The sequence below is a fragment of the Doryrhamphus excisus genome, linkage group LG14 (assembly GCF_037039965.1).
Source record: "Doryrhamphus excisus strain RoL-2023G ecotype Guam linkage group LG14, RoL_Dexc_Guam_v1.1, whole genome shotgun sequence".
In the NCBI taxonomy this organism is placed as follows: domain Eukaryota; kingdom Metazoa; phylum Chordata; class Actinopteri; order Syngnathiformes; family Syngnathidae; genus Doryrhamphus; species Doryrhamphus excisus.
The window spans coordinates 11876847-12161628 of NC_136370.1; the positions used below are offsets into that span (position 1 = coordinate 11876847).

At 43.7% G+C, this 284782-nt stretch overlaps 10 protein-coding genes across 22 annotated transcripts; 5 read left to right on the forward strand and 5 right to left on the reverse strand.

The window, feature by feature from the left end:
• Nucleotides 1–22860: 22860 nt before the first annotated feature.
• On the reverse strand, nt 22861–29011 carry bsdc1 (BSD domain containing 1). Of its 2 annotated transcripts, none has more exons than XM_058091306.2 (11): nt 28793–29011; nt 28198–28252; nt 27896–28012; nt 27472–27639; nt 27222–27276; nt 26032–26147; nt 25880–25948; nt 25256–25334; nt 24711–25172; nt 24490–24593; nt 22861–23804 (listed from the first exon to the last, which is right to left on the reverse strand). In XM_058091306.2, exons 1-11 carry the CDS (start codon nt 28801–28803, stop codon nt 23775–23777), a joined length of 1266 nt encoding a protein of 421 aa, XP_057947289.2. In that variant the 5' UTR covers nt 28804–29011; the 3' UTR covers nt 22861–23774. The 2 variants fall into 2 exon arrangements, with proteins under 2 accessions (XP_057947289.2, XP_057947288.2); XM_058091305.2 differs by having other exon boundaries at nt 22861–23807.
• A 4082-nt stretch (nt 29012–33093) lies between these two features.
• olig4 (oligodendrocyte transcription factor 4) lies at nt 33094–34159 on the reverse strand. Its single transcript, XM_058090751.2, has one exon. It carries the CDS (start codon nt 34005–34007, stop codon nt 33237–33239), a length of 771 nt encoding a protein of 256 aa, XP_057946734.2. The 5' UTR covers nt 34008–34159; the 3' UTR covers nt 33094–33236.
• Nucleotides 34160–47453: 13294 nt separating this feature from the next.
• fbxo33 (F-box protein 33) lies at nt 47454–59102 on the forward strand. Of its 2 annotated transcripts, XM_058090975.2 has the most exons (7): nt 47454–48172; nt 50041–50151; nt 50837–50997; nt 51163–51371; nt 51481–51778; nt 52176–52433; nt 58133–59102. In XM_058090975.2, the coding sequence occupies exons 1-7, from the start codon at nt 47742–47744 to the stop codon at nt 58255–58257; spliced, it is 1593 nt and encodes a 530-aa protein (XP_057946958.2). In that variant the 5' UTR covers nt 47454–47741; the 3' UTR covers nt 58258–59102. The 2 variants fall into 2 exon arrangements, with proteins under 2 accessions (XP_057946958.2, XP_057946957.2); XM_058090974.2 differs by having other exon boundaries at nt 47460–48172; nt 52176–59102.
• Nucleotides 59103–59974: 872 nt separating this feature from the next.
• pnn (pinin, desmosome associated protein) lies at nt 59975–65113 on the forward strand. The gene is made up of 9 exons (XM_058091006.2): nt 59975–60150; nt 60540–60623; nt 60788–60859; nt 60943–61018; nt 61722–61816; nt 61940–62015; nt 62234–62389; nt 63137–63275; nt 63363–65113. The coding sequence occupies exons 1-9, from the start codon at nt 60038–60040 to the stop codon at nt 64616–64618; spliced, it is 2067 nt and encodes a 688-aa protein (XP_057946989.2). The 5' UTR covers nt 59975–60037; the 3' UTR covers nt 64619–65113.
• Nucleotides 65114–65929: 816 nt separating this feature from the next.
• Nucleotides 65930–68297, reverse strand: gemin2 (gem (nuclear organelle) associated protein 2). Its single transcript, XM_058091014.2, has 10 exons — nt 68024–68297; nt 67620–67704; nt 67359–67448; nt 67229–67288; nt 67043–67153; nt 66904–66948; nt 66764–66832; nt 66525–66635; nt 66390–66448; nt 65930–66239 (listed from the first exon to the last, which is right to left on the reverse strand). Exons 1-10 carry the CDS (start codon nt 68143–68145, stop codon nt 66200–66202), a joined length of 792 nt encoding a protein of 263 aa, XP_057946997.2. The 5' UTR covers nt 68146–68297; the 3' UTR covers nt 65930–66199.
• A 729-nt stretch (nt 68298–69026) lies between these two features.
• On the forward strand, nt 69027–73991 carry LOC144901719 (uncharacterized). The gene is made up of 6 exons (XM_078796343.1): nt 69027–69148; nt 69536–69669; nt 70225–70311; nt 70400–73661; nt 73757–73888; nt 73981–73991. The coding sequence occupies exons 1-6, from the start codon at nt 69028–69030 to the stop codon at nt 73989–73991; spliced, it is 3747 nt and encodes a 1248-aa protein (XP_078652469.1). The 5' UTR covers nt 69027.
• A 961-nt stretch (nt 73992–74952) lies between these two features.
• Nucleotides 74953–83496, forward strand: mia2 (MIA SH3 domain ER export factor 2). Of its 2 annotated transcripts, none has more exons than XM_078796204.1 (23): nt 74953–75160; nt 75690–75821; nt 76244–76265; nt 76397–76485; nt 76660–76731; nt 76829–76939; nt 77081–77152; nt 77820–77924; nt 78115–78237; nt 78327–78497; nt 78574–78664; nt 79142–79209; nt 79295–79365; nt 79441–79542; nt 79752–79848; nt 80043–80110; nt 80229–80314; nt 80408–80521; nt 80634–80783; nt 81768–81926; nt 82005–82057; nt 82128–82290; nt 82370–83496. In XM_078796204.1, the coding sequence occupies exons 1-23, from the start codon at nt 75062–75064 to the stop codon at nt 82582–82584; spliced, it is 2433 nt and encodes an 810-aa protein (XP_078652330.1). In that variant the 5' UTR covers nt 74953–75061; the 3' UTR covers nt 82585–83496. The 2 variants fall into 2 exon arrangements, with proteins under 2 accessions (XP_078652330.1, XP_078652331.1); XM_078796205.1 differs by having other exon boundaries at nt 82005–82054.
• A 1138-nt stretch (nt 83497–84634) lies between these two features.
• Nucleotides 84635–88154, reverse strand: brms1la (BRMS1 like transcriptional repressor a). Of its 3 annotated transcripts, none has more exons than XM_078796208.1 (9): nt 88054–88154; nt 87374–87528; nt 87202–87292; nt 87004–87131; nt 86851–86930; nt 86454–86550; nt 86090–86179; nt 85954–86018; nt 84635–85401 (listed from the first exon to the last, which is right to left on the reverse strand). In XM_078796208.1, the coding sequence occupies exons 2-9, from the start codon at nt 87510–87512 to the stop codon at nt 85303–85305; spliced, it is 789 nt and encodes a 262-aa protein (XP_078652334.1). In that variant the 5' UTR covers nt 87513–87528; nt 88054–88154; the 3' UTR covers nt 84635–85302. The 3 variants fall into 3 exon arrangements, with proteins under 3 accessions (XP_078652334.1, XP_057946996.2, XP_078652333.1); XM_058091013.2 differs by having other exon boundaries at nt 87982–88141; XM_078796207.1 differs by lacking the exon at nt 88054–88154 and adding an exon at nt 87706–87892.
• A 226-nt stretch (nt 88155–88380) lies between these two features.
• On the forward strand, nt 88381–143276 carry ralgapa1 (Ral GTPase activating protein catalytic subunit alpha 1). 8 transcript variants are annotated; one of them, XM_058090995.2, is made up of 47 exons: nt 88390–88842; nt 92011–92121; nt 92258–92307; nt 93051–93108; nt 93213–93256; nt 93970–94147; nt 94359–94474; nt 94783–94921; nt 94984–95192; nt 95618–95941; nt 96032–96202; nt 96539–96610; nt 96738–96886; nt 97691–97814; nt 98007–98153; nt 98234–98324; nt 98651–98815; nt 99851–100000; nt 100951–101154; nt 105692–105816; nt 106209–106443; nt 107490–107669; nt 108043–108207; nt 108304–108497; nt 108569–108667; nt 108869–109024; nt 109186–109314; nt 109449–109574; nt 110320–110378; nt 111008–111116; nt 113068–113178; nt 113353–113421; nt 113499–113636; nt 113722–113905; nt 115828–115946; nt 117156–117275; nt 117446–118067; nt 118341–118456; nt 119255–119379; nt 121644–121715; nt 122868–122991; nt 123213–123368; nt 125649–125807; nt 126621–126748; nt 139213–139337; nt 141126–141234; nt 142197–143276. In XM_058090995.2, exons 1-47 carry the CDS (start codon nt 88737–88739, stop codon nt 142282–142284), a joined length of 6750 nt encoding a protein of 2249 aa, XP_057946978.2. In that variant the 5' UTR covers nt 88390–88736; the 3' UTR covers nt 142285–143276. The 8 variants fall into 8 exon arrangements, with proteins under 8 accessions (XP_057946977.2, XP_057946978.2, XP_057946979.2 ...); XM_058090996.2 differs by having other exon boundaries at nt 94359–94465; XM_058091000.2 differs by lacking the exon at nt 141126–141234 and adding an exon at nt 140059–140090 and having other exon boundaries at nt 88391–88842; nt 142197–142343.
• An 11-nt stretch (nt 143277–143287) lies between these two features.
• On the reverse strand, nt 143288–146367 carry insm2 (insulinoma-associated 2). The gene has a single exon (XM_058091007.2). The coding sequence runs from the start codon at nt 146308–146310 to the stop codon at nt 144691–144693; it is 1620 nt and encodes a 539-aa protein (XP_057946990.2). The 5' UTR covers nt 146311–146367; the 3' UTR covers nt 143288–144690.
• Between the last annotated feature and the right edge of the window lie 138415 nt (nt 146368–284782).

The following is a 284782-nucleotide window of genomic DNA, read 5'->3' on the forward strand; positions in this document are numbered from 1 at the left end:
GACCTTTTGATGGTCAATGGCGAAGGCTGACCATTCGCCGTGGCCACGCCCCCCACATGTGCTTTGCACACATCATAGTCCATCAACTGACTTCATCAGTCTGTCAGTCAAACTGTGTATTGACTTTGATGTACATTGCTTCAAGGCAAGGCCAGACACCAGGCAGGGCCAGATATGAAATGGTCAAAGTTTGGTGGCGTGCCACGCCCACATCCTATGGAGCGGCCCAAAATCCTTCGCAATTTAACGTGGGCCATCCGTCTAGTGTCCGTTGATGCAACAACGGACTCATTCGGTCAAACCCCCTAGGAGGAGTTCGTCAAGATACGACCCATACATCCGCCCCCAAATGGCCGCCGCCACCTAAAATGGCCGACTTCCTGTTGGTTTTAGAACATGGGTTCTTGAGACTTTTTTGTGCGTCCTGTCACGAGTGATGTCTCCTCCGAAAATCATGCCGATACGTGCAACGGGAGGCGAGGGATAATTATTTTAAAACTTGTAGGTGGCGCTAGTGAGTCAATTTGGCTTAGTTTCATATGGGGGCCATACCAGGCCGCTCAGGCCTGGATTCTGACCCCCCCTATGAGCTTTCAAGCCCATGCGACCTTTTGCGGGCGAATGATGACCTTTTCTATGTAAATGGCGAGGTCTGAGCATTCGCCGCCAGGCCACGCCCACCACGTTCGCCTTTCCTGCATCATGGTCCATCAACAGGCTTCACCAGGCTGTCAGGCAGTGACCTTGTGACCCTGATGTTCATCTGATGAATCTCCTGGCAGAAAAGGCCTCATGTAGATGACACGCCTTTAGCCTGTCGCCAATAGGTGGCGCTGCGACGAAATCAGGAAGTGACCTACGGGGACCTTCGGGGCGGGGCCATGATCACATGTACCAAGTATGATGAAGATCTGACCACGTGGAGCCAAGTTATTCACGTCTACAGTTACGCTCAGCGTGCAAGGCCCGGACATATGAAAATGGGCAAAATTTGGGGGCGTGCCACGCCCACATCGTATGGAATATCCCAAAATCCTTCGCAATTTAACGTCGGCCATCCGTCTAGTGTCCGTTGATGCAACAACGGACTCATTCGGTCAAACCCCCTAGGAGGAGTTCGTCGAGATACGACCCATACTTCCGCCCCCAAATGGCCGCCGCCACCTAAAATGGCCGACTTCCTGTTGGTTTTAGAACATGGGTTCTTGAGACTTTTTTGTGCGTCCTGTCACGAGTGATGTCTCCTCCGAAAATCATGCCGATACGTGCAACGGGAGGCGAGGGATAATTATTTTAAAACTTGTAGGTGGCGCTAGTGAGTCAATTTGGCTTAGTTTCATATGGGGGCCACACCAGGCCGCTCAGGCCTGGATTCTGACCCCCCCTATGAGCTTTCAAGCCCATGCGACCTTTTGCGGGCGAATGATGACCTTTTCTATGTAAATGGCGAGGTCTGAGCATTCGCCGCCAGGCCACGCCCACCACGTTCGCTTTTCCTGCATCATGGTCCATCAACAGGCTTCACCAGGCTGTCAGGCAGTGACCTTGTGACCCTGATGTTCATCTGATGAATCTCCTGGCAGAAAAGGCCTCATGTAGATGACATGCCTTTAGCCTGTCGCCAATAGGTGGCGCTGCGACGAAATCAGGAAGTGACCTACGGGGACCTTCGGGGCGGGGCCATGATCACATGTACCAAGTATGATGAAGATCTGACCACGTGGAGCCAAGTTATTCACGTCTACAGTTACGCTCAGCGTGCAAGGGCCGGACATATGAAAATGGGCAAAATTTGGGGGCGTGCCACGCCCACATCGTATGGAATATCCCAAAATCCTTCGCAATTTAACGTCGGCCATCCGTCTAGTGTCCGTTGATGCAACAACGGACTCATTTGGTCAAACCCCCTAGGAGGAGTTCGTCGAGATACGACCCCAACTTCTGGCACAAAAACGGGCGCCGCCATCCAAAATGGCTGACTTCCTGTTCATTTTCCAATATGGGTTCTTGAGACTTTTTGGTCCGTCCTGTCACGATAGACGTCTCCACCGAGTTTCGTGACGATAGGTGAAACTGGTGTCGGGGGCTAATTTTTTTTAAAATTCAAGGTGGCGCTAGAGAGGCAATTTTGGAACATGATATTTGAAACCCATAAAATATAAAATTTTTCGCCAGACCTGATGCGCTCGCCAAATTTGGTGAGTTTTCGGGCATGTTGAGGCCCTCAAAAAGGCCGACGGTTGGCAGAATAATAATAATAATAATAATAATTAAAACTGCGAGCAGTGATGAGCGGGCTCGAGCACCCCGACGCGCTCGGGGGTACCCGCGGGTCGGGGGTACGCGCGGGTCGGGGTCGCGCGCGCGACCGGACGGGCGCGCGGACGCGCCGTACGAAAAACCGCGGCGAGCGGATAAGCGGTAAGGGAGTCACGGCACTTGCAATTTTCCGCCAGGAGGGGGCGACAGCGGCGGCGAGGCGGGTGCGCGGTCACGTCCCGTCCGACGCCGCGAACCGCCATAAAAAAATTCACGACGATCGGACCGCGCGGTAGGTCCTTGCGGCGGATATACGTTTCCGCCTGTGGGTGGCGCTATAGAGTGTATGCGCCCACACGGTAACGGACCGGAGGGTACCCCGAACCAACAGAAAAAATTACGGGCCGATCCGACCGTGCGTAAGGAAGTTACGGCAGATATACATTTCCACCAGTTGGTGGCGCTATAGCGTATGTACACACACTGTCATAGACCAGAGGGTACCCCAGACCACCAGAAAAAATTTGGGCCTGATCCGACCATGTGGAAGGAAGTTACGGCTATATACATTTCCACCAGTTGGTGGCGCTATACAGTCTATGTACACACACTGTCATAGACCAGAGGGTACCCCAGACCACCAGAAAAAATTTGGGCCTGATCCGACCATGTGGAAGGAAGTTACGGCTATATACATTTCCACCAGTTGGTGGCGCTATACAGTCGATGTACACACACAGTCATAGATCAGAGGGTACCCCAAACCACCAGAAAAAATTTGGGCTTGATCCGACCATGTGGAAGGAAGTTACGGCTATATACATTTCCACCAGTTGGTGGCGCTATACTGTCTATGTACACACACAGACATAGACCAGAGGGTACCCCAAACCACCAGAAAAATTTGTGGCCCGATCCGACCATGTGGAAGGAAGTTACGGCTATATACATTTCCACCAGTTGGTGGCGCTATACAGTCTATGTACACACACAGTCATAGACCAGAGGGTACCCCAAACCACCAGAAAAAATTTGGGCTTGATCCGACCATGTGGAAGGAAGTTACGGCTATATACATTTCCACCAGTTGGTGGCGCTATACTGTCTATGTACACACACAGACATAGACCAGAGGGCACCCCAGACCACAAGAAAAATTTGTGGCCTGATCCGACCATGTGGAAGGAAGTTACGGCTATATACATTTCCACCAGTTGGTGGCGCTATACAGTGTATGTACACACACAGTCATAGACCAGAGGGTACCCCAGACCACCAGAAAAAATTGTGGCCTGATCCGACCATGTGGAAGGAAGTTACGGCTATATACATTTCCACCAGTTGGTGGCGCTATACAGTCTATGTACACACACAGTCATAGACCAGAGGGTACCCCAAACCACCAGAAAAAATTTGGGCTTGATCCGACCATGTGGAAGGAAGTTACGGCTATATACATTTCCACCAGTTGGTGGCGCTATACAGTCTATGTACACACACAGTCATAGACCAGAGGGTACCCCAAACCACCAGAAAAAATTTGGGCTTGATCCGACCATGTGGAAGGAAGTTACGGCTATATACATTTCCACCAGTTGGTGGCGCTATACTGTCTATGAACACACACAGACATAGACCAGAGGGTACCCCAGACCACCAGAAAAATTTGTGGCCCGATCCGACCATGTGGAAGGAAGTTACGGCTATATACATTTCCACCAGTTGGTGGCGCTATACAGTCTATGTACACACACAGTCATAGACCAGAGGGTACCCCAGACCACCAGAAAAATTTGTAGGCTGATCCGACCATGTGGAAGGAAGTTACGGCTATATACATTTCCACCAGTTGGTGGCGCTATACAGTCTATGTACACACACAGTCATAGACCAGAGGGTACCCCAGACCACCAGAAAAATTTGTAGGCTGATCCGACCATGTGGAAGGAAGTTACGGCTATATACATTTCCACCAGTTGGTGGCGCTATACAGTCTATGTACACACAGTATAACAGACCAGAGATTGACCCAACACACCAAAAAAAATTTCAAGACAATCTGACCATGAATCAGGAAGTTACGGCAGATATACATGTCCACCAGTTGGTGGCGCTGTGTTTTGAACATGGCTTCTGGAGCGTTAAGTGCGTCCTGTCTTGATAGACGTCTCCACCGAAAATCATAGTGATACGTGTAACGGGTGGCGAGGGATAATGAATTGAAACTTCTAGGTGGCGCTAGTGTGTCAATTTAGATTGGTGTCACATGGGAGCACCACCAGGGCGCTCAGGCCTGGATTAAGGCCTCACGTTTAAGATTTCAGCAGCCTGTGACCTTCTGCAGGCAAATGATGACCTTTTGATGGTCAATGGCGAAGGCTGACCATTCGCCGTGGCCACGCCCCCCACATGTGCTTTACACACATCATAGTCCATCAACTGACATCATCAGTCTGTCAGTCAAACTGTGTATTGACTTTGATGTACATTGCTTCAAGGCAAGGCCAGACACCAGGCAGGGCCAGATATGAAATGGTCAAAGTTTGGTGGCGTGCCACGCCCACATCCTATGGAGCGGCCCAAAATCCTTCGCAATTTAACGTGGGCCATCCGTCTAGTGTCCGTTGATGCAACAACGGACTCATTCGGTCAAACCCCATAGGAGGAGTTCGTCGAGATACGACCCATACATCCGCCCCCAAATGGCCGCCGCCACCTAAAATGGCCGACTTCCTGTTGGTTTTAGAACATGGGTTCTTGAGACTTTTTTTGTGCGTCCTGTCACGAGTGATGTCTCCTCCGAAAATCATGCCGATACGTGCAACGGGAGGCGAGGGATAATTATTTTAAAACTTGTAGGTGGCGCTAGTGAGTCAATTTGGCTTAGTTTCATATGGGGTCCACACCAGGCCGCTCAGGCCTGGATTCTGACCCCCCCTATGAGCTTTCAAGCCCATGCGACCTTTTGCGGGCGAATGATGACCTTTTCTATGTAAATGGCGAGGTCTGAGCATTCGCCGCCAGGCCACGCCCACCACGTTCGCTTTTCCTGCATCATGGTCCATCAACAGGCTTCACCAGGCTGTCAGGCAGTGACCTTGTGACCCTGATGTTCATCTGATGAATCTCCTGGCAGAAAAGGCCTCATGTAGATGACACGCCTTTAGCCTGTCGCCAATAGGTGGCGCTGCGACGAAATCAGGAAGTGACCTACGGGGACCTTCGGGGCGGGGCCATGATCACATGTACCAAGTATGATGAAGATCTGACCACGTGGAGCCAAGTTATTCACGTCTACAGTTACGCTCAGCGTGCAAGGCCCGGACATATGAAAATGGGCAAAATTAGGGGGCGTGCCACGCCCACATCGTATGGAATATCCCAAAATCCTTCGCAATTTAACGTGGGCCATCCGTCTAGTGTCCGTTGATGCAACAACGGACTCATTCGGTCAAACCCCCTAGGAGGAGTTCGTCGAGATACGACCCATACATCCGCCCCCAAATGGCCGCCGCCACCTAAAATGGCCGACTTCCTGTTGGTTTTAGAACATGGGTTCTTGAGACTTTTTTGTGCGTCCTGTCACGAGTGATGTCTCCTCCGAAAATCATGCCGATACGTGCAACGGGAGGCGAGGGATAATTATTTTAAAACTTCTAGGTGGCGCTAGTGAGTCAATTTGGCTTAGTTTCATATGGGGGCCACACCAGGCCGCTCAGGCCTGGATTCTGACCCCCCCTATGAGCTTTCAAGCCCATGCGACCTTTTGCGGGCGAATGATGACCTTTTCTATGTAAATGGCGAGGTCTGAGCATTCGCCGCCAGGCCACGCCCACCACGTTCGCTTTTCCTGCATCATGGTCCATCAACAGGCTTCACCAGGCTGTCAGGCAGTGACCTTGTGACCCCGATGTTCATCTGATGAATCTCCTGGCAGAAAAGGCCTCATGTAGATGACACGCCTTTAGCCTGTCGTCAATAGGTGGCGCTGCGACGAAATCAGGAAGTGACCTACGGGGACCTTCGGGGCGGGGCCATGATCACATGTACCAAGTATGATGAAGATCTGACCACGTGGAGCCAAGTTATTCACGTCTACAGTTACGCTCAGCGTGCAAGGCCCGGACATATGAAAATGGGCAAAATTTGGGGGCGTGCCACGCCCACATCGTATGGAATATCCCAAAATCCTTCGCAATTTAACGTCGGCCATCCGTCTAGTGTCCGTTGATGCAACAACGGACTCATTCGGTCAAACCCCCTAGGAGGAGTTCGTCGAGATACGACCCATACTTCCGCCCCCAAATGGCCGCCGCCACCTAAAATGGCCGACTTCCTGTTGGTTTTAGAACATGGGTTCTTGAGACTTTTTTGTGCGTCCTGTCACGAGCGATGTCTCCTCCGAAAATCATGCCGATACGTGCAACGGGAGGCGAGGGATAATTATTTTAAAACTTGTAGGTGGCGCTAGTGAGTCAATTTGGCTTAGTTTCATATGGGGGCCACACCAGGCCGCTCAGGCCTGGATTCTGACCCCCCCTATGAGCTTTCAAGCCCATGCGACCTTTTGCGGGCGAATGATGACCTTTTCTATGTAAATGGCGAGGTCTGAGCATTCGCCGCCAGGCCACGCCCACCACGTGCGCTTTTCCTGCATCATGGTCCATCAACAGGCTTCACCAGGCTGTCAGGCAGTGACCTTGTGACCCTGATGTTCATCTGATGAATCTCCTGGCAGAAAAGACCTCATGTAGATGACACGCCTTTAGCCTGTCGCCAATAGGTGGCGCTGCGACGAAATCAGGAAGTGACCTACGGGGACCTTCGGGGCGGGGCCATGATCACATGTACCAAGTATGATGAAGATCTGACCACGTGGAGCCAAGTTATTCACGTCTACAGTTACGCTCAGCGTGCAAGGCCGGGGCAGATGAAAAAGGGCAAAATTTGGGGGCGTGCCACGCCCACATCGTAGGGAATATCCCAAAATCCTTCGCAATTTAACGTTGGCCATCCGTCTAGTGTCCGTTGATGCAACAACGGACTCATTTGGTCAAACCCCCTAGGAGGAGTTCGTCGAGATACGACCCCAACTTCTGGCACAAAAACGGGCGCCGCCATCCAAAATGGCTGACTTCCTGTTCATTTTCCAATATGGGTTCTTGAGACTTTTTGGTCCGTCCTGTCACGATAGACGTCTCCACCGAGTTTCGTGACGATAGGTGAAACTGGTGTCGGGGGCTAATTTTTTTTAAAATTCAAGGTGGCGCTAGAGAGGCAATTTTGGAACATGATATTTGAAACCCATAAAATATAAAATTTTTCGCCAGACCTGATGCGCTCGCCAAATTTGGTGAGTTTTCGGGCATGTTGAGGCCCTCAAAAAGGCCGACGGTTGGCAGAATAATAATAATAATAATAATAATAAACGGAACGATAACAATAGGGCTTTCGCACTGGTCAGTGCTCGAGCCCTAATTAAAACTGCAAGCAGTGATGAGCGGGCTCGAGCACCCCGACGCGCTCGGGGGTACGCGCGGGTCGGGGGTACGCGCGGGTCGGGGTCGCGCGCGCGACCGGACGGGCGCGCGGACGCGCCGTACGAAAAACCGCGACGAGCGGATAAGCGGTAAGGGAGTCACGGCACTTGCAATTTTCCGCCAGGAGGGGGCGACAGCGGCGGCGAGGCGGGTGCGCGGTCACGTCCCGTCCGACACCGCGAACCGCCATAAAAAAATTCACGACGATCGGACCACGCGGTAGGTCCTTGCGGCGGATATACGTTTCCGCCTGTGGGTGGCGCTATAGAGTGGTTGGCCCACACGGTAACGGACCGGAGGGTACCCCGAACCAACAGAAAAAATTAGGGGCCGATCCGACCGTGCGTAAGGAAGTTACGGCAGATATACATTTCCACCAGTTGGTGGCGCTATAGCGTATGTACACACACAGTCATAGACCAGAGGGTACCCCAGACCACCAGAAAAAATTTGGGCCTGATCCGACCATGTGGAAGGAAGTTACGGCTATATACATTTCCACCAGTTGGTGGCGCTATACAGTCTATGTACACACACAGTCATAGACCAGAGGGTACCCCAAACCACCAGAAAAAATTTGGGCTTGATCCGACCATGTGGATGGAAGTTACGGCTATATACATTTCCACCAGTTGGTGGCGCTATACAGTGTATGTACACACACAGTCATAGACCAGAGGGTACCCCAGACCACCAGAAAAAATTTGGGCCTGATCCGACCATGTGGAAGGAAGTTACGGCTATATACATTTCCACCAGTTGGTGGCGCTATAGAGTCTATGTACACACACAGTCATAGACCAGAGGGTACCCCAAACCACCAGAAAAAATTTGGGCTTGATCCGACCATGTGGAAGGAAGTTACGGCTATATACATTTCCACCAGTTGGTGGCGCTATTGAGTCTATGTACACACACAGTCATAGACCAGAGGGTACCCCAAACCACCAGAAAAAATTTGGGCTTGATCCGACCATGTGGAAGGAAGTTACGGCTATATACATTTCCACCAGTTGGTGGCGCTATACTGTCTATGTACACACACAGACATAGACCAGAGGGTACCCCAGACCACCAGAAAATTTTGTGGGCTGATCCGACCATGTGGAAGGAAGTTACGGCTATATACACTTCCACCAGTTGGTGGCGCTATAGAGTCTATGTACACACACAGTCATAGACCAGAGGGTACCCCAGACCACCAGAAAAAATTTGGGCTTGATCCGACCATGTGGAAGGAAGTTACGGCTATATACATTTCCACCAGTTGGTGGCGCTATACAGTCTATGTACACACACAGTCATAGACCAGAGGGTACCCCAAACCACCAGAAAAAATTTGGGCTTGATCCGACCATGTGGAAGGAAGTTACGGCTATATACATTTCCGCCAGTTGGTGGCGCTATAGAGTCTATGTACACACACAGTCATAGACCAGAGGGTACCCCAAACCACCAGAAAAAATTTGGGCTTGATCCGACCATGTGGAAGGAAGTTATGGCTATATACATTTCCACCAGTTGGTGGCGCTATAGAGTCTATGTACACCCAGTATAACAAACCAGAGATTGACCCAACACACCAAAAAAAATTTCAAGACAATCTGACCATGAATCAGGAAGTTACGGCAGATATACATTTCCACCAGTTGGTGGCGCTGTGTTTTGAACATGGCTTCTGGAGCGTTAAGTGCGTCCTGTCATGATAGACGTCTCCACCGAAAATCATAGTGATACGTGTAACGGGTGGCGAGGGATAATGAATTGAAACTTCTAGGTGGCGCTAGTGTGTCAATTTAGATTGGTGTCACATGGGAGCACCACCAGGGCGCTCAGGCCTGGATTAAGGCCTCACGTTTAAGATTTCAGCAGCCTGTGACCTTCTGCAGGCAAATGATGACCTTTTGATGGTCAATGGCGAAGGCTGACCATTCGCCGTGGCCACGCCCCCCACATGTGCTTTACACACATCATAGTCCATCAACTGACTTCAGCAGTCTGTCAGTCAAACTGTGTATTGACTTTGATGTACATTGCTTCAAGGCAAGGCCAGACACCACAGGGCCAGATATGAAATGGTCAAAGTTTGGTGGCGTGCCACGCCCACATCCTATGGAGCAGCCCAAAATCCTTCGCAATTTAACGTGGGCCATCCGTCTAGTGTCCGTTGATGCAACAACGGACTCATTCAGTCAAACCCCCTAGGAGGAGTTCGTCGAGATACGACCCCTACATCCTCCCCCAAATGGCCGCCGCCACCTAAAATGGCCGACTTCCTGTTGGTTTTTGAACATGGGTTCTTGAGACTTTTTTGTGCGTCCTGTCACGAGTGATGTCTCCTCCGAAAATCATGCCGATACGTGCAACGGGAGGCGAGGGATAATTATTTTAAAACTTCTAGGTGGCGCTAGTGAGTCAATTTGGCTTGGTTTCATATGGGGGCCACACCAGGCCGCTCAGGCCTGGATTCTGACCCCCCCTATGAGTTTTCAAGCCCATGCGACCTTTTGCGGGCGAATGATGAGCTTTTCTATGTAAATGGCGAGGCCTGAGCATTCGCCGCCAGGCCACGCCCACCACGTGCGCTTTTCCTGCATCATGGTCCATCAACAGGCTTCACCAGGCTGTCAGGCAGTGACCTTGTGACCCTGATGTTCATCTGATGAATCTCCTGGCAGAAAAGGCCTCATGTAGATGACACGCCTTTAGCCTGTCGCCAATAGGTGGCGCTGCGACGAAATCAGGAAGTGACCTACGGGGACCTTCGGGGCGGGGCCATGATCACATGTACCAAGTATGATGAAGATCTGACCACGTGGAGCCAAGTTATTCACGTCTACAGTTACGCTCAGCGTGCAAGGCCCGGACATATGAAAATGGGCAAAATTTGGGGGCGTGCCACGCCCACATCGTATGGAATATCCCAAAATCCTTCGCAATTTAACGTCGGCCATCCGTCTAGTGTCCGTTGATGCAACAACGGACTCATTTGGTCAAACCCCCTAGGAGGAGTTCGTCGAGATACGACCCCAACTTCTGGCACGAAAAAGGCCGCCGCCATCCAAAATGGCCGACTTCCTGTTCGTTTTCCAATATGGGTTCTTGAGACTTTTTGGTCCGTCCTGTCACGATAGTCGTCTCCACCAAGTTTCGTGACGATAGGTGAAACTGGTGGCGGGGGCCAATTTTTTTTAAATTTCAAGGTGGCGCTAGAGAGCCAATTTTCAAACATGATATTTGAAACCCATAAAATATCAAATTTTTCGCCAGACCTGATGCGCTCGCCAAATTTGGTGAGTTTTCGGGCATGTTAAGGCCCTCAAAATGGCGCTCATTTTGGGAGAAGAAGAATAATAATAATAAACGGAACGATTACAATAGGGCTTTCGCACTGGTCAGTGCTCGAGCCCTAATAATTAAAACTGCAAGCAGTGATGAGCGGGCTCGAGCACCCCGACGCGCTCGGGGGTACGCGCGGGTCGGGGGTACGCGCGGGTCGGGGGTACGCGCGGGTCGGGGTCGCGCGCGCGACCGGACGGGCGCGCGGACGCGCCGTACGAAAAACCGCGGCGAGCGGATAAGCGGTAAGGGAGTCACGGCACTTGCAATTTTCCGCCAGGAGGGGGCGACAGCGGCGGCGAGGCGGGTGCGCGGTCACGTCCCGTCCGACGCCGCGAACCGCCATAAAAAAATTCACGACGATCGGACCGCGCGGTAGGTCCTTGCGGCGGATATACGTTTCCGCCTGTGGGTGGCGCTATAGAGTGTATGCGCCCACACGGTAACGGACTGGAGGGTACCCCGAACCAACAGAAAAAATTAGGGGCCGATCCGACCCTGCGTAAGGAAGTTACGGCAGATATACCTTTCCACCAGTTGGTGGCGCTATACAGTCTATGTACACACACTGGCATAGACCAGAGGGTACCCCAGACCACCAGAAAAAATTTGGGCCTGATCCGACCATGTGGAAGGAAGTTACGGCTATATACATTTCCACCAGTTGGTGGCGCTATACAGTCTATGTACACACACAGTCACAGACCAGAGGGTACCCCAGACCACCAGAAAAAATTTGGGCCTGATCCGACCATGTGGAAGGAAGTTACGGCTATATACATTTCCACCAGTTGGTGGCGCTATACAGTCTATGTACACACACAGTCATAGACCAGAGGGTACCCCAGACCACCAGAAAAATTTGTAGGCTGATCCGACCATGTGGAAGGAAGTTACGGCTATATACATTTCCACCAGTTGGTGGCGCTATACAGTCTATGTACACACACAGTCATAGACCAGAGGGTACCCCAAACCACCAGAAAAAATTTGGGCTTGATCCGACCATGTGGAAGGAAGTTACGGCTATATACATTTCCACCAGTTGGTGGCGCTATAGAGTCTATGTACACACAGTATAACAGACCAGAGATTGACCCAACACACCAAAAAAAATTTCAAGACAATCTGACCATGAATCAGGAAGTTACGGCAGATATACATGTCCACCAGTTGGTGGCGCTGTGTTTTGAACATGGCTTCTGGAGCGTTAAGTGCGTCCTGTCTTGATAGACGTCTCCACCGAAAATCATAGTGATACGTGTAACGGGTGGCGAGGGATAATGAATTGAAACTTCTAGGTGGCGCTAGTGTGTCAATTTAGATTGGTGTCACATGGGAGCACCACCAGGGCGCTCAGGCCTGGATTAAGGCCTCACGTTTAAGATTTCAGCAGCCTGTGACCTTCTGCAGGCAAATGATGACCTTTTGATGGTCAATGGCGAAGGCTGACCATTCGCCGTGGCCACGCCCCCCACATGTGCTTTACACACATCATAGTCCATCAACTGACATCATCAGTCTGTCAGTCAAACTGTGTATTGACTTTGATGTACATTGCTTCAAGGCAAGGCCAGACACCAGGCAGGGCCAGATATGAAATGGTCAAAGTTTGGTGGCGTGCCACGCCCACATCCTATGGAGCGGCCCAAAATCCTTCGCAATTTAACGTGGGCCATCCGTCTAGTGTCCGTTGATGCAACAACGGACTCATTCGGTCAAACCCCCTAGGAGGAGTTCGTCGAGATACGACCCATACATCCGCCCCCAAATGGCCGCCGCCACCTAAAATGGCCGACTTCCTGTTGGTTTTAGAACATGGGTTCTTGAGACTTTTTTGTGCGTCCTGTCACAAGTGATGTGTCCTCCGAAAATCATGCCGATACGTGCAACGGGAGGCGAGGGATAATTATTTTAAAACTTGTAGGTGGCGCTAGTGAGTCAATTTGGCTTAGTTTCATATGGGGGCCACACCAGGCCGCTCAGGCCTGGATTCTGACCCCCCCTATGAGCTTTCAAGCCCATGCGACCTTTTGCGGGCGAATGATGACCTTTTCTATGTAAATGGCGAGGTCTGAGCATTCGCCGCCAGGCCACGCCCACCACGTTCGCTTTTCCTGCATCATGGTCCATCAACAGGCTTCACCAGGCTGTCAGGCAGTGACCTTGTGACCCCGATGTTCATCTGATGAATCTCCTGGCAGAAAAGGCCTCATGTAGATGACACGCCTTTAGCCTGTCGCCAATAGGTGGCGCTGCGACGAAATCAGGAAGTGACCTACGGGGACCTTCGGGGCGGGGCCATGATCACATGTACCAAGTATGATGAAGATCTGACCACGTGGAGCCAAGTTATTCACGTCTACAGTTACGCTCAGCGTGCAAGGCCCGGACATATGAAAATGGGCAAAATTTGGGGGCGTGCCACGCCCACATCGTATGGAATATCCCAAAATCCTTCGCAATTTAACGTCGGCCATCCGTCTAGTGTCCGTTGATGCTACAACGGACTCATTCGGTCAAACCCCCTAGGAGGAGTTCGTCGAGATACGACCCCAACTTCTGGCCCAAAAACGGCCGCCGCCATCCAAAATGGCCGACTTCCTGTTCGTTTTCCAATATGGGTTCTTGAGACTTTTTGGTCCGGCCTGTCACGATAGACGTCTCCACCGAGTTTCGTGACGATAGGTGAAACTGGTGTCGGGGGCTAATTTTTTTTAAAATTCAAGGTGGCGCTAGAGAGCCAATTTTGGAACATGATATTTGAAACCCATAAAATATAAAATTTTTCGCCAGACCTGATGCGCTCGCCAAATTTGGTGAGTTTTCGGGCATGTTGAGGCCCTCAAAAAGGCCGACGGTTGGCAGAATAATAATAATAATAATAATAAACGGAACGATTACAATAGGGCTTTCGCACTGGTCAGTGCTCGAGCCCTAATAATAATAATAATAATAATAAACATTACGATTACAATAGGGCTTTCGCACTGGTCAGTGCTCGAGCCCTAATAAAAAACGGAACGATTACAATAGGGCTTTCGCACTGGTCAGTGCTCGAGCCCTAATAATAATAATAATAATAATAATAATAATAATGTGGACAAAAAATAGATGACACCAAATATGAACAACAATGTACAGCATAAACAGTAAATTGCACAAATAATTTAAATAATTTTGAATAAATATTAATAATTTAGGGCTGCACAGCGGTCTAGTGGTTAGCGCGCAGACTTCACAGCAAGGAGACCCGAGTTCAATTCCACCCTCGGCCATCTCTGTGTGGAGTTTGCATGTTCTCCCCGTGCATGCGTGGGTTTTCTCCGGGTACTCCGGTTTCCTCCCACATTCCAAAAACATGCTAGGTTAATTGGCGACTCCAAATTGTCCATAGGTATGAATGTGAGTGTGAATGGTTGTTTGTCTATATGTGCCCTGTGATTGGCTGGCGACCAGTCCAGGGTGTACCAGGCCTCAGAGTAGATCCGATGTATGTTGGAGATAGGTGATGTCGCAGACCTCTCCCTCTGTCCAGAACTTTTCAACCCTGATGTAGACGGCGTCCTTCACTCTTCCTTCAGATCATCTGTCTTCTCTGTCCAGATGAGTGATATTTCACTTTGAGGTGCAGGTAGACAATTGAGTTTTGAGCTGTCTATGATGTGACATGCACCTGATGAGTAGCTGCTAGGTCTTCCCAATATACTCTACAGTACTTTATCAGTGCATCCGTACTGCACTGGATCACATACACCAGATTAAAATGTCCAGAAATTATGTGCTGGGAATGACAATGTTGATGCGTCTGCTACTATTTTCTTTTTCATCCACCTTACTCTTTTTTTTTCTTTGTTCCGCCCAGCTAGGCTAACCACAGGTTAAGTAACTCTCTTCTCTGTAGTATGTGGGCTGTTAGGAACATTATCAGCTCTGTGTGGTACAGTTCTGATGATGCCCTGTTTGTGTTCCAGTGGGTGGTGTGTGTCAAAAGGAGGTGTTGTCCGTGTGTGGGTTTTGGGGTTTTTTTTTTAAACCTCAACATGGAGGTCCCTGTCATCTCCAATGTTGACATCACAGTCCAAACAAGGCAACTCATTGTCTTTTACATTCTCATGTGTTCAACTTAAATACATTTTGGATGTGATGGGGTGTTTTGCCAACCAAAGTTGCTATAATGTTGGCCACATACTTATAATATTATAATTTGGAGAGTTAATGTTGCTGACAACGGCCCTTTGTGTATTTTAATGCTAGGGATGGTCTCTTGTGGATATAGCCGGTAATAAGTACCCTATTGATTCAAAATTCAGATGCACACCTGGAAAATGCTCTAGTGACACAAATAAAGCAGGCTAGCGTGGTAGGAATAAATCTAGAAATATAGTGGCACAAATATTCCTGCCCTATATTTCATATTTAATCTACTCTGCCTGAGGATATCTTGGCCCAGTGCTGTAACTGTGTAATCTTGTCCAGGGGCAGATGGCACTGTCACAGAGGGATCGGATCGCCTGGATTGGGCTGGTGGAGGAGACGAGTTCTTCAAGGGCTGCTGCACCAGGATCAGCAGGTTTGGATGGGGGAGAGGGAGCATCAGCGCAGTGGAGACAAAAAGTCATTTCACCGTTTTTTTCCCAAAGCTTAGAAAAGACCTAGAAAATACTTTCCTTACAAAAGGTTGACTATGTACACAATTATAGACATGCATTCAAATCAATGTCAAATAGGAATTTCCATCAGTTTCACAGAGTATGGTTTTATAGGTTTATCTAAGTAGACTTCCACTCCATCCATGACAATTCTCATAAAAATGACGCCATCCCTTTCAGTCATGCAAATAGTCAGCACTTTTGCTCTAATATAGTCAGACTCCCACTAAAGCACACAGGTTCACAATGTGAACAAAATATCACACAGGGTTCCTCTTTTTATTGTCATTAATAAAGTTCCGTCGGACTTGAAGAGCTGTGTCCTCTTTAAAATGAACTCATAGGACTTTCTTTCCTACACACTCGTTGATCAGTTAGTAAACCTGGACCGTTTTCCCCCAAAAAAACAAAATGCATCTCAACAAAACGCGTAGCATTCTTCTTCTGGTTTTATTTTTAAGAATATTAACAGGAAGACGGCTTGTTAGAGAAGGTTTATTGTTGAGTAGTGAGTGAAACCGTGCAAATAAAACTGAAACTAAATTGGTCTTAGTTGATAGCTTTATAGTATCGAAACAATGTTGTGAAACTCGGAATTTTCAGTTTGTGCTCCGTTTTCAAATATTTCAGTATATAGACAGAAACAATGACACGGGCACTTTCAAACACTTCACTTTGAAGACCTAATTGTGATTCTAATACTTTATAAAGAAGCAGCCAAAACATTTTGAGGAAATGCATTTCATAGTATTTAGATGGAAATAGGGCATCGCGGTGGATGAGTGGTTAGCACGCAGGCCACACAGCTAGGAGACCAGGGTTTGAGTCCCAGCTCTGGGGTCTCCCACATTCCAAAAACATGTGAGTGTGAATGGTTGTTTGTCTATATGTGCCCTGTGATTGGCTGGCGACCAGTCCAGGGTGTAGCCCGCCTCTCACCCGAAGACAACTGGGATAGGCTCCAGCACCCCCGCAACCGTTGTGAGGATAAGCAGTAGAAAATGAATGAATTAATGAATTATGAGTGAAAGGGTTAAATGAACATCTAAGGTTACTAAGATTACTTTTACCTTCATTGAGGACTGTTCCTCTTGCCCGAAGACAGCTGGGATAGGCTCCAGCACCCCTGTGACCCTAGTGGTGATAAGCAGTATAGAAAATGCGTGAATGGACTACTTTTGTTGCTATCTTCTTAATGAGTAACTAGCAATGAACCTCACTGCTATCAGGCTACATCACATCAGCAGAAACATCCAAGTGCACTTTTCTTTCTTCTTCTATGTGGTCTTGCCCCAGTCGATTTTGTTTGCATCCATGTTTGATTACTTTGTTCAAACAGAGCAAAACAAATTGCACCAAGGAGGAAACAAGTTTGATTAAATTGGACCCAAAGTTGGTAGTAGGAAAAAAAAAAAGTCCAAGTTCAGTTCATTAAAAAGGAGAGAGGCTGTGACAAAGCAGCAACCCATTTAATAGTTGAATAGCCGGGCAGCTTAGAGCAGTTCAGCTTTAAAAAAAAAAAAAAAAATGTCGAATCACACTTGGAAACCAACTAGCAGAAAAGGATGAATAAAATATGTGAAAGGAGGCAGAAATCACACACTGGTAGTACGTTGACAGACTGGTCTATTTTTAAACAACCACACTCAGTTTAACACTTGTCCTCACCAGACCCTTTACCTCATCTCTAGGTTGCATTCTTCACAATGATTTTTTTTTTATACAAAGCAGATTTTTCACAGAATATCTGAATTAATCCGAAAGTTTGGACAACAACTCAACCAACACAATCTCATCTTCAATTATTAGATGATGTAAGGGAACGTGTGTGGTCCTCTTATTGGAAGAGAGGAAGGGACGGTCTTAGGGACAGATGAATGGGTCTGCTGGTGTCCTGGAGGAGCCTGAGGATAAATGAATGCATGAATGGGACAGTAATGAATAGAGAAGGTATAAGGGAACGGAAGGAAACAACACTGGGTTTGATTGGGTGCTGAAAGAATTAAGAAAAAGGATAAAAACCAGCACTGTTGGTGTGTGTGTGTGTGTGTGTGTGTGTGTGTGTGTGTGTGTGTGTGTGTGTGTGGGAGAGATTTGGATGCAATCATACTATGAAATGAGCCACACTGAGCAAGAATGTTACAAGAAGCTGCTAAACACAATAAAAAGAACAGATAATGCCATCATATTATGAAATGAGTAACACTGAGCTGATAGAGAGACACAACTACAACACATAATCCATCCATACATACATTTTCTGCCGATTATCATCAGTACGGACCCGGGAGCCTATTCCAGCTGACTTAGGTTTAGACCCACCCTGGACTGGTCGCTAGATGGTTGCAGGGCACATATACACCTGAAGAAAACCCATGCATGCACAGGGAGAACATGCAAATTCCCCGCGGATATGTCCAAACCAAACAGAGATTCGAACCCAGATCTTCCCAATCTCCTGGCCAGCATGCTAACCACAAGGCCACTGTGCAGCCGAGAACACAGCACACAAACCACATAATAATTAGAGTTAATTACACATGTAGGATTTCAGCTAGGAAGTGATTGTGAATCAATTCTATTTGCTGTTGTGAAAACACGTGGAAAGGAGAAGACATTATCAAGACATCCAAATTACCTAATGATTTTGCCACTGTTTGCCGCAGATAATTTCCACTTCCTCATCCAAGATACAAGTTTTACATTCTTTCCAGTGCCATTGCCACAGTGGTATCATGTGCTAGTATCTGCAGCAACACAGACGTTGCTATGGTAATTCAATGACATTCAAATAAATACATGATGCATATTAACAGTGAAGCCTTACAGTAGACGGTGGTGTGAAAAAGTGTTTACCCCCTTCCTGATTCCTTATTATTTTGTCACACTTCAGTTTTGTCACTTGTTTCAGATCATCAACCAAATGTTTATATTTGTCAATAACAACACCATTTCTAAAGTTTTGGGACTCCAGCAAACCACAGTGAGAGCCATTATCCACAAATGTGTGAAAACATGGAACAGTGGTGAACGTTCTCAGGAGTGGCTAGCCAACTAAAATTACCCCAAGAGTGCAGTGACAACTCATCCAAGAGGTCACAAAAGACACCACAACAATATCCAAAGAACTGCAGGCCTCGCTTATCTGAGTTAAAGTCAGTGTTCATAACTCCACCATAAGAAAGACATTGGGCAAAAACAGCCTGCATGGTACAGTACCAAGACAAAAACCACTGCTGAACAAAAAGAACATTAAGGCTTGTCTCAATATTACCAGAAAAAATCTTGATAATCCCCAAGACCTTTGGGAAAGTGTGTGTAAACGTTACACCGTATTTCAGAAAAAGAACATCACCCAACAGTGAAATATGGTGGTGGTAGTGTGATGGCCTGTGGCTATTTTGCTGCTTCAAGACTTAAAAACTTGTTGTGATAAATGGAATCGTGAATTCTGCAGTACCAAAAAAGTCCTAAAGCAGAATGTCCAGCCATATTCGTGACCTCAAGCTGAAATGAACTTGGGTTCCACAGCAGGACAATGATCCGAAACGCACCAGCAAGTCCACCTCTGAAAGGTGGTCAAAGTCCTGACCTGAATCCTATTGAGATGCTGTGGCATGATGCTGGAAACCCTCCAATGTGGCTGAAGTATGACAATTCTGAAAAAATGTGTGGGCCAAAATTCCTCCATAGCTCTGTAAGAGACTCATTGCAAGTTATCACAACCGCTTGATTGCAGTTGTTGCTGCTAAGGATGACTGACTTAGGGGGCAATCACCTTTTCCACACAGAGCCATGTAGGTTTGGTTTTCTTGCATTTAAAAACTACATTTTGTCTTCAGTTTTGTTGTTATTGACTAATATTTTAATTTGTAGGATGATCGGAAAGATTCAAATAAGAAATCAGGAAGGGTGCAAACACTTTTCAACACCACTTTAACTGATGACAAAACATGAAGATGGCGTCTCGCTGCAACACTTTGGACTTTGCTTTCTGTAAGGAGAAATCGCCTTCTTTTTCGCACAGCTGCTCTTCACACACCAAGTCCCAAGATTGAAATGTAAAAACATGTTGAGCTCCATAAAGACTGCATAAAGTCACGAGGGAACTTCTGCTCACTTTCCCATATGATGGCACAGAGGAGAAAAGCAGAGGTAAAGAATAAGCAGAGGTTGAGTGACTAAACATTTGCTTTGGCCGCCACAGAGTGTTCTGCTCGTCCCCGGACATGCATCTAGAGGATCCCCTCATCTTGACCGTAAATCTGAACGGAGTGGGAGTTGTCATACATTTCCCCCCCCCTCTGCACCCCCCTCCTTGGCTAAACCCCAAATTCCTCCCAGACACTCTTCATCCAAACAAAGTGGCCAGTTCCCACCACTAGACATTGGGAAAGGCAAAGTTCTGTCATGGAAAAATCTGACATCTTAAGAGTCCTCAAGACATTTTCTATTGTCAGCAGTACTTAAGAAAAGTTGTTTGCAAGGGCATTGGACGCAAAGTACATTTATATCAGCTCGGATGCTCTCGTTTCATTCATAGGCTACACACAAGGACACAAATGAATGATGCTGAAGTGAATCCATGGAGCATATTATGGGGTGCTGAGATATAATGCAGACATGCTCACTGATGAAATGAGTGTGAATTCAGAGGCCAGCAGTTATAGAAACCCTGGCAACACATTCCAATGGTGTCTGCCTCCTCCCTCAAAGGCGGTCTTTTGTGCTTATTGAAAGGATTGGGGGTTACAAGGTTTCTCCCTTTAGGGTATCGAGAATAATACCCGCTCTCAAGACAATGACCTCATCCTGACACTGTTATTTTGCCTGTGTCTTCGTGTGTGTGTGTGTGTGTGTGTGTGTGAGTGAGAGAGACAGCGACGTGAGACGATGTACTTGTGGGGATGGTGGAAGTAGGAGAAGACAGGAAGTGTTCTGTCAACAATGGATTATGAGGAATGCTGCAAAGATCCTCCGGAGAGTTGTCTTTCTCTCCGCTGTCTTTGTTTGCCCACGTTGAAATAATCTGTGCTTGATATTGGCATAAGATGGCGGTCGTGAAATGTAATGAAACACACACGCACACACATATATAGCCAAGCTGGAATGGGTGGTGGGTTTTAACAGGAAATTCCTTTACAGCCGTTCTGCTGACTAAGGACTACAAGTGAGAACAGAGTGCAAAAAAAATGCAATGCATAAGATGTGTGTGTAATTTGGGGTCCAATTAGGGCAGGGGTCGGGAACCCTTTTGGCTAAAAGAGCCACGAAAGACACATATTTGAATATGTCAGAGTCATATAATATTTTTAACACTAAATGTGTGCATTTTAAGCAAGACCAACAATAGTATTGATTCATTATTAAACATGCAAACTCCACACAGAGATACCCAAGCGGGGAATCTAACCTGAGTCTCCTAGCTGTGTGGCCTGTGCACTAACCATTTTAAAATGGCAGTGAAAAACTAAATAAATAAATAAAAATACATTTTATCACATTATGAGAGTGACTGCATGGCGGTCGAGTGGTTAGCGCGCAGACCTCACAGCTAGGAAACCAGGGTTCAATTCCACCCTCTGGAGTTTGCATGCGTGGGTTCTCCGGGTACTGCAGTTTCCAAAAAAAAAAACATGCTCGGTTAATTGGCGACTCCAAATTGTCCATAGGTATGAATGTGAGTGTGAATGGTTGTTTGTCTATATGTGCCCTGTGATTGGCTGGCGACCAGTCCGGAGTGTTCCCCGCCTCTCGCCCAAGGACAGCTGGGATGGGCTCTGGCGCACCCCACGACCCTCGTGAGGATAAGCGGTAGAAAATGAATGAATGAATGAACGTTATGAGAGCCAAATGCAGTCTGGCCACATCTGGCTTCCATAGCCATAGGTTGCCTACACCTGTGTTTGCATTTATAGTGCAAATTAATTCAACACATTATAACACATATCCTTATGTAGTCTCAAACCAGCTGTCTTACACTTGTGTGGGATGACTAGTGCATAGCATGTTGCCCTAACTTAGTGTTATGACATCCATCAACATACATTCAGGAGATTCCACATCATGGAGCCATTGAAAAATCCATTAAGGAAATTGAAATGGTTGTGCTCAATGTTTTTTTTTTTTTTTTTTGCTGTAACAATGCGGTGGTATACACTTCTATTCATTCACGGGTGGTGGTAGCACATTTAAATCAAAATGAAGACAGCATTCATCTCAAATACATCATTCATCCTGACAGAAAGCATATTGTGCAGGTGTCCTTCCCCGTGACCTACATTAGCCCAAATGCTGCATACACAAAAAGCCAATTTTAAAAATTGTCATTGTTTTCAGATTCTCTACAATGAAGAGAGGTGCGTTGTGAAAACAATAACAATTAGCACAAACAAAGCCATTTGTGCCGCAGACGAACAATGACTTGTCGAGGAAACGTTGTTAATCTGTGTCTTTGAGATTGGATGCTAAGGAGTGGCAGGTTTTGACAGGACCTACCAAATTGGATCAGCAGCGACCTCACGTGTCTGACTGTGGGTACCGCAGGTATTACACAAAAATCCAACCATTTTACCTTAAATGTCATAAATTGTCTTAATTATTACGGTGTTAAAATGAATTCATGTTACATTTATTAAAAACAAACGCATAAACTCCAGTATCGCTTTTAAATGTTTAGATTTTTTTATGACGTTACAAGAACTACAAAACGGAACCTACGTACGTAGCATCCCTGTGCATCCCGGTCTGAATTTATCAAGCACAACCAGCTCGTGAGATGTGCGTACGCCGCCTGCGTAATAGTTTATCATAAGAACCGAGTCATTTTGACTGCCTTAGCTGTCAAAAAGTAATTTAGGGAGAGGGAAATTTTGCATTACGTTGAAGCACATGTTTAAAATATGGAACATTTCTGCTGAGCTGCGTGGGGCATGGAATACTTCCTGTACACTACATCTCTTTCACTATAATTAAAGATACCAAACAGCCCACTAACTACAATGTGTCTTAAGTTGTGTCCGGTTGTTGGTCTTTTTAAAGCAAATTTTATTTAAGAAAAGGAAACCCAATACGCCATGTAATGTTTAATGGCAAAAGTGACCTCAGAAGTATTCATGTGACAGACAAAATTGTGCAGAAAAGCTCAGTGAGTCTGACAGATGTACAAGGCTGTTTAGACATGCAACCGAACATAAAAACTCAAGTTGTTTTGCATGTTATTGCAAACATGCAATCCAAAGCAGATAATAATTTTCTATAAATATTACATCTAGATTTATTTTTCAGATTACAGATAATCATTGCATGGGGCATGCTCCCATTTTTATTCCACAAGCCACCTGAGAAACTAAAATGATTTGTGAGCGTGACTGCTGCTATGTTATCATATCTACCAGACAGATGAATAAGACAGTGTTTGAAGTACAAAAACATAGCCTGCAACAAGATACTGTATTCTAATTCATCAAATGACAACAGATGCCTATGCTACAAAAAAAGATCCTTGATTAGACCTTTTTTTTGGAGAATTTGCTAATAATAAGCCAGAGTGAAGAAGGTGGGCATAGGTCAACTGCAGCACATTGACATTATTTTTGTATGCAACAAACATATACATGATCGTATTGTACTGTAAAGAAAAAAAGAGGCAACGGTTGCTCCCTTGTTGAGATGAGACCTCCTCCTGACTACGACCTGCACTAATGGTGTGATAAACTCTCCCAGTCTGAAGTTCCTCAATGAAATAGCCAGGGCCCGGGACATTTTCTCACTTTGAGGCGCTAAACTGACAGCTGAAGGTCTTATTTGTATCGCCTTGTTCTTCCTGTCGCTCTCTTTACAACAGGTTTGCCAAACTAGCTGGAAAATCTCCAACTGACAATCATGACAAGGTGACTGTGTGGACAAAATATGTTAAGCATGGTTCATCGGACGAGAACAAGCTTGGATGGCGGGGGGATCGCGGTTGGTGCTGCAGAAGCTCTCATTCCCAGTTCTCCCAGTCTTCTTCCAACTGCTTGAAAAAAGGAAACCAAGGCTGGTAAAATTGCCCAAATATTTACACTGCCTGATCAGAGAAAGGCCAGCACCTGGATTGAACTAAAGAAATAGTCAGGATGCAACAATACTTGGTATAATGCTCGGTATACACGTTTTTTGAAAAAGTATTAATGACAGTTGAAAGACAAGTTATATGTGGTAGTGGTCACTCAGCCTCATGTTACATTGATAAAACATTAGATTAGATTACTTTCACACTACATGTAATCAGCCATGGCATGCACTTTGGGGTAAATTTTGCCCATCAGCAACAATCCTCACTCTTTTCTGCCTGTTCTGAGACAGAAAAATAGCTAGCATGTGGGAGCTAACAATGCACATGACGAGACACACCTATTTTGACACTAAAGCCGTAAAAAAACCTCTAAAAAAACTCAACAATGTTTTATTTTTATAACTTTACTGTATATAAACCAAGCTACAGCGACATTGTTATTGTAGCAGCGAACACAAAGAACTATTTTTCTGGCATAGTGACACAGGACCTCAGCTGGTGCGGGGTGTCTTTTCCAGTTTATTTTGGGTAGGTGGAAAAAGTTTCTATCACTGCTAACAATTCTTCACTGTCTGTGGTGCAATCTCTTGGAGTAATGTCTTCTAAACGATCTTTGGAGTTAAGATGGAAAGAAAACACCAACCTCTCCAGATGCTTCAATTTTAGACAGTGCCAGCTGCACTTCTTCTTCTGTCATGTCCAGATCAAAGTCTTTCTCCCAGTCTTCGCTCACGTCAGTGCTGGAGCCTGGAGGACAAAGAGATCTCAGTCTACAACTTTGTGTCACCTAAACTCAGTACTTAGTAAACATGAGTGAATGCTAGCATGTCACAGCTAAGTACAAATGAAGTTACTGCATTGTACCTTTCTTGCCATTATTAGAAGGCGTTGACTTCCCGCTGTCAGAGTTGAGCTCAAACACTCTCAGGTCTTGTGGAGCCTCCTCCTTTGTTGCCTCCATTTTTGGGGTCCTTGCTGACACCCCATCCACAATGACCTCTTGCGGGTTTCCAACTTCCACTTGGGCATCAGGAGCCACAATACTCTGCGCAGGCTGTTGGAGTTTTTTCGTCTTGTCTGCAACATCGTCCACAGTGACCTCTGTCAGCTTCTTTGCCAGTATAGGCACCACGGAGTCTGGCCGCACTTCCACCTGCGTTGGCAGGCTGACACTGTCGCTGCTAACTGAGGGTGTGGTGTCACGCTCCTCGCTCGGAGACAGCATGGGAGTAAGGTGCGTGGTTGCTGCAGAGGCCTGGGTTGAGCCATTGTCCAATGGGGGCTTGAGGTTGAGACGAGATGACGACGTGGTGCCGAGAAAGTCATCTGACAGAAAAAGGAAAGGTAACAATATTATTAAAGTGAGGAAGTACAGTTTCAAAATATATTTTCATTTGTTGCTAGTATACCCTCCTCCTCCCAGTCAAGCGTCTCAGTGTGGGAAGTCTGTTCTGCCCTCTGCTTCAGCGCCACTCGCCGTGCCTCCTCCTAACACCAAACCAAATGAGTGGAACATGTAAAATTATATTTTGGAAATCAAATGTTCTTGTAGGCTGCACAGCGAACGAGTGGTTAGCACACAGGCCACACAGAATGTGAGTGTGAATGGTTGTTTGTCTATGTGTGCCCTGTGATTGGCTGGCAACCAGTCCAGGGTGTACCCCGCCTCTCGCCTGAAGACAGCTGGGATAGGCTCCAGCACCCCCACTTCCCTTGTGAGGATAAGCGGTAGAAAATGAATTAATGTTTTTCTTCTGTTCGCACATTATTTACTTGTATGTATTTTTTACCATAGTCATAAATATTCCTGTCCTTGGTTTCATATATTCAATCTTGCTTAAATGTCAGTAGTTTTTGCATCATCTGTAAGTGCGTGATCTCCTTTATAGCAAAGCTCAGAGTTAATGCAGAGAAAACGTTATTTAGAACCGCCATATTCAAACTAGACAGCAGGGGGCGCCAAACGTCCAAAAAGAAACTGCAATGCCAGGCCACTGGACCGCAAGTGTTGCTCAGGTTAGCTCTCTGTTTACCTGATCTAGCTGGAAGACTTTGTAGAAGTACCTCTGCCAGAACTCCGTATGGGTCACGGCTGCTGGGACCTTTGGAAAATATCCCAAAACAAAGATTGGATCTTTTAGTTGAAAAGCAAACTAAAAGGAAGTATCACAAACAGTTAGCATACCATTTTGGTGTAAAGTGCTCGTATTGAGGGACTGCTGACCAAAAGCTCAGAAATTTGGCCTTTCTTCTCCTCCATACTGAATGTTGCCAGCCAATTGTCAAATTGCTCTGGGGGGCCTGGGGGGGGGAGTCACATAGTCAAAAACCATATGACAAAACTTTGCAGTATCGTAAACATGTAGCACATTTGTCAAGTCCTATATGGAGAACAATATCAAGGCAATCAGACAATAAAATGTGATTAATGAAGTCAAGTTAAAGTTTTCTGTAGAAATCCATATAATACCGCCATGGCCAAAAACGCGGCACTCCTATAATACTACACCATTTCTCCCCTAAAACTGCAGTGTTTATTTATTTTGTTTGCATGGGACCACAGGATAAGCAGTGGAAAAACAGGCCATAGAATTCCAAAAATGGACTGGACAAAATTATAGGCACACTCAACTTATAATTGGGTAGCGCACTCTTTAGAAAAATCATTTTGGCCCACTCTTGTTTTGCCAACCACTCTGAGTCCTTCAGATTTGAAGGGTGCCTCTTCCCAACTGCTATTTTCAGATATCTGTATGGGATTTAGATCCTGGCCACATGAGCACTTCCCAAAGCTTTGTCTTAAGACATTTCTAGGTACTTTGGGTCATTGCACTGCTGTTAAGACCCATGACCGCTGACAGAGACCCAGCGGGCTCTACATTGCACCCCTGATTTCAAACCCTCTGATAATTCTATGCCTTTTTTTCTTTTCCCCACGCTGTGTGGGGAAAAGTGTGGTACACAGACACACAACACAAAGACAGAGTCACCTTTTCCCCATTTTAACTGGCTTCTTGTGTGTTTTATAATTTGCCAGCACATGCTACTTGCTACAGGTGAGTTAACAATTATTTCTTATAATTTTGATAAGTTGCCGATAATTTTGTACAGGGCATTTTTAGAGTTCTGTGCGGAATGATCAGATATGGCCTTTTTCCTGTGTTATTCCACTGCAAACAACCAACACTTTTGTAATTGCTACCATTTCCTGTGAGAAGTACAGGAATGCCAAAAAAATGTTTAACTGGCTTGAAGGTGTTTTTGTCAATGATGGAACAGGATAGGCCCTTCCTGTCAGGTTTACAAATATTAAATAAGTATATAAGTGGTTGTGTTGTCAATATAGTGCCTGAAAATAACTCAACATTAACTTACCATCGGGCTCATTGCAGTATGTGGCTGGGTCAGCCTGCAGACTGTAGAGACGTGCCTGTAAGGATAACAACATGGGTTGTACTGATTTCCTTTCGACACACAACACAACTGAATCTTTCTTCTATTGTAAATGTATTGTGTCAATATTTTTCTAAGCATGTAGTTTTTGCAACAAGGTCGAAGACTGGTGGTTGAACTGGTCATATTGTAAAGATGACATTGTTGTTTCCAAACAAGGATCAATGCCTACCTTTGAGCTGTCATATACTTCTGTAGTTCCTGCTGGTGTCGCCACCAATGTGATAACATCACAGTCGATGGTTTTATCAGGGGGTGGAGCCAGTGTGTCTGTTATGACTCCTAAGAAACTAGAGAGGCTCTTTTTCACCTTTTCTGTGGTCTCTGATGAGCCTTCCACCTAAAAAAAAATTGTTTTGTGAATCGTGCTTTTTTTTGTTAAGTCCAAACAGTCACTCTCATGGACCAAAACAATAATGTCAATAATGGAAAGCTAACATTAATAACATCCTGGGGGCACATTTGAAAGGTACCTGAGAAATACTATTATTTACCAACATTGCGGTTCTCAGTTTTGAGTTGTTTTTAGCATTCCTACCTGACAATAGCATTTGTCTTGTATGTTTTTGCAATGACAGATAAAATGGACAACTTACCGCAAGCTTGTTTTTGACAGCAGTGGCTGTGGCCACAATTGAACAGGCCGTGTCATGCTGAACCACAGTGGAGAACTCCGTCAAGTCTCGTTTGATAAATTCTAAGGCCTCAGATGACTGCAAAGAAAATGTAATGATTACATTACTAACACCCTGGACTATTACAGCCATTATGCTGTAAAGTAGACAGTTGACAGTTGAATCGAATTCTACATCTGCTTTGGTGTATATATACATAAACGATTCAAAGTAAACAGGACTATGAATATGAATATTCTGCATGGTGTTAATGTATTTATTACCTTGTCTTTGACGGCCTGGAAGCTTTGTTGAAGCCAGCCTCCCCACCAGCCTTCTCTGTCGTCATACACACATTAAATAGACGTTGACTACTTTAAAAGGCCCAGCAAGTGATTTACATGCCACTAGAACCACCATTTCGGCAACAAAGTCTTCAAATGATACAACATCTCATAAATAAATGTACATAGGATTGCTAATAGCTGGAGCTCATATATTGACAGGTTAGGGTACTCGTAAGCCAAACGCTTCTCACTATCGAATTCGGATTTGACACAATATGAAAACAATTCGACTGCTTAAAAATATATGCCAGCTAGGAGCATTGTATATGATTACGGTTCATTGCTCGATTTGTGAATACATTTCGCTAGAGAATATATGTATCCTCGCTAAGCTAAAGCTAGCATGGCTACATTTTTGTAAACAAATGCACTTCCTGAACCCATCCGGGTTATGGTGCAGCACGATAGTTTGAACATTCCAATTTCCCCAAATACTAATAAAGACGCAACCATAACAATTACCATTAAATATCCATACTTATTAGTGAAATCAACTTTAAAAGTAAAAAATACTCTGCGAGTTTACGCTCACCCTTCAGCCATCTTCAGATGATGACATCATCAGTGTTTACTGAACTCTCACCCCCAACTATGTTGAAAGAATACACATGTGACAAAAAATTAAAAATACGTTGTTTGACAGAGTCACACGGTTATATTCTACAAAGGGAGGACACTGTACAATATAAAACGATTGTTGTTTGTTTTAAACTTCTCGTGTTATATGTATGCCGCTGACGTCATATTACGGTGTCTACGGTAGCCGCAGAAGACCAAACTTGGCAGTAACGCTAACGACGTAGTATTTTTTGCAGACTACTCTGGTCAAATTTGATCTTCTGAGATGGTTTTAGGTTTGGGGTGGGTCAACTGCACCTTAATCCGTCCCACCAGTTCCAAATTCCGTTTTCATTTCACATGAAAACTGCACCTGGCAACATGAATTGCAGCGCTAATGTTGCACACTTGATTGCCAAAATAGTCACATGCAATCTGTAGCTTGTAGAAAAAACAGTCCAAACAACACAAAATGTCAACACACATGACGCACAAGGTAACCTACCCACTGAGCATACAAATATCTATATGCAATACATTTTGCCAGGTTTGTTGCATTTTAACTATGTTGAAGAGGTTGTCAGAGAAATAAGAAGTTAATATACTTGCAATCCAATGTTTAATTGTTCATGGTTCATATTGTTGTTGCAGCAGAACATGGCACATTTCAAAACTATAATATAACAGAAAAACTTTGAAAAAACAGCAAAACAGCAAAAACTTAAAAATTGGGAGACATTTCAAGAGAATGAAGTCAAAATATTATGAGAAAAAAGATGTAATCTAACAAAAAATACCAGAATAATGTTACGATTTTATTATTTTATTTTAGTAGCATGGAGTTATATTATGAAAAACAAACCAAATAACAAAAGTTGAAGATATTGAATATACAGTATGTCAGCATGTCATGTCAGCAGGAAGATTACAAAAAAGACATTTAAAATAGTTGGAAAAAAAGAGAAATTGTGGAAAAAACAGCTGCAATATTATGACAATGAACTAAACATATTAAAAGGAAAAAAGGAGTAAGAAAGTCCACATTTTATGACAATAATAATGCCATTTTAGTAGCATAGAATTGAAATATTAAAGCAGTGATATTCTGAAACACACACATAAAACAAAATAAAATAATTTGAAAATTGGGTTGAAGGAAAAATCATATTATTACATATTAATAAATTTGGTGAAGTAACATATAGAAGGAGAGATTTACAATTTTCAGTTGCTACATACATCTAATTTATGCACGCAAGAGATTATGAAACCAAATAGCTAAATTCTGCCCAGACATTTGGCTAATTAGTGTCCACCAACACTAACTGAAATTTTTTTTTAAACACCAGCGCATATATGCGCGTGCATCTGTGCGTGTTGCACACCCAAATGCATAAGTGTCCTGACCCCCAGCAGCTGCGCTCTATACTCATTAGTATTCCGGGTGAGATGGGGGCAGTTGGCTTTAGTAAGCACAAAATAATAAAAGAACAGACAACAGACATGCTCTGGAAGTGTGTTGTCACTTAATTGAAGATTGCCTTCATCCAGACGTTACACCATGTGTGCATATGTCCTGCAATATGTCACCACTGTCCAGTCCCTCTTTCCCCTTAATTGGGTCTTGCGGTCTCCCAATTAACTCTGTCAATGCAGATTAAATGAGCCAAGTTAGACAAATGTCCCTCTATTGATCAGTATCTGAATCAGTTAATGTATCCTTCTGTCAACATAAGTTGTGTTTGACTGGTACAGTTTTAATGTGTGACATTTTCACGCTATGTAATCGTGTTGTTTTAGATAGGATTTAATGGAATAGAAGTAGAAGAGTACTGTGTTGTGTTTGAGAAAAAGCACTTTGCTGGTTTTGCACCTTTTTTTTTTGCACTTTACTCAGGAGATCAAGAGCCACAAAAGTGGGGGTGCCCAAAGTGACGCCATAGGCTATCCACAACCTGTGGCTCATTTGTCAGACACTAAAAAAAACACACAAAAAAACAGCAAAAATTGTATAAACAGACAAAAAGGCAAAACAAATACCCATAACCAATAATAATGCAAAGCTTGTACCACTTTTTTAAAGTGGACCTATTGTGCTCATTTTTCAACCCTTTGTATTGAATTGTGGTTTTCTATAGAGCAGCTACACACAATAACCCGCACAGAAAACTTTATAAATCTTCCAGAATCTGCACCTATTCTAGTTGTATTTCCTTTGTGCTTTCCGCCAAAACGTTCTGTTTTAATTTTTTCCACCCACGGCCCGCCGGCACTCCGCTGTGATTGGTCACAAGTGCTTCCAAAGTACTTGGGGTAGTGAGTGGGAAGCAGAGCCCGGTTGAGGGCGGAGAGTTTATCTGGCTTACAGCCACTCCCATATATGGAAGTCTGCCCATCTGTGACATCACAAAGGGGCAGTTTTACCACGCCTTTTGAAAGCTAGCATGAAACGCCTTTTTTCAGGGCTCATTTCCAAATGCACAAACCTCATTATCTGACACTTTGACATTGTTTAAAACAAGAATATAACATTATAATTACATTTATTGGTCAGAAAGGTGGGAAAAGCATAATAGTTCCCCTTAAAAACCTTATTACAAAATGAAAAAAATATATAGAAAAATATCAAAGGGGGGTGGTGTAGGTCTTTTTCTTGATTCATGGTCGAGACTAGGGATCTTGGGTTCCAAAAAGGTAACTGGTATACTTCATAATACCAAGCCTGGTTAGCACTGCCATGTTCAAATGATCATAATGGTTCACGGATGACCTGCCCATATTGTATGATTTAAGAAGCATATCCATTACACAACACACTCACACCCACAGACACTCTCACTCCAGACTGCTGATGCCACACCGTGGGTTAACACCATCTGCTGCCGATCAGGAAACACCAGCTTTGCACAAGTCAATGTCTCAAATTATCTACCTAGACCAAAGGGAGGCCGGTCTCCACTAATCTCCACAATGTGTTCTGCTTCCCATTCCCACCTGTGCCCCCATAAAAGGGGGGCCTTGTGGGAGGACCCCAGGGCTCTGTGTCAGGGGACCAGGGACCAGGGACCAGGTGATGCAGCAATGTCTGTCCCCACGCCAGAAGCTGCACTGCTTGCTTTGGCTGGCAGCTGCCTCCCCCCACTGAGACATCCCACAGCTGACAATCCCCCAGCACTGACAGGGGCTCTTTACAGTGTCAATAGCCTCATATATTAGAGCTAACCGCCTTTGTGGTGAGTGAGGGTGTCAGGCTTTTTGGCCTGACAGCGCTTGTTACCATGATGAAATGTAGATTGAATTGAGGGGGTCTGTGTCTGAGGCACGAGAGCTCGGACTCCTCCGGTCTTTGTGTCCCACGCATGGCTATTGTTCACCCTCATTCAGGGCTCTCAGGAGAGGGAGGAGGGACAACAGAGAGGTGGGTGAGAAAGAGTTACATCTCTTCATTTCTCCCCTGATCTGCAACTCATCTGTCAGCCGTGGGAGGATAAGCATGTATTTTACACGCTTGATTTGTTGCTAAGTGAAGGCAAGTCATTGTTGTGTTGTTTGCCTAAATCATGTTGATGGTAATCAGTGTTTGCACTTTAGCTGATTAATCATTTGAACCCACTACATAAAGCGACTCTACTTAATTAAATATATTTTTACATTTTCTACATAAAGCAACTTTCACGAATTTGCTTTTTGTACGATGATATCCAAGTCATAAGAGGCCGTGACAAATAGTTGGCTCACCGCTTCAGGACATTTTTGCTTGTGTCAGAAAATAAAAGTGACGCGCCTTCCTGGCGCCTGTGTCGTCCTTTCATCCTCTACACCCTGTTGAGGTCAAGATGGATGGTCCCATGGTGTAAGAACACCACATTCATCCTCTGTGTTGTCGCACTGTGTCACCCTTCTGTCCCTCCTTTGCTCTTTAAGAGGTCAGCGCCTTCAAAGTTGGCTAGTAACCAATGACAACATAAATTTATTAAAAAATATGTGACTGTTTTTAATCATGGTTTGTCACATTTATAAGCTTCGCGTGTTAAGTAGAATACATATAACTCTATATCTGTTCAGGACAATATAATATATGTATGGTTAATGCTTGTTTTAGAAATAACAGAACTGTCAATCATAAGAATGAAGAAAAAGTCATCAGGTAAGAGTATAATAAAGAATTTAATTTAGGAAAATAGAACTCTTGTACAAAAAAAACATACAAGATTTGTATCGTTTTTCCACAATATGCATCATAAGATAAATTACAACATTGCTACTCTATCCCTTGTGCATTTAAAATATCCATCTTAAAGCAATGCAGAAGAGATTATTCATAAAAATAGCAGCAGTTTACATGGCAGAAAATACATATACATTATATACAATATAAGTTGTGACACCAGGCATCAGGTCCGAAGTCAATTTCACAGTTATTTGTTCATTGCCAGGCTATGCAATGAAGAACTTGGTGCAGGCAAAGTTTGGCACAGGGAGCAGGGGCAAGGCATGCCTGGGAAGTGTCTGTAGGAGCTGGTCAGGTGGAGTGGGTCCTTCAGGAGACTCTGAACTGGAGCATGAAAACCAAGGAAGCTGGTTGATGGAGGCGAGTGTGGCGCTGGAGCTGCAGTAGTCGCTGGAGTAGGGGCGTGATGTTGGGTAGAGCCCACCAGTGAGTGCAGGGACTGGGCCAGAGGATGCAAAGGCAGGTGGGCAGGTGGTGCTGCAGGGGTGATGGTCGGGTGGGCAGCAGTGCGACTCTGGGCGGCAGCGCTGGCTCCATACACATCCCCAACCAGTTTCTTCATTTCCTCCAAAGAGCTGGACAGCATGAGGATATAGTTTCGGGCCAGCAGCAAGGTAGATATTTTTGACAGCTTGCGGACCGACGGGCCATGAGCGTAGGGCATGACCTCTCTCAAGCCATCCATGGCCTGGTTCAAATCATGCATCCTCTTCCTCTCCCGACTGTTCACTTTCAGTCTCAGGTCTTGCATCTCTTCCTTGCTGAGCTGAGATCTACTTTTGGTCTTTCCGCCTCCACTGCAGCAGTCCGTATTGCTCTGGTCGCCGTCTCTGTGCGCTCTGTTGTCGTGGCAGTATGTCTGAAACATCTTGTTGGAGAAGAAGCTCCCAGCTGAGTCGTCCACCACTAGGTCTGGGGATGAGGAGCGACTGCAGGTGGACCCGGCATCAGAATCCATCTTGATTGAAATGATAATGAAAAAAGGAAAAACTGTCCAAAATATAACAAAAAAGCAGGCAAGTTTTCAGATGCTTGCCAGTCTTCTCAATTTTTATTTCTTCCTGCTGTAGTGCAGCCACAGTCTCACTTGACTTTTTTCAGTGTGACGACCAGTCTGTCTTAACTGTCACCCTCTGGGCAAAATGGGGTGTATTTATACCACCGCCACAACAAAGGAACAATAAGCTGCATAATGAGACACTTAGAGCCACAGCCAATTGCAGAGGGGACACATGTTCACCCCCTCCAACACACACAAGTTGTCCTGAAGCCCCTATTTTCACCTTCCGACACCCACACTTAACACCCCCACTAACACCACCATGCACAGATGAACACCAACACATTAAGCTCCATCACCACTTAGTTAAGTAGAATAGTTAAAACTTTCATTAAAATTAGTGACGATAGAATTCAATCATTTACATAAACTTATTTATTCAGTCTTATTATGGGTTTTTAACCAATTGGTTTCAGGGCGTCCAATAAAAAAAGAACAATTTCATAATTGTAATGGAGTGTTGTGTTACAAATGTATGTCACTATTGTCTAATGTGTATGTCGTATCTTTGCGACATTAAAATCCTGATAACTAAAATAATATACACCACGGATAAGTGGATAAGTTTTGCTTATGTGAGTATTTCTGCAGAAAGGTGTCCCTATCTTTCATCAGATTATGAAAATGGTTTGCGACTCCAAAAAGTTTATATAATATACAGTAGTTGAATGAAATCCTACACACTGGAACAGTGGAACATTAGTTAGCATCATTACCCTGTTCTGGATGTTCCGACCGTAATCGTAACGTATACACAAAACACATTTTTATACTTTTACAATTGTAGTTTTATATGCAGAAAACTATTTGAATGCATATAAATACATAGAGAGCAACACAGACACCACCTTCATGTTTTGCCATGAGATAGATTTTGAATTCAATAGTGTTTCTGCTTTTCTACTGATTCTACTGCCAAATGACCCAACAAAGAAACCAAAGAAAGTGGCAAGTGCCAGTATTTGATAAAGAAAGTGAGAAACAAGAAGTAACTCATGGCAAAACATGATGGTGGTGTCCTTCTTGATCCTTCCTCATTTTCCTTGTTTCCTTTTCCATGCATTTAGAATTGTTTTATGCATGTAAAATTAGAATTGTAAAGTTGGAAAAAAATATTTTTGAGACTTGTTTGACTGTTAGTTAGCAAAAAATTATGACTTCTGTTTCCTGTTTCCATGTATTAGCAAGCAAGGCCGCTAACAAGGATGTTTTATGATAAGAATACATTAAGAATACAGTTGGACTCACAAAGTGCATTAATAACACAACAACACAACAATACATTTTTTAGGTTTACCAAAAACACGCTAACCACACGTTCCACTGTAGTTCTTATTGTGAATTAATCCTTTAGTCATTGAAATAGGAGGATCTTTACATTAAACAATACACATATTACTGTCCACATGTCTAAACTTTTGCTCACTCAGGTAAAAAATATTGTTTATACAGTATTATTCAAATGGTGTTTTTAAATTGTTATATCAGACAATGAAAAGAAAGGAAAAGTGAGAGTGTAGACCTACAATGAAGCACACAACCTTATTGCCCTGCGCCATAGCACCAGATATATGATGCCTTGAAGGCCTTATTTACATATGGTTTCCATGCAACACTCGGAGTGGCATGAAGAACCATATGAGGTGCTTGAACATGTAAAAAGCAGCTTTTAATGGCAGACTAGATCAAGACAAAGGGGGTCGGATAAATTTGCCTTGGCCCTTCAAACAGTCTGCGAAATTGCATCACTATCACAAGAAGGGGTCCTCCAAGTGAGGAGGAGGAGGTAGTTAAAAAGATACTAAGGAGAAGGCATGGCATTGTCTTCCCCTAATTCAACCATAAAGCTGCTTGCACTCTCACTTCCACACTACTGTATGTTGCTTTTGGAGACCAGTATTGTATAACACCATTCATTCATTCATTCATTCATTCATTTTCTACCACTTTTTCCTCACGAGGGTCGCAGGGGGTGCTGGAGCCTATCCCAGCTGTCTTCTGTCGAGAGGCGGGGTACACCCTGGACTGGTCGCCAGCCAATCACAAGGCACATATAGACAAACAACCATTCACACTCACATTCATACCTATGGACAATTTGGAGTCGCTAATTAACCTAGCATGTTTTTGGAATGTGGGAGGAAACCGGAGTACCCGGAGAAAACCCACGCATGCACGGGAGAACATACAAACTCCACACAGAGATGGCCGAGGGTGTATAACACCATTTCAGACTAAATCATTTCCATTTGTGGTATCAAATATCCATCCATAAATCACATGTCAAGGCTGGAGTGATCCCAGTTTTCAGCTCAAGAATTTCCTACTTCCAGTTTATGCCAACTAAACCTCCATGGAGGCCGAACTAAATAGTTCATAAATGGTCCAGGAGTTTAATCAAATATAGAATATCATGCTCTGTTCTTGGTATGGAAAAACAATTACTTTAAATGTACAAAGTATTCAGACAAAAATATGAAATTATTTGACAAATTGAGGAAATACTTTGACGTTGTTGTAGTGTAGAGCCTTTATAGCAGGGGTCGGGAACCTTTTTGGCTACGAGAGCCATGAAGGCCAGATATTTAAAAATGTGTATCTGTGAGAGCCATATACATTTTTTTAAACATTGAATGCAATAAAATGTGTGCATTTTTATGTAAGACCAACAGTTTTAGATATAATGGGCTCTAATTGTGTAGACCAGGCACACTACCGCACGCCAATGGGGTGTGGCCAGCACACTTTCGTGAGCAGCGCAGTGTCTAATAATAAATCAAATACTTGTTGCCATTAATACAACTTCTGCTGCTGCATAATTTTGCACCATACTCAGTATATTTCATTCTTTTGGCCATCTTTGCCAGAAGGCTTGGTTCTGCAGCTTTAGCTAGGTGACTATTTGACTAAAGGAGAAAAGTTTATATTTACATGTTGATATCTCAATGACCGAGGTAGACTACCGCATTACCCAGTAATAATTGAGTTTTGGTGTTTGACCTGGAAAATATCAGGAAAGATGGATATGGTCGGCCGTATTGCAGTAGAAAATAGATGGACGAATTAAAATGCATAAAAAAGTTGTTGATTTTTAATATTATTTTTAACAGTCATTTCTGTGATGTTTACTTTAAAATGTTAGCAAAAATACATTTTTATTGTGGTAAGAAATGCTTGAGAGCCAGATACAGTCATCAAAAGAGCCCTACCTGGCTCCCGAGCCATAGGTTCCCTACCTCTGCTTTATAGTGTGTAAACCCAACACAAGACATTCCTCTCTAAAATCCTGCCGCATCCTGATTGTTCCCAAAAACAACTGACCGCAAAATTAGAAAGTCCATATTTGTGTTGTTAAAGTGGTGACTTCATTGACTTGCACACTACGTAGTCGTCAGTGATGTAGTGTTAGATCCACTATACAGTGTGCCTCTCAAACACACGCACAGGGTGGAATTCAAGAGGCCCGACGGACCCCCCACTAGAGCTCCATCAGGGGCCCCACAGGCCGCTTTACCCCTGCCAACATTTAGTGATATTATAATTGGAGAACCCTGAGCGACAACATTGGCCGTTTATTTGGAGCATATGGATTTTCCCATCGTTAGGCCCAGCGCCAACATGGCTGCTGGATTTCTTTTTTGCTAATTGGGTCAGATCCTAATTAACTATGGCGGACACAATGGTCTGGATTGCATTCTTTACAGTCTTTTCAGACCTTTTCAATAGCTGATTCTGTGGTGTAGTTTTCATTGTATTTTGCACACTTCAGTGTCAAAGCCTGTTATAATTTATTTAACTGCATATGAGGTTAGATTATTATTGTTCTATCCTGGCTTTTTCCGGTGGTGAGGGCATAAATTACGGCAAAAGTAACACACACACTATTGATAGCGATTTGACAAAGTTTAGCTACTATTGTTTAAACTTTAGCTCATACTGGAAAATTAACCTAGCCAACTCATATATATATATATATGAGTTACTATATATATATATATATATATATATATATATATATATATATATATATATATATACACATATTTATTTATATATATATATATATATATATAAAGAGACGTTTTTATATTTAATTAAAAACAGCGTGCATCTCAGCTTTGTGTATCAGTGACAAAGAGGATTAGTATGAACCTTTTCTTTACACTTTTTCCATTTTTTTCTTTTACTATTATGACCTTATTCTCATATTTAAACTTTTTAATCATAATATTATAAGTTTTTCCAAACTAATTTTTCTCTCTTTTTTGTTTCTCGCCTTTAATTTTTCATGATTATGCTATTTTCGCATGATATTATGACTTTACTCTCTGAATACTGTTCTTTATTTCATTTTTGCTGGGTGTTTCCGGTTTAATTGTAATATTAGGAAGTGCTGAGGGCCAATAAAAAAATAGCCATGGGCCATAAAAAGCAACTGTACTGACCCAAACGACAATTGTGAAAAATATCAACACTTTTTGTTCATGCAATCTGTGCTTTCGCATTACTACTGCTAACCATATAAGGCAGTGGTGGTGTTTTTATATTTTTTGATGCAATATTTCTTCATTTTGAGATGTGACATACAGCAGCTTTAAGAAGAAGCAACTGTGTGTTAATAAATGAACAGTTTCTATCATTGCTAGGGGCCCGAGCCCAATAAAGGAAATGTAATCAATTGCTCTCTTCGTCTTCAGATATATGCATGAGCCAAATAAATCTCATTCTCCTGTTCTGTCTTATTCTCATTCATGTGTTTGCAGAGCCAACGGGCCACACAGAGAGACACAAAGGTCTCCAAGCTTTGCATTTCACAAATGAATGCATAGCCACCCTCCATGTTTCCACATAATCCTTCAATTTTTAACCCCGCATTTGGCTGTTTGACTTTCTTCTCTGCGCGGCACCTTTCATGACCTCCCATCCAATTCGAGGGCTGTGTGACAGACGTTCTTAAGGTTTAGAGACCCCCTTTCTTCTACCCTCATAGGGTGCACGCCAATGAAAGTGTTCAGGTGACCAGAAAATGAGGGTATTATCACAGGCATATGCTTGTAGCGACAGAGGATCAGGCGAGATTAAGGCCTATCATGGCTCAATAAAGCACTAAGCTGAAGGACAAACCTGCGGTGTGGACCAAAAGGCTTCCTTCACTCTCTGTTGGCTATTGTTTAACGGGATCAGTGGATACATATTATGTACATGCACACTGGGCTTTTATCTGGGCATGTGGTCGAGAGCGGTCCCCTTGGAGAACGCCTCCGCTTTGTTTACTACCATCAATGTCTCTTTCTAATATCAAAGTTTTGAGATTATAGGAGAAAATCCATTTTGATTTATCTACAATTTAAACAAGTCCACCATTATGTCTAATATCTCCAAGTGTAAGTAAAGCAGTATAAAATTGTTTCACAATGTGTCTAAACGTGATGACAAGTGTTTCAGTGGACAGGGAGTGCTGCCTTTTCTCTCTCTCGGCTTGAACAAACTGCGCTGTGATTTATTTGTTTACACCGCTGGTAACAATTGTATCATTTCAACGATGACAGAAAGGCACAAAAGTGCAATGAAAGTTTTCTTGGATGTTTATGAGTCACTTAAGAGTCCAATAACTTTCATCTTTAAGCGGCCGTGGAAGATCACATGCTGAGGAGGGCTGCAGGGCGAGGGGAAACCAGGAGGAGGGACCCAGGTCCATGGAAAAGTGCCGATTATGAGCAGGATAAAAGGAGTCGGTGCCTTCTCCTCTCAGGTTGAATGGATTCAGTCAGCAGGCTGTCCCATACACTGGCCTGCTCCATGCTGACAGAACTTCATAAATTACAACACAATTACCCTCGCTACGACAGAGGGAGGAAAGGCTGGCCCCGAGGGCAAGAGAGTGAAAGGAGCAAAAAGTGCAGAAGCGGTTGCTGAGCAGCACATCATCAGGAGGCACAGGATTCAGGTCCAGATGTTGGCCTTCAAGTTGTGGATTTCCAAATGACGGTTTCTTTCCTGACACTGTCACTGCACATTTCATTAGTTTCTTTAAAGGTCAAGATGTAGGGACTTTCAGTCTCTAATGTGACCCCTGTGGTCAGGTTCATGGCTGGTGATGCACAGACTTCTTTGGAGATTATTTTTAAATATTAATATAGATTGCAATGTGAGTGTGAATGGTTGTTTGTCTATATGTGCCCTGTGATTGGCTGGCGACCAGTCCAGGGTGTACCCCGCCTCCCACCCAAAGACAGCTGGGATAGGCTCCAGCACCCCCGCGATCCTCGTGAGGAAAAAGCGGTAGAAAATGAATGAATGAATATAGGTTGCTCAAAAAAGGGAATAAGTCCCTTATGTTAGAAATGTTGGTTTCAAAAAGTAGTAACTGAAAATCTTATTGATTTTGAATAAGACGTCCATGCACCTTCTCCAGGAAAAAGCTGTGACACTTGTTTGGATAGCAAATCCTACATCTTGCACGGTGGTTAGCATGCAGGCCTCACAGCAAGGAAACCCAAGTTCAATTCCACCCTCGGTCATCTATGTGTGGAGTTTGCATGTTCTTCCCGTGCATATGTGGGTGTTCTCCGGGTACTCCGCAAAAACATGCTAGCTTAATTGGCGACTCCAAATTGTCCATAGGTATGAATGTGAGTGTGAATGGTTGTTTGTCTATATATGCCCTGTGATTGGCTGGCTACCAGTCCAGAGTGTACCCCGCCTCTCGCCCCGAAGACAGCTGGGATAGGCTCCAGCAACCGGTAGAAAATGAATGAATTAATTATTCCTTCATCTTGGCTGTCCAATTCTTCCGCTTATCCTCACGATTGTCGTGAGTTGCTGGAGCCTATCCCAGCTGTCTTCAAAGGCTATAACATAAATTATCCTCAGGAATTACTTTTTTAATTATAGTGCGATATATTGATTATTTTTCACAGCTTTTCTAGGTCGAGTTTTATTTATAAAGCACATTTAAAAGAAACACTTCATACTGCCCCAAAGTACTGTGTAGGTAAAATACAGGTAAAATCCAGCATGTAAAATATCTACTTCTGCTAATATTAGAAACTAAACTGCCAATTGGAAGAAGTCCACAGAAGCAGAAGGAGAGATATCCATAATTTAGGGTTTACAATCTTCAGGTTTTTAATTTAGACTTGGTACAATGCAAGAGAAAATGGTCACAATACGTTTCACAAAGTAATCAGTATTTCCAGTTTTTCATTTTAGTAGACTGCTTATTTACTTATTTTGGCTTATCTTGCAAAGAAGATGATAAATTAGTATTAGTTATTCTTACCACTTTTTTTCTATCTCGATCATTGCAAAACAAACAAACCAAGACACACACACACACTCACACACACACACTGATTGTGTCTCCGGCAACGTGCATGTCACACTTTTGAACAGTTGGCCACTTACTGAGGCATGAGGACGGCATTGTGTCGGCAGTCTGCAGACTTCTGCCACTTTTTGCCCCCCCTCCTCACCCTCTCCCTCTGTCTCCTCCATGTCCCCCACTTGTCTGTGTTATCTAGTAGAAGTGGGGGACCTGCTCACCCAAATAATCTTCCACCCCAATGCCCAGGCACGGCTGCTGCTTTCATCAGCACCACCATTGTTTCAGTCTGTTACGGCCGCTTGTGCTCCCTCACCACAGCAACACACTCACACAAGACACATAGCCCCCCCCCACCCCCCCCCCCACACACCTCCTTTCCTTGTCTCTGTCCCATCTGTGGATAGGCCTGCCATGTGTCTATTCAGAAGGGTGCCGGCGGCAATGTAACTGTATGTGGAAAGTACATGATGCTGTCCTTTTGTGTGGCCCTCTGTCCTCAGCTACTTAGCGCTGACCCTGGGGTCAACACAAACAATAACCTAAATGTTGGTGGCCACTGGCCATCCTCATTGGCGCATGATTGACGAGCTGATCAATGGTGCAAGGGAGTGTGCGCGCACGCACACGTTTGGCTTCTATACAGCCTGTGCAGACCCACTGAATTAAGCGTGTCCTTTTCTTTTAGGATTCCCCTTTAGGAAGGCATCAGGCTAGTTAGTGACACACAATTGATTTCTTTTAGCTTTTTGCTATAGTTCAAATGAATGACTGAAATTTAGCTCAAATTGGCATACATTAATAAAATTCCAAAGAATGTGAACACTATCGGGCTACATTAAATTGCAGACTTTTACTTTGACAACTACATTTGCATTCTGCATTCTGTCCCTTTTTTTTTTTTTACACACATTTAATCCGCACGTCACCGAAGAGGCTCAGGTGGGTGATTACTGGTGCACATTAAACCCGAAATCACATACGGCTGGATCTGAATACTAATGAGAAAATCTGTGACACATCCAATGTTCAAAATACTATAGGGCAAGTGGTTCATTTCGTACCTGGGTCTTCAGTGGGTACCACCTCCACCACCATATATATATATATATATATATATATAGTTCATTTAGGCATTTCTATGCTTGAAAATGCTAAATTTAGGCCATGTATAAGTACAATTTGTTTCAATATGCCCCTATATATATATATATATATATATATATATATATATATATATATATGTGTGTGTATATGTGTGTGTATATGTGTCATATATATATATAGGCATATTGAAACAAATTGTACTTATACATGGCCTAAATTAAGCATTTTCAAGCATAGAAATGCCTAAATGAACTAAAATACAAATAAAAGGCAGAAGAAGCATTCTAATTGTAAATGCAGTATTTTACGTTGGCACTAGGTATTTTTACTTAACGCTGCAACTGGTGCGTGTACAGGTAAGATGATACACGGTCATTTTTTTCAGATCCAGTCAATGTTCACAGGCTGTTCCACAGATGCCACACCAGGCCCAAACCATCATACAGCTGTGCCATTTATTCTCTTGGAGCACTTTTGTTATTGATATTAGTCTCACTCTTTCCTGTCTTGAAGAGAAACCAAGCCTGCACAACAGGTCCAGTCCTGCTGAGTGCAGCATTAAATATCAATACATGTTTATGAGGGCCCGTAAATACTTGATAGTGAGAAGAAGCAATGAAAGAAAGAGTCAAGCATGTCTCCTGCGTGCATGCAGATGGAGGTGAAGGCAAACTGACATACAGTACAAATAATAGGAATAACAAAAGGGACACTGCAGGGTATCGGATTACAATCCATCTTTTCAGGAGAGGCATTCAGAAAGTTATACTTCTCCTTTATAAGTTTATATTCAGTCATTTATAGTGCTGTACTATAGAGTAATAGCCCTTTTAAAATTCCACAAGTTAAAGAAGTAATCTATTATTCATGATGGTTCCATTCCTAAAAGGATTCGGGGTTCACGGTGTTGACTGTATGCAGTACTCAAACAAAAGGTCCTATAAAAGTACAACTCTAGTGACTGTGTGGCAGTATATTTCAGGGACAGTGGGTAGGAGGAGATGCACCCCAGCGCCGGCCTTTAAAAGATTAACCCTGAGCCCACAAAAGCACAGGGGGTTATGGGGCCTGGCGGGGGAATGAGTGGGCCGCACGCTGGTTAAACATTGGCCATCTTGGCCCTACTGTTATTGTCTAGTTAGGAGTGCTACCCTGGCCCCCGTTTTGCGGTGCAGACACATATCTTGGCAGCCGGAGTGAGCCGATACAAAGGCCGTCAGTGCCCGAAAGGCAAAGATGGAGATGTATGAGTCTAGGGTGGGGTACTCGCCACGTGGGGCCGTGGTCGTAAAGCCCAAAGCACGACAGATTGGACAGCAAAGCCCCCCCTCAGTCGTCCTCTTTCTGTGTGTTATGCTGTGACAGTGATAAACGGTGTGCGCAGCCTTCCAGAACAACAAACAGACACTGCCTCATTTCCCCAATGCGGCTGTGGACAGGCAGAAAGGAGGTGCCATCCCATTAGAGCCTGGGCTCAAGGCTGCTGAGGTTGAGAATAAGTGTGTGTATGGGGAGGGGTGCATTAACAATGAGTCCTCAACCAACAGGAGGATGACTGTGGTGTTTTGCTTTCTCCCAAAAAGTGCCATAAAAACTTTCCTTAATTGGTGCTCCATAAAATTAACATCTCCAAACTGATTAGATTTCCTCTCTCCTCAGCCACAATTGTCTCCCCGTGACCCCATCCCTGACATTCGCTTTCAGTCCTTTCACAATTTTATTGGGCATCGCTGAAAGAGGAAACTCATGTAAGATTGTGCCCTTTGCCCTCCATCCCTCCACCTCTCGTTGGTGTTAACAAAGTTAACCACTTGAAACAGTTGCCTTCTGTTCTTCCACTGCAAAAGGAACAGGTGATAATCAATTGATTCACACATAAGTGTTGAATCTTAGTATTAGTTTACTTTGCTTTAATACTATACTATACGATACGATAATACTAATGCTGAGTTTCGATTGAAAAGTATGAATGTTCAACAATACGTTTGTTAATGTACTGTAGTACTGTAGTGAGTACTATGTTGTTGCTCACTTGCTAGTATAGAAATATGAACAACAGACCTAGAATGTGCTTCCTCTACTGTATGTCATGTAGAGATGAGGACGGTTTTATGCTGTCAATTTTGACAGCGAGTATCCATGAGTTCGATTTTTTGTACTATTTGACACAAACCTGGACCGCAGGTAGGAGCTAGGAGACCTGGGTTTGATTCTCCGCTCCGGCATTCCGCCAGGGTTCAATTCCACCCTCGGCCATCTCTGTGTGGAGTTTGCATGTTCTCCCTGTGCATGTGTGGGTTTTCTCCAGGTACTCCGGTTTCCTCCCACATTCCAAAAACATGCTAGGTTAATTAGCGACTCCAAATTGTCCATAGGTATGAATGTGAGTGTGAATGGTTGTTTGTCTATATGTGCCCTGTGATTGGCTGGCAACCAGTCCAGGGTGTACCCCGCCTCCCGCTCAAAGACAGCTGGGAAATAACAACATGATAAAATTGGATTAGATTTTATGTAGCACTTTTCAAGGCACCCAAGTGAACCCATTCACTCCTAAGTCACACACTTGTGGTACGTATTCTACATCTGTAGTCACAGCTGCCCTTGGGTAGACAGCCAATTGGTGCCAACGACCTCTCCGACCACCGAAACATTCATTCACATTCATATGAGGCCATCGCCCACAACATGTTAAAACTCAGCTCTGAACCTCCCCAATATCACTTCCTGCCCCACCAGTTTCAGCGCCACTTCAGGATCATATTTGCTTCTTTGTGGCTTTGGCTGTATGTTTTGAGTCAGTGTATTGCTGGAAGACCCATCCACGACCCTGGCTATTGGATGATTTGTGTGGTCTCGTTTGACCAAACTCTACTGTCAGCAGGCAGCAGTGGGAGGGACATAAGACCTTGTTAGGGAGAGGGACCATCATTGATATACGCATATCACGGGGAAAGTGAGGGTTAAAGAGCGGGAACATACTCGGACATTGTGATGCAAAGGGCACGGGAGGGTTAAACCAGGTTCTACTCAGCCCCTTGACCCAGGGAATCTTTGAAGCTGTAGCCTTGAGGACATAGGCCCCCTGAGGGAGCTCAGTGTGGCGCAGCCCTGGGACTGGGCTACTACCACACAGTCAGCGGGATTTGGGGACATGTCTTTTGTCCTCAAAGAAAATCTACGTGGCTTTGGGTGGGGACGGGGGAAAGGTTACATGTGAGGAGCATGGGGAGCGAGGATTAAGATCAAAACAAACAGACAGGGGAGACACATCATCTCACTTTCTCAGCAACTGGTGAAGTTGCTGATTACATGATGTGTGTCACTCACTAGAATAGGGTGCTCATGTATAGACTGCTAGTAATATTTAAAGAAATCAAGCCATTTTGATCCCAATGGATACAAAATACAGCATTTCCAGCAGGTTGTACAAAGCATTAACATCATTACTATATTAACAATAATTTAGGCTCCCATGATTTCATGTAAAATAATTATTTCTTATTGTGGGATTTCACTAAATAGATACACTTGAATTAATGGTTGCGTTTTCCTCTTTTTTTCCATTGTGGTCCTATATTTTATAGGAAAAAAAATTTAGAAGCTAAAGAAAACATCTTAACCAGGGGTTCCAATAATTATGGAGGGTGGTTGTATATTTGTAGGAATAAATGCGCCCTCTAGTGTCGCCATTAGACTCAGTGCAAGCACCAGAAGACATTGTACTATATACTGACTGCTGCAGTACTGCTACAGCGGCTTACATTATACTGTAAATTAACGTTGACATTGAAAATAACACTTTACTTGTTGAATGTGTATATTTTTGATTTAATTCAAATACAACACACACACCGTTCGATCAACCTGAATAATTCAACATTTGCTTGTTGAGATGAGAAGCTAACTCATGTTAGTATAGTTATATAAAAACTGATGATTGATAATGTCTGACTGGCCTTTGAAGCCAGAGGTTCCATTCTACTGTATTTGATGTAAGGTTTGCTTGGTATAGTTAAACTGACCGACAATGCAATAGATTAGAAGGCCTCAACACTCTTTATGTCCACCAATGGAATTCCTACTTTGTGTTTCTCCAACCAAAGGTCAGACAAAGAGGTGTGCATAAAGGCCTGAACTGAAAGGTGAGGTGAGCAATTTCCAGTGTATGTTAACTGCCATGTTGGCATGGATTCCTAATTCCTAATTCTAATTCACATAAAGAGTGGAGCAAAGGTATTTAAAATCACAATTAGTATCACAATTACTGATATCCGTCTTGTGTTACTCCAGTTGTATAACAGGGGGCGCTGTTGACCATTCTCAGAGGAGAATGGGAGGCATTTACAGCATGACAGAAAGACACGTGATGTGGTCACAAGTTACATGCATAGGCGACATTTTACAGTTAATATCAGGGCACCTCAATATTACTATGAACTATGAAGCAATCCAGGATTATATCATTAATCAAAAAAATATTAAGTAAAACACCAGCAAGGCCACCTCTGAATGGCTGAAGAACAACAAAATGTAGACTTTGGAATGGCCAAGACAAAGTCCTGTACTGAATCCTATTCAGATGCTGCGGAATGATCTTAAAATCGCTTCATGCAGAGAAACCCTCCAATGGAGGAAATGTAATTTAAATGTTGCTTGCTTTAGAAATGGTTGTGGAAGAGAAGGGGGTGTGTCTGAGAACGAATGACCCATTAATACATCAATTTTCAGTACCGCTTGTCCCTCGCTAGGGTCGCGGGTATGCCGGAGCTCATGTAAAAATCACATTTCCAACCGGGAAACACCGCCCCTCACGGTAAAAATCGGTATGGCAAAAATAAGAGCACACAGGGCGAATCCATTGAACGCCTAACTGACGTGCATACACCGACTACTAACACTGCTGTTAACAGTACTGAACATCTCGATGTGTTTGATTAAAATAGTACTCCAAATAATACCCCAAACTCGCATATGGAGTTTTGTCCATGTTGCAGTGTATGTTGTTGACATGTTCTCCCCCTGCAGCGACAGGAAGTGGTGCCGTCCAATAGTATTGAAGGTAAAACTGGGAAGCGGTTGGTTTTCAGCAAGAAAAGAAGACGGTTGATAGTATCCACCGTGTCATAGGATTTTAACCACTTTAAGGGGGCTGTGACTGTTCGACGTCTGAGTGCTTCGACAAAACTGTTTCGTAGCTCGCCATGGCTCTGTGCGGTGGTGTCGGAGCCATGGCTCTACCAAGCGAGCTAATCGTCCATATATTCTCCTTTCTGTCCGACCGAGACAAGCTTCGGGCCTCGGCCGTTTGTTCGCGGTGGAGGGAGTGTCTGTTCTATCCAGCTCTGTGGACAGAACTCAAACTACGAATTGGTGGTGGTGGTTCCAAGTCTGAGGAGACACTGAGGTTGGAGTTCCTCATGCGGAAGTTCGGCGCTTTCGTGCGAGAGCTGCAGCTGGAACTCGCTCCCACGGAAGTCAGCCTCGGTTCCCTCAACAACGAGCCGTCGTCCACCAGAGTCGACCTGCCTCCTGGTCCTGGCAACGACCAACAACTCTCCAAGCGATGGAGAGACGCCATGAGTGCCTACTTGGACCAGGTGTTGTGTGTGTTCACCAGCATCAGCAACAACAGGTGACCTTAGTCTTCAGTTTAATTTAAAGTGACTATTTGTGTTTTACTTGTGGCCAGTTTGAAATCTATGCCCCATTATTTCCGGAATGTATTAGAATTGAGACATATTTTGTGCGTAGTCTTATGCTAACTGCGGCTAGCTCGGCTAGCATACGCAAAGTGACATTAGGAGTTACGTAACACTATCACGTCTCTTCAGATGGCAAACCGGCTATTTTGTCAAACCGACATTATTTGCCTGCAGCGAGTAGAAAGTTGTATAAAAAGGCGTTTCTAATGCAAACATTGACCGAACAAGAATACTGCTTTGTGTTAAGTGCGTTATGTTTTGGGAGGCCTCGGATAGAACAGCTGGAGAGGCCACTAGAGGTGGGGAGAGTGATCCAACTACCGATATTATGAATACCATTGTATTGCTATACGATCGATGAGTTCGGTATTTTCTCTTCTTTGTCTATGTATTGCTATATTTATAAATAGAAGAACTCTGGGGCCAAATATTTTGCAGTATTTAATTTATTTGCCCCAACAATTGATGGCTTATACTGCCATTAGAATTTAACATTTTATGTTGTTAAAATACTATTTGTTTGCCAAAAATGTTTGTCCTGTGTTTTATTCTGATCATAACCATGATCAAAAAATCTGAGGAATTAATCACAAAATCATCCAGTGCTCTTGAAAAAGTATAGGTTTTGACGATACTGGCCCTATATTATTTTGGTATTACGATACCAACATTTGCCGTATCTCCCATCTCTGGGGGCCACAGAAAGCTTTGTTGGCATGACTTGCTGAAATCAGCAATGACCTTACAACTACACATGCAACCAAAACAAGTGTGTGTGAATGGTGCAGCTGTGCTATGTCAAAATTGCAGAACTGTAATAAATGCTGCTTGCAGGAAGTTTTCTCACACCTACTTAAGTTGTGGTTCTGAAAACTAACTTTCTGTCACATATTCCATATTCCACGGTCAGAGGTTATGTAAGATATTAATGCTATTAAGGCATTTTTCTCTTACACAAATCATTTTCACCGCTGGCCTCAGTGGCCTTCAAATAGCGTTGTGATGCGGTAATGTACTCTGCGACCAAAGGCGACTCTTGTTGCTGCCGCTTCCTTTATGGTTATTTTAAGCATATTATTGGTGAAGTTTTGTGTTGTGATAGCAGTAGTGGGAACTGGCAGGCAGGTCACATTTCCCTTCCAAATAAACGGCAAGGCAATATGCTCCATCAAAGTTTCACTTCTGACCAAACCCAACTCTAAACCCTCAAGAGTGAGTTTTGAATTTCTGTATGCTTAATTGCTGTAACTATTTCAAACTAGTGGATTGTAACCAATATATTCTCAATCATTTCATATTAAGCCAGACAATCAAATGGAATGTATGCACTACAACTAGTTTCCCTAGGGAGACAATAACCTGTGGCACAGCTGCGCCAAAATCATAACAGTTGTTACATTGTACTTTTGGAGAATTATCAATGTGTATGATGTTCAATTGTGACAATTGTGACAACTGTGACAATTGTAATTGTCACAGTTGATCAACTTTTGTGGTCCATTTAATGTTTTAAAGTATTTTTTTTTACATGGTTTAAATAAAGTTTACATTCTGATAGGAGGACAGAAGCTACTTGGTTTCACTTCTGTCTTTTTTAATAGTCTTTTCGGTCAGATCCAGTACCGATACTAATAGTGTACAGAAAAGCTGAAATGCTGTTTGTTCGATCTTTTTTTGTTCCCTATTATCGGAGTTGACATTCGCTACAAAAGATCCAAATAGGTTGGGTCCTAATTATATTGTATCCTTTTTCCTGTTTTCAATTCCAACATTTTCTCTTTCCTTGCCTCTCTGTCAGGAACCTGCAGAAGTTGAGTCTGTATGGTGACACCTGTGCTCTCCAACAGGAGGGACTCCTGGACAGTTCCAACCTGCATCACATTCATCAGGGCCACAAGAAAATCAACGAGTAAGCCCAAGCATTGCAACATAAAAACCTTTTAAGATCCAAAGCCAATCTTGCTTTCAAAAAATATATATGTTTTTACACCAATGTCATGTAAATTATATTAGACTTTTTTACCAAAGTGCAATTAAGTAACATACAAAACACAGTACATTAAGAAAAGTAAAGTACGAAAAGAATACATGTCATTGTTCACAACACAAAAACATGAGGTTGATTTAGCTTTAGTGCCACTGACTACTGTTACAAGTTAATTGTGAATATTGAATGTGTTTTGCCGTTGTTTCATTGCTTTACTGCCAGTGCTGTTTTATTTGACAAACACACTATAATCTTGATTAAGCATTTTCCGCTTTTAACAAGATTTGTGATCACGGAAGCTGTTGATGAACTGTGGTTCTGCACACGCTGACCTTGAAAAGCAGATAATTTTCAAAGCTCATTCTTGGCCTTCAGAACAGACAATGCGTAAAATCCCTGAGCTATTACTTGCCGCTTTGGCACTTGTTTACACACCACAATAAGCGCTACCTTCTTTGTTCAAGTACATTGTGGTGTACACAGTTGCACATTTCTTTCTTTTCATGAAATGATCTTGTTTTTGTATAACCTTTTATGCTTGTTCTCATTTTAACCGCTTTCAACTTGTTCATAGGATCCTTGTCCTTCTTTTCACCTCCCTCTGCAGGATCCAGCGGTTGTTCAGAGAGTTGTTGTCTAACAGCAGGCAGCTTCGGTGGTTGTCTTGTAGCTTCATGCTTGGTCTGGTGACTTCCACCTCCTTAGCATGCCTGTCCAATCTTTCCTCTGAGACCTTGCAGCACCTCAGCTTATTAGACCACCAGCTTGGTACGTAAGGAGTCAGAAAACACAAGTAATCTTCATTAATGGTAATGGTTGAATTGTGTTTGAACATCCATACAAATTACAATGGAATACATGAATGCGTTATCTAATAAAAAAATTTAACTAAACTAATAACGTTAAAAATCATCACCTCAACTTTACTTTCAGGTCCGCTCATCTCACCATCAGAGTTGGATCGTCTTTCATCTCTTCATTCTCTGGCTCTTGATTTCTCTGATCTGACATCTGAGCTTTGTGGTCTGCTGGCATCACCCCATCGCACTGCGCTGCATCGTCTCTCCCTGCTGCTCAATGGCGCCACTCTGGAGTTCAAATCATTAGAAGGCACAGCCACAGAGGATGATTGGAAAGCACTGGTAAAGCAATAACCCACCCACTGATTATCCATCTTTTTAGTAACAAAATGTGACAGCTGATTGATGGTATTATACATACACATCACGGTAGTTTGTCCATTTCTCTTAGGTACGAGTGAGTACCAACTTACGAGTGTACATCATGGCTGTGGAGGTCAACAGCTCAGAGCTCCTCAGGGTTCTAAAGCCAAGCCTTCCGCTGGAACGCATCCACCTGGACAGTTACAACACTCTGGTGTCCGACGCCACCCTGGAGCTCATCGCCCAGCAATACAACAAAACGCTGACACATTTCCTTTTACTGAGGGATGACCCAGATTTTCCAGACCTCAGTGTCAATCGCAATGAAGATCCATTGGTCCTCTTAGCATGGAGATGCACTCAGTTGGCTGTGCTGATGATACACGGTGGGTGAGCTGCTTCTTCCAACAGTATACATTGGAACCTCTGAAGTCATACGTGAATTACCCTACTTATTATAGCTAAACCTATTTCTATATGCGATTAAATGTGATTAATTCTGGATTAATCATAATCAAATATTTTAATTGGTTGACAGCCCTGATTATATATACACATACAACTTTTTGTATATATTTTTGTGCAAATTTGGGTCAAATTTCTAATCGTACACACAGACCAAGGATTTTTGATTTTAGAAGTTCCAGTGTATTGTGAAATGTTGATCTGCTAACATCTCGTCTATTTACAGGTGTAGCAGAAACTGAGCAATTCCTTGATAATTAATTAGTATGCCATGTAAATGTAATTAATAATTGTATGTCTGCACGTGTCTCATTCTAGGCTACACAGTGTGGTCCCACAACTTGGTGGCAATCTCCCGGCTCCGTGGCTCCAGTCTGCGTGTCCTGACAGTGTCTGAGGAGAGCATCGACTTTGACCCTGACCAGCCGGTGTATTTGGAAGGTGATCCAGTTCATAACCTGGTGAAAGAGGTCTCACAGGGTCTTGGCCGAGTGTGGCACCCATGCATGGATTACAGCCTGGTTTTGACGGAACCCACCCAGCACTTCCATCATGAGCTGCAAGCCTTCAGCATGGGCATGTAGGCCAGTATGGCCATAATCTAATAGAGCGTGGCCGATGCTGTGCCAAGACCAGGCTAGACCAACCAACACACTGAAGTAAATCCGCACCTCTAAGGTAGTTCTTAACCAAAATATATATTTTTTTCCATTTTATGTTTTCTGTTTAATGTACAGGGATTTTAGCACACAAGGGAGGTAAAACAATTTCCAAAAGGTGTCTAGTGCTAGCTTTGTGATTAGTTCCATGTTCTTTAAACACCTTTTAGTAGCCACTTAGACATGGAATGTTGTAGTGCTAAAAGTGGGTCTCCCTATTTCCTGTATTTCATGGCTCGGTCTGGTCTGGTCTTGCACAAAGAGCTTGCCATTTTTTGCTCTGTTTAATTATCTCCAGGGCCATTGTATGATGTAACTTTTATTTCAGTTTTTTGGCTCTTTTTTTTCTCTCCAATTACCTCCCACCCAATTACTGTAGGTGTGTAATTGTATGTTTTCCCTGTATGGTGTTTCCCTCACCTGTACTGGCTTTGTGTGTATTTAAATATTTCTATTAGAACAGGACAGGCAGGCTGGTTCGGTAATGAATCGGTGGGATTTAGTCAGAAAATGAGCTGCGTGTGTGTGTGTGTGTGTATGCTAGACACAAGTTTAAGGTTTGAAGGTTTTGTTTTATTTTATTTTTTTTACCATGGCTTTGTGTCTCACCCACTCCAGCAAAAGTTTTTTGTGAGCATACAGATTAATCACTTCCTGGGAAACAACCTTTATTGCTTGTGGTGCTTTGAGAGAGCACGCTGTGTACTTGTCTACTAGGTTTAAGAACAGCAGCAGGGTGGACATTTGAAATGTAAAATTGCTGACTGGGGCTGGCGCTGCTCTCTGTTTGAAGAGTTCTCAATGCCATGCCTTCTTGGATCCTTTGCCGCCTTTTACATCTGACAAAGGTTGTTTTGCATGGTGAAAATGGTTTTATTGGGAAGATTGAGCACCTTAATGGTGGAGTTACGTAGATTCTTGGTAGAGGGTTGAATCTATCACATTTTCCACCTCTTAAACAATTTTTTCGTAACCTCACCAGTTTACTAAACAGTCACCCCTGTCTTCCAGTGGTTGTTCATGGACAAACTAACATGTTCAGCCCCCTCACAATAGAACCCACACATTTTTTCACAAGTTATTGTTAGCTTTTATTAATTTACCTTGCTGTGTCTTCAACAGGTAAAGGCATTTATATCCACATATGCGCTACCATGGGACCCATGACGGCAAGAACAATAGTGAGGTTGTGAGTAGAAACTGGATGTTCCTTCCGTATGTCACTGCTTTAGAAATCGTTTTTACTCCAACAGCAGATAAACCGATGACAAGGCTTCTATGGTGTGAAATACTCTTCCAAGCTGTGCATGAGGTGCAGCATTGGTGGGCTGTGATCTGATGAAGTACAGGGAAAAGAAAACATGCACTGAATGTAATTTAGCGATGTCTCTCTGCCGATTCAACTTGTTTTCTAGTGTTGTTTGATTCCTGCTAAACATTGGCCTTTTTTTAGTTGAGGTGGGGACGATAAATAGTTTGGTTTAGGGCTGTGAAATGGCACCTTACGGCACAGCTATAGAACTCATCACCATGGTGACAAGGTGTCTTTCAGTCTCAGGTAAAGCTGTTAACATCCCTTCTGACTGGGACCGTATTGGTAAAAATGGGTGTGGAGATAAGCACTTGTAATGCTGATGCTCTTTTTTTTTTATTTTCAAGTTCCTCTTGAGTCACAGTTGCCTTGGAAAACACCCCTTTGGTCTGGAAACGGTTGTTGATGGTGCTGGTTATTTTGCCATCTGATAAACACTCCGCTTTGATGGAGGGTCACTGAACCTAATCATACATTTGTTTTCGAAGAATTAGGTTAATAAATGTGGATGAATGGTAAACATTTTTGTCACCATTAAGATATGAGTAGGCGTTTCTTTGGAATGGCTGTCAATAGATAGCCTGCTGGGCCCAGGTCATATCTGAACTGAATGTAGTCGATTTTCAGGGTATTGTGGGTGTTTAGCGTGTTCTGGCTGCTTGCCTCTTCCTCAGCCACAGAGGCATCACTGACCGATCGTACTTGCTGCAATTGGAGTCCTGTGCAAGAACTTCCAAGCCAGGCGTTGTAGACAGAATATCGTTGAAAGGTTTGGTACCTGCAATAGCAGTGGTGTTTTTATGAAGGCTTTTTCTGAGCACACGGTAACATAAATGCAGGCTATTTATCTTCAATCTGTAGACTAGCTTTACATTTTCCTTCCAAATGGCTCTGTCTTGTTTATCTGTGTACCCACCTTGGCTCTGTATTGCACACTATGAAGGTCCATATCAAGGTGTTTTATACAGTATGTTTTTTGTGACTGATGGTCCAGCAGTTGGCTTGGTCATGGTCGAATTGGTTTCTGCTGATGAGCCTGCGGCTGCCAATAGTTTGATGGATGATGATGGGACCGTTTTGTTCCTGGTCCATATCTCAGGATGGGATTGTTGTACTTTGGGTACCAAGAGTTGTGTTTTTTTTTGTTTTTTTTAAGGTTGTCTATGACTTCTGCATATACACTCACAGCTCCTGCATCCTGAAGATGGGACAGCACAACCAGCGAAACACATCCCGAGCAAAATATGTATTTTAGATTAGCTTTGCTTTTTTCCTTTTTATTTGTGCATTTTAGGTAGTTTGATGTTTATACACTGACAAGGCATGGGAAATTCAAGCAATACATGATACAAAATATAAATAACATTTTCATTTGACACAGCAAATACAATTTTTAGAAAGAACCACTTTTAAGAATCTGAATGACTTTTAAGAATCGTCTTTGTCCTTACCAAGATTGGAGCTACTACAAATTACTCTGCTCATTAATTCGTAAACATGTTTCTGTGTATTGGCAATAAAAATTGTGTGACTTATTTAGATAATTTGTTGCTCCAGTAGTTACACCTTTAAAGACATGACGGGGACAATTAGATACATCTTTACTCGGTCACCACTTAAAACCCCTCTTTGCGGTGTCTTACTTGTTTAGACATACCGTTACCAGCTTCAGAGGATGTTTTTATCCGTGTGTTCAGTAGAAATGATGTGTCCAACAATGTTTGTATCAGCACCGCCCTTGTTGGTTTTGTTTTGTTTGTAGGGCAGGGTGTTTGCTCATTCTCATTCAACTTTTGCATGGAATGCAGCAGGAAGAGAAGTCACTTGTCTCAGGGTACAAACAAGGAGGAGAAGGAGGGAGAGAAACAGTATCTCAGGCCTCGAATTTGATCATGAGGTTAGCAGTCACCTGCTGTCCTCCTCCTTTCATGCGTTGCTGCCAAAGACCACAAATGGAGCAAAACGTGTCCACTGAGTCTATCTGAAGTGCCCGTTCAGTTAGCAGGCTGGTCCAGTAGTTTTGCTTCTACGCTTCACATTCTGGTCATTTTTTCCCATTCTGCCTTTGTCTTTGTGGCGTTTCCTGCTGCTAGTTAATGGACGCTTCTCCCTGTGTGATGCACGTTGCTGGGCCAGTGAATATGTCTGCAGCTCTCATGTCAGGAGATCATTGTTTGAGGGCACACAAACCAAAGCAGACGCACTGCATGTGTAAAAATGAAAGAGTATGGAATGTATGTTATCGTCAGCCGTTTAAATCTTGCATGTCTTGACTTAAAAACAGTCGGCATGGTTGCACACTCTGGCGAGATTTGCAGCACAGTTGTGGAGTCCCCATAGTATGAATACAACTTTCCACCATATGTTTTTTTTTTAAATTGCGGGTAGCCTCTTTCACTGTGAGTGAGTGAATGTAAAGGTGATGAGAACAACACGGGGAAACTAAACACTTCTTTCAGGCGCTACATCCTGGTGAGGACAAAACCTGTGACTAGGGTCAACCTGGCCAGTATGAGATTAAATGAATCCATTTTTAAACACGCAAGTGAAATTCCTCTACCAGGCTGGCACTGGAAATTTTTTGATGTGTTGTGCAGCCTTTGGTCAAATATGTCAGGAGTGTTTAGTACTCTGGAAAGCTGCTCGAGATGTTGGGAACCGGACATTCCACATAGGTGACTCTCAGGCCATCAGACTGACGTAACAGCTAACAACACACATTAGAGTGTGCATGGAAAATAAAGATTTATATATGTATATATGTATACACACACACATATATATTTTTACTTTGAATCGATTGGTGTGTTTGCAAAGATGAGGACGCAGCTCGGCACACCAGAGAACCAGCTGGACTGAGCAGAGTGTCGGTGTGATATCATTTAGGGGTGATTCTTTTTAAGTGTGTGAGGATTTCAAGGATGTGTGTTTATGCAAAGATTCGTGGGCCTTTTTGAGAAGGCAACCTACTCAAGACTGCAATGAAGTTGCTTCATTTTTAGTGCACACACACTTACAGTTTTGGGCATATGCAGAAAGCGTTTCACACACAACCGCACTTGGCTGTTTGTATTGAGGTGGTTGGTTATTCAGGTCACCATTACCAGCAGCTACCGCACACTGACGTGTGTCAGTTGATTGAACCTGCGCTGTGTAAAATTAGCTTGCGTTTTGTTCGTTTTGTTTCTGTACTTGTGTAAAAAGACCGTCGCAGGACCAGTATGGCCTGATGGGTAACTAAGTCACAGAGCTGGGCTCTAATGTATTCCATCAACGACAGTTGGCCTCAACCGTTGAATAAAACTGTTGCTATCGCAGAACTGTAGACAAAAAATGGTTTTGTCTTGAGTTTGATTGAATGTGTCTGTTCAAACACCAATTAGCTACAAACACTGGCATGGGGGGCGGGTCTGTGTCCAGTGTGTTCATGTAGTACCAAAGCAGCAGACTGCATCAGTCCAAACAGCCTCCAAAACCACAGACCAACCCCACCAGTTTCATCTCCACTTAGATTGTGACTCAGTCGGAGTGCCAGTTCCAACTGTTACATAATATTGCCTATCAGGATGTTTTGGAAACTGGCCTTCAAGTGTAGTAGAATAGTTATTTCAGAGACAACTTCAAATATTTCCCTTGGTTTTTTTTCCCCCCTTTTATTGCTTTGACAGTATACTACTATTTGTAAATGCATGACTCTGACTGAGTTCACATAAGTAAGGCGATGGCGTTTGTTTTCTGTCACTGGGGAAAACACTGGATGTGCATTGCGCTGGTTAAAGTCAGTGTAGACATATTGTCTTGGATGACATCTGGGCGGTTCTCACTTTTTTGCGACTATACAGAAGGAAACAAGCCAACCTCTGCTTACTACATCCCAGTGTGTGATATTTTTGGATTTTGTGGTGATACAAATGCAATTTTGGACTTGTAGAGAAAACAAAACAGGGCACCAAGTTGCAAATAGAATAACCTGTCAAAGTGGTGTTCACCATTCAAATGACAAGTGTAGCTACTGGCTTTGTTGTGACATCATCCAAGGTCAGTGTGGGTCAACTGTCTTGCTATCTCAGTTACGGTGGCTCATATGTTTCTGGCCAAAGTTCCTGTTTAAGCAGGCAGGCACGCAGGCCTCACAACTATGCAAGAGGAATGCATCTAATCCACACTCTTTGACTAGTTTTCTGTTTTGTGTGTTCTGCACCGTCACACGTTAGAGGCAAGGACAGGATATGATAACGACTTGCAATGACAACACACTTGGCCTTATGATGATTTATGAAATCGTATCGTTTCCTTTTTTTAAGATCTTAAGATTCTGGTCAGTCAGCCCAGCGACAGCAGTGGTGACGGCAGGCTCACTCTTGGTCTCTGTGAGACTGGCTCGATGGCCCCAGTTTTATCGTGGTACGAATGTTGTGCATTTGTTTAAAATCAGGACAATTTGCAATAACAGCAGTCTTACTAGCAGTGCTGACAGCGCCTGGCTGCGTCTCTAGAAAACCATAGAAGAAGAGATATAATCTTTAAGAATATTACATCTATAAACTGTCATAGTGCATATTTGTAGAAGTATCAACTATTCATTTCTGTGGTGTATACATAAATACATGTCCAGGTTCAATTTATGAACATCAAGTATGTTATGAAAATCACCCAGACTTTGTACATCAGAAAACTGTGTGCGCGTGTGCGCATCTGATAGCCGTGTTCCAGTGTGACTGTGTTTGTTAGAGTGTGCACATAGGACTCGTATATTTGACCTATTTTTTTGGGTAGTATGGGATCTCAATCATCCCATATCACAACGGGACAAGATTTCAGCTGTATTAGATTACTTTCCAAATTTCAAATGTATTTACTTCAGCTAAGATACAGTGCAAGATGAAGAACTGGTTTAACACCAGCTAAATCAAACTTACCGGGAAAAAGTAATTTCCCGTTTTTCGTTCTAATATTTCTCTATAAGGCAACTGAAATTATTGTAATCTTTAATTCAAATGATTTTTTGGACTGCCCTCAGCAAGTATTCCTAATGTGGTGTGTGTGTGTGTGTTGAGCCGAGCTCCCAAGCTGACAGGTCTAATTTGCTCATTGAGAACAGTATTGATCCACAGCTGTTGTGTTGTGGCAAAAAAAAAAAAAAAATGGAGGGTTGACACAAGCCTCTGCATAAAACATCTCACCAAACATGGGGGGGGGGACGCGGCAAAATGTTTTGACTCTTGTGTTGAATGAATGCTTCTTCTTTTAGTCAGTGAATAAAAGCATCAGAAACGTATTTTGCTTCTCATGTCTTTATTTCTCTGCCTCGTCACCTCCAATGCACTATGTGAATATTACATGATATATAATGTATTGTATTACAGTATGTTATTGGAGATGTAGTGGCTTGAAGTCTCAACTGTCACCAGGAACAGCAGGACTACAAATTAAAAAATGGTCTGTTTTAATGTATTCCGGACATGCCCACTCTACTGTGATTAGTCACACTCCCAAGCACTTCTGAGGACTTCTGGATTTCTTAAAAAGTGGTTCGGAGGACACCATCTGTAGTAGAAATATTGTCATTACACATTTTTGCAGGACTACCAAAATCACTGGTAGACCGCTGACTGTGGTGGGAAAAGGCTATTAGCAAGTCCAGACATTGGTGAGCTTGTAATTGCACTCCACTCTCCTTATGCACACACTATATTGCTACACAGACAACCACTTACACAAAATAAACACAGTAAGAACACTGATAAATTGTTACTTCTGAGTCTTCAATATGACCAAGTAATGTTGGAAATCCGTTAGACTTCAACTGCAACAGTTTGGCAAACACTCAAACTTTGCCCATGTTCACAAAACAGTCCCACAGGCAGCTCTACCGAGAAGAAACCCTGCTAACTGTGACGTCACCGTTCCTTCCCGAAACTATCTGATACCTAGCATACAGAGCTATCTCCAACTTATTTCACGGCTCACTTCAAAATGCGCGAACCTCATTACCTGAAACTTTGGCATCATTTAACACGAAAATACGATATTCTAACATATATAGTTCCGAAATGTGGAAAAAGCATAATAGTCACTTTAATTAGTATAAATTTACACCTTGTGTAATAGGGGGCAGTGTTGTCTCAGAAAGCATTGAGCGAACAGAGAAGAGGAATTACAAGTAGCAGAAGAAGAAGAACATGTGACTGGCGCTTACTGGAGGCAAGATGGCGGTGGCGGTACGCAGCCTGCAAGACCAGATCGAAAAAGCCAAAGAAAGCTTGAAAAATGTGGACGATAATATCCGTAAATTAACGGGAAGAGATCCTAATGAATCCAGGTAAAAATAACTCTCCTCTTTACCTGCGTATCGTCTAGATTTAACGATCGATGTAACGTTCCCTTTGATGGGTGTGAGCTAGCATGGTCACGCAGCTACCAAGCAAATTTACACCCTCTATAGTAGCGGTTTCTTGATAACAAATTTAAACTAGATATCTTATGGCTACCAAAGTTACACCGTAATGCTGAACAATATCAGTAGAATATTAATACCCCAATCATTCAGCGGCCAGGGGAACTGTGGTAGCTACAGGGTAGAGGCCTACGGGCATTGTCTAGTAATGGTCGATGTTTTAATTCACACACTCGACGTTGACCAACATTACACTCTGGAACATTCGTGGGAAATATAAGTAATGTCGATTTTGCTTCCTGTTGTGTTTTCAGACCGGGTCAGCCCCGCCGGTTTGGTGGGCCCATGGCAGGCGTCGGAGCTGGAGGTGGTAGAGGAAGAGGATTTAACCTGCTCAGGTAATGCCAGAGTCACAATACAATAACTGCATCAATTGTCATTTATTTAAAATTAAATGGCACATCAATCTAGTAAGTGTATGTTAACATAGTAATGTAATTGGATATAGTTTGAAATTACCATGCATTTAATGTAAATAATTGCGTTTTTGGTGTGTGTTTAGGCGCAGTCTCTCGGATATTGGGGGTGGTGGCCCTCCTGCCAAGCAGCGGGACATCGAAGGAGCTTTGTTAAGGTGGGGATCTGTGCTAATATGGCCTCACTTTGACTCTATTGCAAGTGTCTGTGGTTGCTGATTTTTTGTGCTATTGTGCCCAGGTTGGCAGGAGACCAGAGGGCCAAGAGAGACTTGCGTAACGACAGCGACGCTGAGGATGACGATGATGTCAAAAAGGTAAGGAGAGTTCATTTTCATGCAGTCTTTCTGGCTAATCAGTGTTTTCACTAGTTTTACAGCTGTAAGGGATGCAAAGACGTACATTCATGCACGGAGGGGGATTGGGCTGAAAATCAGTTCAAACACTTGCACACGACCATCGTTGCTGACTGTATTGCAATTTCTTTGCCCTGTTACAGATACATTTCAACAAAATAGAGCTATTTGGTTTTTCATATGAAGGGCCCTGATCCTAAATTTCCAACTTTTCAGACTAATGTATATGTTTAAAATCTTATAGTATTGTTCTACATGATTTGAGAGTGCCATGTCATGAGGTTGGTGTGTTTTTTAAGGTATCCCTGGTTTAATTTTTATACCACTCCTAAATTTTAGATGGGTGTGAGTAGGGCTGGACGTTTATCCTGATATATTTAGATTGAAGACCCCTGATAAAAGTGAGTTGAGTCAAAATTTAAGCCAAATATCAAGTTGTTTTATTAAAATAACAGACCTTTCAGACCCTACCACATCATCAGAGACTGCCGAATCGGACTGTCTTAGCCAAGACAAGATAACCTTGAGATTGTGGTGGTTGAACATAACAATTCATTTTAATGTGTAGACCAGATGACTGTATTATTAGGACACACACTCAAGTGATTGGTAAAATACCAGCAGCTCTCAATAGTTTGCTCCTGTTTTTCCCTCCAACCTACAGCCGGCGTTGCAGTCGTCTGTTGTAGCTACCACCAAGGAGAGAACACGCCGAGACCTCATTCAAGATCAGACCATGGATGAGAAGGGCAAACAGAGGTGAGATTCCTCCATGTATTAGTGTACTATGAAGTCAAGGAGTAACAGTCACATTGTTAATAAACATCCAGCTTTACTAATGGATCAGATTTGAAGCTTGTGTATATTTGTTTTCTTCGTCAGGAATCGGCGTATGTTCGGCCTGCTTATGGGGACCCTGCAGAAATTTAAACAGGAATCGAATGTGTGTTCGGAGAAGGTGAGAAGTGGAATAGTTTTATAGTGAGGTGGGCATAGTAATTGAATCTTTATGGATAACCACTCAGTACTGTACACAGTACTGTGAATGGTTGGTTACACATGCCCAGTAGTTGACCTGAAGGTGGCTGGGATAGACTCCAGCTCCCTGTGACCCTGAATGGTATGAAAATAAGTGGATAAAAAATAAACTAAATGTCTTTCTCCCTCAACACACAGCAAAAGCGGCGCTCCGAGATTGAACAAAAGCTTGAGGTTCAGGCTGAGGTTGAGAAAAAAAAGCTGGAGTGTGAAAAGAGGGAGTTGTTTGAAGAGAGGAGAGCCAAACAGACTGAGCTGCGACTACTGGAACAGAAAGTGGAACTAGCTCAGTTGGTAAGATCATTTCAACATCATGTACACTACTTGTATTTTTTTGGATGGTGTTAATGTGTTTGAGAGTAAGACTATAAATTAATTGTACTACTGTATACACACAAGATAAATTACATTGTCTTTAAGTAAACTCTGAAGACTAAAACATTTTTCACATACAGATGATTATGCTTGCTTTTTTAAAATGTTTGCCTAATTGCATTCAATCATCCAGAAGCAAATGGCAAATATTTTCTAGGATGTTCTGCACAATACATCAACAGGCCATGGCATTCAATATTCCCCAAAGGCCTAACAGTGCTAAATTTAGCCCAACACGCAACAACTGATTTTGACCTCATGAATTCTTACATAAAATGTCGGATTAAACATCCTGCAGCTCAACGCAAAACACTTCACTTTAAGCCAAAATCTACCCTTAGGATGTACTCGCACTAGAACATTGGAACTGTGATTGGGCTAATTTAACGCCACAATTCCAGCACGTTTTGCTTGTGTAAGCTCTCAGACCCGTACCACTCTCTACTAGCCCCCGCTGCACAATTGGAAAAATATACAGTAAGAGTCAAAATAAAATTGGAACTAGTCCAGTCGCTCATGAGTATATTCACAATTTGGCATTTCATGTAATAGGTTCTCTTAAACCTTCATAAATGATAGCTGCTACTTTGTAGAAATAAACAGAATGATGAGAAAAGCCTGGGAAGTTGCAGTACTATTCATGTTGGCTTTCCTGCACACACACAGCAAGAGGAGTGGACCAGCCACAACAATTGCCTGGTGAAATACATTCGCACCAAGACCAAGCCTCATATCTTCTATCTACCTGGAAAAATGTGCTCCGCCACTCAGAAACTCCTCGAGGACTCCACCAAGAAACTAAATGGTTTGCTAATTATTTTCTTAAGTAATTTTTTTTTACTTGCGTCCTAAAACCTGACTTTAATGTATGTGAATATCTGTTTCCTGACAGCTGTGTTCGAAGAGCGGCGTGAAGCATTCGTGGAACACATCAACAAGATGGAATCCCGACCACGGCGTCAACTAAACCGCGACCAGGACGGCAACACAGCGGCGGCAGGGAAGGACCACTCTGCAGAGGGTAAGCCAGCAGGTCAGGTAGTCAAGGTGAGAGGTAACAGGGAAGCTGCAGACATGGAGGAAGAAGAAGAAGAAGATGAGGAGCAGGAGGAGAAGGAAAAGGGGGTAGATGTTGAACAGGAGTATGACAGAAAGGGCACAGAGAAAGATGACCTAGACGAGGAAGGGGATAGTAGGGACGGGTTAGTTAAGGAAGTGGAGATGGAGTTTGAGGAAGCGGGGAATGGTGAGAAGGAAAGGGAGGGGAACACGGTGGTCCATGAGGAGAAAGATGAGAAAGCAGGCCCAGGCTTAGAGGAGATGGAAGTGGAGGGAGGGAAAGAGCAGGACAGGATCAAGATAGAGGAGGATGAAGACAGTAAGGACAGTAAAGAAGGGCCCTCAGACCTCGAAACTGAAAAGACTGAGAACACCCCTCCTTCTGAACCGACCGTGAGCCACCAAGAGGCATCTAATAGCGGGCAGCTGAGCCCCAACTCGGAGGAACCAGCAGCATTGATGTCTGAAACCTTGGCAGTCTCTTCTCCCACCTCAAAATCTGAAACCGCCTCCAACACCCCTGGACCAGAGCCAATCATTCCTGACTCCGATGTCCAGGATCCCACCACCCAGAACCAGGCAGAGGAAAGGGAAACGGGTGATGATACGGCTCCAAAGCCTCAACCCTGTTCCCAGGATGCCCCTAGCGACCCCGCTGCACTTTTGAAGGAACAGAAAGATGGCGCAAGGGGCAGGAAGAAAGAGAAGGCGTCAAGGAAGGGCCGCAGTCAAAGTCGCAGTTCCTCGTCTTCCTCCTCTGGCTCCTCCTCCAGTGGAAGCTCTACCTCTTCCTCTGGTTCCAGCCGCTCCTCCTCGTCATCGTCATCCTCTTCGTCCTCGTCGACCAACAGCAGTAGCCGAAGTCGCAGCCGGGACAGCGGCAAGCGCAACAGGAGGCAGTCGGGCAGGGACAGAAAGAAAGAAGAGAAAAGCCACCGCAAGAGAGGAGGGAGTAGTGGAGCAGCAGCAGGCAAGGATGCAAAGGGATCCGAGGAAAGGAAGAAGAGGAGGACCGATGAAGGCAGGAGCAGGTCGTCTCGGAGCGATAGGGAACATAAAGATAGGGACAGGAAGGACAAAAGACGCTAAACTGGGTCCCATTTTGTTTTGTCGGCTAAAGCTAGTGGCTTTGCGGGACAATAAACGCCCCAACATTTGACCTAACCACACAAACGCCTAATAAATAACACATCGCCCAACATAACATCGACTTTAAGCAGACCTTTTTTTCAGATTTGGCCATGATAAATCTAAACTGAAAAGTAATTTTAATAGAAACGTAAATTAGTGACTGACAGTCCAGCTATTTTAAACGATTAACGCAAAATGTAAAATTTTTGATGATTGGTAGTATGCTGAAAGGAGTCTTTTTTTTATATATATATTCATCTGATATTGTCTGTAAAATCACTGGCAGTTATGGCAGCCATGATATTTTTATCACAGTAGTTGTCTTCAAGTTTTGTGGCTACTGTGTTGTTTTGAGTCCATGCCATGGTTCTAAATGTGATTTTGTTTTTTCAAACTGTTTTTCATTGTTTTGTATCAACCCATCAGCTTCAAATTAAAGGTGAGATATTAGTGTATGGGATTATTTTTCACCCGGAGGCTATCAAATATTAGCTATACAGTGGAAACACAAAGTCTACACAACCATGTTCAAATGCCAGGTTTTTGTGATATGGGGGGGATACTTTTTTCCACCTTTATTGTGACTTGTACAATGCAATTGAAACCTTTAAATCGCCTGGTTGCATAAATATGCACAACCTTAAACTAATACTTTGTTGCATTACCTTTGGTTTTTATCACTGCACTCATTTTAATAGGAGCCTAGCGGTGTGGCAGTAATAGGCCAGTCTTTGCAAAACCGCTTCAAATCTGACAGTTTGCGAATCTACTGTGCACAGCCCTCTTCAGGAGATTTCAGTCGTCTTTTTGCTAAATCAAGTTGGCCGTGGATGTTTTTCTTTGTACAATAAGTCTTCCATCTTGCCACTATAGCCCGGACATGAAGACAGGAGATTGTCACATGTATACTACACAGCCAGTACTTGCCAAAAATGCCTGCAGCTCCTTCAGTGTTGCTGTCGGCCTCTTGGAAGACTCTTGGACTAGTTTGGAGGGAGGTCCTATTCTTGGTAATGTGTTGGTTGTGCAATTTTTTTCTCCACTTGATTGGTATCTTGGTATATTCAATTCCATGGAAATTCTTAGGTAGCCTTCACCAGACTGATATCTTTGATGTGATTCCACTGATGTTTTGGAAGCTCTCTGGGGACTATCTTGCTGTCATTTATTTACATCACAAAAACCTGGCATTTGAACATGGGTGTGTAGACCTTTTTATAACCACAGGCTGTATACTTGTGTAAAAAATGTATCTAGGTTACACATATGGCATTTTAACCAATATTTAATAGAAAAATATTGCATTCCAAGTCAACTTGAAGTAAAAAAAAAAAAAAAAGTCTGATAAATTACAGGTTCACCAAACTCATCTAAAAAAATAAGAGATCAACTACTGATCTGTAGGGCGAGTCATGTCAATCAAGCTCCGTCTTGGTGCTCCCGTTTGCCACACTTCATATTCTCCACAAAGTTAAACTGCTTGATTGAAGCCTGCTCTGCGGGATCCATTCAACCTTGTGACAGTCCAAAAGACGATGTTCACTCAGGCTGGTCTGCCAGGTCGTTCTGCTCAAAGTATCTAAAACACCAACAAGTATATGTTGAAGTTGCATTTTGAATAGTGTTTCTTGAACTGCATGAATTGTATAATTTTGTGGTGAGTAGTGCAGGTGCAGTATTGGTATACAGTACTAAACAATGGAGCAATTGTATTATAACAAACAAATACCTTGCAACCAGGCAGATAAGAAGGTTGAGAGCAGGTAAGTTCTCGTCGTCTTGACTTTCCTATCAAAAGCACAAACAAATCACAAAAACTAATTCTGACAAACGACCAATTATTTGATCCAGTACTACACCTTACCAAGGTACTCCTAACTTGAGCACATCTCCTAGCCAACTGTCGGATGGAAGAATGAGCCTCAGGCAGTAATGGCTTCTCCAGGCAGGCCAACAATGCATACAACCAGCGACCCTGTTGATTATGTACATGCATGCTGTATTAGATGATATACAGTTTACACTTTATTATAACATATGTAGAAGTTATTGCTGACTTAATGTGAATGAGGCAAGGTTCCACCCTGTATGAAGCAAACTCACCAACTGAGGCACAAAACGTTGTTCTTCAAACCAACTGACAAGGATCTCCAACACTGCCAGCACTGTGGACTGCAGACAAAGAAAAATACATCTATTTTAAGTCTTTGGCATTGTTATCTGAATTAGAAACAAAAGCCTACCTGGGTGAGTCGGCTTACGATGCTTAGGAAAGGTGGGAAGCCAACCTAAGCAGTTTTTACAAGACTGCAATTAGATTTTCAACTGTCCAGACTGTATACTGTATATACAAATACATGCTATGATACTGCAAAATACAACCTTGCCGTAGTTCAGGCCTGCCTCTTCGTCAGTGTTGGAGGATGTTCCACCCTGATAGACCAGCTCTCCTAAACAAAATCTCTTCCAGCCTTCCTCATCTGTTTGTTTTGGCTGCACACAAACAGACAAAGTACCGTTATTCTTCATTCGTCTTGGTCATAATGTAACATAATGTACATTCCTCACCATTAGGACATTGCCGTCAAGGGAGTGGCTACACCAATGTTGTCTGTTTTTTGTGATGTTCTGTGATCAAAAAGCAGAAAAGCTCAGGTACCAGATATCTTCAGTGTTCAATCAGCTTGCTTGGATTTACCTGTCGGACGTCTGAGAAATTACTGACTTGACGCTGTTGCCAACTGAGACTGGGAGAGAAACCAGCAGGAGCAGCATGACACCCAGCCACCTGAAATGAATAACATTTGTTTCTCATGTGATTTGAGTAAATTCCAGTTAATATAACCGTTTACTGGCTTTTCCCAGATTCTAGTAGTGTCACATACATGCATGATAAAATTGTCATTTTCAATCGGAATACATGCAAAGCTATACAAAAATAACATTATACTGAACTCACAGACACATTAACAGTTTGTTGCTTCTTCAGTTTCTTGGGGTCAAGCTTAGCAACAACCACTTCCGGACACAACGCTGCCTCCAGCCTGATGGGAAAACATTACACGTTACAAGAGTCACAATTTTCATATCATATGACAAAAATGCATTTTTAAAGGCGTCCGCGCGCACACGTTCACTATTAGATTTTTTCATCGCTAAAACAATGGGTTTTCTAACATTGCTACGATAATAGAAGCAACCGGAAACCACGCTGGCCTTGCTTTTTCCGTCACGACTCTTTCAAAATAAAATGGCAAAAAAAAACATGCTGTGTGTTGGGCACAGGGCGTCACAGTATGCCATTCACCACCTTTACTTAACCAATGCCCGACCAAAATGTGGCTAAATTTCACGTATGCTTACTGCACTTGTCGAAGGTACTCCTGAGGGTTTCTTGGTGGACCATCTAGCTTCAGATCAGCCGAAGAGTCTCCGCACTCGACGGGTAGCAGCCGAGGCATTAAATCGTCAATGTCAGACTTCATGATGTGAGATGAAGACTTTGGACAACTATACAGAACCGCAAAGGCATACGGTGGTAACGAAAATAATCAAGTCTGTTACAAGCCAAAAACAAAAAAATGCCAACTAGGACGCCATCTTCCCGACAGGCGCGTTTTATGACGTCACTAACGCGCGCGAGTTTGGATGTAGTGTTGAACAATACTGCTAACATTTGCGTCAATACGATACCAGGTAAATATAGGCGCCGTATTATTGATACCGACACTCATACCGAGCAGTTTTGATACTATTTAACAATATACCACAATGTAACAATATCAACAAAAATAATATATTTTTTATATTTTCTTAGGTAAAAATAGCTGAATTTGCAAATTTTCAAATTGAGGGAAGAAATGTGACATACGGCTAAATTTAGTTAATAAGTTTATATAGTTCTCTCAGATCTTACTCTACTTTAATTTAACGTTATGATGCTAAAGTCTCATGTCATTGGCCACATGGCTTGTCCATCAATACATAGTTCAGCCCCTGCCCTCAAATGCTAAGAGAGGAAAAGGGAAAATAAATTAGAGAGCGGACTCTCACTTGATGGAAATTGACTCTTCTGGTTCAAAACATCATACAAAAACTTAAATTAGTAGTTTTCTCTGTTGCGCAACCAATAACAACAAATGAAACACACACATGGTCTTGTATGTAATTATTCCTGTTACAGACAGGCCTGCTATGTTAATAATTAGCCCATGTAGGGTTTATATCTTATCAGGGTTCTCTCACTCACTATTGAGTCTTCTGCGGTGCTTTAGCTTCAAGGCAATGTCCATATGTCGACTCAACTGGTTGGACTCGCTAACAGCAACTTTTTTTTATCTTTACATATTCATGTGAAACCATCAAGTATGGCTCTTTCACGGGATGACTTGAAGTTCTGGAATATGTGCATTATTTTTGTGGTTTTACCTCATATAAATGTTGGATTACTATCTGACTTCAAGATCTGTGGAGATTCAGAGTGTGAAAGTAAGTGATTCAAAGACATTTAACTCAATAATGCGTTGAGAATCATACTTAAGAGTTTTAAACACCTCTGTCCCATCCATTTACATGTATAAGATTGGATGGCAAAGTGAAACTGGTGAAAGTGATTCATTTCTGTTTCCTCCCAATCTTTAAGCAATCAATTGCCAAAAAATCTTGATGTCCCAAATATGACATGAAACAATTTTACTGAGTACAAACACTTTCACAATTCAAATAATTTCAATTTGTGGCCATTTTACTGGGTGGTTGAGGCTTAAAACTGCTTACTAAAATGTTTCCAAACATCCTCATCAGTGTTTGTTACTATTTTAATCCTCTTTGTGTTTCTTTTTATTGTGTGTTTATGCAATATGTATGTGTGCACAGGCCGAATGAGCAGGGTGCGAGCTGTCATGGATCACCATGGCAAGGACTGTCGGTTCTTGAACTTCCGACAAGGAGACACCATTTTTGTTTACCACAAACTGACTGGAAAGAGTAACAATATTTGGGCTGGCATTGTAAGTCTGACTTTCCATTTTCTTTTGATATTTTCTTATGAACTCTATTTTTTGCTGTGATATAAGTCATGCCTGGCAGAGCATTCATTAATTTATTCATCACGGTCATTGGAGCATCTCTGGCAAACGTATTTGCTATTTTCAAACATTGCGTTGATAGGAACAAGCCCCAGGCCCTGGGCGTCGTCACAATGCTGCGTTTCAGGCGGCGGATAAGGTTTGATGTGTTGAGCTGGATGTTTTTGCAGAACATCAAGTCCCACACGATTGACGCCATGTTTGTTTACAAGTGATCTCAGGGGAAGTTACAGCACATCACAGAAACGGAGCGCTTGATTTGCTCATGCTAACCCACCTTCAGCACAGTACGAGTAATCTCTCATCATTGAAGTAGCTTTTTTATCCGTTCCCTGAGCTATTTTTTTATATTATCGAAGTTATATGACGTCATAATCCTAAGTAAATCCCTTAATATTTCGAGAATGTGTGTCAGTCTAATTCAAAGTGGTCCTTTGGCTTCATGTCGCTTGAACTAAACTACTATTTTAATTTCAGATTCACAAACAGTTTGGCTATTTTGTAAAAGAAGCTGTGAAAGAGGAGCAGACATTTACAACTCAGGAGATCATAGTTGAAACACAGGTATATCTTTTTTATCAGAATTTGAGAAGTTATAAGTAAGCAATGCACTACCTAAAGGTATCTGACTTTGTATCCTCTTGTCATTAAGGAATCCGATTTTTTTTGTATGGATGAGTTTGGCTATCCCATTGACTCCAGTCATTTGGACACCGATGGGGATGACACCGATCTGAAGGCCCCACCCAAGGAAGCTGAAACAAGGCATTACACTGATGCATCATCTGGTGATGTTTCTACAGCACCTCATACCCCATCAGAAGAAGTAGATGAAAACAAAAAGGAAGGTGATGGCGCTGCCAAGACATACCAGGAGTCCCCTGAAACTCAAACGTCATTGAGAGAACAAGCTGGGTCTTTCGCCTCTTCCTGGCTCAGTACTTCAGTGGCAGGATGGTTTGATCAAGGAAAAGAGGAGGAACTTGACAATTCAGAGTCAACCGAATACAACATAAACAATGGACAGCAGGAAATAAAAAGTGTTGATTCTTTCACTTCGACAATGACTGGGTGGCTTGGCTTTGGAGGCGATAAAACAGCAGACTCGACAACGGAAAAAGAAGAAGAGAACTTCAGGAGCAGAAAACTCTATTTGGATTTAGACACACAAAAATTACAAGAGGAGCCTTCTAAAGAGACAGGGGCGTTGGATTGGCTGGGAAATGGACTCTCCAGAACACTGGGATTTGGCCTGAACAACCAGGACACTGGAGACAAGATACAAGTCAGTAGAGCCGGGATGGATGAGGAAGAGAAACAACCAGCATCTGATTCTTGGTTTGATTTGGGGATAGGAGACATTTTAGCCTTCAGGAAAGATAACAGTAAATCAGGCACAGAATCTGATGCTGGTGTGAACAAGGAAGAAACAAGTGCAGTAGATGGTACATCTCAGATTGATCAAAAAGATAACCATCTCCATAACACGTTAGAAGATGTATTTTCTTTTAATGATAAGAACAAAGAAGATAATTTAGATAGAAGCAACATCGATCAGGATTTTATTCCCCAGAATGACTCAACGTTAACTGAGTCTGTGAGTCAAATTGAGGACTCCAAAAGTGAAAAAAGAGACTTTACAAATGAGGTTGATGAGGGTTTATCAGAGAAGAATCAGGATCATGAACAGGACGATCAGGAGAACTTGGACACAACTGGTGATAACGCAGACACCGAGTCATACCATCATGAGTTCATCCAGAAAGAAGAACATAGTCCTCCAAAATTCACTCCAGACTCCCCCAAAAGTACTCAAACAATATCTGAAAAGCCACCAGAAGAGGAACGGGGGGGCACATACATTCAAGATGCCAAATATGTGTCTCAGATGAAAGACTTTTTTAAAGAAAGTGGCTTTGAATCTTCTCCACGGCTTAAAGTGGAAGATGAGAAACCTAAGAAATCTAATAAAGAAGAAAAGGAGGACAAGAAGCTGGATATGGAAGAAAAGCAGGGGAAGATGTCGCAGTTACAAGAGTATAATGATAAAGACAAGGAAATGCAGCGTGACTTAGAAGTATTAGATGGAAAGAACACAAAAGAAAAGGAGGAGTTAGAAGAGTTGGAAAAGAACAATAAACTGGAGGTTGTGCGGTTAGAAGAAATGAAGCAGAAAGAAGTGACGGACTTAGCACAGACAGTGGAGAAGTCTGAAGCTGAAGAAGAAGCAGATGAATTCACAGACAATTCAAAGGATGAGAAGCAGCGAGAGGAGAATGAAGAAGGTGGCGAGTTAGTAAAAGATATGGAAGAGGCACACAAATTGTTTGAGATGAAGGACTTAGACTATTTGAAGAGGGAAGAGTTGAAAGAGATGCAGGAGATCTCGAAGGAGTTAGTACAAAAAAACAAAGAGTTAGCAGAGGAGGAGTTGCAAGACTTGACAGAAAATAAGCGTCAAGAAGATGGCAAATTGGAAGAGATAGAAGACGAGAAGCAGAAAGAAGCAGAGGGGAAGCAGTTGGCATACATGATGTGGCAAGACTCAAAACAGAGGGAGGTGGATGGGTTTGAGCACAAGAAGCATGAAGAAATAAAGATGTTTGCAGAGAAGAAGCAGGAAGAGGATGATGAGTTAGTACAGAAGTTAGAAGACGACAATAAGGAGTTAACAGAAACACAGAAATTGGAAGCATTAAAAGACAAACAGGAAGAAGTGGAAATGTCCGCTGAAAATAATCAGATTGAGTTTGAACATGAGAAGCAGGACGATGTCAACAGAAGTGATAGGCGGGATGGTGAAGTGTTACAAAAGAAGACAGAAGAAGAAGTGGAAGACGTCGAAGAGGACAGCACACAGGAAGAGTTAGTGCGGGTAAATGATGGTGGAAAAGAGGAAGTTAAAGTGGAGCCAAAGACTGCGGAAGTCAAGGACGATTCTCATGATGTGGCTTATAGAAGAAATGCTGAAAACGAAATGGAAAGTCTTGAATGTTCTAATGAACTTTGTACTCAGTCAGATCAAGATGGAAACATCAGAGATAGAAAAGGACCTCCAGCAAACCTCCCTGTAGAAGACAGGCAGCATGATAAAAATGAAGAAGTTGTTGGAGTTCTCACCGGCAAAACTAAGCCCGCTGATAATGATGTGATATATTTACATGAGAAAGGTGACGGTGGTCCTCACAAGAGTCCAGATCACCTCTATGCAGTTGATATAATTGAAAAAACAGACATGTGTGATGGCATGGATGCTAAATGTACCAATGGAAAGATGACAGATCCAGTGCCATCCAAGGTCCAGGTTGAAGAAAATGATGTAGTGACACCTGGAAGTGAAGGAATATTTGGTCTTTTTAAAAAGGCTGTCATCTCATTTGGCCAAAGACCAATCACCCAAATAAAAGAATCAACAGAATCTGATGGAAAAACAAGTCAAATTTCCAAACCACAACCCCTTCGGACTCCTGAACAAGAAGAGGACTCCACAGCAAGCCACTTTCAAAGAGAGCCAGTATATCCGCCATCTCCATTGCCAACACCCAAGTCCCATTCCACTTCTCCACCGAAACACCTCCCCAAACACTACAAGAACGTACAATCGCATATGAGCATCAAGGAGACGATTATTTTGACTGAACTATTGGGAAAGAACAAATTGCAATTTTTGGATTACATTCTTGGCAGTAGAGAAGTTTTTACTGAAGATGTTCATAGTGATGAATCCATACTGTCGGATATCGAGACACTTCTGCGTTACCACAGGGAGACACAGTTTACCCCAAACATGAGACTCTCCAGTGGACCAGAGGAGAATCAGGACAAGACCGCAACCATCACTGCAATTCAGAAACTAGAACTACTGCTGGAAAAAATGAGACACACTTTCAACACCAGAAAATCAGACCATAAAGGTATGTAACATTACAGAGCATTGTTATTTTCATCACAAACTATTACTCGATTTCAGTAACTTTCATTGAGTAAACGCTTGTCTTCACTCATACAGCTCATCCAAGCAGCATTGGCGGAACTATGGAGGCAGGATCAAGTCAAAGAATGGGGTTGATAGAGGGGGAAGAGAAGGATGATACCGCACTGGGTACACACAGTCAGACTGAACCAACACACTCACTGGAAGGTAAAAAATCGACTTGCAACAACTAAAATTGTTAGTGGGAAAAAAATAGGCCATCTATTTGTCACAAGTTTCAACATTTGGTTTGTATTCAGATAGCGTTTAATATGAACAACATTCATTATTGTATTAATGGCTCAGTCGTACATAATATTGTGCTAAAGAGGGATGTCAACTGTCTTTTTAGGGTTAATGGTGCAAATTCGGGACTTTCTTCAATGGATTCACATGCAGGTTGTCTCACTCCCATTTCTTCTATTTGTATTTTGAAATTTTACTTAAAGGGTGGCACGGCAGTTGAGTGGTTAGCGCGCAGACCTCACAGCTAGGAGACCAGGGTTCAATTCCACCCTCGGCCATCTCTGTGTGGAGTTTGCATGTTCTCCCCATGCATGCGTGGGTTTTCTCTGCTAGGTTAATTGGCGACTCCAAATTGTCCATAGGTATGCATGTGAGTGTGAATGGTTGTTTGTCATTATATGTGCCCTCTGATTGGCTGGCGACCAGTCCAGGGTGTACCCCACCTCTTGTCCAAAGACAGCTGGGATAGGCTACAGCACCCCCGCGACCCTCGTGAGGAAAAGCGGTAGAAAATGAATGAATGATTGAATTTTACTTAGAACCTCCTTAAGATCCAACAGTGCAAAATGTAAATTCTTGCAATTTTTCAACAACACACTTGTTTCTAAAGATGATAAAGAGATGCTTATAAGTACTTAAACATATAAATCGGGTTTATACTTTAAAAACTAGATAACAGCTAAAGATAATTTCGTTTAGTGACACCTGTTCCGAATGGTGACACTCGGATCTGCCAGTGTGGCGTTTCACAATTGGTGACGTTGCAGATCAACCATTTAAAAATATAGGGTACACCCACGCCTTTGTCTTACTCAAAAGTGTTTACATGTTTTATGTGTGTGTGGAATTAATTGTCTTATGTAATAATTTTTTGTGGAATTATAATTCACTAGTGGAAGTTGTGTGAAATATTTCTTCTTGTGAGAGCGGTAATAAATGTCGACAAAATACCCCCCCTGCTTGACGTACATGTTGGTGCAGTCCACTGGGGAGGACGATGGTTATGTTGTCACTTCACTGCTTACCGGGCTACTACTAATGACAGCGTTAACACTTAATATTTCCAAATTGTAAATCAAATGAACAAATGCAGACATGGAGCAACAGCCATCAAGTGAAAATTTTGACAGCGCGGTGGACTATGAGGCGACGGCAGAGACCTACTACAGTGTCACGGTGGAGAAAATCAAGGATGTAGGTTATGTGGCAGGTTTTGTTAGCATTTCTTGCTAGCTTCGCCGCTGACGTAAAGCTGTCACCTAATCTAGCTCTGTATTCGTTTTGTGTGTGTTGACTATTTCTTATTTATCTCATTTGTGCAGTTCAGTATCGTGTCATATCAGTGCTCTAAGCAAGCTGTCATAAACTATAGTGTGGTTTGTGTATATAAATCGTCATGGTTGATAGTTAGCTTTCTCAATATTTAATTGTAGGCAGACAAACTGTGTAATTGACAATGATCACTGTTGAATCTTGTTGGATCTTGAACATTTCCTATTTAAACAAACGGTGTTTAATGGTTTGGGATTCATTTAGGTCAAGACTTCTGATTCAGTCTGTTCGGTGAAACATAAACTACCTGTTAAAAGAGTGGACCTTAAAAGGGGCTTTGTATACAGTGTGGTCTATTAAAAAATATTCTCTAAATCCCAACTACAGATACTAAGCAAAAAATACAAATTAAAAAGTTAAAAACCCATGTTAAAAATGTACTCTTCTCCAGGTCGTATCATCACTGCCGGACGACATCAGACCTGGGCCTGACCTATATGGGGTCCCATGGGAGCCAGTTGTGATCTCCAGTCTTGTGGGGCTGATGACACTGTTATTGTTCGGCTGCAGATGTTACTTCTCTGTGAGTATACAGCACAAGCACACACAAATGGCGTGGTATCACAATGTCGGTCATGGTTATGTTGCTGTATGTGTGGGGAGAGAAGTGGTTGACATACATTGCATGTGCTCTGTATTCAAATCATAAAATGACTGTATGCCAGTCCATTATAATATGGGACAATGCTAGTCATAGTATTGTAGACACAATATGAGCAGTCATGCCCAGAGGCAGCTGGGATAGGCTCCAGCACCTCCGCGACCCCCGTGAGGATAAGCAGTAGAAAATGAATGATTGAATGTTGCATTCTCTTCCTTGTTGAAGAACTCTAAAATCACCCACTAGCGCTTGTGGTTGGCTTAGATCATTGACAGCAGATAATTAAATCTGTCCAATAATCTTTGGAATGTCACATTTGGTCTCTTTTCCCTCTTTTCCTACAGGTCAAAAGCAGAATGTATCGACGTAAGTTGCCATATTTTGTTATATTGTTAAATAATGCTGTCCACTATGCCCTATGTCAGTATTTAAACGTAAGTACTGTATATGTTTTTGTTATATTTACATGTATTTACATTTTTCTCCTTTTTTTCCAGGTAAAGAGCGGTGGATGGCTGAGCAGGTTGCACAACTGCTTGACGAGAAATGTAAAGTCCTCGAGACCCTCAGTGAATGTCAACAAGAGGTATGTATGTTGGCTGCTGGACAAGTTTTCACAATACAGTATATGGATATATTGTCTGAAAAGATATACTGTGTGGTGCTTTAAATGTATACTGTATGTTCACCCTGATTGCGGCCATCCCCAAGTGAGGGCTGCTTACAGCTTCAATTATTGTTGCTATGATTTATTTTTTAGTATGATAAGCTGGAGAACTCACTTAGGGAAAGTGGTGTGTTGGTCCAAACCCATAAGACAAGAGACCTTGAGGTACAGCACATCATATGAGATATGTAACTGGTCAAATAAACCACACGTTTATACACAGGTTAATATTCTCTTTTTCCTGTTTTTTGGTCTCATCCAGGTCAAAGCCCGACAGTTAAACTATGATCAAATTGAACTGGAAGAAGATCTGAAACAACTAAAAGATCAGTTGCATCAGCAGAAAGAACACAATCTAGCGCAGGAAAAACAGGTGGGAACAGACATGTACAGTACATATTCACTGCAGAACAGCTGTAGTTTATATAACAACCACATCGCTGGTCAAGAAGGAGGGAAGTAGAATGTGTTGGTTTTTTTTTTGTAAAGTGAATTATATTTAATGTCCCTCTAGATAGCGCTCCTTGAGGAGAGCATGAAAACAATGGAGGAAGAAACCAAGGAGCTCCAATCACAGGAAGAACAGGTACGCTGTGCACATTGTAAAGTCATCCTTCATTTATCGTGGTGAATCGGTCCCAGACCCAACCACGATAAGTGAATTTCTGCCTAGTAGAATATTCAATATTAGTAAACATAATATTTTTTGTAATTGGAGCATAGAAAATGAATATGTTTTTTAATTATTAATAGAGCCCTGTCCTGTAGAGGTTAATTTAGTTACCTTTACACTCCTATTATTCTTTTACACCCACATTGGTGTCGGCTCCAGGATCACTGCAGGGATGTAAGAGTCGGCTGTCGCTCCTAGCTTAAAGCAAGCTACCAAGACAGATTTCAGTTACTCTTTGCTAATGCCTTAGCAGTAATTATTATGCTGCATTTAAAAAAAAAAAACAAAACCTGGAAAATTTCTCTCCTCCAACTCGGAAATGTGCACTGGTGTGCCACTCGAAACAAATAGGCCACTAAGTGTTTTTTTTTCCAATATTTGTGCTTTGTAAACTCTAAATAGCTTTAAACACAGCTTTAGTGAGCGCTTGATATGCTGTAAGCAGGTTTCTAAAACGCGTTTCTAACCTTGAACCACTGCTTTTAGTTCCATGTTCATGCCCTCTGCCTTTTGCTGTTTCCTATTTTTCACCAGTAATATATCCCTCTGTGTTTCATGTTTTATCTCTGTTGTTCCCTAGTCTCAAACAACCCTTAAAGTGTACGCTATGAACAGCGATAGACTACAAAGGAACCTGGAAACAGCTGGAGAAGAAAACACGCTGCTACAAGAAAGCAACACTCAGGTAAGTCAATATGCTTTATAAATTTATGGTAGTAATGCATTCGTGATTGTTATATATCATGATATACAGTACCTAATACATACATAGAGTAACTTAAATAAGTAGAGTAGTGAGGGCTTCGGTCAGTTGTAACAAAGCTATGTTGCTGGTGTCCCTTCCCATCTTTACCGTTTCTTTGTTTCCTCTACAGTTAAGGCAGCAGGTGGAAGGATGGGCAGAACGAGTTAGTGAGCTGGAGCAGGAGATGAGGAGGTGTGAGATGGCTCACAGTGGAATGCTACAGGATGTGGCCAACAAGGATGAACGTATAATGGTGGGTTTTCTTGTCTAATATAAATATAAATATCAACCATTTCTATTTAAACACTCGAGGATCTGAACCAAACAAATATTTGTTTCCAGTCCCTCACGGATCGGCTGCTGGGAATGAAAGCATGGGATGCCGAACTGGAGGGAGACGGAGGTGACACATCCAATGGGACTCCAGGGAGAGAAGAAGAGAAGGGAAAGTCAGACATAACCACTTCACAAATCCATCTGCAGAAAGTTCAAAAACTTATTTATGCTGCTAAGGTAAAGAAACATAAGTTGACTAAATCCCATTCGTAATTAAGAGTAAACATTTGTAAACATTTGGATTTCCCTGTAGCTAAATGCAGACCTGAAATCAGTAGATGAAGACAAGGACAGAGTGTTTGCCAAACTAAATGATGAAGTAAAAGCTAAAGAAGACTTGGAAGGTAAGTATAGAATACTAATGTTCTCAGTAACATGTACAGTTGCTGTCATGAGTTTACATGCACTCGCCTTTTCAAATTCATTCTACCGTAATACTGATAGACTGTGAAAAAAACAAATTTGCTTCCAATTTTGTTTTTTGAAAATTGTTGTAAAATAATTTCACCTTGGAAAAATAATTTTTCAAATATTTTTTGATGAGACATTATTTTCCGTAATGAGTCTCTGTAATCGTTTGACAGAAAGTGTATATAACAAATAACACAGTACAAATGATAGAACCCTTTAAGAATTGGTGTAAAGTAATGCATGGAGGGGGCAGCTTTGAGGACTTTAAGGATAAATGTGTGTCTTCTGTTGTTAAATGTGAAGATTAATGCACTTTTTGCTGAACAGCTGACTCCCCCTCATTCAGTGATACCGTATATATGATGTATATACCGGCACAGATCAATTTGTGTACATGTATTTTCTTCTAGTGAGCATTAAAGAGTTGGAGACTGAGCAGTTATCTATGCAAGCAGACACGGAGCACTACTCAGAAGAGGTAGCTCACCTCGAGCCCCCGTTTGTGCTGTTGTAACACTCCACGTTGATTTGCCTCACATTCATACTGTTCTTAATGTGCTTAGGTACAGCGACTGCAACAGAAACTCCACATTATGACTGAAATGTACCAAGAAAATGAGCTCAAACTGCACAGGTACTAACACACAGATACTGTACATTTGGAAATGAATTATGAATATGATTTAAATAGAACCCATTGTGTGTGCAGGCTGCTGACAGTGGAGGAAAAGGAGCGTCTGCAGAAAGAAGAAAAATTAAACAAAGCAGACAAATACATTGCTCTAGCAATGGAGGAACTCAACAACTACAGGTAAACAATATACAATACATAGCATTGTTTGTAGTATACTGTAGAGCTGCAATGATTAATTGATGAATCAACGATTAATTCATTATCCAATTAATCTACAAGGTTTTTTTCTGTCATCAAAAGAACAAGCTTGGAATTAATCAACAAAGAAAGTAATCTTTATTTGCAGCCTCATTAAACAGTATATATGTATGTCGTTGTCTCCTCAGGCTTCGTGCGGAGGAGATGGAGGAAGAGCTGGAGAAAACCAAGCAATCATATCAGACCCAGATATCAGCTCATGAGAAGAAGGCCCACAATAACTGGGTTTGTACATGTAGTTTAGTTGGTTGAGGTATGGTCACGCACCACACCATGAACCTCTGTTCAAATAAATCATAATAATAGTCGTAATGATGTGATTTAATGTAACCCTAACCATGCATAGTGTTTTAATAGCAAGCTGATCTACATATCCATACAATACGCCATTAATATCTGTGATTGACCTTTTTCTCAAGCTGGCAGCCCGGGCAGCAGATAGAGAGCTAGCAGACATCAAGAGAGAGAACGCCCTCTTCAGGCAGAAGTAAGCAGAGAATTAATATTTTGGGAATTCTCAAAACATACAGATATTTTGTATTGATTTTTTAAAATACTATTTGCATTACAATTTGTTTGGAGAATTTATGTTAACATGATTACAGGATCACAGACACTCAGTTTAAGTTGGATGCCCTTGAAAAAGATCCATTTGCCTTGGACAGCCTGGCTAGGCCTTTACCTTTCCGAGGTAACACACACACATACACGCGTGTACAAAATAGTTCACAATATTTTTAAGTGCATGTCAATAAACTTAACTTAAACTATTGTGCTCCTCTAGCTGAAAGATTGCCATATGGTCCTTCTCCTCTTGGTCGGCCTGCGTCAGAAAGCCGAGCTTTACTTTCTTCTCCCACACTTCTGGAAGGGCCTCTCACCAGACTGTCTCCAAGAGGCATGTTCTCCCTAATATACATTTTTTGTTTGTTTAACCCAAGCAAGATAGTCATACCATGAAAGCATTTGAACCCCTGTATAATATTCTGCTGTAATTGTTTCTCCACCAGTGTCTCGTGCTCCAGGAGAGCCCCCTGGTGGCCAAGGGGAGCTGGAGCGCAGCGGGGGTCCGCACTCAGACAGTGGTTCCATTTCTCCTTCATGGGAAAGAGACCGCAGGGGACCCCCACCCGGACCACCTGGCCCATTTCTACCTCAAGGTGTGTATCTATTTAGTGAAGAAAGAGTAGCGCCTATCCTGCCAAGTTAGAGGGTTAGAAGAGTAACTTTGACTGTTGCTGTTTGTACTGTATGTCATCTTGGGGCCTCTACATTCCTATCAGGATGGAACTATTTTTGTTTATGAAGGTGATGAGAAAGGAGATGCTATGTTCTATCAGAATATGCAAGAATGTCTGCATGTCAGCACTTTTACATAGCAACCATATTGACTATAGCATTTTATTTTGGCCTGGAAAATAACACACATCAAAAATGTGTTCATTCACTACCGCTTATCCTCACGAGGGGCGAGAGGCAAGGTACACCCTGGACTGGTCGCCAGCCAATCACAGGGCACATAGAGACAAACAACCATTCACACTCACATTCATACCCATGGACAATTTGTAGTCACCAATTAACCTAGCATGTTTTTGGAATGTGGGAGGAAACCGGAGAAAACCCACGCATGCACGGGGAGACCATGCAAACTCCACACAGAGATGGCTGAGGGTGGGATTGAACCCGGGTCTCCTAGCTGTGAGGTCTGCGCGCTAACCACTCGACCGCCGTGCAGCCTGTTCTGTCAATTGTCATATAAAATGTATACTGTATGCATCTGTTTTTTACTTGCTGTAGTGGCTTGGGTGGAATCAAAACGACTGTCGTTGGCAGTCAGAAGTCTCTTAAGGACTTTCGTTTTGCACCACAAATGAGTGTAACCAGTTTTGGTTGGCGCATGCCGCAACCTGAGATAAATGTTTGGTTCTTGCACGGCTCCCTCAAATTAGGCTGTCCTATTCATTCATTTTCTACCGCTTATCCTCACAAGGGTCACAGGGGGTATGCTGGAGCCTATCCCACCTGTCTTCGTACAAGAGGCGGGGTACACCCTGGACTGGTTGCCAGTCAATCACAGGGCACATATAGACAAACAACTGTTAAATCATCTCCACATTACCATTTTGATTGCATTTCCACAGGTTATATGTTTCCTGAACCAGGAGGTCCAATGTACAGGAGGCCTGGTCCACCCCCAGGAGTAATGGGCCCTCTGCCACCTCCGGGTCCTCCTTTTCCCCATCCAAGGGGACTTTCTACATCTGGGCCCCTAGGACCCCTCCACCCTGCAGACATGACAGGTGACATACTACTTTACCATAGCATGGAACCATCCTTGGTGGATTTATGTGTTCTTATGTATATCCTTGTTATTCCAGATGGCACATATAAAGAAAACAGCCTCGGACTTGAAATGGATGACAAAGAGGTGGTGAGTTTTAGTGCTGGTGGGCACCTACCAATTTGTAAGTGAATTTTTAACAACACACTTTTTCCATCAGCCTGTTTCGAGTGATCGAAGGACTCCTCCTGAATCAGATCCAAGAACAGGGGTAGCACCACTTCCTGGACCTCCAATAGACAGTCAGTTTTCTCAAAGAGCCCCCCACGGACCTCCTGATTTTTACCCTCCCAGAGGACCAGGAGGGCCACCCAGGATGCCGAGTAAGCTCTAAAATTGTCTTTGGAATAATTGCGCACATTATGAGTGAGAAGCTAACTCTCCATCTTTTGGGATATCCAGTGTGGGCTCCTCCACCAGGGATGATGTTTCCTCCTCGTTTCCCTTATGGTGGACCTCCTCCCCCTCCTCCTCACCCGCTGTCTTACGGTCCCCCAATGCGGCCTCCTCCACCAGATGGCTTTCTACCTCCGTCCATGGTTCCTCCTCCATCACAGCAGAACCTCCCTCCTCTGCCACACAGCCAATCGCCAGATGAGCACACATCCTCTTCTTAAGGTGCCATTTAAACTTGATCATACAAAGTGGCTTCATCGCCTCCATTATTACTTAATGATACCTGAAAAGTCCTTAATGAATGTCAGTGGATGGGGGACACCCAGGTATCATCATCATTGTCCTTGTTTTGTTTTTCCAAGTATCTGCCAGCTACATTCACTGTAAGACATTGCAGTCAGATTCCCAATACCGGGTCTAATTTAACTCATGTGCCTACATAAGATTTAGGCTGATTCTGCCAAAGGTATCTTGTATTATCAGTCGTTGGAGCATGTTCATTTTGGTGTGATGACTGACTAAGAATGATATTCAATCTAGGGAGCTTGCAGTAGGTGTTGTGACACATTTTGGTCATCAGTGATTTATTCTTCACTTTCGATGGAAGAATACGCTGCTCTGTGGCTGTGTTTTTTTTAAAAAAGTTGAATAAACTGCAACATGTCCTGAGTGATGTTTGTATTGGAGTGACAGACCGTCAACTTAATGACAATACAAAACATGTAATTCAGGCCAAATGCGATTGTTGCATGGATTTTATTACCAACTTTACAGGTTTCATGGTGTCATTATGTTAGACTGAAGTGAGTTCAGCTGAGTTTTGCAGAGGTCAAATAAGAGCCTTTTCATTACAGGCTTGATCAACATTTTAAGACCAGTTGAAAAATGTACAATTCTAAAGGATAAAGCTTCAAAATGCAAAAAGGAGAAACAAGCAGCTGATCAAAAGTTTAATACCATAACTCAAAAACCCCCCAAACCCCCTCAAAATATAAATAAACCTCCTTAAGATCCTTGCAATTTTTCAACTGGTCTTAAAATTTTGATCAGGAGTGTACAGTACGTACACTGGCTTCTGTGTATATTTATACATCAGTACTTTCAAATGTTCTTTGTAATTTTGTAAAAAAAAAAAAAAAAAAAAAACATAAATATTGAAAATACATTGGTCTCTCCATGGACCCAAGTTTGTAATACCTTATTTTGTTATACACATTTAGAATTTGGGCTGAGCTTCATTCTAATATGAAGCAACCATCAATGATAGAGGATAATCAAATGTGTATGTTGATTGTTGCATTTAAATTGTCTTTTTAAATCTACATCTAATTCAAAGATGATGATGTTTGAAATAACTAACTAGCTGTAGTTGTATACAGTATACAGTATAATTCAAGTGTCAGTCCAGCAGCTCATGCATATGAACATTTATCATAAAGGTAGTTATGTTTTTATTGTTGTTATTGATAAATAAGGGAGCAAAGGACTGACGATTATTTTACGGCATGATAAAAGCGACATGGTCCCAACTTACACAAGTGGAGTCACTCATTCCATTATGAGACATAACACAAAAATTAAAAAAACAAATCATTTTAATAGGAAAACATCCCATCAACAAGAACATTTTTGCTTGATACATAACATCACAAACTGTTAAACAAATGCCAGTATCCACTAACATCAGCATAAAAACTCATTAATTTATAAAATCAATACAATTAAATGATTTGTACTCATCAGTGAACATTTAAACAAGTATCTTAACCTGTTTGGTCTCCTCACTGCAGGCTTTAAAGAAAAATATTTGTTTTGGAATATTTCAGTACATTTGGGATAACAGAGAGTGCAGAGGTAGATACTGTATGTACAACATGAAACACTTTGTTTGAACTGACTATCAAATTTCAGGGATGAGGTCAAATGGAGTGATTTCAAATACTGTACTTTCAAAACATAACAGAAGGAAAATGGAGACTTAAAATGTAAACACAGCAGAAGGTCAAAGAATTAAGAATTTTGGACCTGATGCATTATGTGGTTTGATTTCTTTGAGTCAAGAATTCTTCCACTGGATGCTTACTCCAAAAACACCAAATGCTGAGTCGTTTTTTTTATATTTAAAGAAAAAAACAGCCTGCATTTCAGCTTTGTGTTTTCGGCGACAAAGCATATTATTAAGTACTTGTCCTTACGTTACACGTTTTTGCTTGTTTATCTAATTTTGCTGTATTTATTTTACACAAATATTTCACTTCTCAACTTTTCTTCTCATGCATTTTTTTCCTCTTGATATTATGACTATTATTTTGTGAAATTACTTTTTTTTTTTTTAGTTTTCTTTAGTTTGTATTGTATGTTTAGAATGTGCCGAGGGCCAATGTAAAACAGCGACAGGCCGCCCTTTGGACACCCTTGCATTACATATATAAATATTCACTAAGACTCACTGCTGAGCAAAATACTCAGCCAAATTGTTAAATATGTAATTTCATTTGACTTCTAGTCATTAAAAAATAATAATAAGGGGGTTGGGGGGCAGGCAACAAAAAGCTGCTGAACTGACCTGAGCATAGTGAGTCACAGTGTGCATGCTGTTTAAATCCTAATGGACCTATTCAAGATCTCAATAGGCATATTCTAAACATGATCAGGAGTAATATGATGATTAGGAATAATATGCTCATTGAAAATCCTGTTGCTGTCTTGAAAGCATTCATTTGCTTGTCATTCTCTTTTGTCCAGTTTTGGCCCTGTTTGTTCTTTAAAGCAAGTCAGTCTGCAACTTGTGTGTTCCAGCTTACCAGCGGTAACATGGTTCTCACATGTGCATTAGCTGATGTTTTATTTGTGTGTGTGCGTGTGTGTGCGTGTGTGTGCGTGAGAGAGAGTACATAAAGGTGTGTGGTTGAAGATCACATCATGGCTGTGGTGTTGTCTCAGCAGTTGAGAATAGGTCGGTTTCTGTCCGCTCTGAATGGGAAGCTGGTGCTGTCGGAATCCACCTTCGCCCTGTGGGGACCCAGAGTGGCAACGGCCTGGAGACACACACATGTGTAGTTGTTAGAATAAAGCTTAAAGACACTTGATTCTGTTAATATGAAGTCAGTCATTCAGACTTCTGTGATCTCTGTATCAAAACAAGGAAACAAACAAGATCCTGCAAACTACAGGCCTATCTCTGCTGTGTGGAACATCTCGTTTGTGACCATATATGAAAACATCTTGACAAACGGCAGCTTCTTTGTGATAGTCAGTATGGATTCCATGCGACAGATCTACAATTGATATGCTTTCTTACCTAATTCAGTGGCGGAATAACAACAAGAAACTAGTGTCATTTCCCTTCCTACATCCCAGGAACAGCCACGTTGTGGAACTGTGTTTTCAGAGATGCCTACCATGAACTGTTTCAAGTCAGCACTTAATGCTGATTTTTTTAAAATAATATTATTTGTGAATTAAACACAAACTGGCTTGTGTTGTGTTGCTATTTATATATTACATCCTAGAGCCACTTTTCGTCTTATTTGATGGCACCATTAGGCCTTGAACCTGCTAATAAAAACAAGAAAAAGACATGCACCCACCTTTCTGATTGCTGTCCAGTCCTCCAGGATGTCCAAGTCAGGAAGCATGTAGACTATATAAGGGCGTATGCAGGGTTAAGGACAATGGGGGTCACAAATGTCAACATTCATGTCCATAACAACACATAAAGGATATCAGACACCACTGAAGGTCGTCTCCTCTTCTTATCAGGACTTAAAGCATCTCTTCTCTTCTTCCTCCCTGTTAGCTCGTCATTCCACAGCTCTGATGGACATAAAAAAACGTTGAGTCCTGGAGTAATCTGTTCCAGGGACTTTATTACCAGAAAGTGCGTGCAGCAGTAATCAGCGCTACTATTTAGGTGGAGCTGCATTACATGCAAAAAGCAAAATGTAATATAATATTTACAATCTGTAGGTGAAACTCGGGAATACTGAGCTTGTTGCTCTGTTTAGCACGTCATCACCCGCATACCAGTATCATTACTGGTAGAAAAAAAGCTATGAATATGATTTGCCATCCCTACCCTGCATGTTACCTGATGTTATATCGATGCTGTGTCTGTCTTCCTCTAGTCTTCTGATCTTCTCCTCCAGTTCACTTTGAACTGTGTCAAACAGCAGCAGCTTTTCACTCTGCACACAGAAATACATGCATTCCACTGTGATGCCTATTCAATGACCAGTAATTAGCATTCTATTAGGTTATATTTTCTTTGCGAGAGACTGTTTCTCTACCTTCTGCCATGATATTGGTGATACCATGAAAAATGGCAGTGGAAATACTTATTGTTCAGATTGTAGATGAAATTCCACTTCCTAATAGATATCAATAATGTAATAATATTCAGCTCCCTGAGAGTTTTTATTTAAATGGAAGAGCTGAAGAGAAATGGAAAGCTTGTTAAAAGTGCATGTACGTCTTCCTATCCTAACCTCCCAGTGCTGGCACGCTGCCTGGATCTCACACTCGTACTTATTCTTCACAGACTCCAAACACAGCTCCTTGTAGATGCCTGAAAAACAAAAAGAGATAGACTAAGTACAGAGACGGTGCGTTTCAGGGTATAGGAAGAGTGTAAACATTACCTGCCACCTTGGTGCGGACCTGCATGTTCTCCAACAACACGGCTAGAGGATCCAAATATTCTGCTGCACGGCCGGCCTCTACCTCTGCCAGCTTGCTGTTAACCTGAGTGAGACGTTCCCGATACAACCTAAACAAATAAATGTTTATTTTTACAATCGTATTTTCCAGTAGATCAGCCTTAAACATGGTGGGCTTACTGGTCTTTAAGATCAGTGAACTGTTTCTCTAGAGTTGACATTTCATCCAAACACTCCATCCTTCTCCGCTCACAATCCTCCTCATCCATTTCTGGAAGGAAGAAAAACACACTTGCTTGGATTAATTGTAATAACTGACAACATGGCTCTGTTATTTTCCTGCTGTTCTCACCCGAGCTGTCTCCATCCTCTGAGACAGAGGAGGTGTCTGACTCTTCCTCCTCTGAGCTTGAGCCTTCCTGCTCCTGCTCCTCCACCTCCATCTCCTCTGCTGTGTTTTCCTTCTTCTCCCGATCCCGGTGCACCGGCATGGCAGCAAATTCCCGTCTGTCAAGAGTTTAATCAAATACAAACTTAGCCTGTTTCACATGCATATTCTATTCAGTTGGAAAAGCCGCAATAATTCTCATATCATGTCATAGTTTAACTGATTTGGTTACAACTGCTACATATTGATATTGCAGTTTTGTTTAACTTACATGTTGCATCGATTTGTCAACTTACTTGAAATTTAGATGTGTGATTTTAGTGTACCTCATAAAAATCCTTAAACGTTTTATAGATATTGTAAAAAGCAATGTGACTTTTGATGTTGTAATATTACAAGTATGGCTTTTTTCTGCGAGATCTAGCTGTTGATCCAATAATAAAGAAGAAAAGCTAAACACGACAACGTCACGACAATATTATTTAACACTTTAGCACGTTAGCTCGATAGCAAAATAACCACTTGTCGCTAAAATATTTTGACGTACATCTTAAAATCAAATTAGGACTCACATATGTATAAACTGACGGATGTTTGTTTCAGACAAACCAATTTTCTCAGAATTATACCAAAAACTTATTTACCCTACTCTACAATGCCGCTCTACAGCAAAGAAACGCTAAAAACAAATCTCTCGGGGCCTTCAAGTGTGTAGGGAAATGTAGTTTTCAATCTAAACCAACGGCTAGAAGTTGGTATCCATAGACTACGTTACCCAGAATTCAACACCAACACAGAGCTCTCGTAAGGCGTTGTAGTTTAGCGCCTGTTAAAATAACATTTTTTGCATCTGACATAAACTGAAAATTAGTAACGTTGTTTTATAATACACATAAATCTCTATAATAAAATTGCACCTGCTATCAACTGTGTTGCTCTTAAAAGTAATATGTTATACATTATTTGTTTCCCCTCCCCTCTCCGCCATGATGTTTTTAAGTGAGCAGTGAGGCTAGCTTGGAAGCTATTTCAGCCCTCAGGTTGCGGACTGTTGAGGGAAGGAGATGCAATGGATGGATGCTATACTCGCCGCGGTCCACTAACGATGAGGCGTACTGTAAATAAACACTGTCCTTTTGGACGCACTTGTCTATTACTTTGCATGATCGTGAATGGCTGCTAACTCAAGGCAGTGTGTGGCAGCAGACACGACGTTTTGGTTATTGTTTGACGATAAACGCTAGCCGAAGCTGTCTAAATTGCTACCTTTTACAGCTAGCACTTTCTTGCTGGCTAACATTTATTTCTCAAGTCCCCAGCCTCAGGAATGTTTTCCAAAAAGCCTCATGGAGACGTTAGAAAATCAACACAGAAAGTGTTGGACCCAAAGAAGGACGTGTTGACCAGGCTGAAACATCTGAGAATAGTCATAGGTAAGTTAAAGATCCTTGTTGAGATGCTAGCGTTCATTACTGCGTGACAGTCTTGTCACAGCAAACCAACAACTTCGAATAAAACAAAAAAGAAGAGCCGAATAGCTCATAAACATGCAGAAGTTATTTAATCAAACATCTTTGATCAGATGTTGTAACCTCCAGTCATCAAACTAAGCAACATTTTGGCGTGTTTACATAATTCTGCCATTCGACCCTCATAATGTAATATCCATTTTATGTCAAGCCAAGGTTGTTCAATACATTTTGGAATAACTTTCAACCCTTCTTTACACTGTTTGATGAACACTGCACAGTAATGGTTTTCCAATTGATATATTTGAGAGTCATCTCAACATAGAAGAAGACACGCTTACACATGCAATGGGATGAAATGATGCAAATCAAAATTGCAGCAATGACATAAGTGTTGCAGGATGAAGAAAAGACAAAAAAAAAATTCAGAAAATTCCCAAACTAACTTTTTTTCTGGCCATTCTGCTCATGTCTTTAAAGAGGGACAAACCTGGTGAACATGCACTTTGTTTTGTGAATTTGCAACATTTCTCTCATGCTGTTTATTGCTGTTATTTGGGGGGTTTGGTGGGTTCTTCACCTTTGCAGCATTTTTCTTTCACATTTGTTTTTGATCCTGCAGTATTTATGCGATTGTATAATTTTCCCCTTGTATGCATTTTCTACTTGGTGCTTGTGTGTTATTTGGTTTTGGATTATTTCTGTGTTTAGAGCATTTGGACCCATCAGCCACTGCCGTCTTAAATTTCCTAGTTGTGCGTGCAGCCTCAGAAACCTTTATTTAACTCTTTAATTGTACATGATTGTATTATTGTGATATAAATATCATAAAGGTGAAATGTTCGTTTGGGTTATTACTCCGAAAGTAAATGTCACAATGTTTCCCCCACACACACAGAACACACCCACTTACTGATGAAAACAACCTCTAGTATTTCCTCTCAGTTCATGTACAGTAGCCCCACTTCCCCTTTCCATTGTTAAGTGCTACTGTGTGTGTATGTGTGGACGAAGGGGTGTGCCTCCTTGCTCTATGGGGAATGCAAGCCCACATAACATCCACAAAAACACACCCTTGTCATCTCAATGCTTACTGCTGAACACAACACTCTTCAAAATATAACAATCATAGCGTCACATCATGCCTGCAAAAAAATTTGCACATGGACAATTACATGTGGCACGTATATCCTCCACATTAAGGGCGTGTACCGCGAAAGTGGCTCAACAATGCCAATAGTGCTCATGATGCAGCTCAACAAAATGTAAATTACCCAAATAGAATGAAACGGTACCACAATGTTTGTTTTCAACATTGTCTAGTACAGTTCTTGGCTTTGTGCTCAGTGTCCATCCACATCAAAGGGGGTATTTGATGTCATATTATTCTACTTCCACGCAAAAACGAAGTCATCCAAGCTAGTGTATTTTACACAAGATGAGCATGTCATTAATATGAAGTTCAAAAGGAGTATCGTTGCCAAAATGCAACACTTTCGCCACCAATAGTTAGGGAGAGCAACTGTCTTTTAAATTTTTAATGATGTTTATATTGGTTTTATATTTTACTCACTTTAACAATAGAATGTGTGTTTTATTGAAAGCAAGGCTAGAAATTTTCTTTTTTTTTTATTACCGTGATGAACACACAATTCTACCCTCTCTGTCCAAGTGACTTACATTGCCCTGTACAGAAAACACTGATCCATTTATTTATCGCCATATCAATTGTCCTCAATATCTATGACAAATAAGTACTAGGTCGACTGATGAATTACTTTGTGGTGTCTACTAAATGTGCTAAAAGTGTACTAAAAGTGCTTGCTGCTCCAGCGTGGAGGACAGACGTTACGTATACATATGCTAACATTGTCCAAATTAATATTTAATATTGCATTAATTACAAAATGAGCATATCTATCTCAGGTGAAAATCTCGCTAATGGATTGCATAATTTCATGATCAGGGAATTTTAGTGGATGAGTGCGATCTTGAAAAAGCTGCTCTCGTCATAGTGCCGCTTGAATTATTCTTTCTCCAAGGTCCACCGAGTTCTCAATAAATGGTGGCGCCATCTCCAAATTAAACAGTGAAGCGGTGGCGCTTTCATAACCGATTTTAAGATGAAAGTCCGGACCTGGTTATGAGTTTAGTCTAAGTTACCACGGTGATGCAGGCAATTTAAAAAGCCTTTGTTGAACAGGCATGCCCCTTTTATACTCAACACACCTCACTAACACACTAAAGTCAATTCGCAGTATACCCCATTAGAGTGTTTATCTATGGTCTTTGTCAGTATTCCGTGTTGTTGAAACACATTTCACTGGCCACCTATTTGGCCTTGTATTAAACATTGATTTTGCTGAGGAGTTGTCATATTTTGAAATCCAAAGCTGTTAAGTTATACCTATATTAGTTTGTTTGAAATCCTTCTGATGCAATGTGTCTATTGAGTCAAATATCCCATTGGTTAATGGTGAAACAACATTGGCCCAAGATTTGCTTATTACTAAACATGGGCAATGTTATACCACAGAGTTCAGTATTTTGACTTAAGAAACTTGTATCGATACTTTTAACAGGTCTGGATCTTGCAGTGTTAACATTAGTACAAAACATAGTACAATTTTTAATAACGTTGCTGATCAATTTTTGACAACTCAAATCTGCTATATGTCCCTCAAAATGTTGCACTATATTTCCATTTAATGTGCCTACAGCTGCTTTAATTGTCAATTTCAAAATATTACCAGAATCGATCACATAGATTTGTGTTGTTGTCAAATGTAACAGAAACATTTTTAATCATTTGGTTGTTGTTTTTATTTTTTTTTTTTAGTCGGATGTAGTTTAGCTTAATAACTCACTAAGGTACGTCAGGCATTTAGTCACAAACACAAAACACACAGCATGCATTAAAATAAACTTCATCTTACTGCTGTTTGCTGCATTCAATAAAAGTCAAGAGTGATCATGGGTGTACATAATTTATGATGCATCCTCTTTTGTCTTTTGTTGCATGTTAAACTGATGAATCGGATTTGTGATGGAAAAGAGGAAAGAATCTGCTGACAATTCTTGATTTGAATGTGGTAATTAAAAATCTGCTTCATTTTCCTGCATATTTTCCAGAAAATGCTGAGTCATCAGAGCTGAAGCAGTTCTTTGACTTCAACTACTCCCATATTTACTATGTTTTCTTTGAGAACTTCATCACCATTGAGGTCAGCCTCAAACAAAAAGGTGAGCGTTACCAACTCTCGTAGCTTCTGTTTATAATCTTACATGGAATGACATTGGTCAGTTCATAAAATAGCTAAAAATGGATTCATAAATCAATCACAAATGTACTTTTTATGTATTTGTCAATGTGTTTCAGGTCACAAGTCACAGAGGGAGGAGTTGGACTCCATCCTTTTCATTTTTGAGGTAATTGCACATGCGTTCATTTTCTAATATGTGTCGTGAAAATAAAACTACTCATTACATCTGCCAATATTTAGACTTTTTTTCAGTGTTAATTGGAGCCATTGAGTCTCCATATGTGGAACACATTTTTTGCCATGCATTTGCTACATAAGTGATATAGCTGTAACCACCATTAACTAACTGGGGTTTACCGGAAACCCCCAAAACTCAATACTAAGGCTGCATGGCTGCAATATGAAATGGAACTCTGACTCAACACACGAAGAAGTGGGTGTGGTTCTGTGATCAGTAACTCTTGTATCTGCTCCTGTTCAGCATCACCTAACTACTGACATTTAGCAGCACTATAAGCAGGGTGTTGGGGTAGCAAGGATAAGATAGAGAGAGATTTGGTGTGTGTGTGTTGCTGACCGCCATTGCCTCTGTACTCCTCTTCAGAACAGGGTTACAAATGAAGTGGAGGATTTGCTAAATATACCATAGCTGAAATGACTCCCCTCTCGCCTATGTACCTTTTTAAATGTACCCATATATTGTTTGCCATCATTAAAATTTTAGGGTATATCACAGTATATTGAATTACACTTTATGCTTATTTCTCCATGTTTTGTTTTTAGAATTTTTTTTAGATGTTTGGCGGTGAAGGTTATAAAATAGATTTCATGAGAGTATTTATTAAATCAGCTTATGAAACGTCTTGTTTTTTAATCTTAATCTTTTTTTTCTTTTTTTTTTTACTTCAGAAAATTCTACAGCTTCTACCAGAGAGAATCCAGAGTCGATGGCAGTTCCACAGCATTGGTAACAAGCACAATTCTATATCCAACCTTCACTCTGCAATACAGATTTGCCCTAAAATTCTGAAATGCATTTTTACACATTATATTTCATCTAATCACTTGTAGGACTGATTTTGAAGAAGCTGTTGCATACCGGGAACTCCTTAAAGGTATTTCTTCTTTCATCCCAATCAGGATTATTTCCTTTTTTAAAAGTCTCACATTTGACTCACATTTCAGTCACAATTTTAATTACAGTGTATATATTTTTAAGGGACAATATAACACTTAATGTTACAGTATATACTCTATACTACTATGAAAGTAGTGAATATACATCTAGTATAGATATTGCAAATTACTCAACCTATAGTTGTTATGGTCTAAAAAGCTGGCAATACAAGGGAGTACTAAGATAATTATGTCTTGCCTTCAGTAAAGCGTGATGTTATTATTATGGTCTGAGGCCAAGTGAGCTGCGGTTCATTGAAGGGAAACATGATTTCCAGGAGCGGGAGATGCACAAGGTGTCTTAAAATCCACCCGTCATGGATGAGTGGATGAAGATTCCAGTAACAACTGGTGCAGTACTGGTGAATTCCATGTCCAGGAGGATGAAAGCTGGATAACAATTGAGATCATACTAAATATGGACACTTGTGTGTTGAAAACCTGGATTTAAGCTCACACAAGCTCCTCATCAACTGATCAGAAGTTTAAGAACATCTCTTTGTATTGTGATGCTCTACTTACAATCTGGTTACAATTCACAAGTGTAAAATGTAAATACTTGAAATGTTCCCCCAGTCTTGAGATTTTGCTCACAAGAGTGTTTTTCTGCACAAATAATTTAATTTATTCTACACTGTCTCATGCACTGTAGATCCGCCGTGAAGGTGTGCGCTTGTTCCTGCTGTGGATGCAGGCGTTACAGAGTAATGCACAGCGAGAGCAACTCTGCATGTTCGCCTGTTTAATTCCTGGCTTCCCGGCTCCACTCTGCCACGGCACTCCCCGCACTTTGGACACTCTGATCAACCCACCACTGAGTTTAACAGAAAGTGAGTAGACGACAGCTGTTATAGTACAATTAATTGTATAATGAGGTGGTTCTTAATCACTGCTATTTATGAAATTAGATATTATGAACAAACTCGAATTGACATGGGATTACCCAAACATATATATTTATTTTATACCTGTAGGTGTAATCGTAAGCTGCGTTCGTCCCTCAGTTTGGTAATAATGCATATATTTTTTTCCACCTTGCAGCTCAGGTGACCCCAGAAGAAATCACTCCTTTGGTTCCTCCCCAGTCAGGTGACAAGAACCAGGAGGACCTCACTGCTTACTTCCTTGAAGCCCTTTTGAAATACATGGTAAACCAGGTATTATCATTATTTATTACTAACACAACTAACATGGCATATTAACACATCCGTTTTCTGAGGCCATATCTGTTAATAATGTGAGAAAATAAATTTTTCACCTAAAGACTAAAACTCTATCTATGATTACTAACCTTTTAATATATTTTACATCCCTAACTGACTCTTTGTTCACACATTTCCTCTATAATGCTCTCACTCTCACTGCGTCACAAGCTCCCCTATAAACAAAGGAGCTGTTCTCCACTTGGTCCTATTTTTGTGTGTGGACAAAGCAAGCTTATTTTGTCCTTGTGTCTTCCTACCAGGCCAAGTCACTGGAGTGGCGCTGTAAAGAGAATCATGAACGTGGCTTCAGCTTCCTCTTTGGTCACTTCAGGAAGTTTTACCTTCCTCACATCTTCCCGAATTTTGCAATGGAAACCAGCCTATACAGTCCCATACTAGGTCAGTACATTTAAGGAGTGTAATCTGTTCAGGGTGTGAACCCATATTTTTCCCCGTTTCAGAAGTTCCCCCGATGCGTCCCAAGCCATATTACGGCGTGGTGCGCAGGGAGCATGATGCTGGCGAAGTGCTCTACTGCACCAAGGAGAGTTTCCTTCAGGCCCGAGTCATCTTCATTCGCTGGCTGGTTTCATTTTGGCTTGAGCCACGACCCAACACACAGACACAGATTCCAGGCACAGAGGGCGAGAATGTCCCCAAGAACATACAGGTAACACACATTATGTGCCGTACATGTACATGTTGCATTAAGGAGCATCACATGGTTACATTTGCGCAAATCAATGTATCTGAAAAGGAGTAGGATAAAAGCAGAGTTTATTTAATCCTACCTCATCTCCGTGACTATTAGTGATTATGATTCATTCACACTTTTCAGTAATTTTTCAGTAATTTGGACTTTTTTTGTTGGTGAACTATGTAATGAAAGCAAGTATATTGGAATGCATTTATTGATGTTATTGACATCCACATCCAGCCATTTGATTGCAGAAAGTTGGCCAGCTGATGCTTTGTTTAAGCAACATCTTTTTGGGATGGTGAATCAAAATACAATAGAACTGACCTAGTGTAAATGCACCCTTAAGTCTTTTCTTTGTATACATGTTGCTCTATAAACCAACCTTTCGTCCACAGAGAGCAGCAGCTGGGCTCGCTGCTCGCTCTGCCGGCAGCTCAGACGATGGCAGCGCGGCTGGTTTGCGGTCTGACAACCACCTGGAAGGGAGTGGGGGCTCATCTGGGCCAGGAGGAGGTGGCCTAGGTATCGGTGGTGGTACTGGCCCTGTGGGTGAATCTGAACAGTGCCACTCCAACACATCTACATTGACAGAGCGGGAGCCTAGCTCTTCCTCGCTATGCTCCATGGATGAAGAACAGCTCACGGACATGGAGGTGGTGCGGAGAGTCCTAACCAGCTCCAGGACCAGCATCAACTTTATCACTGAGATCTTCAGACAGGTGAAAGAGCAATTCCAATTCAAATCATCAATTTACTATGTAGACAAAAATGTTTCAGAGATCAGATTTCTGTCTCCCTAACCCCTGCAGGCATTTCTCCTTCCCATGTGTGAAGCTGCAGCCATGCGTAAAGTGGTCCGTGTCTACCAAGAGTGGATCTCTATGGAGGACAAGCCGGTGTTTATGAAGGAGCCAGAAGAGGGCTCGTATCCTATAGCAACAGCCAGTTGTATGGACACAGGTTCAGACAAAGATGATGAGGTGACAAATCTCATGAACTCATTCACCATTTCATCTGTTTTACATACCTTATATGGCCATAAGATGAGCAGCCCCATTTAAGCCTGTCATCCACTGAACAATGCACTGTATCTTTTAGCACATTAGCTGAAAACACCTGGATCATATGAATCAGTTTAAGAGTGACTTGTTTACTGTGTAGAACCTTCTGAGTTTGTGTACACCTATGTCATATTGAGGTAACAACAAAATCCCAATTGACAAAGCAAAAACAAGTCCACATGATAGTAGTGATTTTATACTACTAAATACCTTTTATAATCTGTAAACTTAACATTGGTGTTTTTGTCTCCTAAGGGAATGAATAAGATGATTGATAGTGAGTTGCTGGAGTACAGTGTTCATGCTGGAGTTCAAACTACACTGCAGGTAAGATGTTCTTTGGAAATGAATCATAAAGTTCTTAAATTGTACTTAAGTGTGTACTTAAACTGGTCTAAAAGAGGAAGTGGTAGATTCACTTAATGCCATTGTTGCGTGTTTCCCCTCTCTGTAGGTATTTATTACCCACTCTTCCAACGTTTTCTTACTGGAGCCAGCCAACGACATCAAGTTCCTTTTAGAGGAGCATGTCGACATGTGCAAGCGAGTCTTGAACATCTACCGCAGCCTTGTCATGCATGAGACTATGGACCAGAAAACATGGTAACAGCAAAAGCAGGACACATTAGGTCTACACTAATAGCACATATATCAGTTGAAAATAAAATGTACCTACCATAATTTCCAGACGATTGAGCGCAGCTGCATATAAGCCGCAAAATTGTACATCTATAGGCCGAAACTGTCTATAAGCCGCAGGTGTTCACGTTGTAACATGGGGTAATTAAGTACATAGGAAGATGTTGCTCAGAGATTTTTTTGTAACTTTTCCCCCTGAATATGGCATGTAATTGGTTGGTTCAATCGTAGCTCACCAGAAACGTCGCTGTCATCACCATCTTTAATCTCCTCCTTCCACACTAAAACCACTACAGCCGTTGTCTTCAGTGTCGGAACTGAACAAACCCACAATTCCCTTGCCACACACCTCACCAGTCTCTCTGCCGTGCGTTGTCCCAGAGCTTCTCTCACCCTAAAGCAAATCAGCCCCCCGAGCCTGTGCAGTCCTTTATACCACACAGCAGTCCAGCTCCACGAAATCCGCCATCGACAGTAGACCTCCTGACACCACTGCCAAGATCCACCGGCAGACCCAAGAAAAAGCCACCAGATCGATCACTCTTTAACAATACATGCAGTACATCTCTCCATGCATTCTCCATGATGAGGGTGCGCGCACGCAGAGCAAAATTATTACTTTGAAGCTACAAGATGTCTCGAGACCATAACGTGTCCGCAAATTATCACTGCACAACGGGGGAAAAAAGTAGTGGCTTATACACAAGAAATTCTGGCGGTACTTGCATTTTCAGTTCCAAATGTTTATGGACTTTATTTTGGTCATAGGGAGCAGATCTTACTTGTTCTGCTGAGGGTGACGGAGTCAGTGATGAAAAGACCTCCATCTATTATGCCCCATGGCAAGAAAAGGAACACACTGTCAGAAAGGCTGGCGGGACCAATCTTTCAGGTATTGAAAAGGATTAGCAGTGTGAATGTGATTGTTGTTGTTTAACATGAAATGTTATTTTAATGTAATTTTATGTCCTGCGTAATTTGTTTTAACAGATTAAATTCTAACACATTTATTTAGAGGTAGCAATAGTCTTTCCTAAGAATGTTACCTTTACAATAATTAAATATGTATACTCTTTCTATACAGACATTGATTGTAGCCTGGATCAAGGGGAACTTAAACGTCTACATCAGCAGAGAGCTATGGGATGACCTCCTTTCCGTCCTGTCTTCTCTTACTTGTTGGGAGGAGCTGGTAACTGAATGGTCCCTCACCATGGAGACACTCACAAAGGTTGAAGAAGACACTCTATTTCTTCCATTTTGATCATTGTTCTCAAACTGGACTCTGCACTACTGTGTATCACGTCTTAGGTGTTGGCCAGGAACCTGTACAGTGTTGATTTGAACGAGCTCCCCCTGGACAAGCTCAGTGAGCAAAAGCAGAAGAAACACAAAGGCAAAGGTCAGTAACTGCACGTTTGGCAAACACAATACCGTATACTTATAATGTGCAAAACTGTATTAAAAAAATTAAATGATCAAAAATAGGCATGTTATATATTTGAATCCATCATTTGCATTTGTTCGCTGTTCGCATGGAGTGTATGAAATATAACGCTCACGAATAGTGGGAATATACTTTATCGCGGTGTATAGACTACTTTTTATTTATTCGTGACTTTCAGCACAGTGGGGAATGTAAAATTTCAAATTTAGACAAAATATTTAGACGTCATGTTCAAGTATCAATGACGATTGATTGAAAACAATATTCTCACAATACTTCAGGTATAGGTTCAGAAGGCCAACGGCAGATAGTGGATCGTTCCTTCTCTAAAGGTTGGAGCCGAGACCAACCAGGTCAGGCAGCAGCCATGAGACAACGCAGTGCCACAACAGCTGGGTCACCAGGCATCGAAAAGGCCAGGAGCATTGTCCGACAAAAAACTGTAGGTCAGTATCTTTGGACTGTTGTTCTCTTCATTCTCAACTTTGGCAATGGTCATTGTGATAGCACATACTTCATTCTGTGTATTTGTTAAGCTCCAACAAAGCGCACTCTCTCTAAGTCATTCATACTTTCTTACATGAAGCTGACGGCAAAAGACTAAATGATATTTACAGTACAAACATATCAGGAGAGTTGTGATAATTGATAATTAATTCTACAGTATTTACAGTATCAGGGAGCTCAAGTTGTAAAAGTTTTTTTTTCCTTTTCTTGTTTTTTATACAGTCAAATGGACTGCCTCGCTGAAGCTGTCTTTTGACTGTTTTGTGGCTATTGGTGTGTAGGAAGTGGTCACAACATTATTGTGTACACTCTACCTTTTTATAACGCAGGATTGAGAGGAATACTTATATAACTTGGTTACACTGTAGAAATTCAGTTGTTTTTTTGCGAATTAAAATGTAATAAATTGTGCATATATTAAATAATGACGGAAGATAATCTCCTGATATTGTTGCTTAGGTTTTATCACCGTGGTAATGGCTACAGGACTGATTTGTGTTGATTCATTTTCTTATCTTTGGGATTAGAGGGTTTTTTTAAAATGGAAAATGTAAATCATGGGTGGATAAAAGCGGTCTTGTGTTTTTCTGTTATAAAGAAACCTTGTTTTGCTGACATCTGCAGGTGTTACGGCATGTGAAACAAGTTAGAATGATTTTCAGAGGATATACTAACTGCTCCCGCCTCTCACCATTTTGCTCCAGAGCAAAGCCCATTTTCACTCCTCCCTCTCATTCCCTTTCACATGATGTCACTTTCACTCTCATTTTTTTTTCCTTTTTTTTATATACAACTGACCCACTTTATTCGGCGTCCCCCCTCCCACCCTTGCTAATTATTACTTTACCTTTCCAATCTCACCTCTACTCTTCATCTCACCTCATTGCACCACCACACACCTTATTTCTTTTCCTGTTTTCCTTATCCTCTCCCACTTCTTCTCTTTCTTCTGCTTGTTCTTCCTACTTCTTCAGCTCTGCGTAGCTGTTCTACAGGGGACTCTCTCCTCTCCTCAGCCTTTATCCGGAGTGCTAAGAGTGCTCCTGCTCTGGCTCCACCTCTTCCTGTCCTCCTCCACCACCACCACCACCCTTTACTACCCCCCCTTGCTGACCAGCTAGCAGGTACACTGTCTTTGCACTTGCTGTCTGCCTGCCTTCTGCCTGCTGTATGCCTGGAGACTTCACTCATTCACACGTGTCACTGGTGTCTATCAGTTTGTCTGTCGGCATTACCGAAGCAACACACTCTTTACTCATGATCCATTGAGAATTAACACACTTTAAAAAAACAATCTGTTTGTGAGATGGTAGAAGGCAATTAGAAGGTGATGTCATTCATTCCGTATTTATTACAATCTCAGTGTTTTCCTCTTTGTTTGGTTCTTTCACTTGCATGCCTGCTTACATGAATGAAATGGTGATGATGATTATTATTATTTTCCCCTGTTAAGTGGTTCATACTGCATGTGTGTGTGTGTGTGTGCGCACCTTCTTGAATTTGCAAATGTATACATACCCTTCCTGTCTGACATGCAGTACATTAAACAACAGTTCAATGTCTAGAATGGCGAACAATACATGTTTGTATCTACTGTATATTATTAGTATTATTGATTATTATCAGTATTTTAAAGCATTTTAGATGCTTATTAAACTTGTGATACACAAATGACCCGAAAGACACTGTTAATGTTTTAAAAAGTAGTACCACACACATTACAGTAGCTCTGCACTTTTTGCCGGTAATGTTCCAGGATCACCAGCAAATGAGTATTTGATCCGCTCATAAAAATGTCTGTTTGACGGCCCATTTTCAGAACAAATATATATATATATATATATATATATATATATATAATAAAATAATTTTGCAGATTTTTGTTAAAAAAAAGTACATAGCCATGAATCATGACTATGCGGCATCGACTGTAATATCAAACATGTCTACTTTTTGGTTTGTTTTATGCCTTTTTTTGTTTTGTTTCTCTTTTGGAATTATGTTGTAGGTGTTTATTTCCATTCCATAAACATACCACCAATAACTACTATGTCATCATCTGCCCTTTTACCAGACCTGGAGGACCCACCAATCACGTTGACATCCCGCCCATCTCGGATGCGCCACTCGTCCCAGAGCGATGAGACCCCTCCGATCTCTTGCTCTGAAGTGTTCCAGGCAGCGGCTTGTGAGCTTGATAATGCAGTCCCTTCATCACTTGCAAGGAGCAGCAGTGCATCTGACATCATGGAGCCTTTCATCGCCGAACGGGTCAAAGGTGAAGACCCACCTGGGGATTCGAGTTGCATTCCAAATTCCTGTCACCTCACTGCTACTACTTTACTTGCAACCAGTAGCCACGCAGCTCAATCACACCCGCGTCCACACCACTCCTCCTTTCCTACCCCTTTTTCCCACCCCAATGGCGTTGTTTCCTCAACCTCAGAGGGACAAAATTATGTGAGTGAAAATGACAACGTTGGTTCTCAAAACCAAGGTTTAGGTTCTGATTGGGTAAGCGACTGGGATTCTGCTTTCACATTTTGTGAAAAGACCGATGTGGAGGAGAATGAAGGCAGAGCTGTGCAAGATGAGGATGACTTATTCTCCTCTATTAGAGATTATCTCACTCACAAAGCAGCTGAGAAAAACGAAGCGGTTACAGTGGCGGCAAGTCTTGCATTAGAAAACGATGTTGAAACTTCTGTACCGATGAAAACGGATACAAATACCAGAGAAACCGAATTCATACAAGAGGCGCAAAAGGTTGTGGACAGACAAATTTGTAAGGAAATCCAACAGGTAAGTAACACGGTGAGACACAGTAGTGTTGATTCTACAGAGGAGATTGAAACATCACAGCGGAGCATCTACGAGTGTCTTGAAATGCAATGTCAGTGGCCATCACTCAGTGCGAAAGGGAGCTTAGAAGGACACATCGATGAGAAGGACAAAAGGGAAGCAGAATGGGAAGGAAAAGCTCATGATTTGAGGGAAATTGGAGGAGATAACAAGGACGATAAAAGCTCTGCCACAAACGAAAGACCCAGTTTAAACAGACTTGACTCTAATACAGTAGAATCCGGCACTGAAGCATCTCAAATTCCCCAAACCTCAGACCCCACCAAGCCCAAGATGACCCGTAGTAATGCCAAGAGGCACCACTCTGGGGGTGTCCACGTTAGTTTCAGACCTTCCACAGAGTCAGTGCAGTTCCACAACCCACTTGAGAATAAAGAAGCCCACTGGAAAGCCAGGCTGCGCCGACTCAGTCACTTCCACACTCATAGCCACTCGGCGGGTGACAGGGCAGGAGCTGGGGCAGGAGCAAGCGGGAAGCTGGGAACAGGCAGTGCAGGTAAGTTTGCCTCGGTGGCTGGTGCAAGCCACAAAGTAGGAGGGCATGAGAGACTGGGGGCAGTGGATGTCAGTGGGGCAGCAGCTGTTGGAGGCCTGGAATACAAGACTGGGACTGGGGAGAAATCATCAGGAACCTGCATGGGACCCAATTTGGTGCACGAGGCACACTTGGAGGCAAGCGGCGCAAGTTCATCATCAGGGGTACGAGGCCGATTGGGACGGTCTGCCTTACGCGCTCGGGCTTTCCGCTCTCGTTCACAAGAGCCTGGCAGTTCCACCTCTCGACATCACCAGGGGGCTCTTCTTGGTGGGGTATACAAAACTGTGGTTCATGCTTTGTCCTCCAAGCCCCGGCCCCGAGGTCAAGGGTCATCCCAAGGATCTTCACCACAGCGGCAAGGGCGGGCTGCAATGGGTGATGCATCACTAAGAGACCTCTACTCCCATGTCCTGGGCTACTTTGGGCGGAAGTCAACCACGTCAGGTGAGGATCACAACGGACAAAGGGCACAACAACAGTCCCGACATCTGTGGAAAAGACAAATATTCATAAAACACAAACATCAACAACCATCTTTTCCTTTTTTGGCTGTTTAACCGGTTTGTTATGGAATGACATTTTTTGGGCTGAAACTCATCACCTTGCTGCTGGACTGAAAGTATTTCCTCTTGAACGTGAACCCCTTCTCCAACCTGCCACCTATTGAAGACCCCTCCTCCTCCTCCCATAACTTCCCACCTGTTCCCATACCCGAGAGGCCCTCTACTCCTCCTCTTGCTGTCTTCCTTCTAAAGGTTGTGGGAATTTGATGTCCTCCTTTCTTCCCTCTTCCTTCCACCCCACCCTTGCTCGCAGTAAAATTGCATGTTGCCTCGTTGTACACCCTCCCCGGACTGCCTCAGCTCCACAGATGGAAACAAGAGTCCACAGAATTTGAAAAGAAGCAAATAAGATTTTAATATTTCATACAGCGGTTACCTGTGTCTAGAAAAAGTTTGAAAAAGTCAAATAAGGATTAGGTGAATATATTTTTGCTGTAGTTCCCTCGTAAACCACTAGAAAGCAGCATGCGTATTTGTGTAAGGCAATGGTGGTACACATACACTTACATACACTTACATACACTTTCTCATCAAGTTTGTCCAAACTGCTGGCAGGTACTGGATATAGAATACAGACAACTTATATATGTTGCTTTTCCTTGCACAGTCCAATATGTTCATTGAGTCATTTGTAGAATCCCGTTTGTATTCAAATTATAGTAAAACTAGTGCATAAGTACAAGATGATCTGCTGTGAAAGTGGACAGCAGAATTCACATAATCTGAAATGTTTTGAAGTGCACATTTTCACAGTTTCGTCTGATATGTCTGTTAAATTTACCGCAAACAGTTCTCTCCAGGCATTTATCCATTTGTTTGATTGCCTTGTGCATGATAACTCAGTGAATTCCATTTTTAACTTTTTAATTCAACGTTCTACTTTTCGCTTCACTTTTGCATTTTTTTTGTGAGCTGGCCTTTTGAGCTTGTTAATTCTGTAACTTTTGGTGGTTCTGTGTCTTTAAAAGGCAACCAACCATTTGAACCCCGTGTCCAAAGTGCCTGTTTTTTTGTTTTTTTTCCCCCAATTGGCTCTAGGCACATTGTAGAAATAGAATTAAACTGCAAAAAATATTTAAAGTAGCCTTACTTTAAAGTTAAAAAAAATGCAGTATGCACCTCTCCTCTGTAAAAGTTTGGACACCCTTACACCAAATGTTTGCATGACTCACTCCTCTGCTAACATTAAAATGAATTGACATAACTATTAGCATATTACAATACAGATATGGGGTGTGCATATACAGTACACAAATGGACCAACTTCATATGTTGGGTATACCAACACATTTGTCCATATGCTGTATATTCCCAAATAACTGGGGTGGTTTGGATGTGGTTTGGCTTGATGGTATAGTAAACCATCTAAATGCCTCCAGTGTGAATTTAGATTTTTTATAAACAAGTAGACACTAATTGCTCCTGCTTTCGCTTTCTTTTAACTTTCTTTTAGTTCATTTGTTCAGAGGTCCAGTATTCATATCTGATGAAATTAGCCGTTAAAATATTATTTTAAAAGTCACTGTTAAGATTGTTCTGTGATAACATCAGCATCACTGAAGGAGCACATTGGAAAGATTTTTGTTTATGATTTCACTGCATTGTCTAGCAGTGAGACTGGTTGGTTGGTAGTTGGTTGTAGTGCTTGGGATGAGGGGCCGGTACTGTTTTTCCTCTAATATTTGTTATTGTGATAGGTGTGCTTGAAGTTAGACGATATACTCTAAATATACTTTTTTGTATTGAGAATAAAATAGTGATATTATAGTTAATTTCGTCAATGCACCAAACCTGGAACAGAACATAAAGGTTGTGCGGTGGCTGATTTCATTTATTTTTCTTGAATGTTTTGGCAGGAATACACTTGTGATCTACTGTCAGACTGGCATCATCTACAAGCCTTGTTAGTTTGTCAGCCTTCTGGAGTAAAAAACATGTATGAAGAATTCTTTGACTTTGTGTATTGAGACATATGTTGGTGATAATAGAGGCGCATGTATTTTTATTTGGGCTGTCAAATATAGCGGGTTGACGGCGGTAACTTATTTATTTAATTGATTACAATTTTTAGCATAATTAATGCACATGCATCATGTCAAGCATCTCTGCAATGATGGCAGACGGAAGCGTAGTGTAGTGTCACCACACAGTCACACAGACTCTGGTGCTCTATTATAACTTTATTCTGACCTAAACACAACAGCAGTGCATTTCCAACTCACACCACATCTCTAGTCCTCCTCGGAACAATAATCACGAAAGTGTCTTTAATATATATGGTCTAAATAATTTTTTTTTATGATAACCATTTGGCAGCCCTAATTTTTATATGAATGCTCTATGCTTTCATAAATTATGTACTTATCAACCAACATTTATATAACCCATTCATCCATTTTTTATGCTGCTTATCCTATTCCGGGTGGCAGGACAACATAACCCATGATAACAAACTTACACAAACCTTTGATATGCTGCCTTTTTGAACGCATCAATGTGATCTTGCTCTTTGTGCATGGTGGTGTGAAATTAACGCCTGCATCACTTTCTCTGGTGGGTTTGCCTGCTGTGTTGTGGCTTTTTAAAAACATTTTTTAACAGTTGGTCATTTACTTACCCCGGGTCTTACAGTACATACACATCAGGGCTGCTTATGTAATTTAGGCACACCCTGGCTTACCTTGTAGATATTGTGACACTTAATTGAAGGTGGTAATTGAAATCCTCCACATCACAATATTAAATGCAATATTATTATTGTTAATGTATACAGTGCTAGTGTTAACTTAATGCTATGTGTGCCAGGTAATCGTGCTTCCATGCATGTTTAATTTCTGTGTGTATGTGTGTAGCCAACAAAGAGGAGGTGGTCCAGAAAGCCCGTCCAGTCTCCACTGATGTAGGAAGCAGCAACCCTAATTTCTCTGATCTCATGGATGAGTTTATCCAGGAAAGACTGAGGGCTAAAGGAACAGTGGTCAGTATACACGGTGTACTCGCATTTTATCTCACACATTTGTGTTTTCATTAGATTTAGTATCTCATATCCCACTTTATCAGACACACACCTTTACTACTTGTGTCTGTGTGTGTATATGTAGTACATATAACTATGTAGGGGTATGCTGTGTACATTTAACAAGTGCAATAATATCTGCACACATTAGCATGTTAGAAATATGTTAAAACGTGAATAACATCAACAAGTTGTGATCCTGTAGCACAAATGTAACATACCCATGATAAAGATGGAGATTAGCTACCAGCTATAATATTCCATATTTATATGAAAATGTTGATATACTGTATAATATGCACTGCCCTTGTCAATCTACACACTCGAAATCCTACTCTCACTGTATTCTACAGGAACGCCGTGGCAGCAGTCCAGGCAGTCTTGAAGTTCCACAGGACCTGCCAGAGCTACTGGAATCTGGCCAGAGTCCTGGTTCGCGACCCTCAGACGACCACAGGCCAGTTGATGATCCTGGGGTTCCATCAGAGTGGACTTCTCCAGCTAGTGCCAGCGGCTCAGACGTCGTCAGCTCTGACAGCCAGTCTGACTCCTTCAATGCCTTTCAATATCCCACCTGCAAGTTTGACAGTAAGTAAAAGCATGTGTGAATTTTCAAATGGGAGGATACCCTACTGTTGCACTCCATAGTATTCATATCCATAGTACTACAAGCATTGCTCTCGGCGTTCACGTTCCAGACAGTCACATTAAACACAGCATCAGGCTAATCCAGGCATCTTGCTTGTTTTCCACCAGCATTCCTGCTGCACATCACCAAATAGGAGAAGCTTTGATGGTATATTTGCGTTATCTCGTCCTCAACCTCTTTGAGAAAAAAATGAAGAGTAAAATAATATATCCTACAGCCAGATGAACAACCAACTTTATATTAATCGTTGTTTTTAGTTGTTGTTAATTATTACTTGTCTAATGAGTCACTTTCTCTGTTTCCACTAAGTCTGTGTTGCATGTTGGCTCGTTTGTGATTTGTTTTTACTTCTTAAATGTTGATTTGGGAGCGACAAGACATTTATTTAGGCTTTTTGCTGTGTGGAGCAGGACGTCATCGCTCACATTCCAATATCATTGTCATCACAAAAAAAGTATGCAGCCTTCCCTCGTGACGTCCAGCCTTCATTCTCATGTGATGGTCAAGGATCCTCCCATTCAATGATGAATGTTTACAATGAATCATTCAGATCGGACTGACAGGCTCATGTTTGATTCCATATTTTAGCTTGAGCATAAATCACATGCTAACCATTAGCGCCAAGCCATATACAACTTGGTTGTTGGAGGCCGCTCTATCTGCAATATATTCATAGCTTTGACTACAGCCAAATCTTTTGGCTTCTGGTTTTGGCCTGTTTGTAAAATATGTTTTGGGCTTCATAGATGGATGGATGTTTTGAATTGTGGATGTGCTCCCTGCCAGGTACATTTTTAATCTTGAAAATTTGACACAGGAAGCAGTTTCCACTATATTTTTGCTGTTATTTTCATTTTAATATTGAAATGCAACTACACTTAGGAAAAAAAGTAACCAATTTTCTGCTCCTGGCTTTCATAAGATGTCTTTCATATGTTGCCAGAAAAGGCCAATATTGATGCATGACCCATTTTTAATCGCATAGGTTTTGCATTCAATTTGGAACCTAGCGGAGGTGGATCTGGAGGAGGCGGTCGAGGGAGCTCGTTGGATCAGGACAGCCTTGGAGGTGTCGTTGCCAGTGACGAACATGAAGTAGCAAGTTTGACGACTCTTCATATTGACTCTGAGACCAGCAGCCTTAGCCACACAGTCACTGTCACTGGTTTGTATATTATGTTATGTCTGAGCCCCTAAAGTCATTTTTCATTTTAACTTTTAACACTACTTGTTCTCACAAGTAGTACTGTTGTACAAGTGTAAAAATATTTTAACTACTATTAAGACGTAAACATAGAAAACCATTCAGTTGTATTGTCATTGCCCTTTCGTAAGGTAAAGGTTATTGATGTTCTCAATGGTTTGATGTACAGTAGCCCAGGCTCTGGATGATAATGTTTACAACTGACCAAACGAGCCCAACTAGCCGAGCAACAACACAAAAGTTTGTTTTAACTCAATCAAATATGAGAATTAGGTCTTTTGTTTCAGGTTTTGGTCCTTATGTACTAAATATATTTGTGTGTTTTTACATAAAGGTTCTGAGAGTGCGTCTCCTATGCATTCCCTCGGAGGTTCTCGTTCCCAGACGCCTTCCCCTGCTACGCTTACAGCAGAGCACATTGATCGGACACACTCACACACACACTTACAGCTGGACCAGAAGCTCCACAACTCTGTGCTGCAGACTCCTGATGACCTTGGTAATAAATACTAACTAACGCAAAAGGTCTGCACTGATTTCTTCCACTATGCGAGGGATAAGTAACACTAATATTATCTTGGTTGATGGATTCTAGAAACCAGTGAGTTCCCCAGTGTTGACTGTAGCGTGATGGCAGGTGGCTCCCTTACTGGATGGCATTCTGATGTTGCCACAGTCATGTGGCGAAGGATGTTGGGTATCCTGGGGGATGTGAATAGCATCAAAGACCCAGAGATTCATGCTCAGGTGTTCGACTACCTCTGTGAACTGTGGCAAAACCTGGCAAAGGTGCGAGACAAAGAAATGAAAGGTACTTTCTTTCATGAGTTTGCTCCTAATACAGATGTTGTTATTTTCAGATCAGAGATAATTTGGGCATTTCTCATGACAACCAGTCATCTCCCCCACCACCTGTTCTAATCCCACCTCTGAGAATCCTCACTCCTTGGCTCTTTAAGGTGAGTGTGGCTGAGTACTGACCATGTTATGTCTAGTAATATTTTAAACCTTGGATCCACTCTTACTAAAATCATATGTTGTCATCATTGACATATTGTACATAAATAAGTATAAATAAATCACACGGACAACAGCAATTTATTGCATGTTACTCATGCCTGTTCATCCTTTCCCACACATCTATGTGCCCTTTTCTTCAGGCCACCATGCTGACTGAGCATTATAAACAGGGAAAGCTTCATGCCTATAAGTTGATCTGCAGGATTATGAAGAGGCGGCAAGATGTGTCCCCAAACACGGACTTTCTGACTCACTTCTACAACATCATGCATCAAGGACTCTTACACCAAGACCAAGTGAGTATTTCTGCAGGTGCTTGTATGCAGGTCATTCCAAAAATGTATGCGGTCCTGCTTTTCTATAAATATTACTATTAAAAGAACAATTAGTTGTGTGTTATCAGTACTGGTAGTATACTATGACTGCTGTGATACATTTTCCTATTCTTTCCATTTAGGACATTGTAAACACCATCATCAAGCACTGCAGTCCGAGGTTCTTCAGTATTGGTCTTCCTGGAGCCACTATGTTGATTCTGGACTTCATTATTGCAGCTTCTAGAGTCACCTCTTGTTCATCATTAAATGTAAGTAAGACTGAAATACAGTTTGACAAACTTGTTATTATAAAAAGGAAATGAAACATACGCCAAAATATACTTTCCTCTTTTTTTTTTTTTTAACATACATATCTGTAAATTTATTCTGTGTCCTTTTTTAGGCTCCAAGAGTCGAAGCACAGAATCTTCTCGGCTCTCTTGTGTGTTTTCCAAACTTCTATGGGGAGCTCCCAGCCCTTCACCCCACCACAGCTGATGTAGCACTTACAAAATTCCCTGACATTAAGGTAAAGTTGGAGCTCACCATTGATATCCTCACTGGAGGCCCAACTAGCCCATTTACAAGAGCAATATTGCAAAACTAAGCAGAGGGTATGACATACTTAAGGCCCTTTCAGGTAAATGCAAAAACTCTCAAGCTATGGTGTTCATTTGGAGCATGCAGCTTTTTTTATTGGCCTGCTGCTTATTCCAATAATAATGCAAATTAACTATGGTGTGGTGCGCATAAGAACCTCAGAGGACCGTACTAAATAAATAGAAATATGCAGTATTTATGAGGGGGAAAAATTTTAATGTGATAAGATTTTTGTTTACTAAACAAGAAAGCCCCACCCCCTTCCATGGCATTCTTCCATTTTTCTGTATGCAACCCTTGAAGGAAAAACTCACTGCTCTTCTTTTTATTGGTATCACATTATTAATGGATTGATGTCTCATCAGTCATTCTTGTAACAGTCTAGACAGTCAATGGCAGTGATGTTGTTATTGTTGTTCCTGTGTAAAATAAGTTAATCTCATGCATGGCTGCATCTTAGTGTGCTCCCTGCTTCCTTACTTAACTAAACTGGTTTTGAATCACTAAGCAGCCATTACCTCTTCGGGACAGAATGTGTTTGGTTGTTTAATATTAATATCTCACACTGTTGTTTTTTAATTAGTTCTATCAGTGTTGTCTGCACATAACCATGCAGGCGCATATCCACTGAACCTGACACTAATCCCATTTTTCTGACATGCTTCTTGTTTCAGGAGCACATTATCAAAACGATCCTGACCTCTGCTAGGGATGAACCCTCTGCTCCTGCTAGGTAGATACAAATGTGCTTGTTTTTGTTTTGTGCTTGTGCTTGAAGAGTACTAGCATATCAGCAAAATAAGCTTTCAATAAAGAGTAACTATGCAAACCTTAGCAAAAAGAAAGTCCAATATGATGATGTTGTTTTACACAGAAAATGAAAAGTAAAATCATTATATAGTCATCCCTTGTTTATCGCATTTAATTGTTCCCAGACCTGACATGATAAGTGAATTTCCGATAAGTAGAGTTCAATATTAATATGGTGTTTTTGTAGTTGTGACATGTTCTAAGTACGTTTTTTTTAACATTAGAGCACTGTAGACATGAAATAACACCCCTGATTACTCAATATTGTAGATATAATCAGAGAAAATTCAACATAAATTCTGCGGTGGCTATTGTCTCATCAATGTATTGTACATACTGTTGCAAATACTTGGCCGTAGCTCACTCCAGTGAGATGTCACTCTTGACATGCCTCAGTACATAGTAGATGTTACTGCAGATTTTATATATCGCAGATTGGGGATGTAACTTCCCCTTATGCGATTATAATCTGTGTAATAAATCAAAAATGTCTGTTTGACATGTATTTTGATTTAGATTTTTTTTTAAATGTATTTTATGTTTATGTACTAGGTGTGTAGCATTGTGCAGTCTGGGAATCTGGCTTTGTGAAGAGCTAGCTCATGGGACTCAACATCCACAAATTAAAGACGCTCTCAACGTCATCTGTGTTACTCTCAAGGTTAGTTACTTTCAAGCTCTTTGGTTTTACAATGGCAGTAACGATGATTATGAAATGTAATATAATGAGTGGAAAACGAAGGATGTTTTTTTCCCCCTGGTAGAGGTTGGTATCACTTGTGAAAGAGATGTCAAAGCTTGGTGAATAATGTTTAATGATAAATAAGTGTGCATGTAGAGATTCTGTATCGATACAAACATGACTCTCCACCACATTACTAACTAAACATATTGATAACAAAGCTACACATTAATGTGACAAAATGAAAACAAAACACATCCTGACATGATGTGGGTTGCTTTAATAATATTGATACTTAGTTAGCTGGCCAGTTTGGAGTTTTTGGCTTTGCTTAGTGTGGCATGATGACGAATCGCTAGCCAAATACAGGGCACATAGACAAACAACCATTCATACCTATGGACAATTTGGAGTAACCAATTCACCTCACATGCATTTTTTTTTTTGGAATGTTGGAGGAAACCGGAGAATATGCAAACTCCACAAACAGATGCCCAAGCGGAGATTCAAATGCAGGTTTTCCTGATCTCCTGACTGTGTGGGCTACATGCTAACCACTCAGCAGTGTGTAACTGGCTAAGTTAGTTTGACAAACATAATTTATTCAATGCACTTTTATGTATGCTTTAAATGTGGGCATATGGAAGAGAGGCCAAGCAACAACTTTGACACCTTGGAGAGTATCTGTAAAGAGTAGTGAGTGAAAATAACTCCTTACGTGCGCAACTACACCTCTGCTATGGCTAATAAGGGTTTCCCCAAAAACTAAGCATGATTAGCTTAGGCATTGAGTACTTACAGTATTTCAGTCAATCAAATACATATGATATGATGACCTTTTATGTAACCAGTGCATCTGAAAAATATATGCTGGTCGTATCTTTTTAAAGGAGTAAACTTAAAAAATCAGCAAGGATCCAATAATGTTCTCTGTCCACTGTAGTTTATGTGCCATCTGCATATAAAATATCTTGAAATGATTTGCCAAAGCCATTTTGGTTGTGGTTGTGTAATTGTTGAATACAGACGCATGTAATAAGTGTTGAAATGAGTTGCATATTGTAATGTATGAAAATCAAAATGAAGGTCACTGAAGTGCACCAAAGCGCTGGCTGCAAACAGAACAGCTGGGGTGTCTGTGGATTTAACAGGTCGCACTGAGCCAAGGTATGATTGAAAATGTTTCTGGAAAAGATTTTTGGTGTTGGTTGGTGAACCTGCCTCACTTGGTTGAGCCTGTTTCAGGCTACCAGACTGGGAGGCCTGTGCATAGAGGGATACTGTCCAAACTGTACTGTCTCATCCATAGCCAAGTGGACTCAAAACACACACAAATACACACAAGCACACACATACCTTTTCCACCTTGGAATCTCTAGCTTGTGTATCTGTAGCCAATAACCTCCTCGAGCCAGTACAGCTGAACACACTTGCATTCACTTACTCCTGGGAGCAAACCCTGGACCGTCAATATGTTTGGTCCTTCTTCAGATAGGAGGTCCGTCCAGGGGGGGCACTGCAAGCTGTGTCACAAACACTCTCAACGCTATCATGGACACACATCTTGTCCTCTTTTTGCCTTGGCACCAGCAGCCAGTAGACCCAGCCATGGGCTCTGTAACATACATCACACACAAACAAAGCTTAAGGGATTGTCATATTTCCATGCAGCGCCACTTCCACTTGCTGTGTTTCTCATCTCGGCACATCCTTTGATCTGGAGGGATTTTTCTTTAGTAAATGATAATCCTGTTTAGAGCTTATCTGTACATTTTCTCCCTTACCACTATTTAACTATTGTTTGAAACATTTTCTATTAAGTTGAATTATATTGTGTTCTTACTTTGAATCGCTTTAATGCATATTGAATATGTTGTTATTGTATGTCGACTACTAAGGTTGTAATCACATGACTATATGTGTCTACTAGTACCCCAATAAGAATGTTGCACTGGTGGCATCAGACATCCTTCACCTTTTGATCAGTCATGCGGATCATCTTCAGAAATTCCCCAGTGACACTCCAAAGAAGATAGTCGAGGTAAGGCAAATTCATTAACATGTAAATCATTACAGCGTGTGTTCTTATCATTCACATTATTAATGTCATGCCAGTTGTATTTAATAAATTACTACAATCTAATATATCTATCTAATTGTTGCATGTTGTTTTAGAATGTAAAGACCAAATTGATGTGATTGTATTATTTCCTAGATTTTGATCGCCACCATCACACACTTGCTACCTACCACTGAGTCCTCTCCTCATGAACTGGATAAGAGGGTATCATACACATTGCTGTATTAGACTGTATTGCCTATTTAGCACCGAGAGTAACTTTATAACCTTGCATGCTGCAGCTGGTTGTGTCCCTCCTGTTGTGTCTGTTGGACTGGGTGATGGCCCTTCCACCGAAGACTCTGCTTCAACCCGTTCAAACACGAAGCCCCCCAGAAAAGGAGCAGCCGCCAAAGACCCTGCTCAGCTGCATTTATAAGGTGTGTTATTGGCTGTCACCAAGCAGGAGGGAATGGAACATACCAAAGTAATGTATTAAGCAATTTATTCTAATATTCTCCCTAGGTTTTACATGGCTGTGTGTATGGAGCCCAGTCTTTCAGCAGCCCCAAGTATTACCCGTTGCAGCTGTCAGATCTGTCAAGTCAAGACTATGACCCGTTTCTGCCATTAGAGAGCCTTAGGGAACCGGAACCTCTGCACAGTCCAGACTCTGAGCGCTCCAACAAACTCCAACCCGTCACTGAAGGTAATTTATTTAATGGCAGAAGTGGGAGAAAGTCGGTGTTTTCTATACCGCTTGTCCTCACGAGTGTGTCGTGGGCATGCTGGAGCCTATCCCGGCTGTCTCAACACTTAATATAGCGGCGAAGGCTATGGGTGACAAGGGAGTGTGAGTGCGAATGGGTATGCGTGTCTTTGGATGCATGAGTGCGTGGCCTGCGACGTGCCCAATCTTGGAGCTCTGTTCGCAGGGTGTCATTGCGATAAACAGCAGTTGTCATGGAGACGTCCGTGGTGGGCCCAGAGAAGAGAAACAAACAACAGGTGTCCGTGAAGAAATAATGGAGGGTCAGAGCATCCCGCTGCAGCAATCTCTTGGGAGAAGTTGTTTTCACAACATGACCTTGGTTGGGGGGGAGGGGTAAGCCGAAATCCAGATTAAGTATATTTTTTGGGTGAATTTAGGCAGCCACATTCCAATAGACCGGACCACTCCTAGTGTCCATTCTGGTCTCCCAATTGATCCAACTGCCTTTGCAAAGCCGAAAACTTCTCCAAGATGGCACCTTTTGTTGGGATTCACAGTCAGAGTGTGAACGTCTTTGCCCACCAAAGCATTCACGATGAGCAGCTGTGGGCCAACTAGATCCACTGCCTCGATCATCATCCAATCGGCAACAGACATTTTATCATGGTTCCGAATAGGTAGACGTCTTTGATGTCCTTCACAGAAAGAATCTCCAGGTACATGACCTTCCACTTCCCCCAATTGTCTACCACTTACCCGGCGGTGAACGTTCCGTCAGGGCAGGCAGGTTCCCTCCGAATCTGAGCTTCTCATTGAGAAGATCTTTAAAAAGTATGAGATAAGGGAAAAGAGGGGAAAGATTTGACCGCCTTCATTGAGAACCAAAGGCTAATTTGCATAATTATTACAGCTGGAAAATAGGTCATATTACTCGCTAAATTGAACAGCATTGTCAAAATGTATGACCCAGGCTGCAACCACCAAATGTGTTTTCATGTATGTTCAATGATTTTGTTAAAACGTTGTGTGGAAATTGAGCTTTTAAATGCAGAAGTTTGGTAGATGTGCATTTTAAATGTACCCATACAGACTTGGATTAGGTTTGGTGTTGAAATCTGAGTTTTTCCGACTCATGATTTTTTTAATGACCACATAACAGGACTATTTGACCCACACTGTCACCAAACTAGTGGCAATTTTAAGAGACAAAGTGTGTGTGTGTGTGTGTGTGTATATGCATGAGGACACCGGTGTGCGTCCGTGTGAAATTGTGTATTGTCTCCTGCTGTGGTCCACCAGTACAAAGCAAACGGTCTAATGACTGAAGCACCCTGCGAGACCATGCCTCTACTCTACATTGTATTTGCTCCTAATATTCTGTTTTTCTTTTATTCTGTTGTCATTTTACTGTTTACTTGCTTGTGTGTCTCTTTCCTTTCTTTAACTTGTCCTGAGGTTTAGGTATTTATCTGGTCAATACATATCTATACTTTTTACACAGGCTTGTTGATAAAGCTCTGTGTGACAGCGAGCGTGTCACACAGTGTGTGTGTTTATAGCGATGTGAATTAGTCAAGATCCTCTTGCAGCACAGTGTGTGATGGCATTGGCTTCTCCCCAGCATGGGGCAGACTATGTATTGGTCAACTGCCTTTCCTTGTTGAAAGTGAAGACCAATTAAGACTCGGATTTAACTACTGTACATAAAACTAAGTGGTTTTCTTTAGTACATTAAACAAAATAAAAATGAATTTGTAACCAAATTAATCATTATGTGGTAAATTTATATTGCTTCAGACATAACAATAACAACTTCAAATATTTTGCTAAATTCGTACTGTATTTTGCATTTTTTAAAACATCCAAACTTATTCTGGTTTCATCCTTATTTGTCTCATGTTTTTCCTGTCTTTCCATAGCCCATAGTCGTATCCAGCAGGGCCTGGTTTCCATCGCAGCCAGGACTGTTATTACCCACCTTGTCAACCATCTAGGGCATTACCCGATGTCTGGAGGTCCAGCTACCCTTTCCAGCCAGGTACTGTTAATGGGCCTAGAGTATTCTCACAGGCACTGTTTGTCACGACTGTGTTACCAGTGTGTATTTCGAAAATGAAATAAATATTTAGACTTTTTAAACTTTTGTTCAGGTGAAGAACAGTTTAGTCAGTTTAAATGTGGTTTTCAATCAATTACCCACACATTTTTTTCTCTGCATTTTTCCTTGCATTTTGATGCTGTACTTGGAATCCCCTGGTTTCAGATTTTGTGTGTTGTTTTTTTTTTTTTTTCTTTTCGCTTTATTTGGGCAAATATATGAATCATAACAGTGCATTTCTTACATCAATCAAAATCAAAATATAACTTTCCATTATTTACATTTGATTTCAACTATCTGATAGCAAGCCCAAAAGGAGTAGGCTGAAGCAAAAGCTTATAAATGCCTACCCCTTTTTGCAAGATATAATCATGTTCATGCCACTGTCTTGTTTCACCTGTTATTATTATCATTGTATTATTATTATTATTATCATTATCCTTATTGTTATAATCTTTATCATTATTACCATCATTATAATCATCATTAATATTACCATTTTCATCATTGTAGTTGAAAATTTTGTGATTTTTAATTATTTAATTTTACAGACTTCATTGCTTCTTGTACAGTGTAGACATTTCTTCTGTTATTTTCAGAAATCTCCAGTCTTTGTGTGTCAATTTATTAGCCCACTTTTTTGTGACATTTACTTATTTTCTGGATTGCATGTGTCTATTCTTATGCATTAAAAAACAAGAACTTGAGACTGTGTCTGGACAGGTGTCCAACCCAAACATCAGTTTCTTCTTGTTAAAACCTACCTGAGGTTTTTTGACGTGTTTATTAGTTTGTGTGTGTCTAGTCTTGTGCATTAGGAAGCAAGGTTTTAGGTCTGTGCTCAAACCAATTTTTGAAGCAGTGATGTCTTGCTGTCCATTATTACTATTTATTGTACAGTAATAATTAATAATAATTAATGATGATAATAATAATGATAAAATTTCAGGAGTGTAGCTGCAAAGGGGGATCTTGCCTCCATGATTTACCTGTAGGTGTCTGATCATTTGTACCTTTGTTTATATAATGTTGTAGATGGAGCAACATTGAGCGTGCTTTAGGTGTTAATAATATCACTATGTGTTTGAGCTTTTGGAAATGAGCAATTTGTTGTCTTTCCTTTCGTGACATCATATTTTGGATTCATAGGTCTGCGAGAACCAAGACAACCCATACTGTGAGAGTGTAGACCTTGGACCTGAACTCTTCCACTCCCCAAACCTCCAGTTCCTATCTTTGAACGGCTCAACCCTGCTCTCTGTGCTTCAGGTAAAATTTGTTGTCTCCAGTAAATGATGCAGAATGCACTCACACTGGAACACTTGCTATCACGGTGTTCTCTAAGTTGGGTCATATTTGTATTTGTTCGATGTGATTACAAGAGCCATAAACCCCACAGAAGGCTATAATGAAACTATTTATTTTTATTTATTTCCCAGATCCGGTCAGAGTCTGGTGTGCCAGGAGGCGGAATGACAGCTGGTTTGTCATCTGCTCCAGCTTGCGTTCGCGTTATCATCCGGGATGTAGCTGGAAAGCACTCCTGGGATTCTGCCGTCCTCTATGGGCCCCCACCATGCTCACCAAGCAGCCCTGCAGACTCACTTTTGTCACACACGCAATCCCCTCATAGTATGAATCTCCATTTACAGACGCCAACCAAAAAGTTGACAGTGGAGAGCAGAGAATGCAGCCAAGAAGAACAGCAGCATGAGGAGTCAGAGGAGGGAGGAAGTGGGAAAGAGGGCGAAATACATGAGTTGGAGGAAGAAGTGGATGACGCCAGAGAGGGCGGCAAAGTTGGTGAAGATGAAAAGGTGCAGCTCCAAGGAACTGCGGAAGAAGAGGAGAAGCAAAGGGAGGGCAACAAGGAACAGATCACGCTTGGGGAGGGGAATAGGGAAGAAGTGGGCTTTGAGCAGCTTCTAGCTCCACCATTGGCGAAACGGGTGTGTCGGGAGGTGGTCCCAGCATGGGATTCACTGAGGGAAGGAGATGATGCTCTGGATGAAATGCTGCAATACCTTGGATACTCAAGTCCTGAGTGTCTACAGAGGGCAGGTACACGAATGCGCACACACACGCATTTCTTCAGCCTACAGTGATTCTCAAACTATTGTTTTTACTGTATGCTATTAATAACTGTAGCAGGTTTTAATGATGACACCAACACCTCTTTTTGGAGTGTCAATCACACTATTAGGCACCCTTGGGTTAGTGTGCGGTGGGGTGACACCTTGACTTGTGTGTCAGAAAACCGTTGAGAACCATTGCCTTTAGTACAAACACATTCAAACATTCAGATCTGCTAATATGTTCTTATTGTTTCCACAGGAATGCCACTTAATATCCCAGTCCCTCCACCAGCTTGTGTTTCGGAGAAGCAGGAGAATGACGTGATTAACGCCATTTTGAAGCAAAGTGCTGCTGAAGGAGAGTTTGTCATTCATGTACGTTATTGTCCCACAACCATGAAAATATTGATCTCACTTCAATTATGGCTTATCTTTTTAGTTTTTAACCATGTCCTGATGAGCACACATACAGGTGCAGCACAACGCGGTAGAAAACTTTTGAAAAGTTAATTTTAGTAGTTTATTTCAAAAAGTTAAACTTCTATTCTATTGATCCATTCCATAGATCTACACAGTCGAATAATGTATTTCTGAATTTAGTGAATTACTTAACTCCTAAAATCAAATATCTTGCTATTGTAATTTATTGAGATGCACCAGTATATGAAAAAAATGGTGGTGCGCCACCCAGGCATCTGAACATACCAGGAAGACGAGAACGAGATGAGACAAGATTATTTTTAAGACCTTTTAGTTCAACTGAGTCACAAAACAATGCAGATGCATTTCGAAATGTTAATTATGCAAATAAAAATCTAAACGAAATAATATATTTTCTTTAAATGTCATCTGTCACTGGTGTAAAGTAGTGGAATCGGTGTTTGTGACATGTATTTCTCTGTCAAGCAAAATTTTGGCTCTTCAATTGTATTAAAGATCGGTGTTGCTTTTGTTTCACAGTTTCTGTGAGCGCACACCATATTTCTCTGTTCTGGTTGTACTAGAGCCAGACCGATTTTTGGGGTTGATGCTGACACCCCTAGTGTACTATTAACTATGCTTTTAATTTCCTAGGCACAATTCTTGTTTTTCCTCTTCCGTTTCAGACCTGTTTAACTGTATTATACATTTTCCAATGAATTAAATATGAAGACCATTTTACTGATCTTTTAGAGAGGCGAGGAATTAAACATGAGAGCAGTGGAGCAGAGTGAACCAGACACTCGGACACCGCAGTCAGCCTTCTACTACTGCAGACTACTGATCAACATACTGGGGCTCAACTCCTGGGAAAAGAGGTGATCTCAGAATGCTGCATACAAAACCTCTTGTGGAAACAACCTTCTGATTATTGCAGTCCCATCATTTTTACAATTTCCCAATTTGAATCAATTTGACTTTCCAATTTTAATTTTCTTGCAATTGACGTTTGACTATTTACACGAAAGTTTAGGTGTGTCGCTTTAAAATAATTTTATTTGTAGTATGATGTACTTCAGTGGTGTGGCCAGCACACTTTGCAATTTAAAATAATGAATTGTCCAAAGGTATGAATGTGAGTGTGAATGGTTGTTTGTCTATATGTGCCCTGTGATTGGCTGGCGAACAGTCCAGGGTGTACCCTGCCTCTCGCCCGAAGACAGCTGGGATAGGCTCCAGCATGCCTGCGACCCATGTGAGGATAAGTGGTACAGAAAATGGATGGATGGTACTATGTCATCCAACACAATATTTAACTCCAGTATAATTATTAAGAAAACAATGTTTTAGAATTCAACCACATCCAAATTGTTGGACAAATTGATTTTTTTTTTGTAAAAACGATATTCTTTATTTTAATAAACATTAATTCCTCTTGAAATGGTTTGAGAAAGTGCTCAACTTTCAACAATCTTTTTGCATAACACAGCAAATATGAAATAATGCAGAGTGTCATTAACTAAGGTGCGATCGATCAACAACAAAACTCTGGTAACTTAAAAGACAACACAACTAGCAACATGTAAAAAAAAAAACGTATATTCCTGTCCAAAAAATACAACCTGGCGTCAAATTAGATTACGTTATTGTACACAATATTATGTTTATGTATCTACGAATATAATTTATGTCTGTATGTATCAGAAACCAACAGAATAGTCGAATATAAATCAGCACATTAGAATTTATATCTTGAAACAATGTATTTAATTAAGTGGTTATAATGGATATTCTGCCTTGGTTTCTAAAGTGCGTCTGGCCTGCTAATGGATGCTCATTGCTCTTCATGCGGTGAATTACACCGTCTGCATTCATTCAGCACAATAGACTTCTTAATACATTGTATGTGTGTAGGAGTGTCATAATGAGTAAGCCATTGATCAAAATGAACCAGTCTGCCTCTAGAATAAAAGAAGGTGCCTGAAGTAAGAAGATGGTAAGGGGTGAAAAATAAACCCGTAAACAGCATGCATAAAACGCATGAATTGGATCTGAAATAAGTGCATGTGTCAGAATGGAGGAGAATGAGAAGCCTGTTGCATTAGGCTCGATGAACAGATCTTTAATGTGCAGATTGTCTTTTTGCTCACTCTATATTCACAAGAGTGCGATAGTCCTCCTTGTCTGTGGTCTCTTTTTATGCTTTTCTCAACTATCGAGAGTGTAAATGGAGTCTTTGAGAGCGGCGAATGAGCCCATTACTACATATCAGTTTAATAAAGAGCAAATTGCAGGCTTTTTGCTTTCTCTCTTTATCTCTTGCTTTTTCTTTTCTCTCTCACTCTCTCTCTGGAAAAGAAATGAATGATGTGTCATTATGAGTCCATTCCAAATGTCTGCTGTTTCAGTGTGGTTTGATATCAGTGGTGCTGAAATCGGTGGCTGGTTCCCGCAGGACATTTTAAACGATCCCTGGATCAGCTTACATAAAAAGGCTTTTGTCTTGAATAAAAATAGAGTTTCTACCTTTTTATATTTCGATCCTGAAAGTGGGCATAATATTACAAGAACTTTTTCAAGTCAGAGGACGTAATGCTATTGAAAGACTAAGTATAGTGTGACAGGTCCCTACAATTTTGTGTGCAGTGTTGTTACCATAGCAATGAGGCTGCCTCTTTGCCGTGGCCACTTTATAGTTTTTCCAAACAATAAGCACTCTGAATGTTGAACATTTAATTGAAGCTTAAGTAGTAATGAAATACTTATAATAAATATGTGTATCTACACTGTATATGATGAAAATGGCATTGTCAATCACAGTATTTTTATTCAATGAAATGATCCCCCATCTCATTAGCTGGCTTAGTTTGTAGTTAGTTAGTTTGAGTTATTTTATGTTACACATTATTCTTTGCATTGAACTCTCAAATTTGACCTAAAAACTGGAAATTATGTAAAATGTACTAAAATTCAACTTGGAATGAATATGATGGCGCTTTTTTTTCTTTTTAAAGCAAAGCAGTATTCATGCCATTTTAACCAACCTCTCAATCTAAAGTAGTGGATATGGTAATTAAGAAGCATAATTGTCCTTCCAGGAGATTTTTCTGCCACTATGATTAATTGTTGTTTTTCCTTTCAGGAGTAATTTTCATTTATTGAGAAAGAATGAGAAGCTTTTGAGAGAGCTGAAGAACCTGGACTCCCGGCAGTGGTGAGAAAACAAGCGTTTTTAATTTATTGTATGTAATTTATGTATTTCTCTGCCACTCCTTCTGATCTTGTTGTACATTCAACTTTAAAAAATAGCATGTTCACAGTGGCAACAAATGTATTTAATTCAAGCCACAACTCTTGTTGTGAGGCACAGTGTCGCATCCCTTAAGAGTCACACCCAGTCGGCACTTTAATAACATTCTGACCTGAACACAACAGCAGCTGTGCAATTACAACACCATTCATGTATTCTAGTCCATTTGTCATCTCAACAACGTCTTTAGTATGTGTGTATGTATGGTCTAAGTAAGACAGAAAGACAATTGGTGAATATTCTTAGCACTTACTGCTTAACTCTTACAGCTGAAGTACAGTTTGCTACATTTAAGTGTGCTCAGCAATCCAAGAAAGTACTCTCAATATGTGAATACATCTTAAATGACATGGTTTCTTTGAACGCAACCCCTCATTGCACATAGACTCATCTACTCATTGCAAGTAGATTTCATACGTGTGCTATCTTCTAGCTTGAGTTACATTTTCAGTTCCTCACTACATACATTTCATGTTCTGTCATTTATCTGTCCGTTCACAAAATACAAAATGGTGATTAAACATGATTATCCATCCATTCCTTTTATACCACTTATCTTCATTACTGGGGCGGGGTATGATGGAGCCTATCTGAGCTAACTTCAGGCAAGAGGCGGAGTACACCCTGGATAGGTCGCCATTCAACTGCAGGACACTTAAATCGATAAACAACCATTCACACTCACATTCATACCCATGGATAATTTAGAGATTCAACATGATTATTTCATTTGGAAATATGATTAAAATGTTTAATCATTTGCCAGCCCTATTTTTCTTTTTTTTAAAGAAGTGTTTCATTTTCCCTTTTGACCAAAATTTACGGCCTGCCAAATGTCTCAATATATCCCTCAACATTTGCTTTTTCATTGAAAATGCAATTTTGTAAATTTGTTTTTTTGTAAATTGTAAATTTCTTATGTCCTACATATCTGGAGGACATGAGAAAAAGCACTCATTTAAACTGAGGACAATTATGCTTCTTAATTATTTTGTTAATGACTATAATAGTCATTTATAAACGTCCTGTTCTTGTATTTTCTCCTTTATCTTCTAGCCGAGAGACTCATAAAATAGCTGTGTTTTATGTAGCTGAAGGCCAAGAAGACAAACACTCCATACTCACCAACACTACAGGCAGCCAAGCATACGAAGACTTTGTTTCTGGACTGGGTTGGGAGGTAATTATGAATAAAAAAAATCTTCTTTCTGCATGCTTGTTTGTATAAAATAATGTCTTCACGATTAAACAGATTTAAGAAGACAAGCCATTGCCCTGATCTGTAAATATACTTTTTTTTTGGTATTTTGTTTTAATTAATTTGCCTTTTTCAGTCTATTTGTAGAAAATACTCAAGTTTGACACTGTAGTTACCTTGTTTTCTTAATGTGTGCTTCTCAGGTGGACCTCACCACTCACTGTGGTTTCATGGGAGGTCTGCAGAGAAATTGCAGTACAGGCCAGACCACACCTTACTATGCCACTTCTACCACTGAGGTCATCTACCATGTGTCCACCCGAATGCCCCATGACCAGGACCACAATCTCACCAAGAAGGTAACTAACACCTTTTTGAAACCTTGGGACAGCCAAGGGTTTGCAAAAGTGTGTAGAAGATAAGAAAAAAGCCATAATACTGCAAGAAATGAGTTATTTGATATATACTGGTGCTAAAATGTGACACTCCACTATTAAAGACCTCTGATTTAGATGATCTGGACTTCCCATGGCAAGGAAAAATGTCTCTCTTAGTGTATTTGTGCATGAGAACAACATTGCAAATAAATGCAGGTATTTCATGCAAACACCTCTGTTTGTTGTGTTTGTTCTCAGTAACTCCAATCATTTATTGCAATTACATCTGTATTTGTGCATGGTGTTGTATTAGTGTCAAAACAAGCCGATTTAGCGTGTTTGACATGGTGTGTGTTTGTGTGCACACCTGTCAGCCCCCAGGCTCTGGGCACTCTGCACATGGCCATAATGTCCCTTTAATCAGATCATACTTCCTGCTTCTTGGCCTATCATGTCGCTGTAGGCTTCTGATTGGATTATCACCGCCTGTGAGACACCATCCCTCTCCTTGATCAGCTGATGGCCCTATAAAACAACTCATACTCATAGATACACGCATGCACACACAATGAACCCAGTTAACTTGACATTAACGCACATTTATAGATAGCTTTATTCACTTAGCCTTGGCCAAGTAACCACATGAGGCACACGAGCACGCACCCCTCAGCCTGGCACATACATGAAGACAATGATTTTTGGACTCCTTTGACCAAAATTAGAAGAGGCGTTGATATCACTAAAGCTTAGCCTGTGTCGGCTGATTTTTTTTTTTTATCTTCCCCTCGATCTGCTCAAAACGGTCTCAACCAACAAGCGTAAATGTGTAAGGTAACAGCCAGGATTGCAGAGCCTCGGACTCAATGCTTGTCAGATGGAATGAAACAGTGGCCAATCAGGAAGCAAGCTAACTGAAGAAGACGCAAACAAAACAAACAAATTGAAACAGATTGCGCTGTCACACCTGTAAAAGGAATTGGACATTAATGAGGACAGTCCAATGAGTTTAGACGCTTATTTAATGTGTCATACAATCTGTACCACTGTGGAGAGGGCAAAAAGATTCCCATTACAGAGGCATTAACAGATAAGCTGACAGTTAGCCTAGCTTCTTCTTTTTCTCTACTGGCAGTTCGAGTACAGTGAGGGTCATTGCTGTCTCTCACAGGCCAGTCCAGGTACTACGTCAGGTCTCTGGAGGTGGGCAGAGTACTAAGAACAATAAAAGCACACCTTTTGTTGTGTGGAGGACTCATACCTAAAAATATTAGTTAATGTTTTTAAATGTGTGTACCGGGCTTTAAACCATATACTGTGTCCACATATGTTGTAATGTACACACTGGCAGCAATTTATCAAGGCTTTCATGCGCTGGCACACACACACACGTACTTTGCAATGTGAGTTTAATTCATAGCAGGGTACTTGTCAAGCTCTTGCACATGGCTTGTTTTTTTTATTTAAAGGGGATAATAGTATGACAGTGATACTGTACTTTCTGAAATCCCCTCTACATTTCAGGTTATGTCTTATGTGACCTGCTAACATGAAGCACAGAAACAAAAGTAATATATATTTAAAACCTCATATAACCAATATTTAAAACATCACTTCCTAGGCAATTGCTTTGAAGTTCACACATTTGCAACTGCTAACTTGGCCTGCTAATGGCAATGGTAATTCGTCCAGCTAAACAAAACTAGCTTTACTTCCTGGTAGCCATTATTTATGCCCATATAAGGGCATGCCTATACTGTAAAAAGAAGTCCATTTTGTCAGTAGAACTACTTGGTAAAACACAGTGTCCAGAGCCATCCAAAAGTGCTTTCAGGGCTCACTTTCAAATGCGCAAACCTCATTATCTGTGTCACTGTGGAAGACTGGGGGTGTGTGTTTTGTCTGACATTGAGGTTAATGACAGAGCTATCACCAGTTGTGTGTTTGTAAATGCGTAACACATACACTTGATTTGTCTCCTTGCTCATATTCCATCTTTCTGGACCTTCACTCCATCTTCTTGTCCACTCTCCATCTTTACACATTCACTCAATCACCCACAGGGCCAGTCGTCACATTACACTCGCATACATACACACAAACCATCACAAACCTTGCCTGTATGATGGATATACCGAGCCTGGCTCATTGTGTGACTTTTGTGTGCTTGGCATTAAGGTTCATAGCACGCAGTGTCTTATGTTAAATTCTAAGAGTAACATACCTTGCCTCAAAATGTCTGCTTTCTGTCTCTTCTCTATCCAGCTTCGGCACCTTGGTAATGATGAGGTCCACATTGTTTGGTCGGAGCATTCCAGAGACTATCGTCGTGGGATTATCCCTACTGAGTTTGGCGATGTGCTAATTATCATTTACCCGATGAAAAACCACATGTATTCCATCCATATCCTCAAGAAACCAGAGGTAACACAAACTTTGTCATTAACTATACAGTACATGAGTTAAATTGTAGTAGATAGAAATCATTGAAGATGTCTGTTGTGTAACCATTCCACCCTAGAAAAAGAATGATTCAAATCATGAAGGGGCCAAAATGTATACAGTAGATGACATTCATTGCCAGGATGAGTGACTCTGCGTTTCTGAGCAGAACTTTAAATGGGTTTGTAGAATATTTAATTGTGTTGCAGTTGCAGACAATCTGTTTTTGTAAATGCGCATGACAACGCAGACATGCATCCAGATTGTCTGACAATCCAAGGGAGAGTCATGCTGCTCTGGTTTATGTTTTAGTCTAAAACGCAGACATTAATACCACAGCACTGATAGTCTAAATGTATTTTAAACAAGTAACACAATAAAAATGTCTTTTTTTTCTGTGTAACACAGACATAGACATAGATACCGCAACACTAATAACATAACCCTATTCTGTTTCATTCATCCTCCAAGCAAAAATATTGAATTATCATTGAATCCAAAAGCAAGTTAGATTAGATATTCACTGCATCACTGTATTCAGTCAAAGAGCAGAGGCTGGAGACCTGGTCTTCATATTAATTCAATAAAAAAAGCCTTCTTTCTTGGGTGGATTCCTCAAGCAGAGTATTGAATTAAACCTGAAAAGAAGCATTGTCTCAATCAAATAAACAACTGTTTTTAACGTTTTGGTTTTTTTGTTGACTCACTGAGAGGGCGAACTGTTGACTTTTAAACAGTATATAGACAAATAGTTCTGCCAGTTAAAATTGTCACAATATTTTTTTGTCACCATAGGTACCATTTTTTGGGCCACTGTTTGACGGCGCCATTGTCGACATGAAGATTTTGCCAACAATGGTCAGAGCCACAGCCATCAATGCCAGTAGAGCGCTGAAATCACTCATTCCTCTTTACCAGAACTTGTATCCTTTAAAAAAAAAAACATCAGTACATGCTTCGGGGTAAGTAACTCCAACCATTTTTTTTTTTTTACTGTTTTTTATGTTGTTTTTAATATGGCAGTATGTTGTTGAAGCAACATTTTCAGAAGTCAATGAGATTCATTTGGCCTATTGGTAATATGGCAGTCGAAACTATCAGGTATGGGAAAACCAAGCGTTGTCAGAGAAAATCATTGCCCAACTGCAGATTTTTCTGTCTTTGGAAATCATTCCCATTTACTAGAGATCAGAAAAAATGCATGTCTCCCAATCTCCAAGGCCTCTAATATGTAGTGTCACTCTGATGTACTCGTTCCTGATCCTATCTATCCTGGTCACTCCCAATGAGAACCTCAGAACCCTTATTTTCTATACATTTATGACAATTATTTAATCAAAGAAACAGCAAAAATACACCAGTTTACCACAGTAACTAAGAGGACCTTGATACTTCTGTAAACTACAGATGGGTGATGAACCTGGATAAAATGGCAGGCTCACACCAAGGGGTCAGTCAGTGTTTCACGCACTCTTGAACTGAATTGGATACAGTCTCAACGGAACCAACTCAGCTCCTCTGAATGGACACGTTTATGGTGTGATTGTCTCCACATCTGCTAATTAACTGAAGCAATTATTAAAATATACAATTGCATCAGACGTGTAGAAGCTATTGACTATGCTTCGGTCTGCTGGTGGAACTTGGCAGCGTGGAGTAGTGTCCGGTGGTACAATGTCGTCGATGGGTTTTTTGGGCCTGAATGCTGTGGAGGACAGCACAGGCTCAGGGGCTGATTTGCCTCGGTGCCGGGGTGATGCTGGTAGCGACAACAAATTAAATAAAATGGTAAAAACAACGCCATGATGAGTGTTGAGGGAATGCATAGCAGCATTGAAGAATCCATTTTACTTCACATCCACACAGTCAGATGTAGACACTGAGATTGTGAGGCTCAGTGAGGGGCTGGAGCTTGTAGGTGACAACTCCATTGTAATGTGTATGTGAGCGTGTGCACACGCACCTTCTTTCACATATTGATGTCTTTGTAAGAGTTTGCTTTTGTAGGACTGCATCTTTGTGTGTGTGTGTGTGTGTGACATGTTCGTGTAAGACTGGCATTCCCATCCATACACACAGTATGTGGGGTGAGTGATGTCACATGTCAAACATGCTACTTTAGAGATGTTTGTGCGAGTCTACTGGGGTCCTGGTGTGTATTGATTGGTGGCAGCAGCAGGTCGATGCCTCTGACAGCCTGAATTACAGTAATCAGTCATTATTGACTCCCAGTCTCCCTGCTGCACACACCTCTCCTCCTCAGTGTCTTTCTGCGTCTGTCACTTCTTTCTTTTCTTCTCTCCTCTCAATCTCTCACTCTGCCTCAACACTTCTCTGTGTGTTGTTCTCAAATTTTTCTACCCCTGTCTTCACACTTGGTCATAATTCTTTGTTCTAAGATGTCTAAATGTCTTTTATTTGAATTTGCCACATAAATGAGTAGAGCTGCAACTAACGATTATTTTTTTAGTTGATTAATCTGAAACTTGATGTTGTTTCGATGAGGTGGGCTGAAGTCAAAAAGCTCCTCGGTCACAGAACCCAAGTTGTGGATAAGATCCGCCCAGAGTTCTTCAAGGCTCCGGACTAGCAGTCTCGGTTGACACGCCCTGGACCATCACATGGACATCGGTGCATCTGAATTGTCAGACTGTGATGGTGGTGCCCCCTCTCCTAGAAGGTGGAGTGGAGTGTGTATTCCACTTCCCTGGTAGGGTCTTTTTGCATCAGCTCTTCCCTTTCAGCATAGTCATGGAGGGAGTATTGGAGTTTGCCCAACAAGTAGAGATTACAAATAGATATTACTATTGCAACAACACATCTTCAGTTGGGTAAAACTAACCTGTCTCACAACGGTCTAAACCCAGGTCAGTTTCCCTATTATTGGGTGAACAATCCAACGCTTGGTGAATTCTCCTTCACAATGATGGGAAGAGCTGTTTGGGGTGCTCCGGGAGTGTGGGGTACTGGATCTACTGATGCAGGCCTATTCTGTCCTTGCTTTCCGGATGCCAGCTGGTGTGGCTGTGAAAGAGTGCGCTGGTAAACGTCACTCACCGATGCCTGAGGAGTCACACTGGACATTGAGTTAACAGCTTGCAGCTCAATGGCCAGCGCTTTTGACTCTCATTCTGTAGGGCTGGCTGGACCAGGCGGGTCCAGCGAGTGCTGGACTAAGGCTGCACTTTGTCCCCGTTTTTGGCCATAGCTGGGTTCGGAATTCAATCCATTACATCGTGCATGAAGCAAATGCTACATTGTAGCATCAGGTATCCACACAAAGCGACTGATATACAAATGTAGGACGGAGGGGAAAAGACAATTGGCAGAGCTGAACGTGTCAATGGTTGTCTGGCTTTTTCTTTTTGCTTCCCTTACTTTTTTTTGTCTCCATGTCTCACACACTGTCTCCTGGCCCTCAGGGCAGTCCATCTGCCTTCCCTCTCGCTCTGATGTTTCATTCACCATGACCAAAGCCATCCAAAAGCACACAGTGCCAAGGTGCTGGGGCAGCTGTGTGTAAGTACAACTCCATCTTGCATATTGGCTCATTGCAACAACAAAAGCAATCCATGACTCCTGTGAAGCCTGTTCATATATACTCACATACCGCTGTCTTTATGTCATCTCGACTGTGGTTGCTGTGTGACATTGAAATGTATTATTACATTGTGGCTGTGACTGCCACTTTTCTTCTTTTGCTTAAACGGAATCACATTTTCACATCAAAGCTTATAACGGTGACCAGAGCACACCAACACGACATCTCATTATGTATACACAAACAATATTATATCCAGAGCTTTATCAAAATATGTTTTTATGAATTAAATTACATTGGAGCTGTCAGAGAGGTGCAGCATTACAGTATGTTCATGCTGTAGTATATTTTTCCAGCAGGGCTACATGATACTGAAAAACATATTTCTTAGATTTCAGTTAACTTTTTTTTAACTACTTGAAAGAAGCATTGCTCATATATACCAGTCATTGTATACACTATATAAGAAGTGGTCAATCAAACATTGGCATCATTACACACACATTTGCATTATATACAATACAGTGGAACCTTGAAAATTCACAACTAAATTTTAGCTCTGTTTGTGTACAGTTTCTGGTTAGCGTACAATATGACGGGGATCTTGTCTTAATTCACTGCATGAGTTCACTTGTGTTTTTAATGTATTTTTGTCACATTTTGTCTGCCTATTAACATGCTAATACATATAAAACAGAAACAAAAAGTTGGTTTTGTCACCTGTCTTTGATATCATTAGTGGTTGACTATGTAGTTCTTTGCTAACTAACACAGTTACGCCACGTTTCTGCTTTTCTTAATCATCACGGCTGCAAAATAACGATTGAAATAACTACAATGAAGCCAAAGAAAGTTGCAAGCGCCAGACAGTATTTTGATTAAAAAAAAAGTGAGAAACACTATTGAATTCAAGAAATAACTCATAGCAAAACACAAAGGTGGTGTCTGCGTGGATCTCAGTGCCACATTGCTGTTTTTGTCATCAATCATGTCTTCAATCAACGTAAAAGTTAAATTATCCCTTTAATTCTTCATTCATATGCATTTCAAAGTGTTTTCATGTAAAACTATACTGTAATTATCAATTGGATTTACATGACTTCTTAAGAGAAAAAGTTATTTGTTTAGAGTATGTTTTGGTTAGAGTCAGAACTTCTTGATGCTAACCAAGGTTCTGCTGTATACACATACAATATCATTGTCAATCAGGGGGTACAGAGTGGCAAATAATGGGGTCAACAGTATACTTTTATGCTGCTTGAAGTGCAGCATGTGTTGGTAAACATTTGCATGTGATAGGTGTTGGAGTGAGTTAAAAGAGTGAGATGCAGCCGTTCTCCATCTGCTACAACATGTGCTTCTGGGAAACAATGCTGGAGGGACACAAAGCTGCTACACAAAAACATACGCACAAACAAAATTGACATCACAACCAGTTTTAACAAAATGTTTGCATGCATGAATATTCCAAACATATGTCATCTTTCAATTAATGCTTGTTTTCAGTATGCTAATTTTACACATGTATAAATGCTTGGCACTTTCAGGATTAGAACTATTGTGTGCCTGTGTGTAGTCGTTGATTGGCAGGGATAGTGCTAATGTGGCTGGGGTCAGCATATGGCTTAGTGTGATAGCACTGTTGTGTTTGTGTGTGCTGTCTGCGCATGTATGTGTCACCGCTGTTCCCTCTCTGTCACACTGTGTTCCCAGTGAAATGATGGCAGCTTTGGGCATGTAGCGCTATTATCCCCCCCATATCCACACACACATACAAAGACACACACACTAAGAGCAGCCAAACGCCTAGCGGTCTGCCTGGCTTCTCTTTGCCAGCTCTCTCAATAGAGCCCATTGTCCCGGTAAGACTACAATCTGCTGTGTCTGACAAGAAGAGTCTGTTCCTCACAATGATAGAAAGGTGAGGGCACAACCTTACAAATTGAAGACACTTTGCCATTGCTGATGCTGGAATCGGGTCATGCCACCCTTAACCCTCATTTAATGTCCAAAACACTGATTACCATACGTGCTTTGATTTAAAGAAAAAAACAAAAAAAACCAAAGGGCATTATTGTTCGTCTTGTGGTCCTTGCCTTTGTTATATTTTACGCTCACAGATTCATCAGCTTTTTACCAAAACTGCAAACCCTACTTGTGTGTTTTGTTTTGGGTTTTGCATTTTTGATTTTTAAGCAAACGTTTTCCCAAATAATATTGATAACTTAAGGACACACCAACGTTCATAAGAAAAATCTCTGTTTAAAATGTTTAAAAGTCTTAAAAAAACATTGTCATGAACAGGCCAAAACAACAGGTGGTGGTACAGCCCAGCTGGTAAGGCCATTTTGTAATTATTTTCATCATTCATTCATTCATTTTCTACCGCTTTTCCTCACAAGGGTCGCAGGGGTGCTGGAGCCAGCTGTCTTCAGGCAAGAGGCAGGGTACACCCTGGACTGGTCGCCAGCCAATCACAGGGCACATATAGACAAACAACCATTCACACTCACAATCATACCTATGGACAATTTGGAGTCACCAATTAACCTAGGAAGGAAACCGGAGTACCCGGAGAAAACCCACGCATGCACGGGGAGAACATGCAAACTCCATACAGAGATGGCCGAGGGTGGAATTGAACCCTGGTCTCCTAGCTGTGAGGTCTCCGCGCTAACCACTCGAACGCCGTGCCCCCTGTAATTATTTTCTGTGCAAAATTCTGAACAGAATTGTGACAAAGCTGCCTTGGGGGAGGCCAGCGTTCACTGGAAATAGGCTCGACTTACTGGCAATGTGAAACAAGCTCCTGCTCCGGTTATACATGGACCGAATGGCACGTAGTAGTGTGCCACCAATCCATACTCCCCGAGCACCCCCCAAAGGACGCTGTGAGGGACATGGTCCAAAGTTTAACTCCACACCCTTGCACGGGTGCTGGCGGGTGCATGGGAGTTTGTCCAACCATTTTAAGAAGCTACCAAAAGCAGAATCATGCTTCTTCCTGTTTTTCACTAGCCAATGGTCCTTATCCCACAACTTAGTTAAGGAAGACAATACACTCCATCTCACGTTGTTGTTTTCCCCAAGGTTTTTTCCAAAATGCTTGCTCATGTGAGCATGTGTTCACAATCGTGAGGTTCTGTCTTTGAATCTCAGTTCAGACCTCTCTCTGTAAAGTTTGAATGTTCTCATGCCGAGTTGGTTTCTCTCTGGATAGTCCAAGTTTCCATCCCACAGTATTATTATTATAGTTAATATTTGAAACTCTTGAGTAAATGGTTGTTTGTTTATGTGTGTCCTGTGATTGAATGGTGACTCCAGGGGTACCCTGTCTCTTGCCAAACATCAGCACCACCCATGACCCTGAACAGAATCTTGAAAATCTTGAAAATTGATATGTTGAAACTCTTTCTGTATAAGGATAATTTGTGCATATTTGTGGAAAGTAAATGTAGTTCAATCGTGTAGGTAAGAATAAAATGCATCTCCATTATTGTCATGTGACACCAACAGACAAGTGCTGTGTGCACAAGTGCTGGTGCGTGTTTCTCTTGAATAAAAAATAATACTTGTAATTGAAAATTCTCAGTAGTAAATATTATTATATGACACCTTCTATGAACCTGCTGACTGAGAACCCAAGAAGAGTCTACATTTAAAATTGAGGTACACTCAAAACTTAATTTTTGCAGTGTTCAATCACCACAAAAACAAAGGTAATGGAATCTTCTATCAAAAAAGGACCAAATGTGTGACCAAAGAGTCATTTTATCATCACTGTAGCTCAATAATGTAGCAGGTATAAATAGTAACTATGGAATTTCCATGTTAACAACAACTAGAAATTTAAAAATATAATGTAAAAATTTCTGCAGGTTTGTAGGACATGTCATGTACATTAAAACTTGTGTCAAGTGGTGAATAATTAATGTATCACTTTGTTTCGTCTTCTGCTTCTGCACTGATTTAAAGGACAGATTAATTGGAATAAATGTGACCGTGAAAGTGTGTGCATGTGTGCCCATGCACAGTGGGTCTTGCATGAGACCAACCCATCTCTGTCCTCATCTTTGGCGTACATAGACACTCACACACACACACACTCATAATGAAATCTGTAAGCCTCCATATCATTGCTATCACAGAAAGATATAAACCCATTAGCTTGTTCCTTTGGGCATGAACACACTCGCATGTACACATAGGGTTATCATTACATTCTGTAAAGCTTTTCCAATTGTATTATCCCTCTGATATCCCTCTTTCTGTTGTCTGTTCCAATGCCTGGGGTGGAGAGGAGAGATAGGGTGGCGGTGTGTGAGATGCCGAGTGAGATACAAGGCATATGTTCGTTTATATGTCATGAGCAAAAGTTAGGCATTTTAATCATTGCTACATTTTTATATATTTTGTAGTTGTGGTTTCTTTTCAAAGTGAGATAATTGCTCTCCTCAATCGCTTTAAAGACACTGATATGATTAAATGATGATAGAAAGGAGGAGAGAAGGCATGAGTGAATCTTAACCAATAAAATGAATGCCCCACATTGCCTTAAAATGCGCTGGGCCCACTGGACTGCGCATCAGAGGCACATCACAATGCGCGTCAAGCACCACATAAACCACCTTTTGGGACACATGTCATCTGTTCCAAGTCTGGTGCGTGTGTATCATATTGATGTTTGTTGAATTTACGCTCAGGTCATGTGCAATATGTTGACTTTTCACATTGCATTGCACAACTGAGGTTCTAAAAGTTACCCATATTATTATCATATGGCAGTAATGTGATTACTGAGGGTAGCTTGGTGTAAATAAATGTCTTCAAAGGTGTTCGACTTTAGCGCTTCTGCTTCAACTGTCTCAACTCGTGTTTGTATCATGAGTGCTGTAGAGGCAGGTTGTATGATGCTGTGATACACTTGTGGATGTCTGAGTCATAGACTATTGATCTCATCTGAGCAGAGTGCATGCTGTTGTCAGTTGAACCCGTTTGTAGGGTGCTAGTACAATGTCCATATACGGTTTGTCAAAGACAATCATGTGCTTATGCAACATATACTGCCATACAGAACAAATTTGGCACACCTACGCAGACTACTATGATTCAGTGTCTCAAAACATTATTAAGCAGATAAGTGAATTTCTATATTTTTCCAATTCAAAATACAGTCATGGCATTGTGATTGTGTACTTTTACATATTTCCGCAAACCTCAGCACAGTAATTTAAGCATAGTAGCAGCAGTGATGAATGCTGGTGGTTTCCTTTACTCAGTATTGACATTTTTAGTGATAGTTTGTGTTGTGTATGCTTTGTGTGATTTTTAGCTTTTTCATCATCTAATAGTACCCCCAGAATTGTATTTTCTTCAATTCTATCAGTGTGAATACAATTTGTGCTTGACCATTTTTTTTAATTAGTAGCAACACTTTTGTTTTAACGACACGGCCAAGTGGTAAACATGCAGGCCTCACAGTCCGGAGATCCGGAAGACCTGGGTTTTAATCTCTGCTTGGACATCTCTGTGTGGAGTTGGCATTTTCTCCCTTGTGTGGGGGTTTTCTCCGGTTACTCCTACATCCCAAAAATATGCATCTAAGGTTAATTAGTGACTCTATATTGTCCATAGGTATGAATGTAATTGTGGATGATTGTTTGTCTATATTTGCCCTGCGATTGGCTCGCAACTAGTCCAGGGTTTACCCCGCCTCTCGCCCAAAGTCAGCTGCAGGATACCCCTGCAACCCTAGTGAGGGTAAGCGGCATAGAAAATTGATGGATTGTTTTAATTTTATTTATTTTTAATATGTCTACCATTATTGATTAATACACATACTGTACATTATTTTTTGTCTTGTCATGTGATTAAATACACAACAATTCTAATATTAGAACAGGTCACTCATTCTACATAGCACATTATATGTGCAGCCACACTCCTATTTCAACACACACCTTCGCAGTGGGGGGGCCCACCTCCTAATGTGCTAACAAGCTCCCTCTTTGGCCCGCTCGCCTCCACTCTTCCTCTGTTACAAGTGATCGCAGGAGTCATACACCACAACAATGAGCCGCACTGCAGGAGAGAGAGAGAATGAAAAGGACTAAAATGGATAGAGAGAAAGAGATGGGGGCGAAGAGATGGAGAAGACATGGAATTGTCACTCTTTTCACTCATGGCAACCTCGCCAAAGAAAATGAGTTTCTAACTCAACACAAAAGAGCCATTTTATACGACTCCCTCTCCTCTCGCTGTCCCCTTTCTTTGCACCTCTTTCTCCCCCTTCCTCACAAGCTTCTCCCCTCCTAATTTTCCCACTTTCTTTCTGTCATCCCATAGTAAAAGAGATATTTTCGCTAATGACGTAAAGGGGCTCTCCCAAATTCAATTACTGTGTATTTTATAGTTACGACATCATTTGGATGGAGAAAAGATTGGAGGCAGATGCGTTTAAGTGATAATAGACTATTCTTTTTATTTCCCAAAGATTTTTACTCTTGTCATAATGGCAGGGCTCATTACCTTTTCATAATTTTTTGTAGGTTTCCTTACCGGACAGGGTTATGTATAAATATCTCAGACTAGACCTCATTTAATGTTGGTGCCCATTATAAAGAGAGTGTCAATGCAGCATTGTTTCCTCAGATTGTGAAAGATGAAGTTTTAATACCATTATATCTCAGCAAATAATGCACAATGACTTAATTTAGGCATTTAGGGAAGCTGTCATTTCAATTTCATTAAAAAATGAAAAAAAAAATTAAAATGCCATTTTATTCATTTTTATTGCTTAATTAATAGATTATAGCGACAAACTTAACTATATATGTTTATGACTTTATGAATACGATTTTTAACATTATTAGAGCCATGTAGACATGACATAACACACCTATAGACATTATAGTTGACATAAGAATAAATTTTCATTTATGGTGCTCCAGGAGTTGATTGAGGGATGAACAAGAAGTGACGTCGGGGATTCGTAATTGTTAAGTTTCCAGCTTTGCATGGATTACGGCCACAACAGCAGCCTGTGTTTTTATTGGGGATGTTTATTATGGAATATTGTGCCTGTTGTGAGATCATCCAAACTTGCAATCAACACCTGTTGTTTGGTAATCAGGTCTACAGTAACATTACTGACACCTAGTGACCAGTGTAGACTTATTTAAATGAGTCTTCTGAATGCTCAATGCCTTATATATGTGTATTTAAGGCATTTTTTATGCTTGAAAATGTTAAATCTAGACGGAAAAAAATACATAAAAATGGCTTAAATGTGCACGTTCTTTGACCATTTACCATAATAGACCATTGTCTATCACGAAACAGTGATGAGAGACGATATTGGTGTTATTTAGTGTTATTTAGGACAGGATAAGACCCAGAAAGGTTGGGCACAGGTGCTCATGCATAAGCAAACCTACCTGTTTGTTCATATTATTCAAGATGACAACTGGGAGGAGCAATGTAAAGGTTGGATGCTTGTCAAGCAGTTGACCCAAGACTCACCTCTTCTAGTTGTGTTGGGGCCAGGGATGTGTACGCACAGTATGTAGTGTTTCCACTAATCACACAAACTGATCTTGAAAAATCTCACTTTGACCATCAGTAAAATGATGCAAAAGCTGAAAGAAGCAAAAAAACTTCTGTTCACGTCCCTTTTTTGTTTTTTATTGTCTTTGCTTTCCCCAGCGCTGTCTGTCCCAGCACTATAAAAGAGCCATGTTATTGTTATTCTCATTGTCTCTAACTGGATCAGTTACCATTAGACCTGAATCTCTCTCCTTCTGAGGCCCGTAGACCATCTCTCTAACACAATAGAAAACCCATGGGCACTATTGTAAATGTCTGACCCATTCACCATCAGACACGCACACACACACACACACCGAGGTACAAACGCAGATTTCATTCTGAAGATTCATTGTCTTACCCCCATTTATACTCAAACAGGGACACATGCGCGCACACACTTCCTGCCATTGAAAATAATTTGTTATTGGAGCTGGGGGAGTAAATGGTAATATTATAGTTAGATGATGTGACTGAGTTTTGTGTGTATGTGCCTGTTGATGAGACTAACGACTCTGACTGTATGTCATTATGGTTGGATGTATGACGAGGACTGAGGACAAGAGCGTAAATGTCATTCTATCAATGAGGTTATCTCTAATAGATGGACAGTTCAAGTCCTGGTTTCCATTTACTCTGCTCTTTGCTGAGGCCCAGCACAGCCTTTTCAGCCCATGGCTGAAGGCTGTAATACAAATGACAAATTGGTTTGGGAATGATTTCCTTTTTTTGTGGCCAGAGTATCTCCTTTTTCACATCAGGTTTCATACAGGAAACCATTTACATTGCCCTCTGTTTTTATAGAGAAATAAAAGTATATTCTGTTTTTGTTATTTGAGATATCTAACAATATCTATGTAAATAGGCACTAATGTTAAAGGTGGCATTTTTTTGTTAGTTTATGAAGCAGCATCATATACGAGTAATCCTACTTTCACGCGTGGAAGAAAACATAACCTTGACATAATTATAGTTGCCTAGTAAAATATGGATTAGTATTTTCAGATCTATTTGGAATTATAATACTGTACAAAATAGATGAAATATTAAGAGAATAATTCACTTGTCTTATACCTTCAAAATACATAGCATTTCCATTTTTTTCTACATTTATGACATTTTTGTCATGCTCAATGTATGTTAATGCTAGCATGTTAACATTAGCACAGTAGCATTTTAGTAGCAAACATTAATATTAACATTGACAGACACTCAGCATGCTGTGTTTTACATGCTAATGTTAGCATTGTTAACATGCTAATATTAGCATAGTAACATTTTAGCGGTTTCATGAGTAGAAACTTTAGTGCTATCATATTAAGTGTTAGCATGTTAGTGCTAGCTAGCTAACATTTGCATGTTATGTTTTTTGGGTTTTTTGCATTTTTGTAAGTATTAACATATGCAGACACTTGGCACTACCATGCTATTCAATAATGATCTGCAATCGCTTGCTACTTTTTTTTTTATTCCACTATTTTTTCTCATTTCTGTTTTTCACCTCATCTCTTCATTTTGCTTAAGCATTCACATGCAATGTCTCCAGACATTGCCATCATCTAGTTAACTTTACATTTCAAATTCTACCATTTTAGTAGTCCAGAAGTCATCAGGAGCGCTTGGGAATGTGACCAATCACAACGGAGTGGGCGTGCCCAAAGGCAGGCATTGGGTGGATTATTTCTCAACAGCCTCAAACCATTCCAACATCAAAAAGTTGAGCTCATTCTGGACATTAAGGCTCTTTATCAGGATTTTTATTTAAAAAATTCCCCATTTTCAATAATTAAATATTTTCTGTGACATTTCTCCCATTGAAAATGAATGGACAATTTCATTGTTGTCCCGTATAGGTGGAAATTCATTTTACATTTAATATTACATGTGACATTCTGCTCATGTGTGCACAATGGTACGGCGCGGGGTTGTCTCCTATCTTGATGGTTGCTGGTTGGATCCCTGGTCTGTGAATAGATTTCAACAAATTTCTAGGATAATTCAGCATTCATTCTATATTTACTTGAAAGTTTTCTATCCTGATTGTAAATTACAAATACACTTGAAAATATTGTTTTTTTCTTTAATTAGTGACCCTTTGTATTATTCAATCTGTTGAGGTATTTAATTTAATTTTGTTGCAAATTAATAAGCATTGCAAAAAATATATAATTCTTAATAATTTTGAGTATGCCTGCAGTATTCCAGCCTTGCACTTCTTTTAACATGTATTGTTATTTGGGTTTCCTTGACATTTGACCTCAGCTATGAGGAACGCGCCCGCTACTTAGAAACCATTGTGCAGCACCATCAGGAGCCAACCACCTTTGAGGATTACGCAGCTCGAGTCTACAGTCCAGCTCCTTGCACACACCTGCCCACTGACACAGGTATGACACCAGCACAGCCACACTTATATATTGATTTTTATTTTTTTTGTACAACTTTTACCATGTTGTAATAACATCACCTACTTGGGTGTTCTTGTGAGTAATTATTCCATCATTGTTGTAGTTTTTTAAGCCTCAGGGATGCCACACATGCAGTATTCTCAGATGTACACTGCTTAAGCAAGTACTGATGCCTGGTTAAATGATATTTAAAATAATTATAATAATAACTCAATCATAATGGGACATTTAGCTATTATTTTCTTGTCAGTCAGATGTGTATGTGTATCGTTGTTCCTGTCGTACTGCTGCTCATCTGTGTGTGTTATTATGATAATGATATTAATAACTTTAATTTGGGACTGAATAACACTCTTGTGTGGCCCACAAAAAAACGTGAGTCATGATCCGTGTGTTGTTCAGCCCCAAACACTTTGTTTCAGGACACAGGCTGTCATGTTGGTTCGAACTGAACATATGATTGCTCATCATTTCAAATAAGAGATGATATCATCAACATGATAATCCTGTGTTTTGAAATAAACTTCTTTCCTTCAACTCCCTTCCATAACAACATAATGATCAAACTTTTTTTTCCCTCCCTCTATGTTTAATTTCTGTTCTATCTTGATTTATTTTCCCTTTTTGTTTGGTTATTGTCCACCCTTCCACCCCCCCTTGGTTTTCTTCATTTTTTTCTCCCCCCTACCCCCTCCTTTAGATCGTATTGTCTCACATGCCTATAGCTAAAAGGTAAGCCCGGTCACGTTAGCAACATGACCTGTTCTGATTGGCTCTTCCCTTACACAGTCCAGTCACATGTACTTTTTACTTGCACTTGCAAATATAGTGTCGCTCCACCATTCTTCTTCTGTTTCCTATATGTACATGGCAGGTTTGCATGAGTTTCTGAGTGCCTGTCCTGCCAGAAGGAAATGTCATTTTCAACGTACGATACAGATCATTTCATAATATGACATTACCTCGTCTATTTAATGCCAATTGTTTTTCATTAGTGGGGTTTGTGCAATGTCAAACTACACTTTCACCCAATGTTGAAAGTGACATATCCTTTTCTTTAACTGTTCTGACCTTCAACCTAACCACTAACGGTAATGTTCCTCCACTTTGTTCCCGTGAACTCCGACGTCACACTGACCTGGTGATACTTTGCCTCTAACCTTATGTCTGATCCTTTCTTTCCTGTTTTGACACGCATTAACATCCAAATCACACATATCAGCTCCAACATTAGGTACATCTGCACAATCTAACGAGATAATCAGAGCCCGTCTGCTTCATAAAAAAGACCTTATGTTTGAATTGATAGAGGTATTAATTTAACAATGGGTTTATAAAGGAGGCACATTTTGTAGCCTAATAATGGAATCACATTTAAATATATAGACTAATCAATTTTAGCTATGTCACATTGTTTATCTACATTACGTTTCAGTTTAATGAGGTTCAAAGTTTTCAATTTTATGTCCGTCTCTGTTGTATTCTATTGTTGTCACTTTGTTTGGCTTCTGTTTTATGTATTTATTCACACTATTTGCATTTCTCCTTTTTTCTTTCCTTTCTCAATTTTATTTCCAATATTTTTCTTTTTCCTTTCCCTCACATTTTCTTCTTTTATGTATCTCTCCATCCGTTTCTACACTTTGTTTCCTTCACCTTTTACTCTCCTTTATTTACTGCCTTCTTTCTTCTTTCTCATTCCTCCATCTCCCATCCCTGTCTCTTTATGTTGTTTTTTCTGCTGTTTCTCTCCCTCCTCCCCTCCAGAGGAGCATAGTGTAATGTGCCTGAGGGTCCCTAAACCAATGGATAGTTTTAGACTAAGGGTGAAAGGAAAAGGTTTGAAGAAGAAGGTCCTTCATGCCAGCTGTGAATGGTATGACAGAAATACTGTAGTAGCAATAGAAATTAGCAATGTATTTGTATATTGATATTAATAATTATTTGTATTATGTATAGTATGTAGTGACTATTGCAGTGTGTTTTTACTTAGCTTCCCTAAACCAGATGAAACCTGATTTGACAAAAAAAAAAGTGCTGCATATTGTTTTACCACAGTAACATTCTAGTTTGTAAATACAGTATAAGCCTGTAAAGGCCATTTGTACACCAGACACACATTTTTAACTGTCTAACAAAGCAAGAAAAGTGACATGTGGTAGACTTACTTACCTGCCCGCCCAGTATGATAAAAATATAGTCACTCTCAAAAGCATATCAAAGATCTTCTGATTATTTGTACACTTCTGAACAAAGTTATTTACATTTTGCACTGGTGGATTGTATCCATATTGCAAATAAGAGCATCAAAAAACAACAGGAAGAAAAGATCAAGAGAAACAAAATCTCCAATTTATTGAGGAAAATAACATTTAATTTCCAAACATGCTGTAAATTTACATTGTCAATTGTCAGTACCTGATGCCAAAGGCAAAAAGGCTTTTCGTCTTTACATACTGTCTTAAGCAGCAGTGGCACATTGCATCAACCAACGCAAAATTGGGATATTTGTCATGGTTCCCCTGTTCTTAAGATTTTGTGCAGGAGTGTTTAAATCATTAGAAAATCCACTGACTCAGTCATCACACTCACACACACACACACACACACTGACAAATAATCAAGTCTGGTCTATCTTTTTTCAGCCTTTGTATGTCCAGTATGTCGTAGGCTCTCTCTGTCTGTCTGTATGTATGTATTTAAGCTATGTGTGTGTTTTAAGGAACTAGAATGAAATTTGAATCCTCATCATCACCCCTTCCTCATTCCTCCATCTTTGTCTCCATCCTCACCATCTCCACACCTCATCACCCCTGCCCCTCAAAACCACCTCCACAGGCTCCTGCCTCGAGAGTCTTCGGTCAGAAAGTCCGGCACTTGGGGAGGCCGGGAGCGACTCGGCCTCCCCCATGTCTCCTCGAACTAGCAAGACACGTATGTCCATGAAGCTTCGACGTTCCTCTGGATCAGCCAATAAGACTTAACGTGACCCTCCCGAGTTACTGCAGAAATACTTGTAATTGTCTAGCTGTGCTACTGTATTTTGTGGAATATACTATATTGTAACTTTATTTCGAACAGTTCGAGCTGCTGCATTTATACTCATTACACTCAGCTTTGTTCTCGTGTCCAATCAGGACAAGCTGGAGCCAAAGTGTGGCTCCTGGTTGTTGTTAGCCAACTTACTCAATGAGATCAAGCATGTCTTTGCTCTGTTTGTGAGCATGTTGAATGATGCCATGAGAAATCTTGTATATATGTATTATATTAAGTCTATTTTTGTTCTCAGTGCAGTGTTTAGGCTATAAAGTTACAGATTGAGCTTTCTATTGTACATAGAAACAAAATTAGCTCATAACAATAGAAAGCCTGCAGCTCTTGAGCCAAAAAGAAACACTTTCTGTACATTTACAGGTCAAACTGAATTGAGTCACCGTGCTGTAAAATGTGGAAAAGCACTGATGTATGTTACTTTTATTTTCCCCCTCCAGTCTGTTTTTCTTGTTATATTATTATTTTAAAGGACTGATTTCACACAAACATAAATGTTCCTTTATTTTGTCAAGTCATCAGATGCAATGGAACAGCTTCTTTATTTGGACCTCTTGAGTAAAAATGTCTATATATTAGATATGTTAATAGCCGTCATGTGAAATGCTTGAGTAATACTGTATGCTGTTTTGTGGCAATAGCTGCCAAAACCAAATGTGGTTTCACACTACAGGATCTTATGCTTCAGCAAGTCTTTTATAACCAGTAAGCACTTCAGTATGGAATATTATACTTTATTTTGTTAAGACCCAGATCCACAGAAAATCCAGATAATTACATTACAAGTATTAAACAAAGGAGCATTATGGCAGAAAACTGGCTAGTCTGACTAAGTTGAAGTGCCTTCAAATGTGTTCAAATATCTGAGGTGTTTTATTGGGCAAGGAACCAGAAAAGAGATGTCGAAGCACTGTGTTCCACTAGTTTGGCTGTATTTGCTGTTGCTGTTTCTTTCATTCTCATTATGGAGAAGCTTTATGTAAGGTTTGGTGTTGCATTTACAGATGCACCATGGTTAGTTTGAGTTTGTGATGAGACAGGTTGCGGGCTTGTCTACCGTTGCTGTAACACTCCTATTGGTCACAAACTGTTCACTCTTTCCAATGTGTTTAGTACAGGAACAATCCTGTTGGATCATCCTGTAATGTACTTTTTCATCATTACCAGTAACCAGTGGCTAGAGTCAGATTCAAATCAAGATGAGGCTTTCAAGTCACATGGGAAAGATGAATATCTCCAAATAGGTGTTCAGTGGTACAAAATATTACTTGAAAGCATTTTCTCTTATTATGGAACTCTCAGCTTCCTTCCAATTTCTTTGTCTGACCTTAACAAAACGACAAACTTGTGTTAGGACATTGGTGATGGACTGTATAGTATGAATGCTACTGCATGGTGTCACCCAGTAGAAAGTACATGTATTGATAACACAAAACATGGACTCCACAAACCCGTATTGTCAATATGTATAACTGTAACATCTACAGCACAAACACAAAAAGCATGGATGTCATGATTTGTTGACAATAAATGATAAGTGTCATCTACTGCTGTCTTAATTTTAAAGAAAAACACATTCGTTGTGTATTAACATTTATTTACAATGATTTAATCACATTGAACTTTAAGAACATAGCAAAATATAAGTCTTGATTGACCCACCAACACATTGCGCGTCAAAAAATTAATTGTGATGTTAAGATGAAATTTTCCTTTTCCGTATGAAAATATTTTATACCCTTAAAGTCAACTGGCACATTTATTTTAAAGGCATATCACGGCAAAAAATGATCATGGTTTATATATATATATATATATATGTTAGCTACATTAAGTATTGTGATTCAGTTTGAGAACTATAACTATATTTTATAGCCGAGTATGTGTAGTCAAATCATTTACAATATGCTTTGCACTCATGAATGAATACAAATTCATATAAAGTATTTTTCTATGTGCAAAAACCCAATACAACAAAACAATGCAATGTAACAATTTATATGTTTTTATGTAAGGTATCTTTCCTAGTAGGCAGTGTCAGCACCTTGGACAGTTCACAATCGCTCACTTTCAAACTCCACATGGAGAGACAAAGTAATTTAGATCATAGTAAAACTCACCATGTGTGCTGCAAAATAGAAAGAAAAATACAGTAGTTACATAGTTTGCAGTGTGCTGAGAGAGGTTTTGATAGGAGAGGGACGAAACATTAGGAACAGACGGGAAGTTCAGGCCATCGAATCGGCTCCAAGTGTGGTGCAGCATGTACCGTACCGTCATGTCAGTTTCTCACCGCCATGTGCATCATGACGTGCAGGTTCTCTCCGGGATGAGCCTTGCTGATGTGCCTCGTCAGCCCCGGCGAACTGAGGAACGTGGACGGACAGTATTTGCACGTGAGAAGCTGTTGCTCCATACAGTCCCTGTTCGCACCATACACGTCTGCTCTGAGCCCTCCTCCCAGCAGTTCTCCCGTCATGGCGTGCCATACACGGTGCTTGTCCCGGATGTCGGCAGACGGGAAACGCGCGCCACACAGGTGACACGCGCACACCTGGTGGCTCTGCTCGTACGGCGAGGATGCCCGAGCTGTGGTCATCTCGTGCGCGGCCACCATGTGTTTCTTCAGGTAAGCTTGACGTCGGAACTTCTTGCCACAGTAGCTACAGTCGTAAGCCGCCTCTTCTTCCGGTACCGACTGAACAAATGGTGGGGGTCCGGGCGGAAGCGACGGTCGGTATGGGTTAGCGTTTAACAGAAGAAGACCTGGCGGTGGGCTGTCCGCCCCTGCTGTCAAGTGCTGGTTGAAACGAGGTGACGAATCCGGCGGCGCGAGACTGCTTCCGTCGACGCGGGAACTCTCCCGCCGATTGACGCACAGCAGCTCGTTCTCCTTCCCGTCCAGTTCGAACTCTTTTCCGCAACTCTCTCCTACCGTGTTGTTAACCGGACGGGGCTTGTGCCAGCGGCGGTGTGAGGCTAAGTTAGCGGGGCAGCTGAAGACTTTGTCGCACTCAGGACAGCGGTACTCCACGCGCACTATGCGCGAGCACCTGTGCTGCGCGAGGGAGAGAGGGTCGGCGTACTCTTCCTTACAGAGCTGACAGATGAACTCTCCAAGCGGATGACTTCCGTTCGCAGCGGAGGATTTGTGCCGGTGCTGCCTCCTCGCTTCCGGGATTTCTTTCTTAATTCGCAGACCTAAAACCGGCGAAGTCGTGACTTCGTCCTCAAAGTTAAGCTTCCGGTTCACTTTGGGTTTCTTGCACGAGCTTCCCGCCGAAGGTCTATTGGGTCTGTTCAGCCGCTCTTCCGGGGTCCCGACGGAGTGTTGTCGCGCGTCATGGTTCTGACCCGGACCGTAGGACTGCGCGTGCTGGCGGCTGCTACCAACAAAAAGCCTCTCAATGGAAGCGGAAAACGGCAATTCGCTTTCCAGAGATGAAGGCATAAGTGTCTGTGTAAATAATGTCTTCCTCTCTCCCTCTTCGTGCTGCTCCGGTAGTCTTGTTCTTACCGCCTTGACCGGACTACAAGCTTCCATTAAAAGCGAGTCGTGTGGAGGTGGAGGCGGGAAAAAGCAGGAGAGGTCACACGTGGGAGCTAGAACATCCATGTCGCTCTCATGCTCTTCGCTGTCCGGTAATTGAGCGCGCCGGTCCGCCTCTGCCTCCAGAGCAGACTCCACGTTCAGGTTCCACACCTCCGTGGAATCCTCACGGGACACCGGGAGCGGGACGTCTGTACCCGGAACGCACCATACGTGGTTCACCGGCTTGGTGACTTCAGCCTCCTGGTGGTGTTTTTTGTCGTTATCGCAGGTTTCAACTTTGTTTTTATTTCGTGGTCGATATGACGTTAAACATCTACGGTTCCTCTTCACTAGGAATCCTCGAGGCATGGTGATGGTGAAGATGATGCTCAGTTCCTGGCATCACCAGGCGGACAGAAGCACGTCTCTTGTTTGCAGCTCACTTTCAAGTAGGTCTCTACTGGGGGGGAGCAGAAGGGAGAATAGGAGGGGGGCTGCAGGTGTGATTGGAGCACCAGAAAGAGTTGTGTGCGTTTTTTTCTCTTGCGTGCGCACCAATCCCTTTATGTCGTCCTCTTACTTTGACTATATGAATAATTCAATTTAGTTGGTACTTAAAGTGTAAAAAATGTTCCTTCTAAATAAAACAAATATCAAGCAAAAAGCTTTGAAATATTTGCATTTTCTTTACTTCTTTATTAAAAAAATTCTTTACTACATTTTCGTCAACAAATCCAGTCACTTATTGGTTTCCTCTTAAGGGAAAACTGCACTTCACAGTGTACGTCAGGAAGACAGGAGCAAAAGCAAACTTGTTGGCTGCGCGAGATGTGTCGAAAGTGAAGTGGAAAACATTTTTTTTAATGAAAACCAAAGGTGTCAACTTTTTTCACAGTCAAAACAAACGTAGACGAGAACAGCAGCACTGTCAGCCGAGGAGAATGCATAGAGATGAAGCTGGGTGGCACTTTTCATCACAAAGATGTGAGTATATTAAAGAGGTAAACGGTACCTATTGTGCTAATTTTCTGCCATTTGTATTGAGTTGTGGACTCTGCTGCACTGTTTCGCTCCTCTTAGTTCACCATGTTAACACAGAGCACTGGGTTCCAGGAAATATTTGTTTAGGTTTGAAGAACAGCAGACTTGCCTAAAGAGGCGAGCAGAAGTGATTGGAGTTGCAGTTGCAGGTGAACTACAGTTGCAGGACTACCTGCCAGACTGTTTCTGAAGTCATGTTGAAGAGTCAGAAGTGCATAATTGGTCAGTGTTTGTCAGAATTTGTAACTGTTTATTTTGCACAAGTAAGCGGTTGTCTGTGAAGCATTATAGAGTGTGCATACAGGGATAATCTTACCTGTATGAATACAAATTGCAAGCTCACCGATATTTGGAGTTGCTAATAGCCTTTTCCACCACAATCGGTCAAAACCAGAGAACCACACTGTAAGAAACACACAGTTCCTCTCAATGTCTTAACTATAGAAAAAGTCAAATAAAATGTACATATTAATACTGGCTTCCTGGTGTTTTCGGAAAGCTTATTCTGTCACCAGTGAAAAAATCTTGGAAACCCACTGGTGTCTTTTATTCTTATTCCAATAACATTAATCTGTCTGTGTAGACGCTGTTCTTTCTAAGCATAGCTTTGTTGAGATCACAATAGAAACAGTACCCATAGGAGTCAAGATAACAGATCATATCTATTTAAGACTACTAATGAAGGTCTCTGTCCCACTGAAGTGTCTTTATTGGTGGTGGGAATAGCTTGGGAATGGCTTTCCCTCTCAGTGTGTATTATAGGCCCCTGCGTGGTGTTATCTCCCTGTAGGGAACAGAAGGGTATCCCGTAAGTGTGTGTGTGTACAATAATCACAGCCTTCCTCCCCCACCAGGAGCTGCTCTGGCTGATAAGAGATCGGAAGAAAGATTCATCTAGCCAGCCAGCCTCCCCCTCCCCCGGGCGGGACTTGTCCCCTTTACACGGGCCAAGAGCTCTATAGTTCGGCGAGTGGCTTCATGGAGGTGGAGTCCCCTGCTGGAAATCAATCAAGAGGGATGAGTGTGTGAGAACAAGCTTGAAGGGTGCACTGCTGGCTTGACGAGGGCCATCTGGGGAATAATAAAAATGAGGTGAGAAAATTGTCTCACTAAAACTACAGTTTCATATGATTTATAGTTTGCCATTTTTATTGGATTCTGACCACAGGTGTGGTTTTTTTTCATTTGCAACAAATACCAGCAATAACATTTGCACAAGCCAAATCAAGTTTCAATTATTATAACTATAACTATAACTATAACTTGTTTTTCATTGAGGGACCTTGGGATAATTGTTCCTTTGAGGCGATAACGCTTAATTTCCAGTAAGTGTACAACAGTCAATTTGGTACAGCACTATTCTGTCAGTATTACAGGGGATGTCATGGTGCAGATGATGAGCAACCTGGTGTTTGGTTACAGCCCCTGCAAGTGTCCTAATACCTCCCTGACTTTGTTCATCATAATTGAGCATTATTTTCTTTGTAAATACAGAATTTCTGCTTCAACACCACATTCTATTTTATTGGTCCTGCAGTTGTCACATGGTTATATCAGTCAGTGCAATGGGCTGAATAATCATCCAGACTGCTGGAAGTGACTATTGATCTGTGTATTGCAGTATTATACAGCTGAGTTGTCTGTCTCTTTAGGTTGGTGTCTCAAATGGGGTAGTACAACTGTGTTTTTCTTTGTTAAGCTAATGTCTGGAAGCACTTCCAACTACCATGAATGCCATTTACTACCAACTTACCTAATACCTTAAAGATTGTAAGATTCCATGCAAGGCTGTATGCATATTCAGGGTGCATCTCATCAAAGGCCAGCTATAAAATAGATTTTAGTCTTGTTGCATCAATTCCCTTAGGTGTTGTAATACATGACTTTTCTTACTGAATTTTAAGCAGGCTACCCAATTTAACGAAAATCAGTAATCCTGACCGTGGTGTTGTAACAACAACACCATCATGTTGGATGGGACTTCTGTTTTCTAAAAGCTATTAGGGCTTAAAACTGGTTTCATGATTGGTGGCTATAGTTACACAAAGCAACATTTACACAGGATATAAAGTTAAGGTGTCTTACTTTGGTGGGTTCATGTTGATTATTGTTTGTATTAATATTGTAGTAATTAGGCTGCATCGGTATCATGATTGAGACTGTTTTCTTTTTAATTGGCTGGGAAGCCTAGGCATATTTTGGGGCACAATTTCTCGCTAAGACAATTCAATAGTTAATCCAAATTTAATGCAGACAACCGTAACATATCCCACCATACATCCTCAGAAAGTGTGGTGTTCCCATATGCAAATGCTTGAAAACAAAATTGGAGTGTAGTTGCTCTGTATAGTGGGGAAGGTGTACATTATTAAAAATTTGAAGGAAATTTTGTCCAATGTTCATATTTTTTAACATCTAAGCAAATTACAACTTAGTCTGACCAACACATGATCTATGCAGTACATGTGAAAAGGATGATGTACTATAAGTTATATTTAAATATAACTTTTTGGATGTCATTGCAACTAAATTTGATAGGAACTTATATTTTAAATTACACAGATGAAAAACTAACCTCATTTGTTGCGATAAGAAACCAATCCAACTTAATGTGGCCATTTCCACAGTTTAGTCCAACTGAACCATGGATGTCTCAGGGAAAGAGTCATTTGTCGCCATCTAGTGGATTAAATGTATATGTGGGTCCCTGGGGCAATGCTTGAAAATAATACTGCTACATTGCTCTTGCGCCCCCTATTGGCCAATTTCAGGTATTTGTGGTTGCCTGCCTACAGACTAAAGTGCAACCTAACACACCATGCAAATAATATATAAAACGTGTGCCATTAAACATTACACAAACACAGCAACTGAATCCCTAAGCTTAAGCATCAACGCAAATAATACTCAGTGTGACACAAACATCCATCCATCCATTTTCTGTACCGATTATCCTCACAAACAGTAGATATAATATATACTGTACACTCTAGCTATAATGCAAATTGCTGACATTTGGCATAATTGTCTAAATAGTAGTTCCACTCTTATTCTACATGGTGGAATACACATCACCCAGGATTAGTTGACACGTATACTATGATGTTTGCAGATGTGATTTGTAGTGGACAGGAGAGGAATTAAGATTAGCCACAGCAAGATGGAGATATGTGTGTGAATTAGAGGGACCCAATTGGAAGAGTGAGGTTACAGGGAGAAGATATACAGGAGGTGGAGAGTTTTAAGTACTTGCGATCAACAGTTCAGAACAATGGAGATTGTGAGAAAGAGGTGAAGAAGCGTGTGCAGCCAGGATGGAACTGGTGGAGAAAAGTGTCTGATGTGTGATACTGTGGTGAGACCAGCCATGTTGTTTGGTCTAGAGACAGTACCACTGAGGAAAAGACAGGAAGCAGAACTGGGGGTAGCGGAGATGAGGATGGTGAGGTTCTCCTTGGGAGCGACCAGGATGGATAGGATCAGGAACGAGCACATCAGAGGGACATTACATGTTTTTGAGTGTGTGGGAGGTTTCCACTGTGTTTTTGACCAGAAAAGTGCATTAGAAGCAAGTTGAAAAAAAAAATAAAAAAACGATACACCCCCTTACGTTTTTATCAAAAATCACAAAATTCAAACTCTGGCATTTTATGCCATTTTCGGGTGCTTCTGGGGCCCCTCATGAGTGTATGGGAGGTTTCCACTGTGTTTTTACGTCACTTCCTGTGCTGACAGACCGCTCGCGCGCGCGCTCATTGAATTAAGCTAGCTCCGTTCATTCCGATCTTCAACAGATCTTTTCTTCTATACTTTTTTCTCAACCAATTTTTTTTCTTAAACTAAAACGACTGACTGGACCAAGCTTGCCCGTCGACTTGGACTTCCAGCGGTGTCACCGGAGTTGTTCTTCAAGTTTCCTACTAACTCGCCGATCAACAAGAAACGTGAGTATGGCTTCTTGCAACTCCTGCTCCCTCCTCCTTGAGAGGCTTTCCCTGCTGGGGGAACGTGTCCGCCAACTAGAGCAGAGTAATTTCGTAACGATAGATGTGGCGGGCACACCGGATAGCGTAGGATGTAGCCAACCTACTAGTCTGGTTAGCATTAGCCCTAAGCGGCCGGCTAACCGCGGTGAGCCAATTCAGACGCGTAACAGTTACACTCCCTTAGAAAGCCCCACTATGTCACAGTCTACTGGCTCCCGCACATTAGTTATAGGTGACTCCATCACCCGTAACATTAAGCTTAAGAACCCAGCCACCGTAATGTGTATTCCTGGGGCCAGAGCACCCGATATTGAAGCTAGCCTTAGGGAGCTGACTCGCAACAGGTCCAAACACCGACATAAAGCAAACACTAGTTTCTCTGATATAGTGATACACGTCGGCTCCAATGACACTAGGATGAGGCAATCACAGATTAAAAAAAGGAACATAGCAAGGACTTGTAATCTCGCCAGAAAGATGTGTCAGCATCGAGTAGTTGTCTCTGGTCCCTTGCCTGCGAGAGGCAATGATGAGAGGTTTAGTAGATTATTCTCGCTAAACCGGTGGCTGGCTGGCTTCTGTAACGAACAGGGATTTCAGTTTGTAGATAACTGGCCTTCCTTCTGAAGGAACCCCCGACTGTTTGGTAGAGATGGCCTTCACCCTAATGGGGAAGGTGCTCTTACCCTTTCCAGAAATACATATACTAGATTACTGTTTAAGTCCCACATGACATCCTGCACTAGAACAAGTCGGGGGACAGGTGATTAGCGAGCCTGTTAGAACGGGTGTGGAGTCTGTAAGGTTATGGCTAACTGGCGCTATGCCGGACTTGAACAATACACATAGCCCTTTCTGTAGAATAAAGCAACATATTATGCATACAGATTCACAACCCATAAATGCTCCACAGTCTGTCTTGCCTTCTACTGAGGTAGGGCCTCGTGATAAACTTGAACCTCCCTCTTGTACTAGTGATGATTCAACAAACAACTATCAGACCCCTATGGTATTGACTTCTTATCGTGTGTACAAAAGTCAAAATATGGCATGGGTTCTAGACGGAGCAATCTTGTTAATATTACTACTATTAATTCTTTGGGAGTGAACAGCCTCAGTCAGCCAACCTTTACGAAAATTGGTCTTATGAATATTAGATCGCTCTCCTCAAAGGCTGTGCTCATTAATGATCTGATAAGAGATCATAATCTCAACATAATCGGTCTTTGCGAGACCTGGTTAAAACCAAACGATTTTATATCCCTTAGTGAGGCATCTCCACCTAATTTTTTGAGTTCTCAGGTTTCACGTCCTAATAGGAAAGGGGGGGGGTGCCCTCATCCATGAACCTGCTCTTAACCTCAGAACTTGGTCAAAATCTGAAATTAAAACATTTGAGGTCCTCGTTTTGCGATCGACCGCGTCATTGCCATTTTATCTAGCACTTCTCTATCGTCCTCCTGGTCCATACTCGGGCTTCTTGGATGAATTTTCTGAATTTATTGCAGACCTGGTAACCCACGCAGACAATATTGTACTCATGGGTGATTTCAATATCCATGTCAATTCTCCTGAAGAGTCCCTTAGTGTGGCTTTTCAGACAATAATCAACACTTTTGGTTTTGTTCAATTAATTAATGAGCCAACCCACATCCGTGGTAATACCCTGGATCTGGTTTTAATTCGAGGTATTAGGACCTCTAACGTAACAGTCCTTCCTTACATAACCACTGTGTCTGACCATTATTTTATAACATTTAAAATCTTGACCCAATGCCACCGCTTGGACCGGAACCAGTGCTCTAGCAGTCGTAATATTAGTTCTTCGACTGCTACTGCACTTGCTGAGGTACTGCCCCCAGTGGTTTCCTCTTTCCCTTCCCATAAGGGCCCTATAGACAACCTTACAAATGATTTCAACAAGGTGTTATGTAAAGCTCTTGATACTGTTGCACCTTTGAGATTTAAGTGTCATGCCAAAAGACTTACTCCCTGGTTTACAGGTGAAACTCGAAGGCTGAAACAATTTTGTCGGAGATTGGAGCGCAGATGGCGTGCAACTAAACTTGAGGTCTTCCGACAGGCATGGGGAGATAGTCTGACTAAATATAAACAGGCTCTTGTTGCGGCAAAAAATAACTATTTTTCTAGACTAATCGACCTCCATAAAAATAACCCTAAATACTTATTCGACACAGTTGCATTGCTAACCCAGAAGAGGACCTCTCCTAGTAGTTCCCCTTTCTCAGCCGACGAGTTCTTGCGATTATTCGCAAATAAAGTTGAGCTCATCAGGAAGGAAATAAAGGACACCCAACGCCAGACAGTTTAAACATGTCGGCCGCCATGACCGCTGCTGGGACTACTTCCATCCTCTGTCCCACTAGTTTCTCCTACTTTGAGGAAGTATCTCTGGACGAGCTTACAAAACTTGTCAGTGCAGCAAAACAGACAACATGTCTGCTTGACCCGCTTCCTGGGAAACTTGTTAAAGAATTGTTCCCAATTCTAGCCCCCTCAATCTTAAATATAATTAATCTATCACTCTCATCTGGCACTGTGCCTGCAGCTTTCAAGACTGCAGTGATTCGACCCCTGCTGAAAAAAACAACCCTCGACCCCGGGAGTATTTCCCACTATAGGCCGGTGTCTAACCTCCCATTTCTGTCCAAGATCCATGAAAGAATTGTAACACAACAGCTCAATGGTCACATGGCTTTGGGTGATCTTTTTGAACCTTTTCAGTCTGGTTTCAGGATGAACCACTCCACTGAATCAGCCCTTGCAAAAGTTACAAATGATCTTCTTCAATCTATGGACTGTGACACATCTACAATATTGTTATTACTTGATCTCAGTGCTGCTTTCGACACTGTCGATCACTCTATCCTACTGGAACGCCTTCAAACATATATTGGTGTTACTGGTCCGGTACTCTCTTGGTTTAGATCTTAGATCTTATCTTGAGGTTCTGTGGTGTCACTTGTGGAGTTCCACAAGGTTCAGTGCTCGGCCCTCTTTTGTTTAACATTTACATGTTGCCGCTTGGCGACATCATTCGCAAACATAAGATTAGCTTTCACTCTTATGCTGATGACACTCAGCTATATGTCCCACTAAAGTTAACTGACCCGCAGGACTGCTCTAATTTGGAGGCTTGTCTCATTGGTATTAAACATTGGATGTCCTGTAACTTTTTACTCTTGAACCCTGATAAAACTGAGATGTTGATCATCGGCCCTGCTAAACAGAGCCGCCTGTTTAAGGACACCACTCTGAGTTTTGATAATAGCATAATTTCCCAAAGTGACTCTGTAAAAAATCTGGGTGTGATATTGGACCCGACTCTATCCTTTCATAAACACATTAAGAATGTTACTAAAATAGCATTTTTTCATCTTCGCAATATTGCGAAGATACGACCTATTCTATCCACTTCTGACGCAGAGACCCTAGTCCATGCATTTGTCACGTCTCGCCTTGACTACTGTAATGTACTGCTTTCTGGTCTTCCAATGGCGAGTCTCAAAAGCTTGCAGTTAGTACAAAATGCTGCAGCGCGACTTCTTACAAGGACACGTAAGTGTGACCATATTTCTCCAATACTAGCCAACCTGCACTGGCTCCCAGTTCATTTAAGATGTGACTTTAAGGTACTGCTTCTGGTTTACAAAATATTACATGGGTTGGCACCTTTTTATCTGGTTGACCTAATTGTACCCTATGCTCCGTCTAGAAACCTACGCTCACAACACGCCGGTCTTTTGACTATCCCGAGAGCCAGAAAGAAGTATGCGGGCTCTAGAGCCTTTTCCATTCGGGCCCCAACGTTGTGGAATGCTCTACCTGTTAATATTAGAGCTGCTACCTCAGTAGAAATGTTCAAGTTCCGACTTAAGACTCATTTCTATACTTTAGCGTTTAGTTAAAAATATTCCCTGCCTGTTTTGACTGCCGCTCCTTCTCTCTCCCATACCCCCTCCTGGGGGGGTCCAGGAGAGGCTGTTTGGAAGTTGACGTGGCCTACCTTGTGGAGGCGCTGCAGCAGAGGGATGGTGATCATCTCAAGACCCGCGGCTGCCCACCTGTCCTAATGGCATTACATCTTGGACCTGGACTATTATACTCTCTGTTTATATTTAACTGTCACATGTTAACCTCTCGACATCCATTGCAGCTTGGTCATCCTTGAAGGGGGATTCCCCCATCTGCGGTCCCTTCTCAAGGTTTCTTTTTCCCTAATGGGTTTTGACTTTTTCCTTGCCCTGATGGGGGTTCAGATCAGGGGATGTCGTTTGTCGTCTATTGTCTATCATCTACTGTTGCCTGCTTGTTAAGCCCGTTGAGGCTCTTTTGTGATCAAGGGCTATATAAATAAACTTGACTTGACTTGACTTTTTGACCAGAAAAGTGCATTAGAAGCAAGTTGAAAAAAACTGAAAACGATACACCCCCCCTTACGTTTTTGTCAAAAATCACAAAATTCAAACTCTGGCATTTTATGCCATTTTTGGGTGCTTCTGGGGCCCCTGTTGAGTGTGTGGGAGGTTTCCATGGTGTTTTTGACCAGAGAAGTGCATTAGAAGCAAGTTGAAAACTGAAAAAAACGATACACCCCCCCCCCCCTTACGTTTTTGTCAAAAATCGCAAAATTCAAACTCTGGCATTTTGCCTTTGTTTGAGTTGTTTAAATGACACCTTCCTGGTCCGGGAAGTGGACAAAACCCACCACACATTAATCAGGGGTCCCGGCAGGACCTAAAGAAGTCAAAAAATCCCACTTTTCTGACGCTTCGTTTTTTGCCGGTTTTTCAGGTCCGCGGCTGTCGATTTTTTGCTTTTTTTTAAAGTTGTTTAAATGACACCTTCCTGGTCCGGGAAGTGGACAAAACCCGCCACACATTAATCAGGGGTCCCGGCAGGACCTAAAGAAGGCAAAAAATCCCACTTTTCTGACGCTTCGTTTTTTGCCCGTTTTTCAGGTCCGCGGCTGTCGATTTTTTGCTTTTTTTTTAAAGTTGTTTAAATGACACCTTCCTGGTCCAGGAAGTGGACAAAACTCACCACACATTAATCAGGGGTCCCGGCAGGACCTAAAGAAGGCAAAAAATCCCACTTTTCTGACGCTTCGTTTTTTGCCGGTTTTTCAGGTCCGCGGCTGTCGATTTTTTGCTTTTTTTAAAGTTGTTTAAATGACACCTTCCTGGTCCGGGAAGTGGACAAAACCCGCCACACATTAATCAGGGGTCCCGGCAGGACCTAAAGAAGGCAAAAAATCCCATTTTTCTGACGCTTCGTTTTTTGCCTGTTTTTCAGGTCCGCGGCTGTCGATTTTTCACCTTTTTTTAAACTTGTTTAAATGACACCTTCCTGGTCCGGGAAGTGGACAAAACTCACCACACATTAATCAGGGGTCCCGGCAGGACCTAAAGAAGGCAAAAAATCCCACTTTTCTGACGCTTCGTTTTTTGCCCGTTTTTCAGGTCCGCGGCTGTCGATTTTTTGCTTTTTTTTTAAAGTTGTTTAAATGACACCTTCCTGGTCCAGGAAGTGGACAAAACTCACCACACATTAATCAGGGGTCCCGGCAGGACCTAAAGAAGGCAAAAAATCCCACTTTTCTGACGCTTCGTTTTTTGCCGGTTTTTCAGGTCCGCGGCTGTCGATTTTTTGCTTTTTTTAAAGTTGTTTAAATGACACCTTCCTGGTCCGGGAAGTGGACAAAACCCACCACACATTAATCAGGGGTCCCGGCAGGACCTAAAGAAGGCAAAAAATCCCACTTTTCTGACGCTTCGTTTTTTGCCCGTTTTTCAGGTCCGCGGCTGTCGATTTTTCGCCTTTTTTTAAAGTTGTTTAAATGACACCTTCCTGGTCCGGGAAGTGGACAAAACTCACCACACATTAATCAGGGGTCCCGGCAGGACCTAAAGAAGGCAAAAAATACCACTTTTCTGACGCTTCGTTTTTTGCCGGTTTTTCAGGTCCGCAGCTGTCGATTTTTTGCTTTTTTTAAAGTTGTTTAAATTACACCTTCCTGGTCCGGGAAGTGGACAAAACCCACCACACATTAATCAGGGGTCCCGGCAGGACCTAAAGAAGGCAAAAAATCCCACTTTTCTGACGCTTCGTTTTTTGCCGGTTTTTCAGGTCCGCGGCTGTCGATTTTTTGCTTTTTTTAAAGTTGTTTAAATGACACCTTCCTGGTCCGGAAAGTGGACAAAACCCACCACACATTAATCAGGGGTCCCGGCAGGACCTAAAGAAGGCAAAAAATCCAATTTTTCTGACGCTTCGTTTTTTGCCTGTTTTTCAGGTCCGCGGCTGTCGATTTTTCACCTTTTTTTAAAGTTGTTTAAATGACACCTTCCTGGTCCGGGAAGTGGACAAAACTCACCACACATTAATCAGGGGTCCCGGCAGGACCTAAAGAAGGCAAAAAATCCCACTTTTCTGACGCTTCGTTTTTTGCCCGTTTTTCAGGTCCGCGGCTGTCGATTTTTCGCCTTTTTTTAGGTTGTTTAAATGACACCTTCCTGGTCCGGGAAGTGGACAAAACCCACCACACATTAATCAGGGGTCCCGGCAGGACCTAAAGAAGGCAAAAAAATCCCACTTTTCTGACGCTTCGTTTCTTGCCCGTTTTTCAGGTCCGCGGCTGTCGATTTTTCGCCTTTTTTTAAAGTTGTTTAAATGACACCTTCCTGGCCCAGGAAGTGGACAAAACCCACCACACATTAATCAGGGGTCCCGGCAGGACCTAAAGAAGGCAAAAAATCCCACTTTTCTGACGCTTCGTTTTTTGCCCGTTTTTCAGGTCCGCGGCTGTCGATTTTTCGCCTTTTTTTAGGTTGTTTAAATGACACCTTCCTGGTCCGGGAAGTGGACAAAACCTACCACACATTAATCAGGGGTCCCGGCAGGACCTAAAGAAGGCAAAAAATCCCACTTTTCTGATGCTTCGTTTTTTGCCCGTTTTTCAGGTCCGCGGCTGTCGATTTTTCGCCTTTTTTTAGGTTGTTTAAATGACACCTTCCTGGTCCGGGAAGTGGACAAAACCCACCACACATTAATCAGGGGTCCCGGCAGGACCTAAAGAAGGCAAAAAATCCCACTTTTCTGATGCTTGGTGTTTTGCCCGTTTTTCAGGTCCGCTGCTGTCGATTTTTCGCCTTTTTTTAGGTTGTTTAAATGACACCTTCCTGGTCCGGGAAGTGGACAAAACCCACCACACATTAATCAGGGGTCCCGGCAGGACCTAAAGAAGGCAAAAAATCCCACTTTTCTGACGCTTCGTTTTTTGCCCGTTTTTCAGGTCCGCGGCTGTCGATTTTTCGCCTTTTTTTAAAGTTGTTTAAATGACACCTTCCTGGTCCGGGAAGTGGTCAAAACCCACCACACATTAATCAGGGGTCCCGGCAGGACCTAAAGAAGGCAAAATATCCCACTTTTCTGACGCTTCGTTTTTTGCCCGTTTTTCAGGTCCGCGGCTGTCGATTTTTCGCCTTTTTTTTAGGTTGTTTAAATGACACCTTCCTGGTCCGGGAAGTGGACAAAACCCACCACACATTAATCAGGGGTCCCGGCAGGACCTAAAGAAGGCAAAAAATCCCACTTTTCTGACGCTTCGTTTTTTGCCCGTTTTTCAGGTCCGCGGCTGTCGATTTTTCGCCTTTTTTTAAAGTTGTTTAAATGACACCTTCCTGGTCCGGGAAGTGGACAAAACCCACCACACATTAATCAGGGGTCCCGGCAGGACCTTAAGAAGGCAAAAAATCCCACTTTTCTGATGCTTCGTTTTTTGCCCGTTTTTCAGGTCCGCGGCTGTCGATTTTTCGCCTTTTTTTAAAGTTGTTTAAATGACACCTTCCTGGTCCGGGAAGTGGACAAAACCCACCACACATTAATCAGGGGTCCCGGCAGGACCTAAAGAAGGCAAAAAATCCCACTTTTCTGACGCTTCGTTTTTGCCCGTTTTTCAGGTCCGCGGCTGTCGATTTTTCGCCTTTTTTTAGGTTGTTTAAATGACACCTTCCTGGTCCGGGAAGTGGACAAAACCCACCACACATTAATCAGGGGTCCCGGCAGGACCTAAAGAAGGCAAAAATCCCACTTTTCTGACGCTTCGTTTTTTGCCGGTTTTTCAGGTCCGCGGCTGTCGATTTTTTGCTTTTTTTAAAGTTGTTTAAATGACACCTTCCTGGTCCGGGAAGTGGACAAAACCCACCACACATTAATCAGGGGTCCCGGCAGGACCTAAAGAAGGCAAAAAATCCCACTTTTCTGATGCTTCGTTTTTTGCCCGTTTTTCAGGTCCGCGGCTGTCGATTTTTCGCCTGTTTTTAAAGTTGTTTAAATGACACCTTCCTGGTCCGGGAAGTGGACAAAACTCACCACACATTAATCAGGGGTCCCGGCAGGACCTAAAGAAGGCAAAAAATCCCACTTTTCTGACGCTTCGTTTTTTGCCCGTTTTTCAGGTCCGCGGCTGTCGATTTTTTGCTTTTTTTAAAGTTGTTTAAATGACACCTTCCTGGTCCGGGAAGTGGACAAAACCCACCACACATTAATCAGGGGTCCCGGCAGGACCTAAAGAAGGCAAAAAATCCAATTTTTCTGACGCTTCGTTTTTTGCCTGTTTTTCAGGTCCGCGGCTGTCGATTTTTCACCTTTTTTTAAAGTTGTTTAAATGACACCTTCCTGGTCCGGGAAGTGGACAAAACTCACCACACATTAATCAGGGGTCCCGGCAGGACCTAAAGAAGGCAAAAAATCCCACTTTTCTGACGCTTCGTTTTTTGCCCGTTTTTCAGGTCCGCGGCTGTCGATTTTTCGCCTTTTTTTAGGTTGTTTAAATGACACCTTCCTGGTCCGGGAAGTGGACAAAACCCACCACACATTAATCAGGGGTCCCGGCAGGACCTAAAGAAGGCAAAAAATCCCACTTTTCTGACGCTTCGTTTTTTGCCCGTTTTTCAGGTCCGCGGCTGTCGATTTTTCGCCTTTTTTTAAAGTTGTTTAAATGACACCTTCCTGGTCCGGGAAGTGGACAAAACCCACCACACATTAATCAGGGGTCCCGGCAGGACCTTAAGAAGGCAAAAAATCCCACTTTTCTGATGCTTCGTTTTTTGCCCGTTTTTCAGGTCCGCGGCTGTCGATTTTTCGCCTTTTTTTAAAGTTGTTTAAATGACACCTTCCTGGTCCGGGAAGTGGACAAAACCCACCACACATTAATCAGGGGTCCCGGCAGGACCTAAAGAAGGCAAAAAATCCCACTTTTCTGACGCTTCGTTTTTGCCCGTTTTTCAGGTCCGCGGCTGTCGATTTTTCGCCTTTTTTTAGGTTGTTTAAATGACACCTTCCTGGTCCGGGAAGTGGACAAAACCCACCACACATTAATCAGGGGTCCCGGCAGGACCTAAAGAAGGCAAAAATCCCACTTTTCTGACGCTTCGTTTTTTGCCGGTTTTTCAGGTCCGCGGCTGTCGATTTTTTGCTTTTTTTAAAGTTGTTTAAATGACACCTTCCTGGTCCGGGAAGTGGACAAAACCCACCACACATTAATCAGGGGTCCCGGCAGGACCTAAAGAAGGCAAAAAATCCCACTTTTCTGATGCTTCGTTTTTTGCCCGTTTTTCAGGTCCGCGGCTGTCGATTTTTCGCCTTTTTTTAAAGTTGTTTAAATGACACCTTCCTGGTCCGGGAAGTGGACAAAACTCACCACACATTAATCAGGGGTCCCGGCAGGACCTAAAGAAGGCAAAAAATCCCACTTTTCTGACGCTTCGTTTTTTGCCCGTTTTTCAGGTCCGCGGCTGTCGATTTTTTGCTTTTTTTAAAGTTGTTTAAATGACACCTTCCTGGTCCGGGAAGTGGACAAAACCCACCACACATTAATCAGGGGTCCCGGCAGGACCTAAAGAAGGCAAAAAATCCAATTTTTCTGACGCTTCGTTTTTTGCCTGTTTTTCAGGTCCGCGGCTGTCGATTTTTCACCTTTTTTTAAAGTTGTTTAAATGACACCTTCCTGGTCCGGGAAGTGGACAAAACTCACCACACATTAATCAGGGGTCCCGGCAGGACCTAAAGAAGGCAAAAAATCCCACTTTTCTGACGCTTCGTTTTTTGCCCGTTTTTCAGGTCCGCGGCTGTCGATTTTTCGCCTTTTTTTAGGTTGTTTAAATGACACCTTCCTGGTCCGGGAAGTGGACAAAACCCACCACACATTAATCAGGGGTCCCGGCAGGACCTAAAGAAGGCAAAAAATCCCACTTTTCTGACGCTTCGTTTTTTGCCCGTTTTTCAGGTCCGCGGCTGTCGATTTTTCGCCTTTTTTTAAAGTTGTTTAAATGACACCTTCCTGGTCCGGGAAGTGGACAAAACCCACCACACATTAATCAGGGGTCCCGGCAGGACCTTAAGAAGGCAAAAAATCCCACTTTTCTGATGCTTCGTTTTTTGCCCGTTTTTCAGGTCCGCGGCTGTCGATTTTTCGCCTTTTTTTAAAGTTGTTTAAATGACACCTTCCTGGTCCGGGAAGTGGACAAAACCCACCACACATTAATCAGGGGTCCCGGCAGGACCTAAAGAAGGCAAAAAATCCCACTTTTCTGACGCTTCGTTTTTGCCCGTTTTTCAGGTCCGCGGCTGTCGATTTTTCGCCTTTTTTTAGGTTGTTTAAATGACACCTTCCTGGTCCGGGAAGTGGACAAAACCCACCACACATTAATCAGGGGTCCCGGCAGGACCTAAAGAAGGCAAAAATCCCACTTTTCTGACGCTTCGTTTTTTGCCGGTTTTTCAGGTCCGCGGCTGTCGATTTTTTGCTTTTTTTAAAGTTGTTTAAATGACACCTTCCTGGTCCGGGAAGTGGACAAAACCCACCACACATTAATCAGGGGTCCCGGCAGGACCTAAAGAAGGCAAAAAATCCCACTTTTCTGATGCTTCGTTTTTTGCCCGTTTTTCAGGTCCGCGGCTGTCGATTTTTCGCCTTTTTTTAAAGTTGTTTAAATGACACCTTCCTGGTCCGGGAAGTGGACAAAACTCACCACACATTAATCAGGGGTCCCGGCAGGACCTAAAGAAGGCAAAAAATCCCACTTTTCTGACGCTTCGTTTTTTGCCCGTTTTTCAGGTCCGCGGCTGTCGATTTTTTGCTTTTTTTAAAGTTGTTTAAATGACACCTTCCTGGTCCGGGAAGTGGACAAAACCCACCACACATTAATCAGGGGTCCCGGCAGGACCTAAAGAAGGCAAAAAATCCAATTTTTCTGACGCTTCGTTTTTTGCCTGTTTTTCAGGTCCGCGGCTGTCGATTTTTCACCTTTTTTTAAAGTTGTTTAAATGACACCTTCCTGGTCCGGGAAGTGGACAAAACTCACCACACATTAATCAGGGGTCCCGGCAGGACCTAAAGAAGGCAAAAAATCCCACTTTTCTGACGCTTCGTTTTTTGCCCGTTTTTCAGGTCCGCGGCTGTCGATTTTTCGCCTTTTTTTAGGTTGTTTAAATGACACCTTCCTGGTCCGGGAAGTGGACAAAACCCACCACACATTAATCAGGGGTCCCGGCAGGACCTAAAGAAGGCAAAAAATCCCACTTTTCTGACGCTTCGTTTTTTGCCCGTTTTTCAGGTCCGCGGCTGTCGATTTTTCGCCTTTTTTTAAAGTTGTTTAAATGACACCTTCCTGGCCCAGGAAGTGGACAAAACCCACCACACATTAATCAGGGGTCCCGGCAGGACCTAAAGAAGGCAAAAAATCCCACTTTTCTGACGCTTCGTTTTTTGCCCGTTTTTCAGGTCCGCGGCTGTCGATTTTTCGCCTTTTTTTAAAGTTGTTTAAATGACACCTTCCTGGTCCGGGAAGTGGACAAAACCCACCACACATTAATCAGGGGTCCCGGCAGGACCTAAAGAAGGCAAAAAATCCCACTTTTCTGACGCTTCGTTTTTTGCCCGTTTTTCAGGTCCGCGGCTGTCGATTTTTCGCCTTTTTTTAAAGTTGTTTAAATGACACCTTCCTGGTCCGGGAAGTGGACAAAACCCACCACACATTAATCAGGGGTCCCGGCAGGACCTAAAGAAGGCAAAAAATCCCACTTTTCTGACGCTTCGTTTTTTGCCCGTTTTTCAGGTCCGCTGCTGTCGATTTTTCGCCTTTTTTTAGGTTGTTTAAATGACACCTTCCTGGCCCGGGAAGTGGACAAAACCCACCACACATTAATCAGGGGTCCCGGCAGGACCTAAAGAAGGCAAAAAATCCCACTTTTCTGACGCTTCGTTTTTTGCCCGTTTTTCAGGTCCGCGGCTGTCGATTTTTCGCCTTTTTTTAGGTTGTTTAAATGACACCTTCCTGGTCCGGGAAGTGGACAAAACCCACCACACATTAATCAGGGGTCCCGGCAGGACCTAAAGAAGGCAAAAAATCCCACTTTTCTGATGCTTCGTTTTTTGCCCGTTTTTCAGGTCCGCGGCTGTCGATTTTTCACCTTTTTTTAGGTTGTTTAAATGACACCTTCCTGGTCCGGAAAGTGGACAAAACCCACCACACATTAATCAGGGGTCCCGGCAGGACCTAAAGAAGGCAAAAAATCCCACTTTTCTGATGCTTGGTGTTTTGCCCGTTTTTCAGGTCCGCTGCTGTCGATTTTTTGCCTTTTTTTAGGTTGTTTAAATGACACCTTCCTGGTCCGGGAAGTGGACAAAACCCACCACACATTAATCAGGGGTCCCGGCAGGACCTAAAGAAGGCAAAAAATCCCACTTTTCTGACGCTTCGTTTTTTGCCCGTTTTTCAGGTCCGCGGCTGTCGATTTTTCGCCTTTTTTTAGGTTGTTTAAATGACACCTTCCTGGTCCGGGAAGTGGACAAAACCCACCACACATTAATCAGGGGTCCCGGCAGGACCTAAAGAAGGCAAAATATCCCACTTTTCTGACGCTTCGTTTTTTGCCGGTTTTTCAGGTCCGCGGCTGTCGATTTTTTGCCTTTTTTTAAAGTTGTTTAAATGACACCTTCCTGGTCCGGGAAGTGGACAAAACCCACCACACATTAATCAGGGGTCCCGGCAGGACCTAAAGAAGGCAAAAAATCCCACTTTTCTGACGCTTCGTTTTTTGCCCGTTTTTCAGGTCCGCGGCTGTCGATTTTTCGCCTTTTTTTAAAGTTGTTTAAATGACACCTTCCTGGTCCGGGAAGTGGACAAAACCCGCCACACATTAATCAGGGGTCCCGGCAGGACCTAAAGAAGGCAAAATATCCCACTTTTCTGACGCTTCGTTTTTTGCCCGTTTGTCAGGTCCGCGGCTGTCGATTTTTCGCCTTTTTTTTAGGTTGTTTAAATGACACCTTCCTGGTCCGGGAAGTGGACAAAACCCACCACACATTAATCAGGGGTCCCGGCAGGACCTAAAGAAGGCAAAAAATCCCACTTTTCTGACGCTTCGTTTTTTGCCCGTTTTTCAGGTCCGCGGCTGTCGATTTTTTGCCTTTTTTTAAAGTTGTTTAAATGACACCTTCCTGGTCCGGGAAGTGGACAAAACCCACCACACATTAATCAGGGGTCCCGGCAGGACCTAAAGAGGGCAAAAAATCCCACTTTTCTGACGCTTCGTTTTTTGCCCGTTTTTCAGGTCCGCGGCTGTCGATTTTTCACCTTTTTTTAAAGTTGTTTAAATGACACCTTCCTGGTCCGGGAAGTGGACAAAACCCGCCACACATTAATCAGGGGTCCCGGCAGGACCTAAAGAAGGCAAAATATCCCACTTTTCTGACGCTTAGTTTTTTGCCCGTTTTTCAGGTCCGCGGCTGTCGATTTTTCGCCTTTTTTTTAGGTTGTTTAAATGACACCTTCCTGGTCTGGGAAGTGGACAAAACCCACCACACATTAATCAGGGGTCCCGGCAGGACCTAAAGAAGGCAAAAAATCCCACTTTTCTGACGCTTCGTTTTTTGCCCGTTTTTCAGGTCCGCGGCTGTCGATTTTTCGCCTTTTTTTAAAGTTGTTTAAATGACACCTTCCTGGTCCGGGAAGTGGACAAAACCCACCACACATTAATCAGGGGTCCCGGCAGGACCTAAAGAAGGCAAAATATCCCACTTTTCTGACGCTTTGTTTTTTGCCGGTTTTTCAGGTCCGCGGCTGTCGATTTTTCGCCTTTTTTTTAGGTTGTTTAAATGACACCTTCCTGGTCCGGGAAGTGGACAAAACCCACCACACATTAATCAGGGGTCCCGGCAGGACCTAAAGAAGGCAAAAAATCCCACTTTTCTGACGCTTCGTTTTTGGCCCGTTTTTCAGGTCCGCGGCTGTCGATTTTTTGCCTTTTTTTAAAGTTGTTTAAATGACACCTTCCTGGTCCGGGAAGTGGACAAAACCCACCACACATTAATCAGGGGTCCCGGCAGGACCTAAAGAAGGCAAAAAATCCCACTTTTCTGACGCTTCGTTTTTTGCCCGTTTTTCAGGTCCGCGGCTGTCGATTTTTCACCTTTTTTTAAAGTTGTTTAAATGACACCTTCCTGGTCCGGGAAGTGGACAAAACTCACCACACATTAATCAGGGGTCCCGGCAGGACCTAAAGAAGGCAAAAAATCCCACTTTTCTGACGCTTCGTTTTTTGCCCGTTTTTCAGGTCCGCGGCTGTCGATTTTTTGCTTTTTTTAAAGTTGTTGAAATGACACCTTCCTGGTCCGGGAAGTGGACAAAACCCACCACACATTAATCAGGGGTCCCGGCAGGACCTAAAGAAGGCAAAAAATCCCACTTTTCTGACGCTTCGTTTTTTTGCCGGTTTTTCAGGTCCGCGGCTGTCGATTTTTCGCCTTTTTTTAAAGTTGTTTAAATGACACCTTCCTGGTCCGGGAAGTGGACAAAACCCACCACACATTAATCAGGGGTCCCGGCAGGACCTAAAGAAGGCAAAAAATCCCACTTTTCTGACGCTTCGTTTTTGGCCCGTTTTTCAGGTCCGCGGCTGTCGATTTTTTGCCTTTTTTTAAAGTTGTTTAAATGACACCTTCCTGGTCCGGGAAGTGGACAAAACCCACCACACATTAATCAGGGGTCCCGGCAGGACCTAAAGAAGGCAAAAAATCCCACTTTTCTGACGCTTCGTTTTTTGCCCGTTTTTCAGGTCCGCGGCTGTCGATTTTTCGCCTTTTTTTAAAGTTGTTTAAATGACACCTTCCTGGTCCGGGAAGTGGACAAAACTCACCACACATTAATCAGGGGTCTCGGCAGGACCTAAAGAAGGCAAAAAATCCCACTTTTCTGACGCTTCGTTTTTTGCCGGTTTTTCAGGTCCGCGGCTGTCGATTTTTTGCTTTTTTTAAAGTTGTTTAAATGACACCTTCCTGGTCCGGGAAGTGGACAAAACCCACCACACATTAATCAGGGGTCCCGGCAGGACCTAAAGAAGGCAAAAAATCCCACTTTTCTGACGCTTCGTTTTTTGCCCGTTTTTCAGGTCCGCGGCTGTCGATTTTTCGCCTTTTTTTAGGTTGTTTAAATGACACCTTCCTGGTCCGGGAAGTGGACAAAACCCACCACACATTAATCAGGGGTCCCGGCAGGACCTAAAGAAGGCAAAAAATCCCACTTTTCTGACGCTTGGTTTTTTTCCCGTTTTTCAGGTCCGCGGCTGTCGATTTTTCGCCTTTTTTTAAAGTTGTTTAAATGACACCTTCCTGGTCCGGGAAGTGGACAAAACCCGCCACACATTAATCAGGGGTCCCGGCAGGACCTAAAGAAGGCAAAATATCCCACTTTTCTGACGCTTCGTTTTTTGCCCGTTTGTCAGGTCCGCGGCTGTCGATTTTTCGCCTTTTTTTTAGGTTGTTTAAATGACACCTTCCTGGTCCGGGAAGTGGACAAAACCCACCACACATTAATCAGGGGCCCCGGCAGGACCTAAAGAAGGCAAAAAATCCCACTTTTCTGACGCTTCGTTTTTTGCCCGTTTTTCAGGTCCGAGGCTGTCGATTTTTTGCCTTTTTTTAAAGTTGTTTAAATGACACCTTCCTGGTCCGGGAAGTGGACAAAACCCACCACACATTAATCAGGGGTCCCGGCAGGACCTAAAGAAGGCAAAAAATCCCACTTTTCTGACGCTTCGTTTTTTGCCCGTTTTTCAGGTCCGCGGCTGTCGATTTTTCACCTTTTTTTAAAGTTGTTTAAATGACACCTTCCTGGTCCGGGAAGTGGACAAAACCCGCCACACATTAATCAAGGGTCCCGGCAGGACCTAAAGAAGGCAAAATATCCCACTTTTCTGACGCTTCGTTTTTTGCCCGTTTTTCAGGTCCGCGGCTGTCGATTTTTCGCCTTTTTTTAAAGTTGTTTAAATGACACCTTCCTGGTCCGGGAAGTGGACAAAACCCGCCACACATTAATCAGGGGTCCCGGCAGGACCTAAAGAAGGCAAAAAATCCCACTTTTCTGACGCTTTGTTTTTTGCCCGTTTTTCAGGTCCGCGGCTGTCGATTTTTTGCCTTTTTTTAAAGTTGTTTAAATGACACCTTCCTGGTCCGGGAAGTGGACAAAACTCACCACACATTAATCAGGGGTCCCGGCAGGACCTAAAGAAGGCAAAAAATCCCACTTTTCTGACGCTTCGTTTTTTGCCGGTTTTTCAGGTCCGCGGCTGTCGATTTTTTGCTTTTTTTAAAGTTGTTTAAATGACACCTTCCTGGTCCGGGAAGTGGACAAAACCCACCACACATTAATCAGGGGTCCCGGCAGGACCTAAAGAAGGCAAAAAATCCCACTTTTCTGACGCTTCGTTTTTTGCCCGTTTTTCAGGTCCGCTGCTGTCGATTTTTCGCCTTTTTTTAGGTTGTTTAAATGACACCTTCCTGGCCCGGGAAGTGGACAAAACCCACCACACATTAATCAGGGGTCCCGGCAGGACCTAAAGAAGGCAAAAAATCCCACTTTTCTGACGCTTCGTTTTTTGCCCGTTTTTCAGGTCCGCGGCTGTCGATTTTTCGCCTTTTTTTAAAGTTGTTTAAATGACACCTTCCTGGTCCGGGAAGTGGACAAAACCCACCACACATTAATCAGGGCTCCCGGCAGGACCTAAAGAAGGCAAAAAATCCCACTTTTCTGACGCTTCGTTTTTTGCCCGTTTTTCAGGTCCGCGGCTGTCGATTTTTCGCCTTTTTTTAGGTTGTTTAAATGACACCTTCCTGGTCCGGGAAGTGGACAAAACCCACCACACATTAATCAGGGGTCCCGGCAGGACCTAAAGAAGGCAAAATATCCCACTTTTCTGACGCTTCGTTTTTTGCCGGTTTTTCAGGTCCGCGGCTGTCGATTTTTTGCCTTTTTTTTAGGTTGTTTAAATGACACCTTCCTGGTCCGGGAAGTGGACAAAACCCACCACACATTAATCAGGGGTCCCGGCAGGACCTAAAGAAGGCAAAAAATCCCACTTTTCTGACGCTTGGTTTTTTGCCGGTTTTTCAGGTCCGCGGCTGTCGATTTTTCGCCTTTTTTTAAAGTTGTTTAAATGACACCTTCCTGGTCCGGGAAGTGGACAAAACCCACCACACATTAATCAGGGGTCCCGGCAGGACCTAAAGAAGGCAAAAAATCCCACTTTTCTGACGCTTCGTTTTTGGCCCGTTTTTCAGGTCCGCGGCTGTCAATTTTTTGCCTTTTTTTAAAGTTGTTTAAATGACACCTTCCTGGTCCGGGAAGTGGACAAAACCCACCACACATTAATCAGGGGTCCCGGCAGGACCTAAAGAAGGCAAAAAATCCCACTTTTCTGACGCTTCGTTTTTTGCCCGTTTTTCAGGTCCGCGGCTGTCGATTTTTCGCCTTTTTTTAAAGTTGTTTAAATGACACCTTCCTGGTCCGGGAAGTGGACAAAACCCGCCACACATTAATCAGGGGTCCCGGCAGGACCTAAAGAAGGCAAAATATCCCACTTTTCTGACGCTTCGTTTTTTGCCCGTTTGTCAGGTCCGCGGCTGTCGATTTTTCGCCTTTTTTTTAGGTTGTTTAAATGACACCTTCCTGGTCCGGGAAGTGGACAAAACCCACCACACATTAATCAGGGGTCCCGGCAGGACCTAAAGAAGGCAAAAAATCCCACTTTTCTGACGCTTCGTTTTTTGCCCGTTTTTCAGGTCCGCGGCTGTCGATTTTTTGCCTTTTTTTAAAGTTGTTTAAATGACACCTTCCTGGTCCGGGAAGTGGACAAAACTCACCACACATTAATCAGGGGTCCCGGCAGGACCTAAAGAAGGCAAAAAATCCCACTTTTCTGACGCTTCGTTTTTTGCCCGTTTTTCAGGTCCGCGGCTGTCGATTTTTCGCCTTTTTTTAGGTTGTTTAAATGACACCTTCCTGGTCCGGGAAGTGGACAAAACCCACCACACATTAATCAGGGGTCCCGGCAGGACCTAAAGAAGGCAAAAAATCCCACTTTTCTGACGCTTCGTTTTTTGCCCGTTTTTCAGGTCCGCGGCTGTCGATTTTTCGCCTTTTTTTAAAGTTGTTTAAATGACACCTTCCTGGCCCAGGAAGTGGACAAAACCCACCACACATTAATCAGGGGTCCCGGCAGGACCTAAAGAAGGCAAAAAATCCCACTTTTCTGACGCTTCGTTTTTTGCCCGTTTTTCAGGTCCGCGGCTGTCGATTTTTCGCCTTTTTTTAAAGTTGTTTAAATGACACCTTCCTGGTCCGGGAAGTGGACAAAACCCACCACACATTAATCAGGGGTCCCGGCAGGACCTAAAGAAGGCAAAAAATCCCACTTTTCTGACGCTTCGTTTTTTGCCCGTTTTTCAGGTCCGCGGCTGTCGATTTTTCGCCTTTTTTTAAAGTTGTTTAAATGACACCTTCCTGGTCCGGGAAGTGGACAAAACCCACCACACATTAATCAGGGGTCCCGGCAGGACCTAAAGAAGGCAAAAAATCCCACTTTTCTGACGCTTCGTTTTTTGCCCGTTTTTCAGGTCCGCTGCTGTCGATTTTTCGCCTTTTTTTAGGTTGTTTAAATGACACCTTCCTGGCCCGGGAAGTGGACAAAACCCACCACACATTAATCAGGGGTCCCGGCAGGACCTAAAGAAGGCAAAAAATCCCACTTTTCTGACGCTTCGTTTTTTGCCCGTTTTTCAGGTCCGCGGCTGTCGATTTTTCGCCTTTTTTTAGGTTGTTTAAATGACACCTTCCTGGTCCGGGAAGTGGACAAAACCCACCACACATTAATCAGGGGTCCCGGCAGGACCTAAAGAAGGCAAAAAATCCCACTTTTCTGATGCTTCGTTTTTTGCCCGTTTTTCAGGTCCGCGGCTGTCGATTTTTCACCTTTTTTTAGGTTGTTTAAATGACACCTTCCTGGTCCGGAAAGTGGACAAAACCCACCACACATTAATCAGGGGTCCCGGCAGGACCTAAAGAAGGCAAAAAATCCCACTTTTCTGATGCTTGGTGTTTTGCCCGTTTTTCAGGTCCGCTGCTGTCGATTTTTTGCCTTTTTTTAGGTTGTTTAAATGACACCTTCCTGGTCCGGGAAGTGGACAAAACCCACCACACATTAATCAGGGGTCCCGGCAGGACCTAAAGAAGGCAAAAAATCCCACTTTTCTGACGCTTCGTTTTTTGCCCGTTTTTCAGGTCCGCGGCTGTCGATTTTTCGCCTTTTTTTAGGTTGTTTAAATGACACCTTCCTGGTCCGGGAAGTGGACAAAACCCACCACACATTAATCAGGGGTCCCGGCAGGACCTAAAGAAGGCAAAATATCCCACTTTTCTGACGCTTCGTTTTTTGCCGGTTTTTCAGGTCCGCGGCTGTCGATTTTTTGCCTTTTTTTAAAGTTGTTTAAATGACACCTTCCTGGTCCGGGAAGTGGACAAAACCCACCACACATTAATCAGGGGTCCCGGCAGGACCTAAAGAAGGCAAAAAATCCCACTTTTCTGACGCTTCGTTTTTTGCCCGTTTTTCAGGTCCGCGGCTGTCGATTTTTCGCCTTTTTTTAAAGTTGTTTAAATGACACCTTCCTGGTCCGGGAAGTGGACAAAACCCGCCACACATTAATCAGGGGTCCCGGCAGGACCTAAAGAAGGCAAAATATCCCACTTTTCTGACGCTTCGTTTTTTGCCCGTTTGTCAGGTCCGCGGCTGTCGATTTTTCGCCTTTTTTTTAGGTTGTTTAAATGACACCTTCCTGGTCCGGGAAGTGGACAAAACCCACCACACATTAATCAGGGGTCCCGGCAGGACCTAAAGAAGGCAAAAAATCCCACTTTTCTGACGCTTCGTTTTTTGCCCGTTTTTCAGGTCCGCGGCTGTCGATTTTTTGCCTTTTTTTAAAGTTGTTTAAATGACACCTTCCTGGTCCGGGAAGTGGACAAAACCCACCACACATTAATCAGGGGTCCCGGCAGGACCTAAAGAGGGCAAAAAATCCCACTTTTCTGACGCTTCGTTTTTTGCCCGTTTTTCAGGTCCGCGGCTGTCGATTTTTTGCTTTTTTTAAAGTTGTTTAAATGACACCTTCCTGGTCCGGGAAGTGGACAAAACCCACCACACATTAATCAGGGGTCCCGGCAGGACCTAAAGGCAAAAAATCCCACTTTTCTGACGCTTCGTTTTTTGCCCGTTTTTCAGGTCCGCTGCTGTCGATTTTTCGCCTTTTTTTAGGTTGTTTAAATGACACCTTCCTGGCCCGGGAAGTGGACAAAACCCACCACACATTAATCAGGGGTCCCGGCAGGACCTAAAGAAGGCAAAAAATCCCACTTTTCTGACGCTTCGTTTTTTGCCCGTTTTTCAGGTCCGCGGCTGTCGATTTTTCGCCTTTTTTTAAAGTTGTTTAAATGACACCTTCCTGGTCCGGGAAGTGGACAAAACCCACCACACATTAATCAGGGGTCCCGGCAGGACCTAAAGAAGGCAAAATATCCCACTTTTCTGACGCTTCGTTTTTTGCCGGTTTTTCAGGTCCGCGGCTGTCGATTTTTTGCCTTTTTTTTAGGTTGTTTAAATGACACCTTCCTGGTCCGGGAAGTGGACAAAACCCACCACACATTAATCAGGGGTCCCGGCAGGACCTAAAGAAGGCAAAAAATCCCACTTTTCTGACGCTTGGTTTTTTGCCGGTTTTTCAGGTCCGCGGCTGTCGATTTTTCGCCTTTTTTTAAAGTTGTTTAAATGACACCTTCCTGGTCCGGGAAGTGGACAAAACCCACCACACATTAATCAGGGGTCCCGGCAGGACCTAAAGAAGGCAAAAAATCCCACTTTTCTGACGCTTCGTTTTTGGCCCGTTTTTCAGGTCCGCGGCTGTCAATTTTTTGCCTTTTTTTAAAGTTGTTTAAATGACACCTTCCTGGTCCGGGAAGTGGACAAAACCCACCACACATTAATCAGGGGTCCCGGCAGGACCTAAAGAAGGCAAAAAATCCCACTTTTCTGACGCTTCGTTTTTTGCCCGTTTTTCAGGTCCGCGGCTGTCGATTTTTCGCCTTTTTTTAAAGTTGTTTAAATGACACCTTCCTGGTCCGGGAAGTGGACAAAACCCGCCACACATTAATCAGGGGTCCCGGCAGGACCTAAAGAAGGCAAAATATCCCACTTTTCTGACGCTTCGTTTTTTGCCCGTTTGTCAGGTCCGCGGCTGTCGATTTTTCGCCTTTTTTTTAGGTTGTTTAAATGACACCTTCCTGGTCCGGGAAGTGGACAAAACCCACCACACATTAATCAGGGGTCCCGGCAGGACCTAAAGAAGGCAAAAAATCCCACTTTTCTGACGCTTCGTTTTTTGCCCGTTTTTCAGGTCCGCGGCTGTCGATTTTTTGCCTTTTTTTAAAGTTGTTTAAATGACACCTTCCTGGTCCGGGAAGTGGACAAAACTCACCACACATTAATCAGGGGTCCCGGCAGGACCTAAAGAAGGCAAAAAATCCCACTTTTCTGACGCTTCGTTTTTTGCCCGTTTTTCAGGTCCGCGGCTGTCGATTTTTCGCCTTTTTTTAGGTTGTTTAAATGACACCTTCCTGGTCCGGGAAGTGGACAAAACCCACCACACATTAATCAGGGGTCCCGGCAGGACCTAAAGAAGGCAAAAAATCCCACTTTTCTGACGCTTCGTTTTTTGCCCGTTTTTCAGGTCCGCGGCTGTCGATTTTTCGCCTTTTTTTAAAGTTGTTTAAATGACACCTTCCTGGCCCAGGAAGTGGACAAAACCCACCACACATTAATCAGGGGTCCCGGCAGGACCTAAAGAAGGCAAAAAATCCCACTTTTCTGACGCTTCGTTTTTTGCCCGTTTTTCAGGTCCGCGGCTGTCGATTTTTCGCCTTTTTTTAAAGTTGTTTAAATGACACCTTCCTGGTCCGGGAAGTGGACAAAACCCACCACACATTAATCAGGGGTCCCGGCAGGACCTAAAGAAGGCAAAAAATCCCACTTTTCTGACGCTTCGTTTTTTGCCCGTTTTTCAGGTCCGCGGCTGTCGATTTTTCGCCTTTTTTTAAAGTTGTTTAAATGACACCTTCCTGGTCCGGGAAGTGGACAAAACCCACCACACATTAATCAGGGGTCCCGGCAGGACCTAAAGAAGGCAAAAAATCCCACTTTTCTGACGCTTCGTTTTTTGCCCGTTTTTCAGGTCCGCTGCTGTCGATTTTTCGCCTTTTTTTAGGTTGTTTAAATGACACCTTCCTGGCCCGGGAAGTGGACAAAACCCACCACACATTAATCAGGGGTCCCGGCAGGACCTAAAGAAGGCAAAAAATCCCACTTTTCTGACGCTTCGTTTTTTGCCCGTTTTTCAGGTCCGCGGCTGTCGATTTTTCGCCTTTTTTTAGGTTGTTTAAATGACACCTTCCTGGTCCGGGAAGTGGACAAAACCCACCACACATTAATCAGGGGTCCCGGCAGGACCTAAAGAAGGCAAAAAATCCCACTTTTCTGATGCTTCGTTTTTTGCCCGTTTTTCAGGTCCGCGGCTGTCGATTTTTCACCTTTTTTTAGGTTGTTTAAATGACACCTTCCTGGTCCGGAAAGTGGACAAAACCCACCACACATTAATCAGGGGTCCCGGCAGGACCTAAAGAAGGCAAAAAATCCCACTTTTCTGATGCTTGGTGTTTTGCCCGTTTTTCAGGTCCGCTGCTGTCGATTTTTTGCCTTTTTTTAGGTTGTTTAAATGACACCTTCCTGGTCCGGGAAGTGGACAAAACCCACCACACATTAATCAGGGGTCCCGGCAGGACCTAAAGAAGGCAAAAAATCCCACTTTTCTGACGCTTCGTTTTTTGCCCGTTTTTCAGGTCCGCGGCTGTCGATTTTTCGCCTTTTTTTAGGTTGTTTAAATGACACCTTCCTGGTCCGGGAAGTGGACAAAACCCACCACACATTAATCAGGGGTCCCGGCAGGACCTAAAGAAGGCAAAATATCCCACTTTTCTGACGCTTCGTTTTTTGCCGGTTTTTCAGGTCCGCGGCTGTCGATTTTTTGCCTTTTTTTAAAGTTGTTTAAATGACACCTTCCTGGTCCGGGAAGTGGACAAAACCCACCACACATTAATCAGGGGTCCCGGCAGGACCTAAAGAAGGCAAAAAATCCCACTTTTCTGACGCTTCGTTTTTTGCCCGTTTTTCAGGTCCGCGGCTGTCGATTTTTCGCCTTTTTTTAAAGTTGTTTAAATGACACCTTCCTGGTCCGGGAAGTGGACAAAACCCGCCACACATTAATCAGGGGTCCCGGCAGGACCTAAAGAAGGCAAAATATCCCACTTTTCTGACGCTTCGTTTTTTGCCCGTTTGTCAGGTCCGCGGCTGTCGATTTTTCGCCTTTTTTTTAGGTTGTTTAAATGACACCTTCCTGGTCCGGGAAGTGGACAAAACCCACCACACATTAATCAGGGGTCCCGGCAGGACCTAAAGAAGGCAAAAAATCCCACTTTTCTGACGCTTCGTTTTTTGCCCGTTTTTCAGGTCCGCGGCTGTCGATTTTTTGCCTTTTTTTAAAGTTGTTTAAATGACACCTTCCTGGTCCGGGAAGTGGACAAAACCCACCACACATTAATCAGGGGTCCCGGCAGGACCTAAAGAGGGCAAAAAATCCCACTTTTCTGACGCTTCGTTTTTTGCCCGTTTTTCAGGTCCGCGGCTGTCGATTTTTCGCCTTTTTTTAAAGTTGTTTAAATGACACCTTCCTGGTCCGGGAAGTGGACAAAACCCGCCACACATTAATCAGGGGTCCCGGCAGGACCTAAAGAAGGCAAAATATCCCACTTTTCTGACGCTTCGTTTTTTGCCCGTTTGTCAGGTCCGCGGCTGTCGATTTTTCGCCTTTTTTTTAGGTTGTTTAAATGACACCTTCCTGGTCCGGGAAGTGGACAAAACCCACCACACATTAATCAGGGGCCCCGGCAGGACCTAAAGAAGGCAAAAAATCCCACTTTTCTGACGCTTCGTTTTTTGCCCGTTTTTCAGGTCCGAGGCTGTCGATTTTTTGCCTTTTTTTAAAGTTGTTTAAATGACACCTTCCTGGTCCGGGAAGTGGACAAAACCCACCACACATTAATCAGGGGTCCCGGCAGGACCTAAAGAAGGCAAAAAATCCCACTTTTCTGACGCTTTGTTTTTTGCCCGTTTTTCAGGTCCGCGGCTGTCGATTTTTCGCCTTTTTTTAAAGTTGTTTAAATGACACCTTCCTGGTCCGGGAAGTGGACAAAACTCACCACACATTAATCAGGGGTCCCGGCAGGACCTAAAGAAGGCAAAAAATCCCACTTTTCTGACGCTTCGTTTTTTGCCGGTTTTTCAGGTCCGCGGCTGTCGATTTTTTGCTTTTTTTAAAGTTGTTTAAATGACACCTTCCTGGTCCGGGAAGTGGACAAAACCCACCACACATTAATCAGGGGTCCCGGCAGGACCTAAAGAAGGCAAAAAATCTCACTTTTCTGACGCTTCGTTTTTTGCCCGTTTTTCAGGTCCGCTGCTGTCGATTTTTCGCCTTTTTTTAGGTTGTTTAAATGACACCTTCCTGGCCCGGGAAGTGGACAAAACCCACCACACATTAATCAGGGGTCCCGGCAGGACCTAAAGAAGGCAAAAAATCCCACTTTTCTGACGCTTCGTTTTTTGCCCGTTTTTCAGGTCCGCGGCTGTCGATTTTTCGCCTTTTTTTAAAGTTGTTTAAATGACACCTTCCTGGTCCGGGAAGTGGACAAAACCCACCACACATTAATCAGGGCTCCCGGCAGGACCTAAAGAAGGCAAAAAATCCCACTTTTCTGACGCTTCGTTTTTTGCCCGTTTTTCAGGTCCGCGGCTGTCGATTTTTCGCCTTTTTTTAGGTTGTTTAAATGACACCTTCCTGGTCCGGGAAGTGGACAAAACCCACCACACATTAATCAGGGGTCCCGGCAGGACCTAAAGAAGGCAAAATATCCCACTTTTCTGACGCTTCGTTTTTTGCCGGTTTTTCAGGTCCGCGGCTGTCGATTTTTTGCCTTTTTTTTAGGTTGTTTAAATGACACCTTCCTGGTCCGGGAAGTGGACAAAACCCACCACACATTAATCAGGGGTCCCGGCAGGACCTAAAGAAGGCAAAAAATCCCACTTTTCTGACGCTTGGTTTTTTGCCGGTTTTTCAGGTCCGCGGCTGTCGATTTTTCGCCTTTTTTTAAAGTTGTTTAAATGACACCTTCCTGGTCCGGGAAGTGGACAAAACCCACCACACATTAATCAGGGGTCCCGGCAGGACCTAAAGAAGGCAAAAAATCCCACTTTTCTGACGCTTCGTTTTTGGCCCGTTTTTCAGGTCCGCGGCTGTCAATTTTTTGCCTTTTTTTAAAGTTGTTTAAATGACACCTTCCTGGTCCGGGAAGTGGACAAAACCCACCACACATTAATCAGGGGTCCCGGCAGGACCTAAAGAAGGCAAAAAATCCCACTTTTCTGACGCTTCGTTTTTTGCCCGTTTTTCAGGTCCGCGGCTGTCGATTTTTCGCCTTTTTTTAAAGTTGTTTAAATGACACCTTCCTGGTCCGGGAAGTGGACAAAACCCGCCACACATTAATCAGGGGTCCCGGCAGGACCTAAAGAAGGCAAAATATCCCACTTTTCTGACGCTTCGTTTTTTGCCCGTTTGTCAGGTCCGCGGCTGTCGATTTTTCGCCTTTTTTTTAGGTTGTTTAAATGACACCTTCCTGGTCCGGGAAGTGGACAAAACCCACCACACATTAATCAGGGGTCCCGGCAGGACCTAAAGAAGGCAAAAAATCCCACTTTTCTGACGCTTCGTTTTTTGCCCGTTTTTCAGGTCCGCGGCTGTCGATTTTTTGCCTTTTTTTAAAGTTGTTTAAATGACACCTTCCTGGTCCGGGAAGTGGACAAAACCCACCACACATTAATCAGGGGTCCCGGCAGGACCTAAAGAGGGCAAAAAATCCCACTTTTCTGACGCTTCGTTTTTTGCCCGTTTTTCAGGTCCGCGGCTGTCGATTTTTCACCTTTTTTTAAAGTTGTTTAAATGACACCTTCCTGGTCCGGGAAGTGGACAAAACCCGCCACACATTAATCAGGGGTCCCGGCAGGACCTAAAGAAGGCAAAATATCCCACTTTTCTGACGCTTAGTTTTTTGCCCGTTTTTCAGGTCCGCGGCTGTCGATTTTTCGCCTTTTTTTAAAGTTGTTTAAATGACACCTTCCTGGTCCGGGAAGTGGACAAAACCCACCACACATTAATCAGGGCTCCCGGCAGGACCTAAAGAAGGCAAAAAATCCCACTTTTCTGACGCTTCGTTTTTTGCCCGTTTTTCAGGTCCGCGGCTGTCGATTTTTCGCCTTTTTTTAGGTTGTTTAAATGACACCTTCCTGGTCCGGGAAGTGGACAAAACCCACCACACATTAATCAGGGGTCCCGGCAGGACCTAAAGAAGGCAAAATATCCCACTTTTCTGACGCTTCGTTTTTTGCCGGTTTTTCAGGTCCGCGGCTGTCGATTTTTTGCCTTTTTTTTAGGTTGTTTAAATGACACCTTCCTGGTCCGGGAAGTGGACAAAACCCACCACACATTAATCAGGGGTCCCGGCAGGACCTAAAGAAGGCAAAAAATCCCACTTTTCTGACGCTTGGTTTTTTGCCGGTTTTTCAGGTCCGCGGCTGTCGATTTTTCGCCTTTTTTTAAAGTTGTTTAAATGACACCTTCCTGGTCCGGGAAGTGGACAAAACCCACCACACATTAATCGGGGGTCCCGGCAGGACCTAAAGAAGGCAAAAAATCCCACTTTTCTGACGCTTCGTTTTTGGCCCGTTTTTCAGGTCCGCGGCTGTCAATTTTTTGCCTTTTTTTAAAGTTGTTTAAATGACACCTTCCTGGTCCGGGAAGTGGACAAAACCCACCACACATTAATCAGGGGTCCCGGCAGGACCTAAAGAAGGCAAAAAATCCCACTTTTCTGACGCTTCGTTTTTTGCCCGTTTTTCAGGTCCGCGGCTGTCGATTTTTCGCCTTTTTTTAAAGTTGTTTAAATGACACCTTCCTGGTCCGGGAAGTGGACAAAACCCGCCACACATTAATCAGGGGTCCCGGCAGGACCTAAAGAAGGCAAAATATCCCACTTTTCTGACGCTTCGTTTTTTGCCCGTTTGTCAGGTCCGCGGCTGTCGATTTTTCGCCTTTTTTTTAGGTTGTTTAAATGACACCTTACTGGTCCGGGAAGTGGACAAAACCCACCACACATTAATCAGGGGTCCCGGCAGGACCTAAAGAAGGCAAAAAATCCCACTTTTCTGACGCTTCGTTTTTTGCCCGTTTTTCAGGTCCGCGGCTGTCGATTTTTTGCCTTTTTTTAAAGTTGTTTAAATGACACCTTCCTGGTCCGGGAAGTGGACAAAACCCACCACACATTAATCAGGGGTCCCGGCAGGACCTAAAGAGGGCAAAAAATCCCACTTTTCTGACGCTTCGTTTTTTGCCCGTTTTTCAGGTCCGCGGCTGTCGATTTTTCACCTTTTTTTAAAGTTGTTTAAATGACACCTTCCTGGTCCGGGAAGTGGACAAAACCCGCCACACATTAATCAGGGGTCCCGGCAGGACCTAAAGAAGGCAAAATATCCCACTTTTCTGACGCTTAGTTTTTTGCCCGTTTTTCAGGTCCGCGGCTGTCGATTTTTCGCCTTTTTTTAAAGTTGTTTAAATGACACCTTCCTGGTCCGGGAAGTGGACAAAACCCACCACACATTAATCAGGGGTCCCGGCAGGACCTAAAGAAGGCAAAAAATCCCACTTTTCTGACGCTTCGTTTTTTGCCCGTTTTTCAGGTCCGCGGCTGTCGATTTTTCGCCTTTTTTTAGGTTGTTTAAATGACACCTTCCTGGTCCGGGAAGTGGACAAAACCCACCACACATTAATCAGGGGTCCCAGCAGGACCTAAAGAAGGCAAAATATCCCACTTTTCTGACGCTTCGTTTTTTGCCCGTTTTTCAGGTCCGCGGCTGTCGATTTTTCGCCTTTTTTTAGGTTGTTTAAATGACACCTTCCTGGTCCGGGAAGTGGACAAAACCCACCACACATTAATCAGGGGTCCCGGCAGGACCTAAAGAAGGCAAAATATCCCACTTTTCTGACGCTTCGTTTTTTGCCGGTTTTTCAGGTCCGCGGCTGTCGATTTTTTGCCTTTTTTTTAGGTTGTTTAAATGACACCTTCCTGGTCCGGGAAGTGGACAAAACCCACCACACATTAATCAGGGGTCCCGGCAGGACCTAAAGAAGGCAAAAAATCCCACTTTTCTGACGCTTGGTTTTTTGCCGGTTTTTCAGGTCCGCGGCTGTCGATTTTTCGCCTTTTTTTAAAGTTGTTTAAATGACACCTTCCTGGTCCGGGAAGTGGACAAAACCCACCACACATTAATCGGGGGTCCCGGCAGGACCTAAAGAAGGCAAAAAATCCCACTTTTCTGACGCTTCGTTTTTGGCCCGTTTTTCAGGTCCGCGGCTGTCAATTTTTTGCCTTTTTTTAAAGTTGTTTAAATGACACCTTCCTGGTCCGGGAAGTGGACAAAACCCACCACACATTAATCAGGGGTCCCGGCAGGACCTAAAGAAGGCAAAAAATCCCACTTTTCTGACGCTTCGTTTTTTGCCCGTTTTTCAGGTCCGCGGCTGTCGATTTTTCGCCTTTTTTTAAAGTTGTTTAAATGACACCTTCCTGGTCCGGGAAGTGGACAAAACCCGCCACACATTAATCAGGGGTCCCGGCAGGACCTAAAGAAGGCAAAATATCCCACTTTTCTGACGCTTCGTTTTTTGCCCGTTTGTCAGGTCCGCGGCTGTCGATTTTTCGCCTTTTTTTAGGTTGTTTAAATGACACCTTCCTGGTCCGGGAAGTGGACAAAACCCACCACACATTAATCAGGGGTCCCGGCAGGACCTAAAGAAGGCAAAAAATCCCACTTTTCTGACGCTTCGTTTTTTGCCCGTTTTTCAGGTCCGCGGCTGTCGATTTTTTGCCTTTTTTTAAAGTTGTTTAAATGACACCTTCCTGGTCCGGGAAGTGGACAAAACCCACCACACATTAATCAGGGGTCCCGGCAGGACCTAAAGAGGGCAAAAAATCCCACTTTTCTGACGCTTCGTTTTTTGCCCGTTTTTCAGGTCCGCGGCTGTCGATTTTTCACCTTTTTTTAAAGTTGTTTAAATGACACCTTCCTGGTCCGGGAAGTGGACAAAACCCGCCACACATTAATCAGGGGTCCCGGCAGGACCTAAAGAAGGCAAAATATCCCACTTTTCTGACGCTTAGTTTTTTGCCCGTTTTTCAGGTCCGCGGCTGTCGATTTTTCGCCTTTTTTTAAAGTTGTTTAAATGACACCTTCCTGGTCCGGGAAGTGGACAAAACCCACCACACATTAATCAGGGCTCCCGGCAGGACCTAAAGAAGGCAAAAAATCCCACTTTTCTGACGCTTCGTTTTTTGCCCGTTTTTCAGGTCCGCGGCTGTCGATTTTTCGCCTTTTTTTAGGTTGTTTAAATGACACCTTCCTGGTCCGGGAAGTGGACAAAACCCACCACACATTAATCAGGGGTCCCGGCAGGACCTAAAGAAGGCAAAATATCCCACTTTTCTGACGCTTCGTTTTTTGCCGGTTTTTCAGGTCCGCGGCTGTCGATTTTTTGCCTTTTTTTTAGGTTGTTTAAATGACACCTTCCTGGTCCGGGAAGTGGACAAAACCCACCACACATTAATCAGGGGTCCCGGCAGGACCTAAAGAAGGCAAAAAATCCCACTTTTCTGACGCTTGGTTTTTTGCCGGTTTTTCAGGTCCGCGGCTGTCGATTTTTCGCCTTTTTTTAAAGTTGTTTAAATGACACCTTCCTGGTCCGGGAAGTGGACAAAACCCACCACACATTAATCAGGGGTCCCGGCAGGACCTAAAGAAGGCAAAAAATCCCACTTTTCTGACGCTTCGTTTTTGGCCCGTTTTTCAGGTCCGCGGCTGTCAATTTTTTGCCTTTTTTTAAAGTTGTTTAAATGACACCTTCCTGGTCCGGGAAGTGGACAAAACCCACCACACATTAATCAGGGGTCCCGGCAGGACCTAAAGAAGGCAAAAAATCCCACTTTTCTGACGCTTCGTTTTTAGCCCGTTTTTCAGGTCCGCGGCTGTCGATTTTTCGCCTTTTTTTAAAGTTGTTTAAATGACACCTTCCTGGTCCGGGAAGTGGACAAAACCCGCCACACATTAATCAGGGGTCCCGGCAGGACCTAAAGAAGGCAAAATATCCCACTTTTCTGACGCTTCGTTTTTTGCCCGTTTGTCAGGTCCGCGGCTGTCGATTTTTCGCCTTTTTTTTAGGTTGTTTAAATGACACCTTCCTGGTCCGGGAAGTGGACAAAACCCACCACACATTAATCAGGGGTCCCGGCAGGACCTAAAGAAGGCAAAAAATCCCACTTTTCTGACGCTTCGTTTTTTGCCCGTTTTTCAGGTCCGCGGCTGTCGATTTTTTGCTTTTTTTAAAGTTGTTTAAATGACACCTTCCTGGTCCGGGAAGTGGACAAAACCCACCACACATTAATCAGGGGTCCCGGCAGGACCTAAAGAAGGCAAAAAATCCCACTTTTCTGACGCTTTGTTTTTTGCCCGTTTTTCAGGTCCGCGGCTGTCGATTTTTCGCCTTTTTTTTAAAGTTGTTTAAATGACACCTTCCTGGTCCGGGAAGTTGACAAAACTCACCACACATTAATCAGGGGTCCCGGCAGGACCTAAAGAAGGCAAAAAATCCCACTTTTCTGACGCTTCGTTTTTTGCCGGTTTTTCAGGTCCGCGGCTGTCGATTTTTTGCTTTTTTAAAAGTTGTTTAAATGACACCTTCCTGGTCCGGGAAGTGGACAAAACCCACCACACATTAATCAGGGGTCCCGGCAGGACCTAAAGAAGGCAAAAAATCCCACTTTTCTGACGCTTCGTTTTTTGCCCGTTTTTCAGGTCCGCGGCTGTCGATTTTTTGCTTTTTTTAAAGTTGTTGAAATGACACCTTCCTGGTCCGGGAAGTGGACAAAACCCACCACACATTAATCAGGGGTCCCGGCAGGACCTAAAGAAGGCAAAAAATCCCACTTTTCTGACGCTTCGTTTTTTGCCGGTTTTTCAGGTCCGCGGCTGTCGATTTTTCACCTTTTTTTAAAGTTGTTTAAATGACACCTTCCTTGTCCGGGAAGTGGACAAAACTCACCACACATTAATCAGGGGTCCCGGCAGGACCTAAAGAAGGCAAAAAATCCCACTTTTCTGACGCTTCGTTTTTGGCCCGTTTTTCAGGTCCGCGGCTGTCGATTTTTTGCCTTTTTTTAAAGTTGTTTAAATGACACCTTCCTGGTCCGGGAAGTGGACAAAACCCACCACACATTAATCAGGGGTCCCGGCAGGACCTAAAGAAGGCAAAAAATCCCACTTTTCTGACGCTTCGTTTTTTGCCCGTTTTTCAGGTCCGCGGCTGTCGATTTTTTGCCTTTTTTAAAGTTGTTGAAATGACACCTTCCTGGTCCGGGAAGTTGACAAAACCCACCACACATTAATCAGGGGTCCCGGCAGGACCTAAAGAAGGCAAAAAATCCCACTTTTCTGACGCTTCGTTTTTTGCCGGTTTTTCAGGTCCGCGGCTGTCGATTTTTCGCCTTTTTTTAAAGTTGTTTAAATGACACCTTCCTGGTCCGGGAAGTGGACAAAACCCACCACACATTAATCAGGGGTCCCGGCAGGACCTAAAGAAGGCAAAAAATCCCACTTTTCTGACGCTTCGTTTTTGGCCCGTTTTTCAGGTCCGCGGCTGTCGATTTTTTGCCTTTTTTTAAAGTTGTTTAAATGACACCTTCCTGGTCCGGGAAGTGGACAAAACCCACCACACATTAATCAGGGGTCCCGGCAGGACCTAAAGAAGGCAAAAAATCCCACTTTTCTGACGCTTCGTTTTTTGCCCGTTTTTCAGGTCCGCGGCTGTCGATTTTTCGCCTTTTTTTAAAGTTGTTTAAATGACACCTTCCTGGTCCGGGAAGTGGACAAAACTCACCACACATTAATCAGGGGTCCCGGCAGGACCTAAAGAAGGCAAAAAATCCCACTTTTCTGACGCTTCGTTTTTTGACGGTTTTTCAGGTCCGCGGCTGTCGATTTTTTGCTTTTTTTTAAAGTTGTTTAAATGACACCTTCCTGGTCCGGGAAGTGGACAAAACCCACCACACATTAATCAGGGGTCCCGGCAGGACCTAAAGAAGGCAAAAAATCCCACTTTTCTGACGCTTTGTTTTTTGCCCGTTTTTCAGGTCCGCGGCTGTCGATTTTTCGCCTTTTTTTTAAAGTTGTTTAAATGACACCTTCCTGGTCCGGGAAGTGGACAAAACCCACCACACATTAATCAGGGGTCCCGGCAGGACCTAAAGAAGGCAAAAAATCCCACTTTTCTGATGCTTCGTTTTTTGCCCGTTTTTCAGGTCCGCGGCTGTCGATTTTTTGCCTTTTTTTAAAGTTGTTTAAATGACACCTTCCTGGTCCGGGAAGTGGACAAAACTCACCACACATTAATCAGGGGTCCCGGCAGGACCTAAAGAAGGCAAAAAATCCCACTTTTCTGACGCTTCGTTTTTTGCCCGTTTTTCAGGTCCGCGGCTGTCAATTTTTTGCTTTTTTTAAAGTTGTTTAAATGACACCTTCCTGGTCCGGGAAGTGGACAAAACCCACCACACATTAATCAGGGGTCCCGGCAGGACCTAAAGAAGGCAAAAAATCCCACTTTTCTGACGCTTCGTTTTTTGCCGGTTTTTCAGGTCCGCGGCTGTCGATTTTTCGCCTTTTTTTAAAGTTGTTTAAATGACACCTTCCTGGTCCGGGAAGTGGACAAAACCCACCACACATTAATCAGGGGTCCCGGCAGGACCTAAAGAAGGCAAAAAATCCCACTTTTCTGACGCTTCGTTTTTTGCCCGTTTTTCAGGTCCGCGGCTGTCGATTTTTTGCTTTTTTTAAAGTTGTTTAAATGACACCTTCCTGGTCCGGGAAGTGGACAAAACCCACCACACATTAATCAGGGGTCCCGGCAGGACCTAAAGAAGGCAAAAAATCCCACTTTTCTGACGCTTCGTTTTTTGCCCGTTTTTCAGGTCCGCGGCTGTCGATTTTTCGCCTTTTTTTTAGGTTGTTTAAATGACACCTTCCTGGTCCGGGAAGTGGACAAAACCCACCACACATTAATCAGGGGTCCCAGCAGGACCTAAAGAAGGCAAAAAATCCCACTTTTCTGACGCTTCGTTTTTTGCCGGTTTTTCAGGTCCGCGGCTGTCGATTTTTCGCCTTTTTTTTAAAGTTGTTTAAATGACACCTTCCTGGTCCTGGAAGTGGACAAAACCCACCACACATTAATCAGAGGTCCCGGCAGGACCTAAAGAAGGCAAAAAATCCCACTTTTCTGACGCTTCGTTTTTTGCCGGTTTTTCAGGTCCGCGGCTGTCGATTTTTTGCTTTTTTTAAAAGTTGTTTAAATGACACCTTCCTGGTCCGGGAAGTGGACAAAACCCACCACACATTAATCAGGGGTCCCGGCAGGACCTAAAGAAGGCAAAAAATCCCACTTTTCTGACGCTTCGTTTTTTGCCTGTTTTTCAGGTCCGCGGCTGTCGATTTTTCGCCTTTTTTTAAAGTTGTTTAAATGACACCTTCCTGGTCCGGGAAGTGGAAAAAACCCACCACACATTAATCAGGGCTCCCGGCAGGACCTAAAGAAGGCAAAAAATCCCACTTTTCTGACGCTTCGTTTTTTGCCCGTTTTTCAGGTCCGCGGCTGTCGATTTTTCGCCTTTTTTTTAAAGTTGTTTAAATGACACCTTCCTGGTCCAGGAAGTGGACAAAACCCACCACACATTAATCAGAGGTCCCGGCAGGACCTAAAGAAGGCAAAAAAATCCCACTTTTCTGACGCTTCGTTTTTTGCCGGTTTTTCAGGTCCGCGGCTGTCGATTTTTTGCTTTTTTTTAAAGTTGTTTAAATGACACCTTCCTGGTCCGGGAAGTGGACAAAACTCACCACACATTAATCAGGGGTCCCGGCAGGACCTAAAGAAGGCAAAAAATCCCACTTTTCTGACGCTTCGTTTTTTGCCGGTTTTTCAGGTCCGCGGCTGTCGATTTTTTGCTTTTTTTAAAGTTCTTTAAATGACACCTTCCTGGTCCGGGAAGTGGACAAAACGCACCACACATTAATCAGGGGTCCCGGCAGGACCTAAAGAAGGCAAAAAATCCCACTTTTCTGACGCTTCGTTTTTTGCCCGTTTTTCAGGTCCGCGGCTGTCAATTTTTCGCCTTTTTTTAAATTTGTTTAAATTACACCTTCCTGGTCCGGGAAGTGGACAAAACCCGCCACACATTAATCAGGGGTCCCGGCAGGACCTAAAGAAGGCAAAAAATCCCACTTTTCTGACGCTTCGTTTTTTGCCGGTTTTTCAGGTCCGCGGCTGTCGATTTTTCGCCTTTTTTTAGGTTGTTTAAATGACACCTTCCTGGTCCGGGAAGTGGACAAAACCCACCACACATTAATCAGGGGTCCCGGCAGGACCTAAAGAAGGCAAAAAATCCAATTTTTCTGACGCTTCGTTTTTTGCCTGTTTTTCAGGTCCGCGGCTGTCGATTTTTCACCTTTATTCAAAGTTTTTTAAATGACACCTTCCTGGTCCTCGAAGTGGACAAAACTCACCACACATTAATCAGGGGTCCCGGCAGGACCTAAAGAAGGCAAAAAATCCCACTTTTCTGACGCTTCGTTTTTTGCCTGTTTTTCAGGTCCGCGGCTGTCGATTTTTCGCCTTTTTTTAAAGTTGTTTAAATGACACCTTCCTGGTCCGGGAAGTGGACAAAACCCACCACACATTAATCAGGGCTCCCGGCAGGACCTAAAGAAGGCAAAAAATCCCACTTTTCTGACGCTTCGTTTTTTGCCCGTTTTTCAGGTCCGCGGCTGTCGATTTTTCGCCTCTTTTTAAAGTTGTTTAAATGACACCTTCCTGGTCCGGGACGTGGACAAAACCCACCACACATTAATCAGGGGTCCCGGCAGGACCTAAAGAAGGCAAAAAATCCCACTTTGCTGACGCTTCGTTTTTTGCCTGTTTTTCAGGTCCGCGGCTGTCGATTTTTCGCCTTTTTTTAAATTTGTTTAAATTACACCTTCCTGGTCCGGGAAGTGGACAAAACCCACCATACATTAATCAGGGGTCCCGGCAGGACCTAAAGAAGGCAAAAAATCCCACTTTTCTGACGCTTCGTTTTTTGCCGGTTTTTCAGGTCCGCGGCTGTCGATTTTTCGCCTTTTTTTTAGGTTGTTTAAATGACACCTTCCTGGTCCGGGAAGTGGACAAAACCCACCACACATTAATCAGGGGTCCCAGCAGGACCTAAAGAAGGCAAAAAATCCCACTTTTCTGACGCTTAGTTTTTTGCCGGTTTTTCAGGTCCGCGGCTGTCGATTTTTCGCCTTTTTTTAAAAGTTGTTTAAATGACACCTTCCTGGTCCTGGAAGTGGACAAAACCCACCACACATTAATCAGAGGTCCCGGCAGGACCTAAAGAAGGCAAAAAATCCCACTTTTCTGACGCTTCGTTTTTTGCCGGTTTTTCAGGTCCGCGGCTGTCGATTTTTTGCTTTTTTTAAAGTTGTTTAAATGACACCTTCCTGGTCCGGGAAGTGGACAAAACCCACCACACATTAATCAGGGGTCCCGGCAGGACCTAAAGAAGGCAAAAAATCCCACTTTTCTGACGCTTCGTTTTTTGCCTGTTTTTCAGGTCCGCGGCTGTCGATTTTTCGCCTTTTTTTTAAAGTTGTTTAAATGACACCTTCCTGGTCCGGGAAGTGGACAAAACCCACCACACATTAATCAGGGCTCCCGGCAGGACCTAAAGAAGGCAAAAAATCGCACTTTTCTGACGCTTCGTTTTTTGCCCGTTTTTCAGGTCCGCGGCTGTCGATTTTTCGCCTTTTTTTTAAAGTTGTTTAAATGACACCTTCCTGGTCCAGGAAGTGGACAAAACCCACCACACATTAATCAGAGGTCCCGGCAGGACCTAAAGAAGGCAAAAAATCCCACTTTTCTGACGCTTCGTTTTTTGCCCGTTTTTCAGGTCCGCGGCTGTCGATTTTTTGCTTTTTTTAAAGTTGTTTAAATGACACCTTCCTGGTCCGGGAAGTGGACAAAACCCACCACACATTAATCAGGGGTCCCGGCAGGACCTAAAGAAGGCAAAAAATCCCACTTTTCTGACGCTTCGTTTTTTGCCCGTTTTTCAGGTCCGCGGCTGTCGATTTTTTGCCTCTTTTTAAAGTTGTTTAAATGACACCTTCCTGGTCCGGGACGTGGACAAAACCCACCACACATTAATCAGGGGTCCCGGCAGGACCTAAAGAAGGCAAAAAATCCCACTTTTCTGACGCTTCGTTTTTTGCCTGTTTTTCAGGTCCGCGGCTGTCGATTTTTCGCCTTTTTTTAAATTTGTTTAAATTACACCTTCCTGGTCCGGGAAGTGGACAAAACCCACCATACATTAATCAGGGGTCCCGGCAGGACCTAAAGAAGGCAAAAAATCCCACTTTTCTGACGCTTCGTTTTTTGCCCGTTTTTCAGGTCCGCGGCTGTCGATTTTTCACCTTTTTTTTAAAGTTGTTTAAATGACACCTTCCTGGTCCTGGAAGTGGACAAAACCCACCACACATTAATCAGAGGTCCCGGCAGGACCTAAAGAAGGCAAAAAATCCCACTTTTCTGACGCTTCGTTTTTTTGCCGGTTTTTCAGGTCCGCGGCTGTCGATTTTTTGATCAGAGGTCCCGGCAGGACCTAAAGAAGGCAAAAAATCCCACTTTTCTGACGCTTCGTTTTTTTGCCGGTTTTTCAGGTCCGCGGCTGTCGATTTTTTGCTTTTTTTAAAGTTGTTTAAATGACACCTTCCTGGTCCGGGAAGTGGACAAAACCCACCACACATTAATCAGGGGTCCCGGCAGGACCTAAAGAAGGCAAAAAATCACACTTTTCTGACGCTTCGTTTTTTGCCTGTTTTTCAGGTCCGCGGCTGTCGATTTTTCGCCTTTTTTTAAAGTTGTTTAAATGACACCTTCCTGGTCCGGGAAGTGGACAAAACCCACCACACATTAATCAGGGGTCCCAGCAGGACCTAAAGAAGGCAAAAAATCCCACTTTTCTGACGCTTCGTTTTTTGCCCGTTTTTCAGGTCCGCGGCTGTCGATTTTTCGCCTTCTTTTTTAGGTTGTTTAAATGACACCTTCCTGGTCCGGGAAGTGGACAAAACCCACCACACATTAATCAGGGGTCCCAGCAGGACCTAAAGAAGGCAAAGAATCCCACTTTTCAGACGCTTCGTTTTTTGCCGGTTTTTCAGGTCCGCGGCTGTCGATTTTTCGCCTTTTTTAAAAGTTGTCTAAATGACACCTTCCTGGTCCAGGAAGTGGACAAAACCCACCACACATTAATCAGAGGTCCCGGCAGGACCTAAAGAAGGCAAAAAATCCCACTTTTCTGACGCTTCGTTTTTTGCCGGTTTTTCAGGTCCGCGGCTGTCGATTTTTTGCTTTTTTTAAAGTTGTTTAAATGACACCTTCCTGGTCCGGGAAGTGGACAAAACCCACCACACATTAATCAGGGGTCCCGGCAGGACCTAAAGAAGGCAAAAAATCCCACTTTTCTGACGCTTCGTTTTTTGCCCGTTTTTCAGGTCCGCGGCTGTCGATTTTTCGCCTTTTTTTAAAGTTGTTTAAATGACACCTTCCTGGTCCGGGAAGTGGACAAAACCCACCACACATTAATCAGGGGTCCCGGCAGGACCTAAAGAAGGCAAAAATCCCACTTTTCTGACGCTTCGTTTTTTGCCCGTTTTTCAGGTCCGCGGCTGTCGATTTTTCGCCTTTTTTTAAAGTTGTTTAAATGACACCTTCCTGGTCCGGGAAGTGGACAAAACTCACCACACATTAATCAGGGGTCCCGGCAGGACCTAAAGAAGGCAAAAAATCCCACTTTTCTGATGCTTCGTTTTTTGCCGGTTTTTCAGGTCCGCGGCTGTCGATTTTTTGCTTTTTTTTAAAGTTCTTTAAATGACACCTTCCTGGTCCGGGAAGTGGACAAAACCCACCACACATTAATCAGGGGTCCCGGCAGGACCTAAAGAAGGCAAAAAATCCCACTTTTCTGACACTTCGTTTTTTGCCCGTTTTTCAGGTCCGCGGCTGTCGATTTTTCGCCTTTTTTTTAAAGTTGTTTAAATGACACCTTCCTGATCCGGGAAGTGGACAAAACCCGCCACACATTAATCAGGGGTCCCGGCAGGACCTAAAGAAGGCAAAAAATCCCACTTTTCTGACGCTTCGTTTTTTGCCCGTTTTTCAGGTCCGCGGCTGTCGATTTTTCGCCTTTTTTTAGGTTGTTTAAATGACACCTTCCTGGTCCGGGAAGTGGACAAAACCCACCACACATTAATCAGGGGTCCCGGCAGGACCTAAAGAAGGCAAAAAATCCCACTTTTCTGACGCTTCGTTTTTTGCCCATTTTTCAGGTCCGCGGCTGTCGATTTTTCGCCTCTTTTTAAAGTTGTTTAAATGACACCTTCCTGGTCCGGGAAGTGGACAAAACCCACCACACATTAATCAGGGGTCCCAGCAGGACCTAAAGCAGGCAAAAAATCCCACTTTTCTGACGCTTCGTTTTTTGCCCGTTTTTCAGGTCCGCGGCTGTCGATTTTTCGCCTTTTTTTAGGTTGTTTAAATGACACCTTCCTGGTCCGGGAAGTGGACAAAACCCACCACACATTAATCAGGGGTCCCGGCAGGACCTAAAGAAGGCAAAAAATCCCACTTTTCTGACGCTTCGTTTTTTGCCCGTTTTTCAGGTCCGCGGCTGTCGATTTTTCGCCTCTTTTTAAAGTTGTTTAAATGACACCTTCCTGGTCCGGGAAGTGGACAAAACCCACCACACATTAATCAGGGGTCCCAGCAGGACCTAAAGAAGGCAAAAAATCCCACTTTTCTGACGCTTCGTTTTTTGCCCGTTTTTCAGGTCCGCGGCTGTCGATTTTTTGCCTTTTTTTAAAGTTGTTTAAATGACACCTTCCTGGTCCGGGAAGTGGACAAAACCCACCACACATTAATCAGGGGTCCCGGCAGGACCTAAAGAAGGCAAAAAATCCCACTTTTCTGACGCTTCATTTTTTGCCCGTTTTTCAGGTCCGCGGCTGTCGATTTTTCGCCTTTTTTTTAGGTTGTTTAAATGACACCTTCCTGGTCCGGGAAGTGGACAAAACTCACCACACATTAATCAGGGGTCCCGGCAGGACCTAAAGAAGGCAAAAAATCCCACTTTTCTGGCGCTTCGTTTTTTGCCGGTTTTTCAGGTCCGCGGCTGTCGATTTTTTGCTTTTTTAAAAGTTGTTTAAATGACACCTTCCTGGTCCGGGAAGTGGACAAAACCCACCACACATTAATCAGGGGTCCCGGCAGGACCTAAAGAAGGCAAAAAATCCCACTTTTCTGACGCTTCATTTTTTGCCCGTTTTTCAGGTCCGCGGCTGTCGATTTTTTGCTTTTTTTAAAGTTGTTTAAATGACACCTTCCTGGTCCGGGAAGTGGACAAAACCCACCACACATTAATCAGGGGTCCCGGCAGGACCTAAAGAAGGCAAAAAATCCCACTTTTCTGACGCTTCGTTTTTTGCCGGTTTTTCAGGTCCGCGGCTGTCGAAGTTTCGCCTTTTTTTAGGTTGTTTAAATGACACCTTCCTGGTCCGGGAAGTGGACAAAACCCACCACACATTAATCAGGGGTCCCGGCAGGACCTAAAGAAGGCAAAAAATCCCACTTTTCTGACGCTTCGTTTTTTGCCCGTTTTTCAGGTCCGCGGCTGTCGATTTTTCGCCTTTTTTTAAAGTTGTTTAAATGACACCTTCCTGGTCCGGGAAGTGGACAAAACTCACCACACATTAATCAGGGGTCCCGGCAGGACCTAAAGAAGGCAAAAAATCCCACTTTTCTGACGCTTCGTTTTTTGCCCGTTTTTCAGGTCCGCGGCTGTCGATTTTTTGCTTTTTTTAAAGTTGTTTAAATGACACCTTCCTGGTCCGGGAAGTGGACAAAACCCACCACACATTAATCAGGGGTCCCGGCAGGACCTAAAGAAGGCAAAAAATCCCACTTTTCTGACGCTTCGTTTTTTGCCCGTTTTTCAGGTCCGCGGCTGTCGATTTTTCGCCTTTTTTTTAGGTTGTTTAAATGACACCTTCCAGGTCCGGGAAGTGGACAAAACCCACCACACATTAATCAGGGGTCCCAGCAGGACCTAAAGAAGGCAAAAAATCCCACTTTTCTGACGCTTCGTTTTTTGCCCGTTTTTCAGGTCCGCGGCTGTCGATTTTTCGCCTTTTTTTAAAGTTGTTTAAATGACACCTTCCTGGTCCGGGAAGTGGACAAAACTCACCACACATTAATCAGGGGTCCCGGCAGGACCTAAAGAAGGCAAAAAATCCCACTTTTCTGACGCTTCGTTTTTTGCCCGTTTTTCAGGTCCGCGGCTGTCGATTTTTTGCTTTTTTTTAAAGTTGTTTAAATGACACCTTCCTGGTCCGGGAAGTGGACAAAACCCACCACACATTAATCAGGGGTCCCGGCAGGACCTAAAGAAGGCAAAAAATCCCACTTTTCTGACGCTTCGTTTTTTGCCCGTTTTTCAGGTCCGCGGCTGTCGATTTTTCGCCTTTTTTTTAGGTTGTTTAAATGACACCTTCCAGGTCCGGGAAGGGGACAAAACCCACCACACATTAATCAGGGGTCCCAGCAGGACCTAAAGAAGGCAAAAAATCCCACTTTTCTGACGCTTGGTTTTTTGCCCGTTTTTCAGGTCTGCGGCTGTCGATCTTTTGCCTTTTTTTTAGGTTGTTTAAATGACACCTTCCAGGTCCGGGAAGTGGACAAAACCCACCACACATTAATCAGGGGTCCCAGCAGGACCTAAAGAAGGCAAAAAATCCCACTTTTCTGACGCTTCGTTTTTTGCCGGTTTTTCAGGTCCGCGGCTGTCGATTTTTCACCTTTTTTTAGGTTGTTTAAATGACACCTTCCTGGTCCGGGAAGTGGACAAAACCCACCACACATTAATCAGGGGTCCCGGCAGGACCTAAAGAAGGCAAAAAATCCCACTTTTCTGACGCTTCGTTTTTTGCCCGTTTTTCAGGTCCGCGGCTGTCGATTTTTTGCTTTTTTAAAGTTGTTTAAATGACACCTTCCTGGTCCGGCAAGTGGACAAAACCCACCACACATTAATCAGGGGTCCCGGCAGGACCTAAAGAAGGCAAAAAATCCCACTTTTCTGACGCTTCGTTTTTTGCCTGTTTTTCAGGTCCGCGGCTGTCGATTTTTCACCTTTTTTTAAAGTTGTTTGAATGACACCTTCCTGGACCGGGAAGTGGACAAAACCCACCACACATTAATCAGGGGTCCCGGCAGGACCTAAAGAAGGCAAAAAATCCCACTTTTCTGACGCTTCGTTTTTTGCCCGTTTTTCAGGTCCGCGGCTGTCGATTTTTCGCCTTTTTTTAAAGTTGTTTAAATGACACCTTCCTGGTCCGGGAAGTGGACAAAACTCACCACACATTAATCAGGGGTCCCGGCAGGACCTAAAGAAGGCAAAAAATCCCACTTTTCTGACGCTTCGTTTTTTGCCCGTTTTTCAGGTCCGCGGCTGTCGATTTTTTGCTTTTTTTTAGGTTGTTTAAATGACACCTTCCAGGTCCGGGAAGTGGACAAAACCCACCACACATTAATCAGGGGTCCCAGCAGGACCTAAAGAAGGCAAAAAATCCCACTTTTCTGACGCTAGGTTTTTTGCCCGTTTTTCAGGTCCGCGGCTGTCGATTTTTTGCCTTTTTTTTAGGTTGTTTAAATGACACCTTCCTGGTCCGGGAAGTGGACAAAACCCACCACACATTAATCAGGGGTCCCGGCAGGACCTAAAGAAGGCAAAAAATCCCACTTTTCTGACGCTTCGTTTTTTGCCCGTTTTTCAGGTCCGCGGCTGTCGATTTTTTGCCTTTTTTTTAAAGTTGTTTAAATGACACCTTCCTGGTCCGGGAAGTGGACAAAACCCACCACACATTAATCAGGGGTCCCGGCAGGACCTAAAGAAGGCAAAAAATCCCACTTTTCTGACGCTTCGTTTTTTGCCGGTTTTTCAGGTCCGCGGCTGTCGATTTTTTGCTTTTTTTAAAGTTGTTTAAATGACACCTTCCTGGTCCGGGAAGTGGACAAAACCCACCACACATTAATCAGGGGTCCCGGCAGGACCTAAAGAAGGCAAAAAATCCCACTTTTCTGACGCTTCATTTTTTGCCCGTTTTTCAGGTCCGCGGCTGTCGATTTTTCGCCTTTTTTTTAGGTTGTTTAAATGACACCTTCCTGGTCCGGGAAGTGGACAAAACCCACCACACATTAATCAGGGGTCCCGGCAGGACCTAAAGAAGGCAAAAAATCCCACTTTTCTGACGCTTCGTTTTTTGCCGGTTTTTCAGGTCCGCGGCTGTCGAAGTTTCGCCTTTTTTTAGGTTGTTTAAATGACACCTTCCTGGTCCGGGAAGTGGACAAAACCCACCACACATTAATCAAGGGTCCCGGCAGGACCTAAAGAAGACAAAAAATCCCACTTTTCTGACGCTTCGTTTTTTGCCCGTTTTTCAGGTCCGCGGCTGTCGATTTTTCGCCTTTTTTTAAAGTTGTTTAAATGACACCTTCCTGGTCCGGGAAGTGGACAAAACTCACCACACATTAATCAGGGGTCCCGGCAGGACCTAAAGAAGGCAAAAAATCCCACTTTTCTGACGCTTCGTTTTTTGCCCGTTTTTCAGGTCCGCGGCTGTCGATTTTTTGCCTTTTTTTTTAAAGTTGTTTAAATGACACCTTCCTGGTCCGGAAAGTGGACAAAACCCACCACACATTAATCAGGGGTCCCGGCAGGACCTAAAGAAGGCAAAAAATCCCACTTTTCTGACGCTTCGTTTTTTGCCCGTTTTTCAGGTCCGCGGCTGTCAATTTTTCGCCTTTTTTTAGGTTGTTTAAATGACACTTTCCTGGTCCGGGAAGTGGACAAAACCCACCACACATTAATCAGGGGTCCCGGCAGGACCTAAAGAAGGCAAAAAATCCCACTTTTCTGACGCTTCGTTTTTTGCCCGTTTTTCAGGTCCGCGGCTGTCGATTTTTCGCCTTTTTTTAGGTTGTTTAAATGACACCTTCCTGGTCCGAGAAGTGGACAAAACCCACCACACATTAATCAGGGGTCCCGGCAGGACCTAAAGAAGGCAAAAAATCCCACTTTTCTGACGCTTCGTTTTTTGCCCGTTTTTCAGGTCCGCGGCTGTCGATTTTTTGCCTTTTTTAAAGTTGTTTAAAACACACCTTCCTGGTCCGGGAAGTGGACAAAACGCACCACACATTAATCAGGGGTCCCGGCAGGACCTAAAGAAGGCAAAAAATCTCACTTTTCTGACGCTTCGTTTTTTGCCCGTTTTTCAGGTCCGCGGCTGTCGATTTTTCGCTTTTTTTTAAAGTTGTTTAAATGACACCTTCCTGGTCCGGGAAGTGGACAAAACTCACCACACATTAATCAGGGGTCCCGGCAGGACCTAAAGAAGGCAAAAAATCCCACTTTTCTGACGCTTCGTTTTTTGCCGGTTTTTCAGGTCCGCGGCTGTCGATTTTTCGCCTTTTTTTAGGTTGTTTAAATGACACCTTCCTGGTCCGGGAAGTGGACAAAACCCACCACACATTAATCAGGGGTCCCGGCAGGACCTAAAGAAGGCAAAAAATCCCACTTTTCTGACGCTTCGTTTTTTGCCCGTTTTTCAGGTCCGCGGCTGTCGATTTTTTGCCTTTTTTTTAAAGTTGTTTAAATGACACCTTCCTGGTCCGGGAAGTGGACAAAACCCACCACACATTAATCAGGGGTCCCGGCAGGACCTAAAGAAGGCAAAAAATCCCACTTTTCTGACGCTTCGTTTTTTGCCGGTTTTTCAGGTCCGCGGCTGTCGATTTTTTGCCTTTTTTTTAGGTTGTTCAAATGACACCTTCCTGGTCCGGGAAGTGGACAAAACCCACCACACATTAATCAGGGGTCCCGGCAGGACCTAAAGAAGGCAAAAAATCTCACTTTTCTGACGCTTCGTTTTTTGCCCGTTTTTCAGGTCCGCGGCTGTCGATTTTTTGCCTTTTTTTAAAGTTGTTTAAATGACACCTTCCTGGTCCGGGAAGTGGACAAAACCCACCACACATTAATCAGGGGTCCCGGCAGGACCTAAAGAAGGCAAAAAATCCCACTTTTCTGACGCTTCGTTTTTTGCCCGTTTTTCAGGTCCGCGGCTGTCGATTTTTCGCCTTTTTTTAAAGTTGTTTGAATGACACCTTCCTGGTCCGGGAAGTGGACAAAACCCACCACACATTAATCAGGGGTCCTGGCAGGACCTAAAGAAGGCAAAAAATCCCACTTTTCTGACGCTTCGTTTTTTGCCCGTTTTTCAGGTCCGCGGCTGTCGATTTTTCGCCTTTTTTTAAAGTTGTTTAAATGACACCTTCCTGGTCCGGGAAGTGGACAAAACCCACCACACATTAATCAGGGGTCCCGGCAGGACCTAAAGAAGGCAAAAAATCCCACTTTTCTGACGCTTCGTTTTTTGCCGGTTTTTCAGGTCCGCGGCTGTCGATTTTTCGCCTTTTTTTAGGTTGTTTAAATGACACCTTCCTGGTCCGGGAAGTGGACAAAACCCACCACACATTAATCAGGGGTCCCAGCAAGACCTAAAGAAGGCAAAAAATCCCACTTTTCTGACGCTTGGTTTTTTGCCCGTTTTTCAGGTCCGCGGCTGTCGATTTTTTGCCTTTTTTTTAGGTTGTTTAAATGACACCTTCCTGGTCCGGGAAGTGGACAAAACCCACCACACATTAATCAGGGGTCCCGGCAGGACCTAAAGAGGGCAAAAAATCCCACTTTTCTGACGCTTCGTTTTTTGCCGGTTTTTCAGGTCCGCGGCTGTCGATTTTTCGCCTTTTTATAGGTTGTTTAAATGACACCTTCCTGGTCCGGGAAGTGGACAAAACCCACCACACATTAATCAGGGGTCCCAGCAGGACCTAAAGAAGGCAAAAAATCCCACTTTTCTGACGCTTGGTTTTTTGCCCGTTTTTCAGGTCCGCGGCTGTCGATTTTTTGCCTTTTTTTTAGGTTGTTTAAATGACACCTTCCTGGTCCGGGAAGTGGACAAAACCCACCACACATTAATCAGGGGTCCCGGCAGGACCTAAAGAAGGCAAAAAATCCCACTTTTCTGACGCTTCGTTTTTTGCCCGTTTTTCAGGTCCGCGGCTGTCGATTTTTCGCCTTTTTTTAGGTTGTTTAAATGACACCTTCCTGGTCCGAGAAGTGGACAAAACCCACCACACATTAATCAGGGGTCCCGGCAGGACCTAAAGAAGGCAAAAAATCCCACTTTTCTGACGCTTCGTTTTTTGCCGGTTTTTCAGGTCCGCGGCTGTCGATTTTTCGCCTTTTTTTAGGTTGTTTAAATGACACCTTCCTGGTCCGGGAAGTGGACAAAACCCACCACACATTAATCAGGGGTCCCGGCAGGACCTAAAGAAGGCAAAAAATCCCACTTTTCTGACGCTTCGTTTTTTGCCCGTTTTTCAGGTCCGCGGCTGTCGATTTTTTGCCTTTTTTTAAAGTTGTTTAAATGACACCTTCCTGGTCCGGGAAGTGGACAAAACGCACCACACATTAATCAGGGGTCCCGGCAGGACCTAAAGAAGGCAAAAAATCCCACTTTTCTGACGCTTCGTTTTTTGCCCGTTTTTCAGGTCCGCGGCTGTCGATTTTTTGCTTTTTTAAAGTTGTTTAAATGACACCTTCCTGGTCCGGGAAGTGGACAAAACCCACCACACATTAATCAGGGGTCCCGGCAGGACCTAAAGAAGGCAAAAAATCCCACTTTTCTGACGCTTCGTTTTTTGCCCGTTTTTCAGGTCCGCGGCTGTCGATTTTTCGCCTTTTTTTAAAGTTGTTTAAATGACACCTTCCTGGTCCGGGAAGTGGACAAAACCCACCACACATTAATCAGGGGTCCCGGCAGGACCTAAAGAAGGCAAAAAATCCCACTTTTCTGACGCTTCGTTTTTTGCCGGTTTTTCAGGTCCGCGGCTGTCGATTTTTCGCCTTTTTTTAGGTTGTTTAAATGACACCTTCCTGGTCCGAGAAGTGGACAAAACCCACCACACATTAATCAGGGGTCCCGGCAGGACCTAAAGAAGGCAAAAAATCCCACTTTTCTGACGCTTCGTTTTTTGCCGGTTTTTCAGGTCCGCGGCTGTCGATTTTTCGCCTTTTTTTAGGTTGTTTAAATGACACCTTCCTGGTCCGGGAAGTGGACAAAACCCACCACACATTAATCAGGGGTCCCGGCAGGACCTAAAGAAGGCAAAAAATCCCACTTTTCTGACGCTTCGTTTTTTGCCCGTTTTTCAGGTCCGCGGCTGTCGATTTTTTGCCTTTTTTTAAAGTTGTTTAAATGACACCTTCCTGGTCCGGGAAGTGGACAAAACGCACCACACATTAATCAGGGGTCCCGGCAGGACCTAAAGAAGGCAAAAAATCCCACTTTTCTGACGCTTCGTTTTTTGCCCGTTTTTCAGGTCCGCGGCTGTCGATTTTTTGCTTTTTTAAAGTTGTTTAAATGACACCTTCCTGGTCCGGGAAGTGGACAAAACCCACCACACATTAATCAGGGGTCCCAGCAGGACCTAAAGAAGGCAAAAAATCCCACTTTTCTGACGCTTCGTTTTTTGCCCGTTTTTCAGGTCCGCGGCTGTCGATTTTTCGCCTTTTTTTAAAGTTGTTTAAATGACACCTTCCTGGTCCGGGAAGTGGACAAAACCCACCACACATTAATCAGGGGTCCCGGCAGGACCTAAAGAAGGCAAAAAATCACACTTTTCTGACGCTTCGTTTTTTGCCCCTTTTTCAGGTCCGCGGCTGTCGATTTTTCGCCTTTTTTTAGGTTGTTTAAATGACACCTTCCTGGTCCGGGAAGTGGACAAAACCCACCACACATTAATCAGGGGTCCCGGCAGGACCTAAAGAAGGCAAAAAATCCCACTTTTCTGACGCTTCGTTTTTTGCCCGTTTTTCAGGTCCGCGGCTGTTGATTTTTTGCCTTTTTTTAAAGTTGTTTAAATGACACCTTCCTGGTCCGGGAAGTAGACAAAACCCACCACACATTAATCAGGGGTCCCGGCAGGACCTAAAGAAGGCAAAAAATCCCACTTTTCTGACGCTTCGTTTTTTGCCGGTTTTTCAGGTCCGCGGCTGTCGATTTTTCGCCTTTTTTTAGGTTGTTTAAATGACACCTTCCTGGTCCGGGAAGTGGACAAAACCCACCACACATTAATCAGGGGTCCCGGCAGGACCTAAAGAAGGCAAAAAATCCCACTTTTCTGACGCTTGGTTTTTTGCCCGTTTTTCAGGTCCGCGGCTGTCGATTTTTTGCCTTTTTTTTAGGTTGTTTAAATGACACCTTCCTGGTCCGGGAAGTGGACAAAACCCACCACACATTAATCAGGGGTCCCGGCAGGACCTAAAGAAGGCAAAAAATCCCACTTTTCTGACGCTTCGTTTTTTGCCCGTTTTTCAGGTCCGCGGCTGTCGATTTTTTGGTTTTTTTTAGGTTGTTTAAATGACACCTTCCAGGTCCGGGAAGTGGACAAAACCCACCACACATTAATCAGGGGTCCCAGCAGGACCTAAAGAAGGCAAAAAATCCCACTTTTCTGACGCTAGGTTTTTTGCCCGTTTTTCAGGTCCGCGGCTGTCGATTTTTTGCCTTTTTTTTAGGTTGTTTAAATGACACCTTCCTGGTCCGGGAAGTGGACAAAACCCACCACACATTAATCAGGGGTCCCGGCAGGACCTAAAGAAGGCAAAAAATCCCACTTTTCTGACGCTTCGTTTTTTGCCGGTTTTTCAGGTCCGCGGCTGTCGATTTTTTGCTTTTTTTAAAGTTGTTTAAATGACACCTTCCTGGTCCGGGAAGTGGACAAAACCCACCACACATTAATCAGGGGTCCCGGCAGGACCTAAAGAAGGCAAAAAATCCCACTTTTCTGACGCTTCATTTTTTGCCCGTTTTTCAGGTCCGCGGCTGTCGATTTTTCGCCTTTTTTTTAGGTTGTTTAAATGACACCTTCCTGGTCCGGGAAGTGGACAAAACCCACCACACATTAATCAGGGGTCCCGGCAGGACCTAAAGAAGGCAAAAAATCCCACTTTTCTGACGCTTCGTTTTTTGCCGGTTTTTCAGGTCCGCGGCTGTCGAAGTTTCGCCTTTTTTTAGGTTGTTTAAATGACACCTTCCTGGTCCGGGAAGTGGACAAAACCCACCACACATTAATCAGGGGTCCCGGCAGGACCTAAAGAAGGCAAAAAATCCCACTTTTCTGACGCTTCGTTTTTTGCCCGTTTTTCAGGTCCGCGGCTGTCGATTTTTCGCCTTTTTTTAAAGTTGTTTAAATGACACCTTCCTGGTCCGGGAAGTGGACAAAACCCACCACACATTAATCAGGGGTCCCGGCAGGACCTAAAGAAGGCAAAAAATCCCACTTTTCTGACGCTTCGTTTTTTGCCGGTTTTTCAGGTCCGCGGCTGTCGATTTTTCGCCTTTTTTTAGGTTGTTTAAATGACACCTTCCTGGTCCGAGAAGTGGACAAAACCCACCACACATTAATCAGGGGTCCCGGCAGGACCTAAAGAAGGCAAAAAATCCCACTTTTCTGACGCTTCGTTTTTTGCCGGTTTTTCAGGTCCGCGGCTGTCGATTTTTCGCCTTTTTTTAGGTTGTTTAAATGACACCTTCCTGGTCCGGGAAGTGGACAAAACCCACCACACATTAATCAGGGGTCCCGGCAGGACCTAAAGAAGGCAAAAAATCCCACTTTTCTGACGCTTCGTTTTTTGCCCGTTTTTCAGGTCCGCGGCTGTCGATTTTTTGCCTTTTTTTAAAGTTGTTTAAATGACACCTTCCTGGTCCGGGAAGTGGACAAAACGCACCACACATTAATCAGGGGTCCCGGCAGGACCTAAAGAAGGCAAAAAATCCCACTTTTCTGACGCTTCGTTTTTTGCCCGTTTTTCAGGTCCGCGGCTGTCGATTTTTTGCTTTTTTAAAGTTGTTTAAATGACACCTTCCTGGTCCGGGAAGTGGACAAAACCCACCACACATTAATCAGGGGTCCCAGCAGGACCTAAAGAAGGCAAAAAATCCCACTTTTCTGACGCTTCGTTTTTTGCCCGTTTTTCAGGTCCGCGGCTGTCGATTTTTCGCCTTTTTTTAAAGTTGTTTAAATGACACCTTCCTGGTCCGGGAAGTGGACAAAACCCACCACACATTAATCAGGGGTCCCGGCAGGACCTAAAGAAGGCAAAAAATCACACTTTTCTGACGCTTCGTTTTTTGCCCCTTTTTCAGGTCCGCGGCTGTCGATTTTTCGCCTTTTTTTAGGTTGTTTAAATGACACCTTCCTGGTCCGGGAAGTGGACAAAACCCACCACACATTAATCAGGGGTCCCGGCAGGACCTAAAGAAGGCAAAAAATCCCACTTTTCTGACGCTTCGTTTTTTGCCCGTTTTTCAGGTCCGCGGCTGTTGATTTTTTGCCTTTTTTTAAAGTTGTTTAAATGACACCTTCCTGGTCCGGGAAGTAGACAAAACCCACCACACATTAATCAGGGGTCCCGGCAGGACCTAAAGAAGGCAAAAAATCCCACTTTTCTGACGCTTCGTTTTTTGCCGGTTTTTCAGGTCCGCGGCTGTCGATTTTTCGCCTTTTTTTAGGTTGTTTAAATGACACCTTCCTGGTCCGGGAAGTGGACAAAACCCACCACACATTAATCAGGGGTCCCGGCAGGACCTAAAGAAGGCAAAAAATCTCACTTTTCTGACGCTTCGTTTTTTGCCCGTTTTTCAGGTCCGCGGCTGTCGATTTTTTGCCTTTTTTTAAAGTTGTTTAAATGACACCTTCCTGGTCCGGGAAGTGGACAAAACCCACCACACATTAATCAGGGGTCCCGGCAGGACCTAAACAAGGCAAAAAATCCCACTCTTCTGACGCTTCGTTTTTTGCCGGTTTTTCAGGTCCGCGGCTGTCGATTTTTCGCCTTTTTTTAAAGTTGTTTAAATGACACCTTCCTGGTCCGGGAAGTGGACAAAACGCACCACACATTAATCAGGGGTCCCGGCAGGACCTAAAGAAGGCAAAAAATCCCACTTTTCTGACGCTTCGTTTTTTGCCCGTTTTTCAGGTCCACGGCTGTCGATTTTTCGCTTTTTTTAAAGTTGTTTAAATGACACCTTCCTGGTCCGGGACGTGGACAAAACCCACCACACATTAATCAGGGGTCCCGGCAGGACCTAAAGAAGGCAAAAAATCTCACTTTTCTGACGCTTCGTTTTTTGCCCGTTTTTCAGGTCCGCGGCTGTCGATTTTTTGCCTTTTTTTAAAGTTGTTTAAATGACACCTTCCTGGTCCGGGAAGTGGACAAAACCCACCACACATTAATCAGGGGTCCCGGCAGGACCTAAACAAGGCAAAAAATCCCACTCTTCTGACGCTTCGTTTTTTGCCGGTTTTTCAGGTCCGCGGCTGTCGATTTTTCGCCTTTTTTTAAAGTTGTTTAAATGACACCTTCCTGGTCCGGGAAGTGGACAAAACGCACCACACATTAATCAGGGGTCCCGGCAGGACCTAAAGAAGGCAAAAAATCCCACTTTTCTGACGCTTCGTTTTTTGCCCGTTTTTCAGGTCCACGGCTGTCGATTTTTCGCTTTTTTTAAAGTTGTTTAAATGACACCTTCCTGGTCCGGGACGTGGACAAAACTCACCACACATTAATCAGGGGTCCCGGCAGGACCTAAAGAAGGCAAAAAATCCCACTTTTCTGACGCTAGGTTTTTTGCCCGTTTTTCAGGTCCGCGGCTGTCGATTTTTTGCCTTTTTTTTAGGTTGTTTAAATGACACCTTCCTGGTCCGGGAAGTGGACAAAACCCACCACACATTAATCAGGGGTCCCGGCAGGACCTAAAGAAGGCAAAAAATCCCACTTTTCTGACGCTTCGTTTTTTGCCGGTTTTTCAGGTCCGCGGCTGTCGATTTTTTGCTTTTTTTAAAGTTGTTTAAATGACACCTTCCTGGTCCGGGAAGTGGACAAAACCCACCACACATTAATCAGGGGTCCCGGCAGGACCTAAAGAAGGCAAAAAATCTCACTTTTCTGACGCTTCGTTTTTTGCCCGTTTTTCAGGTCCGCGGCTGTCGATTTTTCGCTTTTTTTTAAAGTTGTTTAAATGACACCTTCCTGGTCCGGGAAGTGGACAAAACTCACCACACATTAATCAGGGGTCCCGGCAGGACCTAAAGAAGGCAAAAAATCCCACTTTTCTGACGCTTCGTTTTTTGCCGGTTTTTCAGGTCCGCGGCTGTCGATTTTTCGCCTTTTTTTAGGTTGTTTAAATGACACCTTCCTGGTCCGGGAAGTGGACAAAACCCACCACACATTAATCAGGGGTCCCGGCAGGACCTAAAGAAGGCAAAAAATCCCACTTTTCTGACGCTTCGTTTTTTGCCCGTTTTTCAGGTCCGCGGCTGTCGATTTTTTGCCTTTTTTTTAAAGTTGTTTAAATGACACCTTCCTGGTCCGGGAAGTGGACAAAACCCACCACACATTAATCAGGGGTCCCGGCAGGACCTAAAGAAGGCAAAAAATCCCACTTTTCTGACGCTTCGTTTTTTGCCGGTTTTTCAGGTCCGCGGCTGTCGATTTTTTGCCTTTTTTTTAGGTTGTTCAAATGACACCTTCCTGATCCGGGAAGTGGACAAAACCCACCACACATTAATCAGGGGTCCCGGCAGGACCTAAAGAAGGCAAAAAATCCCACTTTTCTGACGCTTCGTTTTTTGCCGGTTTTTCAGGTCCGCGGCTGTCGATTTTTTGCCTTTTTTTAAAGTGTTTAAATGACACCTTCCTGGTCCGGGAAGTGGACAAAACGCACCACACATTAATCAGGGGTCCCGGCAGGACCTAAAGAAGGCAAAAAATCCCACTTTTCTGACGCTTCGTTTTTTGCCCGTTTTTCAGGTCCGCGGCTGTCGATTTTTTGCCTTTTTTTAAAGTTGTTTAAATGACACCTTCCTGGTCCGGGAAGTGGACAAAACCCACCACACATTAATCAGGGGTCCCGGCAGGACCTAAACAAGGCAAAAAATCCCACTTTTCTGACGCTTCGTTTTTTGCCGGTTTTTCAGGTCCGCGGCTGTCGATTTTTTGCTTTTTTTTAAAGTTGTTTAAATGACACCTTCCTGGTCCGGGAAGTGGACAAAACCCACCACACATTAATCAGGGGTCCCGGCAGGACCTAAAGAAGGCAAAAAATCTCACTTTTCTGACGCTTCGTTTTTTGCCCGTTTTTCAGGTCCGCGGCTGTCGATTTTTTGCCTTTTTTTAAAGTTGTTTAAATGACACCTTCCTGGTCCGGGAAGTGGACAAAACCCACCACACATTAATCAGGGGTCCCGGCAGGACCTAAACAAGGCAAAAAATCCCACTCTTCTGACGCTTCGTTTTTTGCCGGTTTTTCAGGTCCGCGGCTGTCGATTTTTCGCCTTTTTTTAAAGTTGTTTAAATGACACCTTCCTGGTCCGGGAAGTGGACAAAACGCACCACACATTAATCAGGGGTCCCGGCAGGACCTAAAGAAGGCAAAAAATCCCACTTTTCTGACGCTTCGTTTTTTGCCCGTTTTTCAGGTCCACGGCTGTCGATTTTTCGCTTTTTTTAAAGTTGTTTAAATGACACCTTCCTGGTCCGGGACGTGGACAAAACTCACCACACATTAATCAGGGGTCCCGGCAGGACCTAAAGAAGGCAAAAAATCCCACTTTTCTGACGCTAGGTTTTTTGCCCGTTTTTCAGGTCCGCGGCTGTCGATTTTTTGCCTTTTTTTTAGGTTGTTTAAATGACACCTTCCTGGTCCGGGAAGTGGACAAAACCCACCACACATTAATCAGGGGTCCCGGCAGGACCTAAAGAAGGCAAAAAATCCCACTTTTCTGACGCTTCATTTTTTGCCCGTTTTTCAGGTCCGCGGCTGTCGATTTTTCGCCTTTTTTTTAGGTTGTTTAAATGACACCTTCCTGGTCCGGGAAGTGGACAAAACCCACCACACATTAATCAGGGGTCCCGGCAGGACCTAAAGAAGGCAAAAAATCCCACTTTTCTGACGCTTCGTTTTTTGCCGGTTTTTCAGGTCCGCGGCTGTCGAAGTTTCGCCTTTTTTTAGGTTGTTTAAATGACACCTTCCTGGTCCGGGAAGTGGACAAAACCCACCACACATTAATCAGGGGTCCCGGCAGGACCTAAAGAAGACAAAAAATCCCACTTTTCTGACGCTTCGTTTTTTGCCCGTTTTTCAGGTCCGCGGCTGTCGATTTTTCGCCTTTTTTTAAAGTTGTTTAAATGACACCTTCCTGGTCCGGGAAGTGGACAAAACTCACCACACATTAATCAGGGGTCCCGGCAGGACCTAAAGAAGGCAAAAAATCCCACTTTTCTGACGCTTCGTTTTTTGCCCGTTTTTCAGGTCCGCGGCTGTCGATTTTTTGCTTTTTTTAAAGTTGTTTAAATGACACCTTCCTGGTCCGGGAAGTGGACAAAACCCACCACACATTAATCAGGGGTCCCGGCAGGACCTAAAGAAGGCAAAAAATCCCACTTTTCTGACGCTTTGTTTTTTGCCCGTTTTTCAGGTCCGCGGCTGTCAATTTTTCGCCTTTTTTTTAGGTTGTTTAAATGACACTTTCCTGGTCCGGGAAGTGGACAAAACCCACCACACATTAATCAGGGGTCCCGGCAGGACCTAAAGAAGGCAAAAAATCCCACTTTTCTGACGCTTCGTTTTTTGCCGGTTTTTCAGGTCCGCGGCTGTCGAAGTTTCGCCTTTTTTTAGGTTGTTTAAATGACACCTTCCTGGTCCGGGAAGTGGACAAAACCCACCACACATTAATCAGGGGTCCCGGCAGGACCTAAAGAAGACAAAAAATCCCACTTTTCTGACGCTTCGTTTTTTGCCCGTTTTTCAGGTCCGCGGCTGTCGATTTTTCGCCTTTTTTTAAAGTTGTTTAAATGACACCTTCCTGGTCCGGGAAGTGGACAAAACTCACCACACATTAATCAGGGGTCCCGGCAGGACCTAAAGAAGGCAAAAAATCCCACTTTTCTGACGCTTCGTTTTTTGCCCGTTTTTCAGGTCCGCGGCTGTCGATTTTTTGCTTCTTTTAAAGTTGTTTAAATGACACCTTCCTGGTCCGGGAAGTGGACAAAACCCACCACACATTAATCAGGGGTCCCGGCAGGACCTAAAGAAGGCAAAAAATCCCACTTTTCTGACGCTTTGTTTTATGCCCGTTTTTCAGGTCCGCGGCTGTCAATTTTTCGCCTTTTTTTTAGGTTGTTTAAATGACACTTTCCTGGTCCGGGAAGTGGACAAAACCCACCACACATTAATCAGGGGTCCCGGCAGGACCTAAAGAAGGCAAAAAATCCCACTTTTCTGACGCTTCGTTTTTTGCCTGTTTTTCAGGTCCGCGGCTGTCGATTTTTCGCCTTTTTTTAGGTTGTTTAAATGACACCTTCCTGGTCCGAGAAGTGGACAAAACCCACCACACATTAATCAGGGGTCCCGGCAGGACCTAAAGAAGGCAAAAAATCCCACTTTTCTGACGCTTCGTTTTTTGCCCGTTTTTCAGGTCCACGGCTGTCGATTTTTTGCCTTTTTTTAAAGTTGTTTAAAACACACCTTCCTGGTCCGGGAAGTGGACAAAACGCACCACACATTAATCAGGGGTCCCGGCAGGACCTAAAGAAGGCAAAAAATCTCACTTTTCTGACGCTTCGTTTTTTGCCCGTTTTTCAGGTCCGCGGCTGTCGATTTTTCGCTTTTTTTTAAAGTTGTTTAAATGACACCTTCCTGGTCCGGGAAGTGGACAAAACTCACCACACATTAATCAGGGGTCCCGGCAGGACCTAAAGAAGGCAAAAAATCCCACTTTTCTGACGCTTCGTTTTTTGCCGGTTTTTCAGGTCCGCGGCTGTCGATTTTTCGCCTTTTTTTAGGTTGTTTAAATGACACCTTCCTGGTCCGGGAAGTGGACAAAACCCACCACACATTAATCAGGGGTCCCGGCAGGACCTAAAGAAGGCAAAAAATCCCACTTTTCTGACGCTTCGTTTTTTGCCCGTTTTTCAGGTCCGCGGCTGTCGATTTTTTGCCTTTTTTTTAAAGTTGTTTAAATGACACCTTCCTGGTCCGGGAAGTGGACAAAACCCACCACACATTAATCAGGGGTCCCGGCAGGACCTAAAGAAGGCAAAAAATCCCACTTTTCTGACGCTTCGTTTTTTGCCGGTTTTTCAGGTCCGCGGCTGTCGATTTTTTGCCTTTTTTTTAGGTTGTTCAAATGACACCTTCCTGGTCCGGGAAGTGGACAAAACCCACCACACATTAATCAGGGGTCCCGGCAGGACCTAAAGAAGGCAAAAAATCCCACTTTTCTGACGCTTCGTTTTTTGCCGGTTTTTCAGGTCCGCGGCTGTCGATTTTTTGCCTTTTTTTAAAGTGTTTAAATGACACCTTCCTGGTCCGGGAAGTGGACAAAACGCACCACACATTAATCAGGGGTCCCGGCAGGACCTAAAGAAGGCAAAAAATCCCACTTTTCTGACGCTTCGTTTTTTGCCCGTTTTTCAGGTCCGCGGCTGTCGATTTTTTGCCTTTTTTTAAAGTTGTTTAAATGACACCTTCCTGGTCCGGGAAGTGGACAAAACCCACCACACATTAATCAGGGGTCCCGGCAGGACCTAAACAAGGCAAAAAATCCCACTTTTCTGACGCTTCGTTTTTTGCCGGTTTTTCAGGTCCGCGGCTGTCGATTTTTTGCTTTTTTTTAAAGTTGTTTAAATGACACCTTCCTGGTCCGGGAAGTGGACAAAACCCACCACACATTAATCAGGGGTCCCGGCAGGACCTAAAGAAGGCAAAAAATCTCACTTTTCTGACGCTTCGTTTTTTGCCCGTTTTTCAGGTCCGCGGCTGTCGATTTTTTGCCTTTTTTTAAAGTTGTTTAAATGACACCTTCCTGGTCCGGGAAGTGGACAAAACCCACCACACATTAATCAGGGGTCCCGGCAGGACCTAAACAAGGCAAAAAATCCCACTCTTCTGACGCTTCGTTTTTTGCCGGTTTTTCAGGTCCGCCCGCGGCTGTCGATTTTTCGCCTTTTTTTAAAGTTGTTTAAATGACACCTTCCTGGTCCGGGAAGTGGACAAAACGCACCACACATTAATCAGGGGTCCCGGCAGGACCTAAAGAAGGCAAAAAATCCCACTTTTCTGACGCTTCGTTTTTTGCCCGTTTTTCAGGTCCACGGCTGTCGATTTTTCGCTTTTTTTAAAGTTGTTTAAATGACACCTTCCTGGTCCGGGACGTGGACAAAACTCACCACACATTAATCAGGGGTCCCGGCAGGACCTAAAGAAGGCAAAAAATCCCACTTTTTTGACGCTTCGTTTTTTGCCGGTTTTTCAGGTCCGCGGCTGTCGATTTTTCGCCTTTTTTTTAGGTTGTTTAAATGACACCTTCCTGGTCCGGGAAGTGGACAAAACCCACCACACATTAATCAGGGGTCCCGGCAGGACCTAAAGAGGGCAAAAAATCCCACTTTTCTGACGCTTCGTTTTTTGCCGGTTTTTCAGGTCCGCGGCTGTCGATTTTTCGCCTTTTTATAGGTTGTTTAAATGACACCTTCCTGGTCCGGGAAGTGGACAAAACCCACCACACATTAATCAGGGGTCCCAGCAGGACCTAAAGAAGGCAAAAAATCCCACTTTTCTGACGCTTGGTTTTTTGCCCGTTTTTCAGGTCCGCGGCTGTCGATTTTTTGCCTTTTTTTTAGGTTGTTTAAATGACACCTTCCTGGTCCGGGAAGTGGACAAAACCCACCACACATTAATCAGGGGTCCCGGCAGGACCTAAAGAAGGCAAAAAATCCCACTTTTCTGACGCTTCGTTTTTTGCCGGTTTTTCAGGTCCGCGGCTGTCGATTTTTCGCCTTTTTTTAGGTTGTTTAAATGACACCTTCCTGGTCCGAGAAGTGGACAAAACCCACCACACATTAATCAGGGGTCCCGGCAGGACCTAAAGAAGGCAAAAAATCCCACTTTTCTGACGCTTCGTTTTTTGCCGGTTTTTCAGGTCCGCGGCTGTCGATTTTTCGCCTTTTTTTAGGTTGTTTAAATGACACCTTCCTGGTCCGGGAAGTGGACAAAACCCACCACACATTAATCAGGGGTCCCGGCAGGACCTAAAGAAGGCAAAAAATCCCACTTTTCTGACGCTTCGTTTTTTGCCCGTTTTTCAGGTCCGCGGCTGTCGATTTTTTGCCTTTTTTAAAAGTTGTTTAAATGACACCTTCCTGGTCCGGGAAGTGGACAAAACGCACCACACATTAATCAGGGGTCCCGGCAGGACCTAAAGAAGGCAAAAAATCCCACTTTTCTGACGCTTCGTTTTTTGCCCGTTTTTCAGGTCCGCGGCTGTCGATTTTTTGCTTTTTTAAAGTTGTTTAAATGACACCTTCCTGGTCCGGGAAGTGGACAAAACCCACCACACATTAATCAGGGGTCCCGGCAGGACCTAAAGAAGGCAAAAAATCCCACTTTTCTGACGCTTCGTTTTTTGCCCGTTTTTCAGGTCCGCGGCTGTCGATTTTTCGCCTTTTTTTAAAGTTGTTTAAATGACACCTTCCTGGTCCGGGAAGTGGACAAAACCCACCACACATTAATCAGGGGTCCCGGCAGGACCTAAAGAAGGCAAAAAATCTCACTTTTTTGACGCTTCGTTTTTTGCCGGTTTTTCAGGTCCGCGGCTGTCGATTTTTCGCCGTTTTTTAGGATGTTTAAATGACACCTTCCTGGTCCGGGAAGTGGACAAAACCCACCACACATTAATCAGGGGTCCCGGCAGGACCTAAAGAAGGCAAAAAATCCCACTTTTCTGACGCTTCGTTTTTTGCCCGTTTTTCAGGTCCGCGGCTGTCGATTTTTCGCCTTTTTTAGGTTGTTTAAATGACACCTTCCTGGTCCGGGAAGTGGACAAAACCCACCACACATTAATCAGGGGTCCTGGCAGGACCTAAAGAAGGCAAAAAATCCCACTTTTCTGACGCTTCGTTTTTTGCCCGTTTTTCAGGTCCGCGGCTGTCGATTTTTCGCCTTTTTTTAAAGTTGTTTAAATGACACCTTCCTGGTCCGGGAAGTGGACAAAACCCACCACACATTAATCAGGGGTCCCGGCAGGACCTAAAGAAGGCAAAAAATCCCACTTTTCTGACGCTTCGTTTTTTGCCGGTTTTTCAGGTCCGCGGCTGTCGATTTTTCGCCTTTTTTTAGGTTGTTTAAATGACACCTTCCTGGTCCGGGAAGTGGACAAAACCCACCACACATTAATCAGGGGTCCCAGCAAGACCTAAAGAAGGCAAAAAATCCCACTTTTCTGACGCTTGGTTTTTTGCCCGTTTTTCAGGTCCGCGGCTGTCGATTTTTTGCCTTTTTTTTAGGTTGTTTAAATGACACCTTCCTGGTCCGGGAAGTGGACAAAACCCACCACACATTAATCAGGGGTCCCGGCAGGACCTAAAGAAGGCAAAAAATCCCACTTTTCTGACGCTTCGTTTTTTGCCCGTTTTTCAGGTCCGCGGCTGTCGATTTTTTGCCTTTTTTTAAAGTTGTTTAAATGACACCTTCCTGGTCCGGGAAGTGGACAAAACGCACCACACATTAATCAGGGGTCCCGGCAGGACCTAAAGAAGGCAAAAAATCCCACTTTTCTGACGCTTCGTTTTTTGCCCGTTTTTCAGGTCCGCGGCTGTCGATTTTTTGCTTTTTTAAAGTTGTTTAAATGACACCTTCCTGGTCCGGGAAGTGGACAAAACCCACCACACATTAATCAGGGGTCCCGGCAGGACCTAAAGAAGGCAAAAAATCCCACTTTTCTGACGCTTCGTTTTTTGCCCGTTTTTCAGGTCCGCGGCTGTCGATTTTTTGCCTTTTTTTAAAGTTGTTTAAATGACACCTTCCTGGTCCGGGAAGTGGACAAAACGCACCACACATTAATCAGGGGTCCCGGCAGGACCTAAAGAAGGCAAAAAATCCCACTTTTCTGACGCTTCGTTTTTTGCCCGTTTTTCAGGTCCGCGGCTGTCGAATTTTTGCTTTTTAAAAGTTGTTTAAATGACACCTTCCTGGTCCGGGACGTGGACAAAACCCACCACACATTAATCAGGGGTCCTGGCAGGACCTAAAGAAGGCAAAAAATCCCACTTTTCTGACGCTTCGTTTTTTGCCCGTTTTTCAGGTCCGCGGCTGTCGATTTTTCGCCTTTTTTTAAAGTTGTTTAAATGACACCTTCCTGGTCCGGGAAGTGGACAAAACCCACCACACATTAATCAGGGGTCCCGGCAGGACCTAAAGAAGGCAAAAAATCCCACTTTTCTGACGCTTCGTTTTTTGCCGGTTTTTCAGGTCCGCGGCTGTCGATTTTTCGCCTTTTTTTAGGTTGTTTAAATGACACCTTCCTGGTCCGGGAAGTGGACAAAACCCACCACACATTAATCAGGGGTCCCAGCAAGACCTAAAGAAGGCAAAAAATCCCACTTTTCTGACGCTTGGTTTTTTGCCCGTTTTTCAGGTCCGCGGCTGTCGATTTTTTGCCTTTTTTTTAGGTTGTTTAAATGACACCTTCCTGGTCCGGGAAGTGGACAAAACCCACCACACATTAATCAGGGGTCCCGGCAGGACCTAAAGAAGGCAAAAAATCCCACTTTTCTGACGCTTCGTTTTTTGCCCGTTTTTCAGGTCCGCGGCTGTCGATTTTTTGCCTTTTTTTAAAGTTGTTTAAATGACACCTTCCTGGTCCGGGAAGTGGACAAAACGCACCACACATTAATCAGGGGTCCCGGCAGGACCTAAAGAAGGCAAAAAATCCCACTTTTCTGACGCTTCGTTTTTTGCCCGTTTTTCAGGTCCGCGGCTGTCGATTTTTTGCTTTTTTAAAGTTGTTTAAATGACACCTTCCTGGTCCGGGAAGTGGACAAAACCCACCACACATTAATCAGGGGTCCCGGCAGGACCTAAAGAAGGCAAAAAATCCCACTTTTCTGACGCTTCGTTTTTTGCCGGTTTTTCAGGTCCGCGGCTGTCGATTTTTTGCCTTTTTTTTAGGTTGTTTAAATGACACCTTCCTGGTCCGGGAAGTGGACAAAACCCACCACACATTAATCAGGGGTCCCGGCAGGACCTAAAGAGGGCAAAAAATCCCACTTTTCTGACGCTTCGTTTTTTGCCGGTTTTTCAGGTCCGCGGCTGTCGATTTTTCGCCTTTTTATAGGTTGTTTAAATGACACCTTCCTGGTCCGGGAAGTGGACAAAACCCACCACACATTAATCAGGGGTCCCGGCAGGACCTAAAGAAGGCAAATAATCCCACTTTTCTGACGCTTCGTTTTTTGCCCGTTTTTCAGGTCCGCGGCTGTCGATTTTTCGCCTTTTTTTAAAGTTGTTTAAATGACACCTTACTGGTCCAGGAAGTGGACAAAACCCACCACACATTAATCAGAGGTCCCGGCAGGACCTAAAGAAGGCAAAAAATCCCACTTTTCTGACGCTTCATTTTTTGCCGGTTTTTCAGGTCCGCGGCTGTCGATTTTTTGCTTTTTTTAAAGTTGTTTAAATGACACCTTCCTGGTCCGGGAAGTGGACAAAACCCACCACACATTAATCAGGGGTCCCGGCAGGACCTAAAGAAGGCAAAAAATCCCACTTTTCTGACGCTTCGTTTTTTTGCCTGTTTTTCAGGTCCGCGGCTGTCGATTTTTCGCCTTTTTTTAAAGTTGTTTAAATGACACCTTCCTGGCCCGGGAAGTGGACAAAACCCACCCCACATTAATCAGGGGTCCCGGCAGGACCTAAAGAAGGCAAAAAATCCCACTTTTCTGACGCTTCGTTTTTTGCCGGTTTTTCATGTCCGCGGCTGTCGATTTTTTGCTTTTTTTAAAGTTCTTTAAATGACACCTTCCTGGTCCGGGAAGTGGACAAAACCCACCACACATTAATCAGGGGTCCCGGCAGGACCTAAAGAAGGCAAAAAATCCCACTTTTCTGACGCTTCGTTTTTTGCCCGTTTTTCAGGTCCGCGGCTGTCAATTTTTCACCTTTTTTTAAATTTGTTTAAATTACACCTTCCTGGTCCGGGAAGTGGACAAAACCCGCCACACATTAATCAGGGGTCCCGGCAGGACATAAAGAAGGCAAAAAATCCCACTTTTCTGACGCTTCGTTTTTTGCGATTTTTCGCCTTTTTTTTAGGTTGTTTAAATGACACCTTCCTGGTCCGGGAAGTGGACAAAACCCACCACACATTAATAAGGGGTCCCGGCAGGACCTAAAGAAGGCAAAAAATCCCACTTTTCTGACGCTTCGTTTTTTGCCCGTTTTTCAGGTCCGCGGCTGTCGATTTTTTGTCGATTTTTCGCCTTTTTTTTAGGTTGTTTAAATGACACCTTCCTGGTCCGGGAAGTGGACAAAACCCACCACACATTAATCAGGGGTCCCGGCAGGACCTAAAGAAGGCAAAAAATCCCACTTTTCTGACGCTTCGTTTTTTGCCGGTTTTTCAGGTCCGCGGCTGTCGATTTTTCGCCTTTTTTTTAGGTTGTTTAAATGACACCTTCCTGGTCCGGGAAGTGGACAAAACCCACCACACATTAATCAGGGGTCCCAGCAGGACCTAAAGAAGGCAAAAAATCCCACTTTTCTGACGCTTCGTTTTTTGCCCGTTTTTCAGGTCCGCGGCTGTCGATTTTTCGCCTCTTTTTAAAGTTGTTAAAATGACACCTTCCTGGTCCGGGACGTGGACAAAACCCACCACACATTAATCAGGGGTCCCGGCAGGACCTAAAGAAGGCAAAAAATCCCACTTTTCTGACGCTTGGTGTTTTGCCCGTTTTTCAGGTCCGCTGCTGTCGATTTTTCGCCCTTTTTTAGGTTGTTTAAATGACACCTTCCTGGCCCGGGAAGTGGACAAAACCCACCACACATTAATCAGGGGTCCCGGCAGGACCTAAAGAAGGCAAAAAATCCCACTTTTCTGACGCTTCGTTTTTTGCCTGTTTTTCAGGTCCGCGGCTGTCGAATTTTCGCCTTTTTTTAAAGTTGTTTAAATGACACCTTCCTGGTCCGGGAAGTGGACAAAACCCACCCCACATTAATCAGGGGTCCCGGCAGGACCTAAAGAAGGCAAAAAATCCCACTTTTCTGACGCTTCGTTTTTTGCCTGTTTTTCAGGTCCGCGGCTGTCGATTTTTCGCCTTTTTTTAAAGTTGTTTAAATGACACCTTCCTGGTCCGGGAAGTGGACAAAACCCACCACACATTAATCAGGGCTCCCGGCAGGACCTAAAGAAGGCAAAAAATCCCACTTTTCTGACGCTTCGTTTTTTGCCCGTTTTTCAGGTCCGCGGCTGTCGATTTTTCGCCTTCTTTTTTAGGTTGTTTAAATGACACCTTCCTGGTCCGGGAAGTGGACAAAACCCACCACACATTAATCAGGGGTCCCAGCAGGACCTAAAGAAGGCAAAAAATCCCACTTTTCAGACGCTTCGTTTTTTGCCGGTTTTTCAGGTCCGCGGCTGTCGATTTTTCGCCTTTTTTTAAAGTTGTTTAAATGACACCTTCCTGGTCCAGGAAGTGGACAAAACCCACCACACATTAATCAGAGGTCCCGGCAGGACCTAAAGAAGGCAAAAAATCCCACTTTTCTGACGCTTCGTTTTTTGCCGGTTTTTCAGGTCCGCGGCTGTCGATTTTTCGCCTTTTTTTAAAGTTGTTTAAATGACACCTTCCTGGTCTGGAAAGTGGACAAAACCCACCACACATTAATCAGGGGTCCCGGCAGGACCTAAAAAAGGCAAAAAATCCCACTTTTCTGACGCTTCGTTTTTTGCCTGTTTTTCAGGTCCGCGGCTGTCGATTTTTTGCCTTTTTTTAAAGTTGTTTAAATGACACCTTCCTGGTCCGGGAAGTGGACAAAACCCATCACACATTAATCAGGGGTCCCGGCAGGACCTAAAGAAGGCAAAAAATCACACTTTTCTGACGCTTCGTTTTTTGCCCGTTTTTCAGGTCCGCGGCTGTCGATTTTTCGCCTTTTTTTAAAGTTGTTTAAATGACACCTTCCTGGTCCGGGAAGTGGACAAAACCCACCACACATTAATCAGGGGTCCCGGCAGGACCTAAAGAAGGCAAAAAATCCCACTTTTCTGACGCGTCGTTTTTTGCCGGTTTTTCAGGTCCGCGGCTGTCGATTTTCTGCTTTTTTTTAGGTTGTTTAAATGACACCTTCCTGGTGCGGGAAGTGGACAAAACCCACCACACATTAATCAGGGGTCCCGGCAGGACCTAAAGAAGGCAAAAAATCCCACTTTTCTGACGCTTCGTTTTTTGCCCATTTTTCAGGTCCGCGGCTGTCGATTTTTCGCCTTTTTTTAAAGTTGTTTAAATGACACCTTCCTGGTCCGGGAAGTGGACAAAACCCACCACACATTAATCAGGGCTCCCGGCAGGACCTAAAGAAGGCAAAAAATCCCACTTTTCTGACGCTTCGTTTTTTGCCCGTTTTTCAGGTCCGCGGCTGTCGATTTTTCGCCTTTTTTTTAAAGTTGTTTAAATGACACCTTCCTGGTCCAGGAAGTGGACAAAACCCACCACACATTAATCAGAGGTCCCGGCAGGACCTAAAGAAGGCAAAAAATCCCACTTTTCTGACACTTCGTTTTTTGCCGGTTTTTCAGGTCCGCTGCTGTCGATTTTTTGCTTTTTTTAAAGTTGTTTAAATGACACCTTCCTGGTCCGGGAAGTGGACAAAACCCACCACACATTAATCAGGGGTCCCGGCAGGACCTAAAGAAGGCAAAAAATCCCACTTTTCTGACGCTTCGTTTTTTGCCCGTTTTTCAGGTCCGCGGCTGTCGATTTTTCGCCTCTTTTTAAAGTTGTTAAAATGACACCTTCCTGGTCCGGGACGTGGACAAAACCCACCACACATTAATCAGGGGTCCCGGCAGGACCTAAAGAAGGCAAAAAATCCCACTTTTCTGACGCTTGGTGTTTTGCCCGTTTTTCAGGTCCGCTGCTGTCGATTTTTCGCCCTTTTTTAGGTTGTTTAAATGACACCTTCCTGGCCCGGGAAGTGGACAAAACCCACCACACATTAATCAGGGGTCCCGGCAGGACCTAAAGAAGGCAAAAAATCCCACTTTTCTGACGCTTCGTTTTTTGCCTGTTTTTCAGGTCCGCGGCTGTCGAATTTTCGCCTTTTTTTAAAGTTGTTTAAATGACACCTTCCTGGTCCGGGAAGTGGACAAAACCCACCCCACATTAATCAGGGGTCCCGGCAGGACCTAAAGAAGGCAAAAAATCCCACTTTTCTGACGCTTCGTTTTTTGCCTGTTTTTCAGGTCCGCGGCTGTCGATTTTTCGCCTTTTTTTAAAGTTGTTTAAATGACACCTTCCTGGTCCGGGAAGTGGACAAAACCCACCACACATTAATCAGGGCTCCCGGCAGGACCTAAAGAAGGCAAAAAATCCCACTTTTCTGACGCTTCGTTTTTTGCCCGTTTTTCAGGTCCGCGGCTGTCGATTTTTCGCCTTCTTTTTTAGGTTGTTTAAATGACACCTTCCTGGTCCGGGAAGTGGACAAAACCCACCACACATTAATCAGGGGTCCCAGCAGGACCTAAAGAAGGCAAAAAATCCCACTTTTCAGACGCTTCGTTTTTTGCCGGTTTTTCAGGTCCGCGGCTGTCGATTTTTCGCCTTTTTTTAAAGTTGTTTAAATGACACCTTCCTGGTCCAGGAAGTGGACAAAACCCACCACACATTAATCAGAGGTCCCGGCAGGACCTAAAGAAGGCAAAAAATCCCACTTTTCTGACGCTTCGTTTTTTGCCGGTTTTTCAGGTCCGCGGCTGTCGATTTTTCGCCTTTTTTTAAAGTTGTTTAAATGACACCTTCCTGGTCTGGAAAGTGGACAAAACCCACCACACATTAATCAGGGGTCCCGGCAGGACCTAAAAAAGGCAAAAAATCCCACTTTTCTGACGCTTCGTTTTTTGCCTGTTTTTCAGGTCCGCGGCTGTCGATTTTTTGCCTTTTTTTAAAGTTGTTTAAATGACACCTTCCTGGTCCGGGAAGTGGACAAAACCCATCACACATTAATCAGGGGTCCCGGCAGGACCTAAAGAAGGCAAAAAATCACACTTTTCTGACGCTTCGTTTTTTGCCCGTTTTTCAGGTCCGCGGCTGTCGATTTTTCGCCTTTTTTTAAAGTTGTTTAAATGACACCTTCCTGGTCCGGGAAGTGGACAAAACCCACCACACATTAATCAGGGGTCCCGGCAGGACCTAAAGAAGGCAAAAAATCCCACTTTTCTGACGCGTCGTTTTTTGCCGGTTTTTCAGGTCCGCGGCTGTCGATTTTCTGCTTTTTTTTAGGTTGTTTAAATGACACCTTCCTGGTGCGGGAAGTGGACAAAACCCACCACACATTAATCAGGGGTCCCGGCAGGACCTAAAGAAGGCAAAAAATCCCACTTTTCTGACGCTTCGTTTTTTGCCCATTTTTCAGGTCCGCGGCTGTCGATTTTTCGCCTTTTTTTTAAAGTTGTTTAAATGACACCTTCCTGGTCCGGGAAGTGGACAAAACCCACCACACATTAATCAGGGGTCCCGGCAGGACCTAAAGAAGGCAAAAAATCCCACTTTTTTGACGCTTCGTTTTTTGCCCGTTTTTCAGGTCCGCAGCTGTCGAATTTTTCGCCGTTTTTTTAGGTTGTTTAAATGACACCTTCCTGGTCCGGGAAGTGGACAAAACCCACCACACATTAATCAGGGGTCCCGGCAGGACCTAAAGAAGGCAAAAAATCCCATTTTTCTGACGCTTCGTTTTTTGCCTGTTTTTCAGGTCCGCGGCTGTCGATTTTTTGCTTTTTTTAAAGTTGTTTAAATGACACCTTCCTGGTCCGGGAAGTGGACAAAACCCGCCACACATTAATCAGGGGTCCCGGCAGGACCTAAAGAAGGCAAAAAATCCCACTTTTCTGACGCTTTGTTTTTTGCCCGTTTTTCAGGTCCGCGGCTGTCGATTTTTTACCTTTATTTAAAGTTTTTTAAATGACACCTTCCTGGTCCTCGAAGTGGACAAAACTCACCACACATTAATCAGGGGTCCCGGCAGGACCTAAAGAAGGCAAAAAATCCCACTTTTCTGACGCTTCGTTTTTTGCCCGTTTTTCAGGTCCGCGGCTGTCGATTTTTCACCTTTTTTTTAGGTTGTTTAAATGACACCTTCCTGGTCCGGGAAGTGGACAAAACCCACCACACATTAATCAGGGGTCCCGGCAGGACCTAAAGAAGGCAAAAAATCCCACTTTTCTGACGCGTCGTTTTTTGCCGGTTTTTCAGGTCCGCGGCTGTCGATTTTCTGCTTTTTTTTAGGTTGTTTAAATGACACCTTCCTGGTGCGGGAAGTGGACAAAACCCACCACACATTAATCAGGGGTCCCGGCAGGACCTAAAGAAGGCAAAAAATCCCACTTTTCTGACGCTTCGTTTTTTGCCCGTTTTTCAGGTCCGCGGCTGTCGATTTTTTGCCTTTTTTTTAAAGTTGTTTAAATGACACCTTCCTGGTCCGGGAAGTGGACAAAACCCACCACACATTAATCAGGGGTCCCGGCAGGACCTAAAGAAGGCAAAAAATCCCACTTTTCTGACGCTTCGTTTTTTGCCGATTTTTCAGGTCCGCGGCTGTCGATTTTTTGCTTTTTTTAAAGTTGTTTAAATGACACCTTCCCGGTCCGGGAAGTGGACAAAACCCATCACACATTAATCAGGGGTCCCGGCAGGACCTAAAGAAGGCAAAAAATCACACTTTTCTGACGCTTCGTTTTTTGCCCGTTTTTCAGGTCCGCGGCTGTCGATTTTTCACCTTTATTTAAAGTTTTTTAAATGACACCTTCCTGGTCCTCGAAGTGGACAAAACTCACCACACATTAATCAGGGGTCCCGGCAGGACCTAAAGAAGGCAAAAAATCCCACTTTTCTGACGCTTCGTTTTTTGCCCGTTTTTCAGGTCCGCGGCTGTCGATTTTTCGCCTTTTTTTTAGGTTGTTTAAATGACACCTTCCTGGTCCGGGAAGTGGACAAAACCCACCACACATTAATCAGGGGTTCCGGCAGGACCTAAAGAAGGCAAAAAATCCCACTTTTCTGACGCTTCGTTTTTTGCCCGTTTTTCAGGTCCGCGGCTGTCGATTTTTCGCCTTTTTTTTAAAGTTGTTTAAATGACACCTTCCTGGTCCGGGAAGTGGACAAAACCCACCACACATTAATCAGGGGTCCCGGCAGGACCTAAAGAAGGCAAAAAATCCCACTTTTCTGACGCTTCGTTTTTTGCCGATTTTTCAGGTCCGCGGCTGTCGATTTTTTGCTTTTTTTTAAAGTTGTTTAAATGACACCTTCCCGGTCCGGGAAGTGGACAAAACCCATCACACATTAATCAGGGGTCCCGGCAGGACCTAAAGAAGGCAAAAAATCACACTTTTCTGACGCTTCGTTTTTTGCCCGTTTTTCAGGTCCGCGGCTGTCAATTTTTTGCCTTTTTTTAAAGTTGTTTAAATGACACCTTCCTGGTCCGGGAAGTGGACAAAACCCACCACACATTAATCAGGGGTCCCGGCAGGACCTAAAGAAGGCAAAAAATCCCACTTTTCTGACGCGTCGTTTTTTGCCGGTTTTTCAGGTCCGCGGCTGTCGATTTTCTGCTTTTTTTTAGGTTGTTTAAATGACACCTTCCTGGTGCGGGAAGTGGACAAAACCCACCACACATTAATCAGGGGTCCCGGCAGGACCTAAAGAAGGCAAAAAATCCCACTTTTCTGACGCTTCGTTTTTTGCCCGTTTTTCAGGTCCGCGGCTGTCGATTTTTCGCCTTTTTTTTAAAGTTGTTTAAATGACACCTTCCTGGTCCGGGAAGTGGACAAAACCCACCACACATTAATCAGGGGTCCCGGCAGGACCTAAAGAAGGCAAAAAATCCCACTTTTCTGAAGCTTCGTTTTTTGCCGATTTTTCAGGTCCGCGGCTGTCGATTTTTTGCTTTTTTTTAAAGTTGTTTAAATGACACCTTCCCGGTCCGGGAAGTGGACAAAACCCACCACACATTAATCAGGGGTCCCGGCAGGACCTAAAGAAGGCAAAAAATCCCACTTTTTTGACGCTTCGTTTTTTGCCCGTTTTTCAGGTCCGCGGCTGTCGATTTTTCGCCGTTTTTTTAGGTTGTTTAAATGACACCTTCCTGGTCCGGGAAGTGGACAAAACCCACCACACATTAATCAGGGGTCCCGGCAGGACCTAAAGAAGGCAAAAAATCCCATTTTTCTGACGCTTCGTTTTTTGCCTGTTTTTCAGGTCCGCGGCTGTTGATTTTTTGCTTTTTTTAAAGTTGTTTAAATGACACCTTCCTGGTCCGGGAAGTGGACAAAACCCGCCACACATTAATCAGGGGTCCCGGCAGGACCTAAAGAAGGCAAAAAATCCCACTTTTCTGACGCTTTGTTTTTTGCCCGTTTTTCAGGTCCGCGGCTGTCGATTTTTCGCCTTTTTTTTAGGTTGTTTAAATGACACCTTCCTGGTCCGGGAAGTGGACAAAACCCACCACACATTAATCAGGGGTCCCAGCAGGACCTAAAGAAGGCAAAAAATCCCACTTTTCTGACGCTTCGTTTTTGGCCCGTTTTTCAGGTCCGCGGCTGTCGATTTTTTGCCTTTTTTTAAAGTTGTTTCAATGACACCTTCCTGGTCCGGGAAGTGGACAAAACCCACTACACATTAATCAGGGGTCCCGGCAGGACCTAAAGAAGGCAAAAAATCCCACTTTTCTGACGCTTCGTTTTTTGCCCGTTTTTCAGGTCCGCGGCTGTCGATTTTTCACCTTTTTTTAAAGTTGTTTAAATGACACCTTCCTGGTCCAGGAAGTGGACAAAACCCACCACACATTAATCAGAGGTCCCGGCAGGACCTAAAGAAGGCAAAAAATCCCACTTTTCTGACGCTTCGTGTTTTGCCGGTTTTTCAGGTCCGCGGCTGTCGATTTTTTGCTTTTTTTAAAGTTGTTTAAATGACACCTTCCTGGTCCGGGAAGTGGACAAAACCCACCACACATTAATCAGGGGTCCCAGCAGGACCTAAAGAAGGCAAAAAATCCCACTTTTCTGACGCTTCGTTTTTTGCCCGTTTTTCAGGTCCGCGGCTGTCGATTTTTTGCCTTTTTTTAAAGTTGTTTCAATGACACCTTCCTGGTCCGGGAAGTGGACAAAACCCACCACACATTAATCAGGGGTCCCGGCAGGACCTAAAGAAGGCAAAAAATCCCACTTTTCTGACGCTTCGTTTTTTGCCGGTTTTTCAGGTCCGCGGCTGTCGATTTTTTGCTTTTTTTAAAGTTGTTTAAATGACACCTTCCTGGTCCGGGAAGTGGACAAAACCCACCACACATTAATCAGGGGTCCCGGCAGGACCTAAAGAAGGCAAAAAATCCAATTTTTCTGACGCTTCGTTTTTTGCCTGTTTTTCAGGTCCGCGGCTGTCGATTTTTCACCTTTATTTAAAGTTTTTTAAATGACACCTTCCTGGTCCTCGAAGTGGACAAAACTCACCACACATTAATCAGGGGTCCCGGCAGGACCTAAAGAAGGCAAAAAATCCCACTTTTCTGACGCTTCGTTTTTTGCCCGTTTTTCAGGTCCGCGGCTGTCGATTTTTCGCCTTTTTTTTAGGTTGTTTAAATGACACCTTCCTGGTCCGGGAAGTGGACAAAACCCACCACACATTAATCAGGGGTCCCGGCAGGACCTAAAGAAGGCAAAAAATCCCACTTTTCTGACGCTTCGTTTTTTGCCCGTTTTTCAGGTCCACGGCTGTCGATTTTTCGCCTTTTTTTTAGGTTGTTTAAATGACACCTTCCTGATCCGGAAGTGGACAAAACCCACCACACATTAATCAGGGGTCCCAGCAGGACCTAAAGAAGGCAAAAAATCCCACTTTTCTGACGCTTCGTTTTTGGCCCGTTTTTCAGGTCCGCGGCTGTCGATTTTTTGCCTTTTTTTAAAGTTGTTTCAATGACACCTTCCTGGTCCGGGAAGTGGACAAAACCCACTACACATTAATCAGGGGTCCCGGCAGGACCTAAAGAAGGCAAAAAATCCCACTTTTCTGACGCTTCGTTTTTTGCCCGTTTTTCAGGTCCGCGGCTGTCGATTTTTCACCTTTTTTTAAAGTTGTTTAAATGACACCTTCCTGGTCCAGGAAGTGGACAAAACCCACCACACATTAATCAGAGGTCCCGGCAGGACCTAAAGAAGGCAAAAAATCCCACTTTTCTGACGCTTCGTGTTTTGCCGGTTTTTCAGGTCCGCGGCTGTCGATTTTTTGCTTTTTCTAAAGTTGTTTAAATGACACCTTCCTGGTCCGGGAAGTGGACAAAACCCACCACACATTAATCAGGGGTCCCAGCAGGACCTAAAGAAGGCAAAAAATCCCACTTTTCTGACGCTTCGTTTTTTGCCCGTTTTTCAGGTCCGCGGCTGTCGATTTTTTGCCTTTTTTTAAAGTTGTTTCAATGACACCTTCCTGGTCCGGGAAGTGGACAAAACCCACCACACATTAATCAGGGGTCCCGGCAGGACCTAAAGAAGGCAAAAAATCCCACTTTTCTGACGCTTCGTTTTTTGCCGGTTTTTCAGGTCCGCGGCTGTCGATTTTTTGCTTTTTTTAAAGTTGTTTAAATGACACCTTCCTGGTCCGGGAAGTGGACAAAACCCACCACACATTAATCAGGGGTCCCGGCAGGACCTAAAGAAGGCAAAAAATCCAATTTTTCTGACGCTTCGTTTTTTGCCTGTTTTTCAGGTCCGCGGCTGTCGATTTTTCACCTTTATTTAAAGTTTTTTAAATGACACCTTCCTTGTCCTCGAAGTGGACAAAACTCACCACACATTAATCAGGGGTCCCGGCAGGACCTAAAGAAGGCAAAAAATCCCACTTTTCTGACGCTTCGTTTTTTGCCGGTTTTTCAGGTCCGCGGCTGTCGATTTTTTGCTTTTTTTAAAGTTGTTTAAATGACACCTTCCTGGTCCGGGAAGTGGACAAAACCCATCACACATTAATCAGGGGTCCCGGCAGGACCTAAAGAAGGCAAAAAATCACACTTTTCTGACGCTTCGTTTTTTGCCCGTTTTTCAGGTCCGCGGCTGTCGATTTTTCGCCTTTTTTTAAAGTTGTTTAAATGACACCTTCCTGGTCCGGGAAGTGGACAAAACCCACCACACATTAATCAGGGGTCCCGGCAGGACCTAAAGAAGGCAAAAAATCCCACTTTTCTGACGCGTCGTTTTTTGCCGGTTTTTCAGGTCCGCGGCTGTCGATTTTCTGCTTTTTTTTAGGTTGTTTAAATGACACCTTCCTGGTGCGGGAAGTGGACAAAACCCACCACACATTAATCAGGGGTCCCGGCAGGACCTAAAGAAGGCAAAAAATCCCACTTTTCTGACGCTTCGTTTTTTGCCCATTTTTCAGGTCCGCGGCTGTCGATTTTTCGCCTTTTTTTTAAAGTTGTTTAAATGACACCTTCCTGGTCCGGGAAGTGGACAAAACCCACCACACATTAATCAGGGGTCCCGGCAGGACCTAAAGAAGGCAAAAAATCCCACTTTTTTGACGCTTCGTTTTTTGCCCGTTTTTCAGGTCCGCGGCTGTCGAATTTTTCGCCGTTTTTTTAGGTTGTTTAAATGACACCTTCCTGGTCCGGGAAGTGGACAAAACCCACCACACATTAATCAGGGGTCCCGGCAGGACCTAAAGAAGGCAAAAAATCCCATTTTTCTGACGCTTCGTTTTTTGCCTGTTTTTCAGGTCCGCGGCTGTCGATTTTTTGCTTTTTTTAAAGTTGTTTAAATGACACCTTCCTGGTCCGGGAAGTGGACAAAACCCGCCACACATTAATCAGGGGTCCCGGCAGGACCTAAAGAAGGCAAAAAATCCCACTTTTCTGACGCTTTGTTTTTTGCCCGTTTTTCAGGTCCGCGGCTGTCGATTTTTTACCTTTATTTAAAGTTTTTTAAATGACACCTTCCTGGTCCTCGAAGTGGACAAAACTCACCACACATTAATCAGGGGTCCCGGCAGGACCTAAAGAAGGCAAAAAATCCCACTTTTCTGACGCTTCGTTTTTTGCCCGTTTTTCAGGTCCGCGGCTGTCGATTTTTCACCTTTTTTTTAGGTTGTTTAAATGACACCTTCCTGGTCCGGGAAGTGGACAAAACCCACCACACATTAATCAGGGGTCCCGGCAGGACCTAAAGAAGGCAAAAAATCCCACTTTTCTGACGCGTCGTTTTTTGCCGGTTTTTCAGGTCCGCGGCTGTCGATTTTCTGCTTTTTTTTAGGTTGTTTAAATGACACCTTCCTGGTGCGGGAAGTGGACAAAACCCACCACACATTAATCAGGGGTCCCGGCAGGACCTAAAGAAGGCAAAAAATCCCACTTTTCTGACGCTTCGTTTTTTGCCCGTTTTTCAGGTCCGCGGCTGTCGATTTTTTGCCTTTTTTTTAAAGTTGTTTAAATGACACCTTCCTGGTCCGGGAAGTGGACAAAACCCACCACACATTAATCAGGGGTCCCGGCAGGACCTAAAGAAGGCAAAAAATCCCACTTTTCTGACGCTTCGTTTTTTGCCGATTTTTCAGGTCCGCGGCTGTCGATTTTTTGCTTTTTTTAAAGTTGTTTAAATGACACCTTCCCGGTCCGGGAAGTGGACAAAACCCATCACACATTAATCAGGGGTCCCGGCAGGACCTAAAGAAGGCAAAAAATCACACTTTTCTGACGCTTCGTTTTTTGCCCGTTTTTCAGGTCCGCGGCTGTCGATTTTTCACCTTTATTTAAAGTTTTTTAAATGACACCTTCCTGGTCCTCGAAGTGGACAAAACTCACCACACATTAATCAGGGGTCCCGGCAGGACCTAAAGAAGGCAAAAAATCCCACTTTTCTGACGCTTCGTTTTTTGCCCGTTTTTCAGGTCCGCGGCTGTCGATTTTTCGCCTTTTTTTTAGGTTGTTTAAATGACACCTTCCTGGTCCGGGAAGTGGACAAAACCCACCACACATTAATCAGGGGTCCCGGCAGGACCTAAAGAAGGCAAAAAATCCCACTTTTCTGACGCTTCGTTTTTTGCCCGTTTTTCAGGTCCGCGGCTGTCGATTTTTCGCCTTTTTTTTAGGTTGTTTAAATGACACCTTCCTGATCCGGGAAGTGGACAAAACCCACCACACATTAATCAGGGGTCCCAGCAGGACCTAAAGAAGGCAAAAAATCCCACTTTTCTGACGCTTAGTTTTTTGCCGGTTTTTCAGGTCCGCGGCTGTCAATTTTTCACCTTTTTTTTAAAGTTGTTTAAATGACACCTTCCTGGTCCTGGAAGTGGACAAAACCCACCACACATTAATCAGAGGTCCCGGCAGGACCTAAAGAAGGCAAAAAATCCCACTTTTCTGACGCTTCGTTTTTTGCCGGTTTTTCAGGTCCGCGGCTGTCGATTTTTTGCTGTTTTTAAAGTTGTTTAAATGACACCTTCCTGGTGCGGGAAGTGGACAAAACCCACCACACATTAATCAGGGGTCCCGGCAGGACCTAAAGAAGGCAAAAAATCCCACTTTTCTGACGCTTGGTTTTTTGCCCGTTTTTCAGGTCCGCGGCTGTCGATTTTTCGCCTTTTTTTAAAGTTGTTTAAATGACACCTTCCTGGTCCGGGAAGTGGACAAAACCCACCACACATTAATCAGGGGTCCCGGCAGGACCTAAAGAAGGCAAAAAATCCCACTTTTCTGACGCTTCGTTTTTTGCCCGTTTTTCAGGTCCGCGGCTGTCGATTTTTCGCCTTTTTTTTAAAGTTGTTTAAATGACACCTTCCTGGTCCGGGAAGTGGACAAAACCCACCACACATTAATCAGGGGTCCCGGCAGGACCTAAAGAAGGCAAAAAATCCCACTTTTCTGACGCTTCGTTTTTTGCCGATTTTTCAGGTCCGCGGCTGTCGATTTTTTGCTTTTTTTTAAAGTTGTTTAAATGACACCTTCCCGGTCCGGGAAGTGGACAAAACCCATCACACATTAATCAGGGGTCCCGGCAGGACCTAAAGAAGGCAAAAAATCACACTTTTCTGACGCTTCGTTTTTTGCCCGTTTTTCAGGTCCGCGGCTGTCAATTTTTTGCCTTTTTTTAAAGTTGTTTAAATGACACCTTCCTGGTCCGGGAAGTGGACAAAACCCACCACACATTAATCAGGGGTCCCGGCAGGACCTAAAGAAGGCAAAAAATCCCACTTTTCTGACGCGTCGTTTTTTGCCGGTTTTTCAGGTCCGCGGCTGTCGATTTTCTGCTTTTTTTTAGGTTGTTTAAATGACACCTTCCTGGTGCGGGAAGTGGACAAAACCCACCACACATTAATCAGGGGTCCCGGCAGGACCTAAAGAAGGCAAAAAATCCCACTTTTCTGACGCTTCGTTTTTTGCCCGTTTTTCAGGTCCGCGGCTGTCGATTTTTCGCCTTTTTTTTAAAGTTGTTTAAATGACACCTTCCTGGTCCGGGAAGTGGACAAAACCCACCACACATTAATCAGGGGTCCCGGCAGGACCTAAAGAAGGCAAAAAATCCCACTTTTCTGAAGCTTCGTTTTTTGCCGATTTTTCAGGTCCGCGGCTGTCGATTTTTTGCTTTTTTTAAAGTTGTTTAAATGACACCTTCCCGGTCCGGGAAGTGGACAAAACCCACCACACATTAATCAGGGGTCCCGGCAGGACCTAAAGAAGGCAAAAAATCCCACTTTTTTGACGCTTCGTTTTTTGCCCGTTTTTCAGGTCCGCGGCTGTCGATTTTTCGCCGTTTTTTTAGGTTGTTTAAATGACACCTTCCTGGTCCGGGAAGTGGACAAAACCCACCACACATTAATCAGGGGTCCCGGCAGGACCTAAAGAAGGCAAAAAATCCCATTTTTCTGACGCTTCGTTTTTTGCCTGTTTTTCAGGTCCGCGGCTGTTGATTTTTTGCTTTTTTTAAAGTTGTTTAAATGACACCTTCCTGGTCCGGGAAGTGGACAAAACCCGCCACACATTAATCAGGGGTCCCGGCAGGACCTAAAGAAGGCAAAAAATCCCACTTTTCTGACGCTTTGTTTTTTGCCCGTTTTTCAGGTCCGCGGCTGTCGATTTTTCGCCTTTTTTTTAGGTTGTTTAAATGACACCTTCCTGGTCCGGGAAGTGGACAAAACCCACCACACATTAATCAGGGGTCCCAGCAGGACCTAAAGAAGGCAAAAAATCCCACTTTTCTGACGCTTCGTTTTTGGCCCGTTTTTCAGGTCCGCGGCTGTCGATTTTTTGCCTTTTTTTAAAGTTGTTTCAATGACACCTTCCTGGTCCGGGAAGTGGACAAAACCCACTACACATTAATCAGGGGTCCCGGCAGGACCTAAAGAAGGCAAAAAATCCCACTTTTCTGACGCTTCGTTTTTTGCCCGTTTTTCAGGTCCGCGGCTGTCGATTTTTCACCTTTTTTTAAAGTTGTTTAAATGACACCTTCCTGGTCCAGGAAGTGGACAAAACCCACCACACATTAATCAGAGGTCCCGGCAGGACCTAAAGAAGGCAAAAAATCCCACTTTTCTGACGCTTCGTGTTTTGCCGGTTTTTCAGGTCCGCGGCTGTCGATTTTTTGCTTTTTTTAAAGTTGTTTAAATGACACCTTCCTGGTCCGGGAAGTGGACAAAACCCACCACACATTAATCAGGGGTCCCAGCAGGACCTAAAGAAGGCAAAAAATCCCACTTTTCTGACGCTTCGTTTTTTGCCCGTTTTTCAGGTCCGCGGCTGTCGATTTTTTGCCTTTTTTTAAAGTTGTTTCAATGACACCTTCCTGGTCCGGGAAGTGGACAAAACCCACCACACATTAATCAGGGGTCCCGGCAGGACCTAAAGAAGGCAAAAAATCCCACTTTTCTGACGCTTCGTGTTTTGCCGGTTTTTCAGGTCCGCGGCTGTCGATTTTTTGCTTTTTTTAAAGTTGTTTAAATGACACCTTCCTGGTCCGGGAAGTGGACAAAACCCACCACACATTAATCAGGGGTCCCGGCAGGACCTAAAGAAGGCAAAAAATCCAATTTTTCTGACGCTTCGTTTTTTGCCTGTTTTTCAGGTCCGCGGCTGTCGATTTTTCACCTTTATTTAAAGTTTTTTAAATGACACCTTCCTGGTCCTCGAAGTGGACAAAACTCACCACACATTAATCAGGGGTCCCGGCAGGACCTAAAGAAGGCAAAAAATCCCACTTTTCTGACGCTTCGTTTTTTGCCCGTTTTTCAGGTCCGCGGCTGTCGATTTTTCGCCTTTTTTTTAGGTTGTTTAAATGACACCTTCCTGGTCCGGGAAGTGGACAAAACCCACCACACATTAATCAGGGGTCCCGGCAGGACCTAATGAAGGCAAAAAATCCCACTTTTCTGACGCTTCGTTTTTTGCCCGTTTTTCAGGTCCACGGCTGTCGATTTTTCGCCTTTTTTTTAGGTTGTTTAAATGACACCTTCCTGATCCGGAAGTGGACAAAACCCACCACACATTAATCAGGGGTCCCAGCAGGACCTAAAGAAGGCAAAAAATCCCACTTTTCTGACGCTTCGTTTTTGGCCCGTTTTTCAGGTCCGCGGCTGTCGATTTTTTGCCTTTTTTTAAAGTTGTTTCAATGACACCTTCCTGGTCCGGGAAGTGGACAAAACCCACTACACATTAATCAGGGGTCCCGGCAGGACCTAAAGAAGGCAAAAAATCCCACTTTTCTGACGCTTCGTTTTTTGCCCGTTTTTCAGGTCCGCGGCTGTCGATTTTTCACCTTTTTTTAAAGTTGTTTAAATGACACCTTCCTGGTCCAGGAAGTGGACAAAACCCACCACACATTAATCAGAGGTCCCGGCAGGACCTAAAGAAGGCAAAAAATCCCACTTTTCTGACGCTTCGTGTTTTGCCGGTTTTTCAGGTCCGCGGCTGTCGATTTTTTGCTTTTTCTAAAGTTGTTTAAATGACACCTTCCTGGTCCGGGAAGTGGACAAAACCCACCACACATTAATCAGGGGTCCCAGCAGGACCTAAAGAAGGCAAAAAATCCCACTTTTCTGACGCTTCGTTTTTTGCCCGTTTTTCAGGTCCGCGGCTGTCGATTTTTTGCCTTTTTTTAAAGTTGTTTCAATGACACCTTCCTGGTCCGGGAAGTGGACAAAACCCACCACACATTAATCAGGGGTCCCGGCAGGACCTAAAGAAGGCAAAAAATCCCACTTTTCTGACGCTTCGTTTTTTGCCGGTTTTTCAGGTCCGCGGCTGTCGATTTTTTGCTTTTTTTAAAGTTGTTTAAATGACACCTTCCTGGTCCGGGAAGTGGACAAAACCCACCACACATTAATCAGGGGTCCCGGCAGGACCTAAAGAAGGCAAAAAATCCAATTTTTCTGACGCTTCGTTTTTTGCCTGTTTTTCAGGTCCGCGGCTGTCGATTTTTCACCTTTATTTAAAGTTTTTTAAATGACACCTTCCTTGTCCTCGAAGTGGACAAAACTCACCACACATTAATCAGGGGTCCCGGCAGGACCTAAAGAAGGCAAAAAATCCCACTTTTCTGACGCTTCGTTTTTTGCCGGTTTTTCAGGTCCGCGGCTGTCGATTTTTTGCTTTTTTTAAAGTTGTTTAAATGACACCTTCCTGATGCGGGAAGTGGACAAAACCCACCACACATTAATCAGGGGTCCCGGCAGGACCTAAAGAAGGCAAAAAATCCCACTTTTCTGACGCTTCATTTTTTGCCCGTTTTTCAGGTCCGCGGCTGTCGATTTTTCGCCTTTTTTTAAAGTTGTTTAAATGACACCTTCCCGGTCCGGGAAGTGGACAAAACCCACCACACATTAATCAGGGGTCCCGGCAGGACCTAAAGAAGGCAAAAAATCCCACTTTTCTGACGCTTCGTTTTTTGCCGGTTTTTCAGGTCCGCGGCTGTCGATTTTTTGCTTTTTTTAAAGTTGTTTAAATGACACCTTCCTGGTCCGGGAAGTGGACAAAACCCACCACACATTAATCAGGGGTCCCGGCAGGACCTAAAGAAGGCAAAAAATCCAATTTTTCTGACGCTTCGTTTTTTGCCTGTTTTTCAGGTCCGCGGCTGTCGATTTTTCACCTTTATTTAAAGTTTTTTAAATGACACCTTCCTGGTCCTCGAAGTGGACAAAACTCACCACACATTAATCAGGGGTCCCGGCAGGACCTAAAGAAGGCAAAAAATCCCACTTTTCTGACGCTTCGTTTTTTGCCCGTTTTTCAGGTCCGCGGCTGTCGATTTTTCGCCTTTTTTTTAGGTTGTTTAAATGACACCTTCCTGGTCCGGGAAGTGGACAAAACCCACCACACATTAATCAGGGGTCCCGGCAGGACCTAAAGAAGGCAAAAAATCCCACTTTTCTGACGCTTCGTTTTTTGCCCGTTTTTCAGGTCCACGGCTGTCGATTTTTCGCCTTTTTTTTAGGTTGTTTAAATGACACCTTCCTGATCCGGAAGTGGACAAAACCCACCACACATTAATCAGGGGTCCCAGCAGGACCTAAAGAAGGCAAAAAATCCCACTTTTCTGACGCTTCGTTTTTGGCCCGTTTTTCAGGTCCGCGGCTGTCGATTTTTTGCCTTTTTTTAAAGTTGTTTCAATGACACCTTCCTGGTCCGGGAAGTGGACAAAACCCACTACACATTAATCAGGGGTCCCGGCAGGACCTAAAGAAGGCAAAAAATCCCACTTTTCTGACGCTTCGTTTTTTGCCCGTTTTTCAGGTCCGCGGCTGTCGATTTTTCACCTTTTTTTAAAGTTGTTTAAATGACACCTTCCTGGTCCAGGAAGTGGACAAAACCCACCACACATTAATCAGAGGTCCCGGCAGGACCTAAAGAAGGCAAAAAATCCCACTTTTCTGACGCTTCGTGTTTTGCCGGTTTTTCAGGTCCGCGGCTGTCGATTTTTTGCTTTTTCTAAAGTTGTTTAAATGACACCTTCCTGGTCCGGGAAGTGGACAAAACCCACCACACATTAATCAGGGGTCCCAGCAGGACCTAAAGAAGGCAAAAAATCCCACTTTTCTGACGCTTCGTTTTTTGCCCGTTTTTCAGGTCCGCGGCTGTCGATTTTTTGCCTTTTTTTAAAGTTGTTTCAATGACACCTTCCTGGTCCGGGAAGTGGACAAAACCCACCACACATTAATCAGGGGTCCCGGCAGGACCTAAAGAAGGCAAAAAATCCCACTTTTCTGACGCTTCGTTTTTTGCCGGTTTTTCAGGTCCGCGGCTGTCGATTTTTTGCTTTTTTTAAAGTTGTTTAAATGACACCTTCCTGGTCCGGGAAGTGGACAAAACCCACCACACATTAATCAGGGGTCCCGGCAGGACCTAAAGAAGGCAAAAAATCCAATTTTTCTGACGCTTCGTTTTTTGCCTGTTTTTCAGGTCCGCGGCTGTCGATTTTTCACCTTTATTTAAAGTTTTTTAAATGACACCTTCCTTGTCCTCGAAGTGGACAAAACTCACCACACATTAATCAGGGGTCCCGGCAGGACCTAAAGAAGGCAAAAAATCCCACTTTTCTGACGCTTCGTTTTTTGCCGGTTTTTCAGGTCCGCGGCTGTCGATTTTTTGCTTTTTTTAAAGTTGTTTAAATGACACCTTCCTGATGCGGGAAGTGGACAAAACCCACCACACATTAATCAGGGGTCCCGGCAGGACCTAAAGAAGGCAAAAAATCCCACTTTTCTGACGCTTCATTTTTTGCCCGTTTTTCAGGTCCGCGGCTGTCGATTTTTCGCCTTTTTTTAAAGTTGTTTAAATGACACCTTCCCGGTCCGGGAAGTGGACAAAACCCACCACACATTAATCAGGGGTCCCGGCAGGACCTAAAGAAGGCAAAAAATCCCACTTTTCTGACGCTTCGTTTTTTGCCCGTTTTTCAGGTCCGCGGCTGTCGATTTTTCGCATTTTTTAAAAGTTGTTTAAATGACACCTTCCTGGTCCGGGAAGTGGACAAAACCCACCACACATTAATCAGGGGTCCCGGCAGGACCTAAAGAAGGCAAAAAATCCCACTTTTCTGACGCTTCGTTTTTTGCCCGTTTTTCAGGTCCGCGGCTGTTGATTTTTCGCCTTTTTTGAAAGTTGTTTAAATGACACCTTCCTGGTCCGGGAAGTGGACAAAACCCACCACACATTAATCAGGGGTCCCGGAAGGACCTAAAGAAGGCAAAAAATCCCACTTTTCTGACGCTTCGTTTTTTGCCGGTTTTTCAGGTCCGCGGCTGTCGATTTTTTGCTTTTTTTTAAAGTTGTTTAAATGACACCTTCCCGGTCCGGGAAGTGGACAAAACCCACCACACATTAATCAGGGGTCCTGGCAGGACCTAAAGAAGGCAAAAAATCCCACTTTTCTGACACTTCGTTTTTTGCCCGTTTTTCAGGTCCGCGGCTGTCGATTTTTCGCCTTTTTTTAAAGTTGTTTAAATGACACCTTCCTGGTCCGGGAAGTGGACAAAACCCACCACACATTAATCAGGGGTCCCGGCAGGACCTAAAGAAGGCAAAAAATCCCACTTTTCTGACGCTTCGTTTTTTGCCCGTTTTTCAGGTCCGCGGCTGTCGATTTTTCGCCTTTTTTTAAAGTTGTTTAAATGACACCTTCCTGGTCCGGGAAGTGGACAAAACCCACCACACATTAATCAGGGGTCCCGGCAGGACCTAAAGAAGGCAAAAAATCCCACTTTTCTGACGCTTCGTTTTTTGCCGGTTTTTCAGGTCCGCGGCTGTCGATTTTTCGCCTTATTTTAGGTTGTTTAAATGACACCTTCCTGGTCCGGGAAGTGGACAAAACCCACCACACATTAATCAGGGGTCCCGGCAGGACCTAAAGAAGGCAAAAAATCCCACTTTTCTGACGCTTCGTTTTTTGCCCGTTTTTCAGGTCCGCGGCTGTCGATTTTTTGCCTTTTTTTAAAGTTGTTTAAATGACACCTTCCTTGTCCTCGAAGTGGACAAAACTCACCACACATTAATCAGGGGTCCCGGCAGGACCTAAAGAAGGCAAAAAATCCCACTTTTCTGACGCTTCGTTTTTTGCCGGTTTTTCAGGTCCGCGGCTGTCGATTTTTTGCTTTTTTTAAAGTTGTTTAAATGACACCTTCCTGATGCGGGAAGTGGACAAAACCCACCACACATTAATCAGGGGTCCCGGCAGGACCTAAAGAAGGCAAAAAATCCCACTTTTCTGACGCTTCATTTTTTGCCCGTTTTTCAGGTCCGCGGCTGTCGATTTTTCGCCTTTTTTTAAAGTTGTTTAAATGACACCTTCCCGGTCCGGGAAGTGGACAAAACCCACCACACATTAATCAGGGGTCCCGGCAGGACCTAAAGAAGGCAAAAAATCCCACTTTTCTGACGCTTCGTTTTTTGCCCGTTTTTCAGGTCCGCGGCTGTCGATTTTTCGCATTTTTTAAAAGTTGTTTAAATGACACCTTCCTGGTCCGGGAAGTGGACAAAACCCACCACACATTAATCAGGGGTCCCGGCAGGACCTAAAGAAGGCAAAAAATCCCACTTTTCTGACGCTTCGTTTTTTGCCCGTTTTTCAGGTCCGCGGCTGTTGATTTTTCGCCTTTTTTGAAAGTTGTTTAAATGACACCTTCCTGGTCCGGGAAGTGGACAAAACCCACCACACATTAATCAGGGGTCCCGGAAGGACCTAAAGAAGGCAAAAAATCCCACTTTTCTGACGCTTCGTTTTTTGCCGGTTTTTCAGGTCCGCGGCTGTCGATTTTTTGCTTTTTTTTAAAGTTGTTTAAATGACACCTTCCCGGTCCGGGAAGTGGACAAAACCCACCACACATTAATCAGGGGTCCTGGCAGGACCTAAAGAAGGCAAAAAATCCCACTTTTCTGACACTTCGTTTTTTGCCCGTTTTTCAGGTCCGCGGCTGTCGATTTTTCGCCTTTTTTTAAAGTTGTTTAAATGACACCTTCCTGGTCCGGGAAGTGGACAAAACCCACCACACATTAATCAGGGGTCCCGGCAGGACCTAAAGAAGGCAAAAAATCCCACTTTTCTGACGCTTCGTTTTTTGCCCGTTTTTCAGGTCCGCGGCTGTCGATTTTTCGCCTTTTTTTAAAGTTGTTTAAATGACACCTTCCTGGTCCGGGAAGTGGACAAAACCCACCACACATTAATCAGGGGTCCCGGCAGGACCTAAAGAAGGCAAAAAATCCCACTTTTCTGACGCTTCGTTTTTTGCCGGTTTTTCAGGTCCGCGGCTGTCGATTTTTCGCCTTATTTTAGGTTGTTTAAATGACACCTTCCTGGTCCGGGAAGTGGACAAAACCCACCACACATTAATCAGGGGTCCCGGCAGGACCTAAAGAAGGCAAAAAATCCCACTTTTCTGACGCTTCGTTTTTTGCCCGTTTTTCAGGTCCGCGGCTGTCGATTTTTTGCCTTTTTTTAAAGTTGTTTAAATGACACCTTCCTTGTCCTCGAAGTGGACAAAACTCACCACACATTAATCAGGGGTCCCGGCAGGACCTAAAGAAGGCAAAAAATCCCACTTTTCTGACGCTTCGTTTTTTGCCGGTTTTTCAGGTCCGCGGCTGTCGATTTTTTGCTTTTTTTAAAGTTGTTTAAATGACACCTTCCTGATGCGGGAAGTGGACAAAACCCACCACACATTAATCAGGGGTCCCGGCAGGACCTAAAGAAGGCAAAAAATCCCACTTTTCTGACGCTTCATTTTTTGCCCGTTTTTCAGGTCCGCGGCTGTCGATTTTTCGCCTTTTTTTAAAGTTGTTTAAATGACACCTTCCCGGTCCGGGAAGTGGACAAAACCCACCACACATTAATCAGGGGTCCCGGCAGGACCTAAAGAAGGCAAAAAATCCCACTTTTCTGACGCTTCGTTTTTTGCCCGTTTTTCAGGTCCGCGGCTGTCGATTTTTCGCATTTTTTAAAAGTTGTTTAAATGACACCTTCCTGGTCCGGGAAGTGGACAAAACCCACCACACATTAATCAGGGGTCCCGGCAGGACCTAAAGAAGGCAAAAAATCCCACTTTTCTGACGCTTCGTTTTTTGCCCGTTTTTCAGGTCCGCGGCTGTTGATTTTTCGCCTTTTTTGAAAGTTGTTTAAATGACACCTTCCTGGTCCGGGAAGTGGACAAAACCCACCACACATTAATCAGGGGTCCCGGAAGGACCTAAAGAAGGCAAAAAATCCCACTTTTCTGACGCTTCGTTTTTTGCCGGTTTTTCAGGTCCGCGGCTGTCGATTTTTTGCTTTTTTTTAAAGTTGTTTAAATGACACCTTCCCGGTCCGGGAAGTGGACAAAACCCACCACACATTAATCAGGGGTCCTGGCAGGACCTAAAGAAGGCAAAAAATCCCACTTTTCTGACACTTCGTTTTTTGCCCGTTTTTCAGGTCCGCGGCTGTCGATTTTTCGCCTTTTTTTAAAGTTGTTTAAATGACACCTTCCTGGTCCGGGAAGTGGACAAAACCCACCACACATTAATCAGGGGTCCCGGCAGGACCTAAAGAAGGCAAAAAATCCCACTTTTCTGACGCTTCGTTTTTTGCCCGTTTTTCAGGTCCGCGGCTGTCGATTTTTCGCCTTTTTTTAAAGTTGTTTAAATGACACCTTCCTGGTCCGGGAAGTGGACAAAACCCACCACACATTAATCAGGGGTCCCGGCAGGACCTAAAGAAGGCAAAAAATCCCACTTTTCTGACGCTTCGTTTTTTGCCGGTTTTTCAGGTCCGCGGCTGTCGATTTTTCGCCTTATTTTAGGTTGTTTAAATGACACCTTCCTGGTCCGGGAAGTGGACAAAACCCACCACACATTAATCAGGGGTCCCGGCAGGACCTAAAGAAGGCAAAAAATCCCACTTTTCTGACGCTTCGTTTTTTGCCCGTTTTTCAGGTCCGCGGCTGTCGATTTTTTGCCTTTTTTTAAAGTTGTTTAAATGACACCTTCCTGGTCCGGGAAGTGGACAAAACTCACCACACATTAATCAGGGGTCCCGGCAGGACCTAAAGAAGGCAAAAAATTCCACTTTTCTGACGCTTCGTTTTTTGCCCGTTTTTCAGGTCCGCGGCTGTCGATTTTTTGCTTTTTTTTAAAAGTTGTTTAAATGACACCTTCCTGGTCCGGGAAGTGGACAAAACCCACCACACATTAATCAGAGGTCCCGGCAAGACCTAAAGAAGGCAAAAAATCCCATTTTTCTGACGCTTCGTTTTTTGCCTGTTTTTCAGGTCCGCGGCTGTCGATTTTTCACCTTTTTTTAAAGTTGTTTAAATGACACCTTCCTGGTCCAGGAAGTGGACAAAACTCACCACACATTAATCAGGGGTCCCGGCAGGACCTAAAGAAGGCAAAAAATCCCACTTTTCTGACGCTTCGTTTTTTGCCCGTTTTTCAGGTCCGCGGCTGTCGATTTTTCACCTTTTTTTAAAGTTGTTTAAATGACACCTTCCTGGTCCGGGAAGTGGACAAAACCCACCACACATTAATCAGAGGTCCCGGCAGGACCTAAAGAAGGCAAAAAATCCCACTTTTCTGACGCTTCGTTTTTTGCCCGTTTTTCAGGTCCGCGGCTGTCGATTTTTCGCCTTTTTTTTAAGTTGTTTAAATGACACCTTCCTGGTCCGGGAAGTGGACAAAACCCACCACACATTAATCAGGGGTCCCGGCAGGACCTAAAGAAGGCAAAAAATCCCACTTTTCTGACGCTTCGTTTTTTGCCGGTTTTTCAGGTCCGCGGCTGTCGATTTTTTGCTTTTTTTTAAAGTTGTTTAAATGACACCTTCCCGGTCCGGGAAGTGGACAAAACCCACCACACATTAATCAGGGGTCCTGGCAGGACCTAAAGAAGGCAAAAAATCCCACTTTTCTGACACTTCGTTTTTTGCCCGTTTTTCAGGTCCGCGGCTGTCGATTTTTCGCCTTTTTTTAAAGTTGTTTAAATGACACCTTCCTGGTCCGGGAAGTGGACAAAACCCACCACACATTAATCAGGGGTCCCGGCAGGACCTAAAGAAGGCAAAAAATCCCACTTTTCTGACGCTTCGTTTTTTGCCCGTTTTTCAGGTCCGCGGCTGTCGATTTTTCGCCTTTTTTTAAAGTTGTTTAAATGACACCTTCCTGGTCCGGGAAGTGGACAAAACCCACCACACATTAATCAGGGGTCCCGGCAGGACCTAAAGAAGGCAAAAAATCCCACTTTTCTGACGCTTCGTTTTTTGCCGGTTTTTCAGGTCCGCGGCTGTCGATTTTTCGCCTTTTTTTTAGGTTGTTTAAATGACACCTTCCTGGTCCGGGAAGTGGACAAAACCCACCACACATTAATCAGGGGTCCCGGCAGGACCTAAAGAAGGCAAAAAATCCCACTTTTCTGACGCTTCGTTTTTTGCCCGTTTTTCAGGTCCGCGGCTGTCGATTTTTTGCCTTTTTTTAAAGTTGTTTAAATGACACCTTCCTGGTCCGGGAAGTGGACAAAACTCACCACACATTAATCAGGGGTCCCGGCAGGACCTAAAGAAGGCAAAAAATTCCACTTTTCTGACGCTTCGTTTTTTGCCCGTTTTTCAGGTCCGCGGCTGTCGATTTTTTGCTTTTTTTTAAAAGTTGTTTAAATGACACCTTCCTGGTCCGGGAAGTGGACAAAACCCACCACACATTAATCAGAGGTCCCGGCAAGACCTAAAGAAGGCAAAAAATCCCATTTTTCTGACGCTTCGTTTTTTGCCTGTTTTTCAGGTCCGCGGCTGTCGATTTTTCACCTTTTTTTAAAGTTGTTTAAATGACACCTTCCTGGTCCAGGAAGTGGACAAAACTCACCACACATTAATCAGGGGTCCCGGCAGGACCTAAAGAAGGCAAAAAATCCCACTTTTCTGACGCTTCGTTTTTTGCCCGTTTTTCAGGTCCGCGGCTGTCGATTTTTCACCTTTTTTTAAAGTTGTTTAAATGACACCTTCCTGGTCCGGGAAGTGGACAAAACCCACCACACATTAATCAGAGGTCCCGGCAGGACCTAAAGAAGGCAAAAAATCCCACTTTTCTGACGCTTCGTTTTTTGCCCGTTTTTCAGGTCCGCGGCTGTCGATTTTTCGCCTTTTTTTTAAGTTGTTTAAATGACACCTTCCTGGTCCGGGAAGTGGACAAAACCCACCACACATTAATCAGGGGTCCCGGCAGGACCTAAAGAAGGCAAAAAATCCCACTTTTTTGACGCTTCGTTTTTTGCCCGTTTTTCAGGTCCGCGGCTGTCGATTTTTCGCCGTTTTTTTAGGTTGTTTAAATGACACCTTCCTGGTCCGGGAAGTGGACAAAACCCACCACACATTAATCAGGGGTCCCGGCAGGACCTAAAGAAGGCAAAAAATCCCACTTTTCTGACGCTTCGTCTTTTGCCCGTTTTTCAGGTCCGCGGCTGTCGATTTTTTGCCTTTTTTTAAAGTTGTTTAAATGACACCTTCCTGGTCCGGGAAGTGGACAAAACCCACCACACATTAATCAGGGGTCCCGGCAAGACCTAAAGAAGGCAAAAAATCCCACTTTTCTGATGCTTTGTATTTTGCCCGTTTTTCAGGTCCGCGGCTGTCGATTTTTCGCCTTTTTTTAAAGTTGTTTAAATGACACCTTCCTGGTCCGGGAAGTGGACAAAACCCGCCACACATTAATCAGGGGTCCCGGCAGGACCTAAAGAAGGCAAAAAATACCACTTTTCTGACGCTTCGTTTTTTGCCCGTTTTTCAGGTCCGCGGCTGTCGATTTTTTGCCTTTTTTTAAAGTTGTTTAAATGACACCTTCCTGGTCCGGGAAGTGGACAAAACTCACCACACATTAATCAGGGGTCCCGGCAGGACCTAAAGAAGGCAAAAAATCCCACTTTTCTGACGCTTCCTTTTTTGACGGTTTTTCAGGTCCGCGGCTGTCGATTTTTTGCTTTTTTTAAAGTTGTTTAAATGACACCTTCCTGGTCTGGGAAGTGGACAAAACCCACCACACATTAATCAGGGGTCCCAGCAGGACCTAAAGAAGGCAAAAAATCCCACTTTTCTGACGCTTTGTTTTTTGCCGGTTTTTCAGGTCCGCGGCTGTCGATTTTTTGCTTTTTTTTAAAGTTGTTTAAATGACACCTTCCTGGTCCGGGAAGGGGACAAAACCCACCACACATTAATCAGGGGTCCCGGCAGGACCTAAAGAAGGCAAAAAATCCCACTTTTCTGACGCTTCATTTTTTGCCCATTTTTCAGGTCCGCGGCTGTCGATTTTTCACCTTTTTTTAGGTTGTTTAAATGACACCTTCCTGGTCCGGGAAGTGGACAAAACTCACCACACATTAATCAGGGGTCCCGGCAGGACCTAAAGAAGGCAAAAAATCCCACTTTTCTGACGCTTCGTTTTTTGACGGTTTTTCAGGTCCGCGGCTGTCGATTTTTTGCTTTTTTTAAAGTTGTTTAAATGACACCTTCCTGGTCCGGGAAGTGGACAAAACCCACCACACATTAATCAGGGGTCCCGGCAGGACCTAAAGAAGGCAAAAAATCCCACTTTTCTGACGCTTCGTTTTTTGCCCGTTTTTCAGGTCCGCGGCTGTCGATTTTTTGCTTTTTTTAAAGTTGTTTGAATGACACCTTCCTGGTCCGGGAAGTGGACAAAACCCACCACACATTAATCAGGGGTCCCGGCAAGACCTAAAGAAGGCAAAAAATCCCACTTTTCTGACGCTTCGTTTTTTGCCCGTTTTTCAGGTCCGCGGCTGTCGATTTTTTGCCTTTTTTTAAAGTTGTTTAAATGACACCTTCCTGGTCCGGAAAGTGGACAAAACTCACCACACATTAATCAGGGGTCCCGGCAGGACCTAAAGAAGGCAAAAAATCCCACTTTTCTGACGCTTCGTTTTTTGCCCGTTTTTCAGGTCCGCGGCTGTCGATTTTTTACTTTTTTAAAAGTTGTTTGAATGACACCTTCCTGGTCCGGGAAGTGGACAAAACCCACCACACATTAATCAGGGGTCCCGGGTGGACCTAAAGAAGGCAAAAAATCCCACTTTTCTGACGCTTCGTTTTTTGCCCGTTTTTCAGGTCCGCGGCTGTCGATTTTTCGCCTTTTTTTTAGGTTGTTTAAATGACACCTTCCAGGTCCGGGAAGTGGACAAAACCCACCACACATTAATCAGGGGTCCCAGCAGGACCTAAAGAAGGCAAAAAATCCCACTTTTCTGACGCTTTGTTTTTTGCCCGTTTTTCAGGTCCGCGGCTGTCGATTTTTCGCCTTTTTTAAAAGTTGTTTAAACGACACCTTCCTGGTCCGGGAAGTGGACAAAACCCACCACACATTAATCAGGGGTCCCGGCAGGACCTAAAGAAGGCAAAAAATCCCACTTTTCTGACGCTTCGTTTTTTGCCCGTTTTTCAGGTCCGCGGCTGTCGATTTTTTGCCTTTTTTTTAGGTTGTTTAAATGACACCTTCCAGGTCCGGGAAGTGGACAAAACCCACCACACATTAATCAGGGGTCCCAGCAGGACCTAAAGAAGGCAAAAAATCCCACTTTTCTGACGCTTTGTTTTTTGCCCGTTTTTCAGGTCCGCGGCTGTCGATTTTTTGCTTTTTTTAAAGTTGTTTGAATGACACCTTCCTGGTCCGGGAAGTGGACAAAACCCACCACACATTAATCAGGGGTCCCGGCAGGACCTAAAGAAGGCAAAAAATCCCACTTTTCTGACGCTTCGTTTTTTGCCCGTTTTTCAGGTTCGCGGCTGTCGATTTTTCGTCTTTTTTTAGGTTGTTTAAATGACACCTTCCTGGTCCGGGAAGTGGACAAAACTCACCACACATTAATCAGGGGTCCCGGCAGGACCTGAAGCAGGCAAAAAATCCCACTTTTCTGACGCTTCGTTTTTTGCCCGTTTTTCAGGTCCGCGGCTGTCGATTCTTTGCTTTTTTTAAAGTTGTTTAAACGACACCTTCCTGGTCCGGGAAGTGGACAAAACCCACCACACATTAATCAGGGGTCCCGGCAGGACCTAAAGAAGGCAAAAAATCCCACTTTTCTGACGCTTCGTTTTTTGCCGGTTTTTCAGGTCCGCGGCTGTCGATTTTTCGCCTTTTTTTAGGTTGTTAAAATGACACCTTCCTGGTCCGGGAAGTGGACAAAACCCACCACACATTAATCAGGGGTCCCGGCAGGACCTAAAGAAGGCAAAAAATCCCACTTTTCTGACGCTTCGTTTTTTGCCCGTTTTTCAGGTCCGCGGCTGTCGATTTTTCGCCTTTTTTTAAAGTTGTTTAAATGACACCTTCCTGGTCCGGGAAGTGGACAAAACTCACCATACATTAATCAGGGGTCCCGGCAGGACCTAAAGAAGGCAAAAAATCCCACTTTTCTGACGCTTCGTTTTTTGCCCGTTTTTCAGGTCCGCGGCTGTCGATTTTTCGCCTTCTTTTAGGTTGTTAAAATTACACCTTCCTGGTCCGGGAAGTGGACAAAACCCACCACACATTAATCAGGGGTCCCGGCAGGACCTAAAGAAGGCAAAAAATCCCACTTTTCTGACGCTTCGTTTTTTGCCCGTTTTTCAGGTCCGCGGCTGTCGATTTTTTGCCTTTTTTAAAAGTTGTTTAAATGACACCTTCCTGGTCCGGGAAGTGGACAAAACTCACCACACATTAATCAGGGGTCCCGGCAGGACCTAAAGAAGGCAAAAAATCCCACTTTTCTGACGCTTCGTTTTTTGCCCGTTTTTCAGGTCCGCGGCTGTCGATTTTTCACCTTTTTTTAAAGTTGTTTAAATGACACCTTCCTGGTCCGGGAAGTGGACAAAACTCACCACACATTAATCAGGGGTCCCGGCAGGACCTAAAGAAGGCAAAAAATCCCACTTTTCTGACGCTTCGTTTTTTGCCCGTTTTTCAGGTCCGCGGCTGTCGATTTTTCACCTTTTTTTAAAGTTGTTTAAATGACACCTTCCTGGTCCGGGAAGTGGACAAAACCCACCACACATTAATCAGAGGTCCCGGCAGGACCTAAAGAAGGCAAAAAATCCCACTTTTCTGACGCTTCGTTTTTTGCCCGTTTTTCAGGTCCGCGGCTGTCGATTTTTCGCCTTTTTTTAAGTTGTTTAAATGACACCTTCCTGGTCCGGGAAGTGGACAAAACCCACCACACATTAATCAGGGGTCCCGGCAGGACCTAAAGAAGGCAAAAAATCCCACTTTTTTGACGCTTCGTTTTTTGCCCGTTTTTCAGGTCCGCGGCTGTCGATTTTTCGCCGTTATTTTAGGTTGTTTAAATGACACCTTCCTGGTCCGGGAAGTGGACAAAACCCACCACACATTAATCAGGGGTCCCGGCAGGACCTAAAGAAGGCAAAAAATCCCACTTTTCTGACGCTTCGTTTTTTGCCCGTTTTTCAGGTCCGCGGCTGTCGATTTTTTGCCTTTTTTTAAAGTTGTTTAAATGACACCTTCCTGGTCCGGGAAGTGGACAAAACCCACCACACATTAATCAGGGGTCCCGGCAAGACCTAAAGAAGGCAAAAAATCCCACTTTTCTGACACTTCGTTTTTTGCCCGTTTTTCTGGTCCGCGGCTGTCGATTTTTCGCCTTTTTTTAAAGTTGTAGAAATGACACCTTCCTGGTCCGGGAAGTGGATAAAACCCGCCACACATTAATCAGGGGTCCCGGCAGGACCTAAAGAAGGCAAAAAATACCACTTTTCTGACGCTTCGTTTTTTGCCCGTTTTTCAGGTCCGCGGCTGTCGATTTTTTGCCTTTTTTTAGGTTGTTTAAATGACACCTTCCTGGTCCGGGAAGTGGACAAAACTCACCACACATTAATCAGGGGTCCCGGCAGGACCTAAAGAAGGCAAAAAATCCCACTTTTCTGACGCTTCCTTTTTTGACGGTTTTTCAGGTCCGCGGCTGTCGATTTTTTGCTTTTTATAAAGTTGTTTAAATGACACCTTCCTGGTCCGGGAAGTGGACAAAACCCACCACACATTAATCAGGGGTCCCAGCAGGACCTAAAGAAGGCAAAAAATCCCACTTTTCTGACGCTTTGTTTTTTGCCGGTTTTTCAGGTCCGCGGCTGTCGATTTTTTGCTTTTTTTTAAAGTTGTTTAAATGACACCTTCCTGGTCCGGAAAGGGGACAAAACCCACCACACATTAATCAGGGGTCCCAGCAGGACCTAAAGAAGGCAAAAAATCCCACTTTTCTGACGCTTCGTTTTTTGCCCGTTTTTCAGGTCCGCGGCTGTCGATTTTTTGCTTTTTTTAAAGTTGTTTAAATGACACCTTCCTGGTCCGGGAAGTGGACAAAACCCACCACACATTAATCAGGGGTCCCGGCAGGACCTAAAGAAGGCAAAAAATCCCACTTTTCTGACGCTTCGTTTTTTGCCCGTTTTTCAGGTCCGGGGCTGTCGATTTTTCACCTTTTTTTAGGTTGTTTAAATGACACCTTCCTGGTCCGGGAAGTGGACAAAAACCCACCACACATTAATCAGGGGTCCCGGCAGGACCTAAAGAAGGCAAAAAATCCCACTTTTCTGACGCTTCGTTTTTTGCCGGTTTTTCAGGTCCGCGGCTGTCGATTTTTTGCTTTTTTTTAAGTTGTTTGAATGACACCTTCCTGGTCCGGGAAGTGGACAAAACCCACCACACATTAATCAGGGGTCCCGGCAGGACCTAAAGAAGGCAAAAAATCCCACTTTTCTGACGCTTCGTTTTTTGCCCGTTTTTCAGGTCCGCGGCTGTCGATTTTTCGCCTTTTTTTTAGGTTGTTTAAATGACACCTTCCAGGTCCGGGAAGTGGACAAAACCCACCACACATTAATCAGGGGTCCCAGCAGGACCTAAAGAAGGCAAAAAATCCCACTTTTCTGACGCTTTGTTTTTTGCCCGTTTTTCAGGTCCGCGGCTGTCGATTTTTTGCTTTTTTTAAAGTTGTTTGAATGACACCTTCCTGGTCCGGGAAGTGGACAAAACCCACCACACATTAATCAGGGGTCCCGGCAGGACCTAAAGAAGGCAAAAAATCCCACTTTTCTGACGCTTCGTTTTTTGCCCGTTTTTCAGGTCCGCGGCTGTCGATTTTTCGCCTTTTTTTTAGGTTGTTTAAATGACACCTTCCAGGTCCGGGAAGTGGACAAAACCCACCACACATTAATCAGGGGTCCCAGCAGGACCTAAAGAAGGCAAAAAATCACACTTTTCTGACGCTTTGTTTTTTGCCCGTTTTTCAGGTTCGCGGCTGTCGATTTTTCGTCTTTTTTTAGGTTGTTTAAATGACACCTTCCTGGTCCGGGAAGTGGACAAAACTCACCACACATTAATCAGGGGTCCCGGCAGGACCTAAAGCAGGCAAAAAATCCCACTTTTCTGACGCTTCGTTTTTTGCCCGTTTTTCAGGTCCGCGGCTGTCGATTTTTTGCTTTTTTTAAAGTTGTTTAAACGACACCTTCCTGGTCCGGGAAGTGGACAAAACCCACCACACATTAATCAGGGGTCCCGGCAGGACCTAAAGAAGGCAAAAAATCCCACTTTTCTGACGCTTCGTTTTTTGCCGGTTTTTCAGGTCCGCGGCTGTCGATTTTTCACCTTTTTTTTAAGTTGTTTAAATGACACCTTCCTGGTCCGGGAAGTGGACAAAACCCACCACACATTAATCAGGGGTCCCGGCAGGACCTAAAGAAGGCAAAAAATCCCACTTTTCTGACGCTTCGTTTTTTGCCCGTTTTTCAGGTCCGCGGCTGTCGATTTTTTGCCTTTTTTTAAAGTTGTTTAAATGACACCTTCCTGGTCCGGGAAGTGGACAAAACTCACCACACATTAATCAGGGGTCCCGGCAGGACCTAAAGAAGGCAAAAAATCCCACTTTTCTGACGCTTCGTTTTTTGCCCGTTTTTCAGGTCCGCGGCTGTCGATTTTTCACCTTTTTTTAGGTTGTTAAAATGACACCTTCCTGGTCCGGGAAGTGGACAAAACCCACCACACATTAATCAGGGGTCCCGGCAGGACCTAAAGAAGGCAAAAAATCCCACTTTTCTGACGCTTTGTTTTTTGCCCGTTTTTCAGGTTCGCGGCTGTCGATTTTTCGTCTTTTTTTAGGTTGTTTAAATGACACCTTCCTGGTCCGGGAAGTGGACAAAACTCACCACACATTAATCAGGGGTCCCGGCAGGACCTAAAGAAGGCAAAAAATCCCACTTTTCTGACGCTTCGTTTTTTGTCCGTTTTTCAGGTCCGCGGCTGTCGATTTTTTGCTTTTTTTAAAGTTGTTTAAATGACACCTTCCTGGTCCGGGAAGTGGACAAAACCCACCACACATTAATCAGGGGTCCCGGCAGGACCTAAAGAAGGCAAAAAATCCCACTTTTCTAACGCTTCGTTTTTTGCCCGTTTTTCAGGTCCGCGGCTGTCGATTTTTCGCCTTTTTTTAGGTTGTTTAAATGACACCTTCCTGGTCCGGGAAGTGGACAAAACCCACCACACATTAATCAGGGGTCCCGGCAGGACCTAAAGAAGGCAAAAAATCCCACTTTTCTGACGCTTCGTTTTTTGCCCGTTTTTCAGGTCCGCGGCTGTCGATTTTTTGCCTTTTTTTAAAGTTGTTTAAATGACACCTTCCTGGTCCGGGAAGTGGACAAAACGCACCACACATTAATCAGGGGTCCCGGCAGGACCTAAAGAAGGCAAAAAATCCCACTTTTCTGACGCTTCGGTTTTTGCCCATTTTTCAGGTCCGCGGCTGTCGATTTTTCGCCTTTTTTTAGGTTGTTTAAATGACACCTTCCTGGTCCGGGAAGTGGACAAAACCCACCACACATTAATCAGGGGTCCCGGCAGGACCTAAAGAAGGCAAAAAATCCCACTTTTCTGACGCTTCGTTTTTTGCCCGTTTTTCAGGTCCGCGGCTGTCGATTTTTTGCCTTTTTTTAAAGTTGTTTAAATGACACCTTCCTGGTCCGGGAAGTGGACAAAACCCACCACACATTAATCAGGGGTCCCGGCAGGACCTAAAGAAGGCAAAAAATCCCACTTTTCTGACGCTTCGTTTTTTGCCCGTTTTTCAGGTCCGCAGCTGTCAATTTTTTGCCTTTTTTTTAAAGTTGTTTGAATGACACCTTCCTGGTCCGGGAAGTGGACAAAACCCACCACACATTAATCAGGGGTCCCGGCAGGACCTAAAGAAGGCAAAAAATCCCACTTTTCTGACGCTTCGTTTTTTGCCGGTTTTTCAGGTCCGCGGCTGTCGATTTTTCGCCTTTTTTAGGTTGTTTAAATGACACCTTCCTGGTCCGGGAAGTGGACAAAACCCACCACACATTAATCAGGGGTCCTGGCAGGACCTAAAGAAGGCAAAAAATCCCACTTTTCTGACGCTTCGTTTTTTGCCCGTTTTTCAGGTCCGCGGCTGTCGATTTTTCGCCTTTTTTTAAAGTTGTTTAAATGACACCTTCCTGGTCCGGGAAGTGGACAAAACCCACCACACATTAATCAGGGGTCCCGGCAGGACCTAAAGAAGGCAAAAAATCCCACTTTTCTGACGCTTCGTTTTTTGCCGGTTTTTCAGGTCCGCGGCTGTCGATTTTTCGCCTTTTTTTAGGTTGTTTAAATGACACCTTCCTGGTCCGGGAAGTGGACAAAACCCACCACACATTAATCAGGGGTCCCAGCAAGACCTAAAGAAGGCAAAAAATCCCACTTTTCTGACGCTTGGTTTTTTGCCCGTTTTTCAGGTCCGCGGCTGTCGATTTTTTGCCTTTTTTTTAGGTTGTTTAAATGACACCTTCCTGGTCCGGGAAGTGGACAAAACCCACCACACATTAATCAGGGGTCCCGGCAGGACCTAAAGAGGGCAAAAAATCCCACTTTTCTGACGCTTCGTTTTTTGCCGGTTTTTCAGGTCCGCGGCTGTCGATTTTTTGCCTTTTTTTTAGGTTGTTTAAATGACACCTTCCTGGTCCGGGAAGTGGACAAAACCCACCACACATTAATCAGGGGTCCCCGCAGGACCTAAAGAAGGCAAAAAATCCCACTTTTCTGACGCTTCATTTTTTGCCCGTTTTTCAGGTCCGCGGCTGTCGATTTTTTGCCTTTTTTTAAAGTTGTTTAAATGACACCTTCCTGGTCCGGGAAGTGGACAAAACGCACCACACATTAATCAGGGGTCCCGGCAGGACCTAAAGAAGGCAAAAAATCCCACTTTTCTGACGCTTCGTTTTTGCCCGTTTTTCAGGTCCGCGGCTGTTGATTTTTTGCTTTTTTAAAGTTGTTTAAATGACACCTTCCTGGTCCGGGAAGTGGACAAAACGCACCACACATTAATCAGGGGTCCCGGCAGGACCTAAAGAAGGCAAAAAATCCCACTTTTCTGACGCTTCGGTTTTTGCCCATTTTTCAGGTCCGCGGCTGTCGATTTTTCGCCTTTTTTTAGGTTGTTTAAATGACACCTTCCTGGTCCGGGAAGTGGACAAAACCCACCACACATTAATCAGGGGTCCCGGCAGGACCTAAAGAAGGCAAAAAATCCCACTTTTCTGACGCTTCGTTTTTTGCCCGTTTTTCAGGTCCGCGGCTGTCGATTTTTCGCCTTTTTTAGGTTGTTTAAATGACACCTTCCTGGTCCGGGAAGTGGACAAAACCCACCACACATTAATCAGGGGTCCTGGCAGGACCTAAAGAAGGCAAAAAATCCCACTTTTCTGACGCTTCGTTTTTTGCCCGTTTTTCAGGTCCGCGGCTGTCGATTTTTCGCCTTTTTTTAAAGTTGTTTAAATGACACCTTCCTGGTCCGGGAAGTGGACAAAACCCACCACACATTAATCAGGGGTCCCGGCAGGACCTAAAGAAGGCAAAAAATCCCACTTTTCTGACGCTTCGTTTTTTGCCGGTTTTTCAGGTCCGCGGCTGTCGATTTTTCGCCTTTTTTTAGGTTGTTTAAATGACACCTTCCTGGTCCGGGAAGTGGACAAAACCCACCACACATTAATCAGGGGTCCCAGCAAGACCTAAAGAAGGCAAAAAATCCCACTTTTCTGACGCTTGGTTTTTTGCCCGTTTTTCAGGTCCGCGGCTGTCGATTTTTTGCCTTTTTTTTAGGTTGTTTAAATGACACCTTCCTGGTCCGGGAAGTGGACAAAACCCACCACACATTAATCAGGGGTCCCGGCAGGACCTAAAGAGGGCAAAAAATCCCACTTTTCTGACGCTTCGTTTTTTGCCGGTTTTTCAGGTCCGCGGCTGTCGATTTTTTGCCTTTTTTTTAGGTTGTTTAAATGACACCTTCCGGGTCCGGGAAGTGGACAAAACCCACCACACATTAATCAGGGGTCCCCGCAGGACCTAAAGAAGGCAAAAAATCCCACTTTTCTGACGCTTCATTTTTTGCCCGTTTTTCAGGTCCGCGGCTGTCGATTTTTTGCCTTTTTTTAAAGTTGTTTAAATGACACCTTCCTGGTCCGGGAAGTGGACAAAACGCACCACACATTAATCAGGGGTCCCGGCAGGACCTAAAGAAGGCAAAAAATCCCACTTTTCTGACGCTTCGTTTTTGCCCGTTTTTCAGGTCCGCGGCTGTCGATTTTTTGCTTTTTTAAAGTTGTTTAAATGACACCTTCCTGGTCCGGGAAGTGGACAAAACTCACCACACATTAATCAGGGGTCCCGGCAGGACCTAAAGAAGGCAAAAAATCCCACTTTTCTGACGCTTCGTTTTTTGTCCGTTTTTCAGGTCCGCGGCTGTCGATTTTTTGCTTTTTTTAAAGTTGTTTAAATGACACCTTCCTGGTCCGGGAAGTGGACAAAACCCACCACACATTAATCAGGGGTCCCGGCAGGACCTAAAGAAGGCAAAAAATCCCACTTTTCTAACGCTTCGTTTTTTGCCCGTTTTTCAGGTCCGCGGCTGTCGATTTTTCGCCTTTTTTTAGGTTGTTTAAATGACACCTTCCTGGTCCGGGAAGTGGACAAAACCCACCACACATTAATCAGGGGTCCCGGCAGGACCTAAAGAAGGCAAAAAATCCCACTTTTCTGACGCTTCGTTTTTTGCCCGTTTTTCAGGTCCGCGGCTGTCGATTTTTTGCCTTTTTTTTAGGTTGTTTAAATGACACCTTCCTGGTCCGGGAAGTGGACAAAACCCACCACACATTAATCAGGGGTCCCGGCAGGACCTAAAGAAGGCAAAAAATCCCACTTTTCTGACGCTTCGTTTTTTGCCTGTTTTTCAAGTCCGCGGCTGTCGATTTTTCGCCTTTTTTTTAGGTTGTTTAAATGACACCTTCCAGGTCCGGGAAGTGGACAAAACCCACCACACATTAATCAGGGGTCCCAGCAGGACCTAAAGAAGGCAAAAAATCCCACTTTTCTGACGCTTGGTTTTTTGCCCGTTTTTCAGGTCCGCGGCTGTCGATTTTTTGCCTTTTTTTTAGGTTGTTTAAATGACACCTTCCTGGTCCGGGAAGTGGACAAAACCCACCACACATTAATCATGGGTCCCGGCAGGACCTAAAGAAGGCAAAAAATCCCACTTTTCTGACGCTTTGTTTTTTGCCCGTTTTTCAGGTCCGCGGCTGTCGATTTTTCGCCTTTTTTTAGGTTGTTTAAATGACACCTTCCTGGTCCGGGAAGTGGACAAAACCCACCACACAAATCGACAGCCGCTTTTCTGACGCTTTGTTTTTTGCCCGTTTTTTAGGGCCGCGGCTGTCGATTTTTTGCCTTTTTTTAAAGTTGTTTAAATGACACCTTCCTGGTCCGGGAAGTGGACAAAACCCACCACACATTAATCAGGGGTCCCGGCAGGACCTAAAGAAGGCAAAAAATCCCACTTTTCTGACGCTTCGTTTTTTGCCCGTTTTTCAGGTCCGCGGCTGTCGATTTTTTGCTTTTTTTTAAAGTTGTTTAAATGACACCTTCCTGGTCCGGGAAGTGGAAAAAACCCACCACACATTAATCAGGGGTCCCGGCAGGACCTAAAGAAGGCAAAAAATCCCACTTTTCTGACGCTTTGTTTTTTGCCCGTTTTTCAGGTCCGCGGCTGTCGATTTTTTGCTTTTTTTAAAGTTGTTTAAATGACACCTTCCTGGTCCGGGAAGTGGACAAAACCCACCACACATTAATCAGGGGTCCCGGCAAGACCTAAAGAAGGCAAAAAATCCCACTTTTCTGACGCTTCGTTTTTTGCCCGTTTTTCAGGTCCGCGGCTGTCGATTTTTTGCCTTTTTTTAAAGTTGTTTAAATGACACCTTCCTGCTCCGGGAAGTGGACAAAACCCACCACACATTAATCAGGGGTCCCGGCAGGACCTAAAGAAGGCAAAAAATCCCACTTTTCTGACGCTTCGTTTTTTGCCCGTTTTTTAGGGCCGCGGCTGTCGATTTTTCGCCTTTTTTTAAAGTTGTTTAAATGACACCTTCCTGGTCCGGGAAGTGGAAAAAACCCACCACACATTAATCAGGGGTCCCGGCAGGACCTAAAGAAGGCAAAAAATCCCACTTTTCTGACGCTTCGTTTTTTGCCCGTTTTTCAGGTCCGCGGCTGTCGATTTTTCGCCTTTTTTAGGTTGTTTAAATGACACCTTCCTGGTCCGGGAAGTGGACAAAACTCACCACACATTAATCAGGGGTCCCGGCAGGACCTAAAGAAGGCAAAAAATCCCACTTTTCTGACGCTTCGTTTTTTGCCCGTTTTTCAGGTCCGCGGCTGTCGATTTTTTGCCTTTTTTTAAAGTTGTTTAAATGACACCTTCCTGCTCCGGGAAGTGGACAAAACCCACCACACATTAATCAGGGGTCCCGGCAGGACCTAAAGAAGGCAAAAAATCCCACTTTTCTGACGCTTCGTTTTTTGCCCGTTTTTTAGGGCTGCGGCTGTCGATTTTTCGCCTTTTTTTAAAGTTGTTTAAATGACACCTTCCTGGTCCGGGAAGTGGACAAAACCCACCACACATTAATCAGGGGTCCCGGCAGGACCTAAAGAAGGCAAAAAATCCCACTTTTCTGACGCTTCGTTTTTTGCCCGTTTTTCAGGTCCGCGGCTGTCGATTTTTTGCCTTTTTTTAAAGTTGTTTAAATGACACCTTCCTGCTCCGGGAAGTGGACAAAACCCACCACACATTAATCAGGGGTCCCGGCAGGACCTAAAGAAGGCAAAAAATCCCACTTTTCTGACGCTTCGTTTTTTGCCCGTTTTTCAGGTCCGCGGCTGTCGATTTTTTGCCTTTTTTTTAGGTTGTTTAAATGACACCTTCTTGGTCCGGGAAGTGGACAAAACTCACCACACATTAATCAGGGGTCCCGGCAGGACCTAAAGAAGGCAAAAAATCCCACTTTTCTGACGCTTCTTTTTTTGCCCGTTTTTCAGGTCCGCGGCTGTCGATTTTTCGCCTTTTTTTAGGTTGTTTAAATGACACCTTCCTGGTCCGGGAAGTGGACAAAACTCACCACACATTAATCAGGGGTCCCGGCAGGACCTAAAGAAGGCAAAAAATCCCACTTTTCTGACGCTTCGTTTTTTGCCGGTTTTTCAGGTCCGCGGCTGTCGATTTTTTGCTTTTTTAAAAGTTGTTTAAATGACACCTTCCTGGTCCGGGAAGTGGACAAAACCCACCACACATTAATCAGGGGTCCCGGCAGGACCTAAAGAAGGCAAAAAATCCCACTTTTCTGACGCTTCGTTTTTTGCCCGTTTTTCAGGTCCGCGGCTGTCGATTTTTCGCCTTTTTTTAGGTTGTTTAAATGACACCTTCCTGGTCCGGGAAGTGGACAAAACCCACCACACATTAATCAGGGGTCCCGGCAGGACCTAAAGAAGGCAAAAAATCCCACTTTTCTGACGCTTCGTTTTTTGCCCGTTTTTCAGGTCCGCGGCTGTCGATTTTTTGCCTTTTTTTTAGGTTGTTTAAATGACACCTTCCTGGTCCGGGAAGTGGACAAAACCCACCACACATTAATCAGGGGTCCCGGCAGGACCTAAAGAAGGCAAAAAATCCCACTTTTCTGACGCTTCGTTTTTTGCCTGTTTTTCAAGTCCGCGGCTGTCGATTTTTCGCCTTTTTTTTAGGTTGTTTAAATGACACCTTCCAGGTCCGGGAAGTGGACAAAACCCACCACACATTAATCAGGGGTCCCAGCAGGACCTAAAGAAGGCAAAAAATCCCACTTTTCTGACGCTTGGTTTTTTGCCCGTTTTTCAGGTCCGCGGCTGTCGATTTTTTGCCTTTTTTTTAGGTTGTTTAAATGACACCTTCCTGGTCCGGGAAGTGGACAAAACCCACCACACATTAATCATGGGTCCCGGCAGGACCTAAAGAAGGCAAAAAATCCCACTTTTCTGACGCTTTGTTTTTTGCCCGTTTTTCAGGTCCGCGGCTGTCGATTTTTCGCCTTTTTTTAGGTTGTTTAAATGACACCTTCCTGGTCCGGGAAGTGGACAAAACCCACCACACAAATCGACAGCCGCTTTTCTGACGCTTTGTTTTTTGCCCGTTTTTTAGGGCCGCGGCTGTCGATTTTTTGCCTTTTTTTAAAGTTGTTTAAATGACACCTTCCTGGTCCGGGAAGTGGACAAAACCCACCACACATTAATCAGGGGTCCCGGCAGGACCTAAAGAAGGCAAAAAATCCCACTTTTCTGACGCTTCGTTTTTTGCCCGTTTTTCAGGTCCGCGGCTGTCGATTTTTTGCTTTTTTTTAAAGTTGTTTAAATGACACCTTCCTGGTCCGGGAAGTGGAAAAAACCCACCACACATTAATCAGGGGTCCCGGCAGGACCTAAAGAAGGCAAAAAATCCCACTTTTCTGACGCTTTGTTTTTTGCCCGTTTTTCAGGTCCGCGGCTGTCGATTTTTTGCTTTTTTTAAAGTTGTTTAAATGACACCTTCCTGGTCCGGGAAGTGGACAAAACCCACCACACATTAATCAGGGGTCCCGGCAAGACCTAAAGAAGGCAAAAAATCCCACTTTTCTGACGCTTCGTTTTTTGCCCGTTTTTCAGGTCCGCGGCTGTCGATTTTTTGCCTTTTTTTAAAGTTGTTTAAATGACACCTTCCTGCTCCGGGAAGTGGACAAAACCCACCACACATTAATCAGGGGTCCCGGCAGGACCTAAAGAAGGCAAAAAATCCCACTTTTCTGACGCTTCGTTTTTTGCCCGTTTTTTAGGGCCGCGGCTGTCGATTTTTCGCCTTTTTTTAAAGTTGTTTAAATGACACCTTCCTGGTCCGGGAAGTGGAAAAAACCCACCACACATTAATCAGGGGTCCCGGCAGGACCTAAAGAAGGCAAAAAATCCCACTTTTCTGACGCTTCGTTTTTTGCCCGTTTTTCAGGTCCGCGGCTGTCGATTTTTCGCCTTTTTTAGGTTGTTTAAATGACACCTTCCTGGTCCGGGAAGTGGACAAAACTCACCACACATTAATCAGGGGTCCCGGCAGGACCTAAAGAAGGCAAAAAATCCCACTTTTCTGACGCTTCGTTTTTTGCCCGTTTTTCAGGTCCGCGGCTGTCGATTTTTTGCCTTTTTTTAAAGTTGTTTAAATGACACCTTCCTGCTCCGGGAAGTGGACAAAACCCACCACACATTAATCAGGGGTCCCGGCAGGACCTAAAGAAGGCAAAAAATCCCACTTTTCTGACGCTTCGTTTTTTGCCCGTTTTTTAGGGCTGCGGCTGTCGATTTTTCGCCTTTTTTTAAAGTTGTTTAAATGACACCTTCCTGGTCCGGGAAGTGGACAAAACCCACCACACATTAATCAGGGGTCCCGGCAGGACCTAAAGAAGGCAAAAAATCCCACTTTTCTGACGCTTCGTTTTTTGCCCGTTTTTCAGGTCCGCGGCTGTCGATTTTTTGCCTTTTTTTAAAGTTGTTTAAATGACACCTTCCTGCTCCGGGAAGTGGACAAAACCCACCACACATTAATCAGGGGTCCCGGCAGGACCTAAAGAAGGCAAAAAATCCCACTTTTCTGACGCTTCGTTTTTTGCCCGTTTTTCAGGTCCGCGGCTGTCGATTTTTTGCCTTTTTTTTAGGTTGTTTAAATGACACCTTCTTGGTCCGGGAAGTGGACAAAACTCACCACACATTAATCAGGGGTCCCGGCAGGACCTAAAGAAGGCAAAAAATCCCACTTTTCTGACGCTTCTTTTTTTGCCCGTTTTTCAGGTCCGCGGCTGTCGATTTTTCGCCTTTTTTTAGGTTGTTTAAATGACACCTTCCTGGTCCGGGAAGTGGACAAAACTCACCACACATTAATCAGGGGTCCCGGCAGGACCTAAAGAAGGCAAAAAATCCCACTTTTCTGACGCTTCGTTTTTTGCCGGTTTTTCAGGTCCGCGGCTGTCGATTTTTTGCTTTTTTAAAAGTTGTTTAAATGACACCTTCCTGGTCCGGGAAGTGGACAAAACCCACCACACATTAATCAGGGGTCCCGGCAGGACCTAAAGAAGGCAAAAAATCCCACTTTTCTGACGCTTCGTTTTTTGCCCGTTTTTCAGGTCCGCGGCTGTCGATTTTTCGCCTTTTTTTAAAGTTGTTTAAATGACACCTTCCTGCTCCGGGAAGTGGACAAAACCCACCACACATTAATCAGGGGTCCCGGCAGGACCTAAAGAAGGCAAAAAATCCCACTTTTCTGACGCTTCGTTTTTTGCCCGTTTTTCAGGTCCGCGGCTGTCGATTTTTTGCCTTTTTTTTAGGTTGTTTAAATGACACTTTCCTGGTCCGGGAAGTGGACAAAACTCACCACACATTAATCAGGGGTCCCGGCAGGACCTAAAGAAGGCAAAAAATTCCACTTTTCTGACGCTTCGTTTTTTGCCGGTTTTTCAGGTCCGCGGCTGTCGATTTTTTGCTTTTTTTAAAGTTGTTTAAATGACACCTTCCTGGTCCGGGAAGTGGACAAAACCCACCACACATTAATCAGGGGTCTCGGCAGGACCTAAAGAAGGCAAAAAATCCCACTTTTCTGACGCTTCGTTTTTTGCCCGTTTTTCAGGTCCGCGGCTGTCGATTTTTTGCTTTTTTTAAAGTTGTTTAAATGACACCTTCCTGGTCCGGGAAGTGGACAAAACCCACCACACATTAATCAGGGGTCCCGGCAGGACCTAAAGAAGGCAAAAAATCCCACTTTTCTGACGCTTCGTTTTTTGCCCGTTTTTCAGGTCCGCGGCTGTCGATTTTTTGCCTTTTTTTTAGGTTGTTTAAATGACACCTTCCAGGTCCGGGAAGTGGACAAAACCCACCACACATTAATCAGGGGTCCCGGCAGGACCTAAAGAAGGCAAAAAATCCCACTTTTCTGACGCTTCGTTTTTTGCCCGTTTTTCAGGTCCGCGGCTGTCGATTTTTCGCCTTTTTTTAAAGTTGTTTAAATGACACCTTCCTGGTCCGCGAAGTGGACAAAACCCACCACACATTAATCATGGGTCCCGGCAGGACCTAAAGAAGGCAAAAAATCCCACTTTTCTGACGCTTCGTTTTTTGCCCGTTTTTCAGGTCCGCGGCTGTCAATTTTTCGCCTTTTTTTAAAGTTGTTTAAATGACACCTTCCTGGTCCGGGAAGTGGACAACACCCACCACACATTAATCAGGGGTCCCGGCAGGACCTAAAGAAGGCAAAAAATCCCACTTTTCTGACGCTTCGTTTTTTGCCCGTTTTTCAGGTCCGCGGCTGTCGATTTTTTGCCTTTTTTTTAGGTTGTTTAAATGACACCTTCCAGGTCCGGGAAGTGGACAAAACCCACCACACATTAATCAGGGGTCCCGGCAGGACCTAAAGAAGGCAAAAAATCCCACTTTTCTGACGCTTCGTTTTTTGCCCGTTTTTCAGGTCCGCGGCTGTCGATTTTTCGCCTTTTTTTAAAGTTGTTTAAATGACACCTTCCTGGTCCGCGAAGTGGACAAAACCCACCACACATTAATCATGGGTCCCGGCAGGACCTAAAGAAGGCAAAAAATCCCACTTTTCTGACGCTTCGTTTTTTGCCCGTTTTTCAGGTCCGCGGCTGTCAATTTTTCGCCTTTTTTTAAAGTTGTTTAAATGACACCTTCCTGGTCCGGGAAGTGGACAAAACCCACCACACATTAATCAGGGGTCCCGGCAGGACCTAAAGAAGGCAAAAAATCCCACTTTTCTGACGCTTCTTTTTTTGCCCGTTTTTCAGGTCCGCGGCTGTCGATTTTTCGCCTTTTTTTAAAGTTGTTTAAATGACACCTTCCTGGTCCGGGAAGTGGACAAAACCCACCACACATTAATCAGGGGTCCCGGCAGGACCTAAAGAAGGCAAAAAATCCCACTTTTCTGACGCTTTGTTTTTTGCCCGTTTTTCAGGTCCGCGGCTGTCAATTATTTGCCTTTTTTTAGGTTGTTTAAATGACACCTTCCTGGTCCAGGAAGTGGACAAAACTCACCACACATTAATCAGGGGTCCCGGCAGGACCTAAAGAAGGCAAAAAATCCCACTTTTCTGACGCTTCGTTTTTTGCCGGTTTTTCAGGTCCGCGGCTGTCGATTTTTTGCTTTTTTTAAAGTTGTTCAAATGACACCTTCCTGGTCCGGGAAGTGGACAAAACCCACCACACATTAATCAGGGGTCCCGGCAGGACCTAAAGAAGGCAAAAAATCCCACTTTTCTGACACTTCGTTTTTTGCCCGTTTTTCAGGTCCGCGGCTGTCGATTTTTTGCTTTTTTTAAAGTTGTTTAAATGACACCTTCGTGGTCCGGGAAGTGGACAAAACCCACCACACATTAATCAGGGGTCCCGGCAGGACCTAAAGAAGGCAAAAAATCCCACTTTTCTGACGCTTCGTTTTTTGCCCGTTTTTCAGGTCCGCGGCTGTCGATTTTTTGCCTTTTTTTTAAGTTGTTTAAATGACACCTTCCTGGTCCGGGAAGTGGACAAAACCCACCACACATTAATCAGGGGTCCCGGCAGGACCTAAAGAAGGCAAAAAATCCCACTTTTCTGACGCTTCGTTTTTTGCCCGTTTTTCAGGTCCGCGGCTGTCGATTTTTTGCCTTTTTTTAAAGTTGTTTAAATGACACCTTCCTGGTCCGGGAAGTGGACAAAACCCACCACACATTAATCAGGGGTCCCGGCAGGACCTAAAGAAGGCAAAAAATCCCACTTTTCTGACGCTTCGTTTTTTGCCGGTTTTTCAGGTCCGCGGCTGTCGATTTTTCGCCTTTTTTTAGGTTGTTTAAATGACACCTTCCTGGTCCGGGAAGTGGACAAAACCCACCACACATTAATCAGGGGTCCCGGCAGGACCTAAAGAAGGCAAAAAATCCCACTTTTCTGACGCTTCGTTTTTTGCCCGTTTTTCAGGTCCGCGGCTGTCGATTTTTTGCCTTTTTTTAAAGTTGTTTAAATGACACCTTCCTGGTCCGGGAAGTGGACAAAACGCACCACACATTAATCAGGGGTCCCGGCAGGACCTAAAGAAGGCAAAAAATCCCACTTTTCTGACGCTTCGGTTTTTGCCCGTTTTTCAGGTCCGCGGCTGTCGATTTTTCGCCTTTTTTTAGGTTGTTTAAATGACACCTTCCTGGTCCGGGAAGTGGACAAAACCCACCACACATTAATCAGGGGTCCCGGCAGGACCTAAAGAAGGCAAAAAATCCCACTTTTCTGACGCTTCGTTTTTTGCCCGTTTTTCAGGTCCGCGGCTGTCGATTTTTTGCCTTTTTTTAAAGTTGTTTAAATGACACCTTCCTGCTCCGGGAAGTGGACAAAACCCACCACACATTAATCAGGGGTCCCGGCAGGACCTAAAGAAGGCAAAAAATCCCACTTTTCTGACGCTTCGTTTTTTGCCCGTTTTTCAGGTCCGCGGCTGTCGATTTTTTGCTTTTTTAAAGTTGTTTAAATGACACCTTCCTGGTCCGGGAAGTGGACAAAACCCACCACACATTAATCAGGGGTCCCGGCAGGACCTAAAGAAGGCAAAAAATCCCACTTTTCTGACGCTTCGTTTTTTGCCCGTTTTTCAGGTCCGCGGCTGTCAATTTTTCGCCTTTTTTTAAAGTTGTTTAAATGACACCTTCCTGGTCCGGGAAGTGGACAAAACCCACCACACATTAATCAGGGGTCCCGGCAGGACCTAAAGAAGGCAAAAAATCCCACTTTTCTGACGCTTTGTTTTTTGCCCGTTTTTCAGGTCCGCGGCTGTCGATTTTTCGCCTTTTTTTAGGTTGTTTAAATGACACCTTCCTGGTCCGGGAAGTGGACAAAACCCACCACACATTAATCAGGGGTCCCGGCAGGACCTAAAGAAGGCAAAAAATCCCACTTTTCTGACGCTTCGTTTTTTGCCCGTTTTTCAGGTCCGCGGCTGTCGATTTTTTGCCTTTTTTTAAAGTTGTTTAAATGACACCTTCCTGGTCCGGGAAGTGGACAAAACCCACCACACATTAATCAGGGGTCCCGGCAGGACCTAAAGAAGGCAAAAAATCCCACTTTTCTGACGCTTTGTTTTTTGCCCGTTTTTCAGGTCCGCGGCTGTCGATTTTTCGCCTTTTTTTAGGTTGTTTAAATGACACCTTCCTGGTCCGGGAAGTGGACAAAACTCACCACACATTAATCAGGGGTCCCGGCAGGACCTAAAGAAGGCAAAAAATCCCACTTTTCTGACGCTTCGTTTTTTGCCGGTTTTTCAGGTCCGCGGCTGTCGATTTTTTGCTTTTTTTAAAGTTGTTTAAATGACACTTTCCTGGTCCGGGAAGTGGACAAAACCCACCACACATTAATCAGGGGTCCCGGCAGGACCTAAAGAAGGCAAAAAATCCCACTTTTCTGACGCTTCGTTTTTTGCCCGTTTTTCAGGTCCGCGGCTGTCGATTTTTCGCCTTTTTTTAGGTTGTTTAAATGACACCTTCCTGGTCCGGGAAGTGGACAAAACTCACCACACATTAATCAGGGGTCCCGGCAGGACCTAAAGAAGGCAAAAAATCCCACTTTTCTGACGCTTCGTTTTTTGCCGGTTTTTCAGGTCCGCGGCTGTCGATTTTTTGCTTTTTTTAAAGTTGTTTAAATGACACCTTCCTGGTCCGGGAAGTGGACAAAACCCACCACACATTAATCAGGGGTCCCGGCAGGACCTAAAGAAGGCAAAAAATCCCACTTTTCTGACGCTTCGTTTTTTGCCCGTTTTTCAGGTCCGCGGCTGTCGATTTTTTGCTTTTTTTTAAGTTGTTTAAATGACACCTTCGTGGTCCGGGAAGTGGACAAAACCCACCACACATTAATCAGGGGTCCCGGCAGGACCTAAAGAAGGCAAAAAATCCCACTTTTCTGACGCTTCGTTTTTTTGCCCGTTTTTCAGGTCCGCGGCTGTCGATTTTTCGCCTTTTTTTTAAGTTGTTTAAATGACACCTTCCTGGTCCGGGAAGTGGACAAAACTCACCACACATTAATCAGGGGTCCCGGCAGGACCTAAAGAAGGCAAAAAATCCCACTTTTCTGACGCTTCGTTTTTTGCCCGTTTTTCAGGTCCGCGGCTGTCGATTTTTCGCCTTTTTTTAGGTTGTTTAAATGACACCTTCCTGGTCCGGGAAGTGGACAAAACTCACCACACATTAATCAGGGGTCCCGGCAGGACCTAAAGAAGGCAAAAAATCCCACTTTTCTGACGCTTCGTTTTTTGCCGGTTTTTCAGGTCCGCGGCTGTCGATTTTTTGCTTTTTTTAAAGTTGTTTAAATGACACCTTCCTGGTCCGGGAAGTGGACAAAACCCACCACACATTAATCAGGGGTCCCGGCAGGACCTAAAGAAGGCAAAAAATCCCACTTTTCTGACGCTTCGTTTTTTGCCCGTTTTTCAGGTCCGCGGCTGTCGATTTTTTGCTTTTTTTTAAGTTGTTTAAATGACACCTTCGTGGTCCGGGAAGTGGACAAAACCCACCACACATTAATCAGGGGTCCCGGCAGGACCTAAAGAAGGCAAAAAATCCCACTTTTCTGACGCTTCGTTTTTTTGCCCGTTTTTCAGGTCCGCGGCTGTCGATTTTTCGCCTTTTTTTTAAGTTGTTTAAATGACACCTTCCTGGTCCGGGAAGTGGACAAAACTCACCACACATTAATCAGGGGTCCCGGCAGGACCTAAAGAAGGCAAAAAATCCCACTTTTCTGACGCTTCGTTTTTTGCCCGTTTTTCAGGTCCGCGGCTGTCGATTTTTTGCTTTTTTAAAGTTGTTTAAATGACACCTTCCTGGTCCGGGAAGTGGACAAAACCCACCACACATTAATCAGGGGTCCCGGCAGGACCTAAAGAAGGCAAAAAATCCCACTTTTCTGACGCTTCGTTTTTTGCCCGTTTTTCAGGTCCGCGGCTGTCGATTTTTCGCCTTTTTTTAAAGTTGTTTAAATGACACCTTCCTGGTCCGGGAAGTGGACAAAACCCACCACACATTAATCAGGGGTCCCGGCAGGACCTAAAGAAGGCAAAAAATCCCACTTTTCTGACGCTTTGTTTTTTGCCCGTTTTTCAGGTCCGCGGCTGTCGATTTTTCGCCTTTTTTTAGGTTGTTTAAATGACACCTTCCTGGTCCGGGAAGTGGACAAAACCCACCACACATTAATCAGGGGTCCCGGCAGGACCTAAAGAAGGCAAAAAATCCCACTTTTCTGACGCTTCGTTTTTTGCCCGTTTTTCAGGTCCGCGGCTGTCGATTTTTTGCCTTTTTTTAAAGTTGTTTAAATGACACCTTCCTGCTCCGGGAAGTGGACAAAACCCACCACACATTAATCAGGGGTCCCGGCAGGACCTAAAGAAGGCAAAAAATCCCACTTTTCTGACGCTTCGTTTTTTGCCCGTTTTTCAGGTCCGCGGCTGTCGATTTTTTGCTTTTTTTAAAGTTGTTTAAATGACACCTTCCTGGTCCGGGAAGTGGACAAAACCCACCACACATTAATCAGGGGTCCCGGCAGGACCTAAAGAAGGCAAAAAATCCCACTTTTCTGACGCTTCGTTTTTTGCCCGTTTTTCAGGTCCGCGGCTGTCAATTTTTCGCCTTTTTTTAAAGTTGTTTAAATGACACCTTCCTGGTCCGGGAAGTGGACAAAACCCACCACACATTAATCAGGGGTCCCGGCAGGACCTAAAGAAGGCAAAAAATCCCACTTTTCTGACGCTTTGTTTTTTGCCCGTTTTTCAGGTCCGCGGCTGTCGATTTTTCGCCTTTTTTTAGGTTGTTTAAATGACACCTTCCTGGTCCGGGAAGTGGACAAAACCCACCACACATTAATCAGGGGTCCCGGCAGGACCTAAAGAAGGCAAAAAATCCCACTTTTCTGACGCTTCGTTTTTTGCCCGTTTTTCAGGTCCGCGGCTGTCGATTTTTTGCCTTTTTTTAAAGTTGTTTAAATGACACCTTCCTGGTCCGGGAAGTGGACAAAACCCACCACACATTAATCAGGGGTCCCGGCAGGACCTAAAGAAGGCAAAAAATCCCACTTTTCTGACGCTTTGTTTTTTGCCCGTTTTTCAGGTCCGCGGCTGTCGATTTTTCGCCTTTTTTTAGGTTGTTTAAATGACACCTTCCTGGTCCGGGAAGTGGACAAAACTCACCACACATTAATCAGGGGTCCCGGCAGGACCTAAAGAAGGCAAAAAATCCCACTTTTCTGACGCTTCGTTTTTTGCCGGTTTTTCAGGTCCGCGGCTGTCGATTTTTTGCTTTTTTTAAAGTTGTTTAAATGACACCTTCCTGGTCCGGGAAGTGGACAAAACCCACCACACATTAATCAGGGGTCCCGGCAGGACCTAAACAAGGCAAAAAATCCCACTTTTCTGACGCTTCGTTTTTTGCCCGTTTTTCAGGTCCGCGGCTGTCGATTTTTTGCTTTTTTTTAAGTTGTTTAAATGACACCTTCGTGGTCCGGGAAGTGGACAAAACCCACCACACATTAATCAGGGGTCCCGGCAGGACCTAAAGAAGGCAAAAAATCCCACTTTTCTGACGCTTCGTTTTTTTGCCCGTTTTTCAGGTCCGCGGCTGTCGATTTTTCGCCTTTTTTTTAAGTTGTTTAAATGACACCTTCCTGGTCCGGGAAGTGGACAAAACTCACCACACATTAATCAGGGGTCCCGGCAGGACCTAAAGAAGGCAAAAAATCCCACTTTTCTGACGCTTCGTTTTTTGCCCGTTTTTCAGGTCCGCGGCTGTCGATTTTTCGCCTTTTTTAGGTTGTTTAAATGACACCTTCCTGGTCCGGGAAGTGGACAAAACTCACCACACATTAATCAGGGGTCCCGGCAGGACCTAAAGAAGGCAAAAAATCCCACTTTTCTGACGCTTCGTTTTTTGCCGGTTTTTCAGGTCCGCGGCTGTCGATTTTTTGCTTTTTTAAAGTTGTTTAAATGACACCTTCCTGGTCCGGGAAGTGGACAAAACCCACCACACATTAATCAGGGGTCCCGGCAGGACCTAAAGAAGGCAAAAAATCCCACTTTTCTGACGCTTCGTTTTTTGCCCGTTTTTCAGGTCCGCGGCTGTCGATTTTTTGCTTTTTTTTAAGTTGTTTAAATGACACCTTCGTGGTCCGGGAAGTGGACAAAACCCACCACACATTAATCAGGGGTCCCGGCAGGACCTAAAGAAGGCAAAAAATCCCACTTTTCTGACGCTTCGTTTTTTTGCCCGTTTTTCAGGTCCGCGGCTGTCGATTTTTCGCCTTTTTTTTAAGTTGTTTAAATGACACCTTCCTGGTCCGGGAAGTGGACAAAACTCACCACACATTAATCAGGGGTCCCGGCAGGACCTAAAGAAGGCAAAAAATCCCACTTTTCTGACGCTTCGTTTTTTGCCCGTTTTTCAGGTCCGCGGCTGTCGATTTTTTGCTTTTTTAAAGTTGTTTAAATGACACCTTCCTGGTCCGGGAAGTGGACAAAACCCACCACACATTAATCAGGGGTCCCGGCAGGACCTAAAGAAGGCAAAAAATCCCACTTTTCTGACGCTTCGTTTTTTGCCCGTTTTTCAGGTCCGCGGCTGTCGATTTTTCGCCTTTTTTTAAAGTTGTTTAAATGACACCTTCCTGGTCCGGGAAGTGGACAAAACCCACCACACATTAATCAGGGGTCCCGGCAGGACCTAAAGAAGGCAAAAAATCCCACTTTTCTGACGCTTTGTTTTTTGCCCGTTTTTCAGGTCCGCGGCTGTCGATTTTTCGCCTTTTTTTAGGTTGTTTAAATGACACCTTCCTGGTCCGGGAAGTGGACAAAACCCACCACACATTAATCAGGGGTCCCGGCAGGACCTAAAGAAGGCAAAAAATCCCACTTTTCTGACGCTTCGTTTTTTGCCCGTTTTTCAGGTCCGCGGCTGTCGATTTTTTGCCTTTTTTTAAAGTTGTTTAAATGACACCTTCCTGCTCCGGGAAGTGGACAAAACCCACCACACATTAATCAGGGGTCCCGGCAGGACCTAAAGAAGGCAAAAAATCCCACTTTTCTGACGCTTCGTTTTTTGCCGGTTTTTCAGGTCCGCGGCTGTCGATTTTTTGCTTTTTTTAAAGTTGTTTAAATGACACCTTCCTGGTCCGGGAAGTGGACAAAACCCACCACACATTAATCAGGGGTCCCGGCAGGACCTAAAGAAGGCAAAAAATCCCACTTTTCTGACGCTTCGTTTTTTGCCCGTTTTTCAGGTCCGCGGCTGTCGATTTTTCGCCTTTTTTAAAGTTGTTTAAATGACACCTTCCTGGTCCGGGAAGTGGACAAAACCCACCACACATTAATCAGGGGTCCCGGCAGGACCTAAAGAAGGCAAAAAATCCCACTTTTCTGACGCTTTGTTTTTTGCCTGTTTTTCAGGTACGCGGCTGTCGATTTTTCGCCTTTTTTTAGGTTGTTTAAATGACACCTTCCTGGTCCGGGAAGTGGACAAAACCCACCACACATTAATCAGGGGTCCCGGCAGGACCTAAAGAAGGCAAAAAATCCCACTTTTCTGACGCTTCGTTTTTTGCCCGTTTTTCAGGTCCGCGGCTGTCGATTTTTTGCTTTTTTTAAAGTTGTTTAAATGACACCTTCCTGGTCCGGAAGTGGACAAAACTCACCACACATTAATCAGGGGTCCCGGCAGGACCTAAAGAAGGCAAAAAATCCCACTTTTCTGACACGCTTCGTTTTTTGCCCGTTTTTCAGGTCCGCGGCTGTCGATTTTTTGCCTTTTTTTAAAGTTGTTTAAATGACACCTTCCTGGTCCGGGAAGTGGACAAAACTCACCACACATTAATCAGGGGTCCCGGCAGGACCTAAAGAAGGCAAAAAATCCCACTTTTCTGACGCTTCGTTTTTTGCCGGTTTTTCAGGTCCGCGGCTGTCGATTTTTTTGCTTTTTTTAAAGTTGTTTAAATGACACCTTCCTGGTCCGGGAAGTGGACAAAACCCACCACACATTAATCAGGGGTCCCGGCAGGACCTAAAGAAGGCAAAAAATCCCACTTTTCTGACGCTTCAATTTTTGCCCGTTTTTCAGGTCCGCGGCTGTCGATTTTTCGCCTTTTTTTAGGTTGTTTAAATGACACCTTCCTGGTCCGGGAAGTGGACAAAACCCACCACACATTAATCAGGGGTCCCGGCAGGACCTAAAGAAGGCAAAAAATCCCACTTTTCTGACGCTTCGTTTTTTGCCCGTTTTTCAGGTCCGCGGCTGTCGATTTTTTGCCTTTTTTAAAGTTGTTTAAATGACACCTTCCTGGTCCGGGAAGTGGACAAAACTCACCACACATTAATCAGGGGTCCCGGCAGGACCTAAAGAAGGCAAAAAATCCCACTTTTCTGACGCTTCGTTTTTTGCCGGTTTTTCAGGTCCGCGGCTGTCGATTTTTTTGCTTTTTTTAAAGTTGTTTAAATGACACCTTCCTGGTCCGGGAAGTGGACAAAACCCACCACACATTAATCAGGGGTCCCGGCAGGACCTAAAGAAGGCAAAAAATCCCACTTTTCTGACGCTTCAATTTTTGCCCGTTTTTCAGGTCCGCGGCTGTCGATTTTTCGCCTTTTTTTAGGTTGTTTAAATGACACCTTCCTGGTCCGGGAAGTGGACAAAACCCACCACACATTAATCAGGGGTCCCGGCAGGACCTAAAGAAGGCAAAAAATCCCACTTTTCTGACGCTTCGTTTTTTGCCCGTTTTTCAGGTCCGCGGCTGTCGATTTTTTGCTTTTTTTAAAGTTGTTTAAATGACACCTTCCTGGTCCGGGAAGTGGACAAAACCCACCACACATTAATCAGGGGTCCCGGCAGGACCTAAAGAAGGCAAAAAATCCCACTTTTCTGACGCTTCGTTTTTTGCCCGTTTTTCAGGTCCGCGGCTGTCGATTTTTCGCCTTTTTTTAGGTTGTTTAAATGACACCTTCCAGGTCCGGGAAGTGGACAAAACCCACCACACATTAATCAGGGGTCCCAGCAGGACCTAAAGAAGGCAAAAAATCCCACTTTTCTGACGCTTGGTTTTTTGCCCGTTTTTCAGGTCCGCGGCTGTCGATTTTTTGCCTTTTTTTTAGGTTGTTTAAATGACACCCTCCTGGTCCGGGAAGTGGACAAAACCCACCACACATTAATCAGGGGTCCCGGCAGGACCTAAAGAAGGCAAAAAATCCCACTTTTCTGACGCTTTGTTTTTTGCCCGTTTTTCAGGTCCGCGGCTGTCGATTTTTCGCCTTTTTTTAAAGTTGTTTAAATGACACCTTCCTGGTCCGGGAAGTGGACAAAACTCACCACACATTAATCAGGGGTCCCGGCAGGACCTAAAGAAGGCAAAAAATCCCACTTTTCTGACGCTTCGTTTTTTGCCCGTTTTTCAGGTCCGCGGCTGTCGATTTTTCGCCTTTTTTTAAAGTTGTTTAAATGACACCTTCCTGGTCCGGGAAGTGGACAAAACTCACCACACATTAATCAGGGGTCCCGGCAGGACCTAAAGAAGGCAAAAAATCCCACTTTTCTGACGCTTCGTTTTTTGCCCGTTTTTCAGGTCCGCGGCTGTCGATTTTTTGCCTTTTTTTTAGGTTGTTTAAATGACACCTTCCTGGTCCAGGAAGTGGACAAAACCCACCACACATTAATCAGGGGTCCCGACAGGACCTAAAGAAGGCAAAAAATCCCACTTTTCTGACGCTTCGTTTTTTGCCCGTTTTTCAGGTCCGCGGCTGTCGATTTTTTGCCTTTTTTTAAAGTTGTTTAAATGACACCTTCCTGGTCCGGGAAGTAGACAAAACCCACCACACATTAATCAGGGGTCCCGGCAGGACCTAAAGAAGGCAAAAAATCCCACTTTTCTGACGCTTTGTTTTTTGCCCGTTTTTCAGGTCCGCGGCTGTCGATTTTTCGCCTTTTTTTAAAGTTGTTTAAATGACACCTTCCTGGTCCGGGAAGTGGACAAAACTCACCACACATTAATCAGGGGTCCCGGCAGGACCTAAAGAAGGCAAAAAATCCCACTTTTCTGACGCTTCGTTTTTTGCCCGTTTTTCAGGTCCGCGGCTGTCGATTTTTTGCCTTTTTTTAAAGTTGTTTAAATGACACCTTCCTGGTCCGGGAAGTGGACAAAACCCACCACACATTAATCAGGGGTCCCGGCAGGACCTAAAGAAGGCAAAAAATCCCACTTTTCTGACGCTTCGTTTTTTGCCCGTTTTTCAGGTCCGCGGCTGTCGATTTTTTGCCTTTTTTTAAAGTTGTTTAAATGACACCTTCCTGGTCCGGGAAGTGGACAAAACCCACCACACATTAATCAGGGGTCCCGGCAGGACCTAAAGAAGGAAAAAAACCTCACTTTTCTGACGCTTCGTTTTTTGCCGGTTTTTCAGGTCCGCGGCTGTCGATTTTTCGCCTTTTTTTAGGTTGTTTAAATGACACCTTCCTGGTCCGGGAAGTGGACAAAACCCACCACACATTAATCAGGGGTCCCGGCAGGACCTAAAGAAGGCAAAAAATCCCACTTTTCTGACGCTTCGTTTTTTGCCCGTTTTTCAGGTCCGCGGCTGTCGATTTTTTGCCTTTTTTTTAGGTTGTTTAAATGACACCTTCCTGGTCCGGGAAGTGGACAAAACCCACCACACATTAATCAGGGGTCCCGGCAGGACCTAAAGAAGGCAAAAAATCCCACTTTTCTGACGCTTCGTTTTTTGCCGGTTTTTCAGGTCCGCGGCTGTCGATTTTTCGCCTTTTTTTAAAGTTGTTTAAATGACACCTTCCTGGTCCGGGAAGTGGACAAAACCCACCACACATTAATCAGGGGTCCCGGCAGGACCTAAAGAAGGCAAAAAATCCCACTTTTCTGACGGTTCGTTTTTTGCCCGTTTTTCAGGTCCGCGGCTGTCGATTTTTCGCCTTTTTTTAAAGTTGTTTAAATGACACCTTCCTGGTCCGGGAAGTTCACAAAACTCCCCACACATTAATCAGGGGTCCCGGCAGGACCTAAAGAAGGCAAAAAATCCCACTTTTCTGACGCTTCGTTTTTTGCCCGTTTTTCAGGTCCGCGGCTGTCGATTTTTTGCTTTTTTTAAAGTTGTTTAAATGACACCTTCCTGGTCCGGGAAGTGGACAAAACCCACCACACATTAATCAGGGGTCCCGGCAGGACCTAAAGAAGGCAAAAAATCCCACTTTTCTGACTCTTCGTTTTTTGCCGGTTTTTCAGGTCCGCGGCTGTCGATTCTTCGCCTTTTTTTAGGTTGTTTAAATGACACCTTCCAGGTCCGGGAAGTGGACAAAACCCACCACACATTAATCAGGGGTCCCGGCAGGACCTAAAGAAGGCAAAAAATCCCACTTTTCTGACGCTTCGTTTTTTGCCGGTTTTTCAGGTCCGCGGCTGTCGATTCTTCGCCTTTTTTTAGGTTGTTTAAATGACACCTTCCAGGTCCGGGAAGTGGACAAAACCCACCACACATTAATCAGGGGTCCCGGCAGGACCTAAAGAAGGCAAAAAATCCCATTTTTCTGACGCTTCGTTTTTTGCATGTTTTTCAGGTCCACGGCTGTCGATTTTTTGCTTTTTTAAAAGTTGTTTAAATGACACCTTCCTGGTCCGGGAAGTGGACAAAACCCACCACACATTAATCAGGGGTCCCGGCAGGACCTAAAGAAGGCAAAAAATCCCACTTTTCTGACGCTTGGTTTTTTGCCCGTTTTTCAGGTCCGCGGCTGTCGATTTTTCGCCTTTTTTTAGGTTGTTTAAATGACACCTTCCTGGTCCGGGAAGTGGACAAAACCCACCACACATTAATCAGGGGTCCCGGCAGGACCTAAAGAAGGCAAAAAATCCCACTTTTCTGATGCTTCGTTTTTTGCCCGTTTTTCAGGTCCGCGGCTGTCGATTTTTTGCCTTTTTTTAAAGTTGTTTAAATGACACCTTCCTGGTCCGGGAAGTGGACAAAACCCACCACACATTAATCAGGGGTCCCGGCAGGACCTAAAGAAGGCAAAAAATCCCACTTTTCTGACGCTTTGTTTTTCAGGTCCGCGGCTGTCGATTTTTCGCCTTTTTTTAAAGTTGCTTTTTTTAAAGTTGTTTAAATGACACCTTCCTGGTCCGGGAAGTGGACAAAACCCACCACACATTAATCAGGGGTCCCGGCAGGACCTAAAGAAGGCAAAAAATCCCACTTTTCTGACGCTTCGTTTTTTGCCCGTTTTTCAGGTCCGCGGCTGTCGATTTTTCGCCTTTTTTTAAAGTTGTTTAAATGACACCTTCCTGGTCCGGGAAGTGGACAAAACCCACCACACATTAATCAGGGGTCCCGGCAGGACCTAAAGAAGGCAAAAAATCCCACTTTTCTGACGCTTTGTTTTTTGCCCGTTTTTCAGGTCCGCGGCTGTCGATTTTTTGCTTTTTTTTAAGTTGTTTAAATGACACCTTCCTGGTCCGGGAAGTGGACAAAACCCACCACACATTAATCAGGGGTCCCGGCAGGACCTAAAGAAGGCAAAAAATCCCACTTTTCTGACGCTTTGTTTTTTGCCCGTTTTTCAGGTCTGCGGCTGTCGATTTTTGGCCTTTTTTAAAGTTGTTTAAATGACACCTTCCTGGTCCAGGAAGTGGACAAAACCCACCACACATTAATCAGGGGTCCCGGCAGGACGTAAAGAAGGCAAAAAATCCCACTTTTCTGACGCTTCGTTTTTTGCCCGTTTTTCAGGTCCGCGGCTGTCGATTTTTCGCCTTTTTTTAGGTTGTTTAAATGACACCTTCCTGATCCGGGAAGTGGACAAAACCCACCACACATTAATCAGGGGTCGCGGCAGGACCTAAAGAAGGCAAAAAATCCCACTTTTCTGACGCTTCATTTTCTGCCCGTTTTTCAGGTCCGCGGCTGTCGATTTTTTGCCTTTTTTTTAAGTTGTTTAAATGACACCTTCCTGGTCCGGGAAGTGGACAAAACTCACTACACATTAATCAGGGGTCCCGGCAGGACCTAAAGAAGGCAAAAAATCCCACTTTTCTGACGCTTCGTTTTTTGCCGGTTTTTCAGGTCCGCGGCTGTCGATTTTTTGCTTTTTTTAAAGTTGTTTGAATGACACCTTCCTGGTCCGGGAAGTGGACAAAACCCACCACACATTAATCAGGGGTCCCGGCAGGACCTAAAGAAGGAAAAAAATCCCACTTTTCTGACGCTTCGTTTTTTGCCCGTTTTTCAGGTCCGCGGCTGTCGATTTTTCGCCTTTTTTTAAAGTTGTTTAAATGACACCTTCCTGGTCCGGGAAGTGGACAAAACCCACCACACATTAATCAGGGGTCCCGGCAGGACCTAAAGAAGGCAAAAAATCCCACTTTTCTGACGCTTTGTTTTTTGCCCGTTTTTCAGGTCCGCGGCTGTCGATTTTTTGCTTTTTTTAAAGTTGTTTAAATGACACCTTCCTGGTCCGGGAAGTGGACAAAACCCACCACACATTAATCAGGGGTCCCGGCAGGACCTAAAGAAGGCAAAAAATCCCACTTTTCTGACGCTTCGTTTTTTGCCCGTTTTTCAGGTCCGCGGCTGTCGATTTTTCGCCTTTTTTTAAAGTTGTTTAAATGACACCTTCCTGGTCCGGGAAGTGGACAAAACCCACCACACATTAATCAGGGGTCCCGGCAGGACCTAAAGAAGGCAAAAAATCCCACTTTTCTGACGCTTTGTTTTTTGCCCGTTTTTCAGGTCCGCGGCTGTCGATTTTTTGCTTTTTTTAAAGTTGTTTAAATGACACCTTCCTGGTCCGGGAAGTGGACAAAACCCACCACACATTAATCAGGGGTCCCGGCAGGACCTAAAGAAGGCAAAAAATCCCACTTTTCTGACGCTTTGTTTTTTGCCCGTTTTTCAGGTCTGCGGCTGTCGATTTTTGGCCTTTTTTAAAGTTGTTTAAATGACACCTTCCTGGTCCAGGAAGTGGACAAAACCCACCACACATTAATCAGGGGTCCCGGCAGGACGTAAAGAAGGCAAAAAATCCCACTTTTCTGACGCTTCGTTTTTTGCCCGTTTTTCAGGTCCGCGGCTGTCGATTTTTCGCCTTTTTTTAAAGTTGTTTAAATGACACTTTCCTGGTCCGGGAAGTGGACAAAACCCAACACACATTAATCAGGGGTCCCGGCAGGACCTAAAGAAGGCAAAAAATCCCACTTTTCTGACGCTTGGTTTTTTGCCCGTTTTTCAGGTCCGCCGCTGTCGATTTTTTGCTTTTTTTAAAGTTGTTTAAATGACACCTTCCTGGTCCGGGAAGTGGACAAAACCCACCACACATTAATCAGGGGTCCCGGCAGGACCTAAAGAAGGCAAAAAATCCCACTTTTCTGACGCTTCGTTTTTTGCCCGTTTTTCAGGTCCGCGGCTGTCGATTTTTCGCCTTTTTTTTAGGTTGTTTAAATGACACCTTCCAGGTCCGGGAAGTGGACAAAACCCACCACACATTAATCAGGGGTCCCAGCAGGACCTAAAGAAGGCAAAAAATCCCACTTTTCTGACGCTTTGTTTTTTGCCCGTTTTTCAGGTCCGCGGCTGTTGATTTTTTGCTTTTTTTAAAGTTGTTTAAATGACACCTTCCTGGTCCGGGAAGTGGACAAAACCCACCACACATTAATCAGGGGTCCCGGCAGGACCTAAAGAAGGCAAAAAATCCCACTTTTCTGACGCTTCGTTTTTTGCCCGTTTTTCAGGTCCGCGGCTGTCGATTTTTCGCCTTTTTTTTAGGTTGTTTAAATGACACCTTCCTGGTCCGGGAAGTGGACAAAACCCACCACACATTAATCAGGGGTCCCGGCAGGACCTAAAGAAGGCAAAAAATCCCACTTTTCTGACGCTTCGTTTTTTGCCCGTTTTTCAGGTCCGCGGCTGTCGATTTTTCGCCTTTTTTTAAAGTTGTTTAAATGACACCTTCCTGGTCCGGGAAGTGGACAAAACCCACCACACATTAATCAGGGGTCCCGGCAGGACCTAAAGAAGGCAAAAAATCCCACTTTTCTGACGCTTTGTTTTTTGCCCGTTTTTCAGGTCCGCGGCTGTCGATTTTTTGCTTTTTTTAAAGTTGTTTAAATGACACCTTCCTGGTCCAGGAAGTGGACAAAACCCACCACACATTAATCAGGGGTCCCGGCAGGACCTAAAGAAGGCAAAAAATCCCACATTTCTGACGCTTCGTTTTTTGCCCGTTTTTCAGGTCCGCGGCTGTCGATTTTTCGCTTTTTTTTAAAGTTGTTTAAATGACACCTTCCTGGTCCGGGAAGTGGACAAAACCCACCACACATTAATCAGGGGTCCCGGCAGGACCTAAAGAAGGCAAAAATTAATCAGGGGTCCCGGCAGGACCTAAAGAAGGCAAAAAATCCCACTTTTCTGACGCTTCGTTTTTTGCCGGTTTTTCAGGTCCGCGGCTGTCGATTTTTCGCCTTTTTTTAGGTTGTTTAAATGACACCTTCCTGGTCCGGGAAGTGGACAAAACCCACCACACATTAATCAGGGGTCCCGGCAGGACCTAAAGAAGGCAAAAAATCCCACTTTTCTGACGCTTCGTTTTTTGCCCGTTTTTCAGGTCCGCGGCTGTTGATTTTTCGCCTTTTTTTTAGGTTGTTTAAATGACACCTTCCAGGTCCGGGAAGTGGACAAAACCCACCACACATTAATCAGGGGTCCCAGCAGGACCTAAAGAAGGCAAAAAATCCCACTTTTCTGACGCTTGGTTTTTTGCCCGTTTTTCAGGTCCGCGGCTGTCGATTTTTTGCCATTTTTTAGGTTGTTTAAATGACACCTTCCTGGTCCGGGAAGTGGACAAAACCCACCACACATTAATCAGGGGTCCCGGCAGGACCTAAAGAAGGCAAAAAATCCCACTTTTCTGACGCTTCGTTTTTTGCCCGTTTTTCAGGTCCGCGGCTGTCGATTTTTTGCCTTTTTTTTAGGTTGTTTAAATGACACCTTCCAGGTCCGGGAAGTGGACAAAACCCACCACACATTAATCAGGGGTCCCGGCAGGACCTAAAGAAGGCAAAAAATCCCACTTTTCTGACGCTTCGTTTTTTGCCCGTTTTTCAGGTCCGCGGCTGTCGATTTTTTGCCTTTTTTTTAGGTTGTTTAAATGACACCTTCCAGGTCCGGGAAGTGGACAAAACCCACCACACATTAATCAGGGGTCCCAGCAGGACCTAAAGAAGGCAAAAAATCCCACTTTTCTGACGCTTGGTTTTTTGCCCGTTTTTCAGGTCCGCGGCTGTCGATTTTTTGCTTTTTTTTAAAGTTGTTTAAATGACACCTTCCTGGTCCGGGAAGTGGACAAAACCCACCACACATTAATCAGGGGTCCCGGCAGGACCTAAAGAAGGCAAAAAATCCCACTTTTCTGACGCTTGGTTTTTTGCCCGTTTTTCAGGTCCGCGGCTGTCGATTTTTTGCCTTTTTTTAAAGTTGTTTAAATGACACCTTCCTGGTCCGGGAAGTGGACAAAACCCACCACACATTAATCAGGGGTCCCGGCAGGACCTAAAGAAGGCAAAAAATCCCACTTTTCTGACGCTTTGTTTTTTGCCGGTTTTTCAGGTCCGCGGCTGTCGATTTTTTGCTTTTTTTAAAGTTGTTTAAATGACACCTTCCTGGTCCGGGAAGTGGACAAAACCCACCACACATTAATCAGGGGTCCCGGCAGGACCTAAAGAAGGCAAAAAATCCCACTTTTCTGACGCTTCGTTTTTTGCCCGTTTTTTAGGGTCCGCGGCTGTCGATTTTTTGCCTTTTTTAAAGTTGTTTAAATGACACCTTCCTGGTCCGGGAAGTGGACAAAACGCACCACACATTAATCAGGGGTCCCGGCAGGACCTAAAGAAGGCAAAAAATCCCACTTTTCTGACGCTTCGTTTTTTGCCCGTTTTTCAGGTCCGCGGCTGTCGATTTTTCGCCTTTCTTTAGGTTGTTTAAATGACACCTTCCAGGTCCGGGAAGTGGACAAAACCCACCACACATTAATCAGGGGTCCCAGCAGGACCTAAAGAAGGCAAAAAAGCCCACTTTTCTGACGCTTCGTTTTTTGCCCGTTTTTCAGGTCCGCGGCTGTCGATTTTTTGCTTTTTTTAAAGTTGTTTAAATGACACCTTCCTGGTCCGGGAAGTGGACAAAACCCACCACACATTAATCAGGGGTCCCGGCAGGACCTAAAGAAGGCAAAAAATCCCACTTTTCTGACGCTTTGTTTTTTGCACGTTTTTCAGGTCCGCGGCTGTCGATTTTTCGCCTTTTTTTAAAGTTGTTTAAATGACACCTTCCTGGTCCGGGAAGTGGACAAAACCCACCACACATTAATCAGGGGTCCCGGCAGGACCTAAAGAAGGCAAAAAATCCCACTTTTCTGACGCTTCGTTTTTTGCCCGTTTTTCAGGTCCGCGGCTGTCGATTTTTCGCCTTTTTTTAAAGTTGTTTAAATGACACCTTCCTGGTCCGGGAAGTGGACAAAACCCACCACACATTAATCAGGGGTCCCGGCAGGACCTAAAGAAGGCAAAAAATCCCACTTTTCTGACGCTTCGTTTTATGCCCGTTTTTCAGGTCCGCGGCTGTCGATTTTTCGCATTTTTTTAAAGTTGTTTAAATGACACCTTCCTGGTCCGGGAAGTGGACAAAACCCACCACACATTAATCAGGGGTCCCGGCAGGACCTAAAGAAGGCAAAAAATCCCACTTTTCTGACGCTTCGTTTTTTGCCCGTTTTTCAGGTCCGCGGCTGTCGATTTTTTGCCTTTTTTTTTAGGTTGTTTAAATGACACCTTCCTGGTCCGGGAAGTGGACAAAACCCACCACACATTAATCAGGGGTCCCGGCAGGACCTAAAGAAGGCAAAAAATCCCACTTTTCTGACGCTTCGTTTTTTGCCGGTTTTTCAGGTCCGCGGCTGTCGATTTTTCGCCTTTTTTTAGGTTGTTTAAATGACACCTTCCTGGTCCGGGAAGTGGACAAAACCCACCACACATTAATCAGGGGTCCCGGCAGGACCTAAAGAAGGCAAAAAATCCCACTTTTCTGACGCTTCGTTTTTTGCCCGTTTTTCAGGTCCGCGGCTGTCGATTTTTTGCCTTTTTTTTAGGTTGTTTAAATGACACCTTCCTGGTCCGGGAAGTGGACAAAACCCACCACACATTAATCAGGGGTCCCGGCAGGACCTAAAGAAGGCAAAAAATCCCACTTTTCTGACGCTTCGTTTTTTGCCGGTTTTTCAGGTCCGCGGCTGTCGATTTTTCGCCTTTTTTTAAAGTTGTTTAAATGACACCTTCCTGGTCCGGGAAGTGGACAAAACCCACCACACATTAATCAGGGGTCCCGGCAGGACCTAAAGAAGGCAAAAAATCCCACTTTTCTGACGCTTCGTTTTTCAGGTCCGCGGCTGTCGATTTTTTGCTTTCTTTTTAAGTTGTTTAAATGACACCTTCCTGGTCCGGGAAGTGGACAAAACCCACCACACATTAATCAGGGGTCCCGGCAGGACCTAAAGAAGGCAAAAAATCCCACTTTTCTGACGGTTCGTTTTTTGCCCGTTTTTCAGGTCCGCGGCTGTCGATTTTTCGCCTTTTTTTAAAGTTGTTTAAATGACACCTTCCTGGTCCGGGAAGTGGACAAAACTCCCCACACATTAATCAGGGGTCCCGGCAGGACCTAAAGAAGGCAAAAAATCCCACTTTTCTGACGCTTCGTTTTTTGCCCGTTTTTCAGGTCCGCGGCTGTCGATTTTTTGCTTTTTTTAAAGTTGTTTAAATGACACCTTCCTGGTCCGGGAAGTGGACAAAACCCACCACACATTAATCAGGGGTCCCGGCAGGACCTAAAGAAGGCAAAAAATCCCACTTTTCTGACGCTTTGTTTTTTGCCCGTTTTTCAGGTCCGCGGCTGTCGATTTTTCGCCTTTTTTTAGGTTGTTTAAATGACACCTTCCTGGTCCGGGAAGTGGACAAAACCCACCACACATTAATCAGGGGTCCCGGCAGGACCTAAAGAAGGCAAAAAATCCCACTTTTCTGACGCTTCGTTTTTTGCCCGTTTTTCAGGTCCGCGGCTGTCGATTTTTCGCCTTTTTTTAAAGTTGTTTAAATGACACCTTCCTGGTCCGGGAAGTGGACAAAACCCACCACACATTAATCAGGGGTCCCGGCAGGACCTAAAGAAGGCAAAAAATCCCACTTTTCTGACGCTTTGTTTTTTGCCCGTTTTTCAGGTCCGCGGCTGTCGATTTTTTGCTTTTTTTTAAGTTGTTTAAATGACACCTTCCTGGTCCGGGAAGTGGACAAAACCCACCACACATTAATCAGGGGTCCCGGCAGGACCTAAAGAAGGCAAAAAATCCCACTTTTCTGACGCTTTGTTTTTTGCCCGTTTTTCAGGTCTGCGGCTGTCGATTTTTGGCCTTTTTTAAAGTTGTTTAAATGACACCTTCCTGGTCCAGGAAGTGGACAAAACCCACCACACATTATTCAGGGGTCCCGGCAGGACGTAAAGAAGGCAAAAAATCCCACTTTTCTGACGCTTCGTTTTTTGCCCGTTTTTCAGGTCCGCGGCTGTCGATTTTTCGCCTTTTTTTAAAGTTGTTTAAATGACACCTTCCTGGTCCGGGAAGTGGACAAAACTCACCACACATTAATCAGGGGTCCCGGCAGGACCTAAAGAAGGCAAAAAATCCCACTTTTCTGACACTTCGTTTTTTGCCCGTTTTTCAGGTCCGCGGCTGTCGATTTTTCGCTTTTTTTTAAAGTTGTTTAAATGACACCTTCCTGGTCCGGGAAGTGGACAAAACCCACCACACATTAATCAGGGGTCCCGGCAGGACCTAAAGAAGGCAAAAATTAATCAGGGGTCCCGGCAGGACCTAAAGAAGGCAAAAAATCCCACTTTTCTGACGCTTCGTTTTTTGCCGGTTTTTCAGGTCCGCGGCTGTCGATTTTTCGCCTTTTTTTAGGTTGTTTAAATGACACCTTCCTGGTCCGGGAAGTGGACAAAACCCACCACACATTAATCAGGGGTCCCGGCAGGACCTAAAGAAGGCAAAAAATCCCACTTTTCTGACGCTTCGTTTTTTGCCCGTTTTTCAGGTCCGCGGCTGTTGATTTTTCGCCTTTTTTTTAGGTTGTTTAAATGACACCTTCCAGGTCCGGGAAGTGGACAAAACCCACCACACATTAATCAGGGGTCCCAGCAGGACCTAAAGAAGGCAAAAAATCCCACTTTTCTGACGCTTGGTTTTTTGCCCGTTTTTCAGGTCCGCGGCTGTCGATTTTTTGCCATTTTTTAGGTTGTTTAAATGACACCTTCCTGGTCCGGGAAGTGGACAAAACCCACCACACATTAATCAGGGGTCCCGGCAGGACCTAAAGAAGGCAAAAAATCCCACTTTTCTGACGCTTCGTTTTTTGCCCGTTTTTCAGGTCCGCGGCTGTCGATTTTTTGCCTTTTTTTTAGGTTGTTTAAATGACACCTTCCAGGTCCGGGAAGTGGACAAAACCCACCACACATTAATCAGGGGTCCCGGCAGGACCTAAAGAAGGCAAAAAATCCCACTTTTCTGACGCTTCGTTTTTTGCCCGTTTTTCAGGTCCGCGGCTGTCGATTTTTTGCCTTTTTTTTAGGTTGTTTAAATGACACCTTCCAGGTCCGGGAAGTGGACAAAACCCACCACACATTAATCAGGGGTCCCAGCAGGACCTAAAGAAGGCAAAAAATCCCACTTTTCTGACGCTTGGTTTTTTGCCCGTTTTTCAGGTCCGCGGCTGTCGATTTTTTGCTTTTTTTTAAAGTTGTTTAAATGACACCTTCCTGGTCCGGGAAGTGGACAAAACCCACCACACATTAATCAGGGGTCCCGGCAGGACCTAAAGAAGGCAAAAAATCCCACTTTTCTGACGCTTGGTTTTTTGCCCGTTTTTCAGGTCCGCGGCTGTCGATTTTTTGCCTTTTTTTAAAGTTGTTTAAATGACACCTTCCTGGTCCGGGAAGTGGACAAAACCCACCACACATTAATCAGGGGTCCCGGCAGGACCTAAAGAAGGCAAAAAATCCCACTTTTCTGACGCTTTGTTTTTTGCCGGTTTTTCAGGTCCGCGGCTGTCGATTTTTTGCTTTTTTTAAAGTTGTTTAAATGACACCTTCCTGGTCCGGGAAGTGGACAAAACCCACCACACATTAATCAGGGGTCCCGGCAGGACCTAAAGAAGGCAAAAAATCCCACTTTTCTGACGCTTCGTTTTTTGCCCGTTTTTTAGGGTCCGCGGCTGTCGATTTTTTGCCTTTTTTAAAGTTGTTTAAATGACACCTTCCTGGTCCGGGAAGTGGACAAAACGCACCACACATTAATCAGGGGTCCCGGCAGGACCTAAAGAAGGCAAAAAATCCCACTTTTCTGACGCTTCGTTTTTTGCCCGTTTTTCAGGTCCGCGGCTGTCGATTTTTCGCCTTTTTTTTAGGTTGTTTAAATGACACCTTCCAGGTCCGTGAAGTGGACAAAACCCACCACACATTAATCAGGGGTCCCAGCAGGACCTAAAGAAGGCAAAAAATCCCACTTTTCTGACGCTTGGTTTTTTGCCCGTTTTTCAGGTCCGCGGCTGTCGATTTTTTGCCTTTTTTTTAGGTTGTTTAAATGACACCTTCCTGGTCCGGGAAGTGGACAAAACTCACCACACATTAATCAGGGGTCCCGGCAGGACCTAAAGAAGGCAAAAAATCCCACTTTTCTGACGCTTCGTTTTTTGCCCGTTTTTCAGGTCCGCGGCTGTCGATTTTTTGCCTTTTTTTTAGGTTGTTTAAATGACACCTTCCTGGTCCGGGAAGTGGACAAAACCCACCACACATTAATCAGGGGTCCCGGCAGGACCTAAAGAAGGCAAAAAATCCCACTTTTCTGACGCTTCGTTTTTTGCATGTTTTTCAGGTCCGCGGCTGTCGATTTTTTGCTTTTTTTAAAGTTGTTTAAATGACACCTTCCTGGTCCGGGAAGTGGACAAAACCCACCACACATTAATCAGGGCTCCCGGCAGGACCTAAAGAAGGCAAAAAATCCCACTTTTCTGACGCTTCGTTTTTTGCCCGTTTTTCAGGTCCGCGGCTGTCGATTTTTCGCCTTTCTTTAGGTTGTTTAAATGACACCTTCCAGGTCCGGGAAGTGGACAAAACCCACCACACATTAATCAGGGGTCCCAGCAGGACCTAAAGAAGGCAAAAAAGCCCACTTTTCTGACGCTTCGTTTTTTGCCCGTTTTTCAGGTCCGCGGCTGTCGATTTTTTGCTTTTTTTAAAGTTGTTTAAATGACACCTTCCTGGTCCGGGAAGTGGACAAAACCCACCACACATTAATCAGGGGTCCCGGCAGGACCTAAAGAAGGCAAAAAATCCCACTTTTCTGACGCTTTGTTTTTTGCACGTTTTTCAGGTCCGCGGCTGTCGATTTTTCGCCTTTTTTTAAAGTTGTTTAAATGACACCTTCCTGGTCCGGGAAGTGGACAAAACCCACCACACATTAATCAGGGGTCCCGGCAGGACCTAAAGAAGGCAAAAAATCCCACTTTTCTGACGCTTCGTTTTTTGCCCGTTTTTCAGGTCCGCGGCTGTCGATTTTTCGCCTTTTTTTAAAGTTGTTTAAATGACACCTTCCTGGTCCGGGAAGTGGACAAAACCCACCACACATTAATCAGGGGTCCCGGCAGGACCTAAAGAAGGCAAAAAATCCCACTTTTCTGACGCTTCGTTTTATGCCCGTTTTTCAGGTCCGCGGCTGTCGATTTTTCGCATTTTTTTAAAGTTGTTTAAATGACACCTTCCTGGTCCGGGAAGTGGACAAAACCCACCACACATTAATCAGGGGTCCCGGCAGGACCTAAAGAAGGCAAAAAATCCCACTTTTCTGACGCTTCGTTTTTTGCCCGTTTTTCAGGTCCGCGGCTGTCGATTTTTTGCCTTTTTTTTTAGGTTGTTTAAATGACACCTTCCTGGTCCGGGAAGTGGACAAAACCCACCACACATTAATCAGGGGTCCCGGCAGGACCTAAAGAAGGCAAAAAATCCCACTTTTCTGACGCTTCGTTTTTTGCCGGTTTTTCAGGTCCGCGGCTGTCGATTTTTCGCCTTTTTTTAGGTTGTTTAAATGACACCTTCCTGGTCCGGGAAGTGGACAAAACCCACCACACATTAATCAGGGGTCCCGGCAGGACCTAAAGAAGGCAAAAAATCCCACTTTTCTGACGCTTCGTTTTTTGCCCGTTTTTCAGGTCCGCGGCTGTCGATTTTTTGCCTTTTTTTTAGGTTGTTTAAATGACACCTTCCTGGTCCGGGAAGTGGACAAAACCCACCACACATTAATCAGGGGTCCCGGCAGGACCTAAAGAAGGCAAAAAATCCCACTTTTCTGACGCTTCGTTTTTTGCCGGTTTTTCAGGTCCGCGGCTGTCGATTTTTCGCCTTTTTTTAAAGTTGTTTAAATGACACCTTCCTGGTCCGGGAAGTGGACAAAACCCACCACACATTAATCAGGGGTCCCGGCAGGACCTAAAGAAGGCAAAAAATCCCACTTTTCTGACGCTTCGTTTTTCAGGTCCGCGGCTGTCGATTTTTTGCTTTCTTTTTAAGTTGTTTAAATGACACCTTCCTGGTCCGGGAAGTGGACAAAACCCACCACACATTAATCAGGGGTCCCGGCAGGACCTAAAGAAGGCAAAAAATCCCACTTTTCTGACGGTTCGTTTTTTGCCCGTTTTTCAGGTCCGCGGCTGTCGATTTTTCGCCTTTTTTTAAAGTTGTTTAAATGACACCTTCCTGGTCCGGGAAGTGGACAAAACTCCCCACACATTAATCAGGGGTCCCGGCAGGACCTAAAGAAGGCAAAAAATCCCACTTTTCTGACGCTTCGTTTTTTGCCCGTTTTTCAGGTCCGCGGCTGTCGATTTTTTGCTTTTTTTAAAGTTGTTTAAATGACACCTTCCTGGTCCGGGAAGTGGACAAAACCCACCACACATTAATCAGGGGTCCCGGCAGGACCTAAAGAAGGCAAAAAATCCCACTTTTCTGACGCTTTGTTTTTTGCCCGTTTTTCAGGTCCGCGGCTGTCGATTTTTCGCCTTTTTTTAGGTTGTTTAAATGACACCTTCCTGGTCCGGGAAGTGGACAAAACCCACCACACATTAATCAGGGGTCCCGGCAGGACCTAAAGAAGGCAAAAAATCCCACTTTTCTGACGCTTCGTTTTTTGCCCGTTTTTCAGGTCCGCGGCTGTCGATTTTTCGCCTTTTTTTAAAGTTGTTTAAATGACACCTTCCTGGTCCGGGAAGTGGACAAAACCCACCACACATTAATCAGGGGTCCCGGCAGGACCTAAAGAAGGCAAAAAATCCCACTTTTCTGACGCTTTGTTTTTTGCCCGTTTTTCAGGTCCGCGGCTGTCGATTTTTTGCTTTTTTTTAAGTTGTTTAAATGACACCTTCCTGGTCCGGGAAGTGGACAAAACCCACCACACATTAATCAGGGGTCCCGGCAGGACCTAAAGAAGGCAAAAAATCCCACTTTTCTGACGCTTTGTTTTTTGCCCGTTTTTCAGGTCTGCGGCTGTCGATTTTTGGCCTTTTTTAAAGTTGTTTAAATGACACCTTCCTGGTCCAGGAAGTGGACAAAACCCACCACACATTATTCAGGGGTCCCGGCAGGACGTAAAGAAGGCAAAAAATCCCACTTTTCTGACGCTTCGTTTTTTGCCCGTTTTTCAGGTCCGCGGCTGTCGATTTTTCGCCTTTTTTTAAAGTTGTTTAAATGACACCTTCCTGGTCCGGGAAGTGGACAAAACTCACCACACATTAATCAGGGGTCCCGGCAGGACCTAAAGAAGGCAAAAAATCCCACTTTTCTGACACTTCGTTTTTTGCCCGTTTTTCAGGTCCGCGGCTGTCGATTTTTCGCCTTTTTTTAGGTTGTTTAAATGACACCTTCCTGATCCGGGAAGTGGACAAAACCCACCACACATTAATCAGGGGTCGCGGCAGGACCTAAAGAAGGCAAAAAATCCCACTTTTCTGACGCTTCATTTTTTGCCCGTTTTTCAGGTCCGCGGCTGTCGATTTTTTGCCTTTTTTTTAAGTTGTTTAAATGACACCTTCCTGGTCCGGGAAGTGGACAAAACTCACTACACATTAATCAGGGGTCCCGGCAGGACCTAAAGAAGGCAAAAAATCCCACTTTTCTGACGCTTCGTTTTTTGCCGGTTTTTCAGGTCCGCGGCTGTCGATTTTTTGCTTTTTTTAAAGTTGTTTGAATGACACCTTCCTGGTCCGGGAAGTGGACAAAACCCACCACACATTAATCAGGGGTCCCGGCAGGACCTAAAGAAGGAAAAAAATCCCACTTTTCTGACGCTTCGTTTTTTGCCCGTTTTTCAGGTCCGCGGCTGTCGATTTTTCGCCTTTTTTTAAAGTTGTTTAAATGACACCTTCCTGGTCCGGGAAGTGGACAAAACCCACCACACATTAATCAGGGGTCCCGGCAGGACCTAAAGAAGGCAAAAAATCCCACTTTTCTGACGCTTTGTTTTTTGCCCGTTTTTCAGGTCCGCGGCTGTCGATTTTTTGCTTTTTTTAAAGTTGTTTAAATGACACCTTCCTGGTCCGGGAAGTGGACAAAACCCACCACACATTAATCAGGGGTCCCGGCAGGACCTAAAGAAGGCAAAAAATCCCACTTTTCTGACGCTTCGTTTTTTGCCCGTTTTTCAGGTCCGCGGCTGTCGATTTTTTGCTTTTTTTAAAGTTGTTTGAATGACACCTTCCTGGTCCGGGAAGTGGACAAAACCCACCACACATTAATCAGGGGTCCCGGCAGGACCTAAAGAAGGAAAAAAATCCCACTTTTCTGACGCTTCGTTTTTTGCCCGTTTTTCAGGTCCGCGGCTGTCGATTTTTCGCCTTTTTTTAAAGTTGTTTAAATGACACCTTCCTGGTCCGGGAAGTGGACAAAACCCACCACACATTAATCAGGGGTCCCGGCAGGACCTAAAGAAGGCAAAAAATCCCACTTTTCTGACGCTTTGTTTTTTGCCCGTTTTTCAGGTCCGCGGCTGTCGATTTTTTGCTTTTTTTAAAGTTGTTTAAATGACACCTTCCTGGTCCGGGAAGTGGACAAAACCCACCACACATTAATCAGGGGTCCCGGCAGGACCTAAAGAAGGCAAAAAATCCCACTTTTCTGACGCTTTGTTTTTTGCCCGTTTTTCAGGTCCGCGGCTGTCGATTTTTTGCTTTTTTTAAAGTTGTTTAAATGACACCTTCCTGGTCCGGGAAGTGGACAAAACCCACCACACATTAATCAGGGGTCCCGGCAGGACCTAAAGAAGGCAAAAAATCCCACTTTTCTGACGCTTCGTTTTTTGCCCGTTTTTCAGGTCTGCGGCTGTCGATTTTTCGCCTTTTTTTAGGTTGTTTAAATGACACCTTCCTGGTCCGGGAAGTGGACAAAACCCACCACACATTAATCAGGGGTCCCGGCAGGACCTAAAGAAGGCAAAAAATCCCACTTTTCTGACGCTTCTTTTTTTGCCCGTTTTTCAGGTCCGCGGCTGTCGATTTTTCGCCTTTTTTTAAAGTTGTTTAAATGACACCTTCCTGGTCCGGGAAGTGGACAAAACCCACCACACATTAATCAGGGGTCCCGGCAGGACCTAAAGAAGGCAAAAAATCCCACTTTTCTGACGCTTCATTTTTTGCCCGTTTTTCAGGTCCGCGGCTGTCGATTTTTTGCCTTTTTTTAGGTTGTTTAAATGACACCTTCCAGGTCCGGGAAGTGGACAAAACCCACCACACATTAATCAGGGGTCCCAGCAGGACCTAAAGAAGGCAAAAAATCCCACTTTTCTGACGCTTGGTTTTTTTGCCCGTTTTTCAGGTCCGCGGCTGTCGATTTTTTGCCTTTTTTTTAGGTTGTTTAAATGACACCTTCCTGGTCCGGGAAGTGGACAAAACCCACCACACATTAATCAGGGGTCCCGGCAGGACCTAAAGAAGGCAAAAAATCCCACTTTTCTGACGCTTCGTTTTTTGCATGTTTTTCAGGTCCGCGGCTGTCGATTTTTTGCTTTTTTTAAAGTTGTTTAAATGACACCTTCCTGGTCCGGGAAGTGGACAAAACCCACCACACATTAATCAGGGGTCCCGGCAGGACCTAAAGAAGGCAAAAAATCCCACTTTTCTGACGCTTCGTTTTTTGCCCGTTTTTCAGGTCCGCGGCTGTCGATTTTTCGCCTTTCTTTAGGTTGTTTAAATGACACCTTCCAGGTCCGGGAAGTGGACAAAACCCACCACACATTAATCAGGGGTCCCAGCAGGACCTAAAGAAGGCAAAAAAGCCCACTTTTCTGACGCTTCGTTTTTTGCCCGTTTTTCAGGTCCGCGGCTGTCGATTTTTTGCTTTTTTTAAAGTTGTTTAAATGACACCTTCCTGGTCCGGGAAGTGGACAAAACCCACCACACATTAATCAGGGGTCCCGGCAGGACCTAAAGAAGGCAAAAAATCCCACTTTTCTGACGCTTTGTTTTTTGCACGTTTTTCAGGTCCGCGGCTGTCGATTTTTCGCCTTTTTTTAAAGTTGTTTAAATGACACCTTCCTGGTCCGGGAAGTGGACAAAACCCACCACACATTAATCAGGGGTCCCGGCAGGACCTAAAGAAGGCAAAAAATCCCACTTTTCTGACGCTTCGTTTTTTGCCCGTTTTTCAGGTCCGCGGCTGTCGATTTTTCGCCTTTTTTTAAAGTTGTTTAAATGACACCTTCCTGGTCCGGGAAGTGGACAAAACCCACCACACATTAATCAGGGGTCCCGGCAGGACCTAAAGAAGGCAAAAAATCCCACTTTTCTGACGCTTCGTTTTATGCCCGTTTTTCAGGTCCGCGGCTGTCGATTTTTCGCATTTTTTTAAAGTTGTTTAAATGACACCTTCCTGGTCCGGGAAGTGGACAAAACCCACCACACATTAATCAGGGGTCCCGGCAGGACCTAAAGAAGGCAAAAAATCCCACTTTTCTGACGCTTCGTTTTTTGCCCGTTTTTCAGGTCTGCGGCTGTCGATTTTTCGCCTTTTTTTAGGTTGTTTAAATGACACCTTCCTGGTCCGGGAAGTGGACAAAACCCACCACACATTAATCAGGGGTCCCGGCAGGACCTAAAGAAGGCAAAAAATCCCACTTTTCTGACGCTTCTTTTTTTGCCCGTTTTTCAGGTCCGCGGCTGTCGATTTTTCGCCTTTTTTTAAAGTTGTTTAAATGACACCTTCCTGGTCCGGGAAGTGGACAAAACCCACCACACATTAATCAGGGGTCCCG

What these genes read in the sequence shown, in the direction of transcription:
- insm2 (XM_058091007.2), bottom strand. Translation starts at nt 146,310, where the DNA reads ATGCCTCGAGGATTCCTAGTGAAGAGGAACCGTAGATGTTTAACGTCA.
- ralgapa1 (XM_058090994.2), top strand. Translation starts at nt 88,737, where the DNA reads ATGTTTTCCAAAAAGCCTCATGGAGACGTTAGAAAATCAACACAGAAA. An exon ending in CCTTGCTGACCAGCTAGCAG is followed by an intron (nt 100,001 to 100,950) that starts GTACACTGTCTT and finishes CCCTTTTACCAG; the next exon opens with ACCTGGAGGACCCACCAATC. An exon ending in CAGCTACCCTTTCCAGCCAG is followed by an intron (nt 115,947 to 117,155) that starts GTACTGTTAATG and finishes TTGGATTCATAG; the next exon opens with GTCTGCGAGAACCAAGACAA.
- bsdc1 (XM_058091305.2), bottom strand. An exon ending in AAGTCTTCCAGCTAGATCAG is followed by an intron (nt 25,335 to 25,879) that starts GTAAACAGAGAG and finishes GTTTGGTGTTAG; the next exon opens with GAGGAGGCACGGCGAGTGGC. An exon ending in AAATTGAAGCATCTGGAGAG is followed by an intron (nt 23,808 to 24,489) that starts GTTGGTGTTTTC and finishes CCTTTTTTCAAG; the next exon opens with CAGTTGGAAGAAGACTGGGA.
- mia2 (XM_078796204.1), top strand. Translation starts at nt 75,062, where the DNA reads ATGGAGCAACAGCCATCAAGTGAAAATTTTGACAGCGCGGTGGACTAT. An exon ending in AGCTAAAGAAGACTTGGAAG is followed by an intron (nt 78,665 to 79,141) that starts GTAAGTATAGAA and finishes ATTTTCTTCTAG; the next exon opens with TGAGCATTAAAGAGTTGGAG. An exon ending in CACCAGACTGTCTCCAAGAG is followed by an intron (nt 80,522 to 80,633) that starts GCATGTTCTCCC and finishes TTTCTCCACCAG; the next exon opens with TGTCTCGTGCTCCAGGAGAG.
- gemin2 (XM_058091014.2), bottom strand. Translation starts at nt 68,145, where the DNA reads ATGAAGTCTGACATTGACGATTTAATGCCTCGGCTGCTACCCGTCGAG. An exon ending in AACAAACTGTTAATGTGTCT is followed by an intron (nt 67,449 to 67,619) that starts GTGAGTTCAGTA and finishes TATTCATTTCAG; the next exon opens with GTGGCTGGGTGTCATGCTGC. An exon ending in CTTATCTGCCTGGTTGCAAG is followed by an intron (nt 66,240 to 66,389) that starts GTATTTGTTTGT and finishes TTGGTGTTTTAG; the next exon opens with ATACTTTGAGCAGAACGACC.
- LOC144901719 (XM_078796343.1), top strand. Translation starts at nt 69,028, where the DNA reads ATGGCTCTTTCACGGGATGACTTGAAGTTCTGGAATATGTGCATTATT. An exon ending in AGATCATAGTTGAAACACAG is followed by an intron (nt 70,312 to 70,399) that starts GTATATCTTTTT and finishes CTTGTCATTAAG; the next exon opens with GAATCCGATTTTTTTTGTAT. An exon ending in CAGAAAATCAGACCATAAAG is followed by an intron (nt 73,662 to 73,756) that starts GTATGTAACATT and finishes TCACTCATACAG; the next exon opens with CTCATCCAAGCAGCATTGGC.
- brms1la (XM_078796207.1), bottom strand. Translation starts at nt 87,740, where the DNA reads ATGAGGTACACTAAAATCACACATCTAAATTTCAA. An exon ending in AGAGGATGGAGACAGCTCGG is followed by an intron (nt 87,293 to 87,373) that starts GTGAGAACAGCA and finishes TCTTCCTTCCAG; the next exon opens with AAATGGATGAGGAGGATTGT. An exon ending in ACGACCTTCAGTGGTGTCTG is followed by an intron (nt 86,019 to 86,089) that starts ATATCCTTTATG and finishes AACCCTGCATAC; the next exon opens with GCCCTTATATAGTCTACATG.
- pnn (XM_058091006.2), top strand. Translation starts at nt 60,038, where the DNA reads ATGGCGGTGGCGGTACGCAGCCTGCAAGACCAGATCGAAAAAGCCAAA. An exon ending in AGAGGATTTAACCTGCTCAG is followed by an intron (nt 60,624 to 60,787) that starts GTAATGCCAGAG and finishes GTGTGTGTTTAG; the next exon opens with GCGCAGTCTCTCGGATATTG. An exon ending in ATCGAAGGAGCTTTGTTAAG is followed by an intron (nt 60,860 to 60,942) that starts GTGGGGATCTGT and finishes TATTGTGCCCAG; the next exon opens with GTTGGCAGGAGACCAGAGGG.
- olig4 (XM_058090751.2), bottom strand. Translation starts at nt 34,007, where the DNA reads ATGGATTCTGATGCCGGGTCCACCTGCAGTCGCTCCTCATCCCCAGAC.
- fbxo33 (XM_058090975.2), top strand. Translation starts at nt 47,742, where the DNA reads ATGGCTCTGTGCGGTGGTGTCGGAGCCATGGCTCTACCAAGCGAGCTA. An exon ending in ACCAGCATCAGCAACAACAG is followed by an intron (nt 48,173 to 50,040) that starts GTGACCTTAGTC and finishes CCTCTCTGTCAG; the next exon opens with GAACCTGCAGAAGTTGAGTC. An exon ending in GGCCACAAGAAAATCAACGA is followed by an intron (nt 50,152 to 50,836) that starts GTAAGCCCAAGC and finishes CTCCCTCTGCAG; the next exon opens with GATCCAGCGGTTGTTCAGAG.